Source organism: Bos javanicus, chromosome 1 (genome assembly GCF_032452875.1).
Source record: "Bos javanicus breed banteng chromosome 1, ARS-OSU_banteng_1.0, whole genome shotgun sequence".
Lineage (NCBI taxonomy): Eukaryota > Metazoa > Chordata > Mammalia > Artiodactyla > Bovidae > Bos > Bos javanicus.
In genome coordinates, this window is record NC_083868.1 from 81622241 (window position 1) to 81867436 (window position 245196).

At 41.2% G+C, this 245196-nt stretch overlaps 2 protein-coding genes across 6 annotated transcripts; one reads left to right on the top strand and one right to left on the bottom strand.

Moving 5' to 3' along the window:
* Nucleotides 1-15368: 15368 nt before the first annotated feature.
* On the top strand, nt 15369-184897 carry IGF2BP2 (insulin like growth factor 2 mRNA binding protein 2). Of its 2 annotated transcripts, XM_061413605.1 has the most exons (16): nt 15369-15661; nt 17253-17313; nt 142706-142754; nt 143717-143768; nt 146705-146768; nt 149782-150054; nt 151925-152059; nt 156177-156299; nt 156653-156788; nt 159153-159281; nt 169829-169897; nt 170745-170861; nt 175381-175455; nt 181187-181318; nt 181659-181772; nt 183051-184897. In XM_061413605.1, exons 1-16 carry the CDS (start codon nt 15484-15486, stop codon nt 183141-183143), a joined length of 1800 nt encoding a protein of 599 aa, XP_061269589.1. In that variant the 5' UTR covers nt 15369-15483; the 3' UTR covers nt 183144-184897. The 2 variants fall into 2 exon arrangements, with proteins under 2 accessions (XP_061269589.1, XP_061269595.1); XM_061413611.1 differs by lacking the exon at nt 159153-159281.
* Nucleotides 184898-197600: 12703 nt separating this feature from the next.
* On the bottom strand, nt 197601-232634 carry SENP2 (SUMO specific peptidase 2). 4 transcript variants are annotated; one of them, XM_061413569.1, is made up of 17 exons: nt 232335-232634; nt 230306-230361; nt 226698-226831; nt 225979-226045; nt 224233-224323; nt 220680-220848; nt 218761-218864; nt 217417-217511; nt 216633-216691; nt 215908-215970; nt 213788-213964; nt 211824-211955; nt 210431-210634; nt 209290-209369; nt 206884-206968; nt 200482-200577; nt 197601-198721 (listed from the first exon to the last, which is right to left on the bottom strand). In XM_061413569.1, exons 1-17 carry the CDS (start codon nt 232433-232435, stop codon nt 198632-198634), a joined length of 1803 nt encoding a protein of 600 aa, XP_061269553.1. In that variant the 5' UTR covers nt 232436-232634; the 3' UTR covers nt 197601-198631. The 4 variants fall into 4 exon arrangements, with proteins under 4 accessions (XP_061269553.1, XP_061269559.1, XP_061269567.1 ...); XM_061413575.1 differs by lacking the exon at nt 216633-216691 and adding an exon at nt 216793-216844 and having other exon boundaries at nt 215908-215971; XM_061413583.1 differs by having other exon boundaries at nt 197601-198898; nt 232335-232633.
* Between the last annotated feature and the right edge of the window lie 12562 nt (nt 232635-245196).

Consider the following 245196-nt stretch of genomic DNA (forward strand, 5'->3'; position numbering starts at 1 on the left):
GATATATATATATATATATACACACACATACATACACTATGGAATATTACTTAGCCACATAAAGAATGAAATAATGACATTTGCAGTAACACAGATGGACCTGGAGACAATTACACAAAAACAAATATATGATATCACTCACGTGGAACGTAACTTAAAATGATATAAATTAACTTATTTATAAAACAGACTCACAGATTTCTAAAGCAAACTTATGGTTACAAAAGGGGAAATGTGGGGGAAAGAGATAAATTAGGAACTTGGGACTAACATATACACACTATTATACATAAAAATAAATAACCAATAAGGATCTACTGTATAGCAAGGGAAATCTATCAATAGTCTGTATCATCTGTAATAACCTATATGGGAAAAGAACCTAAAAAAATGGATATATATATATATATATAAAACTGAGTTACTTTGCTGTATACCTAAAACTAAGACATTATAAATCAACTATACTCCAATAAATTTTTTAAAAAAAATGAAATTATGTTCTTTGATAAAGATGCCTACAAAATATTAAGAAAAAAAGATGTTACTAAAAAAAGGATGTTACAAATAACAGGCATGTATGTTGTATAAAATTGGTTTGTATAAAATTATGCCTGTTTCCAGTATATTTATGACTTATGTGTATGTGTATATGGAGATGGTCACAAGAATGTTAATCAAAATATTTTTCCTCTGTAATAATGATAAACAATAATAAAGTCATTCTCCTTTTGATAAAAATAAATAAATAGATATTAGTATTCCTGAGCACCTTCTTTGGAGCTGACGCAGATGTTTCAGAAGCATGCAGGCAAATTCTAAGCGTGCAATGAAGAGGACCTAATAGGATTGAGGAACCACAACCAACTCCATTTTTGTGTCTTGCTGGTTTTGCCTAACTCAAGTTCTTGGACTTTCTAGGTCTAATGGTCATTCCTTGCCCAGATTTCAGATAGTCTCATTTTACTTGGCTAGACCAGATCACAATAATAATCAAATTTAGTTCTGGGCATCACAAACTTGCACATGCAAAGGTGGGTGATCAGAGTGATGAAACAGGGGCATGCTGAGTGAGTTGGCAGCAGGGGTTGGGGGACAGGATCTAAAAGCACTGGGAAGCATGCTGGTTGATAACACTGAATGGCAGAGGAGGAGACTATTCTGTGTAGCACCACAAAGAACAGCACCTTGCCCTGCCTCCCTGAGCCTCAGATTCTTCATTCATAAAATAAGGTGGTGCGCTTGAAGATTTCTTTTAGCTCAAGATTCTCTTGAGTCTCTAAGTAGTGGGAAAAGTGATTTCAGCTTAATTTGAAGAAAAGCTTTCTTCTAATCAACCAATCTTCTGATAACAGGCAGCTTCCGAGCTCAACTATGTTGACTTCTCTGCTGGTGCAGGCACAGTCAGGGTGGTCATCCATCAGGAAGCCTGTGGCCAAATCCCCTGACACAATGACACGATGACTCAGATTACTGCTAAGATCCTTTCTGTTCAGAAACTTTTATTTCAAGTAGTTGCCAGGAGAGCAACTCCCATTGGAGTGAATCTAAATGGCAAAGTCAAGAAATGAGCATGAGGAAGCACAGCCTACAGTGCGGCAGTTAACATCCTTACCTGTTATCTACTGAGCGACAGGCCTCGTGCCAGGTCCTTGGCATACAGCATCTTTAACTTTCACAGCAATTCCATGATAGGTATTATTCTCCTTTTGCAAAGAGGAATTGAGGCTTGGAGAGGCTAAGTAACTTTATTAAGGTCACACACCTAGTAATGAAATTCAATTCTAGGTCTACTGACTTCAATACAGCACTTCTCACAAAGCTTTCAGAGAAGCAGGATAAAGTGGGAGGAGACAAAAAGTATAGACAACGTATAACATCAAGGAAGCCAAATGCAGTATAAATCAGAAACCACGAACTCAAGACTTCCGTGGCCTGCAAGCAGGAAGGAAGTGTTTACTTACAGAATGAGTTTGAGAGGCTACTGTACCAACAGTGGACATTCAATTGTAAAACAAGAGGCTCGTGGTGTTTCTGCTGACATGACTGTTTTGAACTAAATGTTTATGTCCTCCTCTAGAGAATCTTCTGGGTTCCCTCCCTGGGAATACTCTTGACCCCTCTTCAGGCATTTATTCCTTTTCAAACTTTATTATGAATATTCAATTCATGTTCCCTTAGACATTCATTGACTAATGTTGTTTTCATTGTATGCCACCTGGGAAAATATATGAGTTTTCCTTGGATACCTTCCGTGGGCCCCTCCAAATCCACACTTCATCCTTCCCTTTCCTATTGTGTCCTGGAGGCTGCCCATTACCAATAGCACCAATGGGCTCCTTTGCCCCTGCCTTCTGCTTTGGAGGACACTGTGAAGAGTGGGAGATGAGTGAGATGATAATTATTCCTTCCCTGTTATGCTGTCACCCTTTCATGGTGCAGTGAGCTGTGACCGTGTTCACCGCAAGTCCAAGGTTTCTGTTGGGCAGTCCTCTCCAATAGCTCTCTGGGTTCCATTAAGTTGTCCCTCCCTCCCATCACTCTTTAGGCCAAGTGGAGGATGGTTCCCTGTTGCTGCTAGAGGCAGAGTGCCGCACGAGGCTGTTTCTGTCCTTTAATCCCACCCACACCTCTAAATAGTACTTCTACTAAGATTCTCAATCACCCTGATTGGGCATGCCATCTGTTTCCTACCAGGATCCTGACTAACTTATTATTAAAAGCCTCATTAAAAAAAAAAAAAAATCCTCTCATTCTTGTAGCTCTTTCCCGTGGCATTTATCTGTGTATTTCTAACTAATTTGCCTGTACCATTCATTAACTTACCAATTTTAGCCATTATCTATTGACTTCCTATTGAGCCCAATGATCTTTGGCTCTTCCACAACTCCTCTTTCCAACATAGTTAGAACCCAGGGCTTTTTATTAAATGAGACTGGTGAGTGGAAAGACAGCCTTTGTTTTAGATAGGATGATTCAGCATCATAAAGATGCGTGTTATCCCTAAGTTAATTTATAATGTAATTTGATCTGAATAAAATACCAACAACTTTTTACACAGCTTGACAAGTTGGTACTAAACTTCATATGGAAAAAACAAACAAGAACAGACAGGAAAACAGTGAAACAAAACAAGCCAAAAAAAAAAAAAAAAAAACTAAAGGAAGGAAGGAAGGAAGGAAGAAAAAGCTATAAGGGGGACGAGCCATACCAGATGTGAAACATACCATAAAGCTTTTATAATTAAACAGTGGGGTATGGACACATGAATAGACAGACCAGTAGGAAAAAAAGTCAAAAAATAGAATGAAATATATAGGAAACTTTAGTCTGTGCTAAATGTAGCATCTCAAAATGCCTGGGCTGAAGGATTTTTAAATAAATACTACTGGAGCAATTAGTTAGCTATTTGGGGGAAAAAAAAGTTAAAATTAGACTCACACCTCATACTCTATACAAGAATAAACCCCAAATGCATCAGGGATCTAAATAAAAAAAATTAAACCACACAAGTCCTATTTTAAAAATGAGTGAATTCCTCTTTAACATAGGTGTAGAAAAGGCTTGCTAACTCTTAACTCAAAATTAAATGGAATAAAGAAAATATTAATAAATTTGATTGCATAAAACATTGCATGGGGAAAGAAACACCAAAAACAAAGTTCAAAGACAATTAAAATGTGGGAGAGAATATTTATAACATTTATCACAAATAAAGGGCTTATATTCTTAATATTTAAGTAACTCATAAAAATTAAGGCAAAAAGTAGATCAAAACCCAATAGAAGAATGGACAAAAGACGTAAGCATAAAATGTACAAAAAAGGAAATAAAGATCCTTAAACACATGAAAAGTTCCTTCTCATTTATAACAAGATAAATACAAATTAAAATTACACTGATATACCGTTTCTCACCAATCAGAGTGGCCAAAAGTTAAGAATATAATCACACACCTTGTTAGCAGGCTGTATACATTTCACTCTTACACAATGCTATTGTGAATACAAACTGCTATGATCTTTACAGAGGAGAATTTCACAAAATGTATTTAAAATACACATGTACGTGCACATATACTCTTTAGACTTAGCAATCCCATTTCTAAGAATTTACTCTGAAGATAAACTTCCAACAATACAAAAATACACACATGAAGGTTATTTACATCACTGTTTATAAAATTAAAAAATACTAGAGGTCACTCATAAGCATATATATGAGATAAATGAGTATTATGGAGTTGCTAAAAGAAAAAAAAAATGAGAAAGATCCCTATGAACTGATATGATTTCCAGGATACATTAAGTAAAGATATCAAAGAGAAAGAGAATATCACCAATATTCTATTTTTTTTTTGTAAAAAGTGGGAATAAGAAAACATACGTGTATATGTTCATTTGTGCAGAAAGAAACATAGTAAATATAAACCAAAGACTAAAAAGACTGGGTACCTTCAGGGACTGTGTAGGGATGGGCTGTATAGAATATAAGGAAGGGGAAGGGATGGGAATCATTTGACTACAATTTCTGTGTTCTGGAACCATGCTAATTTTTACATATTCAACAACAACAAAATGAGAAAAAAAATCAACAAAGATGGAGGGAAAATCTAAATTGTACAGACTAACAAAATTTCAAATGAATAAGATAATCAACACTGAAGGGGGAAATAAAACTCAAGTGACTTTTGAACGCTATATTTGGACTGCATATTCTCAGGCTAAACAGAAAAGAACTCTAAACTAATACTAGATAATAGTTAGAAGCCTAGTTAATAGCCTTTTTTCCCCCCCCTTCAGAAGTGTGGGTTAGCAATTCTGTTTATTCTAGGATTGATCAAGTAAGTAAATATCTTGTGGATAATGGGAGCCAGGTTTCTCACAGTTAAAGAAGAGCTACAAACAAGAAAAGTGGGAAGGAGGAAAAAATGAAGTCTGCAGTGTTTCACTGGAATCAGAGGTATTAGTGTGAACTTGTGATTTTTTAATACACACAGTGATAGATAGGTAAATATAAACAGGTAAATATAGGCAGATATAGATCAACCTGTGTGTGTGTTTGCATACATAATCTATTTCCTAGCTCTTTTGGCTGTCAGGGTCTAAAATCACCAATATTCTAGTAGCAATGAGTGTATCTGGCATGCAGATCTTGGTTTCTCAACACTGTTCTTTGCTAGAGGAATACAAAGCTCCTTGGTAAGTGGCTGATTGTACGACTGAACAGAGAAAGTACAAACATGGAACAATGTCAGAAGCTGCCATGAGCCAGCTTGAAGAGGCTCTCACTGGTCAAATCTGGGACAGTCTAAGCATCAAAATACTTACAAATAATACAAAATACATCTGTTATCACAGTAAGTTTATAATACCTTGAATAAAATAAGAATCTATTAGTTTGGGGTGGAGGAGGGAAAAGAAAAGCTCTTCTTTACAGTAGAAAGCCAACTAATAAAAAGGAATGATATTAGAATCACCATTTGGCAACCATAACAAAAATCCTTAACCTAGTCAAGAATCAGCAATACAAAACTTTAAGCAACAGAGTATTTGTATAGTTTCAAAGCATTGTCCCAAGAGATACTTAATAACTATGTAACAGGGAACATACACACACTACCTTCAGCAAATGAGCAAAGTTAATATCACCAAAGTTAATAATGGTACAAATCAGCACTGTGCACCTCCTGATACAATACACAATATCACTTCTGTATTCCTGCAAGAAAATCTATTGAATCTAATCACGAGGAAACATCAGAAAAACTCAAATTGAGGAAGATGCTCCAGCTTCCCTGGAGACTCAGGCGGTAAAGAATCCACCAGTAATGTGGGAGACCCGGGTTTGATTCCTGGGGTGGGAAGATCCCCTGCAGAAGGGAATGGCAACCCATTCCAGTATTCTTGCATGGGACATCCCATGGACAGAGAAGCCTGACGGGCTACAGTCCATGGGGTGCAAAGAGTTGGACACGACTGTGCCACTAACATTGACTGACTACAAAATAAGTAGCCTGTTTCTATCAACAAAGTCAATGTTATGAAAAACAAGGAATGACTGAGGAACTGCACACATTAAAGGAGAGTAAAAAGACAAAACAGCCAAATGCAACAAACAATTTGGGATTTTCTTTTGCTGTAACAGACATTATTGATACAACTGGTAAAATCTGAATAAGGTTTGTAGATAAGAGTATTATTTCCTGGTTTTGATCATTACACTGGGGTTATATAAAGACTGTTCTTTAAGTAGATATAAACTGAAATTACTTAGACAAAAAGGGACATCCTGTCTGCAGTTTACTCCCAAATGGTTCAGAGAAACACAGAAAAGGATTAAAGAAATATAGTAAAACATTAACATTTGAGAAATCTGCATAAATGCTTTACAGGACTACTTTGTACTATTCTTGCAAATTTTCTATAAGTTCAACATTATATATATGTTTATATATTAGGTTGGTACAAAAGTAATTGTGGTTTTGGACTGTGAATTTTAAATCATTATAACTAGGCTCAAAAATGCTGTGCTATGCTTAGTTGCTTGGTCACACCCAACTCTTCGCAAACTCATGGACTGTAGCCCACCAGGCTCCTCTGTTCATGGGGATTCTACAGGCAATAATACTGGAGTGGGTTGCCATGCCCTCCTCCAGGGAATCTTCCCAACCCAGGGATCAAACCCAGGTCTCCCACCTTGCAGGTGGATTCTTTACCATCTGAGCTACTAGGGAAGCCCTAGGCTCAAATATATTTTTATTAATCAAAATAGGAACCATGACAATAAGTTTGTTTATTTCTGTAGGGTATAAAAATCTGTGCTTCAGGATTCGATGAACTCTTGGAAAGCATTTTCTGCCTCCTGATGGTTGTGGAAGCGTTTTCCCTGCAAAATGTTGTTGATATGCTTGAAGAAGTGGTAGTCAGTTGGTGAGAGGTCAGGTGAACATGGGGATGAGGCAAAGCTTCGTAGCCCAATTCCTTCAACTTCTCAAGTGTTGGTTGCGGGACGTGTGAGAAGAATTAGGCCCTTTCTTTTAACCTCTGCCGGCTGCAGGCGCTGCAGTTTTCAGTGCATCTCATCGATTTGCTGAGCAGGCTTCTCCGATGTAATGGTTTTGTTGGGACTCAGAAAGTTGTAGTGGATCAGACAGGCAGCAGACCACCAAATAGTGACCATGACTTTTTTCCGGTAGAAGTTTGGCTTTGGGAAGTGCTTTGGAGCTCCTTCTTGGTCCAACCACTGAGCAGGTCATCGCCAGTTGTCATATAAAATCCACTTTTCACCACACATCACAACCTGATCAAGAAATGGTTTGTTGTTGTTGTGTAGAATAAGACACTTCAAAACAACCAGTTTTTTGATTTGTGGTTAGCTCATGAGCCACCCATTTATTGAGCTTCTTCACTTTTCAATTTGCTTCAAATGCCAAATGACCATATAATGGTTGACAGTGAGTTCTTTAGCAACTTCTGATGAAATTGTAAGAGGATTAGCTTCAATGATGGCTCTCCACTGGTCTTTGTCAATTTCCAATGGCTGGCCACTACACCCCTCATATTGAAGGCTCTCATCTCCTTTGCAAAACTTCTTGAACCACCACTGCACTGTTCATAGCAGTTCCTGGGACAAACGTGTCGTTGATGTTACAAGTTGTCTCTGCTGCTTGATGACCCATTTTAAACTCAAAAAATCGCTCAAATTTGCCTTTTTTCTAACATCATTTCTATAGTCTAAAATACATACAAAACAAACAGGAAGTAATAGGTCACTAGCAAAAATACAGAGAGAGAAATGTGCATTAAAATGATGTATAATATAACCACATTTATTTAAGGATGTACTCCAGTATCAAATGGCAAAGTTCAACAATGAAAAACCACGATTACTTTTGTACCAACCTAATATAAATCTATATATGTGTGTACACAAATACATAAGTATATGTATGTATAAACCAAAAAAAACTTTCAGTTTTAAAAAATGTAGATCCCTGGATTCCAGCTTTGAAATTTTCATTTTGGAGTCCGAGTGGTGTCTCTTGGGAATCTGTATTTTAAAAGTTCTTCTGAGATTATCATGCTTAACTTGGTTTGAGAATCATTCTGGGCCAGATAAGAGTAACAAAAATTTTGTTACTGAAGAGGCAAAAAATGATAAACATCCATTTACCTACCACCCAGCTTTAAAAAACAAAAACCAGTTGTAATGAAAATTCCATGTGTGCCCCTCCATCTCCTAGTCCCCTTTCTATCCTCCAAGAAGTGATTATTATTCCAAGTTTGGAGCTTCCCCAAAGATAATCATTATGTCATATTTAAACTTTGTCATTCTCGTGCATACTTTATACATTTATACTATACAAATATATCCATATCAGCTATGAACTGGTTTATCACATTTTCAAACTTTAGAAATGGTATCATAAATACTTTCTTCTGCAAAAACTTTTCATTCAGCATGATATGTTTTGGTTTTTAACTGAGGTGGAGAAGGCAATGGCACCCCACTCCAGTACTCTTGCCTGGAAAATCCCATGGATGGAGAAGCCTGGTAGGCTGCGGTCCATGGGGTCACTAAGAGAGTGACTTCACTTTCAGTTTTCACTTTCATGCATTGGAGAAGGAAATGGCAACCCACTCCAGTGTTCTTGCCTGGAGAATCTAAGGGGCAGGGGAGTCTGATGGGCTGATGTCTATGGGATCGCACAGAGTCGGACACGACTGAAGCGACTTAGCAGCAGCAGTGTATATACTAGTCACTCAGTCGGGTTCAACTCTTTGTAATCCCATGGACTGTAGCCTGTCAGGCTCCTTTCTCCATGCAAGAAGACTGGAGTGGGTTTTAACTGATACAGGTAGCCTACTTCATCCAGGAGAGAGGGAAAAACCAGTGATTCCAGGGGAAACAAATAACATGCATACCCTTTGGCTTGATGTGTAATATTCAATTTATGACTATACCCCCGTTTTTTAAAAAACCCATTTCCTTCTGCTGGACATTTGAGTTTTCACTATCCCAGTGCTACAACAAACCTTGTATATTTTCTTGTTGGCACGTAGTCCTTCAGAGGAGAAATTGCTTGGTCAAAGGACATGCACATTTGTTCATTTTCTTGGAAGTCATCAGTCTTTCCCTCTTTGTGCATAGTCATCCATAGTAACAGGAGAGAAGGCAGAATCTATGGGCACAGGTGTAGGTATGTAGACAGACATACTGGGGATTTGTTGAAGCGCTCTTCTGATTGCTTCTATTTTCTCAGTGAAGTAAAAAGCAAGGTTACCTGCCGAGATCTAGAGTGGATGAAGAGCAATGGAGAGTGTGAAGAGAGATGATACAAGAGAAAGCCATCTAGAAGAATGATTGCCAGGGAGTGCTAAGGGCCTACCTATATCTTCAGCTTTACTAGATATTGACAAACTGTTCTTCTGAGTAATTGTATCAATGTATACTCTTGCCAGCAGCAGATGGTTGTTTCTGACGCTCCTAACCTTCACCAGTACCTTGTCTCATCATAACTTTACATTTTTTGTCAATTTGTTATTTGTGAAGTGTTTCAATTTCTCCCAGTTACTCATGAGTTGAGCTTACTGTTCATTTGAGCTTCTTCTTTGAATTAGCTCATTCATGTTCCTTTCTATTTTCTTAATGGCTGTCTTTTTCTGATTGATTCTCAAGTTCTCTTTTGCAGTCTGGATAATACAGTGTGTTTAAATTACGACTGTACAAATATTTTCATTGTTGAGCCTATGACCACTGATCCTTTCTAGTATAACCATGTGTTTTCCTAGAGTTAATAATTTCCTTGTTTTTCCATTTACCTAGTTTTCCATATACCTGTGATTTTTTCCAAATGCTCCAATGTGCCTGCCATTCTATCAGAAATTATTACTATGTACTCACTGGAGACGGAAATGGCAACGCAATCTAGTATTCTTGCCCAGAGAACTCCATGGACAGAGGCTACAGTCCATGGGTCACAAAAGAGTGACTAACACACTTTTCATACATGAGTTCCATTCTTTGTTCCTTGAAGTCCTCACTTTCCAATCCACCAGTTCTCTTGCTCCAGCCTATGTTGATTGCTCTCTGATTGCAGCATTGCTGGCATTCTGGATTTTCTATTCAATCTCTTGGGTTGGATTCCTTATTTCCCAGATCCCATGTCTTCCTCTTTCATGGTGTTGCTGGCACTTAACCTCCAGTAGCTTCCCTCCAGATGGAGGCGTGTCTGAATCTTTGCATGTCTTTTCAATTGATGGTCTAACTAGGTTTAGAATTCTAGACTGGAAATCATTTCAGTTAGGTTTTGAAGGCATTGCTCTACTGCCTCCTAGAGTCCTTTGTTTTAGAAATACATTTCCATTCTCTTTCCAAATCCTTTTTATGTGACCTCTTTACTCACAGATGTTTTCATAATTTGAGTGGATTCTAAGTTTTACAATGTGATTTTGTTCTGGATCTTTTGTGCTGGGACTTCAGTAAACCCCTTCAATCTGGAGTTCCATGTATTTAATTCTGGAAGTTTCTCATTTCTGTTGTTTTTCTGGCATTATTTTCTCTGTTCTTTTCTCAAACTTCTTCTAAATCAGCATTTGATTTTAGGTGTGGGGCAGATGCTTTTTTGTCTCTGTGCCTTTGCATATGTTATTCCTTCTATCTAGAGCCCAATTCCTCTCCCATTCCTCAAAAATCCTTACTTATCCTTCAAAATACACTTCCAAATTCCATTCTTCCATGGTGATTCCCTCTCTGACCTTAGGCTGAATGACATGGACTCTTCTCTATGCTCACAGTCTTTTGGGGCATCTCTAATGCCAGACTATAATCTGTTTATACATCTGCTTCTTCCATGATGATAAACTCCTTGAGCAGGATGATATTTATCCATTTCTGGACCTTAGTGCCTAAGATTGTGTAATGCCATGAATAAATGAATGAATTCAATAAGGGGTGAAAAGTGAACATTTCTCCCTGCTATATGCCAAGTGCTGTGCAAGATAGGTACCATCTTAATGCATTTTTACTTAATCCTTACAGCAAATCTCAGATAACTGTTTATGCAACAAATATTACCTTTTAGGTTCCTATTATGTGCCAGGTTTGATCCCAGTGATAGGATGAAAAACTAAGATCTCATAAAGACTTTTTTTCTCATACAATTTTTTACAGTTGATATGTAATTCACAAACAATAAAATCCACCTGTTTAAAATGTACACCTCAGGGGTATCACCACTAGACTTTTTTTTTATCTGTATAAAGGCAGTGTTATGTATATCCTGGGGTCAAGGCAGAAGAGAAAATCAGGGGAAGAAATACAGTCCAGGGAAAGGGAGCAGTATGCACAAAGGAGCAGAGCTTCGAAATGGCCCAGGATTTGGAAAATATGAAAAGGACAGGGGAGCTAGAGTTTATGGTGAGAAAGTAGGCTGGGCTATTTTACAAATGAGGAATCTGAAGTTCAGAGAGGTGAATTAACTCAACTAAGGTCAAACAATTTCTCTTCTGCCAACTCAGCAAAAAGTATCTAAACAATGTTTCCCCATCACCAAACCATTCCCAACAAGCAGGCAGGTGCTGACCCCACCAAAACTGTATTATCAAACACTGAATTTCCTCCAGCAATCCACCAGCCTTCCAGCAAAGAGGTTTCCTTTTCTCTTCCAAATCCTTGGATTACCTAGAACCATTGGCCATGGTGATCTCCAACATTAGTTGAACAAACACATTTCCACTGTGGCTTTTTTTTTTTTTTTTTTTAAGACTCCAAAGGTCAAGACCATCACAGCGATGCTATAAGAAGGTGCTCTGTCCATGAACAAAATATTTGTCATGAAAGTCAAGACGAAACCTTAATACTTCATGAGCTCTTTGTTAGGCTAATATGTGTTTGCTAATCATGTTTCAAGCTCTCAGTATGACGATGAAAAAAAAGTCTATTTTCGTAGGCCTCAGTTTTCCTGCCTGCAAAGTGACATTAAGAAATCTTGTCCCAACCACCTTACCACCATCCTGCCCAAAAGAACTACTGGAAAACCATGGGGATCTGTTACTGTTTTGAAATTCTTGAGGAAAAGTTCAATACATGCTTTTAGAATATGCCTAATATAAGAATTTCTCCAAACTTCTGACCTCAGTGAAACATTCATAAAATCTTTGCTCATTAAGCTTAAATTCAGCCCGGATCAATCTCCAGTTCACCTCTCTGGGAAGCGAGGAGCTACAGGAACTCCGAGAAAAAAGGTAGAAAATGAGTTTTGTCAGGCAGTTGCAATGATTTTTGGATTTCCGTTTTGCATTCGGAGGCTGTTCCCTTCTCCATCACATGGAAAAGCAACTCTACCTTGTAGGATAACGAACTGCAGGGGCTACAAATCAGAGGTGTGGTGATAACACATCTGCCACCACACTTACCATTCAAGCTCTTCTCTAGCACCATGTCTACAAATCACCAGCAGGACAGAACACACAAATTATAGCAAAGACCAGTTATTTTTCAGGAAAAAAAAATGAAAGTGATCTCATGAAACAGGGTAAAAGAGTTCATCAGAAGCCACCTCTATAGATACTTGCTATTATCCTTTGTGTAGCCTTCACAACAGTCACGAGTTGGTTGCTTTATCCTGTCTTTGTGGATAATGAAACTTAGGCTCAGAGATGCTGGAACACTACAGGACATGCAGCTGAGGTCCTAATCCTAATAGGAAAAGTCCTTCTACCTGCCAGTGGGTCCTAGACAAGAATCACCTGAGAGCACTTACGGATAATAACAAAATGCAGAAGAATCTTTAGATACTTGCTACCCACTAGAGAATCCATGCTACATTGTTTGCAGGTTTGCAGTAGGTCCAAGGAATTCACAATGTCTGAAAATATTATACAACAAAAGTTTTACTAACCTTTAAGAGACCAATTATCCCTACCACTCTTGTTTCTCCTTTAGAAAGGGCAGTTTTGAAATACTGGAAGTAAAATAAAGCAAATAGCATGAAGGTGATGATACCAATTAGGGATATTTGTGTAAATAATCAGACGATCATTAATTTCTGGTCTGCTGAGATTTCTACACACACAGGAGTTTTCATTTGTGATTCTCCAGTACATTTTAGTAGGGAAGCATCCATACCTAACTTATCTATTAGTTTGAGAAACAATAGCAAAGTCCATTCCTAACTCCAGGAGCGGTAAAATCCAATTCCTTTTCTAGAAAGAGGAAATATGTGAATATTTGAGACCAAAGCCAGAATTCAAATAACTGCAGATACCTAGGTTAGAAAGACTACATTTTCTACTCTAGACAACTATTTAAAGAGATGTTTCCCAACAAGGAAGTATTTGAAAGCTTGGGAGTTCCAGGGGAAAGAAAAGAAACAAGCATTACGTGTGTGTCCACTGTGTCTTCACACTATTCAGTTATCCTTTGTGTAGGATAACACAACAGCCAAGAGTTGGTCCCTGTATCCTCTCTTCATCGTTGAAGAAATCTAGGCTCAGACTTGCTGGAACACTTACATACAGGTCACACAGATGAGGTCTGCATCCTAATCCAAAAAGGCCTTCACCGGCCGGTGTTTCCCAGACAAGAATCACCTGGGATTACTTAAGGAAAACACAAAATTGAGGCTCACAGTCAGTCTTCAAAGGAAGGGGCCAGGGACGTGTTTTTTGTTTTCTTTCAAGAAGCCCTGCTGCCTCCCCATCCACTTGGTCAACAGGAGAGCTTGAGAAAGACAGTACTTCACGACCCAGCCAGGAGACTATCCCTACATTTGTGGTTTCTCCATCAGGAAACCCTTAACGTTCTCAACATAAATTTTTTAAAATGCACATTTCTCTGGTCAAACCATCACCTCGCCCAAGGCCCCCAGTAGTGCCGATCTTGGAATCGTCTATTCGCCCCTTCGCCTCTGAATCCTGCCAATTTTTTTTTCTTTTCTGTAGAATTTCATTTCCTGGCTGGGACCAGGTTCTAACCACCAGACTTCCAGGCGGGCCCCGGAACGAGCAACCGGTCTCTAGTCTGTCTGGCTCCTTCCGTAGCCCCTCGACTCGGGCTGCTCTCATCCCAACCCAGCCTCTTCCGTCGGTCACGTTGTTTCCTCCGCTTGGAAGGACCTCTTTCCCGGCCCTTCCCAAAGCTTGGGGAACTCCTCCACCGCCTGCGTGCCTCCGCTTCCAGTCACCCTCGCCTCCCACCATCCCAGCGGGAGTTGGGGGGGACTGAACCCGGCCTCGAAGCATAGCAGCGAGCGTCGGTCCTCCCGGCCGCAGCCCCTGCCCCCTCCCCACCCGCCACCTGGCTTCGCAGCGGCCGCTCGGGAAGCCCTAGGCACTTCCCAGAATAGAGAGCAGCTGCCAACGTCAGGCTGCCGCCGGCCGCGGGGTTCCCGGCGCACCGGGTGCGGGCGGAGGGGACGTGGCTCCGCTTTGGCCTGCCTTCTCCCCTCGCCGTCCGGGAAACTGAGGCCCGGGGCTGGAGCAACTTCCCCGGGGTGCAAGGTTCGTATGGGCCCGGCCAGTCCCGGGCCCCCAAGCGTCCAGACTCCCGTCCGCGCTCCCTCGACCACACGCGCCGCCCGGTCGCCCGGGAGAGCAGGGCGGGGAGCGGGTCTCCGAGCGAGCGCTCCGCCGGGGAACGCGCGGAGAACCGGACTCGGCCAACTCGCCGCGAAAGTTGTGGTCTCCCAGCCTGCCCTCGCTTCTCACCTCCGAGACACACCTTCCCGCCGGCCCGGCAGCCGCGCCCTCACATCCGGTCCACCTTGCGCACACCCCCTTCCACTCTCTCCCGCAGCCCCTCGCCCTCCCACGCCTTGCGGCTCCAGCCGCTCCCCATCGCGCACTCCCACCCGCGCCCGGGGCGCGCCTTCCCCGCCCCGCCGCTCGCCCGGCCTCAGCGCCGCGCCCGCCCCGGGGTTCTGGCGTCCGGGAGCCCCAGCCCCGGGCCGCGACCCGCTTCCGCCCGCCCGGCGCGGGGCAGAAGCCGGGGTAGCCAGCGCGGAGCCCTCGGAGCGCGGGGGGCGCGAGGCGAGGGGCGCAGCGGCGCGGGGCGGGGAGGGGGCGCTCGCTCGCTCGCTCACTCTAGGCTGCGCACACGCCCGTACAAACTCTCACACAGACACACGCGGGGTGCGCTGCCGCCGCCCGCCGCTGCTCCTCCTCCCGCCACCGCCTTGAGAGGGAGAGAGAGAGGGAGAGAGAGGGAGGCAGAGAGAGCGCTTTGTCCGCGCGCCGCCGCCCGGCCCGGGACTCTGCCCCGAGGAGGCAGCCGCACAGAGTCCCCGCCTCCGCCTCTGCCCCCGGGCGGGCCCGGCCGGCCGCGGTGGGGGGAGCCAGGCTGAGGGTGGGGGTGGGTGGCGGGCGGGCGGAGGGCGGGGAGGGGGGGCGGAGGAGGAGCAGGGGAGACGAGGGCAGCGGAGGAGGCGAGGAGCGCCGGGTACCGGGCCGGGGGAGCCGCGGGCTCTCGGGGAAGAGACGGATGATGAACAAGCTTTACATCGGGAACCTGAGCCCCGCCGTCACCGCCGACGACCTCCGGCAGCTCTTCGGGGACAGGAAGCTGCCCCTGGCGGGACAGGTCCTGCTCAAGTCCGGCTACGCCTTCGTGGACTACCCCGACCAGAACTGGGCCATCCGCGCCATCGAGACCCTTTCGGGTGAGCAGTCGGCGCTGTCCCCCTCCCCCCGCCTCGCCCTGCTCAGGCCGGGACGGCGCCCGGAGGGAGGCCGAGCCCTGCGGGCGGCGCCCGGCGGGGGCTCCGGCGTTCACGTTCACTTCCACGCACCAGACCTTCAACTCTCACCGCCGGCCCGCTCCTGGGACGGCCCGCTCCCCTCCCCCCCCCGCTCTGGACTCACCCCTTGCCCTCCCAGCCGCAGTCCTGGGGCGACCCCCGTGCCGCCCCGAGGGTTCCCGAGGCTCGCTCGCTCTCTCGGGGACCCCCAGTTTCCCGGCTCCCCGAGCTGCTCTCCAGAATTCCCCCACCCCCATCTTTAGAGAGCCCCCCGTCTCCCCTTCTTCCCTGACCTTCCCGTCACCCCCTTTGTCAGGGACCCCCCCCCAAAAAAAACACCCCTCCATCTCCTTCTCCCTTGACCGGACCTTACCCCTTCCCGTGCCTCGTGCCCAGGACTTCTCGCCCTCTGGCGTCCCCTGAGCCGCACTCTCCTTTAGAGCCCCCCCTCCCCAGGTCGCCCCGCTGTCCCCCACTTTCGGCACCCCCTCGGCGCCACCCTGACGATCCCCTTCGAGACTTCGGGGAGTCCCCCGACCCCAGCCCTTGCACGACGGCACATCTCTCTCGGTCCTCTCCCGAACCTCACTCCCTTCTCGCTCGTCTCTCAAGCGCTCCTATTTTTCTCTGAATTTTTTGTCCGATTTTATTGAGAAGAACTCGGGGCTGGGGGCTTTCCGCCGCCTGTCCCCCCGCCTCCCGCTCGGCCAGAAGCACCTTTTTACGAGGTGCCCTGTCTCAACTCGGTGGGGGCCCGGGCTGAGGACCGAGAAAGAGGCGACCGGGGGGCCCGCGAGAGCGCTGGAGCCCAGACGGGAGACGGAGAGCGACACACACACACACTCGCGCGCGCGCGCACTCACCAACTCTCCTCTCGCACACGCACCGCTCGGAGCCGCGCTCGCCCCCAGGCCACGAGCCTGCGCCCCCCGAGCCTCTGCCCGCGGCCGTAGCCCCTTCCCCACCAGCGCGCGGGGTGGGGGCGGGGCGGCGGCGAGGCCAAGGTGATCAGAAGCCGGCGGGGACCCGGCTCTCGCCGAAGCGGACCCCGGGGGTCTTCGGCGCATCTCTCCGGGGCCACCGGGAGAAAAGGGCAGGGAGGGGAGCGCAGCGGAGCCTTCGGGGCCCGGGTTAGCGGAATGGAGAGGTGGGGGCCCGGAGAGGAGCGGGGCCGCGCCAGCCCTGCAGCTTGAGTTTCAAATGAGCTCATCCTTTCAAATTGGCGCCGCTCTTTATTAAATTTGTTTTTCCGGTAATGCCACCCACAGCTCTACCTGGGGTCGGGATCCGGGCTCACACCCTTCCCACCTCATCCCCGGGGAACGAGGCGAAACGCGGCGCCCACCTTTTTTTTCCCACCGGGAAGCAAGTTTGCCCAGTTCGAGCCGGTTAAGAGACCCCTGGAGGGCGCCTGAAGGCGGAACCGGAGCGTGGAGTTCTGTGCGTGCCCCTCCTAGACCCCCGCCAGTTTCATCACAGCAAGGTTCTGAGTGCTTTAATTTCTGTTTTAAAGGTAAAGTGGAATTGCATGGGAAAATCATGGAAGTTGATTACTCAGTCTCCAAAAAGCTCAGGTAAATATATTTTGCTTAGTTTTTTTGATTGGTCTCACATATAAATAAAAATACATTCAGTTTTTTTTAATGTGCTTGTATAGTTTTTAAGAGGCTTTTGTTTGTTTTGTCAGTGGAGATAAAATAGTTTAGAAAGTTACATTTTTTACTTTCATTATATAAGGTGTTTACTGTACTTGGAAAATATCTGGTGCCTATTGGGGGTGGGGGTGACGAACACTAGTTGTGTTAAATTTGCTGGGACCATTTAACTTGTTTATGAAAACTTGCCTCCCCGCCCCCCCCACTCCCACCCTAACCCCCAGCACAATGGCAGCAAATGCTTGTCAAGACTTCCTGTGAGATGTTAAGAGTAAATATTTACTGTGTCAGCTAAATTGCTTAACTAAACTTCGCGATTAATTAGTTTTCTTTTTTAGATAGCTTAAATGTTGAATAATAAAATAATTCAGTTAAGGGTCGATATTTTACATAGCGTTTTAAACAAGAAGGTTGTTTGGATTGGATGGCGGTTAAAAGCCAGACTTTTTTAGTCACTGAAACTACTGAATATTGCTTCTGAGCGTGTTGTTGTTGTTGTTGCTTTTAAGATACATTTGAGGCTAAACAAATATCACTGTGAAATTTATAATTATATTTAAGTGCACTGTTGTTAATGAAGAAGTAAAAAGTTTTGTGGAGGCTGGATTTCTCCACAGTGATTTGCTTACATGAGAATGTCTATGAGGAGAGATTGAGGGAGAACATCTTTGTTTAAAGTTTATTGTGGACTTTAAATTTGGGCCCTTTATTACTCATTCTAGAATTTTTTTCTATGTGTCGTAACTTAGTTTATATCCCATTCACATACATTTCTTCACCATTAGTCATTAAGTAGCTGAATTGGAGACTCTAAGTGAAGTCTGTGACTTACCACCTTTACAATTTGTAATTCTCAACAGTGTAACCATTTACTTGATTTTTGCCAAAATTGAATAGATTTTAAAACAAACTATTCTACTTTTTAAACACATAGATGTTTTGTTAAGGGGTTTCTAAAAATGTGTGCAAGTTTCCAGGTATGTTTTAACTAGGCAACAAAATATCTTTTGTTTACCAATGATTCCAGTGGCGTATCAGAAAACTACTCAATACCTTTAAAAAAAAGAGGCAAAAGTTATGATTTGCAGTTTCATGTGTAACGTTAAGCTAGTTCTCTCTAGGAAGAGATGTAATGTGCAACTGATAGGTTTTTCAATTAAGAATTTTAAATTTGTATACTTAAAAAAATTTTTTTTGGCTTGATAAATCTAAGTTCAAGCTTTCTGATATATTAACTATTTATTGTAAGTTAGAATTACTCATAACATTTGAATATTGGATGAATATATTAAACAAGGTTTAAAAGAACCACCCAAAATATTTGATGGGTTGTGTTTCTGTAAATATCTAATTCTATTGACTGTATAGTTGTTTTGAGTTCTTTTTTGGAGTTATAGTTAGTGAAAAATCAGTAGAATTTTAACTTTGGTTAGTTGGTGTCTCATTTCATGTTGCAAAGAGCATTATTTAATGTGGCAATGTAAGTGAAATACTAGTTTATCTACAGTTATTAACATCTCTTGAAACTTGTCACAAATATACTATTTTTTAACTTTTTTCTTTCAAAATGCAGAGGTTATTTGCTGTTAGCTGGAGGGTCATTTAAATGATTTTGTTGTGTTTATAAAAGAGTTTAGAATTAAAAACTTGTCCCAAATTTTTAGTATTAATTAAAGAGCAATCTAGGACTTTTACAGCCCTATTGGGACATGATTTCTTTGAACATTGTGGGTGATATGAAATACCTAGGAGGTAGATTACAATGCGCTGTGTATGATTCACTACACTGAAGACGTCTGACATACCAAATGTATGCATAAGCTGCTGCTGTAGAGGGTTGCTTCATTTCTGATTGGACGGCTTGAATCTTTTTTTTCTTTCCTTTATTAGTTTAAAATGCAGAAATTAGTTACTGGTACTGCAGGCTAAGGGAGAGATAACTAATGACTGGTGTTGTGTACTGAGCTCAGACTCCTGGGAGGAGGCAGCTGTGTGTGCTCATGTACAGGGCTCCACCACGGTGGGGACTCTCAAAAACAGGGTACTGTGACATTTGAAACCAAAGCTTTTATGTTATATGGTGACTATTTTGGTGTTCTTTTGTTGCACTTCCATGAAAATTAACAAGTTAAAAGTACATTTGTCGGCGTCAAGTCAGTTCTATATGTGGTTTTTGTGTTGGTAGAAGTGAAAATGTGAAGAAAACAGTTCATCCTCATTGCTTGCTTACTTAAAGAACCATTCTGCCATTGAGTGCTCCTTTTCTTTATATTGTTCTGATTTCTTTTGTTCTCAGGAATCATTTTTAACATCTACATTCCAGATAGATTTTTTTAAGCTAATGATACTTGGGAGGGGATGTTTTTTATCTTAAGTTATGAAAATATTGGCATGCCATTTGCTTACCAATTGGATCTTTTGTTAAATATCATTCTAGCATCATTTTATATGTGCTGTTATTGTGGACAGACTAGATACTATTATTTTCTCAGGGTCACTCAGAAGTAGAAAACTTTTCTTTTGCCACATGTGCTTCATTCTTATTAAATGTAAATTACTGTAAAGTAAACCATGTACAAACCATCTATTTTTCTTAACTTTCTAAGTTGGCTTCGGGCTCTGTTGAATAAAAATCTTCGATTCTTTTTTCTCTATTCATATTTCTTGGTAGTATATAAGAATCAAAGATTTCTTAAAGAAGAAAAAACTGACAAAGGGTTTTAAAAGTTGTGGAAATGTCCTTGATAGAAATTTCATTTTTGATGTTGATGAGAGTTTAGTTTAAAAAATTTTATATGCTGTTTATATCTACACACATGCACACAGACACACACACATATTGCATAAATTGTTTTGAGCTAAGACTTACGCTAACCTGAATGTGCTTTGTAACTAAAGTTGAATGATTCTGTGAGAAACAAAACTTTTAAAAATGCAATTTCTGCCCACTTCTAGGAAGTAACTAAGTGGTGCTAGACATGCTTTCACTGAGATGGTGAGAATACTATGAGGTAGTGTAGGAAAAAGCTATGAATTTGTCTTTCATGAGTTAAAAATCAGTAATTGTGTTCTCTCCAATGCAAATGAATTTGGTCTCCTATAGGAATGTTAAAGAAAACAGTATCTCAATTGTATTTTGCTTGTATGTACTACATTGTATTTAGTTGAATTAAATACCAAAAAGAAAAAAAAACCAACCACCCAACCTCAAGCCCTCCCTGCAACAAAGGCTTTTGATGGATCAATTTTTAATTTTGTAGCAACAGAAAAGACTTCATTAGGTTAAAATCACATGTTACCCTATTTCATTTCAAGAATTTGTTGAATTAGAAGTTAATGCCTGGATTTAATTGTATAGATTACATGTGTGTAATGTATATTAAAATATATATATTTTATATATATATATAAGACTCAAAGGTTACTTTTGATTTGTTTTTGAGTTCGACATTTAGCTTCTCATTTTAAAAAAAGGCTAGTAATTTTTTCATACACTTCTAGGTCATGCCATATAAAATTATGCATTTCTGTGACCTTTGCGAAGATAAGCATTGAAATTAAAATAGAAGCAATAAAGAAAAAATTACTTAATAATTCAGGTTTAAAACTCTAGTTTGTGTTTTTAAAAGACTGGTCATTTAATATTTTTACATTATTTGGTTAAATATTAAAAACCATTGAAATCTACAAATCAAAATAGATGTTATATACTGCTTGATTTTCCAATTTGCCAAATTTATATCAATTTTAAATTATATTGTAGTAATTTATAAAAGTGCTGAATGGCTAAAGACATAAACATTAGTTCTAAAAGACGATTTTGTGATATGTAATACATTTGCCAAATTGTGTTTTCTTAAATACTAGTGTTTCTTTGTACTTATGACTGGATATAAGACACTGGTAAGGGATGGTCTCAGAGTTTTGTTTTCTTATTATGTTAACCTGAGATTATCATTTATATAGAGAAGGTGAGAAGATTAATAATATTTGTATAACACCTTTTATATGTAATGATCTAAAGTACAATATATTTTCTTTAGAAAGAAAAATTTTAAAGAACACTGAAGATTTAGAACCAATAGATATCAAAATTAACATTTCACTATTATTTTGAGTAAATGTTTTTATTTTGTGCGATTATTCCAATTTTTAATGGGTGAATGTAAATGACATTGAAATGTACATACAGGATAGTAATTTGAGCACATTCATTAGAAGTCAGTAAAGCTATGAAAATCAGATTTCTATAAGAACTATTTATACATATTTGATACTTTCAACTTTCTAAATATTTGCTGTCGATTGGCTGAATCACTCTTCCAAGTCTGGTAATGAAATCCTCAAAAGTAGATGAGCAATTGATCAGCATTGTCACAGGACATTATTTGAGTTTAAGTGTATCATCTCTGTGATTCAGTGGGGTGTGTGCACATGGGTGTGTGTGTGTGTTATGGGAGACAGTAGTTTCAGACAGAGATGGTATCAAGAGGGAAGAAGAAGAAATCTTCAATTGAGCAACAAATGTTCTGCTATTCATTCCTGACAAGGCACAGGAAAATTGTTAGATGTCTGAACCTTGTGGTGAATGGAGTCAAGTGCAGTGATGTGTGCTTGCATGATCTATAGCTCTTGCAGGTGGTTAACCTGTGGAAGCGGGGGCACAGTCACCTGAAGTGGCTTCTTTAGTGAGCATGCTGCTGGAAGGACCATCCTATGCAAAATATTCTCTCCTTCACTTTTGCTCAGATGTCCCCTCTCAGTAAGAGAGTTAGCAAGTGATTCTATGTAGGCTTTGATTTTCTGTAGAAAATTCAAGATCTGAATATGTATTTTCATTTAGAAATTCTATACTGTGGAAGGCAATGTATTTTTTTGTGCAACAAAAGTACTCTGAATCAGTTTCATTAGAAGCATGGCATTGAACTGGTTTCTTTGGAGGCTGTTAAAAGGTTGAATTGTAGATTTCAAAATTATGTTTTTAAAAATTCTATTTAAATATCAGCAAAATGTCTTCAGTGTCCTTTGGTATTGGAGAAGAGAGGGGTGGGGTTGGCTAAGCCAGTTTTTAAACTAATTTTCTAAAAATTTTAGTCAGAAGCATAATTTCTTAAAAGTTATGATTAGCTTCTTAATTTGAAGAATGGGACAGTTCTGTTTAACAAAACATGTCCAAATAATTTATTAGTCAAGATTTGTCCTTTTTATATTCAAATTCAAGCTCAAATTAGTTTGGATAGTCATTCAAAACAATATCATTGAAGAAAACATAATAGCAAATAAAGAGCAAACACCTACCAGTAAATATAACAGTATTTCACTTATCATTATAAAATATTTTTAAAGACCTTTTACTTTATAATTTGACTTCATGCTTACAAACTTGTAATTTTCATTTGGTGGCATAGACTGTATGGGTTCTATTTTGGGCAGCAAAATTGCAGAGTGCTCAGAGCATTATTTTTAAGGTTTTTCTTTTCCTGTTTTGATAATGTACTTTAGTCTGGTATTTCCATAAAATAGTGAAGAAAAATTATTTTCTCTTACAGGAAAATTCAGATTTTGTTACTTTGGCTTCCAAAGAGGAGGGAGAATATAATTACTGTTTCCTTAATTTGGTTTACCATTTGATGGCATGTTGAGGTGTTGAATAATCCAGAGAAAAAGGGTACTTTTGCATTAATAGCAGGCGGTCAAGTCCAAAGTGATAACTACTATTTGATAGATATGCTTCTTCTCCAAGTCTCTGGTTCTCACTAAATAATAAGCTTACATTTTGGAGATACATTTTATTTGTTTATTCTTGGGTTTCTTGGTTGTTTATTCTATGCTTTATTTCTTAAAATGTGAAGATTTAGTTATAATTTTCCCATTCTGCTTATTATCAGGAATATTTCATAAACTAGGTATTTCAGTAAGTCCAGTAAATGAAAATTCAGAGTTCTGATGCATGTTTTAGACTTTCTTTTATCTATCTATGTTATAAGAAAATGTTATACCTAATAATGACCAGGGAAATCTGTATGGGACCATTGCAATGTGAATGATATTTTTGGTTTTTCTTATTATATAATTATTGTGTACCAGTATGTGAGGATTTGCCTTAGCGGGTGATGCTTAGACTTTAATTTTTGTTTTAAATGTGATCAGAAAGGTAATTTCATGATTCCATGTATGGACATGTAAATAATACTAGATGGATGTTTACTTATGTGCCTGTATCTTCCATTCATATAATACTGATGATAACCCAGGCTCTTCAAAACATTATTTCATTTATTCTAAAGAATAATTATCTGAAGAAGAGCAGTTAATATTATTCCATTTTTTAGATGAAAAAACTTAGTCACAGAGAAATTTAATAATTTGCCTAAAGTCACATGGCTATTAAATAGTAAAGCTAGGGTAGAACTTCTGATTCTCAGTCCACTGTGCTTCATCTCCATTCACTTTGTTTAATTAAAAGTTGTCTGAAAGTGTTATTACTGATAGGTTCAGAGGTTGCCATTCAAGAGGGAAGGAAAGATATAAATATAGATTTTATTTGTGAATCACCCTTTGCAATGATCTTATTCTTATATCAATCCAAAATGATCTGTACTTTGTTACAGTTTTTAGGAAAAATTAGAAACAGAAGTCATTTTAACATTATTAGCAGCATCACTGTGGTTGCCCGTAGACAGAAGTGGGGTATGCCTAACCAAGCAGGTTGGATTTTGATGTTGTTGTTACATTGCTTTTTTCAGTGGTTGCATTCCTTGTGTTATGAAACAGGACATTGCCAAGAAAGAGATTTCAGCAGCTGAGCCATACGGTCTGGTCAAGACTCTGTGCCACATGGTAAAGGAAAGTCAGGCTCAAGGAACCACTTGGGTGGGTTCTTCCCGGGTTTCAGCCAACCCATTGCTAGAGGGCAGGACTGCTTTTGGTGAAGTGTTTTCCTGGTAGCTGCCAAGTCTTTCCTGATATTTGGTGTCTGTCTCTGCTTTTCTTTCTGTACAGACTGTGGCCTTTGGCCTTTCCTGTGGGGGTGAAATGAACGTTAATAGAATAGCATCTGTAAAGTCCCCGAGTTCCTCATTAATGATATATCACTCAAAAACATACTAAATAACTAAGCATAGGAAGAATAGTCCATTTCCCCTTAGCAGTAAACTTTACCTGCGTTATCCTCTTGCTACCTTTAACTTTGTGCACTATCATATTTGTGGTGGTGGTGGAGGGACGAAGGAATTATCAAGAAAAAAGTAAATGAAGGAAGATGATTTCCAACTCCTCAGGCTTTTCATTTCTTTAACTTAGTAGAGTCCAGGGTTGGGTGTTGCATATTCTGTGGAATCCTGACTCAGAAGATGGGGAAAAGGAAGAAGGTAACTAATACTGAGTAGTTGGTATGCTAGGCATTGGACTAGGCCTTCTTCGTATCTTACTGTATACAGCCAAGAGAGATCTGATTTTCATACCTTTTACAGATAGGGCTGTAAAACTTTAACTCCCCAGCAACTCCTCTTTCCACCCAACCCAAAACTGCTTCAAAGCAGCAGTGGCTGTCTTACCCTTGCTCACCTTTATTTAATTTGTATACAGTAACAATAGCCTAGCAATAAAGTAGAAAGTTGTCATGTGTGTATAGGTTATAGAGTAACTTTGGATGTATTTCCTAAATCAGAATTAGAGACAAAATTTACATGTATACAGCAGATATGCTGAGGAAGATAAAAGGACTGATCTTTAGTATAGTTTTAATTTAATGTAACTGAAAAACAACTAAAAGTATTAGGTCATAATTTGAAGAAACTTTCCTGAGGTGGTCCTGTAGTAGAGGCATTAGTAATTACGTAAAGATAAAAAAATAAAAAAAAACCCATTGTGGCTGAAAGTTAAGTGTAAAAAGCATACTATGTATGCAGTGGGGAGGAGGGGGAAAGAGGGTCTGTACTTATATCCTCTGACTCAGATACCTTTTTTAAATCCTGAAAAAAAACACTCAGACTCTTTAGTGTAGGACCTAGAGTGTTATACAAAGTGTGGCCTGCTTTCATTTTTTATCTGTATATTTAAAAATTATCTATGATTTGGAGAAGGAAATACAGTATTCTTGCAAATTGTCTTCTATAAAGTTTTTCATCTTACTAACATGAAAAAATTTTAAACCTTTTTGACAATGAAAAAGTCAGTGAAAGCACAGGGAGTAGAAAGAGTTATATGTTCTTTTTGATACACTATTTAAATATATTATGCATTCATGACTTTTAAGTATATAGGACTTGAGATACAATTATACTACCAATGCAATGAGATAAATAAGAATTCTGCTTTCTAGATACACAGGTGGTGCTTTTTTGATAAGAATGTAATTTTATGAAAAAAATTCATTATGAGGTAAAAAAATAATGGCTTTTATCAATCAAATATTATCAGAAAAAATTTCAATACCATGTTTATATCTTCACTTTTGTGCTTTCTCTTAGAAAATAAAGCAAAATATATTCACTGAGGTGTGGTTCCATGGACAGTTTAACCTTAAACCAACTCATAAATAGAGGATATTTCAAAAAACTTCATGTGAGGATAGGCTATATAGTTTTTGTTAATGTGGAACTGTTTACTTTAGTCCCTCCTGATCTTTGTGATTTTAACAATGAATTTTTGAAAAGTGGATGTTTTGTCTCATCATTGTGTGGATAGGGTTTTGGAGTAAAAGTGTTTGTGCATCTTTATATGAGAGTTGGAGGTAGATGATGAAACAGTTTAAGGCTGAAAAAATAGAGTTTAACTTCTTCAATTATTAAGAGAGAAAAAAGGGAGGGATGGAAGAAGGAAGGAGGGAAAGCGGGATGAGGAAGGGGGAGAGAGAAGGAAGGGAGAAAGTATACAGGCAGCCATGGAAACATAGATGACAGAACTTTGTCGTGCAGCTTGTACACTCTTTCTGGATTTCAGAGCACGTGGCAAAGACTAGTACTGATGGTGGGTGGGAGACTAAGGGACTCCACTGGGTGCTAGCAGGGCTGAGTCTCACACAAGTTGATCTTTGACGTTTAAAAACCTCTCAGAGTATGTGTTTGGTCTGCCCCACAAAAGGTCTTACATTTCTTTCTTTGAGGCCCTGTACTGGCTACTTCTCCCTCTCTCGCATTCTCCTTCCCTTTTACATTTCCTTGGGGATGGCCGGGCCCTTGGGGATGGCTGGGCCAGGGCTGGAAGGTGCCTGGTGTGCGGCCTGCCTCCAGCCTGCTGCCCCTCACTGGCGGAGTCTGGGGAAGTGGGGAGGCGTGTGCATGCTTGCTCAAAATGCTGGAATGTATGGGCTCTGTGGCTCATGCTTCCTGGGAGTGTGCCACAGACCGGCTCCTCCAGGGTCTCAGTGGTCGTGGGGGTCAGTCCTTGTAGGCTTTTGTGAGGGGTTGGAAACTTGGGAAGGGATTTCTCAGTGCTGAAAGTTTAGGCTACTCCCCCCCCCCACCAGGTATATTTGTATTTATTCTTTGTAAAGAAAAAGATCTGTTAACAACAACCACCACCACTGAAGAACAGAAAGAAAAAAATATATGGATGCATAAATAACCGTAAAGACCATAAATGGTCTTTCTCCTGCATCCAGCTACACTCTTTTCCCTCTTCTCTTCAAACTGATAGTGATGTCTTCAAATCGTGGACACTGAATTTATAAACTAACTGCTTTAAAACTCCCTGAATTGTGTCTCTGCTAAAGATGATGAAAATCAAGGATCTTTAGAAACTAGATTTTAAGTTCAGATTTTTTTTCTTAATGTAGGATTTAATCTCCTTTTTAAGGAATAAAGAACAAACTGCTATTGGTTAATATTTTTTTTTGGTTGCTTAATTTATTTTTTTCAGATTTATTATTATTTATTTAGATACTTTTTTTTCCTTCACAAAAGATTTGAAATGACAAAGGTGCTGGTGGCTCCATTATTTGAAAAGAAGACTGGGATTTAGGTGTATGAAGTAGATAAGTTAAAAAGGGATTCTGTTAAGGGTTATAAAGGACTGAGCACAGGTGGCTGGTTCTTACGTAATTCTTGATACATCTTAAGAGGTTTGCCAGGGAAGAATTATCTCTTTGGTTCATTGATTTTTGTGTTAATGATTTGCTGCATGTATCTATTTCAGTAGTGATTTCAAAACAGTCATTTTGATATTGAAAATGGTTTGTGGCTTTAGTTCACTTATTATAATCATGGTCAAGGTGTTAACGTGTGCATGTGTGCTCCATTGCGTCTGACTCTCTGCCACCCTGGGGACTGTGTAGCCTGCCAGGCTCCTCTGTCCATGGGATTTCTTCCTCCAGGGGGAATCTTCCCGGCCCAGGGCTCAAACCCACATCTCCTGCATTGGCAGGCAGATTCTTTACCACTGAGCCATCAGGGAAGCCCCAAGGTGTTAATACCTGCCTTAAAAATTTCCAGGCCCAAGTCACAAATTTTATTCCCCACAGTAGTGCTTTTAACTGTATGTTCCACAGAGCCTTAGGATTCTAAGGAGATGCCAAATTTATGGGAAAAGGGGGTAGACATATGTACCTGGGGGATTCTGGCTTCTTACCCACCTTTCAATCAGGAGACAGCTGCATTCATTGCTTTTTTACATATTTGAGTTTGGTCTGGAATTTGGCTTAGAAGAGGGGTTTGCTGCTTTGAAGAAACACTTCAGAAGTATCTGCCCTATAGTATGTAATTCTGGGGTTTGAGTCCATTCATTCCTTGATCAGGTAGTCTAGCAGATGCAAAGCTCTCTCCTGAGGAAGTTTAGACTCTGCCTCCCTTACTTCTGAATCCTGTGGCATGGCCTTCCATCTCCTGTCACTTTCGCTTTAGTAACAAATGTTTGCTTTGCCAACTACATGCCAGACTACTAAATCTATGGATTTTTCTACAATCAACAGCACAGATTGTTTGCCCTTCAGGAACTTTGCAGAGAGCTCCTTGGGCAATGGTTGTACTCTAGCTCTTGGCAGAGTCATTAGTGTCAAATGACTTTTGAAGAGTGAAGGGTCCGGTGGCATGGGACCCATTCATTCATCAAGAACAAGTTTCTACTTTGGGAGGTCCAAACAGGATGGCCTTTATATCCCTTTTTCAAGCAGAGCAGCTCTACTTTTATCTGTTACATGTTTGGGTTCCATGAACTCAGAGGTGATCATCAAAATACTTTCATTTGATTAGAATTGGACTTCCCTGGTGGCTCAGACAATAAAGAATCTGCTTACAATGCGGGAGACCCGGGTTTGATCCCTGAATTGGGGAAATCCCCCGGGGAAGGACTTGGCTACCCACTCCTGTATTCTTGCCTGGAGAAGTCCGTGGACAGAGGAGCCTCGTGGGCTACAATCCATAGAGTAGTAAAGAGTCAGAGGGGACTGAGCGAATAACACTTTCACTTTTCAGAATGGATGCCCAGAAAATCAGAAGGGACATGAGCCATTATACTCTAACACACACACACACTTAAGTCAGTCCAGCATGTAGGATTCTTGTTCAAAAAACAAGGTATTACTTAAAAATATATATATATATATATATATATTTTTTTTTTTTTTTTTTTCAGTGATTTCTTAACCTGTGGCCAAAGACTCTTGGGCCGAGTCCTTATAGTCTTGAAGGAAGGACTGGGACACTACCCTCTGAGCTCTTCCTCCATGCCCCTGTGCTTCATCACTCTGGCTTCTTGTAGACTGGTCTTGAAAGACTGATGATTTCATATTCACTCAAGTTTTATAGTCAAGACTGTTCTAAGACTGTATTTATGAGGGTCCACATTCAGATATCTGTAAATGACATAAGTGGTGGCATGGAGGGGTTCTGTGGAGTATAAGAGGCCTAATGGGGTATAGGAGGCATAGCTTTAGTCAGCTACAGTCAAAAGTCAGAGTTCTTATTTTAAATATTTAAAATTTTCGACCATTAAAAAGGTTTTGGAGACACTGTGAGTCAGAGAAGAGAGCAGGTTAATCTGGCTCGTGGGTTGCCAGTTTGCAGTTTCTGCCACATGAAAATCTGCATCTTCTGCAAAAGTATTGCTGAGGACACTTCATTATGTTTAGTATCTCTTACCCTTAAGGTTCTCTGTGAGTGAGAGGGAAAAGTACTTCTCTTGATAAACTGGATAAACTTGTATGTCTCTTATCTAATGATGATAGCTATTTGAAAGCTCAAAACTAAAATTAGGTCTCAGAGCAACCATCCTTAGTTTATTTTTCTGGAATAAATATGTTCTCCATTATATGGAGTACCCTATAGTGTTTATCTTTATGTAGTGATCTTATTTTGTTTCTGTTATATTTAGCCATCTAAAGTCCTTTGGTAAATACAGAATGTACATATGCTGAATATGTGACACTCGTAAGTTTGTATAGTATTTCGGAGTACACATTCATAAAAAAAAATAAACCTCTATTTTCTCATGTAACTGGAGGAACATGTTTCCACATCAGTCAGAATTCTTCTCCAATTAAACACTAGGCAAACTATAGATAATGGTTTAAACCATTTCCTAAGAAAATACGGTTCTTGTATACCCAGCAAACTTTTTTAAAAATAAGAACTTGAGTTCTGCCTATAAGCCAACATCTGATATAAGACATGTAGTTTTAAAAGCATAGAGCGTACTTGGTAGGAAAATTTGGTGGTGAAAAAAATTTGTTTTTAAATATGTTTGAGAAATGTTTTGGTGACTCTCGCACTTTCTGGTATTTAAGTTGAGGAAATTGAAGGCCATATGGATTCTGTTTCTGGGCTCTAGGTATGGTAAATACTCATTAAGGCCAGACTAAATGAAAACTGCCAATTGCCTAAGGGACCTTTAAAAAAAATGAAAAACAAAAAACTACTCTGACAGTTGGAATTAGCATTTGTCAAATGTATCTTTTTGTTCTGTAATTTACGTGCATAATGAAATAGCTCTTTAGTGATCACCAAGTTAGGTAAAGCACTTGTTTTGGAGAACGTTGTAAGTAAGTCATTTATGGTCAGGCATAATGGAGCGAGGGCTTCCCAAGTGGCGCTAGTGGTGAAGAACCTGTCTGCCAACGCAAGTAGACCTAAGAGATGCCTCTTCAATCCCTGGGTCAGGAAGATCCCCTAGAGAAGGGCATGGCAACCCACTGCAGTATTGTTGCCTGGAGAATCCCATGACCAGAGAGCCTGGCTGGCTGTGGCCCACAGGGTCACATAGAGTGGGGCACGACTGAAGCTACCGAGCATGCGCATCTTATAGTGGCGTGGGCAGCTTGGTAACAGGTCAGTTGATTGAATTGTGAGGTGATAGGAAAAGTGATGCCATGGTAAAAAGAACCTTGGGGGGAGAATAGCTTTTAAGAGGGAAATCAAGTTTTGGGTGTATTGAGTTTGATGTCATATGAGATATGCAAGTGGAGATACTCTGAAAGCAGCTACATGATGCCAGACTGAAATTTAAGTTAGAAGTAATTATTAAAGTATAGTTTTAATAGGAGATTTTTTTTTTCCTTATAGGCAATTTTGTAGATGCTGTTGATCTTAGGATTTATTGGAGCTTAAAATGCAACTCATCAAGGGGTGGGTGGAACATGGACTTTGGAATCAAAATCGACTGAATTTAGACCCCAACCATGTTGCTTACTAGTATCTTATCTTAGAGCCTAACTTTCAGCTGTCAAATGGGATTCTAATACTAAATAATTAATGTTACTATGTAGTTTATATAACAATGTATTAACATGCCTGACACAGAAAAAATTACAAATATTGTGTCTCTCCATTTATTCACCTTAAATTTGTACTGGAAATAAATGCCTCACTCCAAAACAAAAAGTTAGCAAGTCATCTGTGTAACCCATACAGGATCTGGGAATTCAGGGTTTTAAGTGACTCTCCTTGTTTGTGATGGATCTAAACAGTCATCAGTTCCCCAAAAATAGCTAAGTATTTTTTGGGGGCTGGTCTTTTGAATTTTAAAAATTTGAAGTACCATGAGATCTGGTCTTATTTTTTATTTCCACTGTTGCATCTTGAATGCCTTGAATACTGGAAACAGCTGCTCATTAATTATTTTTGAATGAATTAATTAAAATTAAAGTCATAATAAGATCATTAATAATTTACTTTTTTTTTCCCCCTCCTTTTTCCCCCTTCTTTATTTTCAAACAGGGTGGGGAAAATAGTAGTTCAGAGATTTTGCTTGTTTGTGAGGGGGATTTTCAAACTTTTGACTTACTCTTTGGCTTAATTAGAATGAAACCTTCATGGGCATTTTAGGTATGAAATCTTTTTAAACTGAGTTGAGCTGTAAAAGAGCAGTTGCACAAAGATACAAAATAAATATTGGAAAGCAAAGATTTGGATTTGGTGGAACCAGAATAAGTTTTGCATATCAGTTAAAAAAAAATAAAAATAGGTTTAATCTTAAATTCAGTATGATTACATGAAAATATAATTTTCCCTGTAGATATTTCTCTGTATAACCCAAATTGTATTAAAAATCTGCTGAGACTCACAGAAAAACCTATTTGATAAAAACAGAAGCAGCTGTCCTTCTGTTGCAAGATAATAAGTGGATACAAGAATCAAACTTAAGGTGTGTTTTTTTATGTAGTAAATCAAATATCAGTTTAAGCCGTCAGGCTCAAAAGTTATTGTGGAATAAACTGACAAGTACAAAAATGACAGGTTTACCAATGGGCAAGATAATCCATAGCCAAGGTAGCGACTGATCTTAAATGTTAGTTGCAGAGCAAGATGCTGTCAAATGCTCTGTATTAGTAACCTGTCGCTGCATACAAATTACCCCCAAATTTAGCAGTTTGAAACAACCAATGTTTATCATCTCACACGTTTTCTGAGGGTCAGAAACATGCAGCATTTTAGCTGGGTTGTTCTAGCTCAGCGTCTCTCACGGAATAGCAGTCAAGTTGCCACCCGGGTCTGTAGTTATCCGAAGACTCAGCTGGCCTGGAAGATCTGCTGCGAGGCTCACTCCTGGGGCTGTTGGCAGGCCTCAGTGTCTTTCTGCCTGTGGGCTGGAGGGCTCTGTTCCCCACAACATGGGCTTCTCCGTGGGTCTGTGCACAGCACGACAGCAGGCTTCCCTGAGTGAGTAATCCGAGAAAGAGTGACACCACACAGCCTTTTATGGCCTAGTCACTGCATTGCACGTTGTCACTTCTGCCTTATTTGTTTGTTAGATACAAGACTGTAGTTCTGTCCACACTCAAAGGGAAGGGATTACTCAAAAGGTGAATACCAAGAATTAGAGATCATCAGGGATCATTTAGGGTTGAATTAAGTCAATCAGGAAAAGTCAGCAAGTCAAAGAGAGACTTGGTTGCTTTGGCACTTATACTGAAAAGAATAATCCCCTTGTATTAATATTTATGATTAACTCCTTTTGGAATAAAACTAGAATTCCTTATAAAACAGCAGTAATAACAGTTACAGTTTATCGATGCCTTTTATACTCCTTATTTAATTTTCACAGCACCTTGTAGGATGAGAAAGGCAGATACTACTACTCTATTCATTTCTTAGATTAGAAAACTGAGGCCCAGATTGTTCAGAGTACTTAAGACAGGGTCACTTATTCAGTATTTAACTTGAGTTGTTTCCTTTTCTTTTTGTTTTGTGGCTCTTTCTTTTCTTTCTCCTGAAGAATGATTTCAGTTACTTACATTTTCTAAAACACAATTTAATTTCCCCTTTCAATTTAATCTAAAAGAGTTGATTAAAAAAAAAAAGCCAAATTGAGAAGTTTAAAACACTCTTCTTGTAGTATCAATAAAGATGTCACTTTTCTGCCAGAAGCAAGAGTCCTTTTTGCTATTTTTGTAACTGGGTGAGGTCTTATTTCTCCAAAATTGTGCCATGCTGTGGTTAGCCATGGTCTACAAGAGGAAAATATATTTACCCTTCTTTAAAATCGTTGGTTTTCTAAGAAATATGCTATTTACTATACCAAATCTGAGAAAATCTTTCTCAGGCAAAATGCAGTGGTCACTTTGATACCAGACAAGCTAGTTCTCTTCCCCACTAAAAATGCAAAACAGCAGGCCCTCTGATCTTTGGTACCTGCCTTTGTTATACATTTATTTCTTGAAGAAATTTGTTGAATAGTCATGTCTTTAAATTTTTATTGAATCTCAGTGCTTACTTTACTTCCGTATGCTGACTTTACTTGCATATACTTCCCATAAAACATTCAATCTTTTCTCTTAAAGGTCTTGATAACATGATAGTTAATGTGAAGTGAAAATTTATTTTGAGGATTTATTGTATAAAACAAAGGAAAATATTCAGTAACCTATAATGGAAAATAATCTGAAAAAAACATATATATACAACTGAATCACTTTGCTGTTTACCTGATACCAACTCAGTATTGTAAATCAACTATATGTGAATACAAAATTTTTAATTCTATTTTTGAAAAAACAAAAAATCATATTTAACAATGTAAAATCTCAAAACATTCAAAACTTGATAGAATTAATTTGGAATAAAAAAGATAAGTTATGTTGGTTGTTTCCTTATGAACTTGGACAAACTGAGGCTTATGGAATATCACAGTCCTTTGGGAATATCTGCTTTTTAGGAAAAATATGTGCTTTCTATATTGTTTTAAAGAACCACTAGTAGTAAATATAATACAACATTTTCTACACAGGTTATATATACCAGTCCATCAAAATTTATTATTATCCTTTGCCTACTTTGCTTCCTTTTTTATGCTCTGAGTTGTTTTCCTCTTCATAGTTAAAAATCTCAATGCTTTTTTTTTTCCATAAAATAGTCACATGATTTTAGTGTTAAATTTTTTTTTTTCTTTAAAGAGCTACGAGAGAACACCCCAACTATCCTCAGTGGAGAGACCGAGTTTAAGATTTGTTTCAGATTTTTATCATTTTCAAGTGTTAGAAGGTTAAAGGTGAGCCTGAACATGAATTCTGTGAGCTCAGAGGAGCAACTATGACATGTAAATCTACTCTCTTATTATTGTTGATTTTCTTAATATTTTGACTTCCTGTGGATATGTACCCAAAGAAATGTATTTTTTTCTCATTCTTCCTCAGTGACTTCTTGTTATAATCCTGTCCTGGGGGACAGGGAGCAGAAGCCATTCAGCAGGCTGAACCCCTTCCCCCTCAGGTGACTCACTCAGGTCTCAGATAATCTTGGCTTTTCCTTCTTAATTTGCCTTCCGGTTGATTTGTTTTTCAAGTTAAGAAAAGCAGCATTTGGGAAAGATGGTCCTGTTTGGTGATGCCATTTCACAGAGATACACAGGGGTTGCTGCCTACAGAACATCTCACCACAGGAGCTGTCCAGAGTTCAGTTAGGACCCCACTCCTCTGAGTGGTCCTGGGTGCATGGAGAAGCTTTTGAGGGTGGAAACATACATGTTTCCTAGATTTTCAGAAATGCTTATGGGCCATTGCAGTTGGCATTTGACCTTAGACATTCATGGATGTATCTTACAGCCTGGAGCCATGGAGCCACGCAGTGTAGCTTGGATGTGGTCGGGCATTTTCCATAACTAAACACATCAGATCCTCCTTTCTGAAAACATCAGCATTATCAGTTGTTCTGAATTTGGTTGATGCTGTTCAATTCTTGACCTGAGATTATGGTTAGAATTAAATGTATTGAGGCCCCATCGATTCAGACTCATTCAGGTAAAGGAAAGATGAATGATTATTCATAGAATGTTGGAATAGGCAGATTTTTAAAAATTATATTACTTTCAATTAAGAATTGTAACCTGAGTAAATTAACAAAATGTTGCTGAAGAGCAGTCCTACTAGACCTTCTTATTGAATAGGGAAAATTATATTCATGATATCAATTATATATAAATACTTTCAAAATGTGTTTAAACAGTTTATTCTCTTGAGTAGTTTAAATTTACCTGTTATGATTTTGTTTACATTGATTCTGTTTTTTTTTTTACATTGATTCTTTTGTTAAGTAAGCACTCCTTTCTTCTTTTTTAGGTTTTTTTAGTCTTTTATTATTTTTTAAAGAAAAAATAAATTCTAGTTCTGTCCTATTACAATTAGAAGTAATGATATTTCACTATTTGATGAGCAGTAATAATATTTCACTATTCAGTGAGCTGAAATCTTGATTTTTTTTTTTTAGGTTTTCAATGCCCTTGGGATGCAGATAGTTAATATGTGGGTACTACCTTATTCTGGAAGAATTTAGGATGATGCCTTCATAACTTTCACATAATAGAAAGTGGCTGAAATCTATCCATTCAAAAGAAAGCATTCAGTTTGAATCATGGCAGTCCAGTATTAGAAAAATTGAAGGAAGTACCTCTTTTTGGATTTTTTTCATTTGGGAAATATTCTCCAACAAGAATTCAATAACCAGTGGTACTTAACTGGGGGCTATTTTACATTTGATCATTTGCCATTTGATTCTGTACTATCCTTTAAAGGTAAAATGTAAATACATTTTAGTTTTTTTTTTTTTTAAGGTATTGTGGAAGAGTTCTAAGATTGAGCCTATCAAGCTGCATTTGTCTGAAATAGAGTGATAACCTCCAGTAGTCAGCTGTTAGTGGAAGAGGCTGCCTGGGAGCTGTGTTCTAGTGGGATACAGCCAGCCTGGGTCTGCTGACCCCTACTACGTTGGCATTCCAAAGGGTACTTTCAGCATATTGTTGTTTAGTCAGTCAGTTGTGTCTGACTCTTTGTCACCCCATGGACTGCAGCATGCCAGGCTTCCTGTCCTTCACCATCTCCTGGAGTTTGCTCAGACTCATGTCCATTGAATTGGTGATGCCATCCAACCATCTCATCCACTGTTGTCCCCTACTCCTCCTGCTTTCAGTCTTTCCCAGCAGCAGAGTCTTTCTGGTGAGTCACCTCTTCATTTCAAGTGGCCAAATTGTTGGAGCTTGAGCTTCAGCCTCAGTCCTTCCCAGTGAATATTCAGGGTCGATTTCCTTTTGGAATGACAGATTTGATCTCCTTGCTGTCCAAGGAACTCTCAAGAGCTTTCTCCAGCACCACAGTTCAAAGACATCAGTTCTTCAGCACTCAGCCTTTTTAATTGTCCAGCTCTCATATCCGTACATGACTACTGGAAAAACCATAGCTTTGACTATACGGACCTTTGTAGGCAAACTGATGTCTCTGCTTTTTAATACCGTATCTAGGTTTGTCATTACTTTCAGCATTTAATTTCACTTATTTCAGTTCTTCTTACAACAATAACAAAAAGTGTTTTTATCTTGAGAAAAGCTTCTATTTCTGGAGATTTTCTCTGTCAGGGGTCTTTAGAGACTTCATTAACAGTGCTTGTCTGGTTGGTGGGTATATAGGTAATATTCTGTGCCTAGTTGGTGAGGTTGCATATGGGTTTTGAAACTGACTGCCTTTCAGCTCTCAATTAGCTCAGCTGAATCAACTGCTGATCATCAAATAGTGTCTGGCTAATTTAAAAAATGTTTTTGAGTCTCACTAGGAATTCAAATTTTTTCATCTCGGAAGAGCTTCACTTGAACTAAAAAAGCTATGTATTTTAGTCACTATGCAGTACATAGAGCGTAGGGTACAAAAGAAGCCAGCCCTCAGTCCCTTCATTAGTGAGTTACACTCTGAGAAGTCTTCTCCTCTTATTCTTTCCAAATCTGTAGAAACAAACCATTCTAATGCTAGCTTAATGTATGTTAATAGATTAACATAATACAGAATTTTTGGTTAAGACTTTTTAAATGCCTGTGATGTGTTAAGCCTGGAATGAGGATGCTAAGTAGAGACTGGTGGTCTGAACCTCCTCCCCTCTCTACCTGTATGTACCCCTGGGGATCTTTAGGTTTGTTTTCCAGATTACATTTTTTAAGTCACTTACTTCCAGGTATTCAGTAACACCTATGTATGAGATGCTACGCTAATTGTTAAAAAAAGTACAAAGGTAGATAAACCACAGAACCTGCCTTCAGCTTGAAAGTAAAATTAGCCGTTAGTTCCTAATCACTCCTATAATGCCTGGGGACAAAGTCCAAATTCTCTCTTTTAGGGCAGGGATTTCAGTGCCCCAGTAATGTAAAATGTGTTATGGGCAGTGGAAAACTGGCAGGTGGATGATCCCCTTAAAGATTCAGCTTTTTAAAAGGCCCCCTTCTGGGTATAGCTCCCCTGAGTCATTGTGAAATGATCTGTCTCACTATCACTTCAGCTGTTAGTGTGTGAGTGTATAGCTGTGTGCACAGCAGTCCTGTTTGATAGTCTGTTCACTGCTCTAGGAAGGAAGAAATGACTTACTCATGGTGTGTACCCAGTCACCACATGGAAGGTGCTTACACATGGTTGAATGGAACTGGGTCTGATTTTATCCCGGTTTAACTTCAGTAACTAAAATTCTCAGGTAACAGTGAATTCTGATAATCTGTTACCTGTTTTATTTGATGGTTAAACAGAAAATAATTTTCTTTGGCTTATACTGTTGAAAATCTTTCCAAAATTTTCTATCTTTATAATAAAATTAATTTAGAATAACTGTTCATATTGTTCAACTGGAGAAAGTATAGGGCAGTGATTCTCAGTACAGCCCTTGGACCGTCTTGTGGGGACTTGTTAGAAATGCACAGTTTCCATCCCACTCCAGACCTGCTGAATCAGAAGTTCCCAGGTGGAGCCCAACAACCTGTGATTTAATAAGGCTGTCAGGTGATTGTGATGCCTTTTCAAGTTTGAGAGCCACTGGTACAGGGCAACTGTTCTGAATTCTGGACACTCATGTTTTAACAATATAGTACCTTAGCCCACCTCCAGAAATTTTGATTCAGTTGGTCTGTTGTGGGGATTAGCATAATTTTTTTTTAAGTGCCCCCATGTGATACTGATGTGTAGCCAGAGTTGAGAACCACCGATGTAGGGCATAGAGCAGAAATTTGGAATTTGGAATTTACTCCTGCCAGGCTTCTCTGTCCGTGGGATTTTCCAGGCAAGAATACTGGAGTGGATTACCATTTCCTTCTCCAGGGGATTTTCCTGACCCAGGGATTGAACCCATGTCTCTTGCATCTCCTGCATTGGCAGGCTGATTCTTCACCACTGTGCCACCTGGGAAGCCCATATTAGCCTCTGCAGCTTGCTTAAAACATAAATCCAAAGTAATGCTTCTTTCTCCTAAAAGTTGGATAAAGAAAAACTTAGTTATATTTTGCTTTGTCAGGGTTTTATTGAGCAGGTTGTCCCCACTTTTCATGGCATGGCATTAGTAAAAACTCCCACATTCAAGCAGTTGTTTTAAAGCCAGTGGTGTTTTCCCACAGGAACAATGTCATAGTTGGGTGTTAACTTCCTGATCAAAGCCCTGGCATAAATAAATCATAGATGGGACCAATAATGTGTCATAAAATCAACAATACAATAATTATAAGCCTCTGTGGTCATTTAAAATAATAAAATTATGCTCCAAGTCCAATAAAATCAGCATCAGTACACAACCTAGCATCACCCCTGGGATCTTGGTGCTATAGAAAAATGCATGGCGTTGTAAGACTTGCATTTTCCTAACTATTATGTAGTAAATATGAGCACTATTTGTGTGCGCATTTAGAATTTAGGGAGGAAAGATTTGGATAACCTGCCTCTAAAGATGTCCCAGGAAGTCTTGAATGGATGCCTTTTCCTCCAGTAGCCTTCCCTGGAGTCAGCAGTGTGTGCTGCTGCTGCAGGTGGTGAGAACCTGAATGTTTCTATCCCCAAAAAGCATTTTTTCATGAAAGGACTGATTCAGGGTTTCTCCTCTTGACCTTAGTTCCCTCACAGTTCTGCTGTTAGCAGAAAAGTGGGGAAGAGAGTAGTGATGTGATCAGTACACTTCACATTTGACCAAAAAGCCGCAAATTCATTGTTCAGTCATTAGGGCCTGCTTTTTAAGAGAGGCACTTCAGATGTCCTCTTTGGGTTGGCACAGGTTTGTGAGAGTCTGGGCAGACGTTTGGTGGAAAATAGTACTGAACTTGGTGCCAGAAGACCCAGTCCAACCTGGCTGGCTCCTTATTGCCCCTGTGGCTCTCAACAGGCCACTTTGCTGAGCGGCCATCTCCTTTTCCTGCAATGTGACATGAACACACCTAACTCACAGGATTGGAAGGATTGAATAGGTTAATATAGTAATTGTACCCAGTAAGCTTTCCATGAAAGTTATTTTAAGTAGTTGAAACAGCCATGAGGAATCCTATCTGCATCTTGCCTTCTTGCCACTGGAATAGAAAACCTGCTTCATGGTTAATGCTCAAGCAGATCGTTCTGGGAGTCTGGGGAAAGTGGTGGTGGAATACATTTCTCACTCTGCAAGTCTTTCCCAGGGAAAGAAAAAGTTTACAGTCTGGGTCATTATGCAAGAACCAAGAATGGATGGGATTTGAAGCATGTTGTTGGTGTCCTACCTGCAGCCAGGTCTACATTTTGACTCAGAATACATTTAATGCATTGTGAATTAGGGATATCTTGGTAATGATAGGTTGCTCAGTAACTGAACTGTTGTTTTGACCAAACTGTTGTAGCAAACTTTTCTTGGCAGGTATGCCCTATTGATACTGAACTTGGTATGCGTTGATAGTTTTATATCAACTACTATAAAATAACTGCAGGTTCACAGTAACTCAAATTAAGTCACAGTGACACAGGTTATACAGGTACTGTACTCAAGAAATTCTAAGGCAATTATCAAATAAATGTACTGCTAGAGAAAATCATTGCCTATTATATTAAATTAGTCTCTCTTTTTTTTTTTTTTGTAGCTCAGAATTATTCTACTCACTGCCCTTGGAACTCTTGTCTCGTCTCAAGAATACACTAAATTCTGAACTCGAAACAGTTCTTTAAGCTCTAATACACTTAGGAATTCAAAGAAAACTGAAGGAAAACTTAAAAATGATTAAGAAATATAGTAATCCTCTAAGTAAGTTTTTCCACGGATTCATAGAACTCACAGAATCCATAGGCCTTAGGGATTATCTAGGCCACTCTTTCCTTTGTGGAAATTCATGCTCAGAAAGGTCTAAAATGTTACATTGGACATTCTCCTCACTATCATTGCTGTGCTTTTTCCTCTGGCTCACATAACCCCAAAAGTTTTCTCATAAAAAGTTTTTTTTAAGTAAAGCTAAGTTCAGGAACAAAATATTCAATAATTTTTCATTTTCTTAAAAAAGTTCACCAACCAAGATGATTTAGTCTCTACTTGGTCTCCTTTGAGAGAGACCACATTTCAAAATAGCACTGATGTACCATATGTTCCAGCATTTCACTACTGGGTATATGCTCCAAATAATTGAAATCAGGGATTTGAACAGATACTTATACACTCACGCTCATAACAGCATTAAATATTCACAAACGTCAAGAGCTGGAAACAACTCAGGTCTCCACTGACAGATGAAAAGATAAAATGCGCATCTGTATATACAATGTATTGCTATATAATGGAATATTATTCAGCCTTAAAAAGGAAAGAAGTCCTGACATATGCTACAACATAGGTGAATGAAGATGCACTGAGTGGAGTAAGCCAATCCAAAAGGACAAATACTGTGATTCCACTTATGTGAGGCACCTAGAGTAGTCAGATTCATAGAGACAGAAAATAGAATGGTAGTTTCCACAGGCTGAGGAATTACTGTTTAATAGATAGAGTTTCTATTTGGGAAAATGGGAAGTTCTGGAGATGGATGGTGATGGTGGGTGCAGAACAATGTGATTGTATTACAGTTGTAATATTGCTGAATTGTATCATTTAAAATGGTAAGTTTTATGTTATGAATATTTTATCACAATAAAAAATGGGCTGGGGAAAAAAAAAAGGAGGTGACTTCTAAACAAAGTCAAGCCTTTGAAAAGCTTTAAAAACAGGCAAACATTGATAGGAAGGGAACTCTGGCTGTTCATTGAAACCTGAATGAGATGAGCCTGGTGGGAGGAAAGCTGAACTGGGTTTTGCCTAGTTCTCTGTCTGTTGTTACTCAGCTCTGTGACTTTCTCATCTGGCCATTAGTTTTCTCATTAGTAAAGTGAGGCTGTAGGCTGGTCCGTCTCCAGCCTTCTTGCCTGCTCTGGGACTCTGTGAGTGTTCAGGTCCTTAGCAAAGAAATGCTTGTTTAGGAACAACTGCTTATGAAGATAAGGAGCCTGGTACACCTGCAGTATGAGGGCAGACCAGTTCTCCAGAGCTCGTTCTGGACAACCCTTGTCTCAGGCATGTTTGAAAATCCAGTAAATATTTTAATTGGTCCATTTTGCCTCACTGTTCTATAATCAGGACCAGAACTCCACAGACTGTCAGATTCCAGAGCTATATCTTGGGGTCCTGTACTTGCTTTGACACCAGCCCAGAGTTTAGGGCTATTTCTCTTAGTGCTTTTGACTCAGCCCTTGTGGCATCAGAAATCAGTTTCTTTACCACTGCCTTCAAGATGGGGGCCATTCCTTCCAATCTGTCTTTATTTTCAGTAATCTGTGGAAAAGGTTCTCTCATACTTGAGTGTCCATTGATGTATGACTGGGTAAACAAAATGTGGTATATCCATACTGTGGAATATTATTTAGCCTTAAAAAGGGAATTCTGAAACATGCTACAACATGGATGAGCTTTAAAGACATTATGTGACTGAAATAAGCCAATCACAAAAGGACAAATGCTGTATGATTCCACTTATATGAGGCACTTAGAGCAGTCAGATTTGTAGAGATAGAAGGTAGAATGGTATTCGTCAGAGGCTGAGTTTTTCTTTTTGGCTTTGGAGTATATAGTTTGGTACCAAGTTCATCTTCCCCCTTAGGTTTTACATAGACTGGAGCTTTGCTTTTATTAGCACACACAGACTACATGACGGGCTGAAACTTACCTTTAACAAACACTCTCTGAGTGCCACGTGTGTGAGCTTGTGGATGTGTTCAGTGGGCGGAGGTGTAGATAGCCTGGCATGAAAAATAGAGGTAATGGACTGGGCTAGTTGCTTATGTGAATTATTGTTCATCTTTCCACAGTGTTGTGGAGCAAGTGATGGCAACTTTATTCCTCAGAAGAGGAGACTGGGCTTCAGGGAGACTGTCACTCTCCCAAGGCCACCAGCAAGAAACCTTAGATCTGAACTTAGATCTGACTGCAAAGCCTATAGACTTTCTGCTGTACCATACTTCTTCATACAGGAGGGCATATAACTGTGCTATTTATTTAGTAACTTAGACTGAAAGATTATCTCCAACTCAAGAAGGCAGTCGTAGAACCACTTGCTGGCCCTGTTTGTAATTTTCCTCTCTGTAAATCTGAGATCGAAACAGTTTTGTGACGATTGAGCCATGTTTGTGACAACCATTACAAAGAGTAGAACAATTCCTCAGTGGCTTTATGTGTTAAAACAGCAGAGTATTCTAGCTGGGATAGAGGAGGAAGAGCGATAGGCCGCTTGTAAGATGGTCTTAGGTGGTTCAGGAACTATCACAAGAGTCTAATACTACTATTAGGTTGATACAAAAGTAATTGTGGTTTCAGATCACGAATTTTAAATCATATAACGAGACTCAGAACACATCTTTTTAATAAAAATAGGAACCATTGCAAGCAACACATTTTTGTTGCTTGCAATAAATAAACAAGAAATGTTTGTTTATTCCTGTAGCATAAAAATCTGTTCTTCAGGATTCAGTGAACTCTTGGAAAGCATTTTCTGCCTCCTGCTGGTTGTGGAAGTGTTTTCTCTGCAAAAAGTTGTCAAGATGCTTGAAGAAGTGATAGTCGATTGGTGAGAGGTCAGGTTGAGTATGGCAGATGAGGCAAAACTTCATAGCTCAATTTGTTCAACTTTTGAAGCATTGGTTGTGTGATGTGCGATTTGCTGTTGTTGTGGAGAAGAATTAGGCCCTTTCTCTTGACCAGTACCAGCTTCAGGCATTGCAGGTTTCAGTGCATTATTTGCTGAGTGTACTTCTCAGATGTAATGATTTCACCAGATTAAGAAAGATGTAGTGGACCAGACAGGCAGCAGACCACCAAACGGTGACCATGATCCTTTTTTTGATGCATGTTTGACTTTAGGAAGTGCTTAGGCAGTGGCACCCCACTCCAGTACTCTTGCCTGGAGAATCCCAGGGATGGCGGAGCCTGGTGGGCTGCCGTCTATGGGGTCGCACAGAGTCGGACACGACTGAAGCGACTTAGCATTAGCATTAGGCACGTCTTCTAGGTCTAACCGCTGAGCTGGTCATCACCATTTGTATAAAATCCACTTTTTGTCACATGTCACAATCCAGTTGAGAAATGGTTCATGTTGTTACATAAAGTAAGAGAAGACACTTCAAAACAATTATTTTTTTTTATTAGAGGTAAGCTTATGAGGCATTTACTTATCGAGCTTTTTCACCTTTCCAGTTTTCCTCAAATGCTGAATGATGCTAGAATGCTCCACCAGGCTGCCCGGTCCCTGGGATTCTCCAGGCAAGAACACTAGAGTGTGTTGCCATTTCCTTCTCCAATGCATGAAAGTGAAAAGTGAAAGGGAAGTCGCTCAGTCGTGTCCGACTCTTAGTGACCCCATGGACTGCAGCCCACTAGACTTCTCCATCTGTGGGATTTTCCAGGCAAGAGTACTGGAGTGGGGTGCCATTGCCTTCTCCGGATGCTAGAATGGTCGACATGAAGTTCTTCGGCAGCTTCTTGTATAGTTGAAAGAGGATCAGCTTTGGTAATTGCTCTCAGTTGGTCTTTATCAACATCCAGTAGTCAGCTACTACACTGAAGCTCCAGTGCTTTGGCCACTTGATGTGAAGAACTGACTCATTGGAAAAGACCCTGATACTGGGAAGGATTGAAGGCAGGAGGAGAAGGGGATAACAGAGGATGAGATGGTAGGATGGCATCACTGACTTGATGGACATGAGTTTGAGCAAGCTCTGGGAGTTGGTGATGGACAGGGAAGCCTGGTGTACTGCAGTCCACGGGGTCACAAAGAGTCAGACACAACTGAGTCACTGAACTGACTGATGCTCCTTATCTTCAAGGCTCTCATCTCCTTTGCAAAACTTCCTTAACCACTACTGCACTGTACGTTCATTAGCAATTCCTGGGCCAAATGCGTTGTTGATGTTGTGAGTTGTCTCCTCTGCTTTATGACTCGTTTTGAGCTCGAATAAGAATATCACTCGAATTTGCTTTTGTCTAGCATCATTTCTTTGTTGTTATTGTTCAGTTGCTAAGTCATGTCTGACTCTTTATGACCCATGGACTGCAGCACACCAGGCTTCCCTGTCCTTCATTATTTCCTAGTTTGCTCAAACTCATGTCCATTGAGTCAGTCCAACTAGATGGATGCCATCCAACTATCTCATCCTCTGTTGACCCCTTCTCCTCCTGCCCTCAATTTTTCCCAGTGTCAGGGTCTTTTCCAGTGAGTCAGCTCTTTGCATCAGGTGGCCAAAGCTATTGGAGCTTCAGCATCAGTCCTTCCAATGAATACTCAGGATTAATTTCCTTTAGGAATGACTGGTTTGATCTCCTTGCTATCCAAGGGACTCTCAGGAGTCTTCTCCAGCTTTGAAAGCATCAGTTCGTCAGTGCTCAGCCTTCTTTAGTGGTCCAGCTCTCACATCCATACATGACTGCTGGAAAAACCATAGCTTTGACTATATGGACCCTTGTCAGCAAAGTGATGTCTCGTTTTTTTAATACACTGTCTAGGTTTGTGGTAGCTTTTCTTCCAAGGAACAAGTGTCCTTTAATTTCATGGCTACAGTCACCACTCACAGTGATTTTGGAGCCCAAGAAAATAAAGTCTGTCACTGTTTTCTTTTTTTTTGGAGGGGGGGGTATAATTTCTATAGTCTAAAGTAAATATAAAATAAACAGCAAGTAATAAGTCAGCAAAAAAGCATAAAGTGAAAAATGCGCATTAAAATGATATATAACATAACCACATTTATTTAAGAATGTATTCCAGTAAAAAAGTGAAAGTGTCAGTCACTCAGTTGTGTCTTACTCTTCACAACCCCATGGACTGTTGTATTCCAGTATCAGATGGCAGAAATCAACAATGTGAAACCGCAATTGCTTTTGCACCAACCTAATAGTTCTAATGGGAAATTGGAGATACCAAGGGAACATTTCATGCAAAGATGGGCACAATAAACGACAGAAATGGTATGGACCTAACAGAAGCAGAGGATATTAAGAGTGGCAGAAGAACTATACAAAAAAGATCTTCACAACCCAGATAACCTTGATGGTGTGCTCACTCACCTAGAGCCAGACATCCTGGAGTGTGAAGTCAAGTGGGCCTTAGGAAGCATCACTACAAACAAAGCTAGTGGAGGTGATGGAATTCCAGTTGAGCTCTTTCAAACCCTAAAAGATGATGCTGTGAAAGTGCTGCACACAATATGCTAGCAAATTTGGAAAACTCAGCAGTGGCCACAGGACTGGAAAAGGTCAGTTTTCACTCCAATCCCAAAGGCAATGCCAAAGAATGTTCAAAGTACTGCACAATTACACTCAACTCACATGTTAGCTAAGTAATGCTCAAAATTCTCCAAGCCAGGCTTCAACAGTACATGAACTGTGAACTTCCAGATATTCAAGCTGGATTTAGAAAAGGCAGAGGAACCAGAGATCAAATTGCCAACATCTGTTGGATCACAGAAAAAGCAAGAGAATTCTAGAAAAACATCTACTTCTGCTTCATTGACTACACTAAAGCCTTTGACTGTGTGGATCACAACAAACGTGGAAAATTCTGAAAGAGATGGGAATACCAGACCACCTGACCTGCCTCCTAAGAAATCTATATGCAGGTCAAGAAGTAACAGTTAGAACTGAACATGGAACAACTGACTGGTTCCAAGTTGGGAAAGAAGTACGTCAAGGCTGTATATTGTCACCCTGCTTATTTAACTTATATGCAGAGTACGTCATGTGAAATGCAAGGCTGGATGAAGCACAAGCTGGAATCAAGATTTCTGGGAGAAATACCAATAACCTCAGATACGGAGATGACACCACCCTTATGGCAGAAAGTGAAGAGGAGCTGAAGAACCTCTTGATGAAACTGAAAGAGGAGAGTGAGAAGCTGGCTTAAAACTCAACATTCAAAAAACTAAGATCATGGCATCTGTTCCCATCACTTCATGGCAAATAGATGGGGAAACAATGGAAACAGTGACAGACTTTATTTTCTTGGGCTCCAAAATCGCTGCAGATGTTGACTACAGCCATGAAATTAAAAGAAGCTTGCTCCTTGGAAGAAAAGCTATGACCAACCTAGACAGGTACTAGAAAGCAGAGACATTACTTTGCTGATAAAGGTCTGTCTAGTCAGAGCTTTGGTTTTTCCAGTAGTCATGTATGGATGTGAGAGTTGGACTATAAAGAAAGCTGAGTGCTGAAGAATTGATGCTTTTGAACTGTGGTGTTGGAGAAGACTCTTGAGAGTCCCTTGGACTGCAAGGAGATCCAACCAGTCTATCCTTAAGGAAATCAGTTCTGAGTATTCCTTGAAAGGACTGATGCTGAGGCTGAAACTCCAATACTTTGGCCATCTGATGCAAAGAACTGACTCCTTGGAAAAGACCTGGATGCTGGGAAAGATTGAAAGCAGAAGGAGAAGTGGATGACAGAGGATGAGATGGTTGGATGGTATCACTGACTCTATGGACATGAGTTTGAGCAAGCTCTGGGAGTTGGTGATGGACAGGGAGGCCTGGCGTGCTGCAGTCCATGGAGTCACAAAGAGTCGGACATGACTGAGCAACTGAATTGAACTGAATAGTTCTTTGTAGGTCGATTTATGGTTTTTCAGGAATGCCTAAGGTGTGACAGATACTCTTCTCATTTTGTTTGTACTTGTGTATTTATAAGTAATAGTGGCTCTTAATCTACTTTTAACTTCTGTTGTAATTTATTATGGGATAGGACTTGGCATTTATCTTCCTCTTCCCATTCCTGAGTACTCATTAGTCATTCAGTTAGACGTTAACAAGTTAAGATAAGAAATAGAAAGAATACCACTTGATACTATTAGTTGAGGGTGTATCCCTTTGTGTGTCCCTCCCTTCTGCCCCAGCCCCATATTTTTTCCTTAGACTAATATGGTAAATGACCCATAACTGGTGTCCCATCGGTAAATGGATGGATAGAAGAAAGAGCTTGCAGTTTTTAGAGAATCATTGTTTATAACTTTGATAACATCTGTGTTAAATGAATATAATGTCTCTTTTTTTACCTTTGGTATTGGAAGGACAGGCTGATACTCAGTTCCAAAATTAGCTGGATATTCTGTATATCTGGTGTGTTTGGACGCGTCATAGATGGTATCTGAGACAGGGATCAAGACCATCCCCATGGAAAAGAAATGCAAAAAAGCAAAATGGCTGTCTGGGGAGGCCTTACAAATAGCTGTGAAGAGAAGAGAAGTGAAAACCAAAGGAGAAAAGGAAAGATATAAGCATCTGAATGCAGAGTTCTAAAGAATAGCAAGGAGAGATAAGAAAGCCTTCCTCAGTCATCAATGCAAAGAAATAGAGGAAAACAACAGAATGGGAAAGACTGGAGATCTCTTCAGGAAAGTTAGAGATACCAAGGGAACATTTCATGCAAAGCTGGGCTCGATAAAGGACAGAAATGTTATGGATCTAACAGAAGCAGAAGATATTAAGAAGAGGTGGTAAGAAGAAAACACAGAAGAACTGTACAAAAAAGATCTTCATGACCCAGATAATCATGGTGGTGTGATCACTCAACTAGAGCCAGACATCCTGGAGTGTGAAGTCAAGTGGGCCTTAGAAAGCATCATTACAAACAAAGCTAGTGGAGGTGATGGAATTCCAGTTGAGCTCTTTCAAATCCTGAAAGATGATGCTGTGAAAGTGCTGCACTCAATATGCCAGCAATTTGGAAAACTAAGTGGCCACAGGACTGGAAAAGGTCAGTTTTCATTCCAATCCCAAAGAAAGGCAATGCCAAAGAATGCTCAAACTACCGCACAATTGTACTCATCTCACATGCTAATAAAGTAATGCTCAAAATTCCCCAAGCCAGGCTTCAGCAACATGTGAACCGTGAACTTCCAGATGTTCAAGCTGGTTTTAGAAAAGGCAGAGGAACCACAGATCAAATTGCCAACATCTGCTGGATCATGGAAAAAGCAAGCAAGTTCCAGAAAAAGATCTATTTCTGCTTTATTGACTATGCCAAAGCCTTTGACTGTGTGGATCACAATAAACTGTGGAAAATTCTGAAAGAGATGGGAATACCAGACAACCTGACCTGCCTCTTGAGAAACCTTTATGCAGGTCAGGAAGCAGCAGTTAGAACTGGACATGGAACAACAGACTGGTTCCCAATAGGAAAAGGAGTACGTCAAGGCTGTATATTGTCACCTTGCTCATTTAATTTAAATGCAGAGTACATCATGAGAAATGCTGGGCTGGAAGAAGCACAAGCTGGAATCAAGATTGCCGGGAGAAATATCACTAACTTCAGATATGCAGATGACACCACCCTTATGGGAGAAAGTGAAGAGGAACTAAAAAGCCTCTTGATGAAGTGAAAGAGGAGAGTGAAAAAGTTGGCTTAAAGCTCAACATTCAGAAAACGAAGATCATGGCATCTGGTCCCATCACTTCATGGGAAATAGATGGGGAAACAGTGGAAACAGTGTCAGACTTTATTTTTGGGGCTCCAAAATCACTTCAGATGGTGATTGCAGCCATGAAATTAAAAGACGCTTACTCCTTGGAAGGGAAGTTATGACCAACTTAGATAGCATCTTCAAAAGCAGAGACATTACTTTGCCAACAAAGGTTTGTCTAGTCAAGGCTATGGTTTTTCCAGTGGTCATGTATGGATGTGAGAGTTGGGCTGTGAAGAAAGCTGAGCACTGAAGAATTGATGCTTTTGAACTGTGGTGTTGGAGAAGACTCTTGAGAGTCCCTTGGACTGCAAGGAGATCCAGTCCATTTTAAAGGAAATCAGTCCTGGATGTTCATTGGAAGGACTGATGCTGATGCTGAAACTCCAATACTTTGGCTGCCTCATGCAAAGAGTTGACTCACTAGAAAAGACTCTGATGCTAGGAGGGATTGGGGGCAGGAGGAGAAGGGGACAACAGAAGATTAGATGGCTGGATGGCATCACCGACTTCATGGACGTGAGTTTGAGTGAGCTCCAGGAGTTGGTGATGGACAGGGAGGCCTGGCATGCTGTGGTTCATGGGGTTGCAAAGAGTCGGACACGACTGAACAACTAAACTGAAACCAATAAAGTGATGATCTGCTTTTTAACAGGATTTGTAATAATTTATGAGTGATTTTGTCCATGTGATCATTCATTCAAATAGATGGCAATAATAGTAATAAAATTTAGTAGGTGGAATTCAGTGTGAGAAAGCTCGCCTGGGTATAGTGAGATTCAGGATTAAAGGTGTAGCCACTCCCATCTTCAGACGCACAGATGAGCTGTATTATATATACGTATATAGGAATATTACAGCCTCCCCCATCTTTCCTTCTTTCATTTTCCCCTTCTAGAAAAACTCATTGTTAAAGCTGCCTTTTATTCCTTCTCTTTCCCTGCACCTCTGCCTGAGCAAAGCTCTAGTGGGAGGAAAGGAGAAGAATTAGGAATGTGGAACTTGTTTCTGGAACTATAGTATCCCTGTTGAAATGTATCATTCTATAGAAATGATGTTATGGAAATAGGTTGTGTGATACTGTATGCTTTTAGGGCTTACATTGTAATAGCTAGTTAGGATACTTAAGTTTATGTAAAGATCACGTCAGTTTCTTATGGTATTTTCTCCCTTCTTCCCAGCTTGACAGTCCTACTAAAGGTGAACCTCCTCGTAAGCTGATAGGTCCTGTGAAAGTTGGGCCTCTCAGTGATGTCAGCTCACTCTGACCTGCATTGGCTCAGTTCTTTATCTGTGCGTCAGCAGTTGCTAGTCCATTGCCTGGCACAGAGGACCTGCCCCTCAGTACTTGATGAATTAGGTTGAATTTAAGAGAGAAACTTTTACATTCTGTTTTCATCTGTGTCAGTTGCTTAACAACTTTCTTATATTGAGCTCTTTATTAGCGCTGGAATTTGAATTTACTTACTGATCCCTTTATTTACTTGTTCACTAAACATGTGTTGACCACCTGCTATGTGCCAGGTGCTACCAGAGCAGTGGACCAATGCAATTTCACGGCCTGCTCTCTCAGAGCTTATAATCTGACCATTGTCAGAAGGCCACTTCACTGGGTCTGGTGGGACTGTTTTCTGTAAACTGCTGCTATTCTAGCAATGCATAGACTGACTTTGGAATAGCCTGTGTTTCTGGTGGCAAAATCTCTTTTCTTACACTGAATATCAGTGATGAAAGTCAGTTTTACAATTATTCAGAATTGTCCTTAAACTAGTGAAAAACATGATGTGGGCAGTTTGCTTTTACATAGTCTTTGATTAGAGAGTGATTCTTAGTTACCCTCTATTAAACTCTTAAAGTAGTAATCTGAGATACTAAAAAAAACCCTTTTCCGAATATTCTACTAATAAATTATTTCTCAGTTTTCTATTAGGGCGACAGATCGCTTTTCCTTGTGCCTGGTGATTAAGTTAGTTGCATATTGTTTTTATTCATAGCTCCCCAATCTTAGGTAAAATTGAGAGTATTTACTGGTGAATAGTTTCATCTAGTTTCATATGGGGACAAAAACAAAGTTGAGAAGGAAAGATATGGAAAATGATAATACTATAAAATCAGCAAAATAAAGGGTGATTGGGCTGGTGGCTGGGTTGGAAGAAAATGAAACTTTTCTTGTCATCCTCTTTGTGGTGCAAGATTTCTTTCCACAGATTATATAATTTACATGAGCTATTTGGAGGGATTATGTTCTTAACAGTTCCCTGAAAGCTCTTTATTATGTATAGCCTGAAGCCTTTTTTCACACTTGTTTCTGGATGCTCTGTAAAATGTAAAGGGGCTTTCAAGATAAAAATAATTCTGTTTGAGGATTTTTGGGTTACTCGTTTCTGTCGAAAAACAAAAATACTTACAGTACGTTATGTCAGATCTGCCTGTTTAAGAGATTTGAGCACACCTGGTAGCAAAGAGGTTTAACCTAGTTTCTCAGCTGAAAACTCCAGGTGGAGGAAGGATGAGGAACAGCCCAGGGTGGCCAAGGAGCTGGCTACCTCTAGCCTACTTTCTCCGGGATGACGCACTTGGTCCCTCCAGGTCAGGCAGCCTCCTCAGCCCATGCATTAAGATTCCTGGTTGCAGGTAACAGAAACTTGCTTAAGCTAGATGAAGTGAAGTGTTTTGCCTACCCAACCACACTGCAGGATGAGCTGGATAAAGTGGGTTTTAAGGACCTGGAGAACCAGGGACTTGAACACAGCTGAGTATCTATCTCTACCTCCTCCATGCTTTCTCTCCACCTTTTGTCTCTGTCTTTTAATGTTGGCTTCATTTTTTTCTTACTGCAGATGGGCTTCCTCTGCATGGAAGGTGGTACCCTGGTCAAGGCCAATCTATAGATGTCTTTACAGCCTAGGATTGGGAAGAAACAGAATCCCTTTCCCCCAGGGAAGATTTCTGATTGGCCTGACGTAGAGTATATGACCGGGAGAGTTCAGACAGCCAAGAGGACAGACAAGGTAGGCTTGTGTCACTTGCCCAGGGAGGCCGCACAGACACCGGCGTGAGAGGATTGTTATAGACAGGCAGCCATAGCGGTGTTTTGGTTTTTCAGTTCATGTGGGACTCAGTTTCAACAACTGGGAAAATTCTTTCCATAATTCATTGAAAATCTTTTAAAGTCTTTCTTCTGTTGTTTTTGTCCAGTTCTGGACTTTATACCCAAATGAACTTTAGGTTTCTCTTCCATTTTATTCTGTGTTTTCACAGACTAGCACTGTGTGCTATAGTGTGTTCTCGAGAATTATGGTTGACTGACTAAATGAATACGGCCGATATATCTATATTGAGGCTTGGAATCATAAAACTTGAGCACTGAAAGGGATTCTCGATTCCATCTGCCTTCTGTTGTTTCATGTACATCGCGAGGTCTCCTAAATGCAAAGGACCCATATGTAAGGAAGTGTGAGCATTTCTTTGAATTTGTAAATATTGTGCCCGGTATCAGGAACTGAGGATGGTGGCGTGAAACAGAGAGAGAAGGAAAATCCCCTCATGAACTTTATATTTATAATTTAAGGGACAATCTAGCAGGCTAACTAGAGCAACAAATTTCTTTGAGTTTTGGATAAAATCATATCACTTTAGAGCTTCTCTTTTAAGAATGGACTGATCCTTGAATGGATCTAAAGCTCTGATTGTCAGATATGTATTTTAGGAGAACTGTTTAAGAAACAAAACAAATTATTAGTAAATGATGTTTGTTTAGCAGATAAAATCTTTTGAAATATGGCATCTGTTGGAGAAAATAAATAAAAGGAGTACTTGATGGTGAGAATGACTAAGAGCTCAGTCTTTTAAACTGACAGGCAAGGATTCAAACCTCAGCACTCCAGTTGCCAGCTTTGTAACTTGGGCAAGTTGTCAGAGCTCTTTTAGCCTCATATTTTTTAACTATAAAATGAAGATATCTATTTTATATGGTTTTAGGGTGAGTATTACATGAAAGTTAAACTTTTTAAGAAAAAAATCACCGTTTTTTTAATTGCGGTAAAATAAACACAATGTAAAATTTATTCTCTTAACCATTTTTAAGTGTACAATTCAGTGGTATTAAATACATCCATAGTATTGTGCAACCAGTCATCACCATCCATCTCCAGAACTCTTTTCATCTTGCAAAACTGAAACTCTGTACCCATTAAACAATAACTCCCCATTTCCCTCTCCTTCTAGCTCCTGGCAACCACCATACTACAAACAGTTACTTTTTAGTAAATGGTAGGATCTCAAAAAATGTTAGCTGTTATCCCTGTACATCAGGAGTCAGCAACTCTAGCCCACAGGCCGGATTTGGCCGGTAGCCTGTTTTGGTAGGGTCCTTGAATTAAGGAAAGTTTTTATATTTCTAAAGGGTTATAAAATCAAATCAAACAAAAACAAAATGAAGAATATGCCACAAAGACAGTATTTAGCCCCCAAAAACTAAAATACATATTTACAATCTGGTTCTTAATAGAACAAGTTTTTTGACCCCTGTTTTAGATCCCATGGGGCTTCCCTGGTGGCTCAGAGGATAAAGCGTCTGCCTGCAATGCAGGAGACCTGGGTTCGGTCCCTTGGTTGGGAAGATTCCCTGGAGAAGGAAGTGGCAACCCACTCCAGTATTCTTGCCTGGAGAATCCCATGGACAGAGGAGCCTGGCGGGCTGTAGTCCATGGGGTCGCAGAGAGTCGGACATGACTGAGCGACTTCACTTTCACTTTCTTTAGATCCCATATCCTTTTTTTTAAAATCATGGAGTCCTCCAATAATTTCATTTTAAAATGTGTGTGTGTGTATACCCTTTCACATATCTTATGGAGGGTATGTAAACATCTATCCTAGATCAGGAATTCTGAATGGGGCTATGTTGCTCCTAATTTGGGTGATATTGGTCTTTGGAGGGTGAGAAATCTTAGATACTATATAATTTGCAGCTTTTCAAAGAACCACAATATATAAACAGATGTATAGTGTATCTGTGACATTAACATTTCTTGGGGGAGGGGAGGCAGGGAGGAGCAGTGAGAGCAAATGTCAACACAGTTAGGCTCAATAAAGGAACAGTAATGAAAAAAGGTTTGTGAAACACTGCCTGAGCCTGGATTCTGGAAGACAGGACATATGTCTTACTAGCCTCTGAGAATTCTAGCATTTAGCAGAGGATCTAGAACATTTTCTTCAATCCATTTAACTTGTTACAGCGTAGTTGAATGAATGAAACTTCTGATCCAGTTCAGTGACCCATTCAGTCCAGAAATTGTATTCACAGCAAACCCTACAGCACTGGAAATCAAAAAGAAAACTCTTTAACCTTTAAGAAGTTTGTCAAATGATTAATCTCTCTTATAGAAGACAGATGCTTCTTGCTTATTAGACTAAAATTCTTATTATTTTTATTTTTTCTTAATGTTTGTTATTGACACAATAAAACGAATATAGGTGTTGGAGTGTAAAGACCTCTAATCCCCATCTCCATGGGGATGGGCTCCTTACCATTAAGCCAGCTCTAAATTGGAAAGAAAGCACAGATACATCATTATATTACCTGAAAAATAAAGTTGGATTTATAATATACAGATTTTGATAGCAGCCACTGAAATGTCAGAGACTTAAGTCATCCTGATCTTACCTCACAGGCAAGGGCTGCGACTTACGTATCCTGTGTCTCCAGTGCCTAGCATGTGATGGGGTGATTAGTGACTGTTTCTGGTGCTGGCTGTACTGCTGCTATTTCTGCACATGCCTCATATTTTTCTGTTTTTTCTATTAGTTTTCCTCGTCCCAGCTGTTCTCACTCACACACTCACTCCTGTAGAAACAGTTCCCCATGTCTCACCTTGATCCTGAGTACCACTTTGCTTTTCTACCACTGTTGCAAGGTTTGATGATGATAGGTAACAAGGGGCTGTTTATACACCATTTGGTGCCCTGGACAGTCTTCACAACCTAGCCAGTACTGATGTAGTCATGCCCAGCCCTGTGGTGTGGTGTGAGCATAGTGTGGTGGAGGATAATGAAAGAGGCAGTGCCAAGGATTCATGCCTCCTGCTGGGCTGGGAGCTGAAAGTGTCTGGGGAGAGGGAGCTTCCATTCCAGCCTAGACGCTGAAGAAGCAGTGTAGCGATCCAGCCGGCCAGTGTTCCTCAACATTGTTGGTTGTCTCTACCAACATTCCCCAGGGGGATGGGGAGGTAGCCACCAAAGTCATCTCTGTGAACACAAAACTTGTCCCTTCTTGTATTTTTTTTAAAAACATTTCTGTTTCTGGTGATGTGACCCCACTATATATGAGTTTGCTTTAGTATAAACATATCAAAAATGTTTGAAAACCTTACATGGAATTGACATTCCACAAGAATGAACTACATTCATCCTGTACCCTGAGCCCACTACTCTGATTTGCTGGGATGACTTATATCATAGATGGAGAAGCAGGGCTGAGCTGTTGACAGACAGGTGTTAGCCACTTTGGCCAATCAAATCTTGAAAACTGAGATATTTCCACATAAAGTGATGTAAACCAAGAACCAGGTGCAGAGGCAGTGGCCTGTGGTTATAGTGACAAAGTGACAGCCCTGGTTCATGTCCCTGAGTTTGTAATCAATGACTAGCTTGGGCTCTCTGAGAACCCTCTGTCCTGCCCTCAAGGATGAGAACTCCACTTGCTGATGGTGGCAATCTCAGCGGCCCTGAGGCTTCCCACCACTGTAAGCCCTTCACCTCCACAGGGCTCCCTGTAGTCTTGGAAAAACCTATCACGTTCTCCCTCCTGAGGCTGGGGTGGAATTAGGCCTTTCATGGCCTTCCCAGAGCAAAGGCATCAGTCTGTTTTCAGTAAGAATCCAAATGTTCCGAACCTATATATGTGAAGGGCACACTTAATTTTTATTGCTGTTCATGGAGCAAGAAGGTCCACTCTTAGTTTATTATAAGTATCTTATGTATCTCAAATCTGAATCAAATGTATAATAACCTTTAACCTGATCATTGTTCTTTTATGCATAAACCTTCATAAATGGCCTAGTTTCACCATGGCATTTTAGTGGAATTAAATGTGAACTAAAAGTTATGTAATTAATTACAATTACTAATTGAGTCAAGCCTGCCAGTTGATAACACAAGGCCCACAGCTGACAGGTGGTTAATTCCTATTGCATAACTTCTTCGTATGTGTTCCTTAAGATAGAATTTAAAACAATAATCACAATAAGATTGGTGGTAGAAATCTCAGATGGGTGCTATTGGTGACCGAACTAGAAAGCCAGTGACCTCTACCTCCCAGGCCTCAGCCTGGGGTCCTGGTCAACCTTTATGGAGGCTCCCTCTACAGAGTTTCTGCAACCCATGAGTCTTGTATTTTAACTTACTCTAGTCACTGTGTGGACACAGTTAGTCATGTAGCTATTTTCAGACAAGACCAGTGTAGCTGTGCCCATTAATTTACATTCTAAGCTCCCAGTGATGGAATAAAATTACTAGGAATAACCATTTTTTGATGACCACCTTGTAAGTGCCATGGTGGGGTGGAAAGCCCTTTTCAAGGGTTCTTTTTCAAAATTAGTGGGTGGTAATATAACTTTCTGTATAAATGAGTATGACCTTTAAAAACATGGCACATTAGAGAAAGACATGATCAAAAGATTAATTCCAAGCAGAGATGAGATGGTCAGTAAAACCTCTTTTAGGACTGTCCAATGCAAACAAATGGTGCCACTGGCCTAGTGGAGTGTCAGTGTAGTAGAAAGAAGGGATAGGCAAACAGACCAATGTGGGAAATTAGTTGTGATCCCAAGCAGGTCTTAAATGTCTTCAACTGGTTTTTACGTGTTCAGAAGAAAATGCGTAGGGCTAGTAATTCTCTACGTAATTAAAAAGTTCCTGGCATGTGAAGTTCTTGGCACATAGAGGGTGTTTTTAAAAGTCCTCTCTACTGGGGCAATCTCTCCCATTCTTTCCTCCACAAAAGAAAAAGGAAGGACTTGTCTTTCTCTACTGAGTCAGGGTTTAAATTTAGCAAGTTCCCAGAGTCAGTATGTATATGTTTTAAATGGTTATGGGAAATATGCCTAATATTTGAAATCAACTGTACTTGATTCATGTTTTTTAACAGTATTTAAATTCTGCCTGATTCTTTTTTTTTTTTTTTTTTAAGTACTTTTTGGGCAGTGAATTCATTTCTTAGTCATACCATGAGCCCCCAGGACCTTATCCCACAAACGCAGCTCTGGTTAGAGCCTTTCCATAGAGCCTTTAATGCTTCAAACCCACTAACCTCGTTTTGCACATTTCTCAAAAGTAAACATACACATGCGTGCAGAAGCACACACATACAATTTATGATCCAGCTTTTGGGAACAATATTAAGACAAACAAAAATAAATTCTTAGAAAGTTGTGAGATACTTAAAATAGTTTGATTTTTAAATGGTTTAGGAGCTTTTCCCATCAGACTTGGTGCTCGCTGCTATAAATAGAGGCATGCATGTGTGTCCAGAGTAGCTCCTCTCTAGCCACAGTGCTTAAGAAGATCAAGAAGTCAGTTGTATTATCTTGTTATCTAAAGTCCAGTATGAGCTTTTAACCTTGTTAACTTTACACTTTAAAAAAGAAATTTAACTTCACAAAGCCAATTAGATTGCGACTATTTCCCATGAAAAGCTTTTAGGTATTTGGTCACTTTCCTTTATTAAGGAGGAGTTTCCCTAATAGCTAAGTTGATAAAGAATTGCAGGAGACCCCAATTTGATTCCTGGGTCAGAAAGATCCCCTGGAGAAGGGATAGCCTACCCACTCCAGTATTCTTGGGTTTCCCTGGTGGCTCAGCTGGTAAAGAATCTGCCTGCAATGTGGGAGACGTGGGTTCGATCCCTGGGTTGGGAAGATTCCCCTGGAGAAGGGAAGGGCTACCCACTCCGTGGAGAATTCCATGGACTGTATAGTATATATCGTCCTTGGGGACACAAAGAGTTGGACATGACTGAGAGATTTTCACTTTATTAAGGATAGAGAACTAGATTCTCCCTTTCCCTTCTACTCTGTAACACTGTTTACACTCTCTTTAGGATTTTCCTCGTGGACTCTGATAATCTTTAAAGATGATGGGTGTATAGTATCTGTCTACTTTTATACTATTTTTTCCCCTTATAAATTAGAACAGATGGGTTTTTAAACTCAGAGTGGTTAGAATTCATCCTTTTTCTACTTCATGATGGGAATAGTATGGTAGTACGTTTTTCAGTCTTATCTCCTTGGGCTTGTCAAGGCAAGATATTGGGAAAGAAACTCAAATAATCAGATGTAAGACCCCCAAAGTGTACATACTGAATTCTAATATTTCTCAGGAGAATTTTCAACATGAAGTTATCTAAAAAAACTGCCTAGAAGTGTACCTAAGCATCATATTTAAGAATGGTGGCATGACAAATATGGTGTAGCTGAAAGGACAGAGGGCTTGGAATCACCAAGTGGGAGCCAAGGTTCAGCTCTGCCACCCACTAGCTAGAGGGTCCTTGGGCACATTACCCAACCTTTCCGAGCCTGTTTCTTCAGCTGTAAATTCAGGATGAGATGTGCTTTGCCTACTTCTTAGGATTTTTTAAACCTATTATTCATAGGCTTGTGAGTTATTCATTTAACTGGTGTGCATCATTGTCTGTTGAACCAGGAACCTGAAATATGCATCAATAGAAACAATCACATATATAACTTTCTCTCAAATAGATCGTAGACAAATGAAGGAAATACAAAAATACAGAGAAAAATGAACATACCACTTTTGAAGACATTTTTGAATAGCGCAAACTAAGCTCAATACCAGCTGTATGCATGTATTGTAGAAAACAGAGAAAACGGCCCATGCAAACAAAACTCATTTCTAAAAACCTGTAGTTTGTCAAATGTCTTTATATTTTCTATCCGTCTTTCTTTACCCTATCTGACCTCATTTTCTCTACATAAACTCATTTGGTGTAAGAAATCACATAGCCACTTATAAAATATTTGTCTCACAAGTAGATAGTTACATGAATGCATTCTCTTTAAGAAAATAAGAAAATAGATGAAATATTATAATCCTCCTTTAACTTTCCACCCCTCATCCCACTTTTCTTCATCTCTTTGCACATGTAGCCTCTGTTTCCTTTTGATATCTGTCATTCCAGATTTCTTTCCTCTTCCTTTACATATGCATATATGTATCCAGAGAAAACACATAATGAAACATTTGTTTTTCTTTTGTTTTAAACAAATGTTGTTACACTAAGTGGAATATTCTGCAACTTGCTTTTTTCACTCAACATGACTAGGAGAATTTTTTGTGGTCTGGTTCATTCACTTGAACCTCTGCTGACTGTTCTGTACTGATTTGTTTCACCATTCACCTAGTGGGCAGTTAGGTTGTTTTCAATCCCCCCAAAATGCTATGATTGACATCTTATTTAAACCATATGGGTGACTGTTTCTCTAGTAAAGGTATTGAGAATTGGAATTACCAGGTCATAAATTCAGTTCAGTTCAGTCGCTCAGTCGTGTCCAACTCTTTGCGACCCCATGAATCGCAGCACGCTAGGCCTCCCTGTCCATCACCAACTCCCGGAGTTTACCCAAACTCATGTCCATCGAGTTGGTGATGCCATCCGGCCATCTCATCCTTTGTCGTCCCCTTCTCCTCCTGCCCCCAATCCCTCCCAGCATCAGGGTCTTTTCCAATGAGTCAACTCTTCACATGAGGTGGCCAAAGTATTGGAGTTTCAGCTTCAGCATCAGTCCTTCCAATGAACACCCAGGACTGATCGCCTTTAGGATAGACTATACCTTTAAATTTGAGTAGTTAATGGCAAATTGCCCTCCCAAGTGAAATGGACACTATTTTTCATGGTTTGGTTTCTTGCCCAGCTCCTCTGAAGTCACTTAATTAAGAAAAGCTTTGCAGAGGACAGTTATGGTGGTCTAGAGTAGACCAGTGCTTCTTAAGTCATATTGTACAGATTACCTGGGGGTTTTATTAAAATGCAAACTATGACTCAGTAAATTTGAAATGTGGTCTGAGATTTTGCATTTCTAACTAACTCTCAGATGATATTGATGTTGCTGATCAGGGACCGCACTTTGAGAAGCAGGAATCTAGAGGACAGATACCACTCTAGCATGTTTGCCCATATTGTCTGAAAGTTGTTGTTTGTAATGAATGTGTGTGTTCATGCCTTAATGCATATACCTGGGTATGTTTCTGGAGGAAGCAGTCATGTATTTTTGGCCGTGCTGGGTCTTCGTTGCTGCGCAGGCTTTTTTCTAGTTGAGCAAGCAGGGGCTGCTCTTCATTGCAGTGTGTGGGCTTTTCACTGTGGTGGCTTCTCTTGTCGTGCAGCATAGTCTCTAGGGCACGCCTGCTTCTGTAATTTCGGCACATGGGCTCTGTAGTTGTGGTGCAAGGGCTTATTTGCTCTATGGCATGTGGGATTTTCCTGGATCAGGGATTGAAACTGTCTCCCGCATTGGCAGGTGGATTCTTCACCACTGAGCCACCAGGGAAACCCAAGGCTTGACTTTTAAGGTTAAATCCTATGGCAAAATGTTGATGATTGTAGAAACTGAGTGGTGCTGCACACAGATTTGTTGTACTATTTGCTCTTCTTTTGTAGAGTGTTTTGCAGAAATGCTCATTATACAAATTCTGAAAGAGAACAAAATAAAGATTCTTTGAAATTTGAGCTACTTCTAAAGATTTTCATTTAGTACATGCTATTACATCTTTGGTAGATTTCCTTTGGTGAATCATTTGGAAGTATTTTATTTTAATCAGTGGTGTATTTTGACTTGTGTGAGTTTTAATTTTAATATATCAGAGTATTTTTAGAAGTTTAAAAATAGCTCCAAAAAGAGTTTTGTTCCATATCTGCCTACCTTAGCAGCTGCAGTCAACCCCTGCCCTTAGCCTTTCCCATTCAGAGAGGATGCCACAAAATATGATAGAGATCATGCTTATTACATGATAGTGTGTCTGATGGCATAACACACTGGAGGCACTTCAAAGCAGCTCTAGGGTCAGAATGCCCTTGTTGATTCATTGGTGGGAACTTGGAACACTGTTGAGCAGGATTTTTGAGGTCTGTTGAGGCTTCAGCAGAAAAAAGTTCTGTGATCAGTTAGTGATGTCTGTCAAGATATGCTGGATTGGAGAATGTAGCACAGAAGCTATAATGTTGGTTGACCCTAGCTCAGTGAAAGCACCTGCTTTATAGATGAGAAAAGAGGAACAAAGAATTTAAATGATCTGCAATTGGCGATTGGATTGGCGATTAACAGAACTAGTATTATAAATAACTGGGTATCCTGATTTCTAGTCCAGTCCCCTTTCTATTGGGTTGGCCAAAGGGTTCATTCAGGTTTTTCCATAAGATATTAAATCTTATGGAAATATGATTTATAGTAATGGAAATATGATTTCCACTAATATGGCAAAACCCAGACGAACTTTTTGGCCAATCCTATATCTTTCCACCCTGATAATGAGAATCTAACTATGTGGAAGAGTATTTGCATGTTGGAACAACTTGGTGGAGTAGGAGCCATTTGCCTTTTAACTGGGCAGTCGGGCAAATCAGGTACTCTTGAGGAAGGGTATAGTTTCTTCTTATGAAGGTAACTATTTCTTTTCTTACTCTGGCCACTAGGAAGCTCAGGGCCAACCTTGCACCTTTACTGTAACAACTCTGTAGTCACCATTGACTTGCATAATTGTATTCTAATCCCATTTTCTCCCCCAAGCTGCCTCTGTAGGATCTTCTAATCTAATACCGTATTTCTTTGCTTTGATTTGCTTCATTTTTATTTCGCTATTTTATTGTATGTCTTTACCTTAAGTTGCCTCAAATATTTGTGAAACAGATGGTATATAAATAAAGAACACTGGAATGTTTGAAAAAGTTGTTATTGACAAGATTGATGAGGATGAAAATAGTGCTACGGTTCTCTGAAAATATTGGTGATATATCATCACATTTGATTGGATGATGTTTGAAGGTCTGGATTGCAGCTTTTGAGTCTGTTCTGCTCTTTCTTTCCCTCCCTGTCCTCTCATCTTCCTGACCCATCCATCTTGGTCACCTCCACCCCTCTCTCTTTCTCCGTGGCTTTGGCTGCACCCTGAGCAGTAGTGGCTCATCTCTTTCTCCACCCTTACCCGGTTTCACAGATGCACACCTGTGTTTCTGACTTCCTCATACCACATGGCACCACTTGAGTGTCCCACAAGTACCTCAGTTGAGCATCTTCAAAAACAAGCTTGGCATTGCTGCTGTTGTTCAGTCGTTAAGTCATGTCTGACTCTGCATCCCCATGGACTGTAGCATGCCAGGCTTCCTTGTCCCTCACCATCTCCCAGTGTTTGCCCAGGTTCATGTGCATTGAATCGGTAATGCCATCCAACCCATCTCATCCTGTCACCCCCTTCTCCTTCTGCCTTCAGTCTTTTGCTGAGATTAAGCTTGGCATAATCTCCCCAAAACCCTCTCTGCCTGGATTCCAGTTGCACCACCATTCCCCCATTACCCCAATCAATAATTTTGTGCTGGTTGATTTTTAACTCTTCCCATTCTTGAATCCTCTACATCTAATCAGTAAGGTCAGCCGTTTTAACTGCTAAATGTTTGGGGAGTTTACTCTCTCTGCTCCATCCTTTCTGTAAGATACTTTGAGTTTTTTAAATATATCCTTGTCCACTTAGGGGCATTTATTTTTGGAGTAATCGCCACCCAGTCTCTTTCCCCACTTATTCATCCCATTCCAGCCGATCCTTTGTCCTAAAGTCAAGGATCCACATTTATCTTCAGGCTAAGGTTCAGGTTACTTAAGCCTTTCATACATTTGCCTTTGCTAAGCTTATTAGTCCTGTGTTTTGCCATTGCCCAAAATGATCTTCCCTCTCCACTTCCTTTGGTCCCCTCCAGTCAGCCTCTTAAGGTTTGGTTCCTTCTGCCTTTCTCAAACCTCTCCAGGCTTCTTTCTTCTTAAGATCCTATACTGCTATCTGTCATAACCACTCTGTAATATATTGTCACACTTGAATGTTGTTTGAAGATCTGAATTGGCACCTTTCGAGTCTCAGTCTCCAGTACTGAGCACCATATACGTGGCACACATGGTAGGTTCTCATTAAAATGTTTGCTGAATGAAGGCATTGCAATTCTTGGAATTCTTTTAGAAAACAGCAGTAGTGATAGTAATCACGTCAACAGCTATTACTGCCATCATTTACGTGAGCTTTTACGTGCCAGGTACTGTTCTCGATGCTTTATGTGTTTTATCTCATGAAACATCTGCATAATCCTGTACAGTCAGTTCTGTTATTATCCTTGTTTTACAAATGAAGAAACTGAGGCACAGAGCTTAAGTAACTTCTAGAGTTTCCCAGTAAGTAGTGAAGCCAAGCTTTAAACCCAGGCTCTCTCTTCATCATCACATAACACTGTCTGTGAGACTTACTTGTTTATCTGTGGGAAGGCAGAGCTTTGCCCAGGAGTTATTTCTTGAAGTCACTTTTACTGTCTTAGTCTGTGATTTTGCAGAAGTGGAGGAAAAAAAGAGGACATTTGAAACCTGGTGAATGTCAGTGGTATCATGTAAGCTCTGTATCACAAGCTCCCTCCCTTCTGCTCTGAACCCTCCACACTCTTCCAGCTGCGAGAACTGGAATACAGATGCTGCTACAGTTCTTTACTCTTCTAGAAAACACACATTCTGGAGCTCCTCCAGGAAACTGTTTAGCACTGTATTAAGGAGAGGTAGAGAGTGGCAGGCAGCTCTCACCCCAGCCCATCCAAAGAGATTTGTTTCTCCCCTTAATCAGCAAAGTCAGGACTTCCTGGAAAAGAGGACCAGAAGTGAGAAGAATTCCGAGCTGGTGATTGAGAGCCGAAAAAGCATTTGCCTTTGTCAGATCACCTACATGAGTGTGCTCAACACGTTAAAACTGTGACACAAGGACTTGGGGAACACTTTTTAAAAATACTATTCAGACTGCACGAAAGTAAGATTAAGCTAAGAGTTCCACAATACAAAAAAAAAAAAAGTTTAAGTATTTAAGCCTAAGGAATTACACTGAGAAATTAAACCAAGAAAGAGAACGTGGCATGAAAAGAAGAGGTGATAAAAGGAATTGTAAGAAACCATAGAGACAAGGCCAGTTGCTCATTTATCTACTTGTGATGGTGGTTCTTTCCACCTTATACATAAGCTTCTCCTTGGCTTCCCAAACTTAGTTTTTATGTTGGGAATTTAAATTTATTTAAAGTCTATTTTGTTTTATTCTTTTTTTTTTTTTAAACTAAGTGCTTTTAGACATAAACACTGAATTGTAGTGCCATATATTTGGGAAAATGTTCTACTTCAAAAAAATTACCTTTTTTAAAAAATCATGTTTCCATTTAAATCTGTGATTTGGACTTGGATTTTATATAGGGATAATTGGTATTTATTTAGCATTTTTAAGTCACTTCAAAGTCGAATAGATCATTGTATCTTAACCAGAAACTCAACCTCTATAATCTAGGTGTTATAGTAGTGATTGTTCTCCCTTAACAATATAGAGAAGCAGGACCAATGGTTTTTTACTGATCTCCACACAGAGCAGTTAAATGGCTCAGTTACAGGAGCTGAAACGGTATCCAGGATGCATAAAGATTTGATCAGCTGTCTTTTGCAGTTTGTATGCTTCTCTGGTCTTTGCCTTTTAATTTCTGTAAAGGGATTTGGAGGTATATGACATTGTTTGGCCTCCTGGGTATCACTCACATGCTTTGCTGCTCTTGGGAATGTGATTGGTCCATAATGGAGTCATCAGGCTTCCCAGAGCACCTCTTTATTCCCTTGCTGACATCATTTAAATCCTGGAGCTAGTAAAGCAGGAACAAGGTCTTCTGCCCATTCATTAATAGATGGCCTGGGCAGTGACATTATTGAGAGCAGACATTTGGAAGGATAAAAGAGAAGGGAAGAAAGAGAAATGAAGAGATTATCCTATTGTGATGATAGTAACACAGTGCACTCTATACAACAGAGATAGTGAAGTGCTGATGTACAAAGGGAAGATGAGACTCAGCAACAGAAGCAGGGAGAATAGATACTTGGGAAGGGATGAAATCGAAAATCTTTCAGATACTGTATGGAAATGTGGTAAAGACCAGACTCTGCAGGACTGAGACTTCCCTTAAGCAAATAGAGTGTACACTGAATAAAACTTAGAATGGGAAAAACCAAGAATGTTTCACAATAGGCATTACTTTGCAAACTTTTTGAGTATTTAGTATGGGCTAAGGTCCATGGGGTCGCAAAGAGCTGGACACGACTGAGCGACTAAGTACAGCACAGCAAGCATTATTTTAGACACTGAGCAAACAGTTCAACATAGGGAAGCAGAAAGTAAATCCATGGAATGTGTGATTTAGAACCATTGGTTCCAAGTCATAGAAACAGAATCAGGCTAGCTTAAGCAAAAGGAATTGCTCTGGAGATGTTTATGATTGGCTGTTTGGGACAGAATTCTACTCCTAATCAGTCGGGTATGGTCACAGAGACAGGGTTCCAGGATATAAGGTTGGCCTCCAAGAGCCCACCCCTGAGATGAAGAAGCGGTTCCTGAAGGTGTGGGGTGCAGTGTGAGCTGCCAAGTGTCTCAGAAACTACCATAGGCTATTATGTGTCTATTATAGGTGGCTTTTCAGTTCCATTGTTTTCTTTCATTGTGAAGAGTGGGGTTTGCAATGCACATTAGCTCATAAGATTTGAAATATGCCATCTTAAAAACTCCAAATACGAGACTACTTCGAATGTAAGTAAATGAAGGAAAAATGGGAGCACAGGAAGAACAGAAAGAGATTAACCCATTGGTTGAGATTATTGAGAAGACTTTAGCCCGAACCTTGGTCATCCAGAAGGTTTTTGGAAAGGGGAAAGTTTGCCTCCTTAAGGAAATGTTTTAGCAGTTTCGGATAGCAGTCTTTCTAAAAATGGATTTCTCATTTTCCTGCTTATTACAGAGAGTATAAGGAATGTATTTTAATTGTAATATAGTGGTTACCTTAGTCTCTTTTCAACTTAGGTTTGTTTTTCCCTATTCCAAATGGTCTCTGGCTTCCTTGCTTTTTAATTTCTGTGACTATTTCTTGGACTTTGAAAACCTTTCCACAATATCATGTGTCACCAGTGTCTTTTTCCTGCTCTGTGACTGCCTGTTGGAGCTCCCCTCCCTCATAATTTATATTCACTGCTAATTAAGCCACCTTCACTTGGATGTGACCGGTGCTGTGGGAAACAGTAGACCTCAGGGTGAGTCTTGAGTTTGCTAACTTGCCAGGTTATACAAACAAGCCACTCAGCTTCTCAGAGTCATCTCTTCTTAATCTGTAGCCTTGGAATAAATGGGACTTTCTCTATAGGGTCATAACTAAAGGAACAAATAAGATACTTGTGAAAATACTTTGGAACATATTAAATACTCTGCAAATATAGACCACTACTACTTCACAGGCCATCATGATGGTCTTTGTTCCCTGGTTTTGCCTCTCTTACCACATCCCACTTTCCCTGAGAGAACTAGAGAGTTTCCCATAAATTACCAGATATGTTCCTGGGGTTGGCTGGCCTCCTTGACCAGTCCTGACTTCTAACCTATGGTTGTATTCCTGCAGAGTGAAGATACAGGCTTCCTTTTCTGATACCAATTATATACCTACCACTGCCTCCCCTCTTGTGAGACACAGATCCTGTGGCATCTGAGCCTAAGCAGGAGACAGTCTCCCTTTTGAACTTACTGAAGGACATGGAGAAAGGGGATCACTTTCCTTCTTGGGGGGGTACCTGGACCTTAGGCAGTTTGTGTAGGCCCACAGGGGCTGAATTTGGAAAGAAAAATGTAGCAGCTGCTACTGACATTTTGTTAGAGATAAAATAAGAAAAGCTGGTTCATTCATCCTTACTTTGTGGATTTTGCCTAATAGGCAGTAAGCATGGCAGAGACATACGTAGCCATCTTGGTTCGTGTGGTTTTGTGACTGAAACAAAGTCATTCCTAATCTTTCGAGGCCATGGTTTCTCTATCTGTAAAATGGACTTTAGAGCAAATCAAGGAATGGCTTTAAAACTGAATATACCCTTGTTTGGTCATGGCATTCACCAATTAGGAGTTATCAGTTCTTAGAAATGTTTGCTGAGTCCTCATACCTTTATTTTTGTGGATTTGACCTTTTAAAGATGCTTATTCATCTGTCAAAAGCCTCAAAGTGAAAGTGTGGTGCTCCACCACTAGGGGGCATTGCTGCCTTAGTCACATGATCTGAACCTACAAATTGCTGAATTTGAGGTTTTTTTAATCCTCCACTTAAAATTTCTAGTTCTGGTACTTCCCTGGTGGTCCAGTGGTTAAGAATCCACCTTGCAATGCAGGAGACATTGGTTCGATCCCTGGTTTGGGAACTAAGATACCACATGCCATGGAGCAATTAAGCCCACACACAGCAGCCCACTTGCTGCAACCAGGGAGCCCACGTGCCACAACTCCCAAGCTGGCGCCATAGCTTTGCATCCATGCTTTGGAATGTAAGATTCTGCATCACACAACGTAGATCCCTCATGCCTCAATTAAGACCTGATGCAGCCAAATAAATATTAAAAATAACAATAAATAAAACTGGTAGTCATATATTTATATATGCTAAATATAAACAATACTACAAAATATAATTAATAAATGAATTAAGTAACGTTGTTATTTAGTTGGGAAGTTGTGTCTAACTCTGCAACCCCATGGACTGCAGCCCTCCAGGCTCCTCTGTCCATGGAATTTTCAGGCAAGAATACTGGAGCGAGTTGCCATTTCCTTCCAGGGGATTCTTCCCAACCCAGGGATCGAACCCGAGTCTCCTGCTTGACAGGTGGATTCTTAACCCCTGAGTCACCTGGGAAGCCCATTAAATAACATTAAATAATCTTTGAAAGAGTATTTAGGTTAACATAACAAACAAATATTTAACATACAGTTCTTTGTCGTCATTTTCTTGATCTTTACCAAGTTAATCTCAATCCTAGAGTAAACAAATCTGTCCCAAAGATTTGTGGTTTGTCATCAACCTTAAGGTTAGCTCAGCATCTTAGCATATCTTAACTACATATCTATGTCACCCAGGTTTCTTCTTCCTGCCCCATTTATGGGGATGCTGTATATCTGGTCTAGGATGTTTTAATTAACAATAGAGATATTCTTGGGAAAGTTTTAAACTTTCAACTTCTTCCTTTTTCTGCAGAAGGTAGAGGCTAAATAAATGTTTATATAGTGTCATAATGCAACTAAGAATATAAAAGCACTTTTGTCTCTTCCCTCAATTATAAGGAGGAAATCCTTTTTTCTATCACCTGAGTAGAAAAATGAAGCAGCCCTCTTTTGTGTTTTTTCAAATCAGAGCATGTTTTTCTTTTTCATAAAGTATCAGAGGCATAAATAAGAACTGAGGACCTGAGATTTGTCCGCCTTTCAGGTTATTTTTTTAGGATAAGTTATAGAAGTGAAATTACTGAGTTGAAAGTATAAATATTGGGACTGTTGCTAGTTATTGTAAAGTTGCTCTCTAAAAATGTTACGCTAATACATACCAGCCCCCAGCAGTGTATGAAAGTATTTTTTTACTCTTAACACCCTCTGGAGCCGGATTTCTCATTTCAGAGGGCTTATTTTTTATATTTTAGAACTATAGTTTTTTTCTAGGTAGAGGATAACAATTGACTAGTATTTCCCAAAAATGTATTACTATCCAGGTGAGGTATTATATTTAAAAATAGTTCAGTGGGCCAATAAATTTTCCAAATGTTGTATACTTGTTTCTTTCTTGGAGGTTTGTGAAATGTACATGTATATCAAGGCTCTGACAAGTCCTGCAATAAAGAAATCAGTTTATGGAGAAGGAAATGGCAACCCACTTCAGTATTTTTTGCCTGGGAAATCCCACAGACAGAAGAGTCTGGCAGGCTACAGCCCATGGGGTCACAGAGAGTTGGACATGACTTTGCAACTGAGCATGTACACATAGGAATAAAAAGTGTGTAAAAAATTTTTTTAAATAATAAAAATTAGAAAAAGAAATCTGTTAATTGGTATTTTCCAATTTTATTTAACTAAAGAATCCCTTTATTTATTTATTTGGCCGTGTCGGGTCTTAGTTGTGGCGTGTGGAATCTTCATTGCAGTGCGTGAATTCTCTAGTTGTGGCACACAGGCTCCAGAGTGTGTGGGCTCAGTGGTTTCTCCATGGCATGTGGGATCTTAGATCGCTGACCAGGAATCAAACCCACATTCTCTGCATTGCGAAGTGGATTCTTAACCACTGCATCACCAGAGAAGACCACCACAGAATCCGTTTTTAAGAGTTACATTTGGTAATATCTTACAGAAATAAGATTGTATTTTGGAAGATGGTGAAGATGGAAGTTGTCCCAGAAGTTTTTAGGACTCACTGTAGTATTATAAGTGCTTCCCTGGTGGCTCAGCATTAGAGAATCTACCTGCCAATGCAGGAGACGTGGGTTCAATCTCTGGGTTGGGAAGATCCCCTGTAGAAGGAAATGGCAGCTTACTCCAGGATTCTTGCCTGGAGAATCCCATGGACAGAAGAGCCTGGTAGGCTACAGTACATAGGGTCACAAAAGAGTTGGACGTGACTTAGCAACTGAACAACATCACCAATAGTATTATAAAGATTTCTTCTAAATTGTATTGGCTCATGATCTTAGTTCTGGAAAACAGAAACTGTAGGAGCTTGATTAGGCATAAAAGAATGTACTGAGGTGTGTAAATAGAGCATGGAATTGTTGGGCAAGATGAAGAAACAAACTCCAGGTTGAGCTTCCAGGAATTCCACTGAATTGGTCTGCCACAGGATCTGCGGCCACCATCACTATACTTCCTCCAGAGCTGCCTCTGCCAAGACGGGAAACCGCTTAGTCCACGTTCATATGTCTCTACTCTAGCAGGAAGTGGTGCTAAGAAGTGTAGTGATTGGGATCTATTTTAGGAAGGAAGGATTTTACACTATGGTGAACTCTCAAATATGGAGAGAATGTTTTAAAAGAGTTTGGTTAGCCACGGTTGGCAGACATCCAAGAGGACAGAGTTGTGTAATGTGAACACCTCTGGACGAGGGTCAGAAAATTGGAGTCTAGCTCTGGCCTAACCACTTAGCAGCAATATGACCTTGGGTAAATTCAAACTTTTGTGTTCTCATCTCTAGAGAGGAGATAGTAGTTCCTGCTTATTCAACTCAAAGGCTTGGAGTAAAGATAAAAGTAATGAGTGTGAATGTACCTGGAAAAACTATCAAGTATGATATAAGTGAAAGGTATTTTCACACCCCAGATATATCTTTAGACCAGTGGCTGGCAAAAATTTTTATAGAAAGGGCAAGATAGTAAAAGACCTGACTCATTGGAAAAGACCTGATGCTGGAAAAGATTGAGGGCAGGAGAAGGGGTCGACAGAGGATGAGATGGTTAGATGGCATCACTGACTCAATGAACATAAGTTTGAGCAAACACTGGGAGATAGCGAAGGACAGAGAAGGCTGGCATGCTACAGTCCATGGGATTGCACAGAGTCAGATGTGACTTAGCAACTGAACAACAACAAAGATAGTAAGTGTTTTTGGCTTATAGGCTATATAGTCTCATACCTGTCTAACTCTGCAAAAGCAGCCACAGACAATATGTAAGTGAATGAATGTGGCTGTGTTCCAATAAAACGTTACTTATGGACCAAAATTTGAATTTCATATAGTTTTCACATGTCATAGAATGATATTCTTTTGATTTTTTTCAACCATTTAAAAAATGAAAAACATTCTTAGCTTACAGGCTGTATAAAAACAGGTAGCAGGCTGAATTTGGCCTATGGGCCATAATTTGCTAACTCTTGTTCTATGATTTTATACTTAAAATATAAATACATATTTTAAGAATAATATGAAGCTGAAGCTCCTATACTTTGGCTACATGATGGGAAGAGCCGACTTATTGGAAAGACCCTAATGTTGGGAAAGATTGAAGGCAATAGGAGAAGGGGGTGACAGGGTGGGAGATGGTTAGATAGCATCACTGACTCAATGGACATAAATTTGAGCAAATTCCAGGAGATAGCAGAGAACAGAGGAGCCTGGCGTGCTGCAGTCCCTGGGGTCACAAAGAGTCAGACACAACTTAGCAACAGTATGACAGCAAGGAGATCAAACCAGTCAGTCCTAAAGGAAATCAACCCTGCATATTCACTGGAAGGACTGAAGCTGAAGCTCCAATGCTTTGGCCACCTCATGTGAAGAACCGACTTCCTGGAAAGGACTCTGATCCTGGAAAAGATTGAGGACTGGAGGAGAAGAGAACAGAGGATGAGATGGTTGAATGGTATCACCGACTCAATGGACACAAGCTTGAGCAAACTCCACTAGATAGTGAAGGACAGGGAAGTCTAGCGTGCTGCAGTTCATGGGGTCACAAAGAGTCAGACACGACTTAGCAACTGAACAACCAATATATGTATTTTGCCACCACGTGGCATGCAAGATATTCATTCCCTGACCAGGGATCAAACCCATGCCCCCTGCAGTGATAAGCACAGGATCTGAACCACTGACCACCAGGGAAGTCCCTTAAAATCTTTTAAAATGTACGGTTGTGAGTTTTTTCCCCTTAATATAGTAGCAAATAAATACAGGCTTTCTTTGATCATATTGTCTAGATAGTGTACCATCTTTATTGCTTTTCAGATTGGACTTGGAAAGTGAGAACATTGTGATGGGCGAATTTGCTACCCAGCCATTAGGTGTTTCTTAGAATCTCTGCACTTCTTTCTTGTCCTGTGCCTTTGGTTTGGGGAAAGGCAGAGGGCAGATAGGTACTTTTATGGAAAAAGCTAAAATTGCATTTGATGCCATTACCCTTCCATTTTACAGACCTTGCTCCTAAAACCCATCCTCTTCCCTCCTGTGGAATATTCTACATTTAGATTTTTAGGTTTGCTGCCTTGTGGATGGGAAGTGACTCCCCCAAATCTTACTGTTATAGGCTCATTCTTTGTATTGGGAAACAGAATGTTGCCCTTGTTCACAAGTCCCATAGAATTTCCTTAAATCAACAAAAGCCTGAGATGGGTTTTAAGTAAATCAAATGAGGTAAAAATGCATGGTGTTACAACAGTTATAGCAGCGAGTGTCTGAGCCAGCTTCGTTTAGAAGTTCTCGGTCCCCCAAGTACTTCTCTGTGCTTTCATTCATTTAAATGTACCCTTCTCGATTTTCCTCCTTCCTTCTAGGTGTGGGCAGAAAGTAGAGGGTGGTGCAGATATGTTGATGGGGGTGGCAGTGAAGGTGGGGGTAGGGAGATGGCAGGGAGGAAGGCAAGGGAGCGGTTGGAGATCAAGGCAGGGAGGAGGTGTGTTTACCTTCCTGGGTGCACCTGCCACTTGGTGAAACGGGTGAGACTGTGGTCACCTTTGAAGGACAGTGCGCATCATGAGTATACGTATGTTGATATGAGCCTTGCTTTCTTAGCTGTGGCCGTATAGACTAACCTTGGGGTTTACTGATTCAAGAAACTATATTTAATTTTGCTTTGCCTGTATCCCTTTTATTTGGGCTTTACTAAATATAGCTGGGTGGGAGAGAGGGAGAAAACAGTGTGTAGAGCAGAAGTTAAAACACCCAGAGCTTTGGCAGCTTTGGGACAGAAAAATAAAACTTTAAACCTGCTTTCTATTTTGAGGCCATCACAAGATGTTTTGTGCTTACATTCATTCCTCAGTCATAAACAGGGGTAGGAGGGACTGGGAATTTAGTAAGTTATCGCTTGAAAAATATTAATTTGAAATTGAGTTAAAATTAGCAAAGGGAAGAAGGGGGAGGAATAAAGCATTGGACACGGCCTATTTGGAAGCAAAATAATAAACACCTCAAGGGGGTAGAAGTGGCATGCAAATTTCCTTCCCGTTTTTGGCCTCTGCTGCTACACAGAGCCCTGTTTCTCTGAGGAGGGGGCAAGGCTGAGAGCTGTGAGAACTGGCTTGGCCAGTTAACGCCTGTCAGTGAATTTTGACACAGGTCAACTTCTTCTGGAAGCTGTGATCTCAGAGCCAACATGAATTCTGACTAATAGGCAGTAGCTGTCATACCATGAGCTGTTTTATCGTAATGTGATTATCGCATACTAGATGCGGTAATCACCTATTTTTAGGCATTTCCCTACTGGGAAGCGTGCATGGTGAGGATGGTCTCTAGGAAAGTTCTCTTCGTTCTTCCTGTGATAAAGACCTCCTTTCCTGGAATCCTGAGGATACTTTGAAGAACATTCTCTCCATCCCCGTTGAGGTCTTTTCTGCTTTGCTGAATGCTGTTACGGGTGCTCACCCCTAGGCTTTCACCCTGGGCTTCCCTCTCGGGAAGCTGCTCTACAGGACGTGTTTGTGGGTCTGCCCTAAATAGCCAGACTCTCTTCTGACTTGTGTGGGTACAGAAATACAAGCAAGGGAAAACAGTGAATATGTGCTTGGAAGCCTCAGCTGGTCACTTGCATTCCCAGAAAGTGCTCTTTATATGTAAGCTACCTGGTAACCCAGCCTCCCTAAAGCACAGCCCTGCTGATGTCACATTCCTGCTACAAATATTCTAGAGCTATATACATGGTGAAAAGGTTGAAAGGAAGTGTTCCAAAATATTAACAGTGGTTTTCTCCTGGTGATGAGCTGCTTCCTGGTGATTTTTATTTACTTTGGGGGTCTTGGCCAGTCATTTTTACAATAAAGGTATAATACTCGTTCCATACATCTCACCCTCTCCTCCCCTCTCCCCATGTCCATAAGTCTGTTCTCTATGTCTGTTTCTCCATTGCTGCCCTGTAAATAAATTCTTCAGTACCATTTTTCTAGATTCCGTATATATGCGTTAGAATATGATGTTTATCTTTCTGACTTTTCACCCTGTATAATAGGCTCTAGATTCATCTACCTCATTAGAACTGACTCAAATGTGTTCCTTTTTATGCCTGAGTAATATGGCATCACCGACTCAATGGAAATGAGTTTGAGTGAACTCCGGGAAATGGACAGGGAGGCCTGGCGTGCTGTGATTCATGGGGTCGCAAAGAGTTCGACACGACTGAGTGACTGAACTGAACTGAACTGAATATTCCATTGTGTATATTTACCACAACTTCTTTATCCATTCATCTGTCAGTGATGAGTTTGAGTAACATGGAAACTTACATTATCATATGTAAAATAGATAGCCAATGGGAATTTGCTGTATGACTCAGGAAACTCAAACAGGGGTTCTGTATCAACCTAGAGGGGTGGGATTAGGAGGGAGATGGGAAGGAGGTTCAAAAGGGCAGGCATATATGTATACCTATGGTTGATTCATGTTGAGGTTTGACAGAAAACAACAAAATTCTGTAAAACAATTATCTTTCAATTAAAAAATAATTTAAAAAAGAGAAAAAAGATATAATACTGTGTTTTTTTTTTTTTTAAAGAAAATGTTATTTTTATAACGGAGAAGGCAATGGCACCCCACTCCAGTACTCTTGCTTGGAAAATCCCATGGACGGGGGAGCCCATTAGGCTGCAATCCATGGGGTCAAGAGTCAGACACGACTGAGCGACTTACTTTCACTCTTCACTTTCATGCATTGGAGAAGGAAATGGCAACCCACTCCAGTGTTCTTGCTTGGAGAATCCCAGGGACAGGGGAGCCTGGTGGGCTGCCGTCTATGGGGTCGCACAGAGTCGGAAACGACTGAAGTGACTTAGCATAGCATATTTTTATAATGATAAAAAGTACCATTTAAAAACCTTCCATGGCTCCCACTTGCTAATAAATTCCCTCACCCTGACATTCAAGGCTTTTGTGATGTTACTCCAACCTCTCCCATCTTACCTCCTCTTCTTTCTGCCCTACACTCCAAGTTACAGCAAACAGAGCCACTCATGTTACCAAATGCATCTGGCGCTTTGTCTTTCTTATGGCCCTTTCTACCTATGGATTTTCCATTCTTCAAACTGATTTCACCTTTAGAGAGTGTCTGTGTGTGCGTGCATGCTCAGTCGCATCTCTTTGTGACCCAACGGATTGTATTTTTCATCAAGTAATCCTGTAAAAGTCTTGGAAAAACAGAAAACCACAAACAACAAAATCTTTATTGTCACTTCCTAGAGATGACTTCAGTTATCATTTTCATATACATCTTTCAGAAATATTTTTGAGTTCTGCAGTTGAGCAAGCATAGTCTGGCACATCTTGGATGTCTGTTATAGACTTCATATTCTAACTCATATTGTTACTCATACCTGTCTTATCTCCATTCTGGATTTTAAGGTCCTTGACTGCAGGTATAGCTACAAGAGTGACTTTTTATCTTTGCAGCTTCCACAGGCTTTGAGCACAGTGACTAAAGCTGTCTAATATCACCTAATAAGTGAGGGTGATAAATACAAGCATGGAGCCTTAAGCATGTAACATAGTAACAAATATGATAACATAGTAACATAACCACAAATATGATGGTTACATTGTGAATACAATGCTGCATATATCCATAAATAACTAGGTTGCAGGAAAAATGCAAAAGCCCTAATATTGAAGGTATATCTAGAATGATTAAATGACTAGGGTCCTACTGAAGTAGAACCTTTTTGGTATATTGCATGGAGAAAATTCAGCCTTGAAGGAAGCAAAAGCTTATTTGAAGCATCTCTGTAGACCATTGACTCTCAACACTGGCTCATGTTGGAATCACTGGGGAACTTGTAAAAAATACAAATGCCTGGGCTCAATCCCAAACCATTTAAATTAGAATCTTGGTTCCACATTGTATTTAATTGCACTGAGAAGCTTCAGCTGCATGCAACAAATTCTGGTGAACTCTTTTCATTTTTATTCTGTTACATATATTTTCTAATTTTCCTTCTTATGGCTTCTTAGGTACACCCATCATTTAAAGGTGGACATTTAATTTCCAAGTACGTGGGATTTAAGTATCTTTGATATTAGTTTCTCATTTAAATGTTTTCTTCTCTGCAATCACCTCTGTGTTTTTTCAGTCTTCTAACTTTATTGAGGCTTTCAGTGGCTTAGTCAAAGATCTCCATTGGTAAATGTCAAACTGCACTTGAAAATATGTGGGTTATTTTCAAATATCTTTTGATACTGATTTCTAACAGAATTCTGCAGTGACATTAGATTCTGTGTGATTTCAGTACCTTTAGATGATGAAATTTTTGCACCTTGTTTTATGTCCCTGTTTATGTTCCAGTGTCTTCTAGTTTATAGTCTCTGGGAACTTGAACAGAATTTGTATCCTACTGTTGTGTGAAAATTGTATAAATATTAATTATGTTGATCTGATCTGATCTGATGTTGAATTGGTTCATGGTGTATCTCAGGTCTATTATATCCTTCTGTTTTTCTGTATATTCATTCTACTTTTGAGAGTTTGATATTGAAACTCCAACTAAAAATCTTAATTTAGCGATTTAAAAAATAATTGTAATATATACTATATTATATACTATATATACTATATATAGTATATATATATTACAATTATTTAGCAATTTAAAAAAATAATTAGTTTCAATATCAAACTCTCAAAAGTAGAATGAATATACAGAAAAACAGAAGGATATAATAGACCTGAGATACACCATGAACCAATTCAACATCAGATCAGATCAGATCAACATAATTAATATTTATACAATTTTCACACAACAGTAGGATACAAATTCTGTTCAAGTTCCCAGAGACTATAAACTAGAAGACACTGGAACATAAACAGGGACATAAAACAAGGTGCAAAAATTTCATCATCTAAAGGTACTGAAATCACACAGAATCTAATGTCACTGCAGAATTCTGTTAGAAGCACATCATGAGAAACGCTGGGCTGGAACAAACAAGCTGGAATCAAGATTGCCGGGAGAAATATCAATCACCTCAGATATGCAGATGACACCACCCTTATGGCAGATAGTGAAGAGGAACGAAAAAGCCTCTTGATGAAAGTGAAAGTGGAGAGTGAAAAAGTTGGCTTAAAGCTCAACATTCAGAAAATGAAGATCATGGCATCCGGTCCCATCACTTCATGGCAAATAGATGGGGAAACAGTGGAAACAGTGTCAGACTTTATTTTTGGGGGCTCCAAAATCACTGCAGATGGTGACTGCAGCCATGAAATTAAAAGACACTTACTCCTTGGAAGGAAAGTTATGACCAACCTAGATAGCATCTTCAAAAGCAGAGACATTACTTTGCCAACAAAGATCCATCTAGTCAAGGCTATGGTTTTTCCTGTGGTCATGTATGGATGCGAGAGTTGGACTGTGAAGAAGGCTGAGCACTGAAGAATTGATGCTTTTGAAATGTGGTGTTGGAGAAGACTCTTGAGAGTCCCTTGGACTGCAAGGAGATCCAACCAGTCCATTCTGAAGGAGATCAACCCTGGGATTTCTTTGGAAGGAATGATGCTAAAGCTGAAACTCCAGTACTTTGGCCACCTCATGCGAGGAGTTGACTCATTGGAAAAGACTCTGATGCTGGGAGGGATTGGGGGCAGGAGGAGAAGGGGACGACAGAGGATGAGATGGCTGGATGGCATCACTGACTCGATGGACGTTGAGTCTGGGTGAACTGAGGGAGTTGGTGATGGACAGGGAGGCCTGGCATGTTGCGATTCATGGGGTTGCAAAGAGTCGGACATGACTGAGCGACTGAACTGAACTGAATAGTATAACTATATGTAACTTTGTTCTTTATTTTCCAAGTCTCCCATAAATGTGTTATGTTTTCATACTTTAAAAAATAAGAAAGAGAAAAAAATAGAATTTGGGTGGTGGGGGTGGGTAGGTTAGCTGTTTGAAAAAGCCATCTAGGTGATTCTAATGTGCGTCTAGGATTGAGAATCCACAATCTAGGCTAAGAAATTTTCTTAGCCTTTCTTTAGAAATTATAAATTTCTTGCTACAACATTGTTGAAGAACCTAGGACGTTGTCATCTTTAAAGATGGGAGAGTTCTGCTGATGAGAAGAACCGGTACAGATCAGTCTGTGCTATACGTACTTTAAAACATTTGGATAAACTTTACCTGTTAGCTTTTATTTTAAAAATAGCCTTTGTACATCTCAAATTGCCCAGTCATTTTTCCCCCTCTTAAAGGCTGCTGTCCCCTGGAGCAGTAACTGAAATAGAATACAGCCCAGACTAGTTCTGTTATCCTGTTCACCTCTGTTATTATAGCAAAGCTTCTTCAAAGGACTTGACCCCTATTTAAATACTATCAAAAACATGTGTAACTCTTAGACCTGGTATTTTTCACATGTGTGTCTCTGTTTCACATGTTAAACCTAAATTCCCACACAGCAGAGAGACACCAACAAGCAGATTTGTCTTCATGCAAACTGTTCTAAAACTACAAAGTTAGGTGGAATATCTGTTGTAGTTTCTCACATGAAAAAGGAAGCCCTAGTCCCTCGCTCTAGCTGTCAAGTAGCTGTGCAGCCTGGAATAACACATTTTCTATTGTGTGTCCCCTGGGATTTTTAATACAGGTAACGTTGCTTTGTCAGGTTGTACTTTCATGTTCTGAAACATGCTTACATTTTGTTATGCAGCAGTGTTTAAACCAGCGTGATACTGCTGCAAGGGAAATATTTCAATTAATGTTTATGGTTGGAACATATAAACAAAACTGGGGTCGAAATTAGTTGATTAATCATTGCATTCCTGTGTGCAGAAAGGATTTTGTTGAACTCTATGAAGGGAAGGATTAATGTCTTTTGCCTGTGAGATCCTTCCAGGCAACTTTTCCTTGGGAAAACCTGAATTTTCTTTTCTTTTTTTTTTAGTATTTCTTTTTCGGATCTTAGTTGCAGCACATGGGATCTTCATTGCGAACACTCAGGCTTAGTTGCTCCACAGCATGTGGGATCCTAGCTCCCAGCATTGCAAGGCCAATTCTTAACCACTGGACCACCAGGGAAGTCCCAGAAAGCCTGGATTTTAATGTTAACTTGGTCCAGATTATTTTTCTTTTGGCAAGAGCAAAACAGTCAATACCATCAAGTAAAATGTGCTGAATATCCAGCACTTGAAATTGGGACGAGTGCATCATATGTCTAGAAGTAAAGCTTCAGTTCTTGGTCTCTTAACTACAGAGACACGCCCCTTCCTCTTAGTAAATGCTGTAATCCCAGGAGAGGGTGATACCTGCCATGTCTCTTTTTTTCTTTCTCTCTGTTTCCCCTGACCATCAAACTGTTACGTTTAGTTCTCTAAACCATTTAATCACCAACTTTTTCTTTATAGAACTGCCCCCACACCCTACACCTCTTTTTGTATGTACAGGATTAAACTTTTCTCACTCACGTCACCTTTTCTGCCTTTTTTCTCCTTTATTAGGAGTCCTAGAACAGTATTTTTGGAAAATGCCAGCCGAAGCATCCGTCATCGAAAGAAAATAATCATAGCCAAATGGGAGAGATTTTCCTCAACTTTTAAGATATGGTAGATTATTATAAGAATATCTGAAAAGAAATGTAATGCATTTAAATCTTTCCTTGTTTCAAAGGTGTATTTGAGGTAAAGTACAAAAATTCTTAAAATATAAGTAAAAACATATGAACAAAACAAACGGAAAATTCAGGTTGGAGGGAAAGATTGTTCAGAGAAATGTTTATGATAATATGCTGCATGGTTTAAAAGTTGGGCCACAAATTCACCTCTGGGCTTTCTGACAGCCAAAATGAAAAGAAACAGCTGATCCTCAGATCCCAAATTAGGGGGAAAAGGGAGAGCCCCCAGCTAAGGAATCTTGTTTCCATGAGTGTCAGGTACCCCGAGTACCTTCCAGAACAGTTCTTGCTTGAGGGGCAGGCAGACACCCCAAGCAATTTTAAAACAGCATAGTATAGAGTAAAAATGTGCAGAAAAGGCAGAATCCACAGAAACAGAAAGCAGACTGGTGGTTTCCAGGGACTGGGGAAGGGGAGATGGTGAATGACCACTAAAGTATGTGGGGTTTCTTTTTAGAGTGGTGGAAATGTTCTAAAGATAGTGGTAATACTTGCGTAACCCTGTGAATATATTCAAAACCATTGAACTGTACACTTCAAATGGGTAAATTATGTGGTATGTGAATTATATCTGAACAAAGCTATTCTTCTAAATTTTTTAAATTGTGATAAAAGATGGTAGTATAACATGCTGGGGGAAAAAAAACCAGCTCATGAGTTTAAGATTTATGTCTTCTGCAAAATGCACACATTTCTTCTCCAGGGCAGTGTCACACAGCTGAGATACTGCTTTAAGGGTGGGTGGAAAGTGGGATCATGTTGGGTAGAATTGGATAGTGCAATCTCTAAGTTTCTTTCCATTGTGAACATTCAGTTTTTAATGAACTGTAAAAAAGATAATGAGGTTATGGGATAATTGGAGTGTATTTGAACATATTTGATGCTGTACAGGAATTATGTATGATAATGACATTATAGTGATTTTTTAAAGTCTTATCTTTTAGAGATGCATACTGAAGTATTTCTAAAAAATGCTATGAATTCTGGCTTAAAAATCCATTGGATAGGCTGTAGATAAAACAAGAATGGCTATATATTGATAACTGTTAAAGCTGGATTCATTATACTATCTCTTTACTCTTGTGTAAGTTTCAGATTTTCTTATGATGAGATTTAAAACAGTTTTACCATTCTCTGTTACCTACCAAAAAAAAAAAAAAACAAAAACCTAGCAACATAGCCACGGTTCTTGCTCATGAGAAATTATGCTATTTGCAGCACTTGTCTCATTTGCTGATTTATGGGTGACTTCTGAGAGATTGGAAGCTTGGGTACTGGCTTGAAGTCACACGTATAAGTAAGCATGAAATTCTAGTAAGGTCATCCACAGCTTTTTCAGCCTTCCCTGTGCTTCTCAGATACTGTGACGTGGAGTGGTGGAAGGAATAGCTGCCACTCTTCAGAAAGGCGGAGGAGAACTCTTTATTCCTTTTCTCTAAAGGGTAGTTTCCCCTTTCAGATTTCTTTGTCTCCTAATTTGGGATTTGAGTGCAGAAGTACTTGATGTAATATCTTCTTAGGTAGAGAGCTAAATTTTTTAGCAAGATGCTAAAGAATAACATTTATCCTTGACTTCCTGTATGAACTGGAAACCCACAAATGAAACCATGTACAAACTCATCTCTGAGGCTGAAAAAGGGGTGTGTAAAGGAGGTCACATTAACAGTGGTACATGTTTGTGAATGAACATCAGCTTCTCTTTCAGTACTTTTTCCCCCAGTACTCTGTTCTCACGGGAGATTGAAACTGGGCATTTGTATTTCCTTGCCTGATTCTCAAGTTTGGAATTCTCTTTTATAGAAACATTTACTGCATTGGTATCTCAGGTGTTACATTACACTGAAGGTACAGGTTCACCGTAACTGAAACTCATTCTTAGGTTCAGCACACATTTGTGTGGCTATTGTATGGTAGATAGGTGTGTCCTCTCTGCGGGGGCCTGCCCTGAAGTTGAGAAGGCAGTGGCACCCCACTCCAGCACTCTTGCCTGGAAAATCCCATGGACGGAAGAGCCTGGAAGGCTGCAGTCCATGGGGTCGCTAAGAGTCAGACACGACTGAGCGACTTCACTTTCACTTTTCACTTTCCTGCATTGGAGAAGGAAATGGCAACCCACTCCAGTGTTCTTGCCTGGAGAATCCCAGGGATGGGGGAGCCTGGTGGGCTGCTGTCTATGGGGTTGCACAGAGTCGGACACAACTGAAGTGACTTAGCAGCAGCAGCAGCCCTGAAGTTGAGTTCTTAGAATAGTTTTGGATCCCTAGTGTTATCTTCCCTGAAGAACCAACTTTGGCTTTTGGAACCAACGTGACTTTCTAGGAGTGTACAAGCCATTTAGCCCAAGGTAAAACAGGTGAAAGAACTTTGAAGTGCAGTCAGATCTTCTACCGGGCTTCCCAGGTGGCACAGTGGCAAAGAATCCGCCTGCCAATGCAGGAGACGCAAGAGATGTGGGTTTGATCTTTGGGTCAGGAAGATCCCCTGGAGGAGAAAATGGGCAACCCACTCTGGTATTCTTGCTGGGAAAATTCCATGGACAGAGGAGCCTGGCTGGCCACAGTCCATGGGATCACAAAGAGTCAGAAATGACTGAGCACACACACGAGTGTTCTACCACTGACTTACATCCCCCAAAACAGTTTGAATTGAAAACGCTAAGTGATTATGCCATGATAGTAGTTGGAGAGTGTTTCACTTCATTAAATACTTTGGCATAACTTTTGATATCCATGAAACACCTAAATTGCACATTACTTGAGACTTTAAAGACAGGGGCTTCCCTGATGGCTCAGTGGTGAAGAATCTGCCGGCCAGTGCAGGAGACATGGGTTCGATCCCTGGTCCAGAAAGATTCCACATGCTGTGGAGCAGCTGAGCCCGTGCACCAAAACTATTGAGCCTGTGCTCTAGAGCCCAGGAACCATAGCTACTGAGCCCACATGCTGCAACTACTGAAGCCTGCAGTCTCTAGAGCCCGTACTCTATGACAAGAGAAGCTACTGTAATGAGAAGTTTGCATACCACAACTATAGAAGAGCCCCCAGTTGCTATTACTAGAGAAAAGCCTGCACAGCAATGAAGGCCCAGCACAGCCAAAAATAAATGAAAAGTAAAATTATTTTTTTTAAAAGAAACTACTTTAAAGACAGACCCATAGTCCCAGGGTATAAGTTAATGTATCTTATATATTTGTATTTATCTTATTTATGTCACTAAGTCAGGTTGTCTTTGAGCTTGTCTTGTTGAATACACAGCACTGCAAATTAAGCACGAAGCCCAGTGCTTTAAATACCACCATTGCTCTATTTTTCTCCTTTGACCATACCAACAACTTTCTACCTATGAACCTATTGGTGCCAAGTACTTTGCATGCATTATCTCATTTAATCCTCATAGCAACCCTGTGAGGTAGGTGACCTTAACCTTGTTTTACAGAGAAGGAAACTGAAGCTGAGCAAGGTCAGTTGTCTTTCTACACAACTAGTTAGTGGTAAATCTAGGAATCAAAACCAGGTTTTCTTAATTCCAAAGCCCATGCTTTTCCCTGTAAAGTGTGTTGCCTCTTCTTGGTGTTTGGTAAATATTGGCTGAATTGATGCATATTTTGGATGCTTGACAGATCTTTTGCATATCTCCTAAATTTATATGAGATGAAATGGTTATGAGTCTGTCGGGACTATCAAAGGCATCTATGAATGAGAATCTTTGACCAAACCTGTGTTCTGTTGCCTAGACGTGCAAAGGCAGAGACCACCTGTACCATCTCCTGTCCCATTCAAAAGGGTGCCTTTTGCTGTTGCATCAGGATTTTACAAAGTGTGCTCAATGCCTAAGGCAAACTGCTTGCATTCTCTATGGGAAGGAAAATTATTGTTCTTGGTCAAGTGACCAGTTAGCCCTGTTGGTTTTGGAGCATAGTGTTAACAAAGATTAGCCTCTCCAGATATGAGCCTTTTACTTGGATGTATAAATGACTGCTGTCACAGGCAGGTCAAGGGGTATGTGTGTAGGTAGATTGCATCTGTAAGTACTAGTCAAAAATCAGTCAGCAAAGATTTACTGAGCATTTGGTGACATGCCTGACACTATGACAGGAGTGTTAAAGGAGTAAAAAAATAAAGACATCGTGGAGGCCATGGCTATAGGTGTTTCCTGAGGTGATTGCTACGTGAGCCCTACACTCACAGTCATCAGTTTTACGGAAGCCTTTGAGAGGCATAGTGTAAACAGCAAGAGTTGGACTTCCCTGAATCAAAGAGTCAGGATCTTTGATTCTTTAACAGCATTAATTAGTTAGAATGTACAGTGTAAGATTTAAATTTATCTGCCCCACCAGTCTCGGCCCCCTGCATTCTCCCTCTAGTGAATACAGGATTGAAGCATGCTGCTGCTGCTGCTGCATCGCTTCAGTCGTGTCCGACTCTTGTGACCCCATAGACGGCAGCCCACCAGGCTCCCCCTTCACTGGGATTCTCCAGGCAAGAACACTGGAGTGGGTTGCCATTTCCTTCTCCAATGCCTGAAAGTGAAAAGTGAAAGTGAAGTCACTCAGTCGTATCCGACTCTAGCAACCCCATGGACTGCAGCCTACCAGGCTCCTCCATCCATGGGATTTTCCAGGCAAAAGTACTGGAGTGGGGTGCCATTGCCTTCTCTGGGATTGAAGCATAGTAAATAGCTTACATGCCTTGATTTCCCCTCTTTTTTATTAAAAAAAAAAAAAGTTTAACTGCTCAGACCCTGGGGAATATATATAAAGTATATTCTGATTTAATTTCATTGACAAAATTTCTCATCAAAACAAAAATGGGGGAAAATGAGCTACACTGGAGTATAAAAAGGGAAGGAATTTGTGGGCCACCGGCTCTCCCGTATTAGAATGTGTAGAAAACTAATAGAAGTATTTTTAATTTAAATGGTTTTCTTTGATTAAGTCAGTTTGCAAGATTCCTTTAACTTTATGAGTCCAGCAGTTCTGTCCTTGCTCATGGCCTAGTGATGGGGGGCGGTGAGTACGTACATTCTCCCTGCTGGGCCCTCAGCACACACACGGCCTTTGTGGGAGAAAAGACACCAAGGGGTTAAGTCAATTATTGCCAAACCACGTCATGACACCCTTTGCAGCCATTAGAACTCCTGTTATAGAAGAATATTAAAAAACTTGTACAAAACAGAAACAGACTCACGGACTTAGAAAGCGAATTTAAGATTACCAAAGGGGAGAGGGATACCTTAGGAGTTTGGAATGAACAGATACAAACTCCTATATATAAAATAGAAAAGCATCATGGTACTAATGTGCAGCACAGGGAGCTATACTCAGTATCTGGTAATGACCTATAATGGAATATAATCTGAAAGAGGAAAAATATATGTGTAGCTGAATCACATTGCTGTGCATCATAAACTAACACAACATTGTAAATCAACTATACTTCAATAAAAAATGAAAATCGTATAATTTAAAAACATACAATATAGTGAGAAAGATCACATAACAATAACAAATAATAAATTTATATATATATAAAATATAAAATATTTTCATAAATACATTTTCATAAATACATAACTGTAGTAACATGCATCAGTTGTGGTTATCTTGTGATAAAATCACTAGTCTTAATTTTCCAATTTCTTTTCTATTCGTATTGCTTTTATAGTAAAAATGTTTGAAAAACGAAACAAAGTTTGTAAAAGAGAATGTGCACTGAATTCCATAATTTTTAAAGGAAGTACATGTGTTCAGATGCTATGGTGATTTATCTTTGATTGGCTGAACTTATGATGGCCCACACCTTTCTCTTATTCAGAAAGCCTGGTTTTTGAAGAGTGGTGAATTCATTTAGGGCACCTAGTGGACTTCAGGTAAAAGTACTCCAGATAGACTTCTTACACTGGCATTTACGGAGGGTCTGGGTTGGAGCAAAGATACAACTTTGGCAGGAGGACCAGGGGATCCAAAAGGACTGTGCGTGATGTTTCCTTGGGAAAAATATCTCTCTCCTGTCTTGGCATCATGTTGAAAAGTCTGGGTAGGTGGCAGTTATCAGTAGAAGAACAGCTCCTGGGTTACAGTGATCTGGGTAGAGAACTCTAGATATCCTCAGTAAAACTAGGTGTGATAGCATTGAGACTGAGTTTTCTCTGCCTTAGTCTTTTGTCTAAGAGCTTTAGTTCAGTTCAATTCACTCTCTCAGTCGTGTCTAACTCTTTGTGACCCCATGAACCACAGCACACCAGGCCTTCCTGTCCATCACCAACTCCCAGAGTCCACCCAAACCCATGTCCATTGAGTCGGTGATGCCATCCAGCCGTCTCATCCTCTGTCATCCCCTTCTCCTCCTGCCCTCAATCTTTCCCAACATCAGGGTCTTTTCCAGTGAGTCAGCTCTTCGCATTAGGTGGCCAAAGTATTGGAGTTTCAGCTTCAACATCATTCCTTCCAATGAACACCCAGGACTGATCTCCTTTAGGATGGACTGGTTGGATCTCCTTGCAGTCCAAGGGACTCTCGAGAGTCTTCTCCAATACCACAGTTCAAAAGCATCAATTCTGCACTCAGCTTTCTTTATAGTCCAGCTCTCACATCCATACATGATCACTGGAAAAACCATAGCCTTGACTAGACGTACCTTTGTTGGCAAAGTGATGTCTCTGCTTTTTAATATGCTGTCTAGGTTGGTCATAACTTTCCTTCCAAGGAGTAAGCGTCCTTTAATTTTATGACTGCAGTCACCATCTGCAGTAATTTTGGAGCCCAAAAAAATAAAGTCAGCTACTGTTTCCACTGTTTCCCCATCCATTTGCCATGAAGTGATGGGACCAGATGCCATGATATTGGTTTTCTGAATGTTGAGCATTAAGCCAACTTTTTCACTCTCCTCTTTCACTTTCATCAAGAGACTCTTTAGTTCTTCTTCACTTTCCGCCATAAGGGTGGTCTCATCTGCATATCTGCAGTTATTGATATTTCTCCCAGCAATCTTGATTCCAGCTTGTGCTTCCTCCAGCCCAGCTTTTCTCATGAGGTACTCTGCCTATAAGTTAAATAAGTAGGGTGACAATATACAGCCTTGACATACAGGAGTACGTTACAAGTATGTTCCTATTTGGAACCAGGCTGTTGTTGCATGTCCAGTTCTAACTTGCTTCCTGACCTGCATACAGATCTCTCAAGGGGCAGGTCAGGTGGTCTGGTATTCCCATCTCTAAGAATTTTCCAGAGTTTATTGTGATCCACACAGTCAAAGGCTTTGGCATAGTCAATAAAGCAGAAATAGATGTTTTTCTAGAACTCTCTTGCTTTTTCCATGATCCAGCGGATGTTGGCAATTTGATCTCTGGTTCCTCTGCCTTTTCTAAAACCAGCTTGAACATCTGGAAGTTCAAGATTCACATATTGCTGAAGGCCTGACTTGGAGAATTTGAAGCATCACTTTACATTGTGTGAGATGAGTGCTATTGTGCTGTAGTTTGAGCATTCTTTGGCATTGCCTTTCTTTGGGATTGGAATGAAAACTGACCTTTTCCAGTCCTGTGGCCACTGCAGAATTTTCCAAATTTGGTGGCATATTGAGTGCAGCACTTTCACAGCCTCATCTTTCAGGATCTGAAATAGCTCAACTGGCGTTCCATCACCTCCACTAGCCTTGTTCGTAGTGATGCTTCCTAAGGCCCACTTGACTTCATATTCAAGGATGTCTGGGTCTAAGTGAGTGATCACACCATTGTGATTATCTGGGTCGTGAAGATGTTTTTTACTGTATTATTTCATCAAAATCTTCCAGCTTTGCTCTGAGTTATAGGTATTGTTGTTTTGATTCCCATTTTATAGATAAGGTGGCAGTGGCTCAAAGATTTATTTATCTTGCTCAGGGGCTCACACTGTAGTAAGTGAAAGAGCCAGGATTTGAACCCATGTGCCTCTTAGTCAGGGGATGGGCTGCATGTCATCCCAGGTGAGATGGTTCCTAGGCTGTGGGAGTTGCTCTCCTTTGCTTGGAAGGTCTCTAAGTCCAGAGAGGCTTATAATACCTAGACTAAAGACCAACAGGTAATACATTCCCAATATAAAAGGCAAAGTGTGGGCCTGTGTGGGCATTTCCTGAAGGACCCTTTCCCAGTGCAGCCCTCCAGTGCTGTTGAGGGGATATTCTCCACAGAAAGGTGAACATCCTCTCTTCTTTCTACACCCCATGTAATAGAGAAGCCAGGGCATGCCTCTCAAAGTGTAGCCCCCTTAACCATCAACTAGGAACTTTGTTGGAACTACAGATTCTTAGGCCTACCTCAGATCTATTGCTTCAGAAACTCTGTAGGTGGGTCCTATGTTAACAAGTTCTCCTGGGGATTCTGACGAAGGAACAGAGCTAAGATGTAGTCCCCTCTTTTGAAGAGTTTAGAGTCACCTATTAAATCAGCAAGAGGGATAAAAGCCAAGATGCCAGTGTGGTTTTGGTGTCCTTTGAATTTTTGTTAAAGATGCGTGCTTGCCGATTTATCTCAGGAACAGGCTCTTTTCTCTCTGAGCCAAGCTAATTCATGTTCTTGGCTTGATGTCAGGGACCTTTTTAACACGCTGCAACTTTGCTAATTGTTGTAGTGCCTTTGCCTTTCAATGAGAGATCATATCCTGGCTAATTCCAAGCCCAATTGTAAGTTCAATTTTTTTTTTCACACTTAGTAAAACATCTTGAAGTTTTTTCTGAGAGTTACCCAGAGGAAGAAGTGATGGTCCTGAAAGATAAATCTGTATTCAGAGTTTTACTAGTTTTCAGAGATTTTCAATATGCCTGGGAGGAAGTGGCCCAGGAGTTACCCATAGAGATTCTAGATAGATTGTCACAGAGTCTGTGTGAGAAACAGAGGCCAGTCTCCAATCAGAAAAGTAATTAGCCCATTCATTAACTGTTTATACTTCTTACATCAATGATAATTGCTTATTTGAAGTAGGGACTACAGCATGCATTATTATCATTAGTATCTAATCAGTAATTGGATATATGTCTTTATTTCTCTGGGTTGAGTCTTCACGTATTGACCCCAATTTCTTGTTGTTGTTTTTTTTCACTCCTAACATTTATTTTTAATGCCAAGAGTCTAATAAATAAACTAATAGGTAATTAGCCTTTACAACACAGCCTTGGTATGTATGTGTTTAGGTTAAATACCTTTCTCAGTATAGTCAGGCAGGAAAAGGGAGAAGTTCTTGAATTACTATACGTATTTTAAAATAATTTTCACGGTGAAGAGAGGTAAGAGAAGTGTTTGAATTTCCAAGGTTATCAGTGACATTGGAGTTCTGTGTGTCAAGAACTCAGGGGGCAGGGGGACACCTGGGGCTGAATGTTGAAGTGTGTGGAGGCGGCAGCACTTTTGGAACAGGGTTGTCACAGGGCAGGCTGAGTGGGGACGTGGGGTGGGGTGGCGGTTGTATGCCTAAATCAAGAGTTGGGGAGTTCTGCCTCTTGTGATTGTTACACATTATGCCTTTCCAGTTCCTACTGCCCATCTAGAATTTTCTGGTTGGGAATTTTTAGAAATAAATTCTATAACTTGGAAGAGAGCTTCTATATAACCTATTACTGAGGGGAGTTGGGTAGAAAACTGATCCTTGACAAGGTTGCTGTTTGCTCATAATAGTGAGAGCAGCAGGCTTTGTGGTGTATTTTTCTATTTGCCTGTTGCTGCCTCTTGTGTTAAAGCACAACAGTTGTCGTTTACAGACACCTCGAGACAGGCAGACAGGACATCATGCATTTAACAGCGTCTCCATTATGCCAGCCCATTGTTCCTTCCTCTGCCTTTTTTGCTGCTGCTAAGAGCAGGCTGAGTAGGACTCCCTGAAACAGTGACAGGAAGGAAACTTTCATGATTACATTTGGAACACTCCCAACCTGTTAAACTAAAGTTGGCCATAGATTTTTTTTCAGTTTGAAAGAACAGAGCACCTAGGCTGTAAATACCAAAGATCTCTAAGATGGTGACTGCACCAAAACATAAATGTTAGCATCTCAAAATTTCTTCAAAGCAGAAAAAGGGTACCTATTTATAAATAGTAATTTAGAAGCTACAAGTAAGCAGATAATTTTGGAACCATGAGAATCATAGAATGTTAAAACATAGTGATCCCATTGATACATAGCTGGATAATTATCCCTAACTCCTAGTGATTTGGAAATTATTAATGTTGGAGTTTTCTAGGTCTCTGACTTATTTCTGTGTTTTACCTGGTTTTTGCTTTTGTTTATTTTTGATTTTGCTTTTTGCCCAATCACATGTCCAAAAGAAGGCAGGCCAGGAATGAGAAACAGCCCACACTCAAATTTAGCCTGACCACATTTGGATACCTAGATCTTTATGGACCTAACTCTTCAACTTAAAGCATCAAAGAGATTCTTTTTCTGGCCCTGCTTCCAAACATCAGAGTATTTTCTCTTCTCAAAATAATTCAGGTAATTTCTACAGGAGTCCCTAGCTTGAGAATCTATCATTTAAGTGAAAATCTAAAGAAAAGTTATCAATAAATAGGTATCTTGCTTGCATAATGTGAAAATCTAAAGAAAAGTTATCAATAAATAGGTATCTTGCTTGCATAATATTTTAAAAAATATTTGTGTATTTATTTGGCTGCCCTGGGTCTTTAATTGCAGCATTCGAGATCTTTAGTTGTGACATTCAGAATCTTAGTTGGGGCATGTGGGATCTAGTTCCCTGAGCAGGGATCGAACCTAGGCCCCCTGCTTTGGCAGCACAGAGTCTTAGCCACTGGACCACCAGGGAAGTCCCACTTGCATGGTATGTTACATGCTTTTTGCTGGCTATATCCCACTTCCACTCCACTCCCATATACAGTCTTCCTCATAGATGCCCATGTGTGCATGTGTGCTCAGTCATGTCTGACTCTTTGCAATCCCATGGACTGCAGCCCACCAGTGTCTCTGTCCATGGGATTTCCCAGGCAAGAAAACTGGAATAGGTTGCCATTTCCTACTCCAGGGGATCATCCCGACCCAGGGATTGAATCCACGTCTCCTGCATCTCCTACATTGGCAGGTGAATTCTTTACCACTGAGCCACCTAGGAAACCTGGATAGAGGCCCACAAATAGAGGCCCACAAAGCTTATAAATCAAATCATGCCTCATACCCATGTTTGTGAGAGCTGGCTCTTTTTTTGGTCCAGAAGAGAGAGACATTCAGTTTGACCTTGGGTTTCAGTGCTAAAAAGGCTAATCCTTCTGAATTGTACTCTAGCTGAACTTCCCAGAAGTTCAGGACAATAAGAGTCATCATTACTCTGATCACTCTCTGCTGATGCTGGGGGATGTGGAGTTGCTCATGTGAGAAGCAGCCCCACAGCACAGCACTGCTCTGTCACTGGGAGCACTTACCTTTGAGTTTACTGATATCTGGAGCCAGCAGGTTGTATGTCCACAGTTGCTGTGAGTAATGTGTGCACATTGGCTTCAACAGATCTGGAAGATAGCTTCCTATCCCTTTGAAGGCCCTCGCTGCCTCAGGATGTCCCCAAGCAAAATTTATTGTGCCACATAGACTACATTTTATGTTATGTGAAAAATGGGCTAATTTTCTTTTAGAATCAAAGAGTAGATTAGAATTGACTGGGGGTGATAGGTGGATTTCCTAGTAAACTGTAGCTAAACAGCTTGTGTTTTTGAGTAGATTCTAGAATCACTGTCTCAGGAATCCCTAGGTGATAGGAAAGATTGTCTTAGGTCTAGACAATCTAGTTGTGGTTCTACCTGAAGGAAGGTCATCTTCCTAAACCTCAGTTCTTGGCTGCTTCAGCTAGCTAGGATTCTAAAGGAATGGACACGGCCTTGCCAAAAAGAAAACTTTCAGACCACCCACCAAACTGGAGGTAGGCTAAAACTTTTTTTCTCTGTGCAGCCTCCCACAGCTCATGATTTTTATTGCCACCCAGTGGCATTTGCAGTATTAAATGGTGCCAGTGATATTTCAACCTGTTGGGAAACAGCTAAACTGTGTACTGCAACCAGAGCTATTTGTTTGGTCAGCTCCTCCAGGCTCTCATTTTTGTGGCCAGTGTTTTGTTTATGAGTGTCTTCTCCTCTATGGTTTCCGGCTTCAGTGACTAGGAGTGGGAGTTGTGGGGGCTCAGAGGAGAAGGCGGGCAGAAGATGGTTGGGCTCACTTCATTTCCTGAGTCATATTCAGCATTCTTGTGTCTCTGGGTTCCATCGTGGCCGGGCAGTGCTTCCCACTGGTTTGTCAGACCAGCTTTCCCAGCCGCCTCCGGGGGTGGGAAGGAAAACCACACCTTGCTCTGTGTCACCAGTTAACAGGCAGAGTTTTGTTCAGTAAATATTTATAGAACCTCCCTACTAACCTCGAACCCTGCAACCTTGTACCTTTGAAAAGTTTGTTCTCCCTGCCTGGCCTCCCAAGGAACTGTTTGGACCTGAGCAGTACACCTCAGAAGGACAGTGATGGGGCCCTTCATCTCAGACCAGACACCACAGAAATGCACCCCTCATGATCTTAACCCTCAACTTGGTGGACTGAGCCCCATTTTAGTGGAAGAGAGTTCATGGGAAAGGGTCAGACTGACCACCTTTCACTGTTATCCCCTGTGGTTTGTCAAGATACACCCCCTGATCAGAGGATGTCCATAGCAGCTTGTGGAGAGGAGCAAGACTCTGACCTGGTGAGCTCCTCTTGCCTTTGCACACAGCGGTGGTAAGGTTGTCAGCCTCCACAAGCTGTTCCTTTTCCCCGAGAGAGAGATGAGTGCCCTCCAGTAATTCTGGAAATAAGTTAGATACAACCTGAAAATCCAACAGTAGGAAATTGGTTAAATGTATAGGGTTTATCTTTGCTAAGAAATACTATGTTGAATCATTAATGCTATGTGAAGATACAGTATGTTGAAAAAGAGACGTCAGGGAAAAACAGGATTTCAATTTTATGAAAACAAAGGAAAGCATCAAATTGTTAATAGTTTCCTTTGATGGAATTGTGGGAGATTTTTAGCCGTCTTTTCTAATTTCCTGCACTGAACATTTATTACCTTTCAGTTGTTGTTGAAGACTCTTATCATACCCAAAAGTACGTAAAACACACAAAATAAGTTTAAAGAATGAGTCTAAAGTGAATATACCCATGTCATCGGTACCCAGGTCAGGAACATTAAAAACAACATTACTTTTGTCATTGACACACTGACAATAAAAATGTTATTAAAAATCTTCTTTTCCTGAGTTCTTCACATGGCTATGATAAAAATAAAATAAGACTGTATATGAAAGTGCTTGTGCTTATTAAATCTTAAAACATCCATCGAGCATAAGGGGTTCTCTCTCTGCTCTGAGGTGCCAAGTATGACAGGTGCACATGAGCGGTAAGTCATTGCTGAGGTCCGAGGCTGCTTGTGTCATACAGAGATTTGCACTGAAAATGTGTCATTTATACCGCTTGTCCTATCTACCGTCTTGGGCCCTGGGAGAAGTACTGGTGACTTAATGTAAAAACCTCTTTCCTCTGTTCCAGGCTGAATACTCTGGGTTGCTGCATATGGTGAAAGGAGGTTGTGTGTATGTGTTGATGAGTTGATTTCACCAAACTCAGAATTCCAAGCAGTAATACTTACTCTATTTTTTTTTTAGCTTTATTATTGAATTATCTAGTCTTTCACCTCTTGAAGTTCAGTTGGAAGCAGGCAATGAATTAATCATAATTTAATCCTTTCACCTGTTAACTGTTGTCACGGCTGGTATATAATTTGTAGAGCCAAGTGCAGAATGAAAGTATAGGATCTCCTGATCAAAAAAAAAAAAAAACACACAGAGAAAAAGTGTCATTAAAAGTACAAAAATATAAAGCTTTATCCTTTCTTCCATGTTCTCTATCTTGGCTTGTCATGGTATATTTTATTTGCCTCTTAATATCATACTAAGTAAAGGAAAATTAAAGATTTTCATAATTATGAATTTTACTGTTCACTCTAATATCATGCAGTGCAGGTTTAAAATGCAAATTTAAGAGCATTCGACTCATATGTGAAATCACCAGAATTGCACAGTTCGTATTTTGTAGCTCATACATTGCTCTCACTAGAACAGTGGAAGTGCTGCACTAAACCAATGAGCTGAAGCTGTGTTTATTTTGCATTCTACCAGTGCTCTTCCTTTGGCTAACTGATAGTAGGATTAATAGACAAGGGACTATGGATTGCCCTATTTTTTCCTTTCTTTTTACATCAGACACATACTTTCAGTGTAAGTGCTTGATTTGCATAAGAAAGTAATACCTTAGGATCCACTGGTCATTTGTTTCTTCAAATGCCATTGCTTCTTTCTGTGTTCCAAGCAAGTTCTGGTTGCAATGGAAAATGTGACTTCTTGAGGCTTCACATCTACTACTCAGTTGTAGACATTGTGTGCTTGCCTTGTACTTGCTCTGAGTCTTGCCTAACTCCCACATGTGGTGGGCCCACCAGAATTCTCTGCTTGAAGGGCATCACAACTGGTCAGTGTAAAGAGGGGCACAAGGAGTGGCAACACACACATTACATGTATCCTTTCTGCTCACACGTGCTCCATTGTTAATTGACTTTACTTACAAAATGCAGATTCAAAGACAAGATATTAAGAATTTCTGCGTGGTAACAGGAGAGCATTAAATGAAATATTGGAGGGCCCTTCTGAGCCTAGGACCTGTGTGACTGTATAGGTAGCATCCCATAAAGCCAGACCTAACGATTGTTATCTTTGTAATCCTAATGATTGGGTTCTTGAAAATCTTCCCATGGCTTTCTATGCTAGGTTATGAGTCCTCCTTATCTGCAGTTTCATGGGGCCCAGGATTCTGTCCAGGGTGAATTCTAGGCTCAAACAAATAGTTATTCATGGTATAAAAGTGCCACTCGCTATTGATACCAATTCATCCTTTCTTTATGTGTTTATCAGACATATTAGCCCATGGAGCCTGAATAGGAAAGAATTGAAGCTGAGTCTGTGAGTCCAGGATCTTGGAACTGAGTCACTTTGCTGTACATCAGAGATTGCCACAACACTGTAAATCAATTATATACTTCAATTTAAAAATAAGTAAAGGATTTTGCGATTTAAGTTTAATAAATGAAATTTATAATTAGTACATTCACAATTGTATTTCTGTTGGCATATGTTACTGTTAGGTTTATAAACTCAGTGGGCTGGTAAGATGTTTGCAAACCAACAGTTTTCTGAACTTATCTCCAAGAGGCAATTGGAGTATTTTGCCCTTTTGCCTTTGATAGAACATTTCCTCAGAAAATATTCAAAAATTCTATTTGTAACTGATCTTGACAGAGAGTAAGTGGAGACCACAAAATCTGCCACTTAAGAGCCTGAGCTCTGGTGAGGCAGACCTGAGTTTATATCTGCTCTGCCTCTTACTGACCTTCCCAGGTGGTGCTAGTGGTAAAGAACCCACCTGTCAATGCAGGAGACATAAAAGATGTGGGTTCCATCCCTGATCAGGAAGATCCCCTGGAGGAGGGCATGGTAACCCACTGCAGTTTTCTGGCCTGGAGAATCTCATGGACAGAGGAGCCTGGTGAGCTTTAGGCCATGGGGTCACAGAGTCGGACACGACTGAGTGACTGACACCCACTGCCTCTTAGTAGATGTAGCACTGGGAGGGGTGGGGGCGGGTCACCTGAAGCTCTGGGCTTGCCTTCCTCACCTGTGAAGAGACTATGCTAAAAACAGCTAGCTCAAAGGATTGTTCTTCGTAATATACAGGAAATGGTTTAGTTTGATGTTTGACACAGACTAGGTATTCAATTTTAACCTATTATGCTTATTATTATGTATTATTAGTATGCTTATTAGTATGTAACTAAAAAAAAAGACTTCAAATGACTATGCTTGTAATTAAAAGATGAATAACTCTGATATGAAATAAATTATCAGATTAATCAATAGCCTAGTCTAGTTCTATTGGAAACCCAACAGATAGAAATTAAATACAAAGAAGAAAATGGTGCCAGTCTGTACTGGACTCTGCTGTGAAACAGTAACTATGTGTCATTCATTTCTGTAGCCTTAGATCAGCACATAGTAGGTGCTTGTTGATTAAACTGTGAACGTATTAATAGGTACATATTTTATTTTTTTACCTTATGTGACTTTTATCCTTCTAAATTTACAAAAAAAAAAAAAAACGAGGTCTATTTTTTAAGTCAGTAGAAATAGTGCAGGCATATGTGGTTATTTGTGTGTGACTATCCCATTTGATTCCTACAACTGGGGGAAGAAAAAGGTAGAGAAAAGCCAAACACAAATTTGGTGGTATCTTTATTTTTAATAAAGATGGGGCAATTGGTCATTTTCCATGTCTGAACATAGGTTTAACCAGTGAATCCTGGGCTCAGTGGCAGATGGCCTGGCACCTCAGCTGGGATTTGGGCTACGACGTGGGGCTGGACAGAAATTGAAGCTCCATGTGGTTGCTTACCTGGGCTCGGGTCAGAGCCTTCCCCTACAGCTCCCTGGCTGGAGAAGCTGTGTCCATCATGGGCGCGGCATCAGAGATTAAGCCAAGCTCAGGTGCATTCCAGCAGGTGGTAGAGAAAGCCAGGCTGTCGTTTAGATTCAGGGAAAGATCTGTTTGTCTTTGATGACAAAGCTTTTAGGAAGATATTTGAGCCATAAGCACAATTTGAAAGGCTTGAATGTAAAAGAAAATAATCAATGAAGTAATTTGTAAGGCATTTTCTGTAAGTTATAAGGGACTAGGAGCCCCTTTGTATGTGCTTTTCTGCTCTGTAATTTAAACACCAGATGATTAGTGACCTGGAGATATGTTTTGGGCTTTGAAAATTTGGGTATAACTTAGAAGCTTTGGAGAAGAAAATGGAAGCCCACTCCAGTATTCTTGCCTGGAGAATCTCAGGGACAGGGGAGCCTGGTGGGCTGCTGTCTATGGGGTTGCACAGAGTTGGACACGACTTAAGCGACAGCAGCAGCAGAGGCTTTTAACTAGTACAGTTTCAATTTCCCCCGCCCCCACTTTAAAGTGCACTGCTGAAATCCATATTCCACATAAGTATGTTTTTCAGAACCGTTAAATCCCAGACATGAGTATATCTGCCATTAATGACATGTGAAAGCACATTAAAGGGTGGCTTTTATGTGTTTTTTATTATTATTTGAAAATTATTTGATGCCATTAATAAATTCTTATACTGTTTTTAAGCTGGATTTTGTGTAGATCCAGTTGATTTGCTTTTGTGGGAATAGAAAAGAAAGTTATTTATCTCATTTGTATACCCTCCCACTTGATAAACTATTTAAGGACCTTTAAGGATTAAAGAGAAACTTGTATGAGGGTCAAGAAGCAACAGTTAGAAATAGACATCGAACAGCAGACTGGTTCCAAATTAGGAAGGAGTACAACAAGGCTGTATATTGTCACCCTGCTTATTTAACTCACATGCAAAGTACATCATCCAAAATGCCAGGCTGGATGAATCACAAGCTAGAATCAGGATTGCTGGGAGAAATATCAACAACTTCAGATATGCAGATGACACCATTCTAATGGCAGAAAGTGAAGAGAAATTAAAGAGCCTCTTGATGAGGGTGAAAGAGGAGAGTGAAAAAGCCGGTTTGAAGCTCAACATTAAAAAATTAAGATCATGGCATCCAGTCCCATCATTTCATGGCAAATAGAAAAAGTGGAAGCAGTGACGGATTTTATTTTCTTGGGCTCCAAAATCACTATGGTGAGTGCAGCCATGAAATTAAAGACGCTTTCTCCTTGAAAGGAAAGCTATGACAAACCTAAACAGTGTATTAAAAAGCAGAGACATCACTTTGCAGACAAAGGTCTGTATAGTCAAAGCCATGGTTTTTCCAGTAGTCATGTATGGATGTGAGAATTGATCCAAGGGCTGAAGAACTGATGCTTCTGAACTGTGGTGCTGGAGAAGACTCTTGAGAGTCCCTTGGACTGCAAGGAGATCAAATCAGTCAAGCCTAAAGGACATATACCCTGAATATTCATTGAAAGGGCTGGTGCTGAAGATGGAGCTCCAACACTCTGGCTACCTGATGCGAAGAGCCGACTCATTGGAAAAGACCCTAATGCTGGGAAAGATTGAGAGCAGGAGGAGAAGGGGGTGACAGAGGATAAGATGATTAGATAGGGTCACTGACTCAATGGACATGAATCTGAGCAAACTCTGGGAGTTAGTGGAGGACAGAGGACCCTGGCATGCTACAGTCCACGAGGTAGAAAGAGTTGGATACAGCTTAGTGACTGAACAACAACAGGGAAGGATTAAAGATCCTCTTAAATCTTACATTTGCTTTTTAAATTGTGGTATAACTGACATAGCATTATATTAATTTCAAGTACACAATGATATTTGTACAATGATGAATTTGATATTTATATATGCAGTAAGTCCCCTACATACTAATAATGAGTTCCATTCTGAGAATGTGTTCGTCAGTCCAGTTTGTTCATAAGTCCAACAGAGTTAACCTAGGTACTCAACTAACACAATTGGCGATATAGTACTGTCTCATCATAGGTTTATAACATACTTTTCACACAAATGATACTTAAAAAGCAAACACAAAGAATAAAACATTTTTAATCTTATAGTATCTTGAAAAGTACAGTAGTACAGTACAACAGCTGACATACAGGGGCTAGCATCAAGTGAACAGGCAAGAAGGAGGAGAGAGACTGGAGGAGAGAGAGGAGGTGGGAGATGGTAGAGCTGAGGGGTCATCAGCAATAGTAAATGGAGAGCAAGCTGCAGTTTCACTCACGCCTTACGTGATTGGACGTGCAAAAGCACGTTTGCCTCTTTGAAAGTTCACAACTTGAAGCTTCGTATGTAGGGGTTCAGTTCAGTTCAGTCACTCAGTCATGTCTGACTCTTTGTGACCCCGTGAACCGCAGCACGCCAGGCCTCCCTGTCCATCACCAACTCCCAGAGTTCACCCAGACTCACGTCCATTGAGTCGGTGATGCCATCCAGCCATCTCATCCTCTGTTGCCCCCTACTTCTCCTGCCCTCAATCTTTCCCAGCATCAGGGTCTTTTCCAGTGAGTCAGCTTTTCGCATCAGGAGGCCAAAGTATTGGAGTTTCAGCTTCAACATCAGTCCTACCAATGAACACCCAGGACTGATCTCCTTTAGGATGGACTGGTTGAATCTCCTTGCTGTCCAAGGGACTCTCAAGAGTCTTCTCCAACACAATTCAAAAGCATCAATTCTTCGGCACTCAGCTTTCTTTATAGTCCAACTCTCACGTCCATATATGACCACTGGAAAAACCATAGCCTTGACTAGATGGACTTCTGTTCACAAAGTAATATCTCTGCTTTTTAATATGCTGTCTAGGTTGGTCATAACTTTCCTTCCAAGGAGTAAGCGTCTTTCAATTTCATAGCTGCAGTCACCATCTGCAGTAGTAGTGTACTGTGAAATGATCACCACAAGTATAGTTAATATCCAGCACCATATGTAATTACAAAATTTTTTAAAATCTTGTGATGAAAACTTTTAAGATTTACTTTCTTGGCAAATTTCAAATATGTAATACAGTATTATGAATTGTGGTCACCATACTATATACATTACATCCCCACAACTTACTTATTTTATGAGTGGAAGTTCATAGCTTTTGATCCCTTTCACCCATTTTGCTCACCTCCCCACTTTGGTAACCATCAGTCTGTTCCCTGTATCTATGATCTTGGTTTTCTGTTTTGTTTTTTTAAATGCCACATATAAATGAAATCATATGATATTTGTCTTTGTCTGACTAAGTTTACTTAGCATGATGCCCTCAAGTTCCATCCATATTATTGCAAATGGGAAGGTTTCTTTCTTTTCTATGGCTGAGTAATACTCCATCGTGTGTGTGTGTGTGTGTGTGTGTGTATACCATATTGTCTTGATCTGTTCATCTGTTGGTGGACACCTAGGTTTCTGTGTCTTGACTATCGTACACAGTCAAGATATGAACATAGGGGTGAACACAGGGGTACAGATGACTTTTCAAATTAATGTTTTTATTTTCTTTAGCAAACACACAGAAATGAAATTACTAGATCATATGTACTTTACGTTGTCCATAGTGGTTGCACCAGTTTACATTCCAACCAACAGGGCTTGAGGGTTCCCTTTTCCAACATTTGCTTCTTGTCTTTAGATAGTAGACATTCAAACAAGTAAGAGGTGATATCTCATTATGGTTTTGATCTGGATTTCTATAATGATAGATGTTGGATTTATCATAACATCATTAACAGAAAAGATGTTCTTTTTGTGTACCTGTTGATGATCTGTATATTTTTGGAAAAATGTTCAGATCCTCTGTCCCATATTTTAATAGAATTGTTTGGATTTTTTGTTATTGAGTTGTATGAGTTCTTTATATATTTTGTATATTAATCCCTCTTCACATGTACAATTTGCAGGTGTTTTTTCCCATTCATTTGGTTGCCTTTTCATTATGTTGATGGATTCATTTGCTGTGCAGAAGCTCTTTAGTTTGATGTAGTCCCCCTTGTTTATTTTTTATTTTGGTGTGAGATCTAAGGTTATCAACAGGACCAATGTCAAAGAGCATACTGCCCATGTTTTCTTCTAGGAGTTTTATGGTTTCAGGTTTTACGTTCAAGTCTTTAGTCTATTTTGAGTTAACTTTTGTGTGTGGTGTAAGATATGGTTGTTTCATTTTTCTGCATTTGATCATCCAGTTTCCCCAACATGATTTATTGAAGAGACTTGCAGAGACTGTTTGTTCCCTGTTATATATTCTTGGCTTCTTTGTTGTAAAGTAATTGACCATATCTGTGTAGACTTATTTCTAGGTTCTCTATTCTGTTCCATTGGTCTATGCTTCTGTTTTTATGCCAATACTGTACTGTTTTGATTTCTATGGCTTTGTAATATAATTTGAAATCAGGAATGTGATGCCTCCAGCTTTGTTCTTCTTTCTTAAGATTACTTTGACTATTCAGGTTCTTTTGTGACTCCATGTGAATTTCAGGGTTGTTTGTTCTATTTCTGTGAAAAAATGCCATTGGAATTTTTAAGAATATTTATTTGTCTGCACAGGGTCTTAATTGCAGCATGTGGGATCTTTGATCTAAGATTACACATGTTGCAGTGAATATCAAAGATCCCACATGCTGCAATTAAGACCCAGTGCAGACAAATAAACAGAAATATTTTTTAAAAAATTGCAATGGCATTTTTCACAGAAATAGAACAAACAACCCTGAAATTCATATGGAGTCACAAAAGAACCTGAATAGTCAAAGTAATCTTAAGAAAGAAGAACAAAGCTGGAGGCATCACATTCCTGATTTCAAATTATATTACAAAGCCATAGAAATCAAAACAGTACAGTATTGGCATAATCTTTAGTTGCAATGCAGTGCCACTGGACAGAGAAGGCAATGGCACCCCACTCCAGTACTCTTGCCTGGAAAATCCCATGGATGGAGGAGCCTGGAAGGCTGCAGTCCATGGGGTCGCTGAGGGTCAGACATGACTGAGCGACTTCACTTTGACTTTTCACTCTCATGCATTGGAGAGGGTAATGGCAACCCACTCCAGTGTTCTTGCCTGGAGAGTCCCAGGGATGGGACATCCTGGTGGGCTGCCGTCTATGGGGTCGCAGAGAGTCGGACACGACTGAAGTGACTCAGCAGCAATGCCACTGGAATTGTGATTCAGATTGTATTGAATCTGTATATTGCTTCAGGTAGTATGGACATTTTAATGATATTAAGTCTTTCAATCCATGAGTGTGGAGTATCTTTCCATTTATTTGTGTCTTCTTCAGTTTCTTTCATTAATGTCTTATAGTTGACAGTCTAATTTTTAAAGTTTGTATTCAGCAAAATGGTTTTCTACCCATTTTTAATAAAGTCAAGTCATCTGTGAAGGAAATATGGTAATCTTACACCCTCTGTTGTTAGATGAAGTAGCAGGAAGATTGCTTTTTCCATGGACCAAAATATAGCTGCAGATGACATAGATGGAAAAAAAAAAACTACCCATAGTCTTAAATCTGAATTGCTTAAACTTTATAGAATAAAACATTTTCTGGGAGATGATAATGGGTGCAAAGGCCAACAGTAGGCTCCTCTGTGTGAATTACTGTCCTTTGTTTTTCCTTCTGTGGTCCAGACCTCCTCATCCTTCTGAGACGTCACCACTTCTTCTGACATCTCCCTGACTCTTCTCCCTGCTTCTGGTTTCCGTTTCTGGGTTGCTTTTATACTTTACACGTACTTGGCAAGAAAGGCACACTTCTCACAGTGTCTGTAATTGTTGGTGTTTGTCTTTTTCACTGCACGATGAGACCTCTGAAGGCAGGATCCAGGTCTGTTTTACCTTTGTCTAACCCCCAGTATTGCCTGGAAAGTAATAAGCACTCAAAGATTCTACTGAACCCTTAAGTACTGTAAGGCAACACCAGAATATATGCCAAGTAGAGATATTTTGTGTTGGCAGAAATGCAGTGTAGATTTGCTTATGTTTTTGTTTCAAATTTGTAAAAGCAGCCCATTAGATTGGGCAAAAAAGGTAACACCCAGTATTGGCAATGGTGTGGTAAGAGACACTCATACATTGCTGATGAGAGTATAATTGGCACACTGTTTCTGGCACACCATTTGGAAATTTGAGGCTTAAATATGGGCACACACTTTGACCTAGTAATTCTGTTCCTTATAATGTATTCTAAAGAAATAACAAAGAAATCATCCCAACATTGTAACATAAAGTTACAGAGGTTATATGTCAATTATGTTTCCAAAAAAAAAGATACAGCAGCAACCACTTTCATATTTTATGTGATCCAAACCAAGAACGGAGTTCCTAAGAACTTGGGATAATAATGATAATTTCTTAAAGTCCTCATTTTATTTTCTCCCAGATCATGCAGGCTGTTGTCTTGCATATGGTACATGTTCAGTAAATACTTCAGTGAATAAATGAATTTCTTAAATTGAAGCAAAAAGCACCATATACATTGAATAATGTAGCCTTACTCTGATACCACCAGATTTATTTGATGCCCTTATCTCTAAGCCTATTCATTTTTATTTGTGCTTTTTAAATTATTTAAAATTTTTAAATAATACATGCACATATTCTTCATGCACAGTAATTTAAAATCTGCAAAGTGATTTTATATTTTGAGTTCTTTTGATCAAACCAGAAGAGGTCTTACTCTCATTTATTTTATTGAAAAGACTACTGAAGATTGGAGGGGAACCAGGATTAGTGCTGCCACTACTTACTTCTGCTCCAATATTCTGTGTGTCAAGGGGATTTTGGAGAACTCTTAGGAAACCAGAAGTACCTAGAATGTTTATTAAGGGAGAGTGTGCATCAGTTCCAGAAAGATGTTGACAGATTAGAAGGAATTTAAAGAGGAGCCAACACTGTTGGAAAGAAGGACATAGGAGAGATGAAAGGAGCTAAATATGTATAGCTTGGCCAAAGGATGATTAAAGGGGATATGATAACAGTCTCTAAGAATGTGAAGGATGTAAACATCATGGAAAGAGAAAATGTGTTTAGAACCAATCAAAGCAGTATATAAAAAGAAATAAAAATTAACGCTAAACATCACAAAAAGCTGTTTTCATGGGAAGACTTGTTAGCGTGTAAATTTGAATCCCAAGAGAAGTATCTAAAGCCCCTGTATAGGAGGCATTTATGACGGAGCTATCCTGCCTACATTTGGAGAGGGCTTTTCCAGTTCTAATTTTGATGACTGAGATCATGGCCCTTCCTAGCATGGATTTGTTACCCAGTTCTGATTGCACAGTTTTGCATATCGGGGTCAAAAGAAAGAGTCTTGTTACAGTCTTGTAGAAGCCAAACTCAGGCACATCCCCAACATCATGCACTCCAACCCTGTAGAGACTGTGCCTGCAGCCTAAATTAAAACCCAGAGTTTAGCTGATTAACTCTGCTGTCAGGTGACTGATTCCTCCCTCCATGGTGCCCCCTGCAGGTTGTGAGCAAGATAGACAGAGGTGCCTCTCTACTGTAAAATGAATAGCCTTATTGAGTAAGCAAGAACATTCTTGAGGGAGCCAAGGGGGTAGGGCAGTCCTTTGTCTGCAGATGCAGTAAGACATTGCCATTACACAGATGGAGAATGATCTTGCATGTAGTGTGTGTGTGTGTGTGTGTGTGTGTGTGTGTATGAAACTGTGTCCCCCACAAGGGTGCAGGAGCCCATGGGACATCAAATAGAATCTCAGGTCAAAGCATAAAAGGTAGTCACCTTTCATTGGGATGTAGCTGTGGAATTGGTATTATGGTAGTGAAAAAGCTGGCTTAAAACTCAGCATTCAAAAAATTAAGATCATGGCATCTGTCCCCATTAATTCTTGGCAAATAGATGGAGAAACAATGGAAACAATGACAGACTTTATTTTCTTGGGCTCCAGAATCACTGCAGATGGTGACTGCAGCCATGAAATTAAGAGATGCTTGCTCCTTGGAAGAAAAGCTATGACCAACATAGACAGAATATTAAAAAGCAGAGACATTACTTTGCCAACAAAGGTCCATCTAGTCAAAGCTATGGTTTTTCTAGTAGTCATGTATGGATGTGAGAGTTGGACCATAAATAAAGCTGAGCACCGAAGAATTGATGCTTTTGAACTGTGGTGTTGGAGAAGACTCTTGAGAGTCCCTTGAACTGCAGGGAGATCAAACCAGTCCATCCAAAAGGCAATCAGTCCTGAATATTCATTGGAAGGACTGATGCTGAAGCTGAAGCTCCAATGCCTTGGCCACCTGATGCAAAGAACTGACTCCTTGGAAAAGACCCGGATGCTGGGAAAGATTAAAGGCAGGAGGAGAAGGGGACTACGGAGGATGAGATGGTTGGATGGCATCACCAACTCAATGGACATGAGTTTGAGCAACCTCCAGGAGTTGGTGATGGACAGGGAAGGCTGATGTTCTGCAGTCCATGGGGTTGCAAAGATTCAGACACAACTGAGCAAGGGACTGAACTGACTGAACTGAGCCATGGAATTCTCTCTGCACAGGCATCAGGCAAGAGAGGTATCCAAACTAAACAGGAATTTAGAGGTAGAGCCTAAAAAAGGAGGGTGATGTTTGGAATGGGAGTGGATCAGAGGTCTGTGGGGCCCTTGAAAGGAGCCACCCTACCTGCAAGCCCACATGACCTCTACTGAGGCTAGGCCCAGTGCCTTCTTAGGCTTAGAGGGGCCAGAGTGACTTTAGCCAGGTGTAGGAGCCACCTAGATAGCATATTAAAAAGCAGAAACATCACTTTGCCAACAAAGGTCCATCTAGTCAAGGCTATGGTTTTTCCAGTGGTCATGTATGGATGTGAGAGTTGGACTGTGAAAAAAGCTGAGCACCGAAGAATTGATGCTTTTGAACTGTGGTGCTGGAGAAGACTCTTGCGAGTCCCTTGGACTGCAAGGAGATCAGCTTGGGTGTTCTTTGGAAGGACTGATGCTGAGGCTGAAACTCCAATACTTTGGCTGCCTCATGCAAAGAGTTGACTAATTGGAAAAGACCTTGATGCTGGGAGCGACTGGGGGCAGGAGGAGAAGGGGACGACAGAGGATGAGATGGCTGGATGGCATCACTGACTGGATACACATGAGTTTGAGTGAACTCAGGGAGTTGGTGATGGACAGGGAGGCCTGGTGTGCTGTGATTCCTGGGGTCGCAAAGAGTCGGATACAACTGAGTGACTGAACTGAACTGAACTGAGGAGCCACCAGCCTTAATGTTCTGCTGAATTTTATCTGGCAAACTGAACAAGACTGGAAAAGGTGATCTGGGGTCCCTGAGGGTCCTGTGACACTACCACCAAGAAAACCTTCTGAGAGTAGCCCAGCGTCTTACCATGTCAGCTGAGCTAAGACTTGCATTAACAAAGTGGAGCTTTTGGGGCTTTCCTGGTGGTCCAGTGGTTAAGATTCCAGTGCAGGGGGCATGAATTCAATCCCTGGTTGGGTGGCTAAGATCCCACATGCCTTATGGCCAAAACATATGGCCAAAAAAAATCCAAAACATAAAATAGAAGCAATATTGTAACAAATTCAATAAAAACTTTAAAAGTAAATACGTAAAAAGCAAAGTGGAGGTATGTAGTCTGTGAACTAATTCCCCCTCTCCCCTCTTTTGCAGTCTTTTCCTTTAGTGTCACTCTTCCCAGCCCCATTTATTCACTTATTTAACTAACTTCTTGAGACCCCCTCTCATGTTCAGTTAGGAGCCCATGATGATAAGGGATGAGTCATTGTTTTTGGTAATAGGAATGAAGAGAAAATGGTGGATGTTTTGAGGTATTTAGGAGCTGTGGGTGTAGAATTAGGAGGATGCTGCTTCGTGGCAGAGGTGTGACTACAGCCTGAGTCTTCAGGTTTCCTCTGTCTCTGGTGTGTGAAGATTTTCATCTTCTCCCAAAGGAACTCTGTAGTTTATCTTTTCTTTCCCGACCAAAGACTTGGCATTGAATTAACCACAGATATTATACACAGTGGCATAAAAGCAGAGGTAAGAAACTGTATGCTCCTTAATAACTTATATTTATGCTCTAAATTCTTCAAGATATAATTTGCTGTGCACATAGATTATTAAGGGATTTACATGTATTTTTTTCCTAAAGTACATTTTTTATTGAAGTATAGTTGACTTAAAATGTTTAAGGTGCACAGCAAGGTGATTCAGTTATATATATATATACACACATACATATATTATTTTTGAAACTATTTTCCGTTATAGGTTATTACAAGATATTGACTATACAATGTATTATACAATAAACCTTTGTTGCTTGTTGCATATCTATCTTTAAAATTAGAAATAGCACTCTATTCATACTAAGTAAAAAAAAGAATCAAAATGTCAAATTTTTTAGTTAGGGAAAAATTTGTAAATTTTCTAAAATATATATATTATACATACTTATGATTTACATGTAATTTTGAATATACATATTATCATAAAATATAGTTCTACTGTGACAAAGCACATAAAAATTAATGTTTTCATAATTACTATAATTAATCATTTTATCTGTCCTTTTGAAACAAGGACTGCCTTTCATAGTTTACTGTGTTGGGTGCTGTTCCTTGTGGCGGCTGCAGCTTCACTATTAAACTGTGACGTGGGTGCCTCTCTCTGTAGAACAGAGAGGAGACTGACATGCATCGGATGGGAGTACTTGGCCAAGGTCACAGAGTAAGTGGCAGGACTTGGCCTTGAACTCAGTCTGGCTGCCAAGCCCAAATCCTTCACTATATAGTGTTTCTTATGAGAGAGGGCATTTTGGAATTATTTAGTCTGAATCTCTTAAGATCTGGCCAAAGACATTTGAGATTATAGTTAATTTTCCTGTTGTAACCAACACTTAAAATTATTCTGGTCCGTGTTAATGCTGCCTGGAATACTGTAGACAAGTGTCAGCGCACTTCTCACCTCATTGGAAACCCATAAAAGTAATTGCCAGGTGTTAATATACACTTTAAAAAAAAGAGCTTTAAAACTGCAAAGGTGAGCAAGACTTCCTGATCTGCCTAGTGTATGATTCTTTCTCAGAAAAAGTAGAATGGGTTGATAGAGGCATGAAATGAGTGAGGCATGGATTTGGATTATGCTCTTACAGAGAAATAAGGGGCATGTATATAGGATTTGGGAATCAGGGGACATTAATTTGAGTTTGGGCTCTGAGATTATTATTACCCTGCCCTTGGCCAAGTCACTTTGCCTCTGAGTGACTTAAAAGTGACTTTAAAGTAGAGTTGGTACTTTTCACTTTGCCCACCCAGATAGAAATGGTGTTAGAATTACATGAGATGATGTGGGCGAAAGGGGTTTAACCTACGCAAGTCCATACAGATATTCTTTACTCCTGAGGCTCAGGGGAAGGGGAGAGAGGTCCCCGAGCAGAGGTGGGCAGCTCTGTGGAGGAACTTGAGGGTTTCCCTTCGTTACTTTATTAATAAGGAATCGTGCACCCTCTTGTGGTGAATTGAGGGGGTTAAGGGAGTTTTATGAAAAGTACGTGTATTTTATTATCTTGGGATTTTAAAAATTGTCACCAGAAATTCTTTCGCAGTAGTGAATGCATGTAATCTTTGACAGCAAATCCTTAAATTGCAATGTGAATGAATTGCTTAGTCTTTTATTCAGTTTTCCTTGCATGGAAAGATGATAGAACTTTTTTCTCCAATCTGAATATATGTATTATGCTTCCTCCGTTTCTTTCCTATTCCATCCATGGAGAGCCTTCCTAGATTTTCTATTTTCCTAGGTTACTGTATTTATTTTGTTTTCCTTTGTGCTATTTGTGTTTACTTTTTTCCCCTCTGATTTAACATCTGTTAAAATTTTAATACACGGTTAGGGCTTTCTCTGTTGCTTGTGCTGACACAGAGCCTCTGGCACCCAACAGAGAGTAAATGCTCGATAAGTAGTGTTGAATGGATACTGACAGTCTTAACCATGCCTCAGTCCCTTTCCTCCTTTTACCCTTGGGCACCCACCTTTTCCTTGGCATCAGTTTTCCTGAAACATACATAAATAAATTGAGGAAGTATGACATGTCAGTCCTTTAACATCGTTCTTCTCAGTTTCCCCTTACGTAAAATAAAGGGATGAGAATAGGTGATGTCCAGCATTCTGGCACTGTAGGAATGATGAAGTAAGGAGGTCACCTAATTTGGCAGAGCCTATGAAGGCTGTGACGTGTCTTATGTCTGTGAGCTGTGTCATAGCCTCAGTTCCTAGTTAAGTAGAGTGAGGAAGCAGCTGAACTCGGGAGAGCAACAGAGAGAGAAGAGGCAGGATGAACAACAGGATAAGAGAACTCTGGGAGTTGAGGAGGCGGCGAGGGGGGTTAACAGGACAGTAGCTGCATTCCAGAGAGAGGCTGCAACATCCTGAGTTATGCGGACATTTTTCATAACTTATACACATTGTATTGTGTGTAATTCTCACAGGGGATTATCTGACTCAACATCCTTTATTCCCACACATTGCTTATATTAAAATTTGGGGGGAAAATCTTTTTCTCTAATTGAGTTATGAAGTCTCTGATCATGTAGCAGTTCAGGCTATAGCGATGATTTTCTAATTGGCGTTATATGTTCTTCATTTTACTAAAAATTGCTTCTTCGAACCTGGCAGATTAAAAGCGTTTTGTCGGTTTTAGAGAGCTGTGTCACTGGTGTCACAAAGGGAGGCCAGACTCTGCAGAGAAAGGGCCCTTCAGTGTGGGCAGGATGCAGGGGGAGCTTTCCTTGGATTTCGTCTCAGTTGTACAATTTACGGCGATGTAACTAACAGGAGACTTGCTAGTGAGTCAGAGTGTCAGTTGAATAACATACTGAGAATCACTCAGAAAACCTGCATTATTCCTCTTGGCTGGCCAGCAGCTGCCTTCCCCTGAGAAAGTCAGGTTGCGTTTGGAAGATTGCTTGGTGCATGGTGGGGAGTTCATTGGCTTCATTCATTGAACAGATCTTTTTTTAAGTTTCACTCTGTGTGCCAAGTACTGAGTAGAGTGCTGGAATTAAGTCAAAAGTTTAGCTTTCAAGGCCTCAGAGAGCCACATAAGCAAACATCTGAACCACGAGCCTAGTGCTTAGAAGAAGGTATAGAGGGTGCTTGGAGGCAGAGAGCAGAGGTAAGTACCTACTGCAATATGACTCCTTCAAGGAAAGTAGGAGTTTCCCATGACAGGAGAGAGAACAAGTATACTCTGGGAACTGCAAGGAATTGAGAGCGATATTTAATGCTCATTAAGCCGTAAAGCCTAATGAGAAATTGGATCCTTGAAACTTACTCGCTGAAAAGTCCATGACATTCATGATGGGGCCTATGGGGCCCTTTCACCTGAAGAGAGATGCAGCTGCATGGTCTATTCTTTTGGCTTCTTTGCTTCTAGATCTCATGCTGTACAACAGTGATTTTTCAAACATTTGGTTTCTGGGTCCCTTTGTGCTCTTACAAATTATTGAAGACTCTCAGTTCTGCTGAGGTGGGTAAGGCTAGAGCCTGTTACACAGAGTGAAGTAAGTCAGAAGGAGAGAAACAAATATCGTATATTAACACATATATATGGAATCTAGAAAAATGGTCCTGGTGAACCTATTTGCAGGGCAGTAATAGAGACGCCAGTGTAGAGAACAGATATGGATGCAGCTGGGGCAGGAAAGGGTGGGATGAGTTGAGAGAGTAGCAGTGGTATATATACCATGTATAAAAGAGGTAGCTGACGAGAAGTTGCTGTATGACACAGGGAGCTCAACCTGGTGCTCTGTGACAGCCCACCTTGGAGGCAGAGAGCAGAGGTGAGTACCTACTGCAACATGACTCCTTCAAGGAGAGGAGGAGTTTCCCAGAATAGGAGAGAGATGGGTGGGATGGGTTGGAGGGAGGTTCAAGAGAGAAGAAGCGTATGTATGCCTATGGCCGATTCATTTTGATGTATGGTAGAAACCAACACAACATTGTAAAGCAATTATCCTCCAATTAAAAAAAAATTTTTTTTAATCATTGAGGATGCTGAAGAGCTTTTGATATTTCCCATATCTGAAGTTAAGAAAGTTTGAATGTATTTATTAGTTCTCTTTAAACAGTAATAAAGTAATCGTAAAGTGAAAGAAAGTGAAGTCACTCAATCGTGTCTGACTCTTTGCCACCCCATGGACTGTAGCCTACTACGCTCCTCTGTCCATGGGATTTTCCAGGCAAGAGTACTGGAGTGGGATGCCATTTCCTTCTCCAGAGGATCTTCCCAACCCAGGGATTGAACCTGGGTCTCCCGCACTGTAGGCAGACGCTTTACCATCTGAGCCACCAAGGAAGTCTATGTTAATATAAATAACTGTACATAACAGTGAAAATACAATGATTATTAGTACAGTTTGGTGCCACTGCCTTGATTTGTGTTAAAGGTTCAGCTTTACTCACCATTGCTTTTGCACCATCTCTGCAAATATTAACACAACGAAAAGGCAAATGACATCTTGGTATTGTTAGGAAGAGTTTTAGCCTTGTGGAGCCCCTGAAAGAGTCTTTGCAAATCACACTTTGAGAACTATATGAGTTAGTGGTGAAGAGCATGACACAGGGTCTAGATGGCCTGCCTTTGAGTCCTGCTTCTGTGGCTGTTCAGCTGTGTGACTTTGGGAGGATGCTGAGCCTGTGACTGTTTGGTCCCTGTAAAATGGGTGTAATAATAGTACCAGCCTGATTAGATTGGGTAACCTGCCTAATAGTTAACCTGTTGGTAGGTGTTGGTAAAATGTAATACCTAGTTAGTTAATAGGTTGATTATCTGGGGAAATAGAGGTAAGGTTTGTGCAGAAATTGTCTCCTTTGTCAGTCTTCCAGGATGCCTGAGATGGCCACCATTGTAATTCCTCCTTTATAGCTTTATGGTGGTAAAGTACATATTACCTGAGTGAAAACCTGTGTGCTAGAGGTGGTAGTGTGTTAACTAACAACTTTGCAGAGATTGGCAGCTTTGCCAGCTGAGTCAAGACTCGGAAAGAGTGGAGAAGGATAGTGCTGGATGGAGTAACAGTGGTGGGGGAGGTCCAGGAGCAGTGAGGGGGCCTTGAGACAGCTGCAGTGTAGGTAGAACACAGGCGGGGAGTTCTGAGTGAGGGTTCTTTGGGGCAGGAAGGAATGACACAAAGTCTCATACCCTGGAATCGGTCCTGGTCTCTTCTTGCTTTTGTGAATCACCAGCTTAGTCCAGGCACACATTATGTAAGTGCCCCTCCCTACACATTCTCCTGTTCTGAGGTGCAACCATCTCTGGGCGGTACAATTAATCTCATTAGTTCAGACCTGACTAATGGTGAACGTGTAACTGTTGGGAGGTAGACAGAGCAGTGCACGGAGGAGACCATGAGCTCTGCAATGAGGCATGTCAGGGCTCAAATGCTGGCTCTGTCATGAACCCGCACTATGGCCTTGCGGGCAAAGGATTGAACCTTTCTCAGCCTCTGTTTCGTCTCTGTAAAATGGGGCTGCTAGTACCTCTTGTGGGGTGTAAATATTAAGTGAGATAGCTGATGGTAGGCACTCAGTAAATATCTCTTACCTTCCCCTTCAGTTATCTTGAATTCCGTCACTGTTCATTTAGAATAAGGACTTAACTACTAGTCAAGCCATGTCATCGTTGCTTTTTTACTTTTATTAGGAAACGCAAGTTTTTAGGAAAAGTTAGATGTGGTACTGGAAGAGCTATGATGCTGCTTCTCATCCAGAGATTTCAAGTAACAATTCACAAAACCATAACCCCTCCTCTTTGCTGCGTCTGTGGACCCCTGGGGTGCTCTGATCGAGAACCCCTCTGCCCCATGTTCTTGTTGTTGTTGCTAAGTTGTGTCCAGCTCTTTTGTGACCTCATGGACTGTAGCCCATCAGCCTCCTCTGTCCATAGGATTTCTAGGCGAGAACGCTGGAGTGGGTAGTCATTTCCTTCTATAGGAGATCTTCCCAGCCCAGGGATTGGACCTGCGTCTCCTGCATTGGCAGGCAGATTCTTGACCACGGAGCCACCTGGGAAACCCTGCCCATTTGTTCAACAGCTCAGCCTGGGAGTCTCCCAGCTACTTTGTCTGTGAGGCCAAGAGTCTCAGTCGAGTCCAGTCACTCTCATGCTACGTCTGCCCGAAGTGAAAAGGCAGAAGAAAGATGTGTGAGGAGCAGCTGGTGCAGGGCCACCACTCCAAGGTTCCTCCCTATGCAGCCATTCCCTCCTGGTTACTGCCACACTGACTTCCTCAGTGCCCAGATCTCCCTCAAAGTTCTTAGAATCCCCACTGTCCCTGGAATTTCTTTTATTGTTTCTAGAATCTGGGTGGCTGCACTTTTTTTCCCCTATATCCCCCTCTGTGAGTTTCAGAGTACCTTATGGTTGTTAATGAGTCTATTTTAACAACCTCCCCAGAAACAAGCGTCTTCCGTGTTACAGATCAAAGAACCTATTACTGACACAAAAGGAAGCCAGCCAACTGGCCTTCCCCACATGGAAGGCAGGTCCTGTTCTCATCTTGCCTCCGCTTTTGACTTGCTGTGTGGCCTTTGTTTCCTCACCCAGTGATAATATCTACCTTGCAGGAATGTTGTGGAGTTCAACAAATGCTAAGAACAGTTCCTCTGAAAGGCTGAAAGATAGGTGTCAGATGCGTGATGCCAGGGGACTCAAAACGTGTTACGGTAATCTAATCTCTGCTTTACCTTTGTGAGGTTGTGGAGGTGCTCCAGTACCCACTTTATACCCTTAGAACTGTGCACCTCACCGTCTCATTTTGACAGTCCCCATCCATTTCCCTTGCAGACTCACAGGAAATTGTCTTTCTGACGCGCTGAGCAAGCTCGTGTCGTTTCGGTCTTCAGTGTGTGCATCTGACTCAAGCTCAGGCCATTTCGGTCCTCACTGTGTGCGCCTGATTCCATGTCTGGTTGGAGCATAGATGCTGTCCCCTGACTCTGGGTCCCTTCCTAATTTCCTTTTCGGTTCCCACTTTTTCCCTCACTATTTTGTCCCTTTGACTCCCTCTCTGCATCTGGCATCAGCAGTCATCACACCTTTCCAAAGTGTGGTTGTGATGTTCCACCTCCAGGATCCTGCCTCTGTGACTGACCAAACCTGATCCCAGTCGTCTCTCACTCCTCTAAACACAGGCTGAGGATAAGACCGATTCTCGGCATAATCTCGGAGATAATTCTCATCTCTCTTAAAGATTTTCACCAAAGCTAGTGTTCAACTTCTAGCCCTAAATTTCTAACTTCATGCTTGGTACTTCCTCTTTGATTATCCTAACATCAGGCAGATTCAGTATATATCTGCCCACCAGGAAAAAAATTAGCCCCCTTCTGGATTAGCCTAATTCTGTTAGAGGTTCCACCATTAGTTCCAACCTTGGAGTCTCTTTCCTTGAACCCTCACATTTAATGTTTCCTATAAACACCCCCCGACACACAATATTCAGATTTGCATTATGTTGTTGAGCCACTAAGTTGTGTTCTACTTTTTTGCAACCCCATGGACTATAGCCCACCAGGCTCCTTGTCCATGGGATTTCCCAGGCAAAAATACTAGAGTGGGTTGTCATTTCCTTCTCCTGACTCAGGGATTGAACCCACATCTACTGCATTGCAGGCGGATTCTGTCCCCCTGAGCCACCAGGGATGATGGCTTAGTGGTTAACCCATTGGGCTATTCTCTAAGGGAAGCCCTTAAAGCCTGCTATATTGTATCATTGGTCTCCTACTAGGGCTCCCTGCCACCAATCTCAACTCACTACAGTCAGGTTAATTTTATGGAAACCTTTGTCTTGCCTTTTCATCACTCATAAATTTTCCATGGGCGCCTGTTGCCTTAAAACAATCGTTGTGATTATCTGTTGCCATGTAGCAAACCCAAACTAAGTGGCATAAAACAGCCACCACTGTTTTAGGTTCGTAGATTCTGTGGGTCAGAAATTTGGAAAGCGCTCAATGAGTTGGCTTTGTCTGTGCTGTGTGATGTCTGGGGCCTCTGCTGGGAAGGTTCAAAGGTTGGAGTGACTTGACATCTGAGGGCTTACTTGGTCACATCTTCAGCGATGTGATGCCGCTGTCTCCTGGGACCTCGGCTGGAGCTGTCAGCTGGAATGGTGGTCTGTCCATGTGGTTGCTTGTGCGTCCTTACTGTATGGTGGCTGGGTTCCAAGAGCGTGCATTCCTAAGAGAGGCAGTGTGTGATCCAGCTTCAGAAGCCATACACTGTCCTTTCATTGTGGCCATGAGCCTGTCTGGATTCACGGGAAGGGAACGTAGAACCCCATATCTTGTGGGAGGAGGGAATCACATCATAAGAAAAGCATGTGAGTGATTTTGTTGCTGTCATCTTTGAAAAATGGAATCTATCACAAAGTCTAGCCTGCTATGGGAATTCCTTTAAAAGAGGGCCCAGCTTACCTGGTTGTTTTAAATTGAAGTATAGTCCATGTGCAGTACTGTGTCTCAGGTGTACACCAAAGTGATTCAGTTATTTTTCAGATTGTATTCTGCTATAGGTTATTATAAGATACTGAATATAATTCCCTGTACTATACTATAAGTCCTTGTTGCTTGTCACACCTGTTTTATTTATAGTAGCCCACTTACCTTTTAAATACGAGAGCACCTGCCATTTACAGGACACTTCCTAGGTGTCAAACGACTTCCTATGTGTTCTCCTCTAATCTAACAATTATGACTGTAGATGAGGGAACTGAATGAAGAAGCTTAATGCAGCTTTGTCAAGGGTCACCCAGGTGGGGTTTGAATGCAGAACCTGCGTTGCCAGTCTTAACCTCCAGGCTGTCCTATCTCCACTTCTATCAGGGTGCCCAGATGGAGGGAGAGAGGGAAAAGAGGATAGGAATTAAGAAACCTTGCCAGGAATGAGATTCAGTTTAGACTCTGACCTCCCCACTTGTCCAGTTCCATCCTGGAGGGCTCACAACTCAAGGAAGCCAGAGTCTCATTAGCCAATGACTCCAGCCAGTTTGGTGCTCAGATGTCAGATGGCCCCAGTGGACAGGACAAGCCAAGGGGGTGATCTCGTGACTCTCTGTCTGCTTCTGCAGGCTTGGGCTGGGCTCCCAGGGAGGCCCTCTTCATCTATTTTCTTCTGATCTGTTGGTTCCTATCTGGTTCCAGCACCCACTCAGGATTCCTCAGCTCCAGCCCAGGTCTGCTTGGACCTAATACTCACTGCAGCCTTGCTTACAGTCACAGATGTTTGTCTTTGCGTAGTTCGGCTTCTTTCTGGATTTGGCTCCTCTGGCTTCCCTGGGGTGTCTGGCCTGAACATGCTTACCTGGGCTGCCTCCCACCCTCGCTTATGCAGCGTTCTCTGCAGGGTGGATGTCATTGGTCCCCCTTCTCTACCTGATGGTGCTGACTCTCTTTTCAGCCTTTTCAGCTCGGGTTCCTACCCACCATCCTCAAGGCAGATTTTGGCCCCTCCTCTGAGCTCCCACAGTTTCTCGTACATTCTTCTGGAATGGTTTTTGTCCCACTCTGTATTTGTCTGCTGTTTAGTTCCATGTTACCCTTGCAAGTCCGGGAGCTCCAGCCGGGAAGAAACTGTGCGTCATTCATCTTGGAGCCCTTGGTGCCTGTTAAGAGTTGGGCATATCAAAGACCCTCAGATCCTCCTCAGGAGGCTGGCGTGCTGCCTGGAACAGCAGTGCTTTTTATGTCTGTTAATGCGTTGACTGAGTTGGATGCTGCCAACAGAGACATGAGGGTGGGAAGAAGACTTAGGGATCTTGAGACGCAGAAGATGTGGCTTCTCATCCAGAAAACGTTGGACAAATCACTTCTCTGGAATGCAGCGTCCTCTATTTATGAGATGAAGGGGTTTCCTTAAGGACCTGCCCAGTACTAATACCATGTGAAGATAATTTTCACTGATAAGCTTTGGAATATAGACTGCCATGGAGCTAAGCAGTGAATTCTATTTATTGAAAATATGACCCAACGTTATCATTTGGGATAGAAATTTGGTTATTTGCACAATTTTGACTATGCCCTGGTGGTAGGCTGTGGCTGACTAGATTTGATGGAATCATAAACATGGCCACAGTCCATAAAGCCTTTCTCCTTCCCACATAAACCTCAATGGATCCTAATTCTCAAAGTCTCCACTGGATTTTATTGCCTTCTCTCCAGTTTAGCCAACAAGAAACATTTCAACAATTTTCAACTCTTAATTAGCAAAAGAAAGACAGAGTGCCATATCCCTTTGGGGGCAAGATGAAACAATTTTTATGGTTAACAGTTTTCCCATATAATGAGGTCTGATCTTGAAAACATCCTAACATAGTAGGTTCTTGTAACTCAATTATAATTACATAATTAAATATAATAATGTATATATATTTTTATGTATATGTATGTAAACATGTGTATATGTGTTTATGTATCTGTGTGTGTATTTATGTAATTATACAGTCTGAGTTTTCTACCTGCCAGACCCGAGGTCACTCCTGTGGTCTTGCAGTGAGCTATGAGCACAGCTGAGAGTCATTTCTGGAGTCTCCATGCAGCTTCCACCAGGTTGATTCTTCTTAGTTTAATTATCTCAGCCTGGATCATACAAGCCTCTCACTTTACTTCCCTGTCTCCACTCTCCCACTCTGTCACCTATTTCTCAGCTCACTCTCCCTCCTCCAGAAAGCGCAGAATGACAAAATCGAAAGCTTAAATTTGCCAGTGTTGCCCCTCAGCAGAGGTTCACTTCACAGTTGGCTGGTGAAGGAGGTGTGAAGAAAGGCAGTGCTGTCTAAAAGGTGTGATTCCGTTCTTGTTGGCGTCACTTTCGTTTTTAAAAATAAGCCACAAAGCTTTCATCTGGTGTTGTGCTCCTGTAGTATGTCCTAACAGTGTCTTCTTGTGCCTCAGTTTCACCCCCAACAAAATGGGATTGAAACACTGCCACCTGGAAGTTTCCAGAGGCTGCCAAGGAGGCAGAGTGAACGGTTGGTAAATAGAAGACATTATCTGCCGCCCAGAAGAAAAGCGCCTCACAGACAGACCACAAGGCTGCCCTGACTTGCCAAAGGAGCATTCTTTGTAAGCAGGAGCAGTCAGGGAAAAGCTAACATGGGCGAACTTCCCCCTGGGTCTGTGGGTCCTGATGTCAGAGGGAACTTGCTTGGTGGGTGTTCATGTCTTTCCAGGTGAAGTGAGGCGGTGGGGGGCAGAAAGGAGGAAGACAGGTGCACGAGAGACTTGCTTGAGGTCTCGGTTGATCAGCAGCATGTTATTGGTCTGAAGGAAACTAGTTTTTAGAGGAGTTGATTGCCAATAAAGTTTGCTAGGGTGAGCATGTAGCAAAATGAAAGGTTTTAACCCTAAAAACAAAATTCAGGGGAGTTCCCTGGTGGTCCAGTGGTATGCTTTCACTGCCAAGGGCGTGGGTTCAATCCTTGGTCGGGGAGCTAAGGCCCCACAGGCTGCATGCTGTGGCCAAGAAATATAAATAAATAAGGAGAGGAAAAAAACTTACTTGAAAGGAGAAAAGCATATGAATTTTCCTCTTAATGTGTGACATTAACTGGCTAAAATTCACACACTAATTTTTTGTTATTTCACAAGATGCCTGGGGCATCTTGTTCTGTTGACAGTACACAGGAGATGACAATGGGTAGTGCTTTGTGATATCTCCCGATTCACATGTGCATGTGGGCATGGTCCTGTACACACACACATACACCGTCACGGTCACACGGACACACACACAGATACACACACACACACGTTTCGATGCTTTCCTGGTGACCTTTCTTCTCCTTTGCCCAGACTGTCCTCGGAGTAATTTACTAGCCCTGTATCAGCTGCACTTTGATGTGGCTTGACCGTTTGCGGACTACCTTTTCACACTACAGTTACACTCTGTTTGGTTTCAGAAATTGTTTTTGGTTGTACAAAGTACAGCCCCAGCCCTGCCATGTAGCCCCAGGTGAGCAGTTCTAAAGCTCTGAGCCTCAGTTTTCTTATCTGCAGAATGAAGTTGTTCTGAAATCTGAAACTGAGGTTCTTCCAGAACCTTTTGAGAACGTCGGCTGTGAGGTCTCGGCCCCTTGGTAACTGGATGGGAGGAGTGGCTGCAGCAGCGGGACATCAGAGTGACCTGTCAGCACCTCCCGCATTGTCCAGGTCAGAGCTGCTTGGAGCAACATGCTTGGCTCCCAGTGGTTGCTGGAGGACCAACTGTGTGCATCTCTTGGCAGCTTTTGTTTGGTGACATCACTTAGTAGATTTAAATTAGCTATGGTGAGGGTAGGCAATGGCACCCCACTCCAGTACTCTTGCCTGGAAAGTCCCATGGATGGAGGAGCCTGGTAGGCTGCAGTCCATGGGGTCGCTAAGAGTCGGACACGACTGAGCGACTTCACTTTCACTTTTCACTTTCATGCATTGGAGAAGGAAATGGCAACCCACTCCAGTGTTCTTGCCTGGAGAATCCCAGGGACGGGGAGCCTGGTAGGCTACCGTCTATGGGGTCACACAGAGTTGGACATGACTGAAGTGACTTAGCATAGCATAGCATAGCATGGAAATTAACAAAAACTATACATTGCCCCCCGCCTGCACCACTACCTTTACGTATATATCAGTGGCCCTGGGATCCAGTACATCTTACTCCTCTCATTTGAATTGGTCTCTATCAAAGCTCACTTCTGGAACTTACCTGGTGGTCCAGTGGTTAAGAATCTTCCTTCCAGTGCAGGGGACTCAGGTTCAGTCCCTGGTCAGAAAACTAAGATCCCACATGCCATGGACCAGCTAAACCCACACGCCACAGTTACTGAGCATGCACACTTTGGAGTCTGCGTGCTACAACTGAAACTTAACACAGCAAAAGTAAAAAAAAAAAAAAAAAAATTTAAACCTCCTTTCTTTATACTCCAGCCTTCACCAAGTTAGCACTCTTGGTCACTTCAAGATCATTCCTGCCTTCTTTCTTCCTAACCTGTAGAACTGTCTGTGCGGTTGAGGGGAAGCATGTGAAAGAAGGGCTGGCATAGGTGGTGTTCAGCCTGTAGCTGCAGCGAATTCTTAGACCACTAGCGACAGCCACTTTTAAAATACTTTATTCTAGTAAAGCCCATCTATTTGTCTTTTATACTATTGTTAGTCAAAGATAGGTAGTATCTTATAGTTTTGTAGAGCTTTGTCAGACCCCACTATCTCTGCCTCATGAATAAGTGGAATTATGAACGACTGCCCTGCTCAAATGCCTGCAGTTATCTCCCATAGCCTACTCTGTTAGCACAAACTCCTTGCCCTATTAAAAAATAAGACCTCTGCAGTTGTTCCAACTTAGTATTCATCAGTCCCCCCCAGGAGATATGCCCTATTTTTCCCTTAACCAAACAGTCTGTTATTTCCTCTCCCCACCCAAGCTCATCTGACCATCACAATCCTATCATGGTCCACATTGATACCACCTGCAAGGCATGACTGGAAACCCTGGTTTCCCAAGAACATGGCTCCCTTAAGCTTCAAAGGCCAATAAGTTTCAAAGGACTGGGAGACCCAGAATAGCTCCCCATAAGGGTGGCTCTTGACTTCAAAAGATGCAAGACCATTATCTCTGGTGTTACCCTGGCACTTGTAGTCCAGTGGGCAGTATTTTTTGGGGGGGGATGGATAAAGATCAGGATAGTAAATATATTAAGTTTTGTGGTCTGTGTGGTCTCTGTCACAACTTCTCAACTCTGCCATTCTAGTGGAAAAGTAGCCATAGACAGTATATAACCAAACTGGAGTCTCAATAAAACTTTACTTAACAAAAATAAGCTTTGGGCTGGATGTGTAGCCCACCAGGCATATTTGCTGACCCCTGCCCTAGTCAAACACCCCTGCTTGTTAATAGCCACTCCTGACACCTGTTCATAAAACTGTCTGCCAGCCTGAATATGTGATACTCACTAGTGTAGCTCGTGTGGGAGATCATGTCTGGGACACGCGCAGCTGGGAGTCCTGAAGCCTGAGTTAAGGCTCCAGGAACATTCTTGTCACATTTACTTTACCCACAAAGGAGCGCTGATTCACAATGGGGTGGAAGCACTTGTGTTCAGAGTCTGGGATAACACAGAGCAGCGCTTCCCGAATCCTAGCCATTTGTGTCCTGCCTTCATGTCTTCTGCCGCTGGCTCTACCCTCTGCACTGTTAACTACTTAATGTTCTTTTGAAGTAGTCTCCCTTAGAAAAAACGTAACCTAAAAGTTTACTTTGGGCTTCCCAGGTAACTCAGTGGTAAAGAATCTTCCTGCCAATGCAGATAGAGGTTCAATTCCTGGGTTAGAAAGATCCCTGGAGAAGGAAATGGCAACCCACTCCAGCATTCTTGCCTGGGAAGTCCACTGGACAGAGAAGCCTGGAGGGCCACAGTCCATGACATCGAAAAGCGTGAGGCATGACTGAGTGATTGAAACAGCAGCAACAACAAAGTTTACTCTTAAACTTTGTATTATTTATATACTTGAAAAAACAGTACCATTTGCAGTAAATAGAAAGTAACCATAAAAATGAAATATACTGACAGGACTTCCTCAGTGGTCCTGTGGTTAAGACTCCATGCTCCCAGTACAGGGGGCATGGGTTTGAAGATGCCACATGCTACACAGAATGGTCAAAAAACAAAAACACAAAATAAAATTGCAGTATACTGAAAACAATGTGGTGTTTTTAAATTCTAGCGACTGTTGCTTGTTGAAAGGTTCAGAGCCTAACACATTTTTTAAGAAGCAGGAGGATTAGTATTGGAGAGGCGTTAAAAACTTCCAGCCTCAGACTGAGAGTTTTTCCTTGATATAAAATGAAATTTAGAAAATAAATGAAATGTGATGCATTGCTTTTATTGCTGTATTTGCTCACCTCCTGCAGACATGGAACTCTGTGTCTCGTATCCCACCTAAAAACTGCCAAGATGAAAGGACTAATCACTTGGGCATCAGACAGACCTGTGTTCATATTCCTGACTTCACCTTAGATTCCTCAACTGCAAAGTAGAAATCCCAGCTTCATTCATTAGAAGTCAGGTATTGCCTTTCTGGGCCTGGCTGGGCACCAGTGTGGGGCTCTTTTAGGCACTGGAGTGATATTGGTAAAGCACCTAACATCAGACTTGTCCCTGGAATGGGCACTGTTGTCCTTGGGACCCCTGTAAATTCAGACTCCTTCTTACAGTTCTTACAAAAGTACCAGTGAAATTTCTGTAATGGGTCCTATTGCATCACAGCTGAGTGACCTCAGGCAAGTTGCTTAAGTTCTCTTCTGGCTCACTGACCAGCGTCAGAATTAAATGAGATGACGTGTGTAAAATGCTTTGTGATGGTAAGGTCTGCACCAGTTTTGTCATTGGCAGTACGTTGGGTGGTGGGTTTTATTGACCTGCCTTCCTCACTTTGGGGCTCCCCTGGTGTCTCATATGGTAAAGAATCTGCCTGCAATGTGGGAGACCCGGGTTCTGTTCCTGGGTTGGAAAGATCCCCTGGAGGAGGAAATGGCCACCCACTCCAGTATTCTTGCCTGGAGAATCCCATGGACAGAAGAGTCTGGTGGGCTGCAGTCCGGGGTTGCAAAGAGTAAGACAAGATCTGAGCAACTAACACTTTCGCTTTCCCTGGGGGGCAGAGACCGTGATGGTGGGCTCCTGTCTACGTTCCCCTTTGCATTTGCAGCTTGTGCAAACCTGTCTGTGAAGGGAATGAAAAATGTGGAAAATGTCATTCCTGTTCATTCTCATTTCCTTCTCTCCTCTGCCTCCCAAGAGTGGAGTTTTTGGCTTTATAAACTAAGGAATCTCATTAGCGCCTACTTCCCATCCAGAAAATACCAGCCTAGTAGGCTAGGCTGTCCCCATCGGTCAGGCCTGGGATGAAGATGTGTCTGCTTGTCCTCTGTTGACTCCAGGTGCCGCCAGGATTCCTGTGCCACCTCCTGCAGTGGCATTCTGCACCGTTTGCCCTTTAGCTGGTTAGCTCTCTGCCATTTCAGCTCCCTCTCCACCTCCTGTGATCCTGCTGATTCATAGTCTTTCCCTTAGAACTCTTGTTTGTTGTAGATGTTTTTACAAGTTCTTAGCCATGGGGTTCTTTTCTTCTAGCCTTTACAAACCATTTTTCTTGGCTCACAGATTAAAGTCTATCTATCTGTGTCACTGAGTGAAGATTTCTAAGACTTTTCTGAGTCCTTTTCTCACAGTACTCGCAACACAGAAATTCTTCCAAGTCTTTTTTTTTTTTTTTTGCTTGGACAACTTAGTTCTTGTATACTTTTCTACGAGAATAAGAGGCATCTCTACTCTCCTGAGGAGGACTGTAGAAAGAGGCCATCAGTCTCCAGAGAAATGACATAACTTGCCACAGTAACATATCTAGGTGGTGGCCCCCACACTCAGTAATCCTAATGCCTAGTCTAACTTTCTGCCCATGACTGGGTCTCAAGCACCCAGGAATGAGCTCCCTCTGAGAGCCCCATGGCCATCAAAAGTGAAAGTTACTCAGTCATGTCTGACTCTTTGTGACGCCATGGACTGTACAGTCCATGGAATTCTCTAGGCCAGAATACTGAAGTGGGTAGCGTTTCCCTTCTCAGGGGATCTTCCCAACCCAGGGATCAAACCCAGGTCTCCTGCTCTACAGGCAGATTCTTGACCAGCTGAGCCACAAGGGATGGCCATCAAAGGGTTGCAAGAATCCTGGTCAGAGACAGAGCAGCCCTTTTGCATTCAGATGACGTGACCTGACCATAGTGAGTTGAAATGACAGGCCTGATTACACGGGCTTAAAGGGCAACCGTGCCTGCTGTCTATTCACTTGTGTATAATCCCTTGAAGAGAAAAGTGCTGGATGGTAGGATGAACACAGCACAGTGGGCAGAGTCTGACTGGCAGCAGAGATGTAAATGGCGGGTTGTGATAAATGCAATGAAGAAGACACTAGCCCAGGGCCACAGGAGCACTAACCTCGCCCACTTGGGCAGCTGCCCCTCAGTTAAGGTGAAAGTTTGAGCCTAGCACCTAATGTTAACCAGACATGACTCAGAAATGAAGAATATCCCTTTGTCCCCATTCTGATGATCAGCCAACACAGATGGGGTTGGCTTCCCTGTGCGCCACCATGATCCTGAGTAAATACCCCCTCCTTAACCAGACCAAGGGAGCTTGAGCAGCCAAGGGTGATGTTCCCGCTGCACTGTTCCTCTCTACCACCACCCTCAAAAACAAAGTGGGAGGTAAGCCCCTGATAAGGATGGGTTGGTGACATGGGTATATGGTGGCCAACCCAGCAGGCCTGGCATTAAAACTAAGGCAGCCTACTCCCCAGAGAGCTGTGCTCTTTGCTATTAGAAGAGGCAGAGGAGAGGCCTCTGAGTTTTGTTTTCTGTTAAGTATAAGAGGACGATACGGAAGGAAAAGAGGGAGATTCTTACTCAGCATATTTGTAAGATTGCACTACAGACTAAGGCAACTCAGTTGTCAGTGTTTATTGGATAGATGTTGTAGAAAATATTAATAAAAGGAGTAAAAAAATGTTGGGCAGAGGAATCATTAGAATAAGTAAATAGTCTAACTGTGATGGAGACATTCATATGAATTTAAAAAATAGAAGCTCTAATGTGTTCACTTAAAAAATCAATTGTGGTATTTAATCATACCTTCCACTAACTAACCTAAAACACTCCTAATATATTTAATAGATCTGTTCGTTACACTCTCAAGAGGTATGGTAAATACCTGCTGGAAGCAGAAGAATATTATCATGGTGGTTGGCAAGATGCTTTTATTTTCAGCTAGAGGCACTTAATTTGTTGGTTAAGTGTATCTGGCAGCCCCATGTCAAAGGGAAGTGAGGAATTATCAATAGACTGCTCTGGTGGCGGGCTGCACACAGCTAGAAGAAAGGATGGGATCATACTTGCACCCAAATTCTCAGGGCCACAGGGCTGTCTTCTCCAAGGAAGGGAGTCAGTTAGGAAGAAAATAGCTTCTGAAGAGAAAGTTAATGCTGATGGCTCTGTTTACATTATCTTCCAGCTTCTGGGTCGTGGCAAAAGGTTTATCCCCTTCATGGTCCCTGGAAGCATTCTCTGCTCCTCTCAGACCAAGAGTCCTTGTTGCCCTGCCCTTGTGCCCCTCATTCCTTTGATTTGAAAGGCCCTCCAGACCCTTCTGCGCTCTCCCTCCCCTTTGTCTCCTGCCTCTTAACTGCTCAGGATGCAGCTGAGGCAACACCTTCCCCGGGGCCCTGCCCGGTCCTCCTGTCTGTCCAGCCACTCGGCACGTCCAATATGCCACAGGCATGTCTCTTAGCAGCAGTGTGCAGGGCATACTGGCTATCCGCCCACCAGATGGTGAGTTCCTCATGGTGGGGAGGAGGCCTTTCACCTGTCTTTCTGGTGTCCAACACAGTAAATGCTCAGGGAGGGTCTGCTGAATAAATGAAGTTAATGAATTTAATCAAATCAGGAGTCCCCTGTCAGAATATCAGTGAAGAGCAGGGATGAATTCTATGGAGTTTCCAACAGTCAACTTCATTCATAATTAAAATGCAGAAAAAGATAGTATTTTTCACCTGTGAAAGGGCAGAAATAAAAAATGAGATAGCTGTGTTTTCATGTGTGAAGAAACAACGTTGCATTTGTGTGTAGACATTACAAATGAACAGCCCTCCACTTTTAGGAGCTTATCTTCGAAGATACATCACACTTGTGTAAAATTAGATAGGTTATTCGCTACAACATTTTTGGATTTTTGGAAAGAGCAAAAGGTTAGAAACATTTTGTGTCCATCAATAGGAGACCAGTTGAATAAATTATGATATAGTCTTAAAGTTCAGTGTTACACGGCTATCAAAAAGAACAGCTCCAAGTATGGATATGACACAATCTCCAAGTGAAAAAAACATATTCAGAGTACTAATAATTTGTTTCAGGGTAAAAAGAATACACCGTTGACCCTTGAACAACACAGATGTGAATTGCGTGGGTTCACTTCTGTGTGGATTTTTTTCAATAAGTATATTGGAAAATTTTTAGGAGATTTGGGACAATTTGAAAAAAGAAACCTCACAGATGAACTGTATATCCTAGAAATACAAAAAAGTTTAAGAAAAAGGTATGTCATGAATGCATAAAATATACATACACAAAATATGTGTTTATGTTATTAGTAAGGCTTCTGGTCAGCAGTAGGCTATAGAAGTTTGGTGGGAATAAAAAATTATAGGCAGATTTTCAGCTGCGTTAGAGTGGGTGGGGTGGCGTGGTAAGTGCTCTTAACTCCGCAGTATTCAACGTTCTACTGTATACATATATGCTTTTGTATAGAATACTATGGAGTGATTTTTTAAAACTGTGTCAGAACTAGAGGCCTGAAGGATAAATTTTTCTACTATGTTTTTTCTGCTTTGGTACCTTTTGAACTGTGTCATACTTATTTCTAAAAACGTAGTTTGTTTTCAACTAGTTGAGTGATAGATATGTGTCCAGATTTGCTGAGGTCTACAGAATCACTATATAAAACTCACCAGGAAAAGCTTCATGTAATATAAACACTTTTCATCCTGACGTCTCACCATAGATCACCCCAACCTGTCCCCTTTGCCTTTGAAATCTGACTCACTTGTTGCCTAGACCATTGGAGTTGGAAAGAGCCTTGGACAATTATCTAGTGGTATTTTCTTTAAATCAAGCTAACACTGCTGCTTTTCCAATACATGTACCTTGTCTTAATTTTCTCTCACCTGCTGCTAAAGTGTGTTACTTTAAAAATATGAATATAGGCTTTCACAGCTGTCTAGATCAAAGCTGCGATAATGAGCAGAATATCAGTACGATACTAATTAACCAGAATCTGAATTATGAGCCAGAGCTCTGTTTCTGTGTAGTAGAAACATGAGCTTTGATCTGGTGGCTTATAACATCAGTGGAATTCCTTGGAGGCAATTATAGTCTCCTCATTCACAGACCTATATACATCTATAGGAAACGGACAAGCTCCTACTTAGCTGTGCCCTACACTCCATTCATTCCCTGGTAGCTCAGATGGTGAAGAATCATCTGCAATTCAGGACACCTGGGTTCAATCCCTGGGTCACGAGGATCCCCTGGAGAAGGAAAGAGCAACCCACTCCAGTATTGTTGCCTGGAGAATCCCACATACAGAGGAGCCTGGGGGGCTACATTTCTTGGGTCACAAAGAGTCAGACACGACTGAGCAACTAACACTTTCACACTCCATTCATAGTCAGTTCAGTCGCTCAGTAGTCTCCAACTCTTGGCAACCCCATAGACTGCAGCACGCCAGGCCTCCCTGTCCACCACCAACTCCTGGAGCTTGCTCAAACTCATGTCCATCGAGTCGGTGATGCTATCTGACCATCTCATCCCCTGTTGTCCTCTTCTCCTCCTGCCCCCAGTCCCTCCCAGCATCAGGGTCTTTTCCAAGGAGTCAGTTCTTCACATCAGGTGGCCAAAGTATTGGAGCTTCAGCTTCAGCATCAGTCCTTCCAATGAATATTCAGGACTGATTTCCTTTAGAATTGAATGGTTTGATCCCCTTTCAGTCCAAAGGACTCTCAAAGTCTTTTCCAACACCACAGTTCAAAAGCATCAGTTCTTCAGCACTCACCTTTCTTTATGATCCAACTGTCATATCCATATATGACTACTGGAAAAACCATAGCTTTAACTAGATGGACCTTTGTCAGAAAAGTAATGTGTCTGCTTCTTAATATGCTATTTAGGTTGGTCATAGCTTTTCTTCTAAGGAGCAAGCGTCTTTTAACTTCATGGCTGCAGTCACCATCTGCAATGATTTTGGAGCCCAAGAAAATAAAGTCTGTCACTGCTTCCATTGTTTCCCCATCTACTTGCCATGAAGTGATGGGACCAGATGCCATGATCTTAGTTTTCTGAATGTTGAGCCAGCTTTTCACTCGCCTCTTTCACTTTCATCAAGAGGCTCTTCAGTTCCTCTTCGCTTTCTGTCATAAGGGTGGTGTCATCTGCATATCTGAGGTTATTGATATTTATCCCAGCAATCTTGATTCCAGCTTGTGCTTCATCCATCCTGACATTTCACATGATGTTCAGTTCAGTCGCTCAGTCCTGTCCAACTCTTTGCGACCCCATGAATCGCAGCATGTCAAGCCTCCCTGTCCATCACCAACTCCCGGAGTTCACTGAGACTCACGTCCATCGAGTCAGTGATGCCATCCAGCCATCTCATCCTCTGTCGTCCCCTTCTCCTCCTGCCCCCAATCTTTCCTAGCATCAGGGTCTTTTCCAATGAGTCAACTCTTCGCATGAGGTGGCCAAAGTACTGGAGTTTCAGCTTTAGCATCATTCCTTCCAAAGAAATCCCAGGGCTGATCTCCTTCAGAACGGACTGGTTGGATCTCCTTGCAGTCCAAGGGACTCTCAAGAGTCTTCTCCAACACCACAGTTCAAAAGCATCAATTCTTCGGCGCTCAGCCTTCTTCACAGTCCAACTCTCACATCCATACATGACCACAGGAAAAACCATAGCCTTGACTAGACGAACCTTTGTTGGCAAAGTAATGTCTCTGCTTTTGAATATGCTGTCTAGGTTGGACATAACTTTCCTTCCAAGGAGTAAGCGTCTTTTAATTTCATGGCTGCAGTCACCATCTGCAGTGATTTTGGAGCCCAGAAAAATAAAGTCTGACACTGTTTCCACTGTTTCCCCATCTATTTCCCATGAAGTGATGGGACCGGATGCCATGATCTTCATTTTCTGAATGTTGAGCTTTAAGCCAAATTTTTCACTCTCCACTTTCACTTTCATCAAGAGGCTATTTAGTTCTTCTTCACTTTCTGCCATAAGGGTGGTGTCATCTGCATATCTGAGGTTATTGATATTTCTCCCGGCAATCTTGATTCCAGCTTGTGTTTCTTCCAGTCCAGCGTTTCTCATGATGTACTCTGCATATAAGTTAAATAACCAGGGTGACAATACACAGCCTTGACGTACTCCTTTTCCTATTTGGAACCAGTCTGTTGTTCCATGTCCACTTCTAACTGTTGCTTCCTGACCTACATATAGGGTTCTCAAGAGGCAGGTCAGGTGGTCTGGTATTCCCATCTCTTGAAGAATTTTCCAACGTTTATTGTGATCCACACAGTCAAAGGCTTTGGCATAGTCAATAAAGCAGAAATAGATGTTTTTCTGGAACTCTCTTGCTTTTTCTGTGATCCAACAGATATTGGCAAATTCATAGTAAATTTTAGGAAATAACACTATACCTTCATAGTAAATTTCAGGAAATAACATTGTACCTTCAAAATCCAGACACCAGAGATTATACAAGAGTAATCCTGGTACTAGTGAAAATACAAACATAAGGCTTTCTACAATAAGGTAGAAAAGAGAAGAAACGGGATAAACTGTGGCTTGTAGGGGTGGGTTGTGATACAGGTAGAGTCACAGATCCACTTTTTTGGATTGTAAGCCATTCTGTTTATAAAATACTGTGGAGATTCAGCTAACTTATCTATTGGGTTGTTAAAAATTGTGATGCAAACAAAATGCAAGATTTATTGGGATGGTTTTTTTAAAATTCAGTGTCTGTTTGTAGCCTAAGGAGACACTTCTTTCTGCTCATTCTCTTCTCTTTGTGATAGTTTTGTTTTGCTGCCAAAATAAATGAATCTTGGGTTTGAAAAGAAGCTTGTCTACCTATAATCTTGTCCCAGCTGCCTCCTGTCTGAGGCATTAACCAGAGAGGTTCAGTGACTGGCCCAGTATCTGTCCGTTAGCTGGCCAGGGCAGAGCCAGGATTCAAACCGTGGTCTTCTGTTGCCATCTCAGCACATCTCCATCTGCTGCTTGCAGTGTCAAAATAATGGTGGCCTTTGGTAGCAATGAAATATTTTACTAGAGCTGGGAGCAATTATTAGGTTAGACAACCCAGGGAATATATTTAAATTTATATTTCTTCTTTAATCATTGTTCTCCTCTAAGAAATCAAGGCCTCATGGGGATGTCCCTGGTGGTCCAGTGGTTAAGACTCTGAGTTTCCCACGCGGGGATGTAGAGGGTGCCAGTTTGATCCCTGGTTGGGAAACTAAGATCCCACATGCTGTATGGTGCAGCCAAAAAAAAAGAAATCAAGACCTCATGGACATTAGTAAATAAAATTATTTGCATTTCCACCAGTATCTGTGCTTAACTATTACAAACTTTGTATTTCCCACCAAGGAACACAAGCACTCGTACTTCAGCACAATAAACAAGGTGCTTTTAAATGGAGAAGAATAATCCGTCGGTTTGCCAGTTGTATGTCTTAGCTTCCAAAATTTTCCTGAAATGGGACCTTTTGAGCCTGAATCCACAGGTGACATCACTTCAGAGTTCTCCTAGTTCAGTGCTGGCTCTCTGCGACGCCTTCTGATTGGTTATTTGGTTGTGACTCATCAGGTGAAGTCAGAGCCACTCACATTTCTCAGGAGAACCAGGCACTGGCTCTCCTGGGCACATCAGGACCCAAACTGGGGAAATGAATCTGAGGGTGCTGTGCTTCTGTCAACATCAGCCTAATGCCTTCACGTGTAGGGTGCAGCACAGTCTATGGAGCACTTTCTCATAATTCCCTGGGATTCAGTGAGGGACAGAGGGGCAGAGAGGGCAGGCGCTGATCACAGTCCTAAGAAGGCTGGGACTCCGTGAAGTTAGAGGGAGGGCACGGACTGAACTCTCTTCCCTCTTCACTCACGCTGTAGAAGACTGAGTTCCCAGCAAAGAAAGCAAGAGGGTCGACATAGGGGGCAACTGTGCACTGCTTCCAGGGAAGGGAGAAGAGAGAGGAAAAGAAACTTGGAGCTGTGGGAGCAGGCCCTCCCAGGGTCACCTGCAGAGCCAGGCAGACTGTTCACTTTTATTCGTGTCTGGTGTTGACTGCTACAGGCGGTTTCCCATGGATGAGTCCTGCTGGGACCCACCCATAATGATGCTGGTTTGAGGAAGTGATGAAAAGTCTGGAACCAAGTGAGACAGATGCTCTGTTTACTATCTTTGTGAGACAGGGAACTCAGAAGAGAACATGAATCAGCAGCTAGAAAGAATTCTCTGTTTAAGTGTCAGAGATGTTAGCCCTGTTGTGCACGTTCATTCATTCCTCAGATTTCCTGAGTGACTGCTGTGTCCTTGTCACCTGTCAGAGCTGTGGATCTGCAGGGGGTAGGGATAGGGTGTGCATAATTTGGGAAGGATACAGCTAAGGAATCTTGCATTTCTGTCAGCAACACTAGAAATTTTTCTCTAGGCAAAAGTCTGGTCTTTCAAAACTGGTTATAAATTTGTATATTTTTGCAGTTATCGCCCTACTAGTTTGTCTTATTTCAGAATTGATGTAAAGAGATCTTAAGGTGAATCCTCATTAAGATAATGAATCCTTTTAAAAATAAGAGTAGTGTGATCACTGACCTAGAGCCAGACATCCTGGAATGTGAAGTCAAGTGGGCCTTAGAAAGCATCACTACGAACAAAGCTAGTGGAGGTGATGGAATTCCAGTTGAGCTATTTCAAATCCTGAAACTAGATGCTGTGAAAGTGCTGCACTCAATATGCCAGCAAATTTGGAAAACTCAGCAGTGGCCACAGGACTGGAAAAGGTCAGTTTTTCATTCCAATCCCAAAGAAAGGCAATGCCAAAGACTGCTCAAACTACCGCACAATTGCACTCATCTCACATGCTAGTAAAATAATGCTCAAAATTCTCCAAGCCAGGCTTCAGCAATATGTGAACTGTGAACTTCCTGATGTTCAAGCTGGTTTGAGACAAGGCAGAGGAACCAGAGATCAAGTTGCCAACATCCGCTGGATCATGGAAAAAGCAAGAGAGTTCCAGAAAAACATCTATTTCTGCTTTATTGACTATGCCAAAGCCTTTGACTGTGTGGATCACAATAAACGTTGGAAAATTCTTCAAGAGATGGGAATACCAGACCACCTGACCTGCCTCTTGAGAACCCTATATGTAGGTCAGGAAGCAACAGTTAGAAGTGGACATGGAACAACAGACTGGTTCCAAATAGGAAAAGGAGTACGTCAAGGCTGTGTATTGTCACCCTGGTTATTTAACTTATATGCAGAGTACATCATGAGAAACGCTGGACTGGAAGAAACACAAGCTGGAATCAAGATTGCCGGGAGAAATATCAATAACCTCAGATATGCAGATGACACCACCCTTATGGCAGAAAGTGAAGAAGAACTAAATAGCCTCTTGATGAAAGTGAAAGTGGAGAGTGAAAAATTTGGCTTAAAGCTCAACATTCAGAAAATGAAGATCATGGCATCCGGTCCCATCACTTCATGGGAAATAGATGGGGAAACAGTGGAAACAGTGTCAGACTTTATTTTTCTGGGCTCCAAAATCACTGCAGATGGTGACTGCAGCCATGAAATTAAAAGACGCTTACTCCTTGGAAGGAAAGTTATGTCCAACCTAGACAGCATATTCAAAAGCAGAGACATTACTTTGCCAACAAAGGTTCGTCTAGTCAAGGCTATGGTTTTTCCTGTGGTCATGTATGGATGTGAGAGTTGGACTGTGAAGAAGGCTGAGTGCCGAAGAATTGATGCTTTTGAACTGTGGTGTTGGAGAAGACTCTTGAGAGTCCCTTGGACTGCAAGGAGATCCAACCAGTCCATTCTGAAGGAGATCAGCCCTGGGATTTCTTTGGAAGGAATGATGCTAAAGCTGAAACTCCAGTACTTTGGCCACGTCATGCGAAGAGTTGACTCATTGGAAAAGACTCTGATGCTGGGAGGGATTGAGGGAAGGAGGAGAAGGGGATGACAGAGGATGAGATGGCTGGATGGCATCACTGACTCGATGGACGTGAGTCTGGGTGAGCTCTGGGAGTTGGTGATGGACAGGGAGGCCTGGTGTGCTGCGATTCATGGAGTCACAAAGAGTCGGACAGGACTGAGCGACTGAACTGAACTGAATTTATATGCTATCTTTCCCAGTTCATTCATCTGTTTTTAAAGTTAGCTGTTTGACAATAAAATAAAAATGAATTTTAAAAGGAGAATTCTCTTGCAGTCCAGTAGTTAGGACCCTGTGCTTTCACTGCTGAGGGCCCAGGTTCAATCCCTGGTCCAGGAGCTAAGATTCCATAAGCTGCTTGGCATGGCCTAAAAAAAAAATAAAAGAAAGTTGGCTGTTAAAGTTCTTTTAAAAGTTTCACTATATTAAATCATGTAATACTAGCTCTAAGAGCTAATGATTTTCCTTTTTATATCAGCACTTTATGAGATATTGAAGACCTTCACAGATTTGTTATTCTTTGTATGCTATGAACTGATTTTATTTTTTTGTTAGTGTTGTGTGAGAAGTTTTTTCTGACTCCTCCCAATTTTGAGACAGAACTTTCCCTCTGATCTTATTTTCTCCGGAGCTCCCCTTTGAGAAGGGGAAGAAATCTCAAGGATTAGGTACTAAGGGGCCGTGCTGGCTGAGAAGGAAAGGCACCCGTTTGTGGCAGCGCCTGTGTCCCACTGCCGTTCTGCACAGAAACTCCTGCCTCAGCTTTAACTTCCCCACGTGCTTAGAAACAAGAATCGCGTGATGCTCTTTACTAGCCGCAAGTACTGTATAAGGATACTGTGCAGAAACAGGCGTTAAAGGACATTGGGTTCATGTCTAGCTAAAACCCAAGAATATGATGAGGAAAAGGCAGGAATGGCCTTTTTCCTTGAGGATTTAATTGGATCAAGGGACCAATTAGACATGGTAAACTACATGTTTTATTGAAATTAATTAGAGAGTTCTAGGGTAGGAGGTCAGTGTTGTCTTTGTTTGCTTCCTATAATATAAGCAGAATAAGGGCATTTTTGTTTTTTTCCCCACTGTACCCCAGAACCTAAAACAAGTGTTTGGCTATAGTAATAGATGCTTAGTGAACATCTGTTAAATGAATATGAAACAGTTTTTTATTTAATCTTAGAAATCATCCTATTCCCCCAAGTCAGATAAAATGTCCAGTATTTAACTTCCAGTCAGAACATGTGGGTATGGTGGTATGGATTGCTCATGGTACCTAACCCTCAGCATGGGTGGCATGTTCCTTTTGTGTGAGATGGTGGATGCTATTGATGTACACGGTGTGGAGAAGCTCCTTCACAAGGGAGGACCCTTCCCTCCTTTCTCTGCTTACTTGGGATTTAGAGCTATATTAGAGATTCACTGAATTTTTCTTAGTCATCCTGAGCATAATGAATAAGATCAAAGTCTATTATAACTGCTGTGAGTAGTTCCTTCTTTTCAGAAGTAAAATGACTGTTGGTTTATCACTCATTCCCAGGCATTGAGGACTCACAGCTTCTGGCTTGAGTTTTTTTTAGTTGTGAAACTGTCTCATCAGTGTGTCAAGGCACGCCATTGTGCTTGTCTTCAGGGAAGAGACACCACCTCCATATGAGTCACTCTAGTCCAATCACAGGAAGGGTTTGCAGTGGCCACTGTGCCGGGAACAACCTTCCCTGGTGTTTTCCCGTCAACAGCCTGTTGCCCTGGGCTGATAAGCATAGACTAGAGTGAGAGAAAATTGACTTGGTTGAAGACCAGTCAGTGTCTCCATGAATCACATGTTGTTCTTCTAGTTGGAACACAGACTATGGGGTGGAGAGGGCCAGGAAAAAGAAGCCAGCTGTCAGCAACACACGCTCCTGGTGAATTCACTGATGCTGAGTACCTGCTCTGTTCCAGGAAATGGACACAGGAAAAAAGATGCAGGTAAAGGAAGAAAGAGGACAGATTTGAGTGCTGTTTGGAGAACTCAGGAAATCAATTGACAGTGAATTGAAGAGATGCTGAAAGGATGGCACAGGTGTTGGTGATGAGGCATGTGGCTCCCTTTGCCTTTATAAAGATGGTTTTGTATTTACCCTGCGCCACACAAGGATAACATTTATACATGCAGATTGTAATTTGTCTTGCATCAGGTGTATATATGTGTGTGTATATATATATATATTAACCTGGGCTCAAAATATGATGTGTAAGTATTTGGTTTTACCCAGTTATTCTTAATTACAGATAATAAATTGAGGGCCTTATAAGGGTAACTAATCACTTCATTAGAAACACAGCTTGGTTTTGTTAACTGGAATATTCATCACAGCACAGTTCTTTCACTTCTTGCATGAAAAGCTATAAGCTGGCTTTGAGATCTTTCACTCAGTCTTACCCCTCAAGATCTCATCCTCCTGAATCCAGATTCATGTTTATACTTGGTCACATGTGAAGAATGTCCTTTACTTCTGAGATTCCATTCAGCAATCCATATTTCAGGGAGGGTTCTCAAACTCTTATCTGTGAGGTTTGGCACAGCACTGACTGGGGCCAGTGATAATGAGCAAAGGCCTACTAGGCTTGCAGGTGTGCACAGCTCCCAGTCCTGCACCAGGAGAGCTATCAACCAGGGGTCAGCTGATCCTGTGAAGGAGTCCGTAGTTAATACTTTTAGTGCCCTCTCTAGGGGGCATTTATATTCAGCAGATTCTTCTGAGAAGCAAAGCTGCTGCTGCTGCTGTTTAGTCAATTGCTAAGTCATGTCCTACTCTTTGGGACCCCATAGACTGTAGCCTTCCAGGCTCAAGAAGCAAAGAATGAGCCACTATATTGAAGTTTGAGGTGGACAGTGAGAGGGAGAACCTAGAAATCTGTTCCTAAGACTCATTTTCCCAGGATTTGCTTGAGTTGGCACATCTTGTCCAAGATTTGTTGAACTGAAATATATACGTGAAATTTAAGTTTTGTTATTGGTGGTTTAACAATACCAGAGTGACATTTTAAGAGCAAAGACTTAAACTTATAGACCATAGTCAAAAATATTGCTCCCCAGCTGTGAGACTGAGCAAGGGATTCCTCAGTACCTCAGTTTACTTATCTGAAAATGAGGATACCAATCTGTACTTCACAGGGGAGTGGTGAGGCTTAAATGGAATGCTCAGCACCCATGGCTCAAGCAGTAAAGATTCTGCCTGCAATGCAGGAGACACAGGAGACATGGGTCTCATCCCTGGGTCAGGAAGATCCCCTGGAGGAAGGCATGGCAACCCACTCCAGTATTCTTCCTGGGAAAATTCATGGACAGAGGAGCCTGGTGGACCATGATCCATGGGGACACAACCAAATCGACTGAGCACACGCGCGCACACACACACACACGGCATAAGTAGTGGTGGTTTAAGGGAAAGCTTCTGCTAAAAACAGTGATGAACATGTTGGGTATATCTCTGAAACATTAATAAACTCATCAAATAATATAATTTGGAGAATAGGCAAGTGTTCCATGAAGCCCATGGAGAAATTCTGGTAAAGCTAGAGCTAAAATTGTTTCTCTGTATCGTCACAAAATGAGTTAATGAGGTGGTTTGGTAGGTGGGAAAGGTGGTATTATCTGTAGGGAATTGTACACAAACTTTGATAAAACTGGTCACAGTTTTTCTATGTCAAGTTTTTTGGTTTGTGGTTTTTGTTTTTGTTTGCTTTCTTGCTGTTGCTTTAATTTACTAAAGATGTCTTTGATAAAGAAAAATAAGTATTTTCTCTGAATAAGTAAGATTTTTGGTCTTCCTTCAGTTCAAATATTTCTATTTACCACTACCTCAGTAAAAGAAGCCCCCTTTACAAAAACTGAATATGAATCAAAAAAGAGATTTTAGATATTGACTTCCTTTTTAAAGAACTAAAATAGTGAGCCTCTGAGGAATGTGATTATCTTCTTCACCAGAACAGTATATGGCGGTTTCAGTCACAGTCAAGCATACTGATTCCTTTTAACAGAAGATGATTTTGATCTTCCTGAAAGGTTTGTAGAACCCTGCTGGTGGAGTGAAACTCAGTGGTCGTTTAATGCAGGTGGTACTAGTTGTACCTGACCCACTAGGGGGACTCCTTCACTCCTTGCCCAGGAGTAGCAGCCTGACCTGTCTTCTCACCAACATATCATCATCTAATCATTGCACTGACTCTTTTCTTTTCTCCTTCTACCTCTTTCAAGAACAATGAAGAATCCTTGATGTTTTTCTCAATGGGGAAGTCTAGAATTGTGTTGGCAACCTCTTGAAAAGTCAAGGCCTCTTTGGGAGGTAAATGAATAAGTTACAAGGTCTCAAACTATTGCTAATCATAGTCCCTGATTTCTTTTCTGTGTGGTTCAAGTAGTGGACTTTCAGGAGGTCCTTTCTGTGAATTCTCATGAAGCATGAGTGTATTTGGGCCACTTGGGGGTTTATGGTTTTGTGGACAGAAGTTTATAGACCAAGGGAATTTACTGGTTTGTAACTGCAGTTCTTCTGGCTCAAAACCCTTTGCAACAGAGCACCACAAAAATACCTGACTTAATCCTTTTATGATTTGGCCCATAATACTGCTAATATTCACAGGGACTTTACTCTGATCACGTTTTTTTCTCCGTAACAAAAAAAACCCCAAAGCCTTTTTCACTTTTTAACAGTTTTTATTTTGAAAGCCTTTGGTTTTCTAATAACTTATGTTTATTTTAAGATTCCATAGAGACAGAGGCAATTGTTCTTAATAATTTAGTAACAAAGTGACTTTAACAGTTCTACTGACTTTTTAAAATCTTGCCCTGTGCCCTGTGTGTGTGTGTGTGTGTGTTTGGGGTGGGGGTTACTTTAAAAGACAGCTGAGTGCTGTGTAGGAGATTGGACATGGCTATCACCGGTGATTCATTTGCTTCCCTGATTCATTCCTAGCCTAGGTCCTAGTTCAAGTTAGCACAGGATGTCCCTTGTACAAAATGTCCAGAGGTTTTAAGGAGAACTTTCAGAACTAATGAGGAATGGGAAGGAGATAAAGTGCCTCAAACACTAATGAGGGCAGGGGATGCCGAGGAATCTGACATAGCACTAGAGAAGGAGGCGTGGCCAGGAGCGCTGGTGGTTTCAGTCTTGGCGCCGCCGCTGTCCTTGGAGTCGGTTAGCACACCTGCCTCTAGATAATGCACATTCCATGGTGCTTTGGATTCCTTCCAAGATGAGGACCATGTGTCATCTGATGGAGCTCAAAATTGCTAGGAAACAGATGGGACTTCGTTGGGCAGTATCTGTCACTGAACCCCCTAAGCACTCTTATAGGATCCTTTTTGCTTCCTCTGTTGCTTCTCTTGCCTACAGTTTTCCCGAGATCTTCTGATCCTTAGCTCACCTAATTTTCAAATGGAATCTGAGATCCTGTGAGGTGAGTTTCCACAATATATGTTAACTTTCTTCTCTACTGTGGCCCCTCCGCATGGTTAAGGCATGCGCTAGAGTTCCCAGTGTGGTTGATCAGACTTGTGGTTAATTTACCAACTAAAAACTACAGCATTATCCACTTCACATGCAAGCAGGCGTTACACACACACACACACACACACACACACACACAGAGGTTTGGGGTGGTTCTTCAAAATCACAGAGACACCTTGACAATTAAATATGATTTTACTTCTCCAGCTGATTGCCCAGCTATTTTAAGCAATAGATTTTACCATACAAAATAATTCCTGACAGGTCCTTGAAATTTGTAATAATGGACATCTCGTTTTATCTCAAATTCACTCAGAGCTTTCTATTTCCTCTAGGCATCTACAGCACAAAGATAATAACATATTCATAAAAAGTATCCTGCTTCACTTATATGTTGAAGAGCCTTAGAAGAGCTGCATTTAAGTTTCTTTGTTTAGTTAAGATTTGATTGTCTACTTGTGTTTTTACTGTTGTCACCAATCACCTAGAATATAGAATCCATCAAAGTGGACAGTTCCCTGGCCAAACAGGAGCGTTGTAGGGCGATATTATTCTTTTCCTGGATGTTGTAGAGGCTGAGCTTCTTGCCTGAGTAGAGAAGAAAAAATAGAAGCACGTAAGACACTTGACGTACTTGAATATAAAAGTGGGAAATGCTGAGTTCCTGAATCCTAAAGCCTTGGGGAAAGAGCCTGTTTGTCTGTATTGATGGTTTACCTGCAGGTCTTATTCTGCTTTCAGTTAAAATTTTTAAAAAATCAAACTCATGTTCCTTACCGCCTTTGTTTACTCTTGTTTTTAAGGAAGACTGGGCGTGTTGAAGACTCAGACCTGGCACACATATAAACTACAGGTGTGACAAATTATTTTGGGTGGAAGGGTAAGAGCCCAAAGTTAGAGCATTTCCTGGGGCAAGAGATTTTAAAGATAAGGAGATGGAGAACAGGGCAGGAACAGGGTCATGAATGGGAATTTGGACATGGTGACAGTCGTTCAAAGAAGACAGAAGCAACCAGTCCTGTTTCTGTTTCAGAAAGTCACTGGTGGCCGAATGTGGGGTGGACGGGAGAGGAGAGAAACATGAGATGGCCAGCAGGCAGCTAGTAGCTGGCTGTAAGTGTTCTGGGGGGTGGCGAGGATGAGAAGATATGTCAATTATGTATATGTAGAGAAGCTTGATTTATAGTATAATGGAACTATGATATTATTCCTTTTTTGAAAAAAGGATTAAAAAACTTTGTTCTTCAATCACTTTCCTAAGTTATTGTATAAATTTGGCTTGTTTGCGAGCAGGGCACGTTTTTATGGATTTCAAGGGAGAAAGATCCACGTATGTTGTTCAAGATGGAGCCAAATGCTGGGTTTCTTCTCTAAAGAGGGGAATGAGGTCTTCCCTCTCCTCTTTACTCCCTGACAATGAAGGACAGAACCTGTGGGGCTGGAAGGCCCACAGCATCGTAAGTAGACTACAACCAGCAACAGCAGTGCTTTCACAGCCCCCGGAGCTCCCTGTCCTCCTCCTCTGCTGTGTGCTTGGCCCCTGGCTGGACAGGAGACCAGTAAACAAGAAGCCTGTCCTTGAGGAAATCTCCAGTCCAGAGAGGGGACAGTGCCAGCAGATAAGTAATTACAGCATAGAGGGAACTGTTATAGAAACTTAAAAGTGCATGGAAACCACTCTTTTCTGGAGATGCCCTGGAATTGTCTGCAGATGTGAGCTGGGTTTTGAAGGGCACACAGAAATCCCTCCCAAGGGAAAAGGAGTAGGGCATTCCGGGTACCCTGACGAGATGACCAGTGTCTAGATGATGCCATGGGAGTTAGCGGATCCCAAAGATCCTGGTCACTCCTGATCTGGAAACAGTCTCTCAGGGTGTTTTCCCAGGTGACCTGACTGAGCTCCAGGTGAGCAGGTTCTACTACAGTGAGCTCCATTTCCCCTTATCAATTCTCAGTTCCTCTTCTTTCCATCCTGGTCTAAGGTTAGAGATGAGACGCACTAACTTTTTAGAGATGCTTTCTCCCAGAACCCTGCTTAATGAACATTCCACTTACTCAGCTGATTGCCTGATGTGCAGTCCTGACGTGACATATTATGAAGTGTCATTATTTTAGACCCATTCAGTTAGGATTTGGGATCATCTGGACTGGGTGGAATTTGATTATTTATACACTGTGAACAAAGGAGTTTGCCAGATAAATTAATCCTCTGTTAAATAAGATTCCAAGAAGGATGCCTAATGTAATCATGTAGAAAGTAAGGTGTTTGGGTTTTCTTTATTTTTTAATCAGATTCCAGGATACTTTAAAAAAATGAATCTTGTCAATTCATGAAAGCAGCCCTAGTAGGAGTTTTAATTGTTAATTTTTTAAACCAATAAGACACGAACGTATTCTCATTTTTACAAAAAGTGAACAAACCAGAACTAAAATAAAAAGTACATGTCTCATTTTGCCAACTAAATGTTTGTAGCTACCTTTTTCTTTACATATACACACATCTAATGACATGTAGTTTTGTTTTGCACTCTTGTAAAATAGGATCAGCCTAATCTGTAACTAGCTCTCATCTTACAGTATTCTAAGATGAGTGTCCTATGACCACAAACATATGTCTACTTCATTCTTTTGGACAGCTGTATAATGTTCCATATTATAGCTGTACTACGATTTACTTATTTATCTCCCTAATGGTGGATATTCAGATGATTTTCATTCTTTGTCAGAACAAAGCATTAGTATCTGTCTTTATTCAAATCTTTGTGTCTGTGCACAAGTTTCTTCCAATAGGATTTCTGTTGAATTCTTGGTTAGTAGTTGGAGTCAATGTTTATTTATACTTGGAGATAACAAAAGTATTTTTCTTAGAAATACTCAATTTTTCCTGCAAATTATGCTGCCTTTTCTATAAATAGTTAGGCTTGTGACATCCTTTGTGGAGCATTCCATGGAGCCACTGTATGGGATGGTGTCAGCAATTTTATTATAAACTCTTGCCAAAGGCAGTGTCAGAAATGAGCCTTCATAACACAGAAGTAGAAATTAGTTCTTGATTCTTTTTTCTCCTTCCTATCCTGACACAAGATTATAGAGATTCTACAGAGTGGCTTATATAGTATAGTCATTTAAGCAGCTCTGGTAAAGCATGAATGCATTCTTATTTTTAAAAAATAAGATGGAATTAGGATATGGGATCTGGAAGAGAGGGATGGCCCTCCCTTAATTTAATAAAAACAATCTGAGAAAACAGGAGCCCCTCAGATCTTTTATTGTTTGTTTCTTATTTCCTCTGCCTATGTACTTCTCTCTCTCTCTCCTTTTTCTCTCTGCGTGAATTGTAACATTGCTTTCTGTGGCTGTTGCCCAGATTAAAGCAGTGGAGAAATTTATGACTTCATAGAGCAACTATTTGGTACCTCTGATACAAAGGAGAGGAAAAGTAACGGGGGCATGCTTTGGCTGCCGCATCTCCACTCTTGCAGCCCCCGAAGGGGATTTTTATGGGATCTCAATGCCAAATCCTTCCAGTGAAATGACCTCGCCAATATTGAAATGTGATTTGTGTTTTCCTTCCAAGATCTAACGTGTAGTTCAAAGATAGAAAAATTCTTATCTTCTTGTTTCTTTTCTTTTTTCTATCTAATTTTAAAGCTTAGGTAAAAACAAGAAATGATCTAAATCAGAGTTATTAGACCAGTAAGATGTCTTGGAAAAAGAGAAAGATCTTCTGAATAAAAAGGCAGGAGAAGGATTTCCCTGGTAGTCCAGTGTTTCCAGTGCAGGGGGTGTGGGTTCAACTCTAGTCAGAGAACTAAGATCCCACATGCATCAAGGCCTAAAAAAAAAGGCAGAAGGTCCAGTAGGGTTGGGCTAGGTGGCGCTAGTGGTAAAGAACCCACCTGCCAATACAGGAGACATAAGAGATGAGGGTTTGATCCCTGGGTCGGGAAGATCCCTTGGAGGAGGGCATGGCAACCCACTCCACTCTTCTTGCCTGGAGAATCCCACGGACAGAGGAGCCTGGCAGGCTACAGTCCATAGGGTCGCAAAGAGTCAGACATGACTAAAGCAACTTATCACACACACGAGTGCACTTTGGTGGATCCAACTTGTGTAAAATAGAATGAGCATGCTCTCTCTTGCCAGTGTATCAATAGAAAGATATTACTGTTGGGTGAAAAAAAAAAACCAAGATGCAGTGAGTGTGTAGAATATGCAAATATTTCTCCAAGAAAAGGGGAAAACAGGAATGTATATTTGGATTTACTAGTATTTGCATAAGGAAACTGAAGGTTACACAAGCAATGAGTAAGACTGTTCGTGGAATGCCTCTTTAAAGTGTCCTAATTTTTGAATTAGGACTGTATTACCTACTCAGAAATAAAAAATAATTTTTTAAAAGGAAATTCTGAGGTGTTAGCAAAGATCTTGTTTGAACCCACTGTATATGTGACTTTACTTCTCATAGGTACCTTTTAGGGTAGGGTCAGTTGCAGGACCATGTATTTTGAGGAGAAAGGGAATAATCTGTAATTATAACACATATGGCAATTTAAATTCTACCTATTTTGATAGGAAATTGAAATGGTAGATTTGCATCTAAACTATTTCTTTAGCTTGTTCAGACTTCTTAGGTTTGTTCTTAATTTTTTTCTTCAAAGTAATTGAAAACTTTAAAACAAGATGCTCTTTTTTTTGTTTTTTAATTTTTAATGAACTATAGCTGATTTACAATATTACATTAGTTTCAGGTGTACAGCATAGTGATTCAGTTTTTTTGAGTGTGAGTTTTTTTTCAGATTATTTTCCATTGTAGCTTATTACAAGATGTCAGGTATGATTCCCTATGCTATACAGTAGAACATTATATAATGATAAAGGGACTAAAACAAGAGGATATCATACTTATTAACATACATGCTCCCAATATAGGATCACCTAAATATATAAAGCAAATACTAACAAACATAAAGGGCAAAATTGATGATTAGCTTAAAACAAGATGTTCTTGATTCACAATCAAAACCCCTTGCCGAGGCCTTGGTTAACACATGAGAAAGTGTGGTATTAAGCCTGTTTGTTGTGTCTTTGCTTTTATTTTCTACAGGAGCAGGAAAATTCAGATTCGAAACATCCCTCCTCACCTGCAGTGGGAGGTAGGCCAATGTCATTTCTGTATTTATTATCTTCCTGCTCTCTGTCTTCACTTGCTGATGGAGTAACAGGGCATTTTGTCCCTTTGTTATAGTTCCCTTTCACATTTAGGAATTAGAGGTCCTCAGACTTCACCTTCTTCAGCACCCTAATGGGAATGATCTGCCCTGAGTTTGGGGTCAGAGTCGTCCCTTTTGTTGTGCTGGATATACACTTTGATCCCTTATGTTCTGTCTTCTCGGGAACCAAGCACCAGCAGACAAACTAAACAAAATAAATGCCTTGCTTGTGATTTTTATTTCATGATTTTAGAAAAGATTTTTACCTTTCTAAATTATGATGTGGGAGGAAATAAAATAAATTGAAAATCAATAAGAATCTAAGGTTCTCTGTTAGTTTGGGCAAGTGTTTTGTTTATTTTGAATTAATTGTTGTGAATAACAGTTAAGACATATTTTCAGAGTTGTAAAACTTCTTACAAGATTGTTACATTGAAATAAGATAGAATATGAGGAGTAGCCTTATTGCCTCAAAGGCACACTGCCCCATGTTCCCCAACTCAAATGGAATCAAAATAGACTTAAAGGAAATAGAATGTTTTGGCTAACATTTTTGTTACTTTAAGGGGAAAAAAAACACTTTTTATTGTGGAAAACTTTGAGCATATACATATCTCATTGCTTCATAAAATAAGGAGATCCCTAAAGGAAATCTGATGGAAGAATGGTTAAATCTTTCAGAAAGGAGAAGTGCTTTTTGTACATTAGTCTGCTTCTCATTTCAAAAGCAAATGGGCTCCAACCATCATGAACATGATTGTTAACAATTACTAAGAACACTGCTGTGCTTCCTCAGTGAACAGACTACTCAGCAGCCAATAAGCAAATGAAAGCTCTGTGTATCTATTCATTTCTAGCTGTTTTTATGAAGACCTGAAATTCTGACAGTGAAGCTTCTTTTTCAGGTGTTGGATGGACTTTTGGCTCAGTGTGGGACAGTGGAGAACGTGGAGCAAGGTAATAAGTGCTGAAATTAGCCTGTTGAATTTTGAGAGGAATATTGCCTGTTACTTCTGAAGGTTGGGTCAAATCCAAGGACAAATAACAAGTTTAAATTCCATTGAAGCAAGCTTCCTAGAGTATATGTTTGTATATCTGCATGTATGTAAGAAATGTCTGTATCTGTCTATCCATATCTATTTTTTCAAAGAATGATTTTCAGACTATTTTTCTTATACTCTGTAATGTACTCAAGCACTGGACAAATTGCTGTCAGGATGGGGGAAGCTTAATTCATTTGGAAGTAACTGTATTTATACTGTGACAACTTTCCTCTTCCTGATTAAGAACAACATATCCCTGATGTCTTGGACTGTTTCTCAAGGTGTAGGACTCCTACACCATTATCACCTGGAGCACTTGGGAAAATGCAGTTTCCTGAGGCTCACCATAGACAGATTTACAAAGTAGAACTCTCTGGGGGAAGAAGTCATGAAACTGTATTTTAAACAGTCACTTCCAAGTGATTTTTCTGTGTACTCATTTGAGAGCCTCTGTCTTGGGAACAGTGTTGTAAATCCCCAGAAAATGTATATTCTTTTTCCTGCCACTTTATTTTTACCTTCTAAAACATTTACCTTTACAGACTGTGAAGTCATACATAACTTAATATTCACTTAGGAAAAAATCACAGAAAATGCATTTTCTCATATGCAGTCTATCTGCTAGTATAGTTAATATAATAGTTTTTAAAGCAGTAACTATTCAGATGCTCTATACTCCATGAATATTAAAAATATTATTATTCAGTTTCATGCTGCTGACTGCCCATCCCCAAGTTGGGAGGTAGGCCCACCAAGGTAAAGGGAAAGAGCCTGGAAAGAAGACATGATTTATAAGGATTCTGTTTTCTCAGTTCTTGTTATTTCCCTCAAATGCAAGACATTTTAGTAAGAATTGGCTGTTGTAGGCAAGATGACTTTCCAGACATGAACCTGTACAAGTTACTGGCTAAGACCATGTTATAAACTCAGGACAGTGCCATGCAAGGAAGCAATACTCCAGGCCCCTGGGGCAGTCCACAGCTCCAGGAGCACCTGTGCCCTTGAAAGCACCCAGTTTCTAGCTGCCTCATGACTGTAGGGTATAAGTGTTGGGCTGTTGTTTTGTTCTGTTTCATAGGTAATTCCTGATTCAGCAGGAAAGCATTCTGCAGGAGAATTTTAAGAATCTTTATAGAGTGTTCATGTCCAATGAAATAAAGTATTTGAATGGAGTTAGTTCAGTTCCTCCTAGAATCACAGGTCTGATTTCCTGAAGACAGATGTCTTTGAAGAACAAAGAATATAAATAAGAATGAATCTGAGACTTTTAGTGGGTAGCTTTATTCAGGAGGTTCAAACCCAGGCCCTTCTTCTTTTTTGGGTCTACAGCCTCATCTGTTGGACTCCAAAGTGTAACTATGAGACCTAGTAGCATTCAGGGTATCAGCACTGAGAGAGGGTGGTTGTGGGTGCACATGCCCTATTTTGCACTGAGAGGTGCAGTCCTGTGAGGACCTTTGTGTTAGAGAGCAACACGAACACTCCGAGGCTGAGGCCAGGACTGGCTTCAGTGTTGGTGGCCTGTATGTCTCAATGGCAGTTCCTTCCTGAGGAGTATGCACCCCTCCCCATAAGGGCCACAGCTGCTTTGAAGTTATTGGATAACAGTGACCATTAACGTTTTTGGAAATCGTATGGAAATTATTAGAAAAATCCATGACCCCACAGATTTGAATATTTTCAGGGAAGTGGGGAGGGTAAATATAGAATTCCTGAAGCTCTAACATGGGTTCAAAATTAAAAATCCTTGCACTAGAGGCTTTTATTATTACTTTGGAAAGCAGCTCTAGTGTGGTTTTCTTGAATTATGCTCTGCTTAATGCCGTTACTTCCAAGTCTCCTAATAGCTTAAATGTTTTAATGGAGAAGATTTTGAGTTAGTCATGTCTGTTGGTTTTGGGGAAACCAATAAACTTTTGGTCTAAGTTTACTGACTTGGATGGAGAAAGTTTTGTCCTGTCTTTTGAATTCATTTTTAACACCTGACTTTGGAAGAAGATGTATCAATTATTAATCAAGATAAGCCAACTCACAACAGTGATACCTTGTTAGCCACTCTTAGAGTTTATATGTTCTCCTCTTTGGCCAAGTGGGTTGGAATTGCCAGTTTTCTTGATTCATTGTACACTGTTACTAGATTTAACTCACACAGCCGAATTCAGTCAAAGCGGAACAAATGTTGTAATAGTTCAACCTTATCCATAAACAAACAATTAAAATTAAAATGCTTTCTTATTTTTTATATATATATATATCCAATTATCCAAAAATTATAGCAGATAAAACTGATAGTGGTACAGTAAATTAATGCAAACTTCTTGGAGAGTAATTTGAAAACAATCATTAAAAAGCGTTATGTTCTTTTGACCCGATTATTTTTCTTCTAAATGACACTAAAAATAATTCAGAAGAACACAAATCAAGTGGCATTTGCAACAGTAGTGATTTTTTATCAACAGTCTTCAGGGTAGCAAATACTGAGAACAACCATTTGTCAACAATTAAGGAATGGTTAGGCAAAAATCATGGCCCATTTGCTTGCTGCAATTCTATGTAGACATTAAAAATGAAAAATCCAAAGACACTGTGCATATACATATACACATGCAGAAGTGTTGATAAAATATGGAAAATACTGCTTTGAATTATATATACAATTGACTACAAATATGTGTATACAACTGATTGTAAATTACTGTGAGTGCACATGAATAAAGATAGAATTCAAATAACTCTTAAGTTTGAACAATGAGATTTTTGTGCATTTTTCTCTAAGTCTATTTACATTGAGCCAGAGGGCTACAACTTTTTTTTTTTTCTGTGACAATGTAGTTTTTGCTTCTTTCCTAGTCAACACAGACACAGAAACTGCCGTTGTCAACGTCACATATGCAACAAGAGAAGAAGCTAAAACGTAAGTGGATTTAGCTTATTTCCCTTTAAATCTGGGCTGGGGAATGCCGAGGGAGCTTGTCTTTGGATTCCATTGAATCCTGTGTTTATAAACCTTTTCTGAAAAGATGCAGATCGTTGACGCATCAGTAGTAGTAGTGTAGTCGCTGAGCCACGTCCAACTCCATGCGACCCCATGGGCTGTAGCCCGATAGGCTCCTCTGTCCATGGGATTCTCCAGGCAAGGATACTGGAGTGGATTGCCATTCCCTTCTCCAGGGGATCTTCCCGACACAGGGATTGAACCCAGGTCTCTCACATTGCAGGTGGATTCTTTACCATCTGAGCCACCAGGGAATGCAGATCTTTGACACATCCATACAGCCCCAGGGAATTTATACCAGGGTATCTGTTTGTTGACTGTACAGAGATTTTTTATCTTGAAAAATGTTGAGCCTTGGCATCAAAACCAAGGTGGGAGCTGTATCTTGAAACAGTCAGGAGTAGAGGACGCCATGTCTCTGACACTGTGTCCCCTAGAGTCTGCTTTGACAACTGGAAGCCACTTTCACCTGGAGCTTTCTCCATGCACCATGAGGAAGAAACCCAAGCCTGTTTCTGTCCACACTCATTGGATGAATGCTGAAACTTCCTTTTCCCTCTATGAATATTAGAAGGGGGGAGGGGTTCACCTCTGTGACATCAGCCCAAGGGAGCACTGTCATCTTGGAGTGGTTCATCAAAGAGTGCCTGGCTCCGGCTCTTCTTCCTGTTCACATTCACCTCCTGACCCCACTCATGGCGACATTGCTTCAGTGATGGTTAATTGTGAGCTTGGCTATTAACACACATGGGATTGACTATTTTAAAAACAACAACAAAAACAAGTTCCTTTTTGTAGAAGGCCCATGAAGTGCCTGTCAGGTCATCATAACTAGAATTATGGTCACACGTGGTCATGCTTTATGGAGGTGGCATAATATTCATATTGGTTATACATCCCAGAATTAGTGTTTTTTTCCAGGGTTTCCACATCCATGAATACGTATTTAACCCGTTCTCATACCACTGGTTTTCAAAATGTTAATTTTGCATTGAAAAAGGCAACAGTCATTTGCTGTTGACTTTTTAAACATTTTTAAATTTTATTTTATATATTCTTTTGGCTGTGCTAGGTCTTCATTGCTGCACAATTTTTTCCCTCTAGTTGTGGCAAGTGGGGGCTGCTCTATAGTTGTGGTGTGCCAGCTTCTTTTTGCAGTGGCTTCTTTTGTTGCAGAGCACAGACACTAGGGCACTCAAGCTTCAGTAGTTGTGGCTCCCAGGCTCTAAATCACAGGTTCAGTAGTTGTGGTGCCTGGGCTTAGTTGCTCTGCAGCATGTGGGTCTTCCCCAATCAGGGCTCAAACCCATGTCTCCTGCATTGGCAGGCAGATTCTTTGCCTCTGAGCCACCAGGGAAGCCCTGCTATTGACTTTTGCACATGGATTTAAGCAGGACACATTTACTAACAACTCACCTTTACAGTTTTTGTCCAGCTGCTACTTAGGTAGGACTTTTGTACATGATGCTGCTACTGCTAAGTCGCTTCAGTCGTGTCTGATTCTGTGCGACCCCAGAGACGGCAGCCCAACAGGCTCCCCGTCCCTGGGATTCTCCAGGCTAGAACACTGGAGTGGGTTGCCATTTCCTTCTCCAATGCATGAAAGTGAAAACTGAAAGTGAAATCGCTCAGTTGTGTCTGACTCTTAGCAACCCCATGGACTGCAGCCTACCAGGCTCCTCCATCCATGGGATTTTCCAGGCAAGAGTACTGGAGTGGGGTGCCATTGCCTTCTCCGTACATGATACTACTTTGCTGCTTTTATTGAATTCACAAAGTGCTGCTTTGTAATAAATTTGCAAACCCTATGGACTCTCTGGTGGCCCAGTGGCTAGGACGCCGCACTCCTAATACAGGGGGCCCAGGTTCTGTCCCTGGTCAAGGAACTAGATCTCACATGTCACAACTGAGGGTTTGCACGCCACAACTAAGAGTTCACATGCAGCAACTAAAGACTCAAGATCCTGCATGCCTCAACCAGGACCTGGTGCAAATAAATAAATATTTAAAAAATTGCAAACCCTAAATATTAACCTTACAGAATAGGGTTAATTTTTTTCACATACTGCCAAAAACGTGGAAAAAATTGCTCCACTTCATGTATCATTTTTAAGATAACTATTTATCAAATTGATAAATCTTTTAAAATAATAAGTTGTATTTCTGAGACATCAAGGAAACAAATGCTCTCTGAACTGCTATGGGATAGTAAATGTTGAAACCTTTCCAGAAGGACTCTGAGCAGTACTTAAGATGTTAGAATTCTGCCTGCTCTCCATTAGGAAATTCCATTAGGAATTTGTCCTGTGTGTAAAGTTGTAGTTGCAGAGATACCCATAACAACACTATTGGAATAGTAAACGATTAGGAGTGTGTGTGTATATATATATATAAAACAATAGAGAATATGTTGCAAAAATGATGGCAAATCAATAGAATGTTAACCAGTAAAAATTAAATTTCAGGATATTTAATCACTTAGAAAACTAGAGTATTAACTATTTTTAAAGGTTATAAAGTATGTTTGGTATTAATCCATTTGTATAAATAATAATATATTTAAGAAAGACATAGGATGGACTAGGATGGTTTTCTCATTTGTGCTTATCTACTGCTGGATTTTCAGCAATAACTATATCACAGTTAAAATTTTTGAGTCAATTTTATGCCGATATTTACAGAGTTTCTGATACAGCCTTAAGTGGTTAAAAAAGAAAGCAGGACAACACATTGTATATCAGGCCAGACCTATACTTGGTGATTACTTGCTAACCACCCTCTGTGAAAGAGCAGAGATGGTGTGTGTTTTGCTCACGCTGCATCCTCAGTGCTGAGGATGGCACCCTCGTAAGCAGTTAGCAAAGGAGGGTGAGTGAACTGGTCCACTGACCCTGGACTGTGGGTCTCTAACAAATCCCCTGCTGCATTTCAGAGCCATCGAGAAGCTAAGCGGGCATCAGTTTGAGAACTACTCCTTCAAGATTTCCTACATCCCGGATGAAGAGGTGAGCTCCCCTTCGCCCCCTCAGCGAGCCCAGCGTGGGGACCACTCTTCCCGGGAGCAAGGCCATGCCCCTGGGGGCTCTTCTCAGGCCAGACAGATTGATTTCCCGCTGCGGATCCTGGTCCCCACCCAGTTTGTTGGTGCCATCATCGGAAAGGAGGGCTTGACCATAAAGAACATCACTAAGCAGACCCAGTCCCGGTACGTGCCTCCGGGGCTTCCTTTGCTTCCTTCTGAGGGGTCCCCTGAGTGCTGGTGGGTCCCGGCCATTCCCAGGTTGCTATTGCTTGCATCAGCAGTGGGGGGCTGTGCTGGATGGGACAGTGGCTTCTTTAAACAGAACTACTAACAGACTAACACAGAACCCAGGGCCTTCATGAGCTTTTGTACCAGTGTCCTAAAGGTCATACCTGAAACACTAATAATTCATAAAAAAAGGTACTAATGACCTCACAGTCATGAATTGTTCTCCTAAGCTCTCTGATGCCTGTGAATACATCTACATATTTTTAAAACAACAGAGGTATGGGGCTGAACTTTATGGGATCCTAGAACCCACTTACCTTAGCTCTCGCCTCCTCTCCTGAGTCAGAGCCCAGGGTGATAGTCATTCTTTGAGACCACCTAGGGAGTCTCACAAACAGCTTCATAAAGGCAACGGGTGAGTCACTGCTACATTGAGTAAGAAATAAAGTACATTATTAGCCTTATGTTTAGTCTTCTGTCTGCTTAAGGAGACTGACTTGGTAGTAGGAGTTGTAGTGGATAAAGTAACTTGTGAGGTTGTTGATTTTTGTATGTTCCTAAGACCACAGCATGATAAAATGAACAAAGCACAGGACTTGAAAACAAAGACCCTTGTTCACATTTTCCCACTTAATAGCTATATAAGCTTAGAAAAATTTAAGCTTTCTGAGCATCAACAGATTTTTCTATACTCTAGGAGTAGTGTGAGAATTAGGACAGTCAGACAGATTGAATGAAATAATTATTGTGAAAGCACTTAAATTACAAAGCACCAAATTACAAGTATTAGTTATTTATATTCCTAATGCATTTTTCTCAGGTTATTGAGGGTTTTATAACCTGAAAGAGGAAAAACTGTTTTCTTCAAAGTGTCTGAGTTATTTCCAAAAAGTGGACAATTATGTGAATCCCAGGGTTTATAATCATAGGAGTGAAGTGATAAGATAGTAGTCAGAGGAAGTACTATTGATGTTTCTTTTGTTTTAAAATCAGTCCCCTTTTATTCCTGTAAGTCTGCTTCCCTGAGAAAGTGATTTTTATTTGTATGTCTTTTTGTTCCAAATATTATTTGAAGTGGCTTTATAAATGTAGCAAGTTTAAATAGAAGTGAAGTTAATTCTCAAAGTGTGTGCCTACTTTTTTAGAAATAGGCCCCAAACTTGGATTTGGACTTCTAACAACCAAAGTAAAAAGGGATACAATTAATTATGTGATTTTGAAAGTTAACAAAAACAAGTAGAGCCACAACTACCCAAAGAAGTCTGATAAAGTCATCAAGCTTTGGAGCCATTAGTTTTAAGAGTCTGGAAGAAGGCAGGCTGCCAGTGGCAAGGAAACCAAAAACTTAGGCAGAGAAAGGGCATGCCTCTGTTTTCTATCCACACTCAGATATATAAAGCTTGCTTGAATTTGGTGTTTAGAGTTGGATTAACATATGGCTTTTAAAAGCTGCAATCAGTTCAGAGACTGGCACTGTGCCAATGTGCAGTATTATCCTGCTCACTTTTAAGATCATTTGAAAGACTACACAAAATACTTCATTTACCAAACTGGCTTCATTACCACATTGGCTTGGTGCCTTTGTCCAATAGCACTCCTGTAAGAAATATTCCTTTCTAAGTGGAGTTGCAAAGAATTCAGGTTTGGCCCAAGACCTCCTGCACTGCTTGCTGCCTTCTTGGAGAATGGCATTGGTTGCAAATGTGCTAATGACACTTATTGTCTGTCTGTGTCCTTGCTGTACATTGGCCAGTGCAACACTTTCTTGGACTAGGGTCCAGTGCCAGATGACGTTGTGCTATGGCTCCTGATTCTTTTCCTGCAGGGTAGACATCCATAGAAAGGAGAACTCTGGGGCTGCAGAGAAGCCCGTCACCATCCATGCCACCCCAGAGGGAACCTCTGAAGCATGCCGCATGATTCTTGAAATCATGCAGAAAGAGGCTGATGAGACCAAACTGTAAGTTTGCATGCAATGCACAGACTGCTCAACAGAAAAGAAGATTAGGTTCTCATTCATTTAACCCAGGAAAGTTTTCAAAGAGCTGTAAATCTATTTCTCAGTTAAAGGGAGCGGGGGAAGGATTAATTTTCAGGTATTTGTTCCATAGAGACTACAATGGGAAATAGATCTTTTATGTTTACAACGTGGCTATTTCTCTACTTGCACGTTTCTCTTGGTGATCCTAATGCTTCCGTCACTCATTGGCAATAATTATTGATGGGAACATAACCGTGTTGTCCAACGTGTGTGCTAATGGAAATGTTCTATATTTGCACTGTTCACTATAATAACCACTAGCCAAATGTTGCTGTTGAGTGCTTGAAATGTGACAAGTGCAGTGGAGGTACTGAATATTTTAACTTGATCCATTCAGATTTAAGTCGTCACGTGTATGGCTAGTGGCCATCATATTGGACGGGGCAGATTCAAAAAGTACATTTGCACCAAAACCATCAAACGGGTTTTGCTCCTAAGCCCCTTGGACTCTTAAGCTTGGATTATGTTTCCTTAAATAGTAGAAACTGGTATCTGAGTGGCTATTTTATTCTTTTTTCTTGTATCTCCTTTGTCCATTTCTTTCACAAAATATTGCTTAGGATTCCTGTTGTACCAATTTGAATGACAAATACAGTTCATAGTAACTTGTATAATTTAGTAATACAAATTTATTAATTTGTATTATAAACAAATTAATGGTAATAGAATAGATAATATAATAAAAAAGGCTCTATGTAAGTCTGGCAAAATCCACTTGGATTGTGGCAGTTTTATAAAGAAGCAGTGAGGGATGAATTGAATATAAAACTAATTTATATTCAAACAGTGTCAAATAATAGTGTTCCAAAACCAAGGAGATGAGAGTACTTAAAAGAAAAACATTGCAAATTCTTAGGCTTCATGAGGAACTCTAACATTTTACTTACGAATTACTTACTATTTGGGACTTTTGGAATCCCCCAAATGCTGTGACTTAATTTAAAGAAGCCCCTCTCTCATCCAAATTATTGAGAACTTTATAAATGTTACCCTCCTTGGCCCTTTGAATTAGGTGTCATCATCTTACAATATTTTAAAGAATCAAAAAGACTGCTAAATAAATTGGATTTTTAAAGTATTTATGTAGAGCCAAGATAGAGTTTGAATATCTTTGAAATATGTTTTTTTTTTTTTTAAATGAGGCACCATGCTGAGCACTGTGCTAGGGGCTTAGGCTACAACTCTGAACAAGGTCCAGTTCCTTTTTCTTTTAATCCAGTGTGAGACATCTGCTAAACAAACAGTTACACCAGTAAGTAATTAAGCACGGCTATGATACGTGCTATAGTGGAAAACAACTGCAGGTAACTGAAGGCCATAATCAAGGCTCTAGAGAGACAGAAAGAGATTTAGGGATTTCAGAGAAAGCTTTCCTATGTAAGTGACATTTCAGCTGATCCCTGAGGAAGATGAGTAGGAGGTGGAGGATGGAGAAGAGAGATCCTAAACTTTGCTTTTATTCATTTATGTGCATGTTTGGTCTTGTCTGACTCTCTGCAACCCCATGGACTATAGCCTGCCAGCCTCCTCTCTGTTCATGGATTTTTCCAGCAGGCATGCTGGAGTAGGTTGCCATTTCCTCCTCCAGAGGATCTTCCTGACCCAGAGATTGAACCCACGTCTCCTGCGTTGCGGCCAGATTCTTTGCCACTTAGCCATTCATTTACCAAATATTCATTGAGTACGTACTATGTGCCAGGCACTGTTCTGTGTCTCAGTGAACAAAGCAGACGAAAAATCCTGCCCTCTGTAAGTCACATTCTAACGGAGCTTCTTCAAACATCCCTTTATTTTGAGGCTGTTGTAGTGCATCTGTTAGATGGTTTTGGTCTCAAGTAACAGAAAACGTAACAAATGGCTTAAGTAATAAGAAACAGTTTTGATGTCACATAATTAGAAGTCCTTACTCTGGGAGAATGACTGCAGGGTCAGTTGAATCATAGCCTTAAAGGCCCATGACTTTTCTTTCTGTTTTACTGTCTTCAGTGTATCTGATATGCCTTTTCTTTTATCAATTGAGGTGATCATGTGGGTTTTGCCCTTCATTCTGTTAATATAGTATATTATATTAATTTTTATATGTTGAACCATCTTTTCATTTCAACTTAAAAGACTCCTTTAGCATTTCTGGTAGAACTGGTCTAGGAGTAATGAACTCCTTTGACTTTTGTTTATCTGGAATAGTCTTAATTTTCCTATCATTTTCACAGACAGTTTTGCTAGATACAGTATTCTTGGTTGGTAGTTTTTTCTTTCTGTGCTTTGAGTATGTCATCCCATTCCCTTCTGTCCTGCAGATTTCTGCTTAGAAATCCATCTGTAATCTTAGGAAAACTTTCTTGTATGTTACTAATCACTTTTCTCATGCTGCTTTCAAGATTTTCTCTTTGAGTTTAGACACCTGGGTTATAATGTGTCTCAGTGTGATTCTCTCTTGGTTTATCCCAGCTGGATGTTCTTGGAGCTTCTTAAATCTGTGTGTCCATTTCTTTTCTCAGATTTGGAAAGTTTTCTGCCTATTTTCTTTGAATAAGCTCTTTCCCTTGTCTCTTTCTCTATCCTTCTGTGATTCCAATGACATGTTTCTTGATCGATTTGATAGTGTTCCAAAAGCCCATTATCCTGTCTGTACTTTTTTTAAAATTCTGTTTTCTCCCTTCACTTGATGATTTCACATGACTGATATTCAAGTTTTCTGAGTCTGTCTTCTGCCTGATCATATCTGCTTTTGAATCCCTTTAATATTTCAGTTATATTTTTCAGCTCTATTATTTCTGTTAGGTTGTTTTTGAATAGTTTCTTTTTCTTGGTTGATATTCTCACTCTGTTCATGCATCACCTTCCTGATTTCATTTAGTTGTTTGTATTCTCATTTAGGTCATTGAGCATCTCTGTGATCATTATTTTAAAGTCTGTCAAGTAGCTCATAGATCTGCATTTCTTTAGGGTCAGTTTCTGGAGTTTTATTTTGATCTTTTGATTAGACCATGTTTCTATTTCTTTCTATGGCTTATAATTTTTTTGCTGGAATTTGGGCATCAGAAAAAGCAATCACCTCTCAGAATCTTTGCATACTGGCTTTGTTCAGGGGAAGACCTTCACTAGTCAGCCTGGCTGGAGGTTTTAGGACCTCTCAAACCACTTCTGATTTCTTTCTCCTCCTGGCTTCTGACTGTGGAACTGCAGCTCTAACATACTATACACCTCTGTTTTCAGCAGCTTCCAGACCTGGGCACCAGGCTTGGCAGCTCCCTAAGTTAGGAGAGACAGAAACCTCTCTCTCAGGCAGCCCCCAGGCAAGCCAGAATAGAATGTTGGACTCATTGTCCAGTCCTTTGTTTCTGTCCCAGGGGAGGGGCCTTGGTGAGGAGGATTTCCTCCCAGTTTGCCCTTGCTATGTTGTGTAGGGGAAGGAGCAGGAAAGGCATGCCAGATGCCACAAAACTTCTTACTCCTTTTGCTGGAATCCCTTTTCAGTTTTATAAAAGCCTGGGTGGTATAGCTTCTCCCCTGACCTCTAGAGTTCTCAGAGATTTTAGCCTATCTTTTGTTGTCAACTTGGTGTCTCTGTAGGGATAGGAGGGCCTGTTGTTCCTAGTCTACCATCTGACTGATGTCATTATCCCTTGTGCTTTTTTTAAGAGCAAGGAAAACCTTCCTAAAGCTACCCTACAGACCTCTTCTGATACCTCGTTGGTCAGTCTTTCTCATGGACCTATTTCCAACCAGTCACAACAAGGGAGTAAAATTAACATGATTTGGCTTGTGTTCATCAGAATTCATGCACTAGGGTTAGTGAGAAACCCCGTTTCTCCTAAAGCCCGTGGCCACTTGGTAGCTGAACAGAAACAGCTTCTATTTGTAAGAAATAAGGAGGGTAATAGCTCTTAATCCCATGGACAGAGACACCTGGCGGGCTACAGTCTGTGGGGCTGCAGAAGAGTTGGACATGACTTAGCTACTAAACAACAACTATAGCTCTTAAGTCAACCATTGTGTTCAACTTAAATGTCAAATTGTTGCTGGTCTCTTTCAGAGCTGAAGAGATTCCTCTGAAGATCTTGGCCCACAATGGCTTGGTTGGAAGACTGATTGGAAAAGAAGGCAGAAATTTGAAGAAAATTGAACATGAGACAGGGACCAAGATAACAATCTCATCGTAAGCCACTTGTTCCAATTAACTGTGCCCAGTAATGGAGACTGTGAGCATTGTGATATGTCCAGCTCGTTCATCTGCTTTTCCTTATAATGGGAATGTAATCATAAGATAATCATATAATTATCTTCAGCACTGTCAAAACAGATGCATAAGTAGTTCCCACTCAGACCTTCTCTACTGATATCATCTAAGTCACTGCAAAGAGTTGAGATAAGATGGCAGATGTTCTCTGCCACAGTGTGAGGTGAGGGTATCCATCCCTGCCTCTTCCACCAAGACGTGAGTGTGACCCTTCTGGGATTTTATTTTTCCTTTTGAAAAAAGGAAATTTTTCTCTTTTTCCTGGTGGCCAGCTTGCAGGATTTGAGCATATACAACCCTGAAAGAACCATCACTGTGAAGGGCACAGTTGAGGCCTGTGCCAATGCCGAAATAGAGATTATGAAGAAGCTGCGTGAGGCCTTTGAAAATGATATGCTGGCTGTTAATGTAAGTGCTGACTGCTTTCTTCTCCACTGGTTTTCACATATGTTGTCAGGCAGGACCCAAGCCTCTCTAAGAATAATTGTCGTTCGGAAAGTAAAGAAGCACTTTAGGAGTACAGAGTTACACCTTTCTCCTTGGGGGCAAGGGCATTAGAATAATCAGGAGACGAACTAGTAAAATATGCTAAGTACACTCGACAAAATAGTGTGAAGTCATTAAAATCACAGCTTGGAAGATTTTTAAATCAAATTGCTTATGATATATTGTTAATTAAGAAAATATATTAATATAAAAGTGTATGTAACTAAGGTTTTAATTATATAAAATATGAGTCAAAATGACTAGAAGGCTGCATATAAAAATCAAGACAGCTGTTATGTTAGAAAAGTGAGATTTTTTCCCCCCTCTACTTTCCAGTTTTAAAAAAATTTCTGATGTTCACCTCTCACTGATCTGTCCTTTCAGATTGTCCGATAACTGTTGTCATCCACCTCGACTCTAATAATTCTAGCAGACTGATTTGGGTTTGTCCTTCCTGTTATTACTACCTGGTTTCAACTTTATAATGGGGAGACACCATCCTGAAATTCATTCAGAAATCTTAAAAATATTTGTCCTTTTAATCAAAAGCACAAACTCAGCTCAGAGGAGTAAATTTTTTTCATTTTTTTATGATAATGATCTTTTTAACATACACAAAACAGGAAAGGATACTATGATAAGCTCTCATGCCCTAATCTGGCTTCAGCAGTTATCCGTTCATGGCCTGTTTTGCTTCATTTGAACCTTCATCCACGTCCCCACTCCCACTTGGATGACTTGGAAGAAAATCCCAGACTTTGTAACATTTCACAGAGGACTAAATGTTGAGAAGGGACTAGGTGGGTGAAATGCAGCCCCAGCTCCCTCACTGCAGCACTTGGCATAGGACCTTCTTAGTCAGGTCAGTACTGCCTTCCTGCCTCACCCCAAGTCCCACCTTAGCGGCCCACATGATAATTACATGGGACATGGTGAGCATGGTGAGGAGACAACTGCAGTGTGACCTTCCCTCCCCCCATTTGTGTGTATTTGTCTGTCAAAGTATCATCCACTGATCTCGTTTTCTTCTTTGGGGATCTTGATGTCCTATGATAAACTCTTTCTCTGAACACCCAGAAATGCTGCAAAGGCTCTGGGTGTTCCAAACATCTTCCCCTGAGCATGTGCATCACTTAGGTTCATTCATGTCTGTGCTGAAGTCATGCATTGATAGGTGAATAACAAAATCACTAGATCTCACACATGAATGGGATAAAGGCTAAGATCCTAACTCTCCCGTTCCAGACCTTCTAAAAGAAGGCAAGCTACTGGGTGACCCTAGAGCCACAGATGAGCAAAGAGAAAATGTTAGAGATTTGCTCAGTGGTCGGGGAGGCAGTGGTAGGATCAGGAGGCAGGTTGGTTACAGACCAGGGTGGGAGATACATTATCCCTCTGCCTCTGAAGGGCAGCCTGTGTGAGCATCCCCGTGTTTAAATGTGAAATAAGCAAGCGAGATGATCACAAAACTGTCAGCTAAATGGTAAACAAGCCAAAGTTGTGGACCATTCCAAACATGGATAAGAGTTTACACATGTGATATCTTAATGAGGGGTCTGATTTTTCCCTGGATAGAGTTAGGAAGAACTGTTCAGCCAACATGTTTTAATCATATTCATTCAGCAAATATTTATTGAGTACTTACTATGTACCAGGCACTGAGCTCACAGCACTAAACAAGACAGTTTCTGTCCATGAGGAAATTGCTGTCTGAAAGGCAAAGAGGCAGCTACACAGGCCATTCAAATACTATGTGATGCCTGCTGTTTTAGGGGAACATGAGTGTGTTAGGGCACACAAAGGGCACCTGAGCTGAGGCCTTTGGGATGAAAGAAGGTTCCTTGAGGAGCGGACACCTAAAGTCAGGTGAAACCCGCACGATGAGTAGGATGTAGCCAGCCGAGGACGGAGACAAGCAACAGTTCTCGCAAAGCAGACAGTGTATGCGGGGGATCCAGAGGGGAGAGAGGAGCAGGACTGGGCAGGGTGTGAGTGAAGGTTAGCAGGAGAGGCTGGCAAGGTGGCATGGGTCCCCAGGAAGAGCCTCATTGCTGTGTTAAGATGTGTAGACACTCGAAGCAGCAGAGAAGCTCTGAAAGGAGCGCCACCATCAGGTTGAGGCTTGGAGAGCCCGCCCCGGCAGCAGGGTGAGGAAGAGGTCCACGGGGCCTGAGTGAGCTGAGTAGGAGACGCTGATGCCATCCAGACAAGAGATGGAGGTTGACCCAGGCAAGCTGGGCCTCTCTGGTCTCCTCCCCTCAACTTTTTCTCCATTTTTATTCTCAGCAACAAGCCAATCTGATCCCGGGGTTGAACCTGAGCGCACTTGGCATCTTTTCAACAGGACTTTCCGTGCTGCCTCCACCAGCAGGGCCCCGAGGAGCTCCCCCCGCTCCCCCCTACCACCCTTTCGCTGTAAGTAGCTCAGCTTTCAGGGGTTCGCTCATACTCCTCTAGGCAGCGGCATTTCTCGCTGTGTTGAATCAGAGCCAAAGCTTTCATTTGGAGGCCATGCTCATAAGGGCTGAATTCAACAGTTCTTAGGACTTCTTCCTAATGGACAGATTAAAACCATCCTCTAAATATGTGCTCTTAAACATAGTATATATCATATCTGGGAAAGAAAGAGACTGCTAGCAAATTCATTAGCTAGAAGCCTGTTCAATGTGAAAAAGGATTTGTTAGCGCAAATAAGAACCTTCATGAGTGTTGTTCACTTACTAAAATATATTTTCGTACCTAGATGACTCATGTATAAAATTCTAACCTGGGTCTACGATTCAAGTACATTATATTTTATTAATAGTTTTTTAAAAGAAAATAGCACACACAGTGTTTATTCCTAGACACTTAGCACAATGCCTGGCATTTAGTAGATTCTCAGTAAGTATTTATTGTTTGAATCATAATTAATAGCAGCAGAAGAAACATGAACGTTATGTGTTTTCTACTTGTCCCCATCCACAAGCATCATTCAAGATCAACATGTTACCAAATTAGGGCTCAGGATACTTGACAGCTTTTTTTTTTTTTTAATTCATTCCTAATTCTCCACACATACTACTTATTTTTTAAGAAAACTAATTTTCTCCCAATGTTTATATTGTTTAAATGGGAAGAATCAGGTTGGAGAACATTAGCTTAACCACCTCTTTCTTTTGAGAGGTGGTCTCTGGTATCGTAGGCTTCACAGTGTCAGAATTCTGAGTAACTCTTTGGGTTAGCTGTAGAGACAGGGTGAACTCAGTGTGCTGTTTTGCCAAAAAAAATAGGGAAATGAACTGACACCCACATCTTTAGTCACAAGGACATGCACATTCTGTCATCGTGTTTATATACAGCTTCTCTCCATACCATTTCTTTAGAATTATATACATTTTCCTTTAAAGGATAGCGTCCAATATTGAGCTGTGTGTGTGTGTGTCTGTCTGTCTGTCTTAGTGTTAGAGGGAGCTGGGAATATGGCAGGAGGGAACTGGCAGCTGGAGAACAGCTTTGAGAAGTGTGTGTCCCCATCTTTGCTGAGATGTGAGAATGACTGAGCCCAGGATGGTGAACTGGCCTTAGACATGTGGCATTTCTTGAAAGAAAGATTATAGGTACTGCTCCACCAATGATAACTTTGAAAGTCACGCTACTCTGTCAACCTAAGTAACATAAATGGTGGGAGAAAAAAGATGTAATACAGTATAAAATTCTTCTAAAATTGATCATCTAAAAGAGAACTCAGCAAATGACCGTCTGAGGCCAGATCCAGCCCACCACTTATTTTTGTGTATATATACAACTATGAATGTTTATTAAACGCATTGTCTGTCTGCTTTTCTGCTGTGATGGCAGAGTTGCGTAGATGCAGTAGAGACCCTGAGATATGCAAAGCCTAAAATATTTATTTGGCTCTGTGCAGAAAAATTTGCAGATCCCTGAACTGAAAAATGAGAACTTTTCATATGATAACAGAATATTTTCTAAACTTGAAAATAGGTTTTGCCAGTTGGGAAGCTTCCTTTACATCCTGTACATCTGAGATTTTTTTACTAAAACAGTAGAATAATGATTTTTACAAAAATAGTTTCTGTTCTCTATAAAACAGCTTTTAAATAAAATATTTTCAAGTTAAAAGCCGTGTAGTTCTGATCTTGAGCCCTTAGATCAAGATTAGTTTCTAATCTAAAACACACAGTTGCCCCAACTCTGCAACAGTACAGCTCCTGCAGACCTCTCTCTCTGACAGCTACAGAAGACAGGGAGGGCATAGAGGTGGGCATCGCTACCCACCTGTGCAGGGTCTAGGCCCTGAATTGGAGGCTTGAGGGCTTCCCAGGTGGACCCACGCCTCCTGAGAAGGACAGAGGAGGGTGGAGTGGTGGGGAGCCTTCATTCATAAAATATTACTGCTTTCCTGTCACTTAGACATTCAAATTTCAAGGAATTAGGGTATCTCTTGGTTGCTTTTATACGTCACAAACCTCTAGTGCTTTTGCTGTCAACATCCGAAGGTCAGGAGATCTGTGCATCTGTTTATAGGTGGCTCACACATGCATGAATTGGGGTACCAATGCTGGAAGCTTTTTATGTATGCGTGTATATATGAAAATTACCATTTTTTCATTTTCTGGTTATAAAAGTAATACATGCATAGTATTTAAGAAGCAAATGGTACAAGTGCAAGTTTTTTCTTAATCTCGAAATAACTAGTGTTTCTATTTATTTGTGTGTGGGTATATATTAAGTATATAGATGATATATATTCCAAATCTTCACTCTACAATGGAAATTCCTGTATATATATCATGATTCTTTTATCCAGTTATTTTCTCAGAATAAATTCCTAGAAATAGAATTGCTGAGCCAAAGAATGTATAAGTATATAAAAATATAAATGTTGATATTTTTATATTTATTAGCATATAAATTTTGATACATAAAGAATGTACTATTATTCCTTCTTATCTGATATGTGACACAGAGGCTTTTTTTTCCTTCTGTACTCTCACTACCAATGTAATTATTCCTTGCAATCTGGTACTTTCTTAACAATAACTTTTTTTATTGGTTTATTTGGGGCTGTGCTGGGTCTTCGTTGCTGTGTGGGCTTCTCGTTGTGGTGACTTCTTTGTTGCAGAGCAGTCTCTGGGGCACACGGGCTTCACTACTTGGAGCGTGTGGGCTCAGTAGCTGCAGCTTCCAGGCTCCAGAGCTCAGGCTCGATAGTTCTGGCGCATGAGCCTAGTTGCGCAACGACATGTGGGATCTTCTGGATCAGGGACCTAACCTGTGTCTCCTGCATTGGGAGGCAGATTCTTTACCACTGAGCCACCAAGGAAGCCCTGCAGTCTGATCCTTTAAAAGATACTATTATGAGTATCTTTTACTTGTAATAAGCACTTTGGGGCTTACTGGACATTTTTCTCCCTCTCTAATTAATTGTCTTTTTATATCCCTTCCCTATCAATCTGTGGAGAGGCAGTATAGATTCTGGAGTCAAACAACCTGTGTTTGAATCTCTGCACTATATCACTTGTTATTTTTAGCAAACTTGGGCAAGAGAGTTAGCCTCTTTGCATTTCCATGTCCTCTGTTTCAGGCAGTTGTTGTCAGGGTAATTAAATAAGTAAAAATCCGTACACAGTAATTGCTATATAAATCTTAGTTGCTATTGTCATTTCCCCCCATCTTTTTCTTTAATGATTTGTAACAGCTAATTACATATTAAGGCTGTTAACCATTTGTCATGTTGTAAATATCTTTCACTAGCTTGTCATTTCTCTTTGCTTTATTTGTGGTGTCTTGTGCCATAGTAATTTAAAATAGGGTTTTTTTGAACAAGTGAACTACTATATGAAGTAAATAGGAAATGTTTCCCTTTAGCCTTCCTTCTCTTACCCAAATTTTACCCAACTACCACTCCCCAGAAGTATAGTATTGTTGTTTTAAAATGTTTTATGAGCATATATATAATCATTTTATTCAAAAGCAAATGGAATCATGCCACATATAGTGAATTACTGTTGTTTTATTTTTCACTTATTATGAGCATCTTTCCATATCTGGAGTTGATTCTCTTTAATGGCTTTTTAACTCCATTGTATGAAATTACTATAATTTTTCTACTGAGCATGCTGTTTTTCAACATTTGGGTTTTCTCTAGGCTTTCTCTGCTACCAATAGTGTCAAAATGAATGTCCTTAAACATAAGAGTGTGAGCAGATCTAGAAGTAAATTCTAAGACTGCAGTTATTACATCAAAAGGGAATGCATTTTTCTTTAAAATTTTCATGTTTTCCTTCAACAGAATTAATGCAGAAATTTTAAGAATTAAGATAGTTAGATCAGTGTTGTTTTCCTTTATGGACTTCTGGCCTTTGATGTTATGCTAAGAAAAAGCTGCCTGCTATCTAAGAGTATAGAATATCCTTCCAGGTTTTCTTACGTCATTCTTAGTTGTTGGTTTGGGGGGACTATTGCTTATAATTCATAGGCAGTTTATCTTGACTTGTACGTTGAGCTAGGGATCCAATGTTATTTTTTTCCCACTGCATCACTCAGTTTGAAATGTCAGCTTTGTTGTATGCCGGACTCCCACTGAATCTTGTTCCTGGGCTCTGTTCTGTTCATCTTTCTGTCTACACTGCAGTTACTATAGTTTTATACTATCTTTGACAGTGTCAACACCAGGGTTATTTTTTTCCTCAAAAGACTGAATTGAAAGGATAGTCAACTTATACTATACTTGGGAAAATTGAGAATATGTAGGAATTTTCTGTCCCTTGAAGATTTAATGCAATCCATCCATAAAACCTCTGGGCCTAGCGCTTGTGTTTGGAGAAAGATCATTTATACCTTTCCAGTTCTTACCTGTTCCTGAGCTGGTTTTGTTGATTTATGTTCTCCTGTAAAAGTGTTTATCTCTCTTTTCATACTTAGTGACACAAAGTGGTACAAAGCAATCTATTAGAATGTCTCTTTTCATTCCTAACATCACATACTGTGTTTTCTCTTTCCTTAATCAAAGTTATTAGGGAGTTTTCTTTTAATTTTTTAGTAGTTCAGGGTTCCCTTTTTGTTATCTTACAATAGTTTCCTGTACTTTCCTCTCAAAGAATGTTATTGAAACAGTTCTGGGTTTTGTGGTCTTGCTCATGCATGATCAAATTTTGGAAACCATGGATCTTGGAAAGATATACCTTCTCTAATGGACTAAAAGTTGTGTTGACGACTGTAAAATCAAACTTTAATTGATGACTTGTATCCTCTATATAATTATTTTTTATCTCTATGACATTACATTTTGAGAGCAGTTTACTGTTCCCACTATGATTATGACTTTTTAAAATTCTTTATTTCTAATATTTGTTTAATGTATTTTTATAATTACTCTAGAAATAATCTGGAACTTTAGTCCAAATTATTAAATTTTCTTTCTTAGTACACAATCTCGTAATTCAGAGTTATTTAGAATTAGCTAAATTTTACTGGTCTCTGCTCACTGTAAGTGGTTTCTTGTGTTCCATATCTTCTCATTTCTTGAGTTATTTGTTTTTGTTTCTTTTTCTGGAGCACTTCCTTAAATAACTTTTTTTCAGGAATAGCACATAAATAGTATAATTTCTAAGCCTTTGTTTATCTGAAAATGCCTTTTTTGCCTTTCACACATGAATGAAAGTTCAACTGGATGGTTAGAGATTCTAGGGTCATAGTTCCTTTAGAACTCTTAAAGCAATACTTGTAGCATTTTGCTTTTCAGATAAGTTGCTACCAGTAAGAAACTTTTTTTTTTTTCATTTTCCTGTAAGTTTTTTGCTTTTTGTAGCATTTCACCTTCACCCTGGGAAATCAGAAATGTGAGTCAGCCCTTCAGTCTGACTGTTCAGAACGTTTTTCACTGGTTCAGGAAACCTTCTGGGTCTGTATTATTAATTTTGGTATGTTTCTCTTCCCTCTGTTTTTGGCTTCTGGAGTTTATACTTTCTGGAGAGAGAGCAGTCCTTTCCCTCTACTTGCCATGTCTTTCTGAGTCCCTCCTTTTGTTTTGTGTGAGTTAACCTTCTTGTGCACTGACTGCCTTTTCAAGAGTGTCCATGCTTCTATTTACGTGGTTTCCATTGAGTTTTTACTCTGCTCATTTTTAATTTCTAAGATTGATGATCCAGTTCTCTGATTGGCTTTCCTCATAGCAGTCTACTCACATTAAAGCACTGCCCTCTTGAATCTCACTGAGAAATCAAAGCAGACTTTTTAAAAAAGTTCTCCCTCTTTGCTAAATTAATTTACCAAGGTCATGTGCTTGCCTTGCTTAGCTTTGCTTCCCTCTTTCATGCTGCTGGTTCTCTGCATATGTCCAGTGAGTTTTAATTGTTCATTCATGTACTTAAACTCACTAAAAGGCATATTAGAACCCTTTGGGCAGCCTTATCATAACATACACTGTGGGTCCCACCTATAAACCAGTGAATTTGGAATGTTCCATGTGAGGGCAGCATTGGGTTAAGATCTAGAGACACAGAGTCAGACAGAGGATCTGTGCTCGAATCTTGGCTCCACTTCTTTCTAGCTTACCAACTTCTGGTCCCCATCAGCTCCTGAGGTGGTCCTCTGAGAGCACACAGGGCTGGTAGGAGGCACTGGACAAGCCGGGGTAGCATGTGTGCCTTCTGAACCTTGAACAGCTCTACCCATGACTCTGAACCCTCTGCCTAAGTCCATTCCCTTGCCCCACGTCCATGTCCCTGGTTCCAGGGAGGAGCACCTGCCATCTTTGTAACAGCACTCTGTCATCACACTAAAGCTATTTATATATCTGAAAATATTTTGTATGCCTGACCCTTGCCTTTTTACGACCCTTGCACACCCTTCTCTCTTCCTGCTCCGTGATTTCTTTATGATTCAGAATATCACCTAAATGATGCATCAAATGGTCATACCCAACAGCTTGGAACTAAGGACCCTGTAGTTCTTCTAGGAAAAGCAGACCCAGCTTTAATTTCATTCTAAATGTTCTTGAGTGTGTTTGATATGTTTTTGTTGGTGGTCAGTCACTAAGTCATGTCCAACTCTTTGTGACCCCATGAACTGCAGCACCTCAAGCTTCCCTGTCCTTCACTCTCTCTCGGAATTTGCTAAAACTCATGTCCATTGAATCAGTGATGCCATCCAACCGTCTCATCCTCTGCCACCCGCTTCTTTTGTCTTCAGTCTCTCCTAGCATCAGGGTCTTTTATTTTCCAATGAGTCACGTCTTCACATCCGGTGGCCAAAGTTTGATATCTACCCCACTACTACCCCAGCATGGTCAAGCATAGAAGATGACACTAATTTCCCTCAAACCGAGAATTTGAAATTAACCAGTGGATAATAGTGATGCCCCCACCCTTGTGGCCTCTCTTTTTGGGGGTCACATCTTTCAGGAGCGCCTTCAGCATTATCTCTCCCCCCCCCATATCTGAAATTGTAATTCTTCTGAAACATCTAAAGTAAAGTAGCTTCTCCCTCATGAAATAGGTGCTGCTCTGCTAAGTCGCTTCAGTCGTGTCTGACTCTGTGCGACCCCATAGACGGCAGCCCACCAGGCTCCCCTGTCCCTGGGATTCTCCAGGCAAGAACACTGGAGTGGGTTGCCATTTCCTTCTCCAATGCAGGAAAGTGAAAAGTGAAAGTGAAGCCGCTCAGTCGTGTCCGACTCTTAGCGACCCCGTGGACTGTAGCCTACCAGGCTCCTCCCTTGGGATTTTCCAGGCAGGAGTACTGGAGTGGGTTGCCATTGCCTTCTCCAATGAAATAGCTGAGGACCTTCAAACTGAGACAGTAAGCTCAACTGCCATTTTAGAGTTAGGGTTCCATACCACCTGTCCCACTCTGGGGCCCCAGTTTGTCAGATGGCTACACCCTGCTTTCCCATTAAAGAGAACATTTATTCAACAGGTTACTTTTTGATCATTAAGCCTAAGCACCTCTTCCATTTGAGGTTGTGGCCTCTCCTGTAAGTGTAAGGGTAGAGGGAATGGGAAGTGTGATAAATGAGTGCTCATTTACCAATAGTAAAGGCCATACGGTCCCCAGTGATGGAGTCTCCATGCCGGTGACCTCATCGAGTGCCACGTGGTGTACTTCAGGGGCATCTCTCGTACGTAGGGTCAAACCCACGTCCAAACCCAGGCCCAGCTCTGCGTGACCTCACACTGCCTGCCTCTCCATCGTATCTCATTCTGTCTCAGTTATTTTTGCCATCCTGGCCTCTCCTGTTTTCCAAACAGGCCAAGCCCTTTCCTAGCTCTGTATCTCAAAGAACTCTCTTTAGAATGTTTCCTATCTAGCGCCTTACACGGGGCTCCATATCCTCTGTGGGTCCCCACTCATAAGTTACCTCCTCCGAGTCCTCCCAGACCCCTCCAGGTGAAACCACCAGCCCACTGCTTATCTCAGCAGCTACCCCTCCTCGTGTCCTCCTGTTCATTTTTTTCATATACTGTCTGCCTCCCCAGTAGAACCTAAGTTCCATGGTGGCAGTGACCCTTTTCTCTCTTAGTATCTGTGTCCCCAGCACCTAGAACAGTGCTTTTGCTCAAATATCTTATGCATGAATGAATAAACAGTTGAATGAACTCCCACAATAGTATTATAAGCTCTAGATACTTTTTAAATCCTTTTGTGGATGAGGTTCAGAAAAGTTGAGTAAATTATCCCCAGTTGTATACAGCTAGTGATTGAGACTCGAGTCTTCGGGGCCTTCTGACTCCAAAAACCATCCTACAGACACAGAAGCTAATGACAGAGCCTCAGCCAGAAGTAGGCTCCTGATTGCTGTGTTCAGGGCTCTTTCTCCACAGTGGTTTTCCAGCTGTAACTCATGAACAAAAAGGGGACTGAGGAATCCATTCTTTTTAGCCTTTTACAGTTCATTCCCTCCCCAGCCCAAGTGGTAGATCTAAATATGATACCATATTTGTCTTGGGAGTATTTAAACCTAAAACAGAGCTACCCTTGTGGTTTGTCTCTTTTGGGGTCAAATCACAATTCAAAAGAATTATTTCTGCTGAGGGCTGAAGGAAAAACTTTCCAGGTGAGAGGAGGACAGATGCATCCTTTCCCCAAGGATTTGTCTGGGCAGAAAAGCTGCTGGAATTCTCTTCTGACCCTCCATGGCCCAGAACTGGGACCTGCGCTGAGTAGAGTCTGGAGTTGGTGTTCTTCAAGAAAGAGGCAGGACCAAGTAAGCCAAGTATCTTCACTCAACGCTTCCTTTCAAAAGTGGAGTTTGCCAGGAGAACACTGATCTCATAGCCCCCTCTTGTGGCCATGAGGTGTCACTGCAGCCTCTTTCCACGTTATGAAAGTAGAGGCTGGCTTTTACAGCATGGTTGCCAACAAAGGTCCGTCTAGTCAAAGCTATGGTTTTTCCAGTGGTCATGTATGGATGTGAGAGTTGGACTATAAAGAAAGCTGAATCCTGAAGAACTGATGCTTTTGAACTGTGGTGTTGGAGAAGACTCTTGAGAGTTCCTTGGACAGCAAGGAGATCCAACCAGTCCATCCTAAAGGAAATCAGTCCTGAATATTCATTGGAAGGACTGATGCTGAAGCTGAAACTCCAATACTTTGGCTACCTGATGCAAAGAACTGACTCATGGGAAAAGACCCTGATGCTGGGAAAGACTGAAGGCAGGAAGAGAAGGGGACGACAAAGGATGAGATGGTTGGATGGCTCACCAACACAACGGACATGAGTTTGAGTAAACTCTGGGAGTTGGTGATGGACAGGGAGGCCTGGCGTGCTGCGATTCATGGGGTCACAAAGAGTCGGACATGACCGAGCGACTGAACTGAACTCCCTTCCTTTGGCAGAGCTTCTGTCTCCTGCAGGTGCTGTGGACACCCCAAACACCCTTGGAGGAAGCTCCCCACCATGTTCATATCTCTTTTTCCCCTGAGGTCAGAAGTCCACTGCCCAAACTCAAAAAGAGGAATATCTACATTTTGATTCCTAAGGCAGTGTTGTGCTCTGGAACAGAGAAGCCAGTTGGATATTCAGGGAACAGAGAACACCAGGAGATCTGTTCAAGGGTCCTCAAATGGAAGTTAGGTCCACTAACTCCAAGCCTCATCGTGTCTGACAACTGCCAGACAGACAGGCTTTTGAGGGTTGGTCCCAGAGCTGTCCACCTCCCGTCCTGTCAGGGCCACGTGTCCACCTTCCTTCCTGTACCAGGCAGGTCAGCATTTATTATACTTGGCCTTATGTGTAAAGCACAGTGAACTAGACTCTGCTGACTCTGCTTAACGTTCTACCCATAAAATATATAAAAGCAGATGCATTCCTGTCTCGCAGGACTATTAGGAGGATTGAGAGAGTTTATGAATAAAGGATCTACCACAATGCCTGGGACACAGGCCTTGAATAAAAAGCAGCTACTTTTAAAATGAATGCTGTTTTCTTAACAACTCTGTTTTTCTACCACATCTGCCTTCCTGTTCCCTGCTTCCCCCTCCCCCAATATATATATATATATATATTCATTCATTTTCTCTCCTGTCTCAATTTCGTTTTAACTCCTCTATTCTCCATCACTCCATTCCTTCTAAGATTCTCTGGGAGCTCAGTGATCTGACTTCCCCAGGAACACCTTTGCTTGTTTGGACTAACTCTTGGACTTGGCCTGGCACCCTCTAGGCCTTTAATCCACGGTTCATAATTCCTCAGCAAAGAGAAGCCACTGGCCCTCCCTCTCTGCCTGAGGTTAGGTTAGAAAGTGTGAGTGCATGCTCCCTACCCTGGTGGGTTCCTGGGAAGCCCAGAGCTTGGCTCCACCAGGGAAAGCAGCAGAGATCTGAGCTGCAGAGGGATGTGCCTTCAGGGCTGCGCAGCGGTGTGCTGGGAGCCAGGGTACGTGTGGGCGTCTTGCCTCCCTGAGTTTGGTGAGCGGCCTCGCGGGCCCCACTGACTGAATGTTTCTCTCCTGCTGCAGACCCACTCCGGATATTTCTCCAGCTTGTACCCCCCTTACCAGTTTGGCCCGTTCCCGCATCATCACTCTGTAAGTGCCCACAGTTTAGTTCCATCCGCCACTCGTCCCTCTCCTGTAGCCAGTGCCACGCAGTCCTTGGCAGACTGACCAGGCATGCTCACGGTGCACATGCTGTGCCCCGCGGTTGCAGGCTGTCCTGGGAGCGACACGTCACAGAGTACCAGCACAGGACGACCCGGCACTTGAGCGCATGGGAGGATGCCCCGTCAGCATCCCGTTTGTGCTCACAGACCCCACAGGTGGCTGGAAGCTGGTGTGGGGAAGGGCGGGGAGGTGATCAGCAGTCCCATTAGGAGGTGAGGCTGGGCTAAAGAACAGTCTCCAAAGTTCTTTAACAAAGTCTAGCAGGTGGGCTGTGTCATTCCCACAGGCCTCCAAGGACAGGGACTGCAAGGGCCCCCAACGCCCTTGCCCATGTCTCTCTAGGTTGTCCTGTGCAGCCCAGTCAGAACAGGTTTAATCAGTCTCGTGAACCATCGCCCCTGCAACATCTGCTCCTGCCAAGGATGGGGAGGGCAGCTCTGCATTCCCACCCACAAAGTGCCTCAGGCGCGGTATGCTTATGAGCTGTTGATTCCTTGGAAGAAGACACAGAAGGGATACTCACGTTTGAACTTCACAGAAAGCCTGTGAACAGGCAGCTTGCTGGGACCAGCGAATTCAGAGATGCTCGAAAGAAACTTGCACTCTGGTTGTAGGGTAGTTATTAATAGTACGGCCACTGTTCAGGTTCATCCCTCCAGCTTCCCACCTGCAGTGCCCCAGGCAACAAAGAATCCCATGTTGCACCCCGCCACTGGTCTGGGGAGGCAGCCCACAGGGGAATGATGGCATCTGTCTTGTCTTGTCCTTCCAGTATCCGGAGCAGGAGATTGTCAATCTGTTCATCCCAACCCAGGCCGTGGGGGCCATTATCGGGAAGAAAGGAGCGCACATTAAACAGCTGGCCAGATTCGCCGGGGCCTCCATTAAGGTAAAGCTGCTCTTGAACAGCCGTCTGTGTCCCACCGTCTTCCATCCCCCCCCCACCACCACCTACTCCATGTCCCTTATTCCTTCTGTCCGTCCTGGGGAACTCTTGCACCATCTGCAGAATCCTGGAACCTGCCTGCAGCACTGTTTCCATATGTACTCATGTTTTCCTCTCTCCTTTTTTTGTTCAACTAACAAATGAATTAGGAAAAAAAATACTAGTAATACATAAGCCAACCTAGTCTTCCTTGGGCTACCACTGTCCTCCTCTCCTCAAGATGAAGCAGAGGATTCTCCCAATTGAAGGGACTGTGGGCCTGAGGGAAATGATCATTTATACTCAGCAGTTGTCATTGCTTGGCATTGGCACCCCACTCCAGTACTCTTGCCTGGAAAATCCCATGGACGGAGGAGCCTGGAAGGCTGCAGTCCATGGGGTCGTTAAGAGTCGGACACAACTGAGCAACTTCACTTTCACTTTTCACTTTCGTGCATTGGAGAAGGCAATGGCAACCCACTCCAGTGTTCTTGCCTGGAGAATCCCAGGGACGGGGGAGCCTGGTGGGCTGCCGTCTCTGGGGTCGCACAGAGTCGGACACGACTGAGGCCACTTAGCAGCAGCAGCAGTCAGTGCTTTGATGCCTTAGTTAGTCTCCACTTCAGAAACCCCTGAACTTTGAAACAAAACAGTTTGCATGAAAAGCTCTTTGAAAAGCAGTGATGAAACCATAGACAAAAGCTGGTGACAAAGCCTGAGATGCAGCCTGGACACTGAGCAGAGGGGTCAGGGAGGAAGGCCCCTTGATTCACGCAGCGCCCGAGCTCCGAGGTCGCTGCAGTTCCATACCCACATCCTGCCTCCCAGAGCATAACGGGAAGAGTCGTCAGAGAAACTGAAAGGGGAGGATTATTCGGCCCTGGTCCTGCTCCAAGCCCGGCTATCAGCGCTGACTCACGGGCAGAATGCTGAGCACGTCCCAAGCCTCATGAAACACTTTCGGAAACAGAGTTTCCGTTGTTACGTAAAATAATTCGCTGCCATGGGACAACCCGGAATTTCGAACAAGAAGTCTCATGACTTGGAGAGAAAGAATGCTTACACTTTCTCCCCAAGAAGAGCTGGAATTTCTCCCACAGCAAGTGTACTGGAGGAAGAAAAAACCTTGAGTGGTACAGAACAAGGACTGCAGTGAGACTGTGACAGAATGTTATGTAGGTAAAGCATTTTCCCTCACGGCCCTGTCGGTCTCACCCACGAAGTGCACAGACTGGAGGAGAGCCCGAGGGTGGGGGGTGACCAGTAGCAGAGCAGCTAGAGCCTTTGCACCCAGCAGGCTTGTTGCAGGTGAGACCCAGCCCAGGTAGCACAGGCTGTGCTGGGCCCACCCTCCATGTGGGACAGGTAGGGTGTGGACAGCCACTGTGCTGGCTGCATACTGAGATGTCGGGCCCTGTGGTCTGAGATGCAGTGCAAGAGACAGAAACAATTTCAACTAGAAGGGACTTGAAGAACTGTCTCATTAAATCCTATTTCCACTGAGAAAAGTGAGTTGGAAAGAGGGAACAGGCCACAGCAAGGCTTGGATAGCAGCTCTGCTGACTTGTAGGCTACGGGGCACCTCCTGGGGCGACTGCAGCAATGACTCTCCACTTGCCCTTGCCCCTAAGGAACCAGGGCCCAGTGTTTGGTTGACATGTCGACGGCCACAAAGCTAAAGCCTATGAGAGCCGAGATTGGACCAGGCTCCCCTGTCTCTGGTCCAGTGTTTTCTCACTATAGCACTCTGAATGCTCGATCAGTCATTCCAGCAAGCCTTCAGGAAAGTAGAGAAGGATCGACCCCTTGGACTTCCCCTGAGCCTACCCATAGTCGCTCGGTATCCCAGCAGCATTGAGTGGTAGTGTGACTTCTGTGCTGGACAGAGACCACGGGGCTGGGCCAGGAACAGAATGGGCTCTGGCTCTCTAGAGCAGCAGGAGAGAGAAGAAACCAGGGAAGCCAAGCATTTGCGAGACATATTTCCTACTTCTTAAAATTGATCTGGTTTTTGCTAGTTTTATCTTGACGGGTCTCTGACACCATGTCTCTAAAGGTGATGATCTCGCCTGCTCTGGAGAACCACTCCCATCCTGCCCTGCTGGTCTTGAGGCCACGCCTAGAGGCACATCGATGCTGCCGGGGCAGGGGCCAGCCTTACACTAACGTGTGGGAGCACAGTGCTGGAACGTGGTGGGCTGAGTTGGGACCGTGTGGTACACGTAAGAGATGCTTCTGTCACAGGCGAGAGCGGAGACCTCATCACCTGCTCAGCCTGCGGAGCCTCTCGATGGCGGGTTTAAGAATGTCACACACAACTCCCAGTCCCCACTCCAGCCCTGCTCACCCGTGATCTTGATGATCACCCCATCTTTCTGTGTCTCATCTGCTTCAGTCATAGAATGGGGTCCTCATCACAGAGCCTCTGGGGTGTTTGCCTGCAGAGTGCCATTCCAGAAGTGCGGCTGCACACGTGTGGCTCTCAGTGCCAGGCTGGGCTGGGAATGCCGGGTAGAGGACAGATGACTTTCTTTCAGAATTGGAGCAAGGTGGCTGTGAGAACTGATCGGGTCAACACGATGGGGGAATTAGCCTTTCTCAGTTTGGGTGGATAAGAGCTGGGAACCACTGTGCCCATGCTTTGTCACTCTCATTCACCCTTGCACACAAGGAGCGGATTTAATGCCACCTATGGATCTATGGGCTTCCCTGGTGGCTCAGAGGTTAAAGCGTCTGCCTGCAAGGCGGGAGACCTGGGTTCAATCCCTGGGTCGGGAAGATCCCCTGGAAAACGAAATGGCAACCCACTCCAGTATTCTTGCCTGGAGAATCCCATGGACAGAGGAGCCTGGTAGGTTACAGTCCACAGGGTCACAAAGAGTCGGACACAACTGAGCGACTTCACTCCACTATGGATCTAGAAGTAGAGACAGGGGTTCCCGCCAATGATCTTTTTTTTTTTAAGATTTTTTTTCTTTTTTTGATGTGGACCATTTTTAAAGCCTTTATTGAACTTGTTCCAATGTTGCTTCTGCTTTATGTTTTGGTCTTTTGACCACAAGGCATGTGGGATCAGCTCCCTGACCAGGGACTGAACCTGTACCCCTGCACTGGAAGGTGAAATCTTAACCACTGGACTGCCCCCTCACCAGTGATCGGTGCTGCGGCCTGCTGGAGGCTCTCAGTCCCCTGGACACATCTGCGTTTTTTAGCTGAGGTTGCAGCCCTGAGGTTGGAGGCTGGCAGGCAGTCTGCCCGCAGCAGAGGGAAGATGCTCCAAGAAGCTCTGATGGGTGACGAGTGTCTGACGTTCACCCTCATACCACTAAGTAGTCAGGGCCGGATCCTCCTTGAGGCCTCGAGAAGGGTCTCCCCTTCCAGGGTGGGCACAGGTCAGAGCAGGCCTTGGCTCTGTCTTCACAGCAAAGCTGGAAAAGTGACACGGGACCCTGAGGCCTGCAGATGCAGCCTGGCTTAGGACGTGTAGAGAGAAAAGTAAATTAAACCCTGTGGAGGCGGAGGTCTTTTGAAGGCAGCTTGAGACTCAGACACAGTGGTTCAGAGACGGTGACTTCAGACACACCCCGTTAGTGGTGCATCACATTCATGCTGAACAGTTCAGGTCAGTCTTGGGGATGGTGTCTCTGGACCGTGCATACAACCTCATGAGGTGCATTTGTGTACTAACCTGGCTCATCCTAAACACCCAGTGTACTTTTAACTCAGTTTAAAGTAACTTTACAGGAGTTCCCTGGTGGTCCAGTGGTTAGGATCCTAAGCTTCTACTGCAAGGGACATGTGTTCGGCCCCTGATGGGGAACTGAGATCTGAAAACTATGCAGTATGACCTAAATAAATAAAAGTAACTAATTTTGCTACAATGGGGAATATATGAAGAGGTTATAACCAAAAAATGTATACTTGGTCCATCTTGAGTTGTGTTAATGTCAGACTGAGACTGAGCGCTAGGTTTCCAGCTTGCCAGGTTCAACCAGGTTCCACCTGTGGGGAGAGGTGGGTGTGCAGAGCACCCTGGACCCGGGTGTCCTCATGTTTGCTCAGGCACCGTCACAGTCCTAGGCACGCCTGCTCTAGTTCAGTTGCCACCAGCAGCCAAGAATGAGAGCCAAGAGGCCCTTTCCTGCAGACTGGCTCGACTGAACTCCTCTGTTGACCAGCCCTTCCTCGCCTCTGGGCCCTGGGTGGGCTAGAGGGCTTCTTAGTGAAGAGGTTGGTCACTGCTGGGGTTGGGGGCAGGGATAGGCAGTAACTAGTAACCTGCTTCCCACCTGAATTTGATCCTGGGTACTAATGTCATTTCTCCTAAGACCCAGGGTGGAAGCAGCAGGCTCAGAGTCCCGGGTGCAAAGGCACGAGTCCCGTAATCTCTTGCTAGTAGGGGTGCCACCCACTTACACGAGGAGAAGGGGCGCAGGGAACAGCACCAAGCAGCAGCGTCTCCCTCTTGCTTTGTGAACTGCAGATCGCCCCAGCAGAAGGCCCAGACGTCAGTGAAAGGATGGTCATCATCACCGGCCCACCTGAAGCTCAGTTCAAGGTCAGTGCCAAGAACCCCCTCAGTCCTGAGCGCAGGGCTGCCTGTTAGGGGCGCTGAGAACCTTTAGCAAGTGCAGCTGCCCCAGAGGCAGCTTCAGGCTCTTCTTTGGAGGCTCCATCCTATCTTCATTTCCCTTCCTGCAGTAGTCTCCGACCCACCCGGTCTTCCCCGCCTCCAGGCTGTGCCCTCTACACGGAGCCCTCCTTCCCTTCTCTCCTGTGAAAAGTGGACTGTCAGTGCCCAGTTCAGATAGCACCCCCGCAGGAACATCTCTGATCCCTTGGCCCTGGTTTTGAAGATGGAGCATTAACACAGGGTGTGAGGGGAAACAGCAGCTTGTTGGAAGTGTGCGGAGGCGTGCGTTCCTTTATTTCATACTGGAGGACAGTTTTCCAATGCTGTGTTAGTCTCAGGTGTTCAGTTACACACATGCATGTATCCATTCTTTCTCAGGTGGTTTTCCCACGTAGGTTATTACATAATGTTGAGCAGAGTTCCTTGTGCTATACAGTAGGTCTTTGTTGACATATGATAATCCCAAACTCCTAATTTATCTCCCCACCCCTAATTCCTCCCTTGGTAACCATGTTTGTTGTCCGTGAGCCTGTTTCCTTGTTTCGTAAATAAGTTTACTTGTATCACTTTTTTAGATTCCACATATAAGTGATATCATATATTTGTCTCTGGTTTACTTCACTTAATATGACCATCTCTAGGTCCATCCATGTTACTGCCAGTGGTATTTATTCTTTTGTAAATGGGCTGAGTAACATCCCACTGTGTGTGTGTGTATGTGCATCACTTTTGGTTGGAGCATTTAATCCTTCTACATTTAAGGTAATTATCAATATGTATGTTCTTATTGCCATTTTGTTAATTGTTTCGGGTTTGTTTCTGTAAGTCTTTTTTCTTCCCTTCCTCTTTTGTTCTCTCACAATTGATGACTATCTTTAGTGTTGCGTTTGGACTGCTTTTTCTTTTTTGTGTATCTATTATAGATTTTTTGGTTTTTACATAGCAGTCTTTATATACACAACACTGTTTAATAAAGTTGCTGATCTAATTTCAAATGCCTTTCCAATGTCCTGCATTTGTGCTCTCCTCGTGATGACTGCTTTTGATGCTGTATTTGTGTATGAATGGTTTCCCACCTTTACTCTATGTTTGTCTTTACTGGTGAACTTGCCCATTCATAATTTTCTTGTTTCTAGTTGTGGGCTTTTCCACCTAAAGAAGTTCCTTTAGCATTTGTTATAAAGTAGTGAATTCTCTTAGCTTTTGCTTATCTGTAAAGCTTTTGACTTATTCATTGATTCTGAATGAGAGCCTTGCTGGCTATCCTTTGTTGTAGGTTTTTCCCTTTCATCACTTCATTTTCTCAGGCCCTTTCTCTCTCTCATCTTCTTCTAGAACCCCTATAAAGTGAATGCTGGTACACTTAGCATTGTCTCAGAGGTCTCTTAGACTTGCTCATTTCTTTTCATTCTTTATTCTGTTCCACAGTGTGATTTTCACCAGTCTCCCAACTCACTTATTCATTCTTCAGCATCAGTCCTTCCAATGAATATTCAGGACTGATTTCCTTTAGGATGGACTGGCTGGATCTCCTTGCAGTCCAAGGGACTCTCAAGAGTCTTCTCCAACACCACAGTTCAAAAGAATCAATTCTTTGGTGCTCAGCTTTTTTTTATAGTCCAGCCCTTACATCCATACATGACTACTGGAAAAACCAAAGCTTTGACTAAATGGACCTTTGTTGGCAAAGTAATGTCTCTGCTTTTTAATATGCTGTCTAAGTTGGTCATAACTTTTCTTCCAAGGAGAAAGTGTCTTTTAATTTCATGGCTGCAGTCACCATCTGCAGTGATTTTGGAGCCCCTCAAAATAAAGTCTGTCACTATTTCCATTATCTCCCCATCTATTTGCCATAAAATGATCAGACCAGATGCCATGATCTTAGTTTTCTGAATGTTGAGTTTTAAGCCAACTTTTTCAATCTTCTCTTTCACTTTCATCAAGAGACTCTTTAGTTCTTCACTTTCTGCCATGAGTGTAGTGTCATCTGCATATGAGGTTATTGATATTCCTCCCAGCAATCTTGATTCCAGCTGTGCTTCATCCAGTCCAGCGTTTCTCATGATGTACTCTGCATATAAGTTAAATAAGCAGGGTGACAATATACAGCCTTGATGTACTCCTTTCCCAATTTGGAACCAGTCTGTTGTTCCATGTCCAAGTCTAACTGTTGCTTCTTGATCTGCATACAGATTTCTCAGGAGGCAGGTCAGGCAGTCTGGTATTCCCATCTCTTTCAGAATTTTCCACAGTTTGTTGTGATCCACACAGTCAAAGGCTTTGGCATAGACAATGAAGCAGAAATAGATGTTTTTCTGGAACTCTCTCGCTTTTTTAATGATCCAACGGATGTTGACAATTTGATCTCTGGTTCCTCTGCCTTTTCTAAATCCAGCTTGAACATTTGGAAGTTCACAGTTCACATACTGTTGAAGCCTTGCTTGGAGAATTTTGAGCATTACTTTACTAGTGTGTGAGATGAGGGCAATTGTGTGGTAGTTTGAGCATTCTTTGGCATTGCCTTTCTTAGGGATTGGAATGAAAATTGACCTTTTCCAGTCCTGTAGCCACTGTTGAATTTTCCAAATTTGCTGGCATATTGAGTGCAGCACTTTCACAGCATCATCTTTTAGGGTTTGAAATAGCTCAACTGGAATTCTATCACCTCCACTAGCTTTGTTCATAGTGATGCTTCCTAAGGCCCACTTGACTTCACATTCCAGGCTATCTGGCTCTAGGTGAGTGATCACATCATTGTGGTTATCTGGGTCATGAAGATCTTTTTCGTATAGTTCTTCTGTGTATTCCTGCCACCTCTTCTTAATATCTTCTGCTTCTGTTAGGTCCATACCATTTCTGTCCTTTATCGAGCCAATCTTTGCATGAAATGTTCCCTTGGTATCTCTAATTTTCTTGAAGAGATCTCTAGTCTTTCTCATTCTGTTGTTTTCCTCTATTTATTTGCACTGATTACTGAGGAAGGCTTTCTTATCTCTCCTTGCTATTCTTTGGAACTCTGCATTCAAATGGGTATATCTTTCCTTTTCTCCTTTGCCTTTCACTTCTCTTCTTTTCACAGCTATTTTTAAGTCCTCCTCAGACAACCATTTTGCCTTTTTGCACTTCTTTTTCTTGGGGATGGTCTTGATCCCTGCCTCCTGTACAATGTTATGAACCTCTGTCCATAGTTCTTCAGGCACTCTATCAGATCTAATCTCTTGAATCTATTTCTCATTTACACTGTATAGTCACAAGGGATCTGATTTAGTTACCTGAATGGTCTGGTGGTTTTCCCTACTTTCTTCAATTTAAGTCTGAACTTGGCAATACGTTCAGGATCTGAGCCACAGTCAGTTTGTTTTTGCTGACTGTATATAGTTTCTCCATCTTTGGCTACAAAGAATACTATCAATCTGATTTCGGTATTGACCATGTGGTGATGTCCATGTGGAGAGTCTTCTCTACCTTCAGGTAGATTGCCTGTCTCGATTTCATTTAGTTGTTGTTCTTGGGTTTTATCTTGTTCCTTCTTCTGGAACATACTTCTCTGCTGTCTCATTGTGTATTTGTGGTCTCCCTTCTGTAGGCTGCTGGATTGTAGTTCTTGCTTCTCATGTCTGCCCCCTGACGGGTGAGGTTGGTTCAGGGGTTTGTACAGGCTTCCTGGTGGTAGTGACTGGTGCCTGCCAGCTGGGGGATGGGGCTGGCTCTTGTCCCTCTTGTGGGCAGGGCCATGTCAAAGGGCATGTCTTGAGGTGCCTGTGGACTCAGGACAGCTTTAGGCATTGTGTCGGTTGATTGCTGGGGCTGTGTTCCCAGCCTGTTGGTTGGCCTGAAGCACTGGAGCTTGCAGACTATTGGGTGCGGCCAGGTCTCAGTACCAAATGGTGACCTCCAGGAGAGCTCACATTGAGGAATATTCCCTGGGGCCTCCACTACCAGTGTCCTTGCCCCACAGTGGGCCACAGCCAATCCCTGCCTCTCCAGGAGACTCTCCAAAACCTACAGGTAGGTCTAACTGGGGCTCCTGTGGAGTCACTGCTTTGCCTTGGGTCCCAGGGCACATGAAGCCTCGTGTGCACCCTCCAAGAGTGGAGTCTCTGCTTCCCTCAGTCCTGTGGAGCTCCTGCACTCAAGTGCCTCTGGCCCTTCAAAGCTAAATGCTCTAGAGACTCCTCCTCAGGATGCCAGACGCCCATCTGGGGAGCCTGGCATGGGGCTCAGAACTCTCACTCCTCTGGGAGAACCTCTGCAGTATAATGAGTTTCCAGTTTGTGGGTGGCCTGGTGGGTATGGGATTTGGTTATATCGTGACAGCACCCTTCCTGCCATCTTGTTGTGGCTTCTTTGTTTTCGGATGCAGATTATCTTTTTGGAAAGGTTCCAGTCTTTTTGTTGATGGTTGTTCAGCAGTTGGTTGTGATTTTGGTGTTTTCGTGAGAGGAGGTGAGCTCAAGTCCTTCTGTTACTACTCTCTCAGCTGTCTCCCTTCTCCTGCAGTATTTTGTTTTTACCTTTTCACCCCTAGAAAAATTACAAATTGAGTTTTCTAAAAGAAACATATTTATAAAATATAATTCATATTAAAAATATTTAAAATGTGAGAAAAAAATTAACACATGTATAAATGTTCAAGAACAATAGTCCTTCAACTCATAATGGATAAACAAAATGTGGTATAACGACGTAATAGGATATCAGTCAGCCATGAAAAGAGTGAAATTCTGACGCGCACTACATCATAGGTGAGCCTAGAAAACATTCCATCCAGTGAGAGAAGGAAGACACAGCAGGCCACATATGGTATATTCCATTTATGTGAAACATCAGAAAAGGCAAATCCGTGCAGATAGAAGTACTTTAATGGTTGCCAGGGACTAGAGAGGAGGAACTGGGACTGTCTGCCAATAGGCACGGGTTTTATCTGGGGGAATGGGATAGAAACATTCTGAATAGTGGTGGTGGTTGCACAACGTAATGAACGTCCTAAAAACCACTGGAGTGTACACTTGAAAGGGCAGAATTTTAGGTTATGCAAGTTCTATCTCAGTTTTTTTTTTTAAATCCTTTTAGGGGTTTCCCTGGCAGTCCAATGGTTAAGACTCTGTGTTACCACTGCATGGGGCACAGGTTTGACCCCTGGTCAGGAAACAAATCTCATATGCTGAGCAGTGCAGCCATTAAATAAATAAATACTTTTTAAGTTCTTCAAATTTTAAACAGAACAATAAGCTCTTGGCTACACTACCTCTGGAGTTAGGTATCAGAAAGCAAATCCTGTCACCACCACCCTTGCCTCCATCCTTTAATAACAGACTTATGAACATACTATGGGTGGGAGGAAGTTAAGAATTCCCTGAACAAATTCATTCAAGCAAATATTTATAGGTGCTCAGGATACAAAGACTACAGGTAGTTCCACCCTGTCCCTGCACACAGAAAGCTCCCTGTGTGATCGTGTGCAAACCTGAAGACACAGGAGTGTCTATGCATGTCTGCAGGGTACACTTGTTGGGTGTGGAAGGCGTGTGCCCACCGGGTCTGAGCCAGCAGAGCGGGCCCTGGTGAGCATGGGGCCGGGGTTGTGCCATGCCTTGGACTCACCAGTTCCCACAGCAGTGCTGCTAAAGCAGGTTGACATGTCTTGCTCTCTCAGGCCCAGGGGCGGATCTTTGGGAAACTGAAAGAAGAAAACTTCTTTAACCCCAAAGAGGAGGTGAAGCTGGAAGCCCACATCCGAGTGCCCTCCTCTACAGCCGGCCGTGTGATCGGCAAGGGCGGCAAAACCGTGAGTGTGCTCTGAGCTGGCTTCATCTCCTGGCCTGACTTCCCTCAGACTGGCACCCCTGACTTTCCTGGGACAAAAATGTAATCTGCATCATCCCAAGCTGAGGGCCTCAGATCCACAATGCTGAGCCAGACCCCGAGAAACCAGGGTCCTGAGTCCAGACACGCTGCATCTAGGCTACACACTGGGAAGTGAAGACAGGGAGCCACCTCCTGCCCCTGTAAACCCACACACACAGCAGCGGGAAAGAGTAGGGAGCAGAGTTCCACCCAGGTCCTCGGACATGCCTTGGAGACTGCAATGAAGTGAGTCACACGTTTTTTGGTTTCTTTCTCCACAGGTGAATGAACTGCAGAACTTAACCAGTGCAGAAGTCATCGTGCCTCGTGACCAAACACCAGATGAAAATGAGGAAGTGATTGTCAGAATTATCGGGCATTTCTTTGCCAGTCAGGTACCTGTGCTGTGAGCGTCCAGTCTCTCCTGCTAATCTCTTTTCAAGTCTCTAAGCTCTTGGTGACCTGTCGGGTGGCCCCAGGCCCTGTGCACGCCCCTGCCCTGACCCCCATGCACAGATGGAACGGGGCAGGGGCGACCACTCCTCAGCTTACTGCTGCTCTCCTAGCTCTGCTAGAGCAGGCTGAGGAAGGGCGTAGAGCTTTGGAATCAAGCGAGTACAGTTCAGCCTCTCAAATGCTGGACTGCGAGCTCTTGCGTTCCCTCATCCTCCTGACCAGGCCTCAGTCACAGCCTTTCCCTGCCCGGAGTTACTTACCAGGAAGTCCAAGGTCACCCTTGGACCCTGAGGACCAGCCTGGGTGCCACAATGACACTATTACAGGTTAAACACTCATCCCAGGAGACCCGTGTTTCTCTTTCCTCTCCTCTGCTGCACGACACCCCTCATTAGGACTCAGAGCTCCACACAGCTGCTGCTCGTCCAGGCAGAAGGGCCAGCCCCTCAGCATCATGTGACCTGGTTCTTTCTAATGCTTTGTTATGGATGGGGTGGGGGTGGGATAAAGCCGTCCAGTCCCAATCCTGAAGGAGCAGAGGCGGTCTCCACTGACACAGCAGGTGTGTCTGGGTTGTTAGCCCATGTTCCCAACGCCATGCTTTGCCAGGCCCTGTGATGCTGCTGCAGCCCCATGACCCACAGGCACCCTGAGACTCCCTACAGTCAGAGCCCGGCCACGCCACCCCTGTGGCTGTCCCCTCCCAGCCCTGGGCACAGGTCTCAATGGCAGGGCTCTCCTTGCAAAAGGAGCACCAGGGTGGGTGAGGGGGCAGGTGTGGGTTCATGTGTTTTCTCCACTTGTTCAGGGTGGAGTTAGTATCTGGGCCAGTTTCTCACTTTCTCCCCATGCCACTGACTGTCATATCCCCACTATATACCACACTCTAGGAAGGCGGGGGGGATGTTGGGGGGGCAGCATTGGACACTGGAGTGAGTGTAGCTGGGAGAGACGATGCTGTCTGACCTCTGCAGGGTCCTGAGTCACTGATGCCCTGGTTGTGGTTCCTGGGATCCCATTTTCTTACCTTCCACCTAGCAGCCTTGGAGTAGGGGTGGGGAACTCTGCCATTTTACTGAAATAGAGTCCAGATGACACTTCTCTGAGGTTACCACCTCCTCCCCCCAAGTCCCAAGCCCACTCCCCCACTCCCCTCTGCCTGTCCTCAGAACTGGGTTCCTTTTCTCCCCCCATCCCCTTCCTCTCCCTTGCTGCAGACTGCACAGCGCAAGATCAGGGAAATTGTACAGCAGGTGAAGCAGCAGGAGCAGAAATATCCTCAGGGAGTCGCCTCACAGCGCAGCAAGTGAGGCTCCCACAGGCACCAGCAAACAACGGATGAATGTAGCCCTTCCAACACCTGACAGAATGAGACCAAACACAGCCAGCCAGATCGGGAGCAAACCAAAGACCATCCTGAGGAATGAGAAGTCTGCGGAGGCGCCAGGGGCTCTGCAGAGGCCCTGAGGATCCGGGGGGCAGGAAGGGAGGCGGGAGGGCACTGTGTCGAGGCCCAGCCTCCCGCCTCCCCCGGGGGCCTCTGCAGGCTTCGCAGCCATCCACTTCACCATCCACTCGGATCTCAACGCCCACCACGCTATCCCTTTTAGTTGAACTAACATAGGTGAACGCGTTCAAATCAAAGCAAAATTCACACCCTTTTCTTTTTGTGGAAAATTGTCTCTGTACATGTATGTACATATTAGAAGGGAAAGATGTTAAGATATGTGGCCTGTGGGTTACACAGGGTGCCTGCGGCGTTAATATATTTTAGAAATAATATATCAAATAACTCAACTAACTCCAATTTTTTTAAATCAATTATTAATTCTTTTTTCTTTTTCAAGAGAAAGCAGGCTTTTCTAGACTTTAAAGAATAAAGTCATCCTTTGGGAGGTCTAATGGTTTAGTAAGGAACTTCAAGGCCACCCACACAAAATTCACCTGGAGGGAAATCTCACCGAAAGGACACTCACAGCAGTTCTGGATCACCTGTGTATGTCAACAGAAGGGATACCGTCTCACTGAAGAGGAAACTCTGTCTCTCTTCATCCCTAACTCTCACACCCATTTCTCTTTGCTTCACAGGTTTTAAACTGGTTTTTGCATACTGCTATATAATTCTGTCTCTCTCTGTTTATCTCTCCCCTGTCCCCTCTCCCTCCCTGTCTTCTCCATCCCCATTCTTTTTAATTCCCTCATCCCTCTGTCTCAATTCCCATATCTACGCACCCCCCAGGCAAAGCAGTGCTCTGAGTATCACATCACACAAAGGAACAAAAGCGAAACACACAAACCAGCCTCAACTTACACTTGGTTACTCAAAAGAACAAGAGTCAATGGTACTTGTCCTAGCATTTTGGAAGAGGAAAACAGGAACCCATCAAACCAACCAAACAAACAAAAGAAAAATTCCACAAAGAAAGAATGTATTTTGTCTTTTTACATTTTGGTGTATAAGCCATCAATATTCAGCGAAATGATTTCTTTCTTTTTAAAAAAAGTATGGAGGAAAATAGCAATTTACACGAGGTCGTTGGCCAGGGCGTTAAATTTACAGATTTTTTTAACGAGAAAAACACACAAAAAAAGCTACCTCAGGTGTTTTTTACCTCAGCACCTTGCTCTTGTGTTTCCCTTAGAGATTTTGTAAAACTGATAGTTGGAGCATTTTTTTATTTTTTTAATAAAAATGAGTTGGAAAAAAAAATATCAACTGCCAGCCTGGAGAAGGTGACAGTCCAAGTGTGCAACAACTGTTCTGAATTGTCTTCCGCTAGCCAAGAACCTATATGGCCTTCTTTTGGACAAACCTTGAAATTGTTTATTAAAAAAAAAAAAAAGATGACAAAGAAAAACAGAGAGAGAAAATATTGGAGATGTCCTGAATTTCAATAGGGTACGCGCCATTAGGGCTTTTTGCGCTAAAGGATGAACATGTACTGGTTTATGTGAACAAGCCATTTTACCACCAGACTGCAATGCCAGTTTCCTCTACTGCAAACAGTGTTCTGTGACAAAAACAAAAACAAACAAAAAAAAGAAATATATCCAGCTAACCAGATCCTGGTGTCTCAGTCTCTTATTTTACTAAGTATCGCCCACCCCTAGGCATCAGCTGAGTCCTGCCTGAGGGGACTGTGGGGAAACGGGGGGGCATGTGCCGTCAGGCCAGGGAAACTGCACTGGGGAGGCCGGCTTCTCCGGGCCTGTCTCAGGGAGCAGCTACACGAGGTCAGTGGTGGTCAGACTGTGCTCCTCAGGCCAGCAGCATCAGTCTCACCTGGGAACTTGGAAATGCAGACTCTCGGGGTCCACCTTGAGCCAGAAATTCTGAGGGTGGACAGTGGGTGTTTCAGGGAGCTCTCTGGGTGACTCCAGTGTGCACTGAAGTTTGAGAACCACAGGACTAGAGGGCTGGATACTGACTGTGTAGTAACTATGTAAGGCCAACTCCTATCTTAAAGAAACTTTTAAGCCTGGCCAGGCAAAGAGCTTATTTTTGTGTGAGGGAAAAGAAGAGAGACAACATGCCTGGCAACGGAAAGGACAAGGTACTTGCTTCACCCCACCCCTCCACAGAAGCCCCGTGTTACGGATTTCAGGAGATGGGGTGTGTAGGCCTGAACATCCCTTCCATCCTGCTCAGCTTCTCTCCTACTCTGCCTATTCTCTCTGGAGAATCTCGCTTCCTCCAACACGGAGCCATGGAAAGGAAGGATGGCAGAGGCTGTTTGCAAATTAGAAGAGGACTCCAGCACAGAGGGAGAGCTTAAGAATATAGGAAAAAGGATCAGTAGAATAGTTAGATATTTGGAGAGGTTTCAACAAAGGAAATGATATGCTATAGACAAGGCATTTTGACAGGACAGGAAGCAAGGGTGGAAACACTGGACTTCTAAGGGAAGCAGGGAAAGCGGATAACCTGGCATCAACTAGGATGTAAATGACTCGGTGACTGAGTAGACAGAGGTTGGGTAAGGACTTAAGGAGTATGGAAAGCATTTGGCATAGTCTTATTCATGCACCCTGGGGAGGGACATTCATGTGAACGATGATGCGAGAAGCCCAGAACCTAAACTGTACATGCATGGAAATCTTTCACTGTCTTAAAGCCTAATGGAGATTTCTTTGACCTGCTAATATTTAACAACACTGCCACTGAGTCCCCTGATGTTTACTGTCAGTTGCTGCCTTTTATTTCCTCTCTACATTCCCCTTAAAGTGTTGGTGAATTAAAAACTTGAGACTTTACCATATGCGAGTTAATTTTCTCTTCTAGTTCACATCAGCCACATAAAGTCACTGTCTTTCTAGAAGCAACGAGTGCTCTTGTTCTGACTGATCTGGCCGGCAAGGATTGAAATCTCATGGAACAAAACAATATTCTAACTTGACCTTGATCCTTCTGTATTCTCTTGTAAAAGCAGGGATCCAGGGTCCTTGGTTTGCTCCCATTTTAGGATCTAATCTTCTCTCTGGGATGTGGCTGACAATAAACAGTGAAGAATATCCCCATTTGCCTCCAAAAACTTCTGATGATCAGGGCAAACTCCATAAAACCAAACTCAATCTGATCCCTATCCCAGTTCAACCATTTCCAATATGAAAGATTGCCTGACTTCTGTGACTCCTGAATGTCCCTGACCCTCCAACAGCCATAAAACTACTTCCAGTCACCCTCACTGAATCTGACAAAACCTATTCTCAACTCTACATTCACAGCACAGCAGTACTGGGAAAGGACTATTGGGATAATTTGATCCACTTTCCTAATAAGGAGTAGTGTCCTTTAAACTCTTTGCAGTGCTCAGTCACCCACCAGTGAGGGGAACCATGACTTCTAAGGCAGATAGTTACGTCGCCACACAGCCTAGCTTCGTAGATCTGTCTTCTCCTGGTAGGAAATCTCACCCTACAACCATCACGTGCCGAACCTGCTCCACATTGCTTAGGACAGCCCCCTAATGCCTGGAGACAGCTGCCTTGCCCTCCCTTCTCTCACTTCCTTCAGTCATCCTTCATCTCTAGGACTTGCTTTCTCAGCTCTGAAAAATCATGTGAAGGAATAGAGCCCCCAGCTCCTTCATCCTACGCCCTCGAAAGCCACAGCAACTGCTGATTAGCATGGTAGGCCTTGCTCAGCAAACAGAGCAAGAGGCTGTGAAGAAAGCTAACTAGGGTGCAGCTCGGCTCTGCTCTGGGGCAGACTGAAGGCAGAAATGGGTGCCCCTTACCTTGTACCTGATCTTTACAGGTCTCACCTTCTCATCAGGAGAAAGAGAGCCCAGGCCCAGATATTTGCTCCCTGCTTGCCCAGTACACTAGCTACATAACTTTGTACACCTCATAGCCTCTTGGAGGCCTGTCTCCTCATCTAAAATAAAAGTTTGAACACAACAAAGTCTCTGATTCTAACTGATGTATAAGAATAGACTTCCAAGTCAAAAATGGCCTCTATTTCTCATTAAACATCAAGAAAGAATAAAACAGACTCAACAAAAACAACTAAACACCAAAAAGCAAGGGAAATCAACAATAATTATAAGCTTTACAGAATTAGAATGGGAAACCTTCAATACACAGCATGGTCTAGTTTGACAGAATCACTTTTTAAAACGACAGGAAAATGCATATTTGCCATCTCCAAGATGCACCACCACTTCCCCTTCCCACTGGATGGATGCAGATGTGGAGGTGAGAGCCATGCTGGGGCTGGGACAGCATCTCAAGACACAAAAGCCAAGTGCCAAGGAAAGTTCTCATAATCATGTACGTGAGACAGAAAATCTGATCTTTCTTAAGCCACTGTTAATATGGCCTTTGTTATAGCAACAAACTAACCTCTTAATACAACCATGCAAAAACTAAAGATCTAGATTTGGCATATCTTTTGGATAGAACTAAAATTCTAATTGGATACAGACCCCCTTCCCTCCCAAAAAGTTACTTACAAAACAACAAACAGAAATAAAGCTAGTTTCATATATCTCTGTTCCACTACCAAAAGCCAGAGAGCAAGTTTTGAGGAGAAAAAGGGCCATGACTCAAGAATTTTTATACCCAGTCAAGTTCTCCATGTGTGAAAACTTCAGAAGAATTCCTATATGCAAGGATTCAGATAAGAGTACTCTGTATTTCTTTTGTAAATAAGTATATGAAAATGTTTCTAACTAAAAATGAAGCCAAATAAAACTCATGTTTAAACTAGATGTGAGCAATGAAACCAATTAAATATTTAAGTTGTTGTAAATATAAATTTAGAGCTGAATTACAACTCCATTTAAAACTGAATTTAAATACCAAAAATTATCCTTGGAGAGGAAGCAAAATAGTTATCATCATAATAAAGTTCCAAAATACATATTTTGTTAACAAAGATCAAACGTGTGAAATGTATATGAGGACACTGTTGGGGGGCGGCGGGGGTGGGGAGGGGAGAATGAAGGGTCATAAACACAACAAAAGCTGCTACCAGGAGCGCTGTGCTAGCAGCCAACAGAAACCCGTCCCCTTTACTGAGCCCCACCCGGACTGTGTCCCGCTTTACCCAAGCGGTGAGGCTGAGTTCTGGCCAAAGGGACGGGAGCTGAAGTGGCCTCTGCCGCTCCTGGCCCAGCCCATTGCCCTTTCCATGCTCTCCAGACAGTGGCTGGACGCTAAGGAGTGCAATGCTGTCAGGCAGGGGTTGACAACCCTTTTCTATCAACAGTAAGAGTAAATATTTTAGGCTTTGCGTGATATAAAATGATGCTACTCCTGGGGAGGAAAATTTGGCAAACTACATATGCTAGATATTTGTCCCAGCAGTCCCACTTCTAGGAAGCTATCCCAAAGATGACGTGTTAGCAGAAACAGAAAGTGACATGAACAAGGCACATGCAATGCAGCATTATCTGTAGCAGACTGAGAGCCTCAACATCCATCGTGAGGGGACCAGTAATGAACCATAGCACCCTCAAACAATGGATTATTAGGAAGCTGTAAAAGGAGCAGAAGAATGAGGAGTAACATCAGGAATAAATTTTTTAAAAAAATCAAGAAGCCTAAGTAGTTTTAATATGCTATTTTTAGTGTTAAAAAAGAAATATATGTGTGTGTGTGTATGTATGTATATGTATTTTTCCCCCTAAAAGGGGACAGTTAGAAGCTAAAATAAAATTATCTACATAGAGAAAGAGAAAGGCAAAACTGTGAACGTTCTTTATTCCACACTTTTGCTCTTGGACTAATGTTTACGTCTTACATAATTTTAAAACATAAGCAAGAAGCAAATCCATAAACAGCAAAAGCAAATAAATCCAACTGTGTATCAACCTGATGGCATAATCCCTCAGGAGAAAACTCTGTCAAGTGATCTTAAAAATTAGAGTGATTTTCACTGTGATTCTCTAGTGGAATATTGTTTAAAAAGAAATACAAAGGAAACAAATTGTATTTAGTGGCCTTATTATTTGTTATCCTGGTATTAATGTTTTGAATTATTGTATTTCACAGGGTAAAATGAATAATTATGTTGATGTTAACAAAACTTTTAATGTTACAGTGTAAAATAAAAAACCTTAAAATCTTAATATGAACTTAAAATCAGTAAAACAAGTATTCCCTAATCTGTTGTAAAGGCCTAGAAAGACCAATAATCCAATGATAATCAGCATTAATAGTGCCCAAATTCTGATCTCTAAAATTTCTCACTAAAATAAACCCTTTACTAAATGGCCAGCTCCAGGTCTAGGACAGGAAATGTGTAAGATGGGCCTTTATCATACCAATTAAGCAGGAAGTGTTCAAAATCAGACTTGTGGGGTTCTGTCAAAGGGACACTGTAACTTAAAATGGGGTAATTTGAACATCAAAGAGAATAAAATGAATCAAAACATCATAGGGCTTGGCCAAGGAGGACTAGGAAGACTGGGCTCACGTCCTCTCACGGGCACTGCAAAATTACAATTTACAGAGCAATTATGAATGACAAGAACCAGAAGTCTAGCAGAAAAGATTTACAACTAAGGATACAAGGAAGGAACCACGAGACAGGAGGAGCAGAGCTGCAATATAGTCAAGACCCATACCCCTGGGCAGGTGATGCACAAATGGGAGGTTAATTACAACTGCAGAGGTTCTCCCCAAGGAGCAAGGGGTCTGAGCCCCACATCAAGCTCAACAACACTGGTACACTGAGATGAGCCCCCAGGATGTCTGGCACTGAAGGTTAGTGGGGCTTACTTTGGGGAGCTCTACACTCTTGAAGGGCACACACAAAATCACACGCTCCAAGACCCAGGGCAGAAGCAGTAATCTAAAAAGGAGCCTGGGTCACACCCATCTGCTGAACCTGGAGTCTCCTGGAGACGCCAGGAGCAAGTGCAGCTCACCCTGGGGACAGACACTGGCAGCAGCCGTCTTTGCGTGTGCCTTCTACCATGGGGTCACTGGTGCTGCCAAGTGCCATTTTGGAATCCTCATTCTAGCTTATCAGCCTCAGGAGCCAGCCCCACCCCCGCCCACCAGTCTGTAGACACAAGTACTGGGACACTTCAGGTCAAGTGACTAGCCAGGTGGGGACATAGCCCCACCCACGGGCAGCCAGGCTGCCTTAAGACCCCCTTAGCCCACAGTTGCCCCTGGACACAGCCCTGTCCACCAGAGGACCCAGGACCTGGCCCCGGACACCCAGTACATAGGTACGAGACTCAAGACCCTGCAGGCAGAGACATGGGACCCAGCTCTGCCCACCAGTGGGCCAACACTAACTCCAGGATCCAGTTTCATGCCCTGGTGGGTGGGCACCAGCACAGTATCTCTGGGATCCTGACCCCACCACCAGTGGGTGGACGGCAGGATCAGAACCACAGGGCCCCACAGCCTGCCTTGTCAGGAACGAGACAACACACCAGCAGGGACCACAGGCCCAGGAGACCCAAGCACTAGCCCTTTCCATCAGATGGCCAACACCACCTCTGAGACACCATGGACTACTCAGCCAGCTACTCTAGAATCCAATCCTGCACCCTAGTGGGTCAGCATTAGCCCTGAGACACCCCAGAACCCAAAACAAGCCAAGGGACTGGCCCCACCCACCAGCCAGCCAACACGATATTTAGGAACACTGACTCTGCAACCAACCCTGCTAAACCCGGCTCTGCCCAAGAGCCACCACTAGCCCAGGGCTCCTCGGGGTTCTGTAGCCAGCCACATGACATGGCCCTACCAAAGATGATCAAAGGAGAAAAATGGATGAACAAAGGGAGAAGTTAGACGTTCTGGGGAATTCCCTGGTGGTCCAGTGGTTAAGACTTGACACCATCACTGCTGGGGCTTGGGTTCGATCCCTGGTCAGGGAACTAAGATCCAACAGGCTGTGCAGTCCACCCCACCCCCTCCAAAAACGTCAGAAGTTTTAAACAAAATGTACATAAAAATACAAAACTAAACCTTTTTAATCTGACAGTACAGTACCTTGAAAAGTACAGTAGTGCAGTACAACAGCTGGCACACAGGAGTTGGCACTGAGTAAACAGTCAAGACTGGAGGACAGGGAGGAGGCGGGAGACAGTAGAGCTGAGGGCCGGTCAGCAATAGACGGTGGAGGGCAAGCTGCAATCTCACTCACGCCTGATGGCCGAGAACCCATGTTCACAACTTTGAAAGCTCGCACTTGAAGGTTCGTGTGCAGTGGACTTACTGTATTGTCAAAATGACCATAGTATCCAAGACAATCCATGGATTCAGTGCAATCCCTACCAATCTTGAAAAGGAAGAACAGAGTCAGAGGTATCTTGCTCCTTGACTTCAGACTATACACAAAGCTACAGTAATCAAGTTGTTAGTCACTCAGTCATGTCCGACTCTTTGTGACCTCATGGATTACAGCCCACCAGGTTCCTCTGTCCATAGGATTTTCCAGGCAAGAATACTGGAGTGGGTTGCCATTCATTCCCTTCTCTAGAGGATCTTCCCAACCCAGGAATCAAACCCAGGTCTCCTGCACTGCAGGCAGATTCTTTACCATCTGAGCTACCAGGGAATGTATTGATACAACAGACACATAGATCAGTGGAACAAAAAGAGCCCAGAAATAAATCTACACACCTATAGTTAGTTTACAACAAAGGAAGCAAGAATACACAATGGAGAAAAGATGATCTCTTCAATAAGTGGTGCTGAGAAAACTGGACAGTTGTATGTAAAAGCATGAAATTAGAACATTTTCTCAAATGATATATAAAAATAAACTAAAAATTAACTCAAGCCCTACATGTAAAACTAGAAACCATAAACTCCTAAAAGAAAATATAGACAGAACACTCTTGGACATAAAACAGAGCCAACGTTATTTTGGATCTGCCTCCTAAAGCAAAGGAAACAAAAGCAAAAATAAACAAATAGGATCTAACTAAACTTAAAACATTAAAAACAGCAAAGGAAACCATCAACAACAACAAAAAAGCCTTAAAAAAAAAAAAGACAACCTAATGAATAGATACATTGTATAGCACAGGGAATATAGCTAATATTTTATATTAATAAAGAAATGTTTTAAAACCGTATTTTTCCTAGATGAAGTACATTTCAGGGTAACCAAATTAGCTGATTAGATTTTACTTTATAGAAGAATTCAAAGTAATTAACAAAGAGGGATGACAGAATTAGAAAATCACCATTTTGTACCTGTTAATAAAAGAGCATCAATTATGTTTAAAAAAAACTTAAGACCAAGAGGAGAAAGATGAATAGGCACTCTTATAGCCTGAATTAGAGACCTTAGCACCAGTAAGTGGATGCATGTGATGCAAGACAGTAAGACAAATAATGAAGGACCCTTGCGAAATAAATTCAACCTGAAGCTGATCAAGCCTCTAGATCAAGCCTACCAGTTGATATGAAATACAAGAGACAGAGGAAACCGTTAACCACCACCAAGGCGCTATAAGCCAAATCTAGAAGTGGAATTTTCCACAGAAACACTCAGTTTCTCTAATAAGTAACAGCACAAGGAAAGGGATTACTACTGACTGAAAAAGACTCAAGAGAGAGAATAACCAACGGCAATGTGTACTTTTTACTGGATCCCATATTAGTGCTCTGAGACTGCTCTAACTACCAAAGATTTGATGGATGATTAAACAGCAGAAATTGATTCTCTCAGTTTTGGAGCCAGAAGTCTGAAGTGAAGGTGTCATCAGGGCCAGGTTCCCTCTGAAGGCTCTTCCCGCTGTGGTGGCTCCAGGCTTCCTAGGCTTGCAGGAGCATCACTCCAGTCTCTGTTCTGTAGTGTTACTGTTTCTTCTTTAAAAACAAAAAACAAAAAAACACTCCAAACACAAGTTTATAAATTAGAAAACAACATAGCCTGTCCAGCCAACCACTAACTCTCAGGTATCTTTTTCTAGATTTTGTTTACACCTAAAAATAGGTATAAAAATGAACACCGCCAAGGCCCATTTCAATGCCTCCCTTATTCATCTCAAAACTGCCTACTTCTTTCCTATAAGGCAAGTGATTGCACTTAGGGTCTATTCAGACAATCCAGGATAAACTCTTTTTCTCAAGATCTTTAATCACATCTTTTGCTACAGAAGGTAATATTCACAGGTTCCCAGAATAAGGATGTGGACAAATGTTTTGGGGAGGTCACATTCATCCAACTATATGTCCTGATTAGAAGAATATAATGAAACAGTTTTAATCATCAGGGAAACTTGAATATGAACTATTAATGCTATTAGCAAATTCTTACTAATTTTGTTAGATGTGAAAATTACAAAGGTTTTTTTTAAGTTATTATATGTTAGGGAGACATCAGTATTTTGGTAGAAAGACATGTTTGCTTTAAAGACCCTCCCCCTTCCATGGGAAAAAAAAAGTAAATCAAGATTAGCCACACATTTTATTAACTGCTGAAAAGTGGTGATGATTGTGTCTTAAAATTTTCATAATAAATTTTTTTTTGTAAACCAGTTGAAAAAAGATAAAATTGTCCACTAAAATGAGACATGAAATCCCTCAGAATGAACTCAGCCAGACCTACACAATAAAAAATATTACAAAATTAAAATCAATGCAGATACAAGTTATCAGCCTATGCTAGAAAAAAAGTCAAAATACCAATGGGTAATTTTTATCTCTGATTTTTTAAAAAATATATGCAATTTTAATTTAGAATTCAAAGAATTTCTCTTTAGAGAATAATCAAAACACTGCAAGATGGTATATCTAACAATACCAATTAAATAGATTATGTTATAACCATTTACTGGAACACTACACAGCAACTATGGAAAGGGGGTTATATAGCCACATATATAGTATGATTCCGTATTTGTTAACAACCAAAAAAAATCTACTTGCACAAGCGTGTTCAACACACATTTATTCATACAAACATGAAGGAGTATATACCAAATGTTATATACACCAGATGTTAAGAGTTACTCACTCTGGGTGGTGAGTTTGCAGAACTCTTATTCTTTACCTTTTATCAGCAGCTTATTTTTCTACTATGAACACCTATGACAGATAAAGAAAACTGTAAGTGGTACCACAGACTATGATCACCACATGCCCTTAAGGAAGCACACACAAACTTGGGTGCTTGGTAGGGGCATGGGGCTGGGGGGTGCAATGGGGAGATGGGGTACTGGGTGCACATCTGAAGCATGTGATTCCAAGAACTCTACGTCGCTTCTCTGGCAGTTGCCAAACTGTATTCCACAAGAGAGTTCCACAAGTGTCACACAGAGAAGGATCAATGTCTAAGTTTTCAGACACACTAGGTTAAGATCTTACTTTGTTACATTTGCTCTGCATCCCCAGGAGAAAAAGATATGGTACACTCATTCACTGAGCCATAGAACCTTTGTTTAACAACCTACATAGACTCAATAGGACGTCTACTGAAAAGTATTTTATGAATTCCAATGTAAAAACTTGGACGAACAAGGATTGCTTACACCACATATTTCCACTGAGAGTCTGAAAACTAGCCTGTTTCCCTAGATTTAGATGGATTCATCTCAAAACTACCCCATATTTTTCGTATTTTTTGTGGTCTCAAGCTTTATAGTTTTAAATATAATTTGCATCTTGCTGTCAGTTCATTTTACAGCAGTGTTTTTCAAACTGGATTTCTATTCACTAATGGATTGAGAAATCAATGTGATAGATACAACCCACATTAAAAAAAGTTTTGTTTTTTTTTTAATTTTTAAAGAAAACTATCAGGGACTTCCCTGGTTGTCTACTGGTCAAGAATCTGACTGCTAATGTAGGGGACATGCGTTGGACCCCTGGTCCAGGAAGATCCCTCACTGTGGAGCCCACGTGACAACTACTGAAGCCCACATGCCTTAGAGCCTATGCTCTACAAGAGAAGCCACCACAATGAGAAGCCCGTGCGCGACAGCTCGAGAGTAGTCCCCACTTGCTGCAACTTATGCACAGCAACAAAGACCCAGTGCAGCAAAAAATAAATTAACAAACTAATAATAAAAAAGAAAACTATCTTGTAGTAAAGATAATATTTTTTATAAAACTTTTGTGTCCATATATAACCACATAAAATATATGCATGTGTGTATTGGTCACAATATAAAATACATTTATTGCTATGGGTTGCAATCAAAATATTTCGAAACTCACTGAATTAATGAGATGAACTTATTGATAAACAGATAAAGTCAGAACATATTTCAAACACCCAAACCCTTCTTGTACATATTAGGTAAATTTTTAAAAAATCAAAGCAATACAGCCACATAGATCCCCAACTTACAAACAAGTACCAAAAATCCGTTTGAATACTGGGTACCTAGAGCTTTTCTTCAGAGAAGGCAATGGCGCCCCACTCCAGTACTTTTGCCTAGAAAATCCCATGGACGGAGGAGCCTGGTAGGCTGCAGTCCATGGGGTCGCTAAGAGTCGGACACGACTGAGCGACTTCACTTTCACTTTTCACTTTCATGCATTGGAGAAGGAAATGGCAACCCACTCCAGTGTTCTTGCCTGGAGAATCCCAGGGACGGGGGAGCCTGGTGGGCTGCCATCTATGGGGTCACACAGAGTCGGACAAGACTGAAGCGACTTAGCAGCAGCAGCAGCAGAGCTTTTCTTAAACTATCCTAAAGAGATTAAGTTCCCAACTAGTTCACAAAAGCCAGTTTAAACAGTAGCTTAACTATAGTACTAAGGTTATTACAAACCTAAATTTCTCCATCGTATTTATTTGTATCTGAGGTTCAGTGTAACTCCAAGGATACATTCTCCCTGCACCCACACCTTGGTCTGAGCACGAAATAACTCCTCACAGTGCAGGCAAACATCCACCATTCAACATGGCTTCCCCCACATTGTGCTTAGGATCTGAGGACAGAAAGATGAGCTCTAATATCCTCAGGTAATTGAGGTAGAATATGGGGCTTTCCAAACATCTTCCACATGTCCCCACTCTCCTTTTAGGTCAAAGGTCAAAGACATTTGTTCACCAGTGGTTGTTTTTTTCCCTTGTTTATTAATCTTTAGGAGAGACTGCCTACTAAAAAAAGAACAACCGTGGGAATTCCCTGGTGATCCAGTGATTATAATTCCATGCTTCCACTGCAGGGGGCACGGATTCAACCCCTGGTTGGGAAACTAAGATCCTGCAAGCCACATGGCATGCCAAAACAAAAACAATGTTTCACTCCACCTTTCTTTCAGACCCCCAAGCTGCTGGAATAAATAAATAAATACACACACACACACACACACACACACACACATATATATATCCATCTCACTGATTTTAATGCTAATAATGTGGTACTGATAATTAGCTGGCTGCTTTCCTCAAACTGTTTAGATATTATTCCCAGGACTTCCCTGGAAAGTTAAAACTCCACACTTGCAACACAGGGGATACAGATTTGATCCGTGGTTGGGGAACTAAGTAAGGTACCACATAATGCACGGTGCAGCCAAAAAAGAAAAGAAAATAACAGAATTCTATTACCTACAAGTTTCCATACTGAGAGAAATGTCAGTGTCTAGAGGGGCATGGCTTGTGGTATCTCCTATTAAATTCAGAAACTCAGGGTTAAGTAGAATGGCATTCTTCAACTTGACTCTGTTCTCATCAATTTCTTTATGTCCTGGGAGATTAAGAGCTATCCTCAAGAATCATATTAATGGAAATATCAGTGAATATTGCTCTAAGAAGCCACTCCAAATACTTGTAATACAAATACATTAGCCCCCAGCATCACTCATTTGGGCTGCCATTCCTAACAGGATTTACCCCACATGGAGCAAATCTTAACCAAGGCTCTAAATTCCCAGGTGAAACCTACTAGTGTCAAGTGGGAACCAAGTGTTCAGCGTATTGCTCACCCAGTACCTCCCTGGCCTTTTTTCGCTGTGCCAGCTGCCTGATCCTAATTCTCACTGACACAGTTCCAGCAGCCTCAGGAAAGGAATGGAGGCTGCAAGAAGGTTTCTCTGAACAGCCACAGCTTGAGAGAGACAGCCCAACTGGCTTCCTCTTTCATCATCCCCTAAGCACACGTCCTCTAGTTTGACCACCAGGTAGGCACAGCAGTTTCAATCCGTACCACCGGCCCCACGTCCTATACCAAGACTTTTACACATCTCAGGGTAAACGACCTGCAAGAGTCTGCCTCTGCGACAACTGGCACCCAATTTTTCCGGTTTGACCTCTTCCTTTTGTGAACTAGGTCAAATGTGGGAAGTAGGGAAAGGGTTAGAAATCATTTCAGCATATACTTTTCAGGTTCTGCCAGACAACCTTTTATTACATCAAAAAAGCAACACTAGGCACTAGATTTTGCAAAATATGTTCTGACCAACTCTAAATTTCCTGAAATTAAATATGCATAACCACTGTAAGGTTTTTAATGAACAAAACAGTTAAATACAAACTTTCATATGCAAAATAGATTACTGTAGAACTGGCAACCTCTGAACCAAGTACTAAATTTTCTCGCACAGAAATCAGTAGGGGTGGAATGGGGAGATGTAAATGCTAATGAGTATAAAACTTAATTTCAACTTCATATAAAGGAAAAAAAAAAACGTTGAGAAAAAACAGCTTTAAATTGAATAGTATCTTTGAAATCAACAGCTCAGGCCAGCCCTTACATATCTGAGGTTAATATACAACCAGATTTGGGATCAAAATGAAGATTTAGGGTTTACAGTTACTTCAAATCCAGTTTTAAGAGTAGCCAAGTCACCTCATTTCCAGAAAGGGAAGTCTCTTTAGGATGACTCCAATATTCTTCTGAAGACACTTAGATAGCCAGAGTTCCTGGGCCATAGTTCCACTTTTCCACGACACCATGTCAATGCTGTAGTGTGGACTTCCTCTGAAAGGCAACCAGAGCCCTACACCACGGCGCCTCTCCTGGCACTGTCAAGCCTCAAAAGAAAGAAGACCTCCTGCTTCAAGTCGGCAGTTACTGCTCTAGCCGGTAGAGGTTAATTAACTCTTTCCTCCCCCCACTGACTTCCCTCAGGATCTTTAGCAGGGAACGGCAGCTTGATCAACATTCCTTTCAGAAATAAATAGTTCAAACAAGTAATTTAGAGTTAACTTTAAAAAGAACAGCAGAAAACAGCCACTGCCCATCATGTTTGCAAATGAGTGAATGAATATACGTGAACAAACACAAAGAAAAATCATAAAATAAATTCTGCACTTCCCACGTTCATAGGGAAAAAAAAAAATCTCAAAAAAAAAAAGTATTAATTAGCATATGTTCTTGTGTGGGTTGATAGTCCAGGGCTCTGAGCAGGCACAGCCTTATAAACAGGGTTCCAAGCAGCCCGCTGCACACCAAGTCAGGACCAGGGTGCAGAGAGAGGCCTTCATGCACTTCTGACAGCTCAGTACCTGTGAGAGAACAGAGGTGATGCAGGGACTTCTTAACCCACAATGCATGAGGTATATGGAAACGTCCGTCCATGAAAGAACCACCAGCAGCTGGAGAGGCGGGGCGGGGCATTCTCACAGCAACTGCTGATGAAGGATTTCCCACACCATTTTCTTCCGGAACAGAGGCATCTGGTGCTGCAGACAATCCACAAGCAACATATCCATCACATGTGAAAGTGCCAGGGCATCAACAACCATTAGGGGTAGCATGTAAATAAAGTAGGATGACTGTGTTCTTTATGTAAGCCTTGACTGTGCTACCCCATGGTACAGATTTATAAAGCCATAAAAAAAGAATGTTTATAATATGTACTATTGTATGCATCATAAGCATTTTTACATGTTAAGGAAAATCAAAGCAGGATGCAGAATTATATAAGAGTCCAATAACAGCTTTGTAACAAAAATGTGTACCAAAAAGGGAAACAGCTAAGTGGTAGCACAAAAAGTAACTTCTTTACTTATCTGTATTTTCAAACCATTCTAAAATGGACGTTTTTTGCTTTCTTATGAGAAAAACATGAACTCTATTTAAATACAGAAAAAATAAGCCTACAAGTTTCTGCTATATCAAATGTTTTCCATTGCAAATTCTGTTCAAATAGCAACTTCTCTCCTTCAAATCTTAAGTCAAATAATAAATAACTCCTTGTTACTTAGAGGACTTCCTGGTAGCTCAGATGGTAAAGTGTCTGCCTACAATGAGGGAGACCCAGGTTCAATCCCTGGGTCGGGAAGATCTCTTTAGAAGCATCAAAAAATGAAATCCTTTGCTTAATATTCTGCTTTAACTGATAATCATCACATGGGCCAACTTTCAAAGCAAAAACAAGCAAAACAAATCCAAAATCACCTATGACTCTTCTGATGAAATCAGAAGTCTATACCCTTGAGGTACTCCCAGTGTTTCATTTTAATTATCTGGATATACCATTTTCCTATAAAATAGTATGGAGAGGCCTAAAAAGTCTTAACACATGGATTTGAAAATTATTGTAATAGCTCAAAACATGTAGTAAAAATATTGCACATTTATTCGTAGTAAAACTGCTGACGTTAACCAATTTTATCAATTCAGCATGGGATCCTTAGTGCATTCTGTTCAAAAAACTGGAATGGGATTAATATTAGTCCTATTATCCAATATGTACAATGTGGTAGCTATCAAAATGAGGTCTGTTAAAGCAAGCTATTTTTTAAAGGAGGTTACCCTTAGTTGGAAAAAGACTGAGAATCCACTATTACTAACATAAATTCTCAACAGTTCCCAACATATTTGAATTTCCACTCAAATGCAGAGTTCTCCATAATTTATGGAGAACCAAAAATTATCAGAATAGAAGAGAAAATAAGCATTCATAGCTCTGTCTTAAACCTGCAACTTAGGTTCTCATGAGGCCTGATTTCTCCATGCTATTAAATATTCTAACATGTCTCCTTCTTTGGGTAAAACTATCAGTAATACTCAAGAACCAGTCAACACTGGAGTTCAGAGATATGAAAATTGTCCCAATGGTCACCAACGACTAGGATAAAAGAGAAAACATACAGTGACAAACCTGATGTTACCAAGAGCAGGACTACGGCCAAGGTTTACAGCAAGAATAGCAGCACAGCTACCATGATTAAGAGTTTAATGTAAGCCAAGCATAGGTAACATGCTCTGAGTTTACCTTGTTTAGTAATAAGTAAATGGATAAGGAGGGGGCTTCACTTACCTGAGTAAATGTGATAGGTTTATCCCTGGAGATATAATCTGCATATTTACAAGTAAACATTCCACAATCACTCCCATTCAACTGTTGAGGAATCTCCTATAATTACAAAAAAAGAAGAGAGAAAGGGGTGAAATTTCATCAAACTCCTTTGACTTTTCCAAAACATTACTGTGGATAAACAGTATTATAAAGGTAAATGTTCAATCTGCTATTATACAAACACATAGACACACACAGAAACACAATTAGTCTTTATGTGGTATAAAAACTCAACCCACAACATGGTGTATGTGACCCACATAGAAAATGTTTTTTTAGAAGGAAAGAGAAAAGCAAAGTGAGATTTCCATCTCTCACCTCTCATATAAACTGAAGTGAAAGAAGGTTTATTACCAGGAATAGGAATTCTAGTCAGAACTATTTCAGGGGAATTTATAAATATTGAAAAGAGCTAAGGGTGGCTCAACTAGAAATATGCTTCAAATCAGATCAGATCAGATCAGTCGCTCAGTCGTGTCCGACTCTTTGCGACCCCATGAATTGCAGCACGCCAGGCCTCCCTGTCCATCACCAACTTCCGGAGTTCACTCAGACTCACGCCCATTGAGTCAGTGATGCCATCCAGCCATCTCATCCTCTGTCGTCCCCTTCTCCTCTTGCCCCCAATCCCTCCCAGCATCAGAGTCTTTTCCAATGAGTCAACTCTTCGCATGACGTGGCCAAAGTACTGGAGTTTCAGCTTTAGCATCATTCCTTCCAAAGAAAACCCAGGGCTTATTTCCTTCAGAATGGACTGGTTGGATCTCCTTGCAGTCCAAGGGACTCTCAAGAGTCTTCTCCAACACCACAGTTCAAAAGCATCAATTCTTCGGCGCTCAGCCTTCTTCACAGTCCAACTCTCACATCCATACATGACCACAGGAAAAACCATAGCCTTGACTAGACGAACCTTTGTTGGCAAAGTAATGTCTCTGCTTTTGAATATGCTATCTAAGTTGGTCATAACTTTCCTTCCAAGGAGTAAGCGTCTTTTAATTTCATGGCTGCAGTCACTATCTGCAGTGATTTTGGAGCCCCCAAAAATAACACTGTTTCCACTGTTTCCCCATCTATTTCCCATGAAGTAATGGGACCAGATGCCATGATCTTCGTTTTCTGAATGTTGAGCTTTAAGCCAACTTTTTCACTCTCCACTTTCACTTTCATCAAGAGGCTTTTGAGTTCCTCTTCACTTTCTGCCATAAGGGTGGTGTCATCTGCATATCTGAGGTTATTGAGATTTCTCCCGGCAATCTTGATTCCAGCTTGTGTTTCTTCCAGTCCAGCGTTTCTCATGATGTACTCTGCATATAAGTTAAATAAGCAGGGTGACAATATACAGCCTTGACGAACTCCTTTTCCTATTTGGAACCAGTCTGTTGTTCCATGTCCAGTTCTAACTGTTGCTTCCTGACCTGCATACAAATTTCTCAAGAGGCAGATCAGGTGGTCTGGTATTCCCATCTCTTGAAGAATTTTCCACAGTTTATTGTGATCCACACAGTCAAAGGCTTTGGCATAGTCAATAAAGCAGAAATAGATGTTTTTCTGGAACTCTCTTGCTTTTTCCATGATCCAGTGGATGTTGGCAATTTGATCTCCGGTTCTTCTGCCTTTTCTAAAAACAGTCTGAACATCTGAAAGTTCATGGTTCACATATTGCTGAAGCCTGGCTTGGAGAATTTTGAGCATCACTTTACTAGCGTGTGAGATGAGTGCAATTGTGCGGTAGTTTGAGCATTCTTTGGCATTGCCTTTCTTTGGGATTAGAATGAAAACTGACCTTTTCCAGTCCTGTAGCCACTGCTGAAATATGCTTACAATACAACTAACCTATTTCAACACTGCAGAGTTTGACTTTTCTTTCCTAGCCAGAAAACTAAGACTACTACTCAGTCAGTCTATCCCATCAGGAAGCCTCCATAAGCCTCTTATCCTTCTCCATCAGAGGGAGAATGTTTACAGACAGACTGAAAACCACAATCACAGAAAACTAACCAATCTGATCACATGGACCACAGCCTTGTCCAACTCAATGAAACTATGAGTCATGCTGTGTGGGGCCACCCAAGATGGACAGGTCATAGTGGAGAGTTCTGACAAAATGTGGTCCACTGGAGAAGGGAATGGCAAACCACTTCAGTATTCTTGCCTTGAGAACCCCATGAACAGTATGAAAAGGCAGAAAGGCAGGACACTGAAAGAGGAACTCCCCAGATCGGTAGGTGCCCAATAATGCTACTGGAGATCAGTGGAAAAATAACTCCAGAAAGAATGAAGAGACAGAGTCAAAGCAAAAACAACACCCAGTTGTGGATGTGACTGGTCATGGAAGCAAGGTCTGATGCAGTAAAGAGCAATACTGCATAGGAACCTAGAATGTTAGGTCCCTAAATCAAGGCAAATTGGAAGTGATCAAACAGGAGATGGCAAGAATGAACATCAACATTTTAGGAATCAGCAAACTAAAATGGACTGGAATGGGTGAATTTAACTCAGATGACCATTATATCTACTACTGCAGGCAGGAATCCCTTAGAAGAAATGGAGTAGCCATCATGGTCAACAAAAGAGTCCGAAATGCAGTACTTGGATGCAATCTCAAAAATGACAGAATGATCTCTTTGTTTCTATAGCAAACCATTCAATATCACAGTAATCCAAGTCTATGCCCCAACCAGTAATGCTGAAGAAGCTGAAGTTAAACAGTTCTATGAAGACCTACAAGACCTTCTAGAACTAACACCCAAAAAAGATGTCCTTTTTATTATACAGGACTGGAATGCAAAAGTAGAAAGTCAAGAAACACCTGGAGTAACAGGCAAATTTGGCCTTGGAGTACAGAGGAAGCAGGGCAAAGGCTAATACAGTTTTGCCAAGAGAACACACTGGATATAGCAAACACCCTCTTCCAACAACACAGGAGAAGACTCTACACATGGACATCACCAGATGGTCAACACCGAAATCAGACTGATTATATTCTTTGCAGCCAAAGATGGAAAAGCTCTATACAGTCAACAAAAACAAGACTGGGAGCTGACTGTGGCTCAGATCATGAACTCGTATTGCCAAATTCAGACTTAAATTGACGAAAGTAGGGAAAACCACAAGACCATTCAGGTATGACCTAAATCAAACCCCTAACGTTTATACAGTGGAAGTGAGAAATAGATTTCAGGGACTAGATCTGATACACAGAGTGCCTGATGAACTATGGATGGAGGTTCATGACACTGTACAGGAGACAGGGAGCAAGACCATCCCCGTGGAAAAGAAATGCAAAAAAGCAAAATGGCTGTCTGAGGAGGTCTTACAAATAGCTGTGAAAAAAAGAGAAGCAAAAAGCAAAGGAGAAAAGGAAAGATACACCCATTTGAATGCAGAGTTCCAAAGAATAGCAAGGAGAGATTAAGAAAGACTTCCTCAGTGATCGGTGCAAAGAAATAGAGGAAAACAATAGAATGAGAAAGACTAGAGATCTCTTCAAGAAAATTAGAGATACCAAGGGACATTTTATGCAAAGATGGGCTCAATAAAGGACAGAAATGGTATGGACCTAACAGAAGCAGAAGATATTAAGAAGAGTAGCAGGAATACACAGAAGAACTATATAAAAAAGGATCTTAATGACACAAATAATCACAATGGTGTGATTACTCACTTAGAGCCAGACATCCTGGAATGTAAAGTCAAGTGGGCCTTAGGAAGCATCACTACAAACAAAGCTAGTGGAGGTGATGGAATTCCAGTTGAGCTCTTTCAAACCCTAAAAGATGATGCTGTGAAAGTGCTGCACTCAGTATACCAGCAAATTTGGAAAACTCAGCAGTGGTCACAGGACTGGAAAACACAGTTTTCATTCCAATCCATAAGAAAGGCAATGCCAAAGAATGCTCAAACTACCACACAATTGCACTCATCTCACACACTAGTTAAGTAATGCTCAAAATTCTCCAAGCCAGGCTCCAACAGTATGTGAACTACGAACTCCCAGATGTTCAAGCTGGATTTAGAAAAGGCAGAGGAACCAGAGACCAAATTGCCAACATCCGCTGGATCATGGAAAAAGCAAGAAATTTCCAGAAAATCATCTATTTCTGCTTTCCTGACTATGCCAAAGCCTTTGACTGTGTGGATTACAATAAACTGTGGAAAATTCTGAAGGAGATGGGAATACCAGACCACCTGACCTGCCTCTTGAGAAATTTGTATGCAGGTCAGGAAGCAACTGGACATGGAACAACAGACTGGTTCCAAATAGGAAAAGGAGTATGTCAAGGCTGTATATCATCACCGTGCTTACTTAACTTCTATGCAGAGTACATCATGAGAAACGCTGGGCTGGAAGAAGCACAAGCTGGAATCAAGATTGCCAGGAGAAATATCAATAACCTCAGATATGCAGATGACACCACCCTTATGGCAGAAAGTGAAGAAGAACTAAAGAGCCTCTTGATCAAAGTGAAAGAGGAGAGTGAAAAAGTTGGCTTAAACCTAAACATTCAGAAAACAAAGATCATGGCATCTGGTCCCATCACTTCATGGCAAATAGATGGGGAAACAGCGGAAACAGTGGCAGACTTTATTTTTGGGGGCTCCAAAATCACTGCAGATGGTGACTGCAGCTATGAAGTTAAAAGATGCTTACTCCTTGGACGGAAAGTTATGACCAATCTAGACAACATATTAAAAAGCAGAGACGTTACTTTGTCAACAAAGGTCTGTCTAGTCAAGGCTATGGTTTTTCCAGTAGTCATGTATGATGTGAGAGTTGGACTATAAAGAAAGCTGAGCGCCAAAGAATTGATGCTTTTGAACTGTGGTGTTGGAGAAGACTCTTGAGAGTCCCTTGGACTGCAAGGAGATCCAACCAGTCCATTCTAAAGGAAATGAGTCCTTAATATTCATTGGAAGGACTGATGTTGAAGCTGAAACTCCAATACTTTGGCCACCTGATGCAAAGAGCTGACTCACTAGAAAAGAGCCTGATGCTGGGAAAGATTAAAGGTAGGAGACGGGGGCGACAGAGGATGAGATGGTTGGATGGCATCACCGACTCAATGGACATGAACTTGAGTAAACCCTGGGAGTTGGTGATGGACAAGGAGGCCTGGCGTGCTGCAGTCCATGGGGTTGCAAAGAGTCGAACACGACTGAGTGACCGAACTGAACTGAACTGCTTTGGACCCCCATAGCTGCAAGCAGGACAAAGAAAAAGCCTCTTGAAAGGCTTTAACCAATCAGGAAATCTTGTCTTAAGAGCACAGTTCTGTCCTGAAAAAACAAAAGAGCTTACTGCTTGCAAGCACAACTCAAGGGCATCATAAACCAAAGGTGCTGGATTCCAAGCCAGGTGAAGCAAACTCACACATTCCCAAATTCGTGTTGCCCTAATGCTGGCCAGCCCCTTACACACTTTGTCAATTATAAGGAGCACAAGAGTATAAGCATAAGAAGAATAAGAGTACAAGTGAGTCTAATTCCACTGCTGGAAAACATACTAGATGACAACTCAATTTAGATTTAAAGAAACACAAATTATTATTGTAAAAAGGAAAAGACTGAAAATGCATACATCTGGTAGGTACCTCAAACTTTTCTCCTGAGCCCAGCATCTCTCACAGAATGCAGAGAACTACAGATTCCACTATCCAAATGCAGAGAACTATAGATTCCACTACAGAGAATTTGTTTTATTACATTTTCCATTCCAGAACACAATTATTCATCCTAACAAACTCTTTTCTGTGCTCTCCTCAGGAAATTTCAGTACTTACTCTTCTAATTATTCAACTTAGAAATGAAACTGCTTTTGGATAAAAAGAACTGAGCCATTTCACATAGATTAGGGCTAAAATTGAACTCATGTAGCTTCCTTTAAAAAGGAGCCATTAGGACTGAACAATGTATGCAGTTTTAAACCTGGAATGAGATTCAAATCTGACAAGATTCAAAGCACATTCACAAAAAACACGCCTGATTGTTGAGGACTCACAGAATGGAACCCTTAAGATATAAATATACAAATTTCTCAAATAAGTTTTGAACAAGAACTTGAAGATCCCATTAATGCCAACCAAGAAAAGTATCTGACTTGAATCTTTTTTTTTTTTATCTTCTTCAATTTTTGAGTCATGCTAGCTGATATTTAACCTTTATAATTTAAGAAACAAGATCAAGGCTTAAAAGCAAACATCTTGGTTAAGTGAATTTCTAAAGATCTAGATCATTTTTAGGACATACACCTCAGGAGAATGAATGCATAAGGATGAATAAGGGGAGGAAGAAAGCCAAGTCAAAATAATATGTTACTGACAGGAAATGCAACAAAGTATTTGAAATACAAAGATCATCATTCACCTGTGGCTTCATGCTGTAGTGGGTCCACTCTAAAAGATTCAGGTCAATATTTCTTTTGGTCTTACTTTCATCCTGTAAATACTGACTGAAAAAACAGCAAAGACATATATTGATGAATCCCTGTGGACACTTAGTATTCTAATTATAAAGACACTGTGATGTTTAACAGAGTGCCATTCTCAAATCCACCTGTTAGATTTTTAAAATATGATTGTTTTAGGCTTTTTACATTTTACTTTGTTTCTGATTATAAAAATTATACAAGGTTATATTTTAAAAGTTAAAACAAAGTGTGTAAAATGTAAAAGACCTCATAATAACCACTCTGGAAATATTTTTTATTAATGATTTGCTGTTTGTCTTCTAGTTCTCTCCTCCACTCCGTTTTAAAGCACACATTTTATTCTAATTAAAGAAAAAAGTACTTCATTTATTTTTACTCACTAATAATAGATACATTAAAACAACTAGCCTGGAGACTTTAAAAGAAAAAAAAAAGGGCACTGCCATAGGGAAAAAAAAAAGGAAGGCTAGTCTAAACTAAAGGAGACTAAAGAGACATTAAGTATGGGCATGAACCCTGACTGACTTCCTGGATTATGGGGCAAAAGCTGTAGTATCTGATGGTGTCACAGCATGAATCTATGTTACACATCATGTGTGTGCATGTGTGTGTGCATGTGTGCTCAGTCATGACCAACCCTCTGTGACCCCAAGGACCAAAGCCCCCCAGCTCAGTCATGCCCAACTCTCTGTGGCCCCGTGGACAGGAAAAATCCCTGTCCATGGGATTTTTCCAGGCAAGAATACTGGAGTGGGTTGCTAATTTCCTTCTCCAGGGGATCTTCCCAACCCAGGAATCAAATCCGCATGTTCCGCATCTCTTGCACTGGCGGGCAGCTTCTTTACCACTGCGCCACCTGGGAGTTCATATTACACGTTAGCGATTGTCAATTTTCTGAAGTGTGATAATGGCATGCGGTTATGTAAGAGAATTTCCTCATTCCTAGGTGACTATACACTTAAGTACTGAGAGTAATTAATTTTATCCAAATCGCCAAAGGGATATCAAATTTAACCTAGGCATCTCTGTTCTCAGGCTAACCTGCATCTAAGAGGTAAGTGCTAACAGGGCATGTGCTCTACATGGGAGCACCAATATCACTCCCAAAGAGGTGGAAACTGGTTCTGAGAAGGTAGCAATCTAAAGCTTAACCCAAAAACCAAAAAAGTCTATTCATTATTTTCTCTTGTCATGGAAAAATTAAAAAAAAATTTGGAGTGGGGAGGTGTTAATGAAAAAAATAGAGAAGTTGGACTAAAGGCATCAGGAAAGGGAGAGGGCTTCAGATGCCCAAAGAAGCTAAACTCTTTATATATTAAAAAAAAGAGGGGAAACAAAAGTATGAATGTTATAAAAGAAAGGTCTTTTTTGTATCCTGTTATAAGCAACATATAAAATTCTGCACATGAATCCAATGAAAACATTTTTAAGTATGTGATAATATGTGTGTACATGTATGTGCACATGTATGTATGTATACACATTTTACATACATCTTAAGCAGAAAAGACTAGAAGGAAATAACTGCTTTATAGACAATTTGGTGTATCTTATGATTTAAAAAATTTTTTAAACTTCCCTACATTTTTTATTCTTATGGGTATTTTATTCAACACCCATATATAACAAGGATCTTTATACTAAATAATATAACCAAGAACTGATTACTGTTAACAACTTTTCTTCATATCATTCATTTAACAAGTTCCTTACTCAAGTATCCTTATTAAAATTAAAACCTGGAACCTGCATTTGCTTCCAGTGACCATAAGGGGTTCAAAATAGACTCATTTCACTGCTTTGCCTCCTCCCTGTGAAATTCTTATCTTATTCTTTACACAGCTAATAGGTGGCTATGCTTTAAAGGCAGGTTTCTAGCAATTATTATTGAAATAGCTGCCTACAAACCATATGTTTAACTTAAAAATTACCTCCAGATTCTAAGAGATGAACCCAACTTTCATGGAAAGCACAGGGACATGAATGAATGGGCTTAAGAAATTGACAGAACTAATTTTCCCCAGGTGACAGCTCTTTACAACATTCAGAATAGTGTATGAACCCCAGAGAAATCTAATTCAAATCACAGGATTCTAACAGGATACATTTTACATATGACAAATTTGTTTTCAATGATGCAATTATATAAGATTTCTCAGTAAAGATCTGATTTGGGGGTTATTTTTAAAGACAGATACAAGTCAAGTCCTGAACAACGGAGAAGACAGCCCTCACTACACATTAGACTACAGTACACCAGAGCTTCCAAGGATTAAACAGAAGAAAGACCACATAATGAAGGGTATACTGAGGCAACAGTGAAGCTTTCAGCCTTTACTTACAGGAGAATCTCACAGATCCTGTGGCCTTTTTGTCCCATAGAATCCAGATATTTAAGACACCTTTTTCTTAGGTCTATAGCCTATAATGGAAAAATGCAACATCCAGAAACAACCATAACAAGGAGAATTTTATTTCTAAAAAGAAAAGCATCTTTTAAACATCAATATATGTACCAACATGAGTGGATTTCTAAGACACATTGTTCATAAAACATCACAGATGACATGAGCTCCAGGCATATAAAATTATATTTTTCTATTCCTACAGAAAGGCCTAGAAACTTATTCCTCAAAACATTAGTGGTCCTCTCAGAGTGATGAGCTGCATTCTGGGGTTTTTAGGGTTTTTTGCCTTTTTCTTTATACTTGTACAATAAACCTGTTATCATCTTCTAAACAAAAGTAACAAAATAAACCATGTGTACTCACACTCTTTTCTACTAAAACTGAAAGCTCCTCCACTACACAGACTCTTCTAGCTTTCAAAACTGTTCAATTAAAGAACTAAGATGCGACTCTACAGAGTATGCCTTTAACATATACTACTGGACTCTCAGTGGACAGAAAAGAGTCGCCTTCATTACGGGCACACTTCATTTTATTGTGTTTGGCAGATACTGTAGTTCTCACAAATTGAAGGCTGGTGGCAATCCTGCATTGAGCGAGTCTATTAGTGTCATTTTTCTAACACTGAAGTGTTAACAGGAAGTGTTTATTTCTCACTTCACGTCTCTGTGTCATATCGTGGTAATTCTTCAAAATATTTCAAACTTTTCATCATTGCTATACTTGTTAAAGTGATGTGTGAACAGTGGTCTTTGATGCTACTATTGTGAAAGGATTACAACTCACTGAAGGCTCAGGTGATGGTTAGCATAAAAAGTATTAATTGATAAAGTATTTTTTAATTAAGCTATATGCATTGGTTTTTAGATATGATCCTACTGCAGACTTAACAGACTACAGTGTAAACTTAACTTTTATAAGCACTGGGAAACCAAGAAATTGATGTGACTCACTTTACTGAGATATTTACTTTACAGTGGTGGCCCATAACCAAGACTGGAATATTACTGAGGTATTCCTGCTTTTAACAAAACAGTCATTATCCAAACTCCAACAGTTAAGCCTCTCAACTTACCACCAGGCTCCAATGTACCTTCCGATGAATAGGCACCAGAATTAGTTCCTGTTCAAAGAGACTGACCCCTTTGGTCCATCTTTTCACTGCTTGGTAACCCCCAGACTTTAATTTCGGATAGAAGAAAGTACTGAATGCATAAAGTGCTGGATACCCTTGCCTTTTATTTCTTTCCACCAGGAGATTCATGTAAAAATTAATGACCTATAATACGAAGAGAGTAAACATTGGAATATGGCAAGTATATTATCAAAACTCAATTTCTACCTGAGTAGGATGAATTAGAAATAAGACACTAAGGGAAGGGACAGAAGATAAAAGGGCTATCTATGACAGAAGATGGAAAGCAAAAAATGATCAGTGTAAAATGGGACGGATTAAGAAGTAATGAGACTGTACTTCTGAGGCATATGAGTAAGAGAGCCAAGAGAAAGAACTCAAGGAGAAATTCTGCAACAACTAAAAGGTGTATGTAACTACACCACACATAAAACATGCAGAAATATTAACTGAAAGTGAATTTTACATAAATTATACCTCAATTTTTAAAAACTCATTGGAAAGAAATACACCAAAACAACACTTATTTTGTTTGCTTTTGAGTTGTGCCATTTTTTGTTTTCATAGAAATATGTACTTTTAATCATTTTTAATTGAAATATAGTTGATTTACAATATTTCAGATGTATAGCAAAGTGATTCAATTCTACATATATTCTTTTTCAGATTCTTTTCCATTATAGATTATTACAAGAGAGCTGTGCCACTTTTGAATGATAATATTGTTCCTTCACTTTTCCTATATTTTCTAAATTTTTTATAATAAACATATTGCATTTATAATATGAAACAGAAATGTTCTACTTCTACAAGAATGTGTTTATATGCCATGAGTCATGGCAAGAGGAAAGGAAGGCAAAGGGAGAAAATGCAGGGGGCTGCACAGCTGGGTAAAGGATCAACCAGAAAACTGGTAAGAACTAACACCTAGCTTTAGGTGAAGATGTAACAATACAAGACAATTAGGCAAATTTTTATACTTATCACTCAAATGAAATAAAGAAACACATACGGCTCGTGTAAGAATTCATCTAAAATAAATGATCACTTGTCTGCTTCCTTCTATTTATCAGTTGCACCCAGGGTTCATAAAAATGTCACTAATAAATGAAGATGTAGATGAAACAAAGCAGAGGCAGAAGAGGGAAACATTGCTAATTAAAGGCAGCAAACAATCAGAATTAACTATCTTTTCAAGGTTTAAGATGTGTTTGTTTTAGGTAAACTAAAGCTGCCTTACCAATCCCTTCTGTGTAGAAACCACGATGTTGCAGGTAGAAAAGAGTTAAGCATAATGATAGTCCAAGGGGTTAAAAAAAAAAAGACAACTTACTTCATCATTGAGCCAGTGATAGTTCCTCAAGGTCTGGATATCTCCTCGAGTGATTCGTAATTTGAAAGCACTACTTAGGATCTCATCCTGTGGGCCATGCCCTAGAGCATTACTGATTTCCTTTTCCATGTCCTGAATTATAAAGTCCAGAGGTTGTTACTTTAATAAAGAACCATTATCAGATTCTGAAAGTCTGAGATTGAAAAAAGCTTTTCATCTCTGTAATACTTGACCCTTAAGAAAAACTATCAAAGACCTACTAAATTAAAGGATAAAAAGATTTTAATTCAGGACCACAAAGCAGACTTACTAATGGTTATAAGAAATGCTAGCCCAATTATTAGCTGCTAGAAAAAGTTATTGGGTAAAAGTGTTTGAAGTATAGTCTCAGTTATCCTACTACCATTTATTGAGCACCATGAGCCAAGCACGTACCAGATGCTTGAAGTGCATCATTGATCCCTATCTGTGGGGAAAGTACTATCACCATTATTGGTGACACCAATAATGGTAATGTCACCATTTGGTAATGTCACCATTACCATTATAGAAGAGGTAAACCTCAGAGAATTTTGGTTACATGCAGAGTCATATGATGATTAAAAAACAGAGCCAAGATTTGAACCAGGAAGTGTCTAACTCCTGAACTTTGTTCTCATTTCACAACACTATAAAAGCATTTTCATACTTTCCCTAACTATCTCCTGAACCTTGATTTTAAAAAATCAAAGTAATAAAATTAGGGCATCAAAGAGATCATTCTATCCATTTCTGACGTGAAGAGAATAAGCAGAAACTAGAAAACTAGGCAGCAGTCTGGCAACTGAGTCCATATTGAATAGATGGCATCATTTTTCTAAAGAACTACACAGATAAACATAAATTTATGCTATAAGCCTGAATCTACAAACCAACTAGAAACTTTCATCCAAATATTTTCACTTCTGCTTCCTCTACCACTATACACAATTTTGCAACTTTATGGATCTTTCTCTCCACCTGCATGCCCAATACATAAAAAGTGCTCAATAGATAATCACCTAATAGGACATATGCTAAGACAACAATGGAGGAGCCAAAATATGGGCTCACTTTTAAAATGAGAATTTTTAACTACCTTCATTTCCTTGTTTTCTACAAGTTTTTACTTATTTGTTGTACAATGATCAATGAAAGGGGCATTTTAGAGAACCATAATCACTTAACAAACATTGCAATGAAAGGGAGTTCCCTGGCAGTCCAGTGGTTTGAACTCAGCACTTTCACTACCAGAGTCTCAGTTCCAACCCTGGTTGGGGAACTGGTATCCCATAGGCTGTGCAGCACGGCCAAAAATAAGTAAATAAAATAAAATGTTAAAAAGACAAAAACAAAAAAACTGCAACAAATCTCTTTGTAATGTCAAACTCATACTACATAACTCAAAATACTTTAAGCTTAGAAAAAGAATCTACAAAGAATCCATTATATTCCAAGATATGTGATAATTCTGTCCACTCACATTTGCTGAAATTAATCTAATCCCTTAGGCCACTTTTACAGATCAAGATGCTAAAGCTGAAACTCCAGTACTTTGGCCACCTCATGCGAAGAGTTGACTCATTGGTAAAGACTCTGATGCTGGGAGGGATTGGGGGCAGGAGGAGAAGGGGACGACAGAGGATGAGATGGCTGGGTGGCATCAGTGACTCGATGGACATGAGTCTGAGTGAACTCCGGGAGTTGGTGATGGACAGAGAGGCCTGGCGTGCTGCGATTCACGGGGTCCCAAAGAGTCGGACACGACTGAGCGACTGAACTAAACTGAATGATCAGTGTATCGACCTGCCCTTGGGCCTGATTTCCTTCACACATACATTCCCTAGCCTGGAGAAACTCCTCAAAACAAAACATGCACTCAAGCCTTGAATAACTAAGGTTATTTAAAAACATGCCTCTTATTTGATTAACATAAGAAACAATACCTCTGTAAGTTCAAGAAGATCATCTGTCCTTTTATCCCTCTCTTTGTTTGAGCAATTTTTTTCTTTTGTCTCAAGTATTGACATTTTCCTCCTGAGTAAGCCATTGCTTCCACTACCCAGGCGGAGTCGGGCTGACACTTCTTCAGACAGGTCGGGTTCCAGCTGAAGTCCCCTCCTCTGGTTAAAAAAAATTCCCATATTCTACTGACATGTTTGATATTTGTATATATACACATACATAAAACATGAAATATAAAACAGCACCATTATTTTGAAAGAAAAGAGAATTAGTAAATCCCCAAATGAGTGAAGTACAAAAAGCGTTATCTGCCTGTCCCTACAAGAGGGAATAAAAACTTCAAGACCTAAGGTTCACAAACAAGACACCTCAATTATAAACCATGAAACAGAACATTCATCGTTTTCCCAGGAGGTAGCAAGAAAATTTGGAGAAGGCAATGGCAACCACTCCAGTACTCTTGCCTGGAAAATCGCATGGATGGAGGAGCCTGGTAGGCTGCAGTCCATGGGGTCGCTAAGAGTCGGACACAACTGAGAGACTTCACTTTCACTTTTCACTTTCATGCATTGGAGAAGGAAATGGCAACCCACTCCAGTGTTCTTGCCTAGAGAATTCCAGGGACAGAGGAGCCTGGTGGGCTGCTGTCTATGGGGTCGCAGAGTCAGATACGACTGAAGCACCTTAGCCACAGCAGCAGCAAGAAAATTATTTTCACTTATCTCAATTAAAAATAATATAGTCAAAAGATATATTGAAAAACTTTAAAAAAGCAAAATATATGACCCTTAATCCTATCACTCAAAATAAACCACGGGTGGACTTCCGTGGTGATCCAGTGGTTTTAAGAATCCATCTGCCAATGCGTGGGACATGGGTTCGAATTCTGGTTCAGGAAGATCCCACATACTTCAGGGCAGCTAAGCCCCTGTGCCACAACTACTGAGCCCATGCTCCAGAGCCTGTGAGCCACAACTACTGAAGCCCAAGCACCCTAGAGCCTTGCTCGGCAACAGAGAAGCCACCACAATAAGAAGCCTGCACACCAGAGCACCAGAACTAGAGTAGGCCCCGCTCATTACATCTAGAGAAAGCCCACACACAGCAATGAAGACATAGCACAGCTAAAAATAAATAATAAAAATTGTATATTAAAATAAATAAATAAATAAAAATAAACCACTGCTATTTTTATACTAGGTAAACTTGTTCTTAGTATAAAAACAGTGGACTGGTTCAAAACTGGGAAAGGAGTACGTTAAGGCTGTATATTGTCACCCTGCTTATTTAACTTATATGCAGAGTACGTGTGAAATGCTGGGCTCGATGAAGCATAAGCTGGAATCAAGTTTTTGCAGGGAGAAATATCAATAACCTCAGTTATGCAGATGACACCACCCTTATGGCAGAAAGTGAGGAGGAACTGAAGAGCCTCTTGAAGGTGAAAGAGCAGAGTGAAAAAGCTGGCTTAAAACTCAACATTTGTAAGAAGATTTGTAATAGTTTCAAGTAAATATGAAATCTTGAATCTGAAAAGTCCTAAACAAATTTTATTTTCCCTAAAGATGTATGGGCTTCCCTCCCAGGTGGCGCTAGTGATAAAGAACTTGCCTGCCATGCAGGAGACATAAGAGACACAGATTCAATCCCTGGGTCCAGAAGATCCCCTGGAGGAGGGCATGACAACCCACTCCAGTATTCCTGCCTGGAGAATCCCATGAACAGGGGAGCCTGGTGGGCTACAGTCCATGGGGTCGCAAAGAGGCGGACATGACTGAAGCAACTTAGTGCACACAGCACAAAGATGTACGGTTTTAAAAAAAATCTCCAAAAGAAGCCAGGCAACACAGATAAGGGCTGAGATGGAGCCAAGCTGGTCTCTCTCACAAAGGTGGCTACTGCACAGAGATAAAAATCTGGCAACTTAGAAGAAAGCCAAAGGTGTGTATCTTCAATGCTTGCTGCTTTTTCAAGCAAAATAATGGAATTAGAAATTAAAGTAACAAATATCATCTTTCTTATTTTTCATGGGCACCAAAATTTTAATGTAAGTCACGTGAAAGAAGCAAAGGCATAAAATTTAACTGAGGTTTCTACTTACACATTCATTTTCTAGTCTGATTCCAACTGTCTTTTCTGTATCAGAAATTTTCCCCTTTGAACACCTGAGGAAAAAAACTGAGAAATTACAGACTGGATGATTTTAATCTGGTACATGTTAAACTAGTTTTAGAAATAAGATTTAATAATTAGTAACAAATATTGCCTTGAGTTTATATAGTCCTCTAAACCAAAAGTTAGCAAAATTTTTCTAAAAAGGATCAGCTCATAAGTATCTTAGGCTTTGCAGGTCTTTTGGTTTCTGTCATATCATCTCAACTTTGTTGTTTTCAAGCAGCCCTATGCAGCATGTAAATGAATGAGCATGACTGTGTCCAATAAAAATGTACTTACAAACAGGTAGACCAGATTTGGTCCATGGGTCACAGTTTACCATACTCTGCTATAAATGGACCAGCAACTAAAATCCTAAGGCACAGAGAACTGCCTTCACCGTTCATATACTTGAGATGCTGATCACTAGGTCACTAGAACTACCCACCACACTCACAGTCTTATCTCAGCAGCACTCATTGATGCCTCCCAACCCCTAACGTCTAGGAGAGAAGGGCACCCTCCCAAGCTAGGGTGGGCATCTTACACAAGAGCTACCTATATACCGACATATGCTGACTGACTGCCAGAGCTGAGGAGAGTTCACAGTTTCACAGATGTGGTTACTCTTAAATACAGTTTATAAAGTAAGAAAATAACGTCAGGGACTTTCCTTGCAGTCCAGTGGTTAAGACTCCACGCTTCCACTGAAGGGGTCACGGGTTCAATACCTGGGTGGGGAAGTAAGATCCCACAAGCCGAGCAGTGCGGCCAAAAAAAGAAAGAAAGAAAATATGTCAAAAGAGAAGTTAGAATAAACCGAACGGTGTACCTCTTTTCACTTCTCACTGAACACAGAGGTCCCCTTGTTTCAACAACTCTATCTGTGAGAATGGTAAAAAAAAAAAAAAAAGTGTTTCCTTTGTTAATCAATCATATAGCTAGCATTTCACCTTAGTCTCCGAAGTATGAAAATACTCATTTACACTGAAATGCTAAAATGGATTCCAAAGAGATTAGTGTTTATACAAATTAAGTTGCTAAAAAATGCTGCATAAATCTCTTTCTCCTTTACATATAATCTTTAGTGTAAACCGGCTAACATCTGCTTATTTAGTAAGCTATCACTTAGTGTTATTTAGTGAATAGCAAGTGGAAAAAAACAAGGATATTAATATAGGAATACAACAAAACTAATTTTAGGCTCACAAAATATATGCTACAATATAGGAGCTAGGAAAAATAATCAAGAGGTTATTTTATAGATCAGCTTTAACTTGAAATAGTTTTCTTACTAAATTACTAGTACTGGGTAAGTCAACAGCCTGGGGTCTGACAATGTTTTAAAGTTTGGTACACCATCTTTCAATAGTATTACATTTTTCAATTTTATATGCTTTTGAACTAAGTTCAACATATTAAGGGTATTAAGATAGGGCTAAATCTGGGAACTCACATTGCTTTGGAACAAACTGAGTTGTTTTGACTCCATGACTTTGCTCTTCCCCCCAGCCTTTGGTCTTTAATGTGTCCATCTGACTTCTTTGAGAACTTAGAAACACAAAAAGTGAAGATCAGATATAAAAGGAAAATCTATCGTAAGTATTCACTGTCTCTAACTGGCAAACTTCTCTAGACAAGAGTTACTGATTACCCTGAAATGTCAACTCACAAGAGAGAGATCACAATATAGTATCATCTGAGACCAGGATAAAAGGAGTCTGATCCTGATTCTAATATTCCAGCCAAGATACCTAACCTCCAGTTTCTCTACCATAAAACTGGATGTTTTCAATTCCCAAAGCCACCTTGACTGAAAAATCTCAGAATGATAATACCCAAGTTAAAAAATGAAAGATTTTAAATGATATACTGAAATGCATCCCAAAACAACACATTAAAAGCCGAATGACAAAACCAATAGTTCATCCTGCTGCTTCCAACAGTGGGTAGTCAAAATGGAAAAAAACAGGAACATTTTGACTGACTAAACTGAGCATTGTTTTGAAGTTCACAACTAAAGTTAAAATTTCCAAATAATCCCTTGTTATTTCTGCAATCAACAAGCTAGACAGTCTTGTGACTTTTTCAACTTATTGTTACATAATCTCTGGGATCCCCCTCTGTGTATTCTCACACCACTTACTAGAATTATCAAGTAGACCTCAATCCTGAGCTCATATAATCTTTGTCCCCTTTCTACAGAGAAATAAAAGGCCAGACATCAATTCCTTGTACCATTCTCAACTATTTTGTGGACTCAGCACATTTAAGTAACATGTAGTCTTACAAGGAACATTTCTTATGACTTGGGGTGACTTTAATCTTATCTGTAGAGTAGAGAGTTTCCAACTGTGCTAAGATCCATCCACTAAGATGCCTTAGGGACAATGTGTCTTTAGAGGCAGTGGTGGGAGGAATAAGGGGAGGTAAGGGAGGAAAAGGCAGGGGAGAAGAGGAGGAGAAAGGAAGACAGAGATTGTGAGAAATGTGTGTGTTAGGGAGGCTGAAAAAACACTCTGCTCCCTGGGAATCCAACTTCAACCAATGATTTCACTTTTCTATATCAGAGTTTCATGTAACAGTTCACTTGAACAAAGGACTCTAAAGCGAACAGAAAATTATATTTTGTAAAACCACTGTTCTATATAATCCATCACAAGATACAATGTTCAAATTATAGGGCTCCTGCTTTCAGTATTAATCTCTTTTTTCAACAAGCCTTTCCCAACAATCCCCTCTACAAAAATAAGAAAAAAAGTTGTCTGGCAAAGCATTTATCTTGTTAGCTCATCTTTACCTTTGATGAGTTGAAGCTATAGGAGAAACACAATTTCCATGACCACCTTCTTTAAGTCGCTCCAATAACCTCTGGTATTTCTCTCTTTCTTCTTTTTGAACACCCTAAGTAAAACAAAGCATTTAGGTAACTACTAGCACATCAAACCTATAATTAAATCATAAACAAAGACTAAGAGGTCAAACGCAGCTTATGAATGTTTCATTCACCAGCACATTCCTTTTTTTATCTCAGTGTTCTTTTAACTCCTTTGATTTTACTTACCAATTTTATAACTTGAAAAGAGAAAGCCCCCCAAAATCTGGCCCCTTTTGAAACACTGTATTAACAAATGGGAACTGTTGGTGAGCTATTCACTTCAGCCCATTTCACTCATTTATATTATTTGCTGGACCCTGATAGCATGTGAGTTTTTGACAGTGGAACTAGGTTAACCATAAAAAAAAACTCAGCACAAATAATCCACTTGCACATTCAGAACATTCAACTTCCAAAATGGAACTGGTCTTACCAAAGACACCACTGACCCTCTATGGCCAGATCTAACAGACACTCTTTCAGCCCTTCTGTCACTTGACCTCTCCAGTTCTTCACCTTGCCACCCTCACCTTGCCTTCCTGGACAATAAATTCTCCTGATCTCTTGAAGACTATCTTTTCAGTCTCCAGTAAAGATTATTTCTTCTTCCTGCCTTTAACTGTTGATGGTTCTGCAGATTATCTCTTCTCACACTACATTCTCTGAGTAATCTCTTCAACTCCCTTGATTTATCCAACACCAATATGCAGAAGATTCATAAATGTGTCCCTAGCCCTGCCGCCTTTTCAAAACTCCCATCACGCATATCCAGGAGTCTAAGGGATATGTCTGCTTGCATGTTTCACAAGCACTTTAAACTTCCAAAACTGAAGCGATCATCTTCCCCTAAATACCTAGGGTATCTTGGCATAAACTTATCCAAGATTGAAATCTGGGACTCAGGTTCTTCCATCTAAACTTATATCACACTTAACCAGTAAATAAGTTCTTGATAATATTACCTCGCAATATTTCTAGAATACAGCCTGTATATCCCCATATATATCTTCTCAGTCCCCAAATTCTCATCTGCTGCTGCTGCTGCTGCATCGCTTCAATCGTGTCTGACTCTGTGCGACCCCACAGACGGCAGCCCACCAGGAGGAGATATTAAAGCACTTTAATACCTTTCCTTAAAACCCCCTCCAGGGCTGCAGTCCATTGCTTTCGCTGCCTACATTTTTTCTGACTACATTATACAATTTAATGTATAAGCTCCTAGAGAACAGAGACAATATTTTATTCAATTTTGAACTGCTGGGACCCAAGTAAGTATTTCTTTGATGAACTAAATTAAGTGGTTGAGAAAACCATTTAGCAAATTACAATAGGTAATGGTCTAGGGGAAATGCCAGAGACAGGAATAGTTCTAAATTCTCCCAAAGTAAGTGAAGACTTCGAGAAGGAAAGGAAGATTGCTGATGAACACATCACACTAAGTGCCCTGAAAACCTAAGGACAAAACAGACATGTACACCATTTACATTCCTTACTTAATCACAGTTATTACAGCTTATGAAAGAAACAAGTTAGAATAATTCAGGCATCTAAAACAAAGAAATCTATAATCATATCTTTTCCTAACATGATTACTTTTCCTTTCTTTTACCTGAAAACTGACTAAATTACAATACGTATAGAATATCTCTAGAAGGATACATAGAAGTATCAAACAGAAGCCAGATACAGGAGGGAGAGTGGGAAATTTACAGTCCCTGTACATCCTTTTGAATGGATCCTTATTATCTTTTGAATTTTGTACCACAGAATATATATTATTTATTGCCACCGACCCCCAATTCCTAAAATTACTTTAGCGAGATCACGCTAAAAGGGCTTACCTCCTCCACAGTACAATGAGGACGCCTCAGACCCTTGCCACCCTCTTCAGAAATCATCTCTGTTACAACCTGCTCCTGAGGCCTCCACATTAAAGAACTCTCTGGATTGCCTTTGTTGTGGCGACGGCCACCTGGTCTTCTAGTATAGCCTTCTGAGCTCAAAGCAAAACTGAGAAAAATAAGAAAAGAAAAAACAGTTACTCCCAAGCTGCTTAAATTACTGGAGTTTAAGCTCCAGGCCATCCTGTGATTAAGCTGACTCAGGTTAAGCTTGCTCCTGACAACTACCATTCACAAAAATCAGATCTCTGGAGTAGAGGGCACCACAAAATTCTGTGATAGAATATCTATTAAATGTAAATGTCTACTAAAACTAAGATGAACCACCAGGGCTGCCACATGAAAGCCTCTGCCCTCTTCCTCATGCCCAGTTTTCCAACTCCAAATCTGGCTTCAGCTCCCTATTACACTACATACCCTCCTCTGGTACTGCACTTTTCCTATAGTCATTTGGCACCACTGCAATTAAGTATTGGTGTGATTGTTTAATGTCTGCAACCCACACTCAAGTTTAAACTCCATGAAGACAGAGATTTCATCCTTTCACCACTGTATCCTGGTACCTGAGCTAAGTCAAAAGGCACTCCATCAGTGTCTGCTGAATAGCAAACTAATGAACAATAAATTAATAAATGCTAAAGAATCAGAAGCCATGAAACCCCCACCTAGTCACTGTTGCTGCTTGCCTCTCCTGACATTACCAATAACGGAACAAACTGACATCATGTCACTCCTGATATGGTATTTAACAAAGGACACAACAAGGACCTCCTTGGCAGTCCAATGGTTAAGACACCGAGCTCCCACTGCAAGGGGCGTAGGCTTGATCCCTGGTTGGGGAACTAAGATCCCACATGCTCGATGGCAGGGCCAAAAAAAAAGAAAGGACACTATATCACGTAGGCAGTATCTTTACCAAAAAAATTTGCATGATCTTAAACAAATCATGAGAAAATGTCGCTTTGTACACTTTAAAAATATTCATGCTATTACAAAGTGAGACGAGGGGTTGTTCTAGATTAAAGGAGATCAAAGAGACATGAAAATTAAATATAATACATGATCCTGCCCTGAATTGTGGGCCAGAAAAAATAATCTCTGTAATAGAGAAATTTAAATAAGATTATATAATAGTATTACATCAATGTTAAATTTTCTGATTTTGGTAATCTAGGATTATATAAGTGAATGTCCTCATTCTTAGAAATAAACAGTCAAGTACTTATGATTAAAGGGGTGTGAGTCTAAGATGTACTCTCAAATGAATCAGCAAAAAACATTATGTACATATAACACAGAATGATAAAGCAAACTGGCAGAATGGTAACAACTCGTGGGTCTAGGTCAAATCTATTCACCTACAGAGTTTCAGAATACATGAAGCTAAAACTAACATAACTGGATAGGAGAAATAATCAAGTCCACAATTACAGCACAAAACATCAACACTATATTCATCAATCATCAAAAAAGTAGACAGAAAATCAGTAAACATTATCAGCAAATAACTGATATTTATAGAACACTCCACCAACAGTAGCACAATACACATTCTTCTCAATGCACACTGAATAACACCCAAACTACATACTCTTGTACATAAACAAATGTTAACAAATTTATTTTTATTGTTCATATTTTGGCTGCACTGTACAGCATGCAGGATCTTAGTTTCCCAACCAGGGATTGAACCCATGCCGCCTGCAGTGGAAGTACAGAGTTTTAATCACTGGACTGTCAGGGAAGTCCCAAATGTTAAAACATTTAAGAGAACTGACATCATACTAAGTATATTCTCTGACCATATGAAATTATGCTAGAAATCAATAACAGAAAATATCTGAAAAGGCCCAAACATGTGGAAATTAAACAATTCTAAATAATTAAACTTTTAAACTTCTAAATAATCACAGGTTAAAGAGGAAGAGTACAAATGAAGAGTAAAATGAGGAGTATAGGCCTGCTGTTTTGTAGAATTAACTTTAATTTCAGCTTAACCAGTTTTCTTGTAATTACATTCAGATTATTGATCTTTGCAGGAATACTACAGTAGGTGATGATGTCTTGCTCAGTGCAATGTATCTGGAGGCCAAGACGTCAGTCTGCCCACAGTAGGTGATTTAAACTTTGTTCTTTGGTTGTGGTGTCAGGCAGGTTTCTCCATCGAACTTTTACTTACTACTTCCAGCTCAACTGATGATCCCTGTATAAATCAGTTGTGATAGTTACAAGATGGTGATTTTCTAATTTCATCATTCCTTCTATCCTTAATAGTTAGCATCCAACTTAAAGGTCTTTTCCTCTCACATTATGTATTTATTTATTAACACATCTATATTCCTGTCGAATAAAGATGAAATGAATAAAATTTTATGTTTAACTGTCCCTAAATTTTGAAGCATCCTTTAATTGCTAGCACAAGATGTTCCATGATCATTTTTTACTATCTTTCCTAACAGACCCAGGTATCAAACCTGGGTCTCCTTCACTGCAGGCAGATGCTTTACCATCTGAGCCACCAGGGAAGCCTCCTAACCCTATAATTAGCCATTTATCCAAGTCCAGGGAGCCTTACTTTTTAAAGTTAGTGTCTCATTTTCAAACATGAGTGGATAGCCAGGGATTATCAGGTATTTGAATAAGAAAAGGTAAGACCAAAATAAACCAAAGGAGGAATTCAAAGGAAGCAGGCAAAACAAGGAGAAGTAATTGTAAAATAATGAACAGCTTAAAAAGATAAAAGTTACTGCATCTCTGTAATAAGAACCCAATGCTTGGAGAAAGAAAAAGTCATGGGGAGTACGGAGGGGGAGGATGCTTACAAATTAAAAACTATGAAGCCAAAAATATATATACGCATATATGTATATGTATATACATATGTATATATTTTTAAATAAAAGATCTTTTTTAAAAGGGCAAGGATAACAACAAAAGAGAATATATAGAAAAATTATATCAATCCAGGAGGTCCAATATCCAAGCAACAGAAATTCTAGAAAGTCAGAACATAAAAAGGAGAAGAAAATTACTAATAAAATAATAATAGTTCATTGCATACATGATTTCTGCACTGTTCTGTATGCTTATTATTCTTCAAAAAATGTTTATGAGTGACAATTCTTTTTAAAAGGGGAATTCCCTGACAGTCCAGTGATTAAGATGCCGTGCTTTCACTGTCGAGGGCCTGGGTTTGATCCCTGGTTGGGGAACTAAGGTCCCACAAGCTGCACAGCATGCCCACAAATAAAAATTAAAATAATTTTAAAAAAAAGTTTTTCAAAAGTATATAAGCATATGATACAGCAGAAAAGAGTAACCTGTACTTGAGTACAAGTCTCTCATCAGCTATATGATTATTTGGCAAGTTACTAACCACAAAGTACTTATTTACTAAGATTATACAATAGAATAAAAGCGAAAATGCCCAGCAAGAATGAGCACTTAAAAATTACCAAGTTTCCATTTACAGAAGGGCAGAATTAATGCTTACCCTAAGGAAGGCAGGACTCTGCGTGGCTGATCTCGAGTTACTGTCACTCTGATCTTTGGATAGTCACTTATTCCATTAGGAGATTTATTACCTATTTTTAAAAACCATTTGTAATTGTAAAAGAAAAACACAAAGAAACCTGTGAACAGTATGCATTAGAAAAGAAAATCCATAAGCAGTCTATACAGTAGAACTAAATAATTTTTTTTCAAATTCTGTTATTATCTAGCACAAATTCTGTAAAAGTTAAAGGAAAAGCAATAGCGTTTAATCTGTCTTTGCTCTCAGGTAGGCAGTAATAATTCACAGGAAAGCTTTACTAGTTTTGCTTGCTGGGGCTAACAAGAGGCATGAGGAACTTAAAGATTATAAACTCTTTGTAATCTAGTCAAATTGAGTAAATTTTTTAAATTGTTTCTTCTTCTCAAGAAAACAGAAGTATTTTTAAATGAAAATCTGCTATGTTACTACATTTACCAGAAGTTTCCAATACCTGTGCGATGGTCACTATACTTCAGCCACATTTTCTGCTGGAGCTACTACAGGGCCTTGGAGTGCAAAGAGATTAAAGCTGAACTTGTTTAAGTCAGTAGCAGCAAAACTTAAACTGACCTGCATTCATTTGTTTGGAAAGCCTGACTTGAATCGGTGTTCAATCCTGTGGGGTTCTGTGTGTGTGCTTAGTGGCTCAGTCATGTCTGACTCTTTGTGACCCCATGGACTATAGCCTGCCGGGCTCAGGATTCACCAGGCAAGAACACTGGAGTGGGTTGCCATGCCCTCCTCCAGGGGATCTTCCCAACCCAGGGATCCAACCCAGATGTCCCGCATTGTAGGCGGAGTTGTTGGGATTCTTTAAATATTAAATAAACAAAGAAAAAATAAAAAGAAAAAAAAGAAAAAGAAAAAATTCCCAAAAACACGTCCAAGAGTTACAGATTAGAGACTGTGGATTTCTTTACGAAAGAAATCTGCTCTAGGAATACCTGTGCTTCTCTCAATAGGCTCTGCATACCCACAGAAACATAGTGCTAGTACTTCAGACACGAGGTAAATCTGGTATCTCCTCTATATGTCAATTTTCTGAATGCACAATTTCTCTAAAAGCTTTTTCCCTCTTTCTTTCAAACTGTTCAAGCCTATCTGTGTAGCACAGATCACAGTCATCTTCAGGACTCTGTCTTCCTATTTTTTCCTGTCAGGGAATTTTATATCATATATAAAATAATTACAATTCAGTTTGGGGGTCTCAGGATGATACAGAGATTCCTAATCCACAAAACTATGAGAACTGGGAACCTCAGGTTACTCCCCAATCAGATGATGTCCCTCAAAGGCAAGGTTTTATTATTTTGCTATTTTATTGTTGTTTTGTTACTTTGCTATTAAAGTTTTACTATTGTTATTTTGTTACTAAAGGTTTTATTATTTTGTTATTCCTGATAATTTAGCAGAGTGCCTAACATAAAGTAAGCGCTCAGGTAACATTGTTTTTGTTTTGTTTTTTCTTTTTAATGAATAAGCCCTGATCTAAGTCACATTAAAGACACTGATAAAGCAAATAGGAATCATAACAGTAAATTCAAAGACAATACTAAAGGAAAGCTATTGGCTTTTTAGAATGGTAGAGACTATGTCTATGCTTTCATCCAAAGCCAAATCAGTATTTTCCTTTCATATTCCCAAAACTCAGAGAAAAGAAGTGGGAGGAGGAAGGGGAAACAGAAATATTTTTGACCACCTTACCCAGTTTTAGCATGTTGTTCCAGGATCCAGAACCATTCAGTTCAGAAGATGAAGAGTTTGAAAACACCTTGAAATCAAAAAGAATCACCTCTGTAATAACTCTTAGAATTTAAATAAGTTTTAATATGAAAAAAAAAAAATCACTCTGCTGGTAATGATTTAGTTACCTCACAGAAGAAATTTCATCAATTATACCAAAAGTTTAATTTGTCAAGACTCACAAAATGACATAAAAAGTAACAACTGAAGATTCTTCACACATACTTAAATGAAAAAGCAGATGTAGAGTTGACCCTTGGTCAACAGAGTCTGAACTGTGTGGATACAATTAAATGAGGATTTTTTCAATAGTAAATACTAAAGCATTACATGATTACCAGTTGGGAATCCATGGATGCGAGACTTTAGATATGGCAGAACCATGGATCTGGAAGGCCAACTACTGAATTTTTGACTATGTGGAGAGGTGGGGCCCATAACCCAAGCATTCTTCAGGGGTCAACTCTATTAGTAATTAGGCTCTTTATAAATATTTTTTAGATCTATAATCTCTTAACCTTTAATTATTTCATTTCTATATAAAGGCTAATTAAGACATGAACATTTCAGAAAGAAGTCATTCTACACATTAATTCCTAAAAAGAGAATATTTCTAAAATTTAACTTCAATGATTAAGTACAAAGACTAGTAGCTCCAATGAAACCTTATCCTCACTGACCTCTCCTGAAGGGACCACATTCCGTGTTCCATTACAAGCAGAAGTTACCATGGGCTTTGTGGTCAGCTGGAATGGAAATCCAAACAAGCTGGCAGCATTGTACAGACTGGTTTTCACTTGATGAATAAAGCAATCTGGAAAGTGTAATATAGATTACATATACATGTAACTATAGAGTAATTAAGCTTCAAGCAAAAGAAAAATTATATCTTAGAAAAGGCCTCTCTCAATTTTTATTAGTAGTCCTGTCTTCAACCACTGAGAGAAAAAAGTAACTGTAAAAATAATTTTTCTCATATCTGAATATCTGCAATTTCAGCATTGTGACTTTGGAGTTTTTAAGTAAAGTATCTGGGAGGCTACAAAAGCATGAAATCACCACCTAGCAAATTACATACCAATTCACACACACAATAAAGGCCATAAATGACAACTTTCAAGCAATGAGTTCCCCAGAATATATACTGTAAAATAAATCTTTCCTAGAGAGATAAGGGTATAAGTTAGACAAGGTGGAGCATATAGCTACTAGGTATAGCAGAATTCTATAGGAAGCACTACCATTAACTCACTGATTTGTCCTTACTTTTCAGGCAAGTACCAATACAGCTGACCTAAACAACAACTTACCTAGTGCCTGTTTTATCTTGGCTACATTCAGGATAGAAATTAGTGAAGTATAAGACATGTGGTTCCTAGACATCCATGACGGAAACAAGGCTAGCCTATACTGGAGAAGATGTGTTGGAAGACCTCAGACTCATCCCTCCTTGTCACCAAAAATAAAGATTACAAACTAAGTAAATAAATAAGGGTGGAGGGGATAGATTTCAATGCTTTCCCCACTTCCTCCCTTTAGCTCACTATCCCTTTCTCACCTCCTACACTGCTGACTTGTTTTTTACAGTTCCTTTTCTATTTCCTAATTAATGGTGTTCTAAAGCACTAGCCTGAGTGCTTTAGAACTACATTCTGCTTCACAGGAAAACAGCCTGAAAGTGAAAAGGTGGCTTTTAAGCATCAAGCACTCCAGAACATACAAGATATAAAACACTTTCCAGAAAAATAAATGAATAATTTAAACAACAGGAAAGGTGTGCTAAATGGGTAAAGCAGAATCCAATTTTAAGTAATCTGTCACTACAGAATAGTTAGAAGTACCAAATTTTGCAAATGTCTTCTCATTTTAGGAATAGGAAAGAATTTCAGGTTAACCCTCTAATAATGTTGAGGGATAACACTCTCCTGAGCTGTAAGTGGGAGAAAAAGGACTTCAGGAATTGGCACTTACCATCCAGACTGCCATCCAGACCTCAAAGGGCAGGAGGTACTCTTAACATAAATAGTGGGCACAAAATGTACTGTTGTATTTTCCTACAAATTTTGTCAAAATCTGAATGTACTCCAAAATTATATCAAAAGATTTCATATATTAAAAAAAAAGAGAACAAGGTTAGAAGGTCCACTTCATCTGTAAAATGAAGATGAGACCATCTTATTTTGCTGAGACTACACTACATAGACCTCTTTGAATCCCTTTCAACTGTAAGATCGAGTCTGCAATTCTAAGCTCCTCCTTATTTTCATCCTTCCTTTTCTTCTCTCCAAAGCAACCAATAGATTCATACTGTCTGATATAGTAGCCAGTATCCACAAGTGGCTACCTAAGTTTAAATTCAATTAAAACTGAGTCAGTTCCTCAGTTGCATAGCCCCACTTGAGGTGCTTAATAGCCATCAATGCAGAGAGTGGCCAGGACTGCTAGAGACCTTCCCAAGCTGTGCCAGTAAGTATTGTCTCTGTTATCTACTGCTTCCCCCTTGGGAAGTTCCCTTCTATAGTTTCTAGTTAGAAATCTTTATATTTTGTGGAAATCAAGGAAGGAGGGAACTTTAACATAGAAGTCCAAGATAACTGCCAAAATTATTGCAGGAACCTTCTCTAGTATCACTATCAAATCTTTAACCATATACAGTTGTTTATTTACATTTTTCTATAAAATTGACTCTTTTTTTTTGGCTAAACAAAACTGATTCTTTTTTTTCTTTGGCTAAACAAATATATTTATAAAAGGTTACTTTATATTGCTACCATTAATGTAAAGAAACCTCACTTGCCTTATGAGGAAATGAAAACACAATATTAAGTTCTAGATGGGCCTGTTAAAAAAGAGACAATTAGGTGGCGCTAGAATCCCAGAGACAGGGGAGCCTGGTGGGCTGCCGTCTATGGGGTCGCACAGAGACGGACACGACTGAAGCGACTTAGCAGCAGCAGCAGCAGTGGTAAAGAACTTGCCTGCCAATGCAGGAGACCCCTGAGGGGAAGATCCCCTGGAGGAAGTCTTGGCAACCCACTCCAGTATTCTTGCCTGGAAAATCCCTTGGACAGAAAAGCCTGGTGGGCTACAGATATAGGGTCAAAAAGAGTCAGATATGACTGAAGCAACTTGGCACACATGCAACATGTATTACCCAAGTTTTAAATACATGGTAGCATTAAATTAACATGTTTTCTGCTTAAAATAATCAGAAATTAAAATAACTGAAAAAAGATGCAATATTTTTATTAATATGAATAGTTTATAACATAATTCAGATGTTACTTAATGCTATGAATGTTGGATCTCCTACAATCATTTTGTGAATTATTAGCTCTCCTATGTTTTGGGAATACTGTCCTAATGAATTCAGTATAAATTCCTGTCAAAGTCCCTCTATATTTTGAACTCTCTCTTTTGTCAACTTTTTCCCTAAGTTTTATTTGCTATTTCCTGAATTGCACAACTTTCCCATACTGTTCCCTCTGCCTAGAATGCTTTTCCTTCCTATTGTTCTCTGTTGATATCCCATCTTTCCTTCAAGACTCATCTCACATATTAGCTCCTTCATCAAATATTTATTGAGACTCTTAACCAGAAGAAAACTGGACAGTATTTTGTTACTTCCTTTCTTGTTGTCATTTATCATATCCTCATGGACATTAGTATTATTTATAACACTTGTCTTAAAACCCCCCACTAAATAATCAGACACCTCCTACAGTTTTAAGGTCCATAAAATAGAGACCCTGTCATACTCATTTTTATATTTCCTGTGGAACCCAACACATTGCTTAAGAGTAAGACAGGCTCAATAACCACTCATTGGATTTAAATGAAATCTTAACACAGACAGGGCCACTCTTTACCTCATCTGGAGGTAGATTCAATTAACATGCATTTTTGAGAAAGAGGAAAATATTACTATAGTAGGTCCCCTGTGCCTTTTCCCTCTTATCTACATCATTTACCAAATGATGTCTAGTCCTTCAGACATAGAGAAGGAAACAATTTGAGGCAGCAGCTTAGACTGACTCATTCAGCTATCTCAGCACCTTTACTTTATAGGAAGATTAGGAATTTTGAAGCGTACTTTCAACACACAGATTTATCTGGAAAGATACTTAAGTCTCTGGTAATGCTGGTTACCTCTAGAAAGGATAACTGAGTAGAAGAGGGAGAGGAAAGAGACTTACATTTCACTGTATGTACTTTTTATCTTTTGAATTTGTCCACACATATATTTTTCTTACTTAAAAAACTAACTTTTAAAATTAATATTTAATACCTAATCTTGGTCTTTTGGCTGGTATTTCATCAGCGTCCACTGTAGAAAACAGAGTGCTGAAAAAAAGAGAAAAGAGAGATATATATGTATATATGCATATCCACACATATGCATTTCTATAAGCTTACTATTCATACAATACACCATCTTCCATTCACTTTGTCAAGAGATCCAACTGATGTTTACAATATAGTAGGCCTCTAGTATTTGAGGATGTAACACTATGGTTCAACTACATGAGAGAGATCCAAAACTCCCTATTATATAATAACCTGTAGTCTGGCTAAAATACAAACATGAAACCAACCAGATATCACTTACCTAGTAAAGGAAAACACGTAAAAGCTTAGGAGTATGTTATTTCTTTTCTTTACAGAAATGATTTAAGAATAATTTCCTTTTGAAAGATGACACTCCCCACAAGAGAAAGTCATTTTCTACTTCACATAGAAATAGGAAACACAAGATGACAAGACGCCTTAAAAGACAGTTCTCAGCCAGAAAAAGGTGTTATATTTAACTACATTTTTATCATGGAAACTATATTACTAGTGATAACAAGAATTTGGAAATTCAAGAAAATTTTGGGGCCTATGCTTCAAGAAAGTTAAAAGTTCATGGTATAATCATCTTTCTAAAGATGGACTTAAAAATGGTCTACATTTAAAAGTTATTTGAGATTAAGGATGTGTGGTAAAGAACAGGATTTTGATATACAAACCACTGTTTTCCTGACCAGTAGAGGTTCATAGTAAAAATAATAAAGGACGAGGGAGAGGAAATTAACATTTCTCTATTCAATAAATAAGTAGCAAGTGCCTATCCACATGAGCCTCTGCACAAGGCCCTTGGGACAAAATACATAAACACTACCCTTACATACCCTAAGCATCATTTTAGGCACTTTACAACTTGTTCTCAAATGATGCCTATATCAACCCTGCAGAAAGGTAGAAAGAATATGTTGAAACCTTGCCCTCTCCGGAACACATGATGGAATTTTTAGTCCACAACTAATTCATCAATGACCTGCATTCTTAGACTCACATATAATTCTTAGACTCACAAATAATCACCTTGCTCTCTCAAGCTCCAAGAAACCACCCTCTCACGATCTTGAGGCTTAATAAATGAAATTAACATTTGATCATTAAAAGTTGTGGGGATTATGTATAGAATTGGTATGGTATTTTATTCTCTAGATTAATTCTTAAAGAAGGTGGTAGACACTAGGAAACTGGACAAACCAACAGGCAAATGCTAAGGACAACTTTTAGTTTCCCCCAAATTTTAACTTAATTTTAGAGTACAGATTAGTGATCTTTTAGAAGGAAATGGCAACCCATTCCAGTGTTCTTGCCTGGAGAATCCCAGGGACGGGGGAGCCTGGTGGGCTGCCGTCTCTGGGGTCGCACAGAGTCGGACAACACTGAAGCGACTTCGCAGCAGCAGCAGCAATGCTAAAGCACAGGATCACTCTCCCTCCCTCCCCAGCAAAACACACACACACACACACAAACGCAAAGTTTGACAGCTGCCTTCCAAACAAGACAGCTACTGCGTCTTGGTGCTAAGAGAACAGAAAGTGTAGTCAAAACAGCTTTGCGGAAACTATGAAGTTCACTTCCCTTAACTACACTTATTGCGCAGAGATGACACTTGGGAGTGTGTTTTGTAAACAATGAGCCACACAAACACAGTATTCCTTCAATTTTAAGTTTTCAACCTAAGAGCAGCAAAATATGATTTAAAAAAACCCATTTGTTGATAGAAACCAGCTTGGACTCTAAAAATGAAGATATTCACATCACCGACCACTAGTCCCTTTCATCATCAGGAGTCGCATCTGCACAGCGCCGAGGAGCGACTACGTCACCGGGACACCCGCGACCCGCACCTCTAACGCCTCCGCCCAGCTACCTGTTTCTGCCGAGCGGGGCCTGCCTGGCTGGATCACGCTACGCCAGCCGAATCCGGGGTGGGGGAGGGGGAGAGAGCCAGGCCGTGGCTCGGCCCCCTCTCCTCTCACCTGTTCGAGCGCCGCCTCTTCAGGAGGGCCCTGGCAGAGGGCACCGGCCGGTCACAGAAACGGAAAATGGTGCCGAGAATCCTAATCAGCCATTTGTACATACCAGGCCCAAGCAGCAGCGGCGGCCGACACACCCCGAGACGCAAACCCCAGAGCTGTCGCCGCCGCTGCCGCCTTCGCTGCCTCGGCCACCGCCGCCAAAGCTCAGTCGCCGACTTGTGACGCGATCCTAGGGCCCAGAGATACAACGTCCCCAGGGCTACAGGCGGCCCCCGCGGGCCCCCGCTTCTGACGTCACCTCCTCCCGCCCGACCGGAAAGCATCTTAGCCCTCAGTCTGCGCAGGCGCAGTCTAGATCTCCACCTCCCTAGCCTAGCAACCTGAAAGCCTGGTCCTGGCCCAATGGCTCACGAGACCGTAAGGTCTGTGGGAGGGGTTTTCTCTTCGGCAGAGCCAGTCCTGAGGCTGCCCGCGGGACAAGGCCCACAGACCGCACGTGAGGGCTCTCCAAGAGAGAGGGAGTGCTTCCAGGCCTGAAACCTGGGTGGTTTATCAGTAAATATTTGAGTGCACGTTAATTAACAAATGTTTACCCTACTGAAAGTGAAAGTCGTTCAGTCGTGTCCGGCTCTTTGTGACCCCATGGACTATACAGTCCACGGAATTCTCTAGGCCAGAATACTGGAGTGGGTAGCCTTTCCCTTTCTAATTTACCCTACTAGGCGCCCTTTGTTTTGCACATACTTTGTGCCTGGTATTTTACACGCAGTCACCTTCATTTCTCCCAGCAACCGCAGGCGATGCGGAGCTTTGTGCCCGTTTCAATTTTTTACTTTTTGTGCCTAAATAATAAGGAAATCGAGGCATACAGCGATTAAGTAATTACCTAAAGTCAAAGAGGTAGCTAGTGGCATAGCTGGAATTTGAACCGCGATCTGTGTACCAGCGCCAGTCCCTCGCCCTTGAGGTCTACTGGGAGAGATATGATTACAAATTACAATACAGGCTAATTGGGTGTAAGTAAACTACACTTCAATTAATTTTTAAAAAGATAATTGGCTGCTGTAATAAAGGTGGGTACAAAGTGCAGTAGGAACCAGAGAAAGGAAAACAGTCGGCTAGGGAAGTGAAGGACAGAACTCAAGGAAGGCTTCACAGAAACTTAAGGATGAAAAGTTACCTGCGGCCTGCTAGTCTCCCTAGAGCTGGCTGCTGCTGCTGCTGCTAAGTCGCTTCAGTAGTGTCCGACTCCTAGCGACTCCATGGACTGAAGCCTACCAGGCTCCTCCGTCCATGGGATTTGCCAGGCAAGAGTACTGAAGTGGGGTGCCATTGCCTTCTCCGCCTAGAGCTGGCAGGGAGTGCTAATTACTCTCCCTCTCTTTTTTAGAGGTCCTAGTTCTGGTTAATTATCTACAACAGAAAATGACCCATCCTTTTTAATGGAAAATCCAGTCCCAAATCCAGTCCCCTCCCCCAACACTCCTGAGAATCCTCAAAAGTTTTTATGCCCTACAAAAATCCTCTCTGTATGCACCTGATCCTTAATCTCATCCTCAATTAAGGTCATACTTCAAACTTGCTTGAACTTCAACACAGGCACTCCTCAGTACAGCTTCATCCTTTGCTCGATAAACACTGTTCCTGGATTCTGCTGCAAGCCACCCCCTAGAGTCCCAGAACCACCAGCTACCCTCCAGTGGCTACCTTCACACTGGTCAGGGGAGATGGAGGCAGTTTCTAGAGGCTAGAAGCAAATTCTAAGTGTGAACATGGGCTCCTCCTTCAATGCCCTAAAATATAGCTAACACCTGGCTGTTACAGATAATGTGGGAATAAAAGGAGAATTGCAAAGCTGAAAAGATTTAGAAATGGCTATGGAGAAGGAAATGGCAACCCACTCCAGTGTTCTTGCCTGGAGAATCCCAGGGATGGGGGAGCCTCGTGGGCTGCCGTCTATGGGGTCGCACAGAGTCGGACACAACTGAAGCGACTTAGCAGCAGCAGTAGCAGCATTACAAGGTACAACATTTAGGGACTTCCCCATCCAGAGATCAAGACTCTGCTTCCAGTGCAGGGGGGCACAGATTTCTTACCTAGTTGGGGAACTAAGATCTTGCACGCCCCACGGTGCAGTAAAAAAAAAAAAAAAAAGTACAGCATCTAAAGCCTACTGTCTCCCAAAATTTCATCTCTCCACTCTTCTCAGCAATTTCTACATGTCACCAACAAAAGATAATTTCCCTTCTACCCCAACTCATTTCAGGGGGACTCTCAAGTTAACTTAAAAGGAGATTACCATCGGCATTATTCTGCAGGGCAGTTCAGCTGTGTCCCAACTGTACATTCCACTAAAGAAGTTGGTCTTTACTATTGCCAAACCAAAAAGACCCCCTCAAGTTCAGGGAAGGAATTCTCCAACACCAAAGAGCGGTCTTCATTAAAACACAAGTCAGAAAATTGCAAGCCGCTTTAGAATAGCAGCTTCTCCCAGGTTCTGGCCACCAAGATTAGAGAAACATTGGCATCAAGTCTCAGAACAGTGTAGTACATCACCACGACACAATTTTTTTTTCTTTTCCCGCCTCCTTCCCTGCACCCTCGCAAACCCAATTCTGAAATGTCAGTCACCCGCCAGAAACAGTGGGAAGGCTGTGAAATTACAAACTCTAGTCAGAATCTCAGGACCTCATCAGCAAACAGTAACTCTGCCAGCCCTTCCCCAAACCTACAGCCCCTTGTGTCCGTCTACTTCTCTAGCCACTCTTGGAAATGGAGAAAAGGGACTGAGCCTTACAGTCGCTTCCGTCTGGGTCTCGTCTGCCGGTCGGTGCCTTCGATGTCCTGCTGTCCACAGTAGAGGTCTGGACCACTGCCCATCCACTGACCAAGGAGGGGGGTTATCCTTAACCCCAAGTCCACCACTGCCGCAGCCATTTCCAGACCCAGCAACTCTTCACCGGAGGCCCAGAGGAGAAGCCCAAAATCACATGCAGTAATGAAGATACTGACATTTCTGCCCTTGGTTTGGATAATGTGCACCCGTGGACCATCAGAGGAGCTCAACCGCATTGCTTAAGATTTCCTAAGGTTTCCTAACTGGTTACCCTAGTTTTCTAAAAAGACCTCTTCCTCCAGCGGAGATCCTCTCCTTCACGTCTTTCCATGGCCCCTCCCCCGCCTTCCGCAAACCCTACCTCCCCTCCCAGAACAATGAAGACCCAGCCCTCTAATCCATTCTTTAGGCTTGCAAATTTTTCCCTTTGCCAGCCTGCTCCGAGTATTAAAAGATTTCGTCTCAACTTTGTTTCTGCTGACCCCTGTCAGAACAGAGGTCTGGGCCATGTCATGGACATGGATAGGAGCCCAAAGATGAGATATTGTTGGTTTGGGCCTGATGTGCCTAATGTCTACCATAATTCACTACCCTGAAAATTAATTTCCTTCTGCAGACCAACTCCTCTGGCACTCAAGGAAAACATGCCCTTCTGATACTGTGACTTTGCATGTGTGCTTAGTCGCTCTATCATGTCCAACTCTTTGCAACTCCTATAGCCTGCCAGGCTCCTCTGTCAATAGGATTTCCTAGGCAAGAATACTGGGGTGGGTTGCCATTTCCTCCTCCAGGGGATCTTCCCGACCCAGGGATAGAACCTGCATCTCTTGTGTCTCCTGCATTGGCAGGTGGATTCTTTACCCCTGTGCCACCTGGGAAGCCCAATGTGACTTTGATCTTATTCAATTCATCTAATAACTTTGGCCTTATTATGCTGAAAGCAAGTACAGCTTTTGTGTCCTAGATTTTATCACAAAATTTGCTCACATTAACTGCAAATGGCTCGGCCTCCCTCATGTAGGGAAATAGCACCAGGCCCTACCTACACCTACTTCCCCAACTGTAAAATAGAGTGTCTGTCTCTCAGATCTGAAACCAAGTAGGGCCCTGTGGATCTCCCAGGGATAGAGGCCTTTCTGTCTCTCATTTCTGGTAGGCAGACTCCAGCCATTATGACCTTCCCTGAGATCCAAAGGGCAGATTAGAGCAGTTGCCAATCAAGGGAGGGGCAGCCAAGAAATCACCTGAGGCAAGACTAAAGAGCCTAGAGAAGATCTTCAAGATTAGGAAACAAACCACCTGAAGATTAAGGGCATAGGGAGCCCTGTTCACACCCCAATCTTGTCAGGTGGTTTAGGCTCAAAGTTTTGCCCCAAGAACTATAGCCTGCCAGGCTCCTCTGTCAATAGGATTTCCCAGGCAAGAATGGAGTGGGTAGCCATTTCCCTCTTCAGGGGATCTTCCAGATCCAGGGATCAAACCCTCATCTCCTGTATCTCCTGCACTATAGGAGGATTCTTTGCTGCTGAGCCACCAGGGAAGACTATAATCTTGTCAGAGACGGCGGTGGGGGGGGGGGGGGGGAAGCGGGGGGTGGCCGCCAGAGGGGTTAATATTTATTTGGCTGTATTAGGTCTTAGTTGCAGCATGCGGGATCTTGACATCATGCGTCATTGTCATGTGGGATCTCTAGTTGTGGCAGGTGAGCTCCAGAGTGAGCAGGCTTAGTTGCTTCGAGGCATGTGGGATCTTAGTTCCCCAGTCTGGGATTGAACCCATGTCTCCTGCATTGCCAGGCAGATTCTTAACCACTGGAACACCAGGGAAGTCTCGAGACCCCACCTTTGACCCACTTTTATAAAAAGCCTCATTAAGTTCTCTGGGGTTGAAACATAGTTTTTCAAGTCAAAAACCTGGAGTATCTCCCTTTGCCTACAAAGTAATAAAGCTATCCTTTTCTTCTTGGGTTTTTCTGGTGGCTCAGATGGTAAAGAATCTGCCTGCAGTGCAGGAGACCCAGGTTCAATCCCTGAATCAGGAAGATCCCTGGAGGAGGAAATGGCAGCCCACTCCAATATTCTTGCCTGGAGGATTCCATGGACAGGGGAGTGACTTACTGAAGTTCATGGGGTTGCAAAGATTCAGACACAACTGAGCAACTATAACTTTCTACTTCACCCAAAACTGTCTTCCAAGATTTGATTCAGCATCAGTGTACAGAGAGGCCAAGTAAGAGATCTGTGGGCGCATTAAATGTGTTTATGTATATAAAGAGGCTACTTCAATGCCCAGCATAGCTAAGTGCTTACTATTAATAATCTCTTCCCTCTTTTTTTTCTTTCTGATAACTAATAAGTCATTTAACTTGCCAGTTCTGCACCCTATATTTCCTACACATCTGCCCCTTCCCCTCTCCAAATGTTACCAAGGCTGTTAGCCTTCACCTATAATCCTCCCCCTTCACTGAGAGAACTAAGCTGCAGGGAAGTGTTATCTTACAGGAAGCCACCAGAAAAGAAGAAGAGCCCACCAAAATCTGTTAGAACCAACTAGGTCCAAGATGGTAGAAAGCCTCCAGTAGACCCTCCTTATTATGTTCATGGTAATATATTTGCCTGATAACACATCCAACAGTTGACAGTTGCTGTGGCAACAGCCAAGCAAGCCCACTGAAGGACTGAAATCCAGTGTTATAAAAAGACTGCTGTCTTCCCAAGCATAGCACATCCCTGTTCTCAGATACGTCATAAATATTCTTCCCTCTTTTTTTTTTTTTTTTTCTGGCCATGCTTGCAGGACCTTAGATCCCAACAACCCATACCCAATGCAGTGTAAGGGGGGAGTCTTAACCACAGGACCACCAGCGAAATCCTCCTATTCTTCTTTACTCAGTCCCCTCCTTTGACCTCAACCCTCCTATATATATGGTATCTCAGGTAGATTGAGAAGCTGAGTCTCAAGCCAAGTTCCTGTTTCTCATTCTCTGGCCATTGATTAAAGCATGTGCTGTTTCAGTCTCAGCATCAGTTTTGTTATTAGTCATGTGAATCCAAATACAAAAAGAACCCTCCCCACTAAGGCAAGGGACTTTGGCTGGGCCAGAGCTCAAGTTGAGGTCTATAGGACCAATTTGGGAATGTTACCAAATTGCAAGTCCATGTGCCCGACGCACAGTTGAGGCCAATCAATACTAAAACATTAGCGTTTTGGACAGAGAAAGGTTTATTACAGGTTCATACAGGAGATGGGAGGCTCATGCGCTCCCATCTGAAAGTTACTGAAAGCTTTCAGCAAGCCTCTTTAAAAGCAGAAGCTAAGGGAGGCGTGTGGTTAGTTGTTGCAGCCTTCTTGGTGTCAGATCCTTTGCTCTTGAGGTTGGGTCATGGTCAGGTAACAATGTTCCTGCAAATCTCTGCCTGTTATTCTGTGTCCTGAAAAGAAAGGGCAAAGGTCCAAGGCCCAACTTTCCCCCTCCGAGGTCCCAGTCCTGGTTAAGAGGAGGCAGCTCCTTCAGGGGCAGGTTCCCACACCCTGCCCAGCTGTTATCCCTGAGGGAGCCAGGCATCCAACCCAACTGTCCCTCAGTCTCCTCAGGCCACCTAAATGGGAGAGACCAGGTCTCACAGACTGCAACTCAGGCAGTCGGCCATTGCTACTAGGTCAAAGAGACAGGGATGGGGGAGAGGTTCACCACTCCTCAAGGCGTAGGCCAAAGCTAGAGGAAGGCCTTAGTGAGGGCCCTGCAGGCCTGCAGGATGTAGCCCTAGTCTGATCCCTGGGCCCTCCAGTTCTTCTGCTGGCCCAAGACTGCGTGAGCTGGAGGGCCTCCAGGAGAAGGCCTGAATCTGCCTCTTACCTCACTCTCCACCTGATGACCACCACACCACTGACCCTTGGCTGAAGCACTTCCCTAATGGTCCCTCATTACTTGTTGACAGGGCCCACTGCAGCACTGACCAATAGCTGAGCAGGACAACTAACGGTCACTCACTGACAGCTGGTTGCTTGTGGACAGGGTCCACTGTGGCGCTGAGCAAGGCTTGTTGCCTAGTAACAGGGTGCGAAGTAATGCGGCCAGCAGTGGTTGCCTGCTAAGGGCTGTGCTCATCTCACTCTGTAACAAGAACACAAACCCATCCAAATCACCGTCCTTCGGGCCTGAGCATCTCTCACACCATTGCCGTAGCTGTCTCCCCTTCTACCCTGCCCCTCTTCTGTTTTCAGGTTTCTCTTTGTCTTTTCGTTGTTGTTGTTCTTCTGTTACCAGTTGTTAAGGAAGGTAAATTTATATTATTGTTGTTCTTTTTTATTAGTGAAAATAAATTTATAACTCATGCTTCTACTTTTCTGTTACTGAGCAACTATGGTTGAGTTGATTTTTGCCAAATTTGGGAGGTTTGTCTGGAGTAAGCCTGACTTGAAATATGTGGCAACCCTAAAATTTACTTTGGATGGCCCTAGGGAGAATATCAAAAAGAGAGACAAGTATTTCTGAAAGCAGCTGAAACTGAGGTGCAGACAGACGAGCAGGGAAAGCCTGGCAAGAAATACCCTCCCAATTTAGACAGTGTGAGCCCCTCAAAGTGTTCACGATGGTTCCAAATGGTCACCCAAGTCAAAAGTCACAAGGATAGATCTTCCAAATTCCAGGGGTGGACTTTTCCATTGAGATATTTCTTGCACAGACAACTTTATGTGCATACTCCAGGGAATAATTGTCTAATGAAGGTGCAGGATTCTCAAGAGCAATGCTTGGGAAGCCAGCTGAATAAAAATAAAAACATGATGTATGGCAGAAACCAACACAATATTGTAAAGCAATTAGCCTTTAATTAAAAATAAATAATAACAAAACCTGACTCTAATAACAGTATTTTAAAAGAACAGTTTGGGACTTCCCTGGTGGTCCAGTGGTTAAGAATCCACCTTGCAATGCAGGGAGGAAGTGATGGTTGCTCAGTCATGTCCGACTCTTTGCAACACCCCATGAAAGCCTGCCAGGCTCCTCATTCTCTAGGCAAGAATACTGGAGTGGGTTGCCATTTCCTTCTCCAGGGATCTTCCTAACCCAGGGATTGAACCCTGTCTCCCGAACTGCAGGCAGATTTCGTCACCATCTAAGCGACCAGGGAAGCAATGCAGGGGACACAGGTTCGATCCCTGGTCAGGGAACTAAGATGCCACCTGCTGTGGAGCAACCAAGCCTGAGAGTAACAACTAGAAAGTCCCTGCACCTCCTCAACAGGAGATCCTGTATGACACAACAAAGATCACCTGTGCTGCAACCAACTCAACACAGCCAAATAAATTGTTTTTTAATTTTTAAATAAAGAAAATAAAACAATGGTTTAAGGTTCAAGTAAATCTATAAAACATGGTACCAATGGACTTGAAATACTGAACATTCCTCTGAAAAAGAAAATTTTTTTTCATGAACTTTACTAAGTAAAAAGCATTTTGCCTATGTCTTGCCATTGTGCATACAGGAGGTCTTGTTAGAGCCATCTCTCCTTGAAGTGTTCTGAGCAGCATTCCAAAAACAAGCAGTTACTGAAATGACTGAGCTGAGTTGGCGCTGCTTTTGTTCAACACGTTGTTTTCAAGGGAGTCATGATTTCTAAACCAAAGAGCTCGATTCCATGAAAAATACTTCTTAGGCCAGAAAAGTAGTATGTAGATATTTTCCTTCTTGTTTTATAACAAACTACCAAAAAATTCATATAATAATGTTACACAAATATATTATTAAATATTTATATAATTTATCACATTATTATATAGGATCATACAAAATATTATTTTTTATATTTGGATTATTGTTACCAAGTCCAAGCCTGCTCTTCTTCCTGCATGGTAGGCCAATAAATCCCAGAGATGAGATGTTGAGGCAAGGAATACGACTTTACTTGGGAAATCTGGCTGAGCAAGAAAATGGCAGGCTCAGATCAGATCAGATCAGTCGCTCAGTCGTGTCCAGCTCTTTGCGACCCCATGAATTGCAGCACACCAGGCCTCCCTGTCTATCACCAACTCCCGGAGTTCACTCAGACTCACATCCATCGAGTCAGTGATGCCATCCAGCCATCTCATCCTCTGTCTTCACCTTCTCCTCCTGCCCCCAGTCCCTCCCAGCATCAGAGTCTTTTCCAATGAGTCAACTCTTCGCATGAGGTGGCCAAAGTACTGGAGTTTCAGCTTTAGCATCATTCCTTCCAAAGAAATCCCAGGGCTGATCTCCTTCAGAATGGACTGGTTGGATCTCCTTGCAGTCCAAGGGACTCTCAACAGTCTTCTCCAACACCACAGTTCAAAAGCATCAATTCTTCGGCGCTCAGCCTTCTTCACAGTCCAACTCTCACATCCATACATGACCACAGGAAAAACCATAGCCTTGACTAGACGAACCTTTGTTGGCAAAGTAATGTCTCTGCTTTTGAATATGCTATCTAGATTGGTCATAAGGATGCTATCTAGATGCTTTTGAATATGCTATCTAGATTGGTCATAAGGATGCTATCTAGATGCTTTTGAATATGCTATCTAGATTGGTCATTTCCTTCCAAGGAGTAAGCGTCTTTTAATTTCATGGCTGCAGTCACCATCTGCAGTGATTTTGGAGCCCAGAAAAATAAAGTCTGACACTGTTTCCACTGTTTCCCCATCTATTTCCCATGAAGTGATGGGACCGGATGCCATGATCTTCGTTTTCTGAATGTTGAGCTTTAAGCCAACTTTTTCACTCTCCACTTTCACTCTCATCAAGAGGCTTTTTAGTTCCTTTTCACTTTCTGCCATAAGGGTGGTGTCATCTGCATATCTGAGGTGATTGATACTTCTCCCGGCAATCTTGATTCCAGCTTGTGTTTCTTCCAGTCCAGCGTTTCTCATGATGTACTCTGCATAGAAGTTAAATAAGCAGGGTGACAATATACAGCCTTGACGAACTCCTTTTCCTATTTGGAACCAGTCTGTTGTTCCATGTCCAGTTCTAACTGTTGCTTCCTGACCTGCATACAAATTTCTCAAGAGGCAGGTCAGGTGGTCTGGTATTCCCATCTCTTTCAGAATTTCTCACAGTTTATTGTGATCCACACAGTCAAAGGCTTTGGCATAGTCAATAAAGCAGAAATAGATGTTTTTCTGGAACTCTCTTGCTTTTTCCATGATCCAGCGGATGTTGGCAATTAGGAAGTTCACGGTTCACATATTGCTGAAGCCTGGCTTGGAGAATTTTGAGCATTACTTTACTAGCATGTGAGATGAGTGCAATTGTGTGGTAGTTTGAGCATTCTTTGGCATTGCCTTTCTTAGGGATTGGAATGAAAACTGACCTTTTCCAGTCCTTTGGCCACTGCTGAGTTTTCCAAATTTGCTGGCATATTGAGTGCAGCACTTTCACAGCATCATCTTTCAGGATTTGGAATAGCTCAACTGGAATTCCATCACCTTCACTAGCTTTGTTCGTAGTGATGCTTTCTAAGGCCCACTTGACTTCACATTCCAGGATGTCTGGCTCTAGGTCAGTGATCACCATGATTATCTGGGTCGTGAAGATCTTTTTTGTACAGTTCTTCTGTGTATTCTTGCCATCTCTTCCTAACATCTTCTGCCTGGTATGTTAGGCATGGTATGTTAGGTCCATACCATTTCTGTCCTTTATCGAGCTCATCTTTGCATGAAATGTTCCTTTGGTATCTCTGATTTTCTTGAAGAGATCCCTAGTCTTTCTCATTCTGTTGTTTTCCTCTATTTTTTTGCATTGATCGCTGAAGAAGGCTTTCTTATCTCTTCTTGCTATTCTTTGGAACTCTGCATTCAGATGTTTATATCTTTCCTTTTCTCCTTGGCTTTTCGCTTCTCTTCTTTTCACAGCTAATATCTCAAAATAACCATCTTGTCGGGGTCTAGATTAAAGGTTCTTTTATAGATCCGAGATGTGGGGAGGTGAGGAAACAAAGTAAAAACACCGTCAGTTGTATCTGACTGTTTGCAATCCCATGGACAGTAGCCTTCTCTGTCCATAAAATTCTCCTGGCAAAAATACTAGAGTGGATTGCTATACCGCTGTACCCTCCTCGAGGGCATCTTCCTGACCCAGGAATGGAACCCAGGTCTCCTGCATTGCAGGCAGATATTTTAGCATCTGAGCCATAAGGGAAGCCCTAAGCCTCTGTCAGGGGGTATATTAATTTCTTCCTTCCTGCCATCTACAGTTGGACAGGGTTCTAAACAAAGGCACTTTAACAGTCCGGTAGAGGGGCAGGGTTCTCTAAGGCAGACAGTCAGGTATAATTACAATAACAAAATCACTCAGGATGCAGAACACATGTACACCATGGCTGATTCATGTCAATGTAAGGCAAAAACCACTACAATATAAAGTAATTAGCCTCCAATTAAAATTAATTAATTAATTAATTAAAAACAAAAACAAAATCAACAAAAGCAAGTCAAAGAAACAGTTCCAACATGGAGTCAGAATTGGTTTTTGCCTGTAACATTATTATATAATAGTAATATATTAACATATAAATAGTTGAACAAGAAAAAAAATCTAGGTTTCCACTGTTTTGAAGACAAAATTCCAATATCCTAAGCATGATAAAAAGTTCTTCACAACCTGTCTTCAAATTCCCTCATCGTTTCCTATCTTCAAATTACTTTATTGTTACTCTATATATACCAAACATTCAATCCACACTTCTTTATGCCTCCAAGTTTATTCCCTCTGCCTGGAATGCCTTGGCTCCTCCTTCTTCACCTGTGAACTACTACCTAGTCTTTGAAATTCAGTTCAGAGGACACTTCCTGTGTGAGGCTTAGTAGTAGCAGTGGCGGTGCTGCTGCTGCTAGTAGTGATGTGTCTCCTTGAGGGAAGGAGCCGTTTCCTATTTTTCCTTGATTATTATTTTTTAAAGTTTATGTATTTTTGGTTGTGCCGGGTCTTCGTGGCTGTGCATAGGCAAGTCTCTAGTTGTGTTCATGCTTCTCATTGCGATAATTTCTCTTGTTGCTTCACAGGGGTTCTAGAGCATGGACTCAGTAGTTGAGACACTGGGGCTTAGTTGCCCTTAGTTGTATGTGGAATCTTTCCAGACCAGGGATTGACCCCATGTCCCCTGCTTTGGCAGGGGGATTCTTAACCACTGGACCACCAGAGAAGTCCCTTTGTAATATTATTATTTTTTTTTAATGGAAGCTCCAGAAATGTTCAACAAATGAAGGAATGAAGAAATGAAAAACTACAGGGATTTGGAGAAAGTTACTGTGATCTCCAAGGCTTCCCAGGTGGCTTAGTGGTAAAGAATCCACCTGCCAAAGTGGGAAATGCAAGAGACACGGATTTGATACCTGAGTCAGGAAAATCCCCTGGAGCGGGGCATGGCAACCTACTCCAGTATTCTTGCATGGAAAATCTCAAGGACAGAGGACCCTGGCGGGCTACAGTCCATGGGACTACTATAGAGTCAAAAGAGTTGGACAGGACTGAAGCAACCCAGCACACACGCATGCCCGCAACATGATCTCCTTATAGAATGAAAGTGAAAGTGAAAGTTGCTCAGTCGTGTCCGACTCTTTTCGACCCCTGGAATTCTCCAGGCCAGAAAACTGGAGTGGGTAGCCTATCCCTTCTCCAGGGGATCTTCCCAACCCAGGAATCGAACCGGGGTCTCATGAATTATAGGCAGATTCTTTACCAACTGAGCTATCGGGGAAGCCCTTATAAAATGAATATGAATCAAAGAAACAGATATATCTTGCCAAACCTGGACCTGAAGTGAGAGATTGCCAGGCCACTGATGCAGATGAAAGGACAAAAGGGCATTACAGTGAGTCATATACCAACTTGGAGCCCTCCCAGGGCGGGAGGGGACATAGGTCAACTTTCCGAATGCTGAAGCCAATGAGAGTCATAAAACCACCTCCCTTCAGTCCCATTACATTTGCATACCTGTTTTTCCTGTCCAGAAGCTTGCTTGCCTCTTTCTACTCTGCTCTCTGTAGCAAGTGATTTCTAGATTAAAA

What these genes read in the sequence shown, in the direction of transcription:
- IGF2BP2 (XM_061413605.1), top strand. Translation starts at nt 15,484, where the DNA reads ATGATGAACAAGCTTTACATCGGGAACCTGAGCCCCGCCGTCACCGCC. An exon ending in TCGCCGGGGCCTCCATTAAG is followed by an intron (nt 170,862 to 175,380) that starts GTAAAGCTGCTC and finishes TGTGAACTGCAG; the next exon opens with ATCGCCCCAGCAGAAGGCCC. An exon ending in GGCATTTCTTTGCCAGTCAG is followed by an intron (nt 181,773 to 183,050) that starts GTACCTGTGCTG and finishes CCCTTGCTGCAG; the next exon opens with ACTGCACAGCGCAAGATCAG.
- SENP2 (XM_061413569.1), bottom strand. Translation starts at nt 232,435, where the DNA reads ATGTACAAATGGCTGATTAGGATTCTCGGCACCATTTTCCGTTTCTGT. An exon ending in ACTACAGCATGAAGCCACAG is followed by an intron (nt 200,578 to 206,883) that starts GTGAATGATGAT and finishes TTGTAATTATAG; the next exon opens with GAGATTCCTCAACAGTTGAA. An exon ending in AACCTATCACATTTACTCAG is followed by an intron (nt 198,722 to 200,481) that starts GTAAGTGAAGCC and finishes GTTCTCTCACAG; the next exon opens with GTACTGAGCTGTCAGAAGTG.